This window comes from Aythya marila (genome assembly GCF_965140915.1).
Source record: "Aythya marila genome assembly, chromosome: 28".
NCBI classification, from domain to species: domain Eukaryota; kingdom Metazoa; phylum Chordata; class Aves; order Anseriformes; family Anatidae; genus Aythya; species Aythya marila.
Genome location: NC_139069.1, coordinates 1,968,796 through 2,236,262, shown reverse-complemented (window position 1 = coordinate 2,236,262; position 267,467 = coordinate 1,968,796). Strand labels below are relative to the sequence as shown.

The following is a 267,467-nucleotide window of genomic DNA, read 5'->3' as shown; positions in this document are numbered from 1 at the left end:
AGGAAAAGGCCTCCATCTGAAGTAAAAGGCCTAGGCCAGCAGCAGTGTGGCACAGGCTTGAGATTTGGGTGTATGTGAAACTTGCGGAACCACAGGATCCAAGCCCTCTCTCCTTCTCACCTCTCCCCATGCCAGCTGCGGTCAGAGCCCCCAGCCTTGCTGCACTGTGCAGAGGAGCTGCCCCTGGGCACAGCTGTCTCTCTGCACCAGGGCCCTCTTGCTAAGAGCTCTCTCTGTCCCATGAGCCCGGCCCAGCTCAGCAGCACAGCACCAGCCCAAGGCACTGCAATCACCCCTCTGGGGGCTTTGCTGATGAGCCCACGAACCTCAGGCACACAGAGACAATTGAAGACATCTCTCCAGAAGTCCAAGTCAGAGGCAAGTTTCCTGCAGTGTCCCCCTGAGGGCCAGCACTGACACAGCCTCCCTTGGAGCTCGTTAGAGCAGAACCCTGGAGGCAGTGAGGACAAGGAGACAAAGGCAATGTGAAGGTGACACTGATGTGTGGACAAACCGGATGTTTGTCACCAATTACAAGGGCTTGGCCTTGAGTCCCAACTCAAGGAAGGGAGATCCTTTCCCTTGACAGGTTGCTCATGGCTCTTTGTGGGGCAGTAGGAGATGGGGATGTTCATTGCCAAGTGCAGGAGAATGGTACAACCCCTGCCTGGTTCATGAGTGGGGGCGAGGAGGCAATGAGGCCCTGGTGCTTTAACGATCAGCTGTCTCCTCAAAGGCCTCAGTGACAGAGACAACAGCCATATCCATGGATACAAAGACCTGGGTTCTTTTTGGACTTTGAGCCTTGCCACAGCACTTGATCCTCTCCACACCTGGCTGCACTAGGGAATCCCAGACCTGTACCTCTTTCCCTGTACCTGTATACAATTTTGGGGGGGTTGTCTCATTGAATATGAACTGAGTCTGACTACTCAGATCTTCTTGGTGGCCGTGCTTTTCATAAGGCAGTTCTGTAGGAAGCTGGCCTGGTTCCTGGTGAGCAGGCACCACTGCTTGTATGGCACCCCTCATGGTGTCCAGGCCCCCTCCTCCTGGGCACTGCTCACTCAGCAGGGTCCCAGTCTGCCCCCATGTGTGGGGTTCCTCTTCTTCTGGTGCAATACTGGGCTCTTCTCCTTGTAAATGTCAACAGGTTTCTGTAGGCAAATTCCTGCAGTTTCTCGAGGTTCCCCTGGACAGATGCTCCATTCTCTCAGCTGTTAATGTCTGCAGGCAGACGGCTCACCGTGATTGTGCTGTCTCTCACAAAGCAATGGCAGCAGGAGTTTGCAGGACAGTTTGGATAATACACGAGTAACTACTTGAATGGAATTACAGCACAGAAGCACTGAAGGGTGTGGGATAGAAGGCTGCCAGATTCCACTTTTTCTGTTCTTCCTTCTCTTGCATGCTGTTACTTACAAAACACTGCACTGTATCATCTAATAGGAAGGAAATTAAGTCTATCCCAGCCGACACATGGACAATATCCGCCCCATCTGCATCATGCTCAGCTCCAGTGCTTTCCAATTAAGCACAACCACCTTTTCTCTGTTGATATACGCAGAGGGATATCATGCCCTTAGTCTGTGGGTGTCCTGGAGCTGGCTAGGATCGAGGTAATTTTCCTCCTAGGAGCTGGTATGATGCTGTGTTTTGGATTCAGCATGAGAAGAATGCTGATTACACACTGATGGCTTAGTTGTTGCCCAGCAGTGGAGGGCTGGGGGTGCCTGCAAAGCTGGTGGGGACAGAAGCAGGACAGCTGACCCCAAGAAGCCAAAGGGATGTTCCAGACCACATGACATCGTGCTGAACAATCAATATGGGGTGGCTGGCCAGGGTAGGGGGTACCACTGCAGTGGGACAGGTAATCACCATCATGATCGTCATCATCATTGCTCATATTATTTCTCTTCCCTTTCTGTCCTATTAAACTATCTTTATCTCAATCTATGATTTATTAATTAATTTATTTATTTTATCTTTTTTCCCCTCCTCATTCTCTCCTGCATCTGCTTGGGGTGTAGCGGAGTGTGTATGTGAGGGAATGGCTGTGTGGTGCTGAGCTGCCTGCTCTGTTTAACCACGCTTTTGGTGCCCAACATGGAGCACTATTTTTGAGCCAATGACAGTTCTGGCCACAGCCAGATTTTTGTTAAAAGAAAGCTATTATAAGCATTAGTTAATTTTAATAGTTGCTGATCATAAAGCTGATCTATCTTTCTTTCTTTCTTTCTTTCCTTCTTTCCTTCCTTCCTTCCTTCCTTCCTTCCTTCCTTCCTTCCTTCCTTCCTTCCTTCCTTCCTTCCTTCCTTCCTTCCTTCCTTCCTTCCTTCCTTCCTTCCTAAGCTCAGATCTGTTGTGCTCGATTTCAGAATTGTGTTGCATAGCACATTACTTACTGTATGTCTCCCCTGTCATGCTGTTTATCTTTTCTGATGGTTGCGTCAAGTTCATTCTTTTGATGTGTTGTGTATCACTGGTTTATGATATGATAAAAATCTTGGTCATGAGACTTATCTGGTACTTGTACTCAGCATTGCCATTGCCAACATACCTTGGGAGCCATCTCTCAGAAACTATTAAGAACTACACTCTAGACATTTTCTCCTCAGGAAACCAAGCCATGGGGAGACAAGGGGAGGATAATTTTCCCCACTTGTTCACTCTCCCTTTCTCTTTCACCTCGCCCTTCTCCTCAAGGATATTTACACTAGCTCTTCAAAGTTTTGAATATCCTTGGGATGCTCAAACATGCATGCTCCTATTGTTTTGTCTCCTGAATGTGTTTCAGGACTACTTAAGAATACCATTCAGATTTCTTTCTGGTGGCAGGAGAGTTTGGAGTGGCAGGGAGTGAGGGAGGATCTGGGCAGGCACCTACAGCTGTCAGCACCACCAGAACTTTGGAACTTCACCCCGAGCAAATGCAGAATCCTAAACAAAAAAATGGTTAAATGCTTGAAAAGGAGGTGTAATCACCCTGGCATTTCCAAAGAGACACATACCATGGCAGTGTGCTGGGTCTTGGCCTGTGCTTACAGAGCCACAATCAATGCCAATCCAGCCTCTGTGAAAAGCCCTGCAGTCACTCCAACCTCTCTGACATACCCTGCAGCTACTACAGCATCTGCAAAATGCCCTGCAGCAACTCCAGCTCTCTTTCTGGGCCCTGTGTCTGAGCCAGAAAACCAAGCTCTGTCTGTATCACTTGCTCCCATATGCAAGAAAAAACAATGGATGTGAAAGTCAGTTAGTCAGAAGATGAGGCAGGCTTCAGAAAAGCTGGGCCATCATGTGAGTAGGAGGACGAAGAGGAAGAAGTCATAAGAGCATCAGTAATCAAGCGATCCCTATCCCCATGCTGCTCTGGTGCTGGGAGAAACAGCACCCCTCCCTGGAATTAGAGGGCAGAAAAGGAGATATGGTGGGTACATACTATGTGCCACCCTGTGGTTTTACCTGTGTGACCATGGAGAGCACATGAGAAAGTGGGATGGAAAATCTAAAGGCACAGGTATGTGAGTGGCAAGGAAAAACAATCACTAAAAGGGGTTCTTAGAGAACTGCTGCTCCAATTTCCAGCGGGCTGCCCTCCAGACACAGTACTGAATACTATGAGCAGGACTAGAGGGGCTGTGCCTCCAGCCAGGGGGAGGAAGGGGACAGTCGGGTTTATTGGACTGTGGGGATTCGATGGCTTTGCGCATCAGTCCCACTGAAGTATCAGGAGCTAGTGGGCACCACTGCACAGTGAACCCTAATGCCATCAAGCTAAGAAGGTCGAACCCATTTGTATGTCTGCAGTGACAGGGGGATCCCAACACTGAACTGTACTGGAGGCTGAAGTGTGTCTAAGTGGGAAGGAGTGGCAAAAACATTATTGGCACTGGCCGAGAGACTCTGTGCATCCTTGAAAGAGACTGCTTCAGGAGAGGATAGATATTTCAGGGACCCAAAAGGGTATCGGTGGGCTTTTGGCATAGCTGCCTTGGAGACAGAGGACATTATACTGTTGTGGGGTTGATGAGGACTGAAGGACAGCTGGTGACAATCCCTACCACAACCGTGCACCTGTGTCAGTATAGCACCAACCGAGTGCACTAACAGAGGCCTATTGTGGCCTGAATGAAGTCCCGCAATGCTGAGTGCTGCCATGCCAGCAGCATGATTCAGACTGCCCTGGAAGAGGAGGAAGCTCCTGAGCACCTGCACTACATCGATGGCATTACTGGGTGGGGTGACACAGCGGAGGGAGTATTAGAGAAAGGGAAGAGAATACTCCAACTTCCTCTGAGAGCTGATTTTGCACGAAAATAAATTAAGGTCAAGGGACATGAATAAGAGATCCCGATGCAGGCTGGGCAGGGTCAGTGGGACCAAAGCTCAGGGACAGGTTGAGCATCGGTGAGGGGTTTCTCAGCAATTGCATGGTGCATCACTTGCCTTGTACATATTATTATTGTTATTGTTATTACTATTGTTATTATTATTGTCAATGTTAATTACTGTTTTATCTTCCTTTTCTGTATTTTCAAATTTTAAATCATTCATTATTGTCTGTACCCTGGTACTTAGTGAAACAAATCCACTTTATGTACACTTCAGTGTCACCTTCACATTGCCTTTGTCTCCTTGTCCTCACTGCCTCCAGGGTTCTGCTCTAACGAGCTCCAAGGGAGGCTGTGTCAGTGTTGGCCCTCAGGGGGACACTGCAGGAAACTTGCCTCTTACTGGGATTTCTGGAGAGATGTCTTCAATTGTCTCTGAGGGCCTGAGGTTCGTGGGCTCATCAGCAAAGCCCCCAGAGGGGTGATTGCAGTGCCTTGGGCTGGTGCTGTGCTGCTGAGCTGGGCCGGGCTCATGGGACAGAGAGAGCTCATGGCAAGAGGGCCGTGGTGCAGAGAGACAGCTGTGCCCAGGAGCAGCTCCTCTGCACAGAGCAGCAGGAAAGAGACACAGAGGCACAGACATAGAGAGAAGGAGAGAGGGGCTGAAGGCAGTTGGCAGTGGGAGGATGCTGAGAGCTGCCTGCAGGAGAAACCTGCACAGCCCTTGACAAGGTAAATGCCTGGCTGCAGGGCCATGCAGCTGCAGGTCCTGGAAGGGTCTTGTGCTGGGTCTTGTTTCTGGGAGGGCAGTGGGCAATGCAGTAGGCTTTGAGAGTCCTGCTGGGTTGTGGTGCGAAGTGAGGAAGTCTGGCAGAAGCCCCTTGGAGTGCCCTAAGGCAGGTGCCCCTGGGCAGCCATGAACAGAGTTGCCAAGCCTCCTCCAGACCCTGCAGGGGGAGCATCTGGGATATGGGACACTCCAGCTTTCAGATATCCAGCTCTGTCAGTGGGGCATCCTCCTGGGCTGCAGGCTGCTCTCCAGCAGGATGCAGCTCTCCTGTGGCATCCTTGTTATCCAGGTGCCCCAAGGAGAAGACACCTCCATCCTAACACCATGGCCTTGCGTCTTGATGGCTGTCTGTGGGAAGCTGCAATGAGGTGCAATAAGGGCAATGACCTCTACACCTCTTGCTAGGAGGGAAGAGCTGAGAAGTTGCTCACAACGCACAGACAAGGTGAGGTTTCTATCCAGCTGCACTTGGACTGGGGGTTCTCTGCTCTCAGCTGTCTGCTGTTTCTTCTCAGGGAAACACTTGAGTGTGGTGGTCCTGCAGCTCACAGAGGGCTGACACAAGGCAGGTGAGAATAGCAGTGTTCAGCAGTGGCATCTGAATCCGTGTTCTGCCTTGAGATGCATTGTTTGAAAAGCACTGCGAATTCTAATGTCCTGATCAGTGGACTGAACTAGAGTTTCCCCCATATCCCTGCTTCCCCCTGATGAACAGCAGGAAGGACTCCTCTGCAAGCTCAAGTAAGGGAGGTGTGGAAAGGTTCTCCGGCAAAGAGAGGCTCAGGCTGGAGGGTGCTCCAAAACTTGCAATAGGTTTTCCTCAGAGAAGCCTCCTCTAACTTTGTTCTGTCTTCTTTCTTCAACAGACAACCGGGTCCAATGTCAGCAAATGCCCAACATCAGCTCTGTGAGCGAGTTCCTCCTGCTGGCATTCGCAGACACGCGCCAGCTGCAGCTCCTGCACTTCGCGCTCTTCCTGGGCATCTACCTGGCTGCCCTTCTGGGCAACGGCCTCATCCTCAGCGCCGTAGCCTGCGACCACCGTCTCCACACCCCCATGTACTTCTTCCTCCTCAACCTCGCCCTCCTCGACGTGGGCTGCATCTCCACCACTCTGCCCAAAGCCATGGCCAATGCCCTCTGGGACAACAGGGCCATCTCCTATGAAGCATGTGCTGCCCAACTCTTTTTCGTTGCTTTCTTGTTTGTAGCAGAGTATTCCCTTCTCACCATCATGGCCTATGACCGCTACATTGCCATCTGCAAGCCCCTGCACTACGGGAGACTCCTGGGCAGCAGAGCTTGTGCCCAGATGGCAGCAGCTGCCTGGGGCAGTGGCCTTTTCAGTGCTGTCTTGCACACGGCCACTACATTTTCCCTGCCCCTCTGCCAAGGCAATGTTGTGGACCAGTTCTTCTGTGAGATCCCCCAGATCCTCAAGCTCTCCTGCTCACATGCCTACCTCAGGGAAGTCGGGGCACTTGTGTTTAGTGTTTCTTTAGTCCTTGGTTGTTTTGTTTTCATTGTGGTGTCCTATGTGCAGATCTTCAGGGCAGTGCTGAGGATGCCCTCTGAGCAGGGCCGGCACAAAGCTTTTTCCATGTGCCTCCCTCACCTTGCTGTGGTCTCCCTGTTTGTTAGCACAGCTACAGTTGCCTACCTGAAGCCCCCTTCTATCTCCTCTCCTTCCCTGGACCTGGTGGTGGCAGTTCTGTACTCAGTGGTGCCACCAGCAGTGAATCCTCTCATCTATAGCATTAGGAACCAGGAGCTCAAGAATGCTTTGATTAAAACTGTTTTTATACTTGCTTCTTAAGCATCAGTGATGTGGTCATTATTACTACTGTCATAATACATAATGGTAAATAAAAACATTAATTGGACTGATAAGTTATTTGGGAAACTGACAGGACAATTTTTATTATTATGCTTTAACATTTTTTTCAAAACAATTTTTATTTGAATAATGGAATTTTTAACCTGAAGTATGTTAATTTATTTACTTTAACACAGTCATCTCATGTACCTGTAGAGCTAGGTTTCCTCTGTGAATAAAGACAATAAGGAAGGCATCTGAAATACATTCAGAATGTCACTGGTCAGAGGTCCCGTGTCAACTGGAGCTGGGGGAGCAGCCCCAGCACACAGGAGGGGCTCAGGGCCAAGAGCCCAGCTGCCACATGCAGGAGCAGCCCTGCTGGCCCTCGGGGCTGCCCCTCACTGCCCGCTGGGCTCTGCCTCTCTGCTGCCTTCAGGTCGGGGCTGCTGCTTCCCTGGAGCCATGGCCATGGCCAGCAGCAGGACATGGCCTTGTCACTGTTGTTCTCTTTTGGCTTCCGCGTTCTTCTCTTGTGCTCTTGCATTTGACTCAGTCTTGAGATTCCATGTATATTGCTGACAGTCTTTCTTTGCACAGCTCTTCCAAAGCTGGTGCTAGGAATATACCCAAGGAACTGCTGCATGAACAGGCCCCGTACATCTCTGGGCTTCACCGTGGATCAGAATTTCAGTGTAGTGCTGGACTGGGAACTCTCTTCTTGGATGGCCATGGTCAGCAAACAATAATTGGCCTTGACTGCCCTGGGAGTATCCTGAAGTTGCTGAGTCTGATGGCAATTGGCAACCTGGAGAGGAATGTGGAGCTGCTCTGTGGCTGGGCCAGGCCTCTTGTGCTGGCCTGGGGAGCGGGGCTGGCCCTGCAGAGCACAGGCACTGTGTGCTGGGGATCTGCCAGGCAAGAGAGCAGGGCTCCTGCAGCTTCACGGACCTCCATTTCCTGAGCTGGCCCCAGTGTGGGGGCTGCTGGGGAGGCCCAGAGCTGCCTTTGTGCCAGCAGCTGCAGTGTCTTGCGATGGGCTGGGGCTGTGGTGGCCGTGCCCAGAGCCCTGCAGCAGCCTGCAGTGGGCACTGCCCTGGGGCCAGACCAGCCTGGGGTGCTGGGCTGGGCTGGGCTGGGCTGGGGAGAGGGCAGAGAGGTGGGGAGAGGTGGGCAGGGGCTGGGCTGGGCTGGGCAGTGCCCGGCAGAGGGCAACAGCAGCGTCAGGGAGCGGTGGCAGCATGCAGGGGAGGGCTCCCAGCAGGGCTTGGTGCTGCAGAGCCAGGGCTGTGCAAAGGGAGCCCAGAGCTGCAGGGGCAGGGGAGAGGAGGCCGAGGGCCAGGGAGGATGCTGCAGGGGCAGGGAGCTCAGCATGGCCCTTGCAGCCCCCTGCCTCTGCCCTTGGGCTCGGCCCCAGCCTTGGCTCTGCTGGCAGGAGCGCTCTTGGCATGCGCTTCCTGGCCTCCCCTCGCCTGTGCACAGCTGCTGCCCACTCCGGCTGCTGCCACAAACGTGTCCTCACCAGCAGCACCACCCCTTGGGCTGCTTCTGCTTTGCCTCCCCCACCGCACGGCCTTGACTCCTTGTCTCTACTGGGCCCCACCTTCCACACCCAAATATGTTCCTTGGCTGTCGGCTCCATTCCCCTGCCCCATGGAATTACTGTGCTATGGCAGCACATATTTCCATTGGGCCGTCTACCAGACACAGCAATGAATACTATGATCAGGACTAGAAGGGTCCTGCTTCAAGCCGTGGGAGGCAGGGAGGAAAAGGTGAATCGGGTTTACTGGACTGTGTATATTTAATGGCCTGGCACATCAGATCCACAAATGTATCAGGCTCTACTGGAGACCGGTGCACAGAGTACCTAATGCCATAAAGCTAGAAAGAGGTATGTGGAGGAATGGTTAAGTGAAGTAGGTCATGTGAATGTTTTAGCAGCTAGGAAGTCACGAGTTAAGAAAGTATCGAACTCAGCTCACATGAGTCTGAGAACATACTCAGCTAGGTGGGAGCTAAGGAACACGATATCCGTTGGTGGTTTGGGAAAGTACTGACTGTGTTATTTCGGACAATGGGAGTGAGAAACTAGCTGATAAAATAGAGAAATGCACTAACCAATCATGAGCTTAGCCTTTGCAATATGTATGAGCTAATTATATTGAATTAGATAAAAGACGACTGAGCTATCCAATAAATCGAAGTTCACTGATCACTCATATTGAGCGTCTGTGTCTTCCTTCCGTCGACAACAAATGGTGCCCAAACAGGGACCTAACTGAACGGGATCTGGACACCGCTGGCGGTGATCCTGGGCCACGGTTGGACGGAATAAGAGAAAGCCGGTCCTGCAATGCAGCCCAGGAGGTGAAAAGGACAAGAATCCCTGCACCCGCAAGAGGAGAGGTGCACACCCGCAATAAGAGAGGAAAGGGAGTCCCCCGCACCCGGGATGAACCTATAAAGGGTCCCATCGGAACACACCGCCGAGGTCTTTGCAAAGGCTGCAACGGTACCGATGAATATAAAGGTATGGAGAGACAAGCGGCGTATGATTTGCTCAAATGCTTTTTAGAAAAGCGGAGCACTCCAGATATAGACTGTAAAAAGGATTTACCAGGATTATTGGCATATGGAGTAGCGCAGGGTTGTTTTATCAATCCTGATACAGATTTTGAACAAACAGAGTGGCGTAAATTTGGGGACAAATTGTTTGATGAAGTTATTAATGAAAATAAGGCTGCTAAAAAATTATTGAAGCCTTGGAGAGCAGTCACTAATGCTTTAGCTACACATCAGGCTGAGCAGAGAGTCGCTGCTGCCGCTACAGAGCGACTCAGATTGCCGGGAAGTGCTGGAGCTGGGGATTGCCCACTGCCACCTTCAGTGAGAACGATAACGCTGCCTCAGGGGGCTACGGGGCAATGGGAGCCTCCCCCACCCTCAGTCACCGCCACGAGCAGCATTGCGCTCCGAGCTCCACGGAATCGAACGGCAGCCGACCCTCACCGTGTGGCGAGTCGGCACAGAGCAGAGGGACGGACATCAGGACCCTGCAGACTGTCCGACATAACCATGGAAGCAGCGGCAGCTGTGCTGCTTCTCTCTGGCATTCTTTGTATAAGAGTGTTATCTTGCACTGCAAAAAAGACTATTTGTCCCCAGATCGGTGTTATAACTATGTTTCTGGATAACATTCCATGGGGTTGCCACATTCTACGGATTACTAATGACGACTTAGCTCTATTGCGGGGCAGGAGTGCAGAGACGCAGATTACACTGCCAAATGACCACCGGCAGGCTCTTTCACAAACAGCTTCGAAGGTTGCAACCGGCACTGCCTGCAGCCGTATAGCAGACGTTACACTCTCTTTCCTAACTAGTAATCATGTGTCTCATCCATTTGTGGTCAATGGTCAGTGGCAAAAAGAAATGGGGGAGAGTAAGGGGTGACAAAGACAGAAACAGTACCAGGAGGATGCCACTGACACTAACAGCATGGGTAATAGGAGTAGTATAAGTGACAGAGGTGCGGGGCAGCGGCGGGCGCTGCCACGCTGTGCGGCACTCTGCCTGCTGCTCGCCCTCACTGGCCAGTGCACTGCTGTCGATGGTGCTAGAGCAAAATGTGAAGACTGCTCAGATGGCAGTGATGAGAGTGCTTGTGTGAAGAAGACGTGTGCTGAATCTGACTTCGTGTGCAACAGTGGTCAGTGTGTGCCAACCAGATGGCAGTGTGATGGGGATCCGGACTGTGAAAATGGGTCTGATGAGAGTGCTGAGCTGTGTCATATGAGAACAGTGTCATGGAAATATGATGGTGAAAAAGACTGTGACAGTGGAGAAGATGAAGAGAATTGTGGCAATGTGACTTGTAGTGCAGCAGAGTTCACATGCAGTAGTGGACAATGTATTTCCAAAAGCTTTGTCTGCAATGGTCAAGGTGACTACTCCGACCACTCGAATGAATCTTTGGAGCAGTGTGGCTGCCAGCCTGCACCTCCGGTGAAGTGTTCTGTGAGTGAGGTGCAGTGCGGCTCAGGTGAATGTATCTACAAGAAGTGGTGATGTGACAGAGATCTTTATTGCAAGGATGGAAGTGATGAAATTAACTGCCCTTCTTGGACCTGTGGACCAGACCAGTTCAGATGTGAAGATGGGAACTGTGTCCATAGGAGAAGGCAGTGCAGTGGTGTGAGAGACTGTCTGGATGGCACTGATAGAGCAAACTGTAATAATGTTGTTCAGTGCTCTGGACCTGGCAAATTCAAGTGCAGAAGTGGAGAATGCATAGATATCAATAAAGTGTGTAACCAGCAGAGAGACTGCAAGGACTGGGGTGATGAGCCCCTGAAGGAATGCAACATAAATGAATGTGACTGTCCAGCTGAGTTTGAGTTTGTAGACAAGAGAAACTGTGGAGGTATTGATGAATGTCAAAACCCTGGTATCTATGGTCAAATCTGTATCAACCTGAAAGGTGGCTACAAATGTGAACATAGCCATGGCTATCAGATGAATCCTGCTACAGGAACCTGGAAAGGGCCATACGGCAAAGCAAATTAGATAACTGTTATTTAACTTGTCAGAAGATAAAAAAGAAAGTGTTTCAACAAGCAGTCATGAGAGGAAAGAATCACTGAACCTCCGATGTGAGGGACTGTACCTTGTTTTACTGACTACTGAAACAGCTGTGAGAACCGCAGAAAGGGACCCACGCATCCAGAATAAAAGGACCAGTAACTACTGAAACTTGGAGGGTTGAGTCCGCTCCTGGGAAACTGAAACTCAAGCTAAGGAAGAACTAATATTCTGGCAACGAGACTCTGCATGAATTAAGGATGCCAAATAAAGGGGACAAGCCTGAAGGGAGGAAAGGGAGAAGGCCAAGACCGGGGCAGGACCCTCCACTGCGGTGTGTATGGTCTACCGAGGGAGGCAACCCCTATGGGTATTGACTGCCAAGTGAGAGGGCCTCGACCGGACTTCTCCCACACTAAGATCAGTTGTCCCGAGAAAATAACATAAAAAAAAAGTATTTTTTTAAACCTATATAAAATTGTGATTCGTTTTACAGGAGCTGGATCACCCTGACAGGCCGAACGGTAACACAGGCTTAACTCCTTGACTGAAGGCGTTTGCCTACTATGATCCAGCTACGTGAGCAGAAGACAGATCCTGGGGCTATAGGACCCCAGTATATATACTTAATAGAATAATTAGGTTATTAGCTGTAATAGAAATAGTTATAAAGATTAGAACTGCTTTGTATCAAAATTGCCTAGCTTTGGATTATTTACTAGCACAAGAAGGAGAAGTCTGTGGAAAATTTAGCTTTAGTAATTGCTGTTTAAACATTGATAAAAAGGGTGTTTCTTCCTAGTAGCTGATAGAATGTTATGTTCTGGTTTAGGATGAGAAGAATGTTAATAATATGCTGATGTTTTAATTGTTACAGAGCAGTGCTTACACCAAGCCAAGGATGTTTCAACTTCTCACTGTCCTGCCAGCAGGCAGGCTGGGAGGAGGGCCGGACTGCTTGGGGTTAGGTTGGGCATCGGACAGCAGGTGGTGAGCAATTGCATTGTGCATCACTTGTTTCGTACACATTATTACTAGTAATACTATTATCATCATTATTGTTATTATTATTATTGTTATTATTTTCTTGTTTTTATCTCAACTCACAGGCTTCACTTTCCCATTTCTCTCTCCCATCCCAGAGAAGGAGGGGGGAGGTGAGCGAGCAAACACAAACCTGGAAGGATTTGGAATTTATTTTCATGGCTGCCTGGTGGACCATGGGTTAAAAGAGTGTTATTTTTATTGTTATGTTGTGTCATTATGTTATTGTTTATACCTTGTATGATACCTTGCCTTACATTACTAATACACTGGGTGATAAATAGTACATTTGTAATAACTTCATTAAAAAGGAAGGGGATATGTCAATTATGATGTTTAAGAATTGGACCCTCCAAGAACGGACTGATGAAATCCAGTTATTAACAACAGAAGTGACACAAATTGTTGATATTAAAAAGAAGATAAGGGATTGTGAGGAATGTTTTAACAATTCATGTTCATAAAGAACAATTCTGTTTGAATCCTGTCTGCCTCTGGGCCCTGCATTGGCAATTTAATTCTTGAACCACAGATGCAGTGTGTCCCAGTCTCCCCCTCATTCTAGTCGATTTATCAAGTCTTCAGAAAATACTCCTTAAATTTATGACCTGCTTCTCAGTAGGTCCACGTTTGGCCTCCGCTTAGCAGAGAGTCAATCCCAGCTTAAGCTTTCGTACAAGAGCCCCTTCACGAAACGGAGTTGAACCCTGACATAACTGAGTTGAACCTTTAACCTTGAAGCTTCCTTAAAGAAGAAAGCAGCACCCAGGCCAGGAAATAGAAATTAATCGTCACTTTACCCTGAAACGCAGTGGGCTATTCTGTGCTGGCAGGATTGCTGCCGGGCTGGCCGACGAGGCGGCGGGCAGCTCCCCGGGGCCACAGGGCCTGGCACAGGGAGCCGCCGGGGGTCTCCAAGCTCCGGGAACAGCGGCAACAGCGGCAACGGCGGGGACAGAGGGGACAGCAGCGACAGCAGCAGCCACCTCAGCCGGGGCCGTCTCCACAACCGCCACAACGGCCTCGGAACACCGCCGAACTCGGAGCTCCAGCGTGACGCCTTTTGAACCTGGCCGCGCTGCTCACGGCTAAAACCAGAGCGTTTCCTCCGGCGTGTGTTTACTGTCGGTGCCGGATCGGCCCTCACCCCGAGCTCTCCCTGCCGGGAGGGCTTTGGGTTTGGGGTTTCCCTCCCGCCGCCGCCGCGGGCAGGCCCCGCGCGCAAGGGGTCCGCGCTGGGAAGCAGCATCTCACCCACGGCGAGAGCCCGAGGGTGCGACACGAAAAAGCCCCGACATGAAAAAGCCCCGACATGCGGCCGAGGCGGCGGGGAGACGGCTCTGAGGGAGCTGCCACTTCGCCCCGCCGTCCTCCCCTCCCGGGCCGCCCCGCCGAGCCCCGTGCGCCTCAGGTGCTGCGCTGAGGGGGTGGCCGGGTACTGAGACAGCTGCCCAGGGCACTGCTCATGGCACCGAGCCTGACGGAGGTCAACAAGTGTTGAACAATGCTCTCAGACATCGGGTCTCACCTTGGGGTGGTCCTGTGTGGAGCCACGAGTTGGACTTGGTGATTATTGGGAGTCCTTTCCACCTTGGGATGTTCTCTGATTCTAGGTCAGCAATCCAGTAGCTGATGAGAAGTGTGGAGTCATTCAAAGGGAAGAGAGAGCACAACACTTCTCGTTTGCAGAAGCGGCTATTTGGTAACCAAACCGATGATTCCTTTGCTTCTAGAGCAACTAACAGCAGGGATCCGCTTTACAATAGAGGGAAAAGAGTCGTTGGCATGTCATGTGAAGTAAGCTTCAAATCCCAGAGGATGATTTTGTTGGAACTTTATTCAGCTGAAAACACGGAAGCCTTGCTTCTGCTTGTGTTAGTTACAGCTCCAGTTTACTTTGGTTGGGAGGGAAGGCATTCCAGGCTAATGTGCTGTACCTGTTCCTTCAGCTCATTGTCCATAAACGGAGGAGCAAATGAAATCAGTTTAATCTCCATTAAATGCAGCAGACAAAGCGGAGTAGAGGGCGATCTAGCACTTAATTTTTCCTGTAAGCAGGAAACCCAGAACTCAACAACACTTTTCAAATCTTGTCCTGCAGTAAATGACCAGCTGAGTGAAGCTTGCATTTAGAGGATGTGCTCCTACAGTAGATGGAAATAGCTTTTCCTCTTCACAAGTGCAACTGAGTGGTGGACTGGCAGCTACGTGGTTGTGCCAAAGGGTTTGTGTTGAATGCACAGAAAAATATGCAGGTCCCAACAGTAAAGGGTTGTCTGTAGGCATGACACTGAGTACAGATGTTGTCTGCAGGTTCGTGCAGAGTGCACCGCGCCAATAAACACCCAGAGTCGGAATGCACATGAAGGTCTTTTAATTATATAATTACTTATAGAACTCTGCAGAGTCAGGTACTTGTCCATCTTTCGCAAAGCAAGCACACCTCTGACTCAAATCGCCGTCATTTGTACACAGGAAACTTGTGAAAACTCTCTCTTTGGCTCCTTTGGATTGGTTATTACAGCTCACCTAACTTATCTCCACTGAGCTTGTGCATTACAGAGGAATACCGGGGGGGAGGGGGAACAGGAGAGGGGGGACACACACCGAATCCCACATTAGCATAGATTAGCATTTTGACAGGTGTGATTTTTAATGTGCTAATGACCCTTAATGAGAAAAAGGTTACTATAGGTCAGTCTGGAGATGGTGTTCTCCTTCCTGTTTTTTCCCTTTTAGCCCTTCTCTTCCTTGCTTCTGCTAGCTCAAGGCTACCTGTCTCTCTCCTTCTTTATTTTCTCAGCTAAAAGACTGCACAAGCTACAGGCCTCCCTGTTTGCTTCAACATTTCCTTGTTTTTGTTTTGTTTTTTGTTTTTTTTTTTTTTTTTCCCAGCTTTGGGACGACACAGGTGTGGTTTGATATTTGCCAGTATAGCTAAAACTCACGCCAGTCTGCTCACGCACAATAAGTAGTAAGATTTAAGGACTGGTTTCATCGGCTTCTTCCATACTAACATCCTTCTTATGTTTTAGATATGCTGTAGTTAAATCAACACTAAGTTACTACTTGTGGAGTAATTGCCTTAAGCAACTAGGCATCATAAGCACACCTCCATCCCAAAAGCTACCCGCCTCCAAGGTGCAACCACCCCTCACTGAGCACGCCCTCGGAATTTCTCAGAGCCTGTGCCTTTAAACGCAAGTGAGATCATTTCTACCAAGCACAACCAAGATACGCATGACTAGAGTCACTCAAGCTCCACCTTAAAGATAGAAAATAATATCAATTGCTTTAAGAGAAAGGGGATGTTAGGGAAGATACTTTCAGGAAGGATTCCTTCTGACATCACTCGACAGGCTGAGCCTCTCACTCCCCCACCCCCACTCCATTGGGACGCCGTGGGGTAAGATCTGAACGCTTGCTTATACCAGGCGTCTCTGTGGAATCTTAGAAATCTCTAGAGTTTTGATGCTTTTTAATGTCTTAATACCTAGGCTGTGTCCCTGTGCATTTCATGCATGCTAGCTTGCTTTTGCAGACAGTGAATTTATCACTGACAATCCAAAGAACCTGTGTACCTGTCGCCGTAAGAAATTGCACTTAATTGCATTCTTCCTAGCTGTGAGAGGTCTCCTTGAACGCGACTAGAGCGAGGCCGTACTGCGTTGTTGGTGAATCCGTGACCGTGATAGTTCAGCACCCTGAATCCGACGGGACTCGTGACGGTCAATCGGCTACACCCCTTAACGCGACACTACTAGAGGAAGAAGATGACAGGGCTTGCATGCACTGCATTCGGCTTTGCATGTGAAAACATCCCCAAATAATTTCACGTGCATTTAACGTTTTTAAAGTGAAAAAAACAGGAAGGTGTAGTCTCTCTGTAAGCTACAGCCCTACATAGTTAAGGCATCAGCATTCATTCCTTTGCTTGATAGCAAAGTATGAACATACAGAAGAGTTAAATATTTTCTTTGCATTCTTAAAGGCGATTTTTCAGACTTGGGCTTCAGTTGTTGGAGTTGAAGAAATCAGTAGACATCCTTACTTTTACGTTAAGACCAAAATCTTTATCTAAGATTGTGTTATCTAACGCAACTAAACTCCCACCCCCACATGTTTTTTTTTGTAACTTCGGAGTGATCTTTCTGCAGTCCCACTCTGATGGTCTTTCAGTAACATGCAAACTGCCGTGGCAGATTCTGTTACAGTGCTTTTCTATTGACAGTGTGCATAACACTCAAGGTAAAGCCCCTCATTTCGCAGTGGGGACATAAAGTGTTTCTTTGGACCCTGCTGCTTCTGTTAGTACTCATTTTTTCACAAACTTGTTGAACCTGAGCCATGCCTACTGAGCCAACGAATGCTTTGATGACACAGTATTTTGTCAAAGCAGTTTTGTTTCTTGGAGCTACAGAAGCAGCTCTGGCTACGTGATAGGGAATTGTGCTGCATTGGCAAAACCAGACTTAGCTACAGACTTACAACACTTGCTAACTCGATCTATTTCAAATCTCATTTTAACTTTAAAGGACAATCAGTTTTGTGGCTCCTGTCTTACTAATTTGCCTTGTTTTGCATGGAAGGGCAGCCTGTGAATGTTTTGCTTTATTGCATGCTTCAAAAAAAGGCTGAGGAAGAGACTGGAGGAACCTTTTCTATTCTATGGACTTTCCCCCGAGAGTGTGGAATTACAGGCTACTTGGATGAATGTTCGAATATGAGTAAGGGAGCAGACCTCAGCCAAAGGAGGTGGAATCCTTGCTTAATAGTAAGTATCAGTGTGGGGACATCTTTGCTTAACGGGAGCCGTTTAAACTCTTCATAGAAACAAAATAAGCTGGACATCTTATGCTTGGAAAGCAGTATGGTTACACAGAGGCTAACATAATGACTTGAGTCTTCTGCTCTGCAACTTCAGGTTTTGTTTTCAAGCAGTGCATACATCAGTTTAAGCTTTGGACAAGGAGATTTGCAATGCAAATAGTGATAAACCAGAATCAGCGGTGCTGACGAGTGTAATGGTGAAATGCAGCAAATCAAGTATTCCTGGAGAAATGTGAGATTACAAAACTAGTAAGCCATGAAGCACTTTTGTTGTTGTTGTTGTTGTTGTTGTTGTTTAAATCAATTCTTATATGCTGAAATAGCACCTTCAAGAAAATCTGTTTATCTAGGCAGGTAACGGTGTCTCCCTGTAAACATGAAGGAAATGCCAGGAGCAGCCATACCTCTTTGCTGTCAAAATAAAGAGCAAGTCGAGGCCAACATCATGCCATAGTGCAAAGGCTTGCTAAGAAAGATCATTCTAAGAGGTCTGCAAGAAAAGATGACTTACTTTAAGTTTGTCAAATAGAATGGACGAGTTAGTAGTAGAGTACCGACTGTGTCCGACTCTACAGCTGCGGCGCAGCTCCAAGTCCCTGTTTTCTCCGTGGACTCGTCTCACAGTTTTTGCACCAGCTCTACTCCTCAATGTTCTGGTGACTGAAACGCAGAAACATAGTATTTTGAAACATAAAAGATGGGATTCTCCTTATTTCACCGTTGCTCTTGTAAAATGTAAACAGACAAACAAAAAAGGCACCCTGAAGTGGATTGATTTTTTTTTACATTTCAGATCAGAAGTTGTTGTCACAACCTCTGCATTCCACTTCTTTATCGCTCTGCATGTTTAAACTGTCTACTTAAAACTGGGACCTGTAGGGAAATTTTTAAAGAGACTGAAAGCTAGCCAGACAAAAACCAACTTGCAACTTTTGTTCCATGCAGGAGGGAAATCCACTCTAGTTATTTCTGTCTTGGAAAAGTGAGAACAATCAACACCTTTCTCTAAGGTGTTTTCACTCCATTCATGTCAAACTGTATCTAACAGTGCTCAAAACAAACACTAGGACATTGCAAGCCTCTTCCTAAGAGGTGTATGTTTGATTACTCTGTTTATGCATGCAGCACTTTCATTTCCTGCATTAGGATCTAACAGCTCAAGGAGGTAAGAATCGTTTCAAGAGAAACACCCAAACACCAGATAACTCAAACTCGTGCTTTTTAGAAAAAAGCCTGCCCTTTGTTTACCATACAGCACCCTTTGGCACAGGTTTGTTGCTTGCACTGTCATTAAAAGAGCTAAGAGGACAAGGGGAAGGGAAGAGCTACACCGCTGTGCTGGTAGGATCACAGCTAAGGTTTACTTTTGTGCTTGCCAGCTATAAAACTAAGTTTGAACTTATCAAGTATCGATTTACTTTGCACAATTAGAACAGTTTGCTTTGTGCCTACCAAGCTGCAATTCACACTGCTCCCTCCCCAAGGAATTCATAAAATCTCCTATTTGCACCTACCTCTCTTCACAGAAAAGTCACTGAGGAGTGAATTCAGCTGACTACAGAAGGCTTTGGGGCCAAATGAAAGCCATGGAGTGACCAAGTGCCATCCTCTTCAGTAACCAGCATAAATAGGTATCCCGGGGAGTTACAGCCACTTACCTGTGTTATATTCTTTTTTTTGTTCCAATTTTGGCTTTCTCAACCGCCTACATTAAGAAAGAGGACAGGGCAGAGAAGGGAGAAAAGACTTTTTGTATTAGACCCATCAAGGATGGGAAATTTCACCATGTTTACAAGCCAGTGCTCCATGGTATACAAAGAGAAGCCTGTAGGCCTCACGCAGGATCCACATCCCAAGTCTGTTGCGTGCCATATACACGCGGTTCTGTATGTACCCCCATTTCCTAGCTTGCTCATGTTGAATTCTCAAAATTATGAGCAATAGCACCCAAGTGGAAAAGATACATGTCCTGGTTTCAGTTAGGACAGAGTTAGTTCTCCTCCTAGTAGCGGGTAGGTTGCTATGTTTTGGCTGAGGATGTGTGAAAGGATGTTTAGAAGAGTGCTGATACCACCCCGATGTTTCAATTGCTGCAGAGCAGTACTTACAACAAGCCAAGGACCTTTCGGTGTCTCACTGTCCTACTAGCGATCAGAATCAGCGCACAGCAACAGCTGCGAGGGGACAGACTCAGGATGGCCGACCCCAACTGGCCAAAGAATTCTATGCCTTATGGCAACACGCTGCACCATGGATAGGGCGGGGCAGCCGGGCTGCTAGGGGTTACGCTGGGCACTGGTCAGCGGGTAGTGAGCAACTGCATTGTACATCACTTGTTTTGTACACATTACTAGTAGCAGTACTATCATCATCATCATCGTTATTATTATTTTACTGTCTTAATAAACTGTCTTTATCTCAACTCGTGGGCTTCACTTTCCCGTTTCTCTCCCCCATCCCAGAGAGGGAGGTGGGAGGGTTGCAGAAGGGCTGTGTGGTGTTTAGCTGCTGGCCGGGTTAAACCACAACAACACCTCAAAGGGGTTGGGGAAAAAAACACGTTTTCTTAGAAAAGCAGAAGACTTTCACTGAGAAGAGGGATTCTAGTTTTAAGGTACTGGTACGCCATCAGCATGCTCATAGGCCTCTGCTGATTTTAGCTGGAGGTTTATCAAGCCACAACTCACTGCACATGCTTTCTCTCTTGGTTTTCAATCTACAAATCGAACAGAGATTGAACATATAGAAATACAGTACCTTGAAAAGCATCTTCTCTTGACATTTCCCCTCAGTATTGCCATACTTTCTTCAAAGCTGGAGACTGAACACCGCAGGATGCTTTTTCTCATTGATCTTAAATGGTGTCCATTGAAACATTCAATACTGGTAGAAGAATAATCCTAGGGAAAGAAGGAAACAAGAATATATTTATGTGAACCACGTAGATTCAGATAAAGAAATTCTGCCTCACGCAAGTTTAATTGACCCTCCTGACTTGGTAGTGGGGCAACTAATGGCAGGCAGACACTGAAACGCTGCTGTGCTCAAGAAAAACCTGGAGAGAAAAAAAAAAAAAAAAAAGAAAGCTTTCAAAACTAAAGCTTCCCTCTCCCCACCGTTTTCTTGTGGATAACTTAAGCTTAATATCCTTGGCAAAAAGATATTGCAGCAAAACCTTTCACATAAACTTAGTGTTTTGTGAAAAAAAAAACAACAAAAAAACTTTAAATTCAATTGGAATTTTTTTCAATAAATTCAATTGGAATTTAAATTCAAAACTTTAAATTCAATTGAATTTAAATTAAAAAAACTAAACTAATTATTTTAAATTAAAACAATTTAAATTCAATTGACTGTTCAGAGGAACAGTCAAGCTTGACATTATACATCCTAGAATTAAAATCTAGTTTGAGTTTTTCTCCCATCTCCAGACCTTGCTAAAGATGCTTATTAGGAGCTCTGTCAAAAAAAGTGTAAGGCTTGTTATATCAAAGCTTTGAACCCTTCTTACTGCCCTTGACCTTCTTCACATTGCTGCTCCTACAAGGGTGAGTACTATCATTTTTAGTACGGGAGGGAAGCTGTCATATCCTTGAGTGGGGGTCGTTCTGTTTACAAAATGAAGTTCCAGTAAGAGTACATCAAATGAACCAACTTTCTTTGAACTTTAATTCATCACTATATTGAATGAATGACCTCTGGATTTCTCTCTCCCATTTGGAAGTCAATTTGAAAACAAACTACCTCTGCCATAAAGAGCCAGGCATCAGAGACACCTGTTGCGCCTCAAGAACAGAGAAGGTATGAACGACAAGAGCAGCTGAATAAAATGCAACTTGCCATTAGAAATGGGTGTACTGGCATCTACAGGTGCCGCTGGCATCTCCTCATTTTCATTACTCTCTTCATCTGGTTTCTCATCTTCAGTAGCAGGGTTCTGCTGTGGTGACTTGGAGTTGTCACATGGAGCGCATGCTGCAGAAGTGCGACCTTGCAAGAAAGAATAGATACCAAAGATCTTCGTCATGCATTTTCAGTTACAAATGCAGAGACAAGTCTTCAAATCCTTAGCATTACAGCACGTACCACTTTTCTCACGAGATTCTTTAATTCGTTCACAAAGTCGTCCAAACTCTGTATCCGTTTCGTTCCTCACCATTGAATATGCAGTGTCTTGCAAAACATAGGCGCTGTGACGATCTGAAATTTTACACACTTTAACTGAATGTTGTCTACCAACCAATGAAACTGTTTTGATCACAGAAGAAAATTGCTTTCTTCATAGGTTGGTTCCGAAAGGTTCTCTCAGTGAGTATTTTCAGCATAACAACATCGAAGTTAATTAAAACAAAAGCCCTAGTTCCTTGGGAACACTTATATCACAATTCCATGCCCAAGTAGCAAAATGATAACATATTTACAATGTGGTAAGAGATGTTCTCTGTGGACGTCCAAAATCATCTAATCCATCCGAAGTCTATTGTCCGCACACAGCATTTATCCATCTATACGTTCGACAGATTTTTTAAACTAGGGCTAAAAAGCACATCCTCACCTGTAGATCTTTGATCCGGGTAGTACTCTAAGGCATTGTTACAGATTAGATCGATGTCCTTCAGCTAATCTCCTGCAGCAAGGTACTGGCGCGAGTCAATTTGAGTCAGAACTGTTGAAAGATCCATCGGCTCTTTAATCCTTGTGGCATAGTCAGGTACCTGCAGATCAAATACAAGCATTCAGAGGTTTTCTTAACCTTGCACACTGTCTACCAAAATTATTCTGAAAACTTTAAATAAACGACTTCCTAAAAACTCTGAACATTTGTGATGCATCAGAAGATGCTGAAATTAACCAGTTTGCTTCTCAAAAATGGAAGGGCTCTTTCATTTGTCATTAGAGCGGCCACGAGAGGACAACAAGAAGTAGGGAGGTCAGAAGCACGTGCATGGTAGAGAAGAAACACTGAGGGTGGGAGATTCATTTCACTTTGCTTCAGAAAATCACAACAGTGAAAGCTGAGCAAGCCATCCAGCATTCTCTTTGTTGTCGACATTGAGGAAAAGGTACATGAATTGCACCTGTGAAGTACCTATTGCAGGCATCTACTTTAGAATGAGATAACTGGGCCCTGAGGTGCTGATTTCTTCCCTCAGACCAGAAGAGGAGCCTAATGACTAGTTCAGATGAGGACATATGTATCTGTCTAGATTTTTCACAGCTCAAGAACCTAGGAGAAAAGGGGAAGAAAAGCCAGTGGAGGCCCACATGAAGAGGACTTTGCTGATCCGCAGGTATATTCAAGTTACATCTGTCTTTGAAATATACGCCCCTAGTTTAGGCTTATCTCATAAATTAAGGAGAAAAAGGCATCTAAGCAGCCAACTGGAGGAAAAAGAAAACACACTGCACTTATGGTTGATTCCTATTGAGGAGTTCCAGATGAAACAGAGAACAGGATCTCAAAACTTATTTTTACAAACTGCTGCTCCTATTCCTGTTCCCACAGGAACTGACAGTCCAAGAAAGGGCTTTAGACTTCATTAAAGTAGTCCTGTAAATACTGTTTGTAATTATAAGGAAAGATCTCTGTGCTTTTCAGTGCTGTGACACGCCTACATATCAAAGCCTTTTCACGAGCAAACTGTGTTGGCATTTGGACTGGCTTTTTAGAATGAAACCAGGGCTTTCAGCAAATAATCCCATAAGAGACATTTGAGGGTCAGCAGAAGTAAAAGCACTGCCTCTGCTTCTTGCAAAATCCTTACAGTGCAGCCCTAAAAACAAAGTTGAACCTTCCCCAAAACGCTGAGAAATACGAACACTGAGAAGTTACAGACACACACAGATCAGCACTACTTTACCTTCTGTGGGTCAACAGGCTTTGCAAATTCCCTGAAACATCTGTCAGTGGCAAGTCTGTGAGTAACGCCCCTCAAGAAAATTCTAAGGTCACGCAAGGTATCCTCCTCTTCCTCCTCCAGCATCCCTACTTCTACCTCTTGTGGCTTCTGAGGCTCAGCTGGTGGTGCTACAGGCAGGACTTCCAATGTCCGATCAACTTCAATTAATCAGGAAAAATTAGCCAATTTACAGTACTCAAATACAAGAATATGACAAATTGAAACCAAAGCAAAGCCCAAAGAGCTAGTAACTTCGATAGGAAAGTTTTAGATGTACTTCTTATATCCTCCTCACCTCTTTTCTTTACAGGAGGCTTAGACACTTCATTTAGAATTAGGTCCTCAAAAAAAGCTGCTCTCTCTGCCCTACCAGGCAACTCAATATTGCACACTTCTCCAAATTCCTTATTAAATAATTTTTGGATCTAAAGCAGAAGGAGGAAAGACATTTCAGATTTAAGGCCACAAAAAACTCATCTTCTATTCCAAAAAGACGAGTACCTTTTAAAATTCATAGAATCATAGAATCATAGAATATCCTGAGTTGGAAGGGACCCTTAAGGATCATCAAGTCCAACTCTTGACACCGCACAGGTCTACCCAAAAGTTCAGACCATGTGACAAAGTGCACAGTCCAATCTCTTCTTAAATTCAGACAGGCTCGGTGCAGTGACCACTTCCCTGGGGAGCCTGTTCCAGTGTGCAACCACCCTCTCTGTGAAGAACCCCCTCCTGATGTCAAGCCTAAATTTCCCCTGCCTCAGCTTAACCCCGTTCCCGCGGGTCCTGTCACTGGTGTTAATGGAGAAAAGGTCTCCTGCCTCTCGACACCCCCTTACGAGGAAGTTGTAGACTGTGATGAGGTCTCCCCTCAGCCTCCTCTTCTCCAGGCTGAACAGGCCCAGTGACCTCAGCCGTTCCTCGTACGTCTTCCCCTCCAGGCCTTTCACCATCTTCGTAGCCCTCCTCTGGACACTCTCCAACAGTTTCATGTCCTTTTTATACTGTGGTGCCCAGAACTGCACACAGTACTTGAGGTGAGGCCACACCAGCGCAGAGTAGAGCGGGACAATCACCTCCCTTGACCTACTAGCGATGCCGTGCTTGATGCACCCCAGGACACGGTTGGCCCTCCTGGCTGCCGGGGCACATTGCTGGCTCATATTCAACTTGCTGTCTACCACGACCCCCAGATCCCTCTCTTCTAGGCTGCTATCCACCCTTTATACCACATAATTTATGTTATGCTAACATTACACTCCCTACCAGACCACGTTCTGCTGCTGGCCATGGCCATGGCTCCAGGGAAGCAGCAGCCCCGACCTGAAGGCAGCAGAGAGGCAGAGCCCAGCGGGCAGTGAGGGGCAGCCCCGAGGGCCACCGGGGCTGCTCCTGCATGTGGCAGCTTGGCTCTTGGCCCTGAGCCCCTCCAGAGGAGATCAGAAGAGAGGGATACTGACACCAATGAATTTCTGATGGCTTCTTTATTGTTTTTATTTACACTGGAGGACTAGTACTATGGGTAGATTAGATGATTTGGTCAGAGTAAAGAAATTAATTAACAGGCAGGATGCTAAGAATAACATTACTGAAATAATGATAAAATTGAAATGACACGAATAACAGTAATTTCAAATAATTATGATTATATATTATAACTATATTATTGATGCTTAAGAAGCATGCATAGGAACAGTCTCCTCACTCCATACTTTAGGTCCTTGTTTCTCATGCTGTAGATGAGGGGGTTCAGTGCTGGAGGTACCACTGAGTACAGAAATGCCAGCACCAGGTCCACGGATGGGGAGAAGACAGAGGGGGGCTTCAGGTAAGCAAACATGCCAGTGCTAAGCATCAGGGAGACCACAGCCAGGTGAGGGAGGCACATGGAAAAGGCTTTGTGCTTGCTCTGCTCAGAGGGCATCCTCAGCACTGCCCTGAAGATCTGCACATAGGACAACACAATGAAAGCAAAACAACCACAGCCTAAAGAAAAACTAAACACAAGTGGCCCAACTTCCCTGAGGTAGGCATCTGAGCAGGAGAGCTTGAGGATGTGGGGGATTTCACAGAAGAACTGGTCCACAGCATTGCCGTGGCAGAGGGGCAGGGAAAATGTAGTGGCTGTGTGCAGGACAGCATTGAGAAAGCCACTGCCCCAGGCAGCTGCTGCCATCTGGGCACAAGCTCTGCTGCCCAGGACGCTCCCGTAGTGCAAGGGCTTGCAGATAGCAACGTAGCTATCGTAGGCCATGATGGTGAGAAGAAAAAACTCTGAACCAAAGAAGAAGACAAAAAAGAAGACCTGAGCAGCACAGCCTTGATAGGAGATGGCCCTGGTGTCCTAGAGGGCATTGGCCATGGCTTTGGGCAGAGTGGTGGAGATGCAGCCCAGGTCGAGGAGGGCGAGGTTGAGGAGGAAGAAGTACATGGGGGTGTGGAGGCAGTGGTGGCAGGCTACAGCGCTGAGGATGAGGCCGTTGCCCAGGAGGGCAGCCAGGTAGATGCCCAGGAAGAGCGCGAAGTGCAGGAGCTGCAGCTCGCGCGTGTCTGCGAATGCCAGCAGGAGGAACTCACTCACTGAGCTGCTGTTGGGCATTTCCTGACTCTGGACACAGCTGTCTGCTGAAGACGAGAAGGGAGAACAAAGTTAGAAGAGGCTTCTCTGAGGAAAACCTATTACAAGTTTAGGAGCACCACCCAGCCCAACCCCTGTCTATGCAGCTGAACCTTTCTGCATCTCTCTTGCTTGAGCTGCAGCTGGTGCTGGCTGAGAGTGGCACTGGGAGCAGGGGCTGCTGTGGGCTGCACAGGACTTCTTCCTGCTGTGCAGCAGGGGGAAGCAGGAACATGGGGGAAACTCTAGTTCAGTTCACCGATCAGGTCAATGGAATTTGCAGTGCTGTTTCAAACAATGCATCTCAATGCAGAACAGAGCTTCAGATGCCACTGCTGAACACTGCCGTTCTCAGCTGCCCTATGTAACCCATCTGTGACCTTCAGGACCATCCCACACAGGTGTTTCCCTGAGAAGAAACTGAAGACAGTTGAGAGCAGAGAAGTCCCAGTCCCAGTGCAGCTGGACAGAAGCCTCACCTTGTCTGTGGGTTGTAAGCAAGTTCTCAGCTCTTCCCTCCTAGCCAGAGGTGCCGAGGCTTCACTCCAGCCGCCCTGCATCCTTCTGGAGAGCAGCACGCAGCCCAGGAGGATGCCCCACAGACAGAGCTGGATATTCGCAATCTGGGGTGTCCCAATCTGCATCCCCTGCAGTGTCTGACGGAGGCTTGGCCATCACACTCTTGGCTTACTAAGGGTAGCTAGGTTATTACACTCCAATGGCTTCTGCCAGACTTCCACACCTCGCACTGCAACCCAACAGGACTCTCAAAGCCTACTGCATTGCCCACTGCCCTCCCAGAAACAAGACCCAGCACAAGACCCTTCCAGGACCTGCAGCTGCACGGTCCTGCAGCCAGACCCTTACCTTGTCAAGGGCTGTGCAGGTTTCTCCTGCAGGCAGCTCTCAGCATCCTCCCACTGCCAACTGCCTCCAAGCCCTCTCTCCTTCTCTGCTCTCCCCATGCCAGATGCAGTCAGAGCCCCCAGCCCTGCTGCGTTGTGCAGAGGAGCTGCTCCTGGGCACAGCTGTCTCTCTGCTTCATGGCACTTTCTGAAATGTGTTTTCTTTGTCCCACGAGCCTGGCCCAGCTCAGCAGAACAGCACCAGCCCAAGGCACTGCAATCACCCCTCTGGGGGCTTTGCTGATGAGCCCAAGAAACTCAGGCACTCAGAGAAAATTGAAGACATCTCTCCAGAAGTCCAAGTCAGAGGCAAGTTTCCTGCAGTGTTCCCCTGAGGGCCAGCACTGACACAGCCTCCCTTGGAGCTCATTAGAGCAGAACCCTGGCGGCAGTGAGGACAAGGAGACAAAGGCAATGGGAAGGTGACATTGATGTGTAGACAAAATGGATGTGTGTCACCAAGCACAAGGGCCTGGTCTTGAGTCCCAACTCAAGGAAAGGAGATCTTTCCATTTACAGGTTGCTCAGGGCTCTTTGTGGGTCAGTAGGAGATGGGGATGTGCATGGCCAAGTGCAGGAGAATGGTACAACCCCTGCCTGCTTCATGGTGGGGGTGAGGAGGCAATGAGGCCCTGGTGCATTAAGAATAAGCTGTGTCCTCATAGGCCTCAGTGACAGTGACAACAGCCATAGCCATGGACACAAAGACCTCAGTCCTGTTTGGACTTTGAGTCTTGCCATTCTCATTGCTTCTCGCCACATGAGGATGTCCCAGTGACTCCCAGACCTTCACCTCTTTACTGGCTAGTTGTTTTCACTGTTTGTGTGGTGTCTCAGGGGATCTGAGCTGAGTCTGGTAATTCAGATTCTTCTTGGTGGCCATGCTCCTCGTAAGGCAGCTCTGTAGGAAGCTGGCCTGGTTCCTCGTGAGGAGGCACTACTGCTCGTATGGCATCCTTCGTGGTGCCCAGGCCCTCTCCTCCTGGGCACTGCTCACTCAGCAGGGTCCCAGTCTGCCCTAATGCATGGGGTTACTCTTCCTCTGGTGCAGGACTGGGTCCTTCTCTTTGTAAACATCAAGAAGTTACTTTAGGCAAAATCCTGCAGTTTCTCAACATTCCCCCACACTGATGCTCCTTTCTGTCAGCCGTTCATATCTGCAGGCAGATGCTTCAACCTTTGTGTGACTGTGCTATCTCTGACAAGATAGTAGCATTACGAGCATTATGAACGTTTGGATAATACAGGAGTAACCAGTTGAATGGAACTGTATCACAGAGTCACAGAAAAACAGTGGGTGGAAGGCTGCCAGATTCTACTTTTTCTGTTCTTCATTCTCATGCATGCTGTCAGTTTGTCTGGAGCTGTGTCCTGAATGTTATGGGGCTGTGCAGGTCAAAGTTGAAAGGCCAAAGCCCAGCTGGAGCTCCATCTGTCTATTACTGTCAAAGACAATAAAGACTGCTTATAGAAATACTTTAAATAAAAGAGGAATAAGGAGAATCATCATCCTTCATTGGACATGGGGGAAATCTGTTAATGATCTCAAGATAAGCTAAAGGCTGAGGTACTTAATGCCTTCTTTGCCTCAGACTCTAGCAGCAAGACCAGTTGTTCCCCTGGATATTTCTTCTTCCTTGTAGCCAGTGCCAACCATCCATGGTGCACTTTGTGGAAGTTTTTTCTTTCCTGCTCTTTCCTACTACCAAAGTAAACTCCATCAGGTAGGAAACCACTCCTGAAGTAGGCATCCCAACCCAGCAGGCTCCTTGCGGCCTCTCAGCCAACCAGACACAAGTCACCTCAGCAGCACCTTCCAAGCCAGGGGCCTGCTGCTGGCCTTGCAGCTTCTTGGCTACACACAGCCAAGCTTTGTGCCTGCTGCTGTCCAGTCATGGACTCAAGCAGAAGGGACAGGACAACCCATGTTGGGGCCTTCTTTCTGTCTGGGTTCTCCTGGCTCTGGAGGCAGAGGGGATCCCCCAGTCAGCATGCCAAGCAGGTGCCTTGTGCTGGCCTAGCAGGGCCACTGCCAGATGTCAGCCCAAAAGTGCAGATCCCAGGTCTATGTCAAGGGTGACCTTCCACCTCCAGACACAAGTGACCTCACAGTCCCTTTGCGTGACACGTTCCTGCTGCTGCCCTATCAAGTGCAGAGACAGAAGTGACCTCACAGTCCCTGCCACAGTCACATTCCTGCTGCTGGGGCAGGAGATCCTGAGGCAGACATGACTTCTCTCTCACCCCCTAGGTACCTGTTTTTCTCTTTCTGGGGTAGAGAATAAGCAAAGTTTTAATGGGAGCATGTATTATCCTGCTAGTGGTGTCAGGTCTTTGGTTAAGACATAGACAAGGTCTGCGGTTTTAGGTCTGCCAAGGAGTCTGGGGTTAAATAGAGCATTTTCATGTTAGTGCTAAGGGAAGGCATTGGGGTTAGTAAGAGAAAAAAGAAAAAAAAAAAAAAAAAAAGATTCCTTTCAGAGTACCATAGTAGCATTTAGGTTTAGGGATTGAAATTCCTGTTTCAAGTAAAGAAAGGGCCATATGTGACTTTTTTAAGTCAGTGTTACTCCAGCATCCACTTTACATAAACCCTCTTCCTTCTATGAAATCGTAAGTTGCTGCTGGCCAAGCTCTTCTTCCCACAGATTCACAGAATCACAGAATTGTCTAGGTTGGAAGAGACCTCAAGATCATTGAGTCCAACCTGTGACCTAACACTAACAAGTCCTCCACTAAACCATATCGCTAAGTTCAACATCTAAACATATTTAAAGACCTCCAGGGATGGTGACTCCACCACTTCCCTGGGCAGCCCATTCCAATGCCTCACAACCCTCTCAGTAAAGTTCTTCCTAAGATCCAACCAAAAATACCCCTGGTGTAACTTTAACCTGTTCCCCCTCATCCTGTCACTGGACATGTGGAAGAACAGACCAACCCCCACCCCTCTACAGCCTCCTTTGAGGTAGCTGTAGAGAGCAAAAAGGTCGCCCCTGAGCCTCCTTTTCTCCAGGCTGAACAAGCCCAGCTCCCTCAGCCGCTCCTCGTAGGACTCCAGATCCCTCACCAGCTTTGTGTTTTCTCTGGACTTGCTGGAGCACCTCGATGTAGTGAGGGCCCCAAAACTGAACACAGTACTCGAGGTGTGGCCTCACCAGAGCCAAGTGCAGGGGGACAATCACTTCCCTAGCACTGCTGGTCACACTGCTTCTGATACAAGCCAGGATGCTGTTGGCCTTCTTGGCCACCTGAGCACACTGCTGGCTCATATTCAGCCGACTGTCCATCATCACTCCCAGGTCCTTCTCTGCCTGGCAGCTCTCCAACCACTCCTCTCCCAGCCTGTAGCTCTGTTTGTTGTTGTTGCATCCCAGGTGCAGGACCCGGCACTTGGCCTTGTTGAACTTCAGTTGACCTCAGCCCATCGGTCCAGCCAATCCAGATGCTCCTGCAGAGCCTTTCCTACCCTCGAGCAGATCAACAAATGCACCTAACTTGGTGTCATCTGTGAACTTACTGAGGGTGCACTTGATCCCCTCATCCAGATCATCAATAAAGATATTAAAGAGGACTGGCCCTAGTACTGAATACTAGTGCTAAAGCCAAAACACAGCTTCATACCAGCTACTAGGAGGAAAATTAACTCAATCCTAGCCAACTCCAGGACACCCACAGACTAAGGGCATGATATCTCTGTGTATATATCAACTGTGAAAAGGTGGTGGTAATTAATTGGAGAGTACTGAAGCGGAGCAAGGTGCAGATGGTTGTCGTGGTTCCGCTTGAGTGGGCAGCCGAGCTCCACCACAGCTGCTCTCTCACTCCCCCTCCTCAAAGAGGAATGGGGAGAAAATATGTGAAAAGGGCTCAAGGATTGAGATAAGGACGAGAAAATCACGCAATAATTATTGTAACAGGCGAAACAGACTCTGCATAAGGAGATAGTAAGATTTATTGCCTAGTACTAACAAGCGAGAGAAGTGAGAAAACAAAGGAATAAGCAAGCCAAAAGCACCTTCCCCCCCATCCACCCTCTTCCACCTCCTTCCCCCGAGCGGCGCAGGGGAACGGTGGAATGGGGGTTATGGTCAGTCTACAGCACTTCTTCTCTGCCGCTCCTTCTCGGTCACTCTCGTCCCCTGTGCTGTGGGGTCCCACCCACGGGATGCAGTCCTTGATGAACTGATCTGGCGTGGGCTTCCCACAGGCAGCAGCTCTTCCAGAACTGCTCCAGATATGGGTCCGTACCACGGGGTCCATCCCTCAGGAGAAAACTGCTCCAACCTGGCTCCCCCACGGGCAGCAGCTCCTGCCAGATCACCTGCTCCTGCGTGGGCTCCTCTCCACGGGCTACAGGTCTGGCCCGGAATCTGCTCCGGCAGGGGTCTTCCACAGGCGGCAGCCTCCGTCGGTGCAGGGCCACCTGCTCCACCGTGGTCTCCTCCACGGGCTGCAGCGTGGAACCCTGCTCCACCGTGGTACTCCATGGGCTGCAGGGGGACATCCTGCTTCACCATGGTCCTCACCACAGGCCGCAGGGGACTTCTGCTCCGGCGCCTGGAGCACCTCTCCCCCTCCCTCTACACTGACCTTGGCATGTGCAAGGCTGTTCTCTCACTCCCTTGACTCTCCCAGCTGCTGTGTGGTGCAGCGTTTTTTCCCTGTCTTAAATATGCTCTCACAGAGGCGCAAAACAACATCGCTTATTGGCTCGGATCTGGAAAACAATGAGGCCCTTCCCAAACATGGGGCAGCTTCTAGATCTTTCTCACAGAAACCACCCCTATGGCTCCCTGCTACCAAAACCTTGCCACGTAAACCCACTACAATGGTATGGAATATAGGGTGGATATTGTCCATGTGTTGTCTGGGATGCACTTAATTTGTTTCCTATTAGATGATACAGTGCTGTGTTTTGTGTATAGGATGCAGTTCCAGACAAAGTAACAGCATGCATGAGAAGGAAGAACAGAAAAAGTGGAATCTGGCAGCCTTCTATCCCCCACCCTTCACGGATTCAAATTCCATTCAACTAGTTACTGCTGTATTATCCAAACTGTCCTGCAAACTCCTGCTACTGTTATCTTGTAAGAAACAGCATAGTCAGGGTGAGCCACCTGCCTGCAGACATTAACAGCTGACAGAATGGAGCATCAGTGTGGCACAACCTTGAGAAACTGTGGGATTTTGCCTACACAAACCTCCTGACATTTACAAGGAGAAGAGCCCAATCCTGAACCAGAGGAAGAGGAACCCCATACATGGAGGCAGACTGGGACTCTGCTGAGGGAGCAGTGCCCAGGAGGAGAGGGCCTGGGCACCACGAAGGATGCCATACGAGCAGTAGTGCCTCCTCACGAGGAACCAGGCCAGCTTCCTACAGAGCTGCCTTACGAGGAGCATGGCCACCAAGAAGATCTGAATTACCAGACTCAGCTCAGATCCTATGTGAAACTACCAACAGAAGTGTCTGAATCAAGCAGTGGAAGATTTGGAAGTCCAGGAGTCCCTCAGACAGCCTGTTGAGGAGAAGACTAATGGTTGTGGCAAAGCTGAAAGTCCCAACAGGACCCAGGTCTTTGTGTCAACGGCTATGGCTGTTGTCTCTGCCACTGAGGCCCACGAGGAGAAAGATTATTGCTAAAGCACCAGCGCCTCAATTGCCTCCTCACCCCCAACCATGAAGCAGGCAGGACACGTGCCATTCTCCTGCACTTGGCAATGCACATCCCCATCTCCTACTGCCCCACAAAGAGGCCTGAGCAAGGTGTGAATGGAAAGGATCTCCCTTACCAGAGGACAGGGGTCAAGGCCTGGCCCTTGTGCTTGGTGACACACATCCACTTTTCCTACACATCAGTGTCACCTTCACATTGCCTTTGTCTCCTTGTCCTCACTGCCTCCAGGGTTCTGCTCTAATGAGCTCCAAGGGAGGCTGTGTGAGTGCTGGCCCTCAGGGGGACACTGCAGGAAACTTGCCTCTGACTTGGACTTCTGGAGAGCTGTCTTCAATTTTCTCTGAGTGCCTGAGGTTTCTGGGCTCATCAGCAAAGCCCCCAGAGTGGTGATTACAGTGCCTTGGGCTGGTGCTGTGCTGCTGAGCTGGGCCGGGCTCGTGGGACAGAGAGAGCTCGTGGCAAGAGGGCCGTGGTGCTGAGAGACAGCTGTGCCCAGGAAACAGCGCAGCAGGAAAGAGACACAGAGGCACAGACACAGAGAGAAGAAAAGGAGAGAGTGGCTGAAGGCAGTTGGGAGTGGAGGATTCTGAGAGCTGCCTGCAGGAGAAACCTGCACAGCCCTTGACAAGGTAAGGGTCTGGCTGCAGGGCCATGCGGCTGCAGGTCCTGGAAGGGTCTCGTGCTGGGTCTTGTTTCTGGGAGGGCAGTGGGCAATGCAGTAGGCTTTGAGAGTCCTGCTGGGTTGCAGTGCAAGGTGAGGAAGTCTGGCAGAAGCCCCTTGGAGTGTCATAACCCAGCTGCCCCTGGTCAGAAAAGAGCCAATCGGCTAAGCCTCCACCAGACACTGTAGGGAGTACAGCTGGGATACTGGGACACCCCAGCTTGTGGATACCCAGCTCTGTTTATGGGGCATTCTCCTGCATTGCAGGCTACTCTCCAGCAGGATGCAGTTCTCTTGTGGCATCCTTGTGTTATCCAGGATCCCGAAGAAAAGGACACCTCCTTGGTAAGACCATGTCTGTGCTACTGGATGGCAGTCTGTGCATAGCTGGAGTGAGGCCTCTGCACCCCTTGTTAGGAGGGAAGAACTGAGATCCTGTTCAGTCCCGTGGTGACAAGGTGAGGATTCTGTCCAGCTGCACTGGGACTGGGACTTCTCTGCTCTGAGCTGTCTCCGGTTTCTTCTCAGGGAAACACCACAGTGGGATGGTCCTACAGCTCTCAGAGAGGTGACAGGGCAGCTGAGAACACTGGTGTTCAGCAGTGGCATCTGCAGATCTGCTCTGCATTCAGATGAGCTGTTTGCAACAGTACTGCAAATCTCATTGTCCTGACAGGTGGACTCCATGTCCCCCATGTTTCTGCCTCCCTCCTGCTGCACAGAAGGAAGGACTCCTCTGCAGCCCATAGCAGCTCCTGCTCCAAGTGCCACTCTAAGGCAGCACCAGCCACAGCTCAAGCAAGAGAGATTCAGAACTGGTCTCCTGCAAAGCAAGAGGCTAGGCTGGGGGGTACTCTAAGGTTTGCAAGAAGTATCCGCCAGAGAAATGTGTACTAACTATGTTCTGACTTATCCTCTGCAACAGAAAACTGTGTCCAATGTCAGAAAATGTCCAACATCAGCTCAGTGAGTGAGTTCCTCCTGCTGGCATTCGCAGACACGCGTGAGCTGCAGCTCCTGCACTTCGTGCTCTTCCTGGGCATCTACCTGGCTGCCCTCCTGGGCAACGGCCTCATCCTCACTGCCGTAGCCTGTGACCACCGCCTCCACACCCCCATGTACTTCTTCCTCCTCAACCTCGCCCTCCTCGACGTGAGCTGCATCTCTACCACTCTGCCCAGAGCCATGGCCAATGCCCTCTGGGACACCAGGGCCATCTCCTATCAAGGCTGTGCTGCTCAACTCTTCTTTTTTGTCTTCTTCTTTGGTTCAGAGTTTTTTCTTCTCACAGTCATGGCCTATGACCGCTACGTTGCCATCTGCAAGCCCCTGCACTACGGGAGCCTCCTGGGCAGCAGAGCTTGTGCCCAGATGGCAGCAGCTGCCTGGGGCAGTGGCTTTCTCAATGCTGTCCTGCACACATCCAACACATTTTCCCTGCCCCTCTGTCGAGGCAATGCTGTGGACCAGTTCTTCTGTGAAATCCCCCACATCCTCAAGCTCTCCTGCTCAGGTACCTACCTCAGGGAAGCTAGGGTACTTTTCTTTACTCTTTGTTCAGTCTTTGGTTGTTTCATTTTCATTGTGCTGTCCTATGTGCAGATCCTCAGGGCAGTGCTGAGGATGCCCTCTGAGCAGGGCCGGCACAAAGCCTTTTCCACGTGCCTCCCTCACCTGGCCGTGGTTTCCCTCTTTGTCAGCACTGCCATGTTTGCCTACCTGAAGCCCCCCTCCATCTCTTCCACATCCCTGGACCTGATAATGGCACTTCTGTACTCGGTGGTGCCTCCAGCACTGAACCCCCTCATCTATAGCATGAGGAACCAGGAGCTCAAGGATAGAGTGAAGAAAATATTTGGATACACTGTTACAGTAATATTCCAATAGACCTAACTGTACTTTTAGTTTAAAATGTGTTTATGACAATCTCATATATTTTTTGTATTTCTATTTCTTAATAATAGTGCTTCTGATTATTTTTTTTTTCCCAGCCTCCTACCTTTTAATTTAATTTTATTTATTTATATATATATATTATGTTATTTTCTCATGTACATATAGAACCAGGCTTCCTGTTTAGATAAAGACAATAAAGAAACAGAAATTCTGTTGAGTCCATGACTGGACAAAAGAAACAGAAAAGAAAGAAGAAACAGAAATTCTGCTGACTGTGGGATCCCCTCTGCCTACACACCAAGGAGGACATGGACAGAAAGAAGGCCCCAACATGGGTTGTCCTGTCCCTTCTGCTTGAGTCCATGACTGCACAGCAGCAGGCACAAGGCTTGGCTGTGTCTAGCCACGAAGCTGCAAGGCCAGCAGCAGGCCCCTGGCTTGGAAGGTGCTGCTGAGGTGACTTGTGTCTGGTTGGCTGAGAGGCCGCAAGGAGCCTGCTGGGTTGGGATGCCTACTTCAGGAGTGGTTTCCACCCTGATGGAGCTTCCTTTGGTAGTAGGAAAGAGCAGGAGAGAAAAAACTGCCACAAAGTGCACCTTGGAAGTTATGCACTGGCCACAAGGAGGAAGAAATGTCCCTCAAAGTATATTGCTGTGGTGCCAGAAGTCAACTAAAGAGTGTGATCAGATCCTAGCTTTCTGTTTCAAGGAACAGCTAATGAGGGTTTGTGAGACATGGGTGAAATGATGGAAATGCTGGGATGAGAACAAGGTGGTGAACAGAGATGGGCGTCTGCAGACTTCAAGGAAATAGGGCAAAAGTAGGATAGCACAGGAATGCCTGCAGAGGATAAGGCAGAGGGTGCTGGTAAAAAGGGAAGGCCCCAACAGCCCTGAGGTTTTTGTTCCTTTGTCTGATGAGGACATGAGTAGTCATTGCACTGGAGCCTCATTGCCTCCCTTAAACCTGTGCAAATGGAGGTGTTATACCATTGTTCTTCCCAAGGCATCACACTGCCCACCACATCCCACAGATCCCCTGGAAAAGCCCTGAGCCAGACATGGGGTACAGGATCTCGCCTCCAGTAGCTGGGGTCAGGCCTTGGCCCTTCTGCTTCGTCAAAGGAAACCAAGACTTTTCTCAGCACGCTGCCTTTGCTTGTCAGCAATCATGGCTTCCAATTATGTGCCCTAACAAGTCCCTGGGGAAGTTGTCTTACTAACAGCCCTCAGTGGGGCCCATTAATACTCCAAGTCACTTTGACTTTTCCTTCTGACTTTACATTCTTAAGCAATTGCATCGCTCTCCTCTCTGAGGAGTTCCATGGTATATTTTGGTGCACAGTCCATGAAGCTCAGTACCTGAGCTTCATTGACTGTGCATGTAAATACACCATGGAACTCATTAAATTGAAGAAACTCCTAAGATCTCTTCAATACTTTTCTTCATGACTTCAAAACTTGTACAGCTAATTACAGAGCTTGTGTGATATTCTTAAGGAAGAAGATTTCAAAAAGCACCTAGTACATATCTTTTCTTGTTTTAAAGGCTAAATTTTGCTGCATTTGAGTTTTCAGCATCATTCTTCTATTGCTATTGATCCAAGGAAACTTCTTTGGAGACTTCAATAGGGAGCAGAGAAAAGCACAGTCTGGAGGTCTGAAATCTCTACTGCCAGCAGTGGTCTTTGTCCCTGTAACTGCAGCCAAGATCAGCGCATGAAACCTTTTCAAAGACAAGTCAGGCATTCCTTGGGTAAAATAATGAAGCAAATAAAATATAAAATAAAATAAAATAAAATAAAATAAAATAAAATAAAATAAAATAAAATAAAATAAAATAAAATAAAATAAAATAAAATAAAATAAAATAAAATAAAATAAAATAAAATAAAATAAAATAAAATAAAATAATAAATAAAATAAAATAATAAAGAAGTTGAAATGACCATCAGAACTTGAGAAATTCTGGTTAAATCTTATTAGACAACTGGACATGGTTCTCTTGTGTCTTCTGTCAAAAACTCAGGATGAAAAGTAAAAAAATATATCTTCAAGTGGCTGTAGATGTACCCATGACCTTTGCCTCTTTTGGGAAATTGTTCTCTTTCAGCCACGGAAACCTAAATTGAGTAATGTGAAAAGACCTGCCCAGTCAATAGAGTAGGGCAAAGTCCTTCTTCCTGTGCTTTAGATGCAGAAGGCAAAAAGAATTGCATTGTGCCTGACACTCCTCTGGGACGTGTCACCCAGGTCAGGCAACTTTACCTTAGTGCTGACAAGTCCATCACTAAAGCACACTCCCAAGCTCTACATCTACACCTTGGCTCTCCAGTCGATGACCCAGCTCATGGATGGCAATCAGGGAGTCTCGGTTAGCGTGACGCTGCCTCAGGTGTGTCACCATGGTAGCCATTGGCACCTGCTGTTCTTCAACCCTCAGCAAACCCCCAACAGAAGGATTCTGTGGAAGGCCAAGCAAGGTAGACAACTGTTTCATGTCCTTTATCTCCAAGACAGCTCTGCCAAAGCCCCACCGGTGGTGCCCTCTTGGAACTCTGAATTCCCTCTCCTGAAGCAGTCTATGCCGAGGATGCACATAGCATCTGGGCCAGTCTCAATGGGGTGCTTTTGCCATTCCTTCCCTGTTAGACTCACTTCAGCCTCCAGTACAGTTAACTGTTGGGCTGCCCCTGTCACTCCAGAAATACAGGTGTGTTCTACCTCTTTCTAGCTTGATGGCATTAGGGTACACTGTGCACCGGTCTCCAGTAGAGCCTGATACATTTGTGGGTCTGATGTGCCAAACCATCAAATATACCGAGTCCAGTAAACCCGATTGTCCCTTTCTTCCCTGCCTCCCCCTGGCTGGAAGCAGGACACCACAAGTCCTGCTCATAGTGTTCATTTATGTTGCCGGTAGAGAGACCAAAGGAAACACGTCCCACCGTGGCACTGTCATCTAACAGGGCAGGGGATAGGGTGCTGACAGTCAAGGAAGGCATTTGGGTGTGGAAGGTGGGTCCCAGCAGAGAAAAGGAGTCAAGGCAGTGGGCTGGGGGAGGCCAGCAGAAGCAGCCCAAGGGGTGGTGCTGCTGGTGAGGACACGTTTGTGGCAGCAGCCGGACTGGGCAGCAGCTGTGTGCAGGCCAGGGGAGGCCAGGAAGTGCATGCCAAGAGCACTCCTGCCAGCAGAGCCAAGGCCGGCGCCGAGCCCAAGGGCAGAGGCAGGGGGCTGCAAGGGCCATGCTGAGCTCCCTGCCCCTGCAGCATCCTCCCTGGCCCTCGGCCTCCTCTCCCCTGCCCCTGCAGCTCTGGGCTCCCTTGGTGCAGCCCTGGCTCTGCAGCACCAAGCCCTGCTGGAAGCCCTCCCCTGCATGCTGCCACCACTCCCTGACGCTGCTGTTGCCCTCTGCCAGGCACTGCCCAGCCCAGCCCAGCCCCTGCCCACCTCTCCCCAGCTCCCTACCCTTACCTGCTCATCCTTTTGGCCCTTTCAACTGAAGGCCTCTGAGACCTTCGCACTGTGACCCAGCTGTGTGCCCTGACATTGCAGAGCTCCCATCAGTAAATCCATCCTTTGACTTAGCTTTACTGTGAAGATCCACTCACTGCCCACCCAACACAAGGCACACAGTGTCCCAGGATAACCCTTAGGATATTCTGGTGGCTCCCAATACAACCTTGATGCCACCAGTCCTGTCAAGTTTCAAACCCAGGAAGCTGCTTCTTGACTGGTCATGTTCTCCAGGGGCACTGGGCATCCACCAGTGATGACTCAGTCCAGCCCTGACTCCCTCACCCAAAACCTGGTTCCCCCATGCCCCTGTGTCCAGGTGGAACCCCAGTACAAGACCACGACCTTCAGTCTGGTACTCCCTGATTATCTTCTGCAATCCAGTTTGGGAGCCCTGAGCACTGGGCAACTTCCTTTTACTATCAAGATACTACAACAAAGGCCAGGTGTCATTTAGGGATAAACACATTCAGAGATAGCCTCTGGCTCATGCAGAGAACTGGTTATCTGGAAAAGAGGAATGAAAGCACACATTTAACAGCAAGCAGAATTTTAAAGAATGCTCTACCCAAAGGTCAGAAATTGTCTGAGATTAACTTGAATAAAACTAGAAAAGTGAGATAGCCAATTTATTGCTAAATAAATATAATCAGTTTCTTCAGTGTGGCTTTCAGCTCCTGGTTCCTCATGCTGTAGATGAGGGGGTTCAGTGCTGGAGGCAGCACCGAGTACAGAAATGACACCACCAGGTCCAGGGATGGAGAGGAAATGGAGGGCGGCTTTAGGTAGGCAAAGATGACAGTGCTGATAAACAGGGAGACCACAGCCAGGTGAGGGAGGCATGTGGAAAAGGCTTTGTGTCGGCCCTGCTCAGAGGGCATCCTCAGCACTGCCCTGAAGATCTGCACATAGGACAACACAATGAAAACAAAACAACCAAAGACTAAAGAAACAGTAAACACAAGTGTCCCAACTTCCCTGCGGTAGGCATCTGAGCAGGAGAGTTTGAGGATGTGGGGGATTTCACCGAAGAACTGGTCCACAGCATTGTCATGGCAGAGGGGCAGGGAAAATGTAGTGGCTGTGTGCAGGACAGCATTGAGAAAGCCACTGCCCCAGGCAGCTGCTGCCATCTGGGCACAAGCTCTGCTGCCCACGAGGCTCCCGTAGTGCAGGGGCTTGCAGATGGCAATGTAGCGGTCGTAGGCCATGATGGTGAGAAGGGAATACTCTGATGACATCAAAAATACAAAGAGAAAGACCTGTGCAGCACATCCTTGATAGGAGATGGCCCTGGTGTCCCAGAGGGCATTGGCCATGGCTTTGGGCAGAGTGGTGGAGATGCAGCCCAGGTCGAGGAGGGCGAGGTTGAGGAGGAAGAAGTACATGGGGGTGTGGAGGCAGTGGTGGCAGGCTACGGCAGTGAGGATGAGGCCGTTGCCCAGGAGGGCAGCCAGGTAGATGCCCAGGAAGAGCGCGAAGTGCAGGAGCTGCAGCTCGCGCGTGTCTGCGAATGCCAGCAGCAGGAACTCACTCACTGAGCTGATGTTGGGCATTTGCTTTGGACATAGAGACTGCAAAATGAGAAACAAATATACATATATAGAGTCTTATGATTAAAGTCTTTGACTAAAATTCAATAAATTCCCAGTTAAAGCCTTACATTCCCTGTTTCCAAGAGCACCTTTGTCTATCTCCCTGTGTGGAGCCCTGCTTTGTGTTTGCTGAGTGTCCTGTACACAGCAGCCACCTCTGCCCATCAGCCCCCAGTGGGACACATGCTCCACTGCACTGACAAATGTCATTGCTGTGGGGGCAAAGCTCAGCCAGAGGGCACATCCAGGAGGGCTGCTCTGTCCATCCCCTGGTGCCCAGCTGTTGGCTGCTTGCAGCACTCACCTGGGGGATGGATGAACACAGAGGCTGTGTTGAAAAAACACATCCCCTTGTCTGCAGCTCCTAAAGAGCAGCTCAGAAAAGCCCTTGTGCAGTCTGTAAGCAGAGAGAAAAGAAGGGATATTCTCATGTTCATCACTAAACTGTTTGTGTCTCAGTTCAATGCAATAGGAAGCTCAGTCACCAGTGCAAATCCAGCTACCCCATTAACATAGAACCTGCCCCACAATCAGAGCAGGAAGAGGCAGGCAGAGAGTGCAGAAAGTGCCTTCTCTTTGAAGGCAGCCCCTGCACTGCCCTTCCTTTGCCCAAGCCCCTGGGCTCCCAGGCAGGCTGAGTGCAGGGACCCTGCTCTGCACCACAGCCGTGAGAAGCCCTTCCTGCACCCCCAGCTTCTCCTTCCTCCAGGACCAAAAGCTGCATTGCCCTCCAGCCAGAGACTTACGGGGTTCAGGGCTGGGAAGTGTTCTCCCCCAGTGAGCTCTGTGCATCCTGCCACTTCTGCCTGCCTTTAAGCACTCTGTCTCTGCAGGCAGTGCCCCCAGCCCTGCTGCGCTGTGCAGAGGAGCTGCTCCTGGCCACAGCTGTCTCTCTGCACCACGGCCCTCTTGCCATGAGCTCTCTCTGTCCCATGAGCCCGGCCCAGCTCAGCAGCACAGCACCAGCCCAAGGCACTGCAATCACCCCTCTGGGGCCTTTGCTGATGAGCCCATGAACCTCAGGCACTCAGAGACAATTGAAGACATCTCTCCAGAAGTCCAAGTCAGAGGCAAGTTTCCTGCAGTGTCCCCCTGAGGGCCAGCACTGACACAGCCTCCCTTGGAGCTCGTTAGAGCAGAACCCTGGAGGCAGTGAGGACAAAGAGACAAAGGCTATGTGAAGGTGACACTGATGTGTAGGAAACATGGATGTGTTTCACCAAGCACAAGGGTCAGGCCTTGTCCCTTGGCCCATAGGAAATGAGATCCTTTCCCTTGACAGGTTGCTCAGGGCTCTTTGTTGGGCAGTAGGAGATGGGGATGTGCATGGCCAAGTGAGGAGAATGGTACAACCCCTGCCTGCTACATGGGTTGGCGAGGAGTTAATTAGGCTCCGTTGCTTTGATTGTTAGCAGTCTCCTTATAAGGTTCAGTGGCAGAGACAACAGACATAGCCATGAACACAAATATCTCATATCTCTCCAGAGACAGAAGTGACCTCCCAGCCTCCTTCACAGCCATGTGCCTCCTGCAGGCCCAGCACATCCTGAGGCACACCTGATCCCATTCCAGCATTCCCAGCCAGCTCCTCCTTGTGGCCTTGGATCTGATCACATACCTGTCACCTCACATGCCTCTTCCAATGCCATGGGACTGCTGCAGGACCTCACAGTCCCTGCCCTGCCCCAAGGGGACAAACAGCTGAAGTTAGGGATAGGAGTGGGGTTGAAGCTGAGATGTGCTGTGTGCATGGTGGAGGGCTTTGGGGGTTAGATGATCAGGTTAATGTTTAGGGATTAGAGGGCACCCTCCAGGGTTAAGGGAATGGCAAGGACATCGAGGGATGGATTGGTGTTCTTCTCAAGGTGCCTGCTCAAGGTTTAGGATAACGACAAGCTTTGAGGCTTTTAATTTAGATTTGATTTGAAGGCTAGATTTAAGGATGGCATTTTAATCCTTAGTTAGGCTTAATCAGCTTTCTGTTTAGCCTTCTTGTAGAAGATGCCTTTTACCTCTGCCTTTTCCAAATCCTGAGCAACGTCTCTCCTATATCTGGCTTTTCCAAGGTCTTTGAGAGAGGTCTTATAACAGCATCTGCAGCTCCACCAGCACCTCTCTAACCCTTTCCACATCACCTCTAAGCAACCTGAAGAGTGACCAGGAGGATGATGTTTTCTTGGAAAAGGGTTTAGTTAAAATCTCTGAGGAGGGCTGTTATGGGCTTCACACAGACAGTGATGGTAGTATCACAGAAAACAGTGACACTTGTGTGGACAGAAGAGCAGGTGGATAAGGCTTTGGGCCTGCCAGCACAGGACGTACACACATGAGAATTGCATGAGAGGGAAGAGGAAGATTGGATCCAAAATGTAGATTATGAAAGGAAAGACCAAGAGTATCACTGTGGCACTGCAGGACAGCTCCAGCAATGGGGCAGAACCATAGAAGGTGTCTATGACACTGGGGCCACAGAACAGTAGCTGGGAGGAGGAGAAGGAATTAGTGTACATGAGAGAAATTCCCCTGGTTCAGGTACAGCTGCCTTCTGGAGTCAGAAATTCCACTTCCTAAATCTTGCTGAGAACAGGGGTGGCATACAGCCCAGGACTGACCGTAGGACATGGCCCCCAGCAGGAATCACTGCGGTCATGCGGAAGGTGCAGCTGAGAGTGCTGCCACCTCTGTGAGCAAATGGGGTGCTGTCCCCAGCCAGGAAGCTGGCCAGCATCTGGTGCACGGTGGTGGAGCTGTGCAAGGAGGACAACTCTCCCCAAGGAAGAAGGCCACGGGCATCTGCAGGTGTTTGTTGGCAGGCACCAGCACAGTGATGAGGGTGTTCCACATCCCAGTCACCGTGCTGGATATATGAAAGAGGAAGAGATTTGTGTATGAGTAGAGGTTCCTGCAGATGGACAGCTGGGAAAACTCAATGAACGGTGTCTTAGTGTCTCATTCCCTACATGGAAATATTTTTAGAGCATTCTGGTCCCCCCTCTCTTGTTAGGACACCAATGAGCAAGATGTTAGGACACCAATGAGCAAGTGGGTACATACCACGTGCAACCCTGTAGTTTTGATCGTTTGACCATGGAAAGACCATGAGAAAATGGGATGGAAAAATCTACTTCCACCCTAGAGGCACGGATACATGAAGCACAAGGAAAACCTTTCACTAAAAGTGGTTCTTCTGAGAAAATTGCTGCTCCAGCAGGCAGTCCTCCAAACAGTGTAATGAATACTATGAGCAAGACGAGAGAGGCCCTGTCTCAATCCAGGGCGAGGGAGAGGAGAATCGAGTGTATTGGACTTTGAGGATTATTAGCCTGACAAATCAAACTCAAGAATTAACTGTATTGGAGGCTGAAGTGAGTCTAGCTGGGAAGGAGTGGCAAATGCAACCCATTGGGACTTGCCTGGAGGCTCTGTGCAACCTTGGCATAGACTACTTCAGGAAAAGATACTTCAAAGATCCACAAGGGTATTGGTGGGCTTTGGCATAGCTGCCTTGGAGATGGAGGACATCAAACAGTTGTCTACCTTGCCCACTCTCTCACAGAACCCTTCTGCTGTGGAGGTGTTGATGGCCAATGAGCAGCAGGTGCCAATCGCTACCACAACAGTGCACCTGAGGCAGTATTGCACTGACAGAGACTCCCTGACTCCCCTGCATGAGCTGGTTCATTGACTGCAGAGCCAAGGAGTGAGAGCCAAGGCTCTCTCACCTTTTAATAGTCCCATATAGACAGTGCAAAATTCTAATGGCAAATGGAAGATAATGGTGGACTTCTGTGGCTTGAATGAAGTCCCACCACCACTGAGTGCTGCTGTGCTGTGCATGCTAGAACTTCATTCAGTATGAACTGGAGTCAAAGGCAGCCAAGCGCTATGCCACTATTAATATTGCTAATGCGTTTTTCTCCATGCCTTTGGCAGCAGTGTGAAGGCCACACTTTGCTTTCACAAGGAGGGTCGTCCTGTCCACCTAGAATCTGGTGCCCCAGGGCTGGAAACAGACCTAATATTTTCAATGGGCAGATCCAGACTGCCCTGGAACAGGTGGAGGCATCTGAACATCTCCAAAGCATTGATGTCGACATTACATGGGGCAACACAGATCAAGAGGTGTTTGAGAAAGGGAAGAAAATAGTTCTAATCCTTCTGAAAACTTGTATTGCCCTAAACCACAGTAAGGTCAAGGGACCTGAACAGGAGAACCTAGTCCAGGTTGGTCAGGTTCAGGGGGACATCTGGCTGGGGGAAAGTTGGGAATCAGTCAGTGGCTGATGAGCAATTGCATTGCGCATCACTTGCTTTATACATTTCATCATCGTAGTAATAAATTGCATTATATTGTATTGTTATTGTTACTGTTATTCTTATATCTTCATTTTCTGTCCTTTTACACTGTCTATATTTCAACAAATAAGCTTTTGAATGGTAGGTGTAAGCTAACAACTCTGTGATGTTTAGGTGCCCAACAGGTTAAAGCATGATTGACAAACAAATTTTAATAGCACAAAGAACACTTCTAAAATGTGTCTCTCCCGTGTTCAGAGAGGAGCAGTCAGTGATGACATCAGTCTGCCTCAATCAGCACACCCCAGCAGAGACCCTGCTGCCTTCGGGAGCTGTCAGACCTGGGGCCTTGGGGACACCTCGAGGGAGCCCAAGGGCACAGAGTAAGCGATGCCATGGTCGGGTGCTGTGCTGCTGAGCTGGGCCGGGCTCCTGGGCCCAAGGGCAGCTCCTGACAAGCGCTGCAGAGAGACAGCTGTGCCCAGGAGCAGCTCCTCTGCACAGCGCAGCAGGACTGAGGGCTCTGACCGCAGCTGGCACGCAGAGAGGAGAGAAGGAGAGAGGGCTTGGAGGCACTGAGGAGTGCAACAACGGAGGGCAGCGTGTGGCAGGACACATCTGCAGGCTCTTGACACCGTGCGGCTCTGCCAGCAGGGCACTGCAGGTGGGGTTGCCAGAGGGGTCTTCTACAGCTGGCACATCCAATGGCTGATAGCATCTGTCAGGATGGGTCTCTCTGTTTCTCCAGTGAGGAGTGGAAGATGTTTTAGAGAATGGCATTTATACGGGGTCATTTCCAGAAGAAGATTGAGGCTTGGTTTATCTGAAGAACAAGGCTTTTTTTTGGTTCTGTGCTTTCCAATTCCTGCATTGTAGAGGAGGGAAGTTTGAGGGAAATGTATTCTCAGGATTATACAAGAGACTGAGACTCCCAGAGCATTGCACAGAGAGATCAGAATGGAAACAATGAGATTCTGACAGGTTCTCCTGTAAAGAGAGAAGATCGCCTGGGGTGTGTGCTAAGACAGGGAATAAGTTTTCTTCATTTAAGTCTGTTCTTACTTTGATCTGCATTCTCATCTTCAACAGGCAGCCGTGTTTAAAATCAGCAAATGCCCAACAGCAGCTCTGTGAGCGAATTCCTCCTGCTGGCATTCGCAGACACGCGTGAGCTGCAGCTCCTGCACTTCGCGCTCTTCCTGGGCATCTACCTGGCTGCCCTCCTGGGCAACGGCCTCATCCTCAGCGCCGTAGCCTACAACCACCGCCTCCACACCCCCATGTACTTCTTCCTCCTCAACCTCGCCCTCCTCGACGTGGGCTGCATCTCCACCACTCTGCCCAAAGCAATGGCCAATGCCCTCTGGGACACCAGGGCCATCTCCTATCAAGGATGTGCTGCTCAGGTCTTCTTTTTAGTCTTCTTCATTGGAGCAGAATATTCCCTTCTCACTGTCATGGCCTATGACCGCTACATTGCCATCTGCAAGCCCCTGCACTACGGGAGCCTCGTGGGCACCAGAGCTTGTGCCCAGATGGCAGCAGCTGCCTGGGGCAGTGGCTTTCTCAATGCTGTCCTGCACACGGCCAACACATTTTCCCTGCCCCTCTGCCAAGGCAATGCTGTAGACCAGTTCTTCTGTGAAATCCCCCAGATCCTCAAGCTCTCCTGCTCAGATGTCTACCTTAGGGGAGCTGGAGTAGTTGTATTTAGTATTTCTGTGTTATTTGGTTGTTCTATTTTCATTGTTATTTCCTATATTCACATCCTCAGGGCAGTGCTGAGGATGCCCTCTGAGCAGGGCCGGCACAAAGCATTCTCCACGTGCCTTCCACACCTGGCTGTTGTCTCCCTGATGGTCAGCACTGGCATGTTTTCCTATCTGAAGCCTGCATCCATCTCCTTCCCAACCCTGGACCTGGTGATAGCAGTTCTCTACTCAGTTGTACCTCCAGCAGTGAACCCTCTCATCTACAGCATAAAGAACAAGGAACTAAGGAATTCAGTGAGGACAGTGCTAGAATACACAATTCTTCAATATATTCACATATAATATTATGCATAAAATCAAAATTCCCATATTTCCTCAAAAAAAGGAAGACTTATTTTCTTAATATATGTCTGTATTATTATATTCAGAAGATATTTTTTCTTATATAACTAATATATTTCTTATCCTTCTAGTTGTTAATAATTTAGTTGTTACTCATTTACAGGAAACATGGCAGTTTCCTGTATGGATACAGCCAATAAGGAAGTCATACGTTTATTTCACTCAGGTCCCTTCTCTTCCCATCTCCTGTGCAGTTAGTCTCAGCAGCCCCAGCACGCAGGAGGGGCTCAGGGCCAAGAGCCCAGCTGACACATGCAGGAGAAGCCCCGGTGGCCCTCGGGGCTGCCCCTCACTGCCCGCTGGGCTCTGCCTCTCTGCTGCCTTTGGGTTGGGGCTGCTACTTCCCTGGAGCCATGGCCATGGCCAGCAGCAGGATGTGGCCCTTTCAGTGCTTCTTTCTTTTTGGTTCCTCATTTCTTTCTTGTGCCCTTGTATCTGTGTTAGTCTTGAGGTCTCATATGCCTCATTGACAGTCCTGTTGTTTCTACAGTGGCATCCCTGTGGCTGCAGGCAGCAGCAGGCACTGTGCAGCCCTGGGTCACAGCTGCCTCCCTGCTAGCACCACAGTAACAAATGGGGCTGTTCAGGGCAAACCCAGAAGTCTGGACACCTTTTCCAAATGTGCTATCAGGAACATAGCCAAGGGGTTGCTCCCTGCTCTTCTGTTTTCTGGGGGTTCATCATGAAGTGAGGGACATAGGCTGAATATCCCAGGGTGGTCCCTGAGGAACCAAGGGCAGCACTAAGAGCTTCCATTATGGCAGAACTTGCCTAAGGAGATGACAAATGATTTTTAACTCATCTGCATGGAAGTGCACCCCCTGCAGTGGGGTAGATGGCAGATTCCAGCCTGTGGAGGAATCTGGAGCTTCCAGGAGATGTCAGGGGATCTGCAGGGACAATGCTCAGTGGGCAGTAATTAGAACCTCATAAAATGTATGAGTATCTAAAGAAGGGTCTGGTAAAGGAAAAGAGGAATCTGAGGATTCGATGGGCTAAAGGAGGGCTCTGCAATGCCAGCAGAGGTGGTGAAGAGCCAGGAGGCGAAGGTCCATAAGACTGCAGAGTAATTGAGGATAGGCATTTTGAAGTGCTATGGGCGAGGTCTGGTGCAGCACTCACCTGCCCTTTGTGCCCTCAGACACACCCCATGGCCCTGCCCAGCACTGCCCTGTGCAGCTGAGCAATCAGGGCAGATGCAAAGGGGCTCAGCAGCAGAGATCCCCATGGAGATGGGTCTGCTGCCCACCCTGAGCAGCACGGGCAGGGCGAAGACGCGTGGGGTCCCGGGTCACCACAGCCCCTGGCACTCACAGCAGCACCGCCAGCTTGGGGCCCTGCAGGGAGCACAGGGAGGGAAGCAGCAACAGCCAGCCAGGCCAGCATGGACACATTGACCTGGGCCCTCTCTGGGAGCAGGGATGGCCCTGGGGAAGAGCAGGGCAGCATTGCTGGGCCTGCACTGATGGGGAAAGGGGAAAGCTCTTTGTGCAGGCCCCTGCTCGGGGCAGGCTGCTCTGTGGCTGGGCCAGGCCTCTTGTGCTGGCCTGAGGAGCGGGGCTGGCCCTACGGGGCACAGGCACTGTGTGCTGGGGATCTGCCAGGCAAGAGAGCAGGGCTCCTGCAGCTTCACAGACCTCCATCTCCTGGCACCATAGCCAGACTCCTCCTTGCTCACCTCAACCACAAACTACACATGCATGAGCTGCCTGCTTCCTCCTACTCTAGAGGGAGAGGAGGAAATACATCTAGAGGGAGAAGGGGAAAGCAAAACAAAACAAAACAAAACAAACAAACAAACATAAAAACTCAGAGAGACAGACACATAAGTAAGGGAAAGGAAAAGAAAAATGAAAGAAAAAGATATTCCAACCCCAAATACGAGGAATATTTAGTAACTCCTCAATTCCCACAAGCAGACGACTGTACTTCCAGTCTCTGAGAAACTGTAACCTTAACTTGGAAAGATGGCCCCAGTATTTACCGCTGAGCACCATGTTATGTCTGAGGTGGACTGACCAGAGCTCAAGTGCTCAATCTGGTGTGAGCAGGCAGAGGAGAGCTCAGCAGCCCCAGGGCACACAGCAGCCCCAGCAAAGGAGCCTGGCGAGTGATTCCTTGCAGCCGTCCGGGGATGGTGACTCCACCACTTCCCCGGGCAGCCCATTCCAATGCCTAACAACCCTTTCGGAAGAGAAGTTCTTCCTAACATCCAAACTAAACCTCGCCTGGCACAACTTTAGCCCATTCCCACCTCATCCAGTCATTGGGCACGTGGGAGGAGACCAACCCCCACCTCGCTACAGCCTCCTTTAAGGTATCTGTAGAGAGCGATAAGGTCGCCCCTGAGCCTCCTTTTCTCCAGGCTGAACAAGCCCAGCTCCCTCAGCCGCTCCTCATAGGACTTGTTCTCCAGACCCCTCACCAGCTTCGTCGCCCTTCTCTGGACTCGCTCAAGCATCTCCATGTCCTTCTTGTAGAGATGTCTTTCGATGTCTTTCCTGTATTGAGGGGCCCAAAACTGAACACAGTACTTGAGGTGCGGCCTCACCAGAGCTGAGTACAGGAGGACAATCACCTCCCTAGCCCTGCTGGCCACACTGCTTCTGATACAAGCCAGGATGCCGTTGGCCTTCTTGGCCACCTGGGCACACTGCTGGATCATATTCAGCTGACCATCAACCAATACTCCCAGGTCCTCCTCTGCCAGGCAGCTTTCCAACCACTTATCTCCCAGCCTATAGCACTGCTTGTATATCACAAGTTCCTCACTTATTTTTACAGGCACATACTCTAGCACTAGATTATCTTATCCATCTCCTCCATCCTGGGTTACAATTCTGTACGGCCTTACAGATAAGGTGTTAGTGACTAAGGTAGCATCAGACATAAAAGGTTTCTAGTTTTCCATCTAATTAAACATAGCAACGTATTTCAAATTTGGTTTTATTATTCTAATAGGGAGAGAACCAAATGTCCTTCTGAACTGATATCACCAGGGCCTGCAGGGATGTCAGGAAGGGCCCAGGGCCCGGCTCTGCTCTGTGGTGCACAGGGAGAGGGTGAAGACACAAATCGTGGGGCAAAGCAAGAGCACCTTGTCCTTCCAAGCAGGAAGAGCTTTGTCCTCCAGATCAGGGCTCTTCCCCAGCAAGGTGGCCACAAGCCCTGCCTGCCCTCCTCCTGCCACGCTGCGTGCGCTGGCTGCAGCAGAGGTGACCCCGAACCAGCCCCTGCATGGGGCTCTGCCACCCGCCTGGCCCCGGCCCTCTCCAGTGCCTGCCTTTCTGCTCTCTGATGCACACCAGCACCTCCCCGTGCAGCCGGCCAGCACATCTGCTGAGGGCCAGGGCAGCTGCTGCAGGGGCAGGGAGCTCAGCATGGCCCTTGCAGCCCCCTGCCCTGGGCCTGCCTCTGCCCTTGGGCTCTGCCCCAGCCTTGGCTGTGCTGGCAGGAGCGCTCTTGGCATGCGCTTCCTGGCCTCCCCTGGCCTGCGCACAGCTGCTGCCCACTGCGGCTGCTGCCACAAACGTGTCCTCAAAAGCAGCACCAGCCCTTGGGCTGCTTCTGCTGGCCTCCCCCACCCCACTGCCTTCACTCCTTGTCTCTGCTGGGCCCCACCTTCCCTACCCAAATACCTTCCTTCACTGTCATCTCCCTTCCCCTGCCCCGTGGGATGACAGAGTCATGGGACATATGACCTTTAGGTGTTGTGGTGTTTGTCTAATCCAGTTTGGTGATGGAATAGAAAGAAAGTTCCTTCACCAGTGATGTACATCCTTCTTCATGTTAGGCCACGATTCAATCTCCTTAACAATTCTTAGAGTGTTTGCTTTATCTCAGAGATGAACTGCATTAGGTCTCCTTGATTAGTCTGAGGCACAACACAATGCTTTTTGCCTTCTCACACTCCAGCACAATACCTGTGAGTTTACCTTTCTGTGTGCATTGACCTGACGAGTCATTTCACATTTCACATATTACCATAACCAAAGGGTTATGGTAAATGGGGCTGTGTCAGGCTGGCGGGCGGTCACCAGTGGGGTCCCTCAAGGCTCCATTTTAGGGCCGGTACTTTTCAATATTTTTGTAAACGATCTGGATGTAGGAATAGAGGGTATTTTGAGCAAGTTTGCTGATGACACCAAACTTGGAGGAGTTGTGGACTCAAATGAGGGAGTAAAGGCCTTGCAGAGGGATCTGGACAGGTTGGAGAGCTGGGCGATCACCAACCGCATGAAGTTCAATAAGAGCAAGTGCCGGGTCCTGCACCTGGGACGGGGAAACCCTGGCTGCATGTACAGACTGGGCGATGAGACGCTGGAGAGCAGCCTAGAAGAGAGGGATCTGGGGGTCGTGGTAGACAGCAAGTTAAATATGAGCCAGCAGTGTGCCCTGGCAGCCAGGAGGGCCAATCGTATCCTGGGGTGCATCAAGAACGGCATCGCTAGTAGGTCAAGGGAGGTGATTGTCCCGCTCTACTCTGCGCTGGTGCGGCCTCACCTCGAGTACTGTGTGCAGTTCTGGGCACCACAGTATAAAAAGGACATGAAACTGTTGGAAAGTGTCCAGAGGAGGGCTACGAAGATGGTGAAAGGCCTTGAGGGGAAGACGTACGAGGAACGGCTGAGGTCACTGGGCCTGTTCAGCCTGGAGAAGAGGAGGCTGAGGGGAGACCTCATCACAGTCTACAACTTCCTCGTAAGGGGGTGTCAAGAGGCAGGAGACCTTTTCTCCATTAACACTAGTGACAGGACCCGTGGGAACGGGGTTAAGCTGAGGCAGGGGAAATTTAGGTTGGACGTCAGGAGGGGGTTCTTCACAGAGAGGGTGGTTGCACACTGGAACAGGCTCCCCAGGGAAGTGGTCACTGCACCGAGCCTGTCTGAATTTAAGAAGAGATTGGACTGTGAACTTAAGCACATGGTCTGAACTTTTGAGTAGACCTGTGCGGTGTCAAGAGTTGGACTTGATGATCCTTAAGGGTCCCTTCCAACTCAGGATATTCTATGATTCTATGATTCTATGATTTTTTGCTTTCATAGCCCTGACAGAAGGAGATGATTCCCCAGCTGGGATATGCAAATGGGTTCTGGCTCAGCCATTTGAAGTGTCTTGCTCTTGAGTATTTAAGCCTGAGTTTTGTCACAAATCCTGCAGCCAAATGCATCCCTTGGCTGTCATTGCCCTGCCCCTGTACTGTGGGATGACTGTGCTGTGGTGGGACGTGTTTCCAGTGGTTCGTCTACCAGACACAGTAATGAATAGTATGAGCAGGACTAGAGGGGGCCTGCTTCCAGCCAGGGGGAGGCGGGGAAGAAAGGGACAATCAGGTTTACTGGACTGGGTATATTTAATGGCCTGGTGCATCAAACCCACAAATGTATCAGACTCTACTGCACAAAGGTGCACAGAGTACCCTAATGCCATCAAGCTAGAAAGAGGTAGAACCCACCTGTATTTCTGGAGTGACAGGGACATCCCAAGAAGTAACAGTACTGGTGGCTGAAGTGAGTCTAACTGGGAAGGAATGGCAAAAGCACCCCATTGGGACTGGCCCGGAGGCTATGTGCATCCTCAGCACAGACTGCTTCAGGAGAGGGAACTTCAAAGTTCCAAGAGGGCACCACCGGTGGGGCTTTGGCAGAGCTGTCTTGGAGACGAAGGACATGAAACAGTTGTCTACCTTGCTTGGCCTTCCACAGAATCCTTCTGTTGGGGGTTTGCTGAGGGTTGAAGAACAGCAGTTGACAATGGCTACCATGGTGGCACACCTGAGGCAGCGTTGCGCTATCCGAGACTCCCTGATTGCCATCCATGAGCTGAGTCATCGACTGGAGAGCCAAGGTGTAGATGTAGAGCTTGGCAGCATGGTTTAGTGATGGTCTTGTCAGCACTAAGGTAAAGTTGCCTGACCTGGGTGACACGTCCCAGAGTAGTGTCAGGCACAATGCAATTCTTTTTGCATCTAAAGCACAGGAAGTAGGACTTTGCCCTACTCTATTGACTGGGCAGCTCTTTTCACTCTACCCAATGTAGGTTTCTGTGTCAGGAAGGGGACAATTTCCCCAATGAGGACAAGCTCATGGGTACAGCTACAGCCAATAATGATATATTTTCTTTATTTTTCACCCTGAGTTTTCCACAGATGACCCAAGATAGTCCATGGATGTCCAGGTGTGTACTGAGATTCTGGCTGAATTTCTCAGGATCCAATGGTCATTTCAATCTCATTTATTTTATTTTATTTTATTTTATTTTTTTTTTTTTATTTTATTTTATTTTATTTTATTTTATTTTATTTTATTTTATTTTATTTTATTTTATTTTATTTTATTTTATTTTATTTTATTATTTTCTGAACACACTCCTGACTTATCTTAGAAAGGGTTTCATGTGCTGGGCTAGTCTGCAGTTACAGGGACAAAGACTACTGTTGGCAGTGGAGGTGTCAGACCAGCACACTCTGTTCTTCCTCCCAAAGAAGGTCTCCAAAGAAGTTACCCTGGATGAACAGCAATAGGAGAATGATGATCAAAACTGAACTGCAGCAAAATTCAGCCTTTAAAAACAGGAAATATTTTTTATTAGCTGCTTTTTGAAATTTTCTTCCTTAAGTATGCCATGCAAGCTCTGTAATTAGCTGCACAAGGCATGAAGGCTTGAAGAAACTATTGAAGAGATGTTAGGAGTTTCTGCATTTTAATGAGTTCCATGGTGTATTTTGATGCTCTGTTGATAAAGTTCAGGTACTGAGAGGAGAATGATGCAACCGCTTGAGCAAGTAAAGTCAGGCGGAAAAGCTGATGTGACTTGGAGTATGAATGGGCCCCACTGAGGGCTGTTACTAACAAAGCCTCCTCAGGGCCAGGTTAGGTTTGGTGGTTTTACTCAGATGTGCAGCCGAGCTCCACCACAACCGCTCTCTCACTCCCCCTCTCCTCAAAGAGGAAGGGGGAGAAAATACAACACAGAGAACTCGAGGTTTGAGATGAGAAAGGTTTAATTAAAGGGAAAGGGAATGGGGAGGAAAAAAGAAACAAAAGAAACAATCAGTCCGCGCGGAAGCACAGAGTGAGGGATAGAAAGAATTATTCTCTACTTCCCATCAACGAGCGGTGTTCGGCCACGTCCTGGGAAGCAGGGCCTCAAAACGCGTAGTGGTTGTTCAGGAGTGTCCTGGTTTCAGTTAGCACAGAATTAATTTTCTTCCTAGTAGCTGGTGGAATGCTGTGTTTTGGCTTAGAATGAGAAGAGTGCTGATAACACCCCGATGTTTTAATTGTTGCAGAGCAGTGCTTATACTAAGCCAAGGACATCTCAGCCTTTGCTCTGTCCTGCCAACAGGCAGGCTGGGGGGTGCAGTAAGAGCTGGGAGGGGACAGACCCAGGACAGGTGACCCAAACTAGCCAAAGGGGTATTCCATACCATCTGACGTCATGCTAAACAATATATAGGGGTGGCTAGCCGGGGGGAGGGGGCCGGACTGCTCGGGGTTAGGCTGGGCATCGGTCAGCGGGTGGTGAGCAATTGCATTGTGCATCACTTGTTTGTACATACTATTATTACTTTCGTATTATCACCATTGTATCATCATTATTATTATTGTTATTATTATTTTTGTTATTTTTTTTTTCCTGTCTTATTAAACTGTCTTTATCTCAACTCACGGGCTTCACTTTCCATTTCTCTCCCCCGTCCCAGAGAGGGAGGGGGGAGGGTGAGCGAACGGCTGCGTGGTGTTTAGCTGCCGGTCGGGTTAAACCACGACAAGGAGGAACAGCCCCCTCCCCCCCCCATGAGAGCCCCCCTTTTTATTGCTGAATGTGACATCAGGTGTTATGCAACCTTTGGTTGGTTTAGGTCAGCTGCCCCGGCAATGTCCCCTCCCCATAACTTGCCCACCCCCAGCCTGCTGGCTCTTGGGGGCTCAGAAGGAGTCCTGATGCTGTGCCAGCACTATGCAGCAATAGACACAACACTGGAGTGATATCAGTGCTGTTCCAGCTACGAGTGCAGAGCACAGCACTGTGTGGGCTGCTGCAGGGAAAAGGTGACTCCAGCTCAGACAGACCCAACACACCCACTGAGCACCTTGTCCCTGCAGATCTCCTGACATCTCCTGGCAGCTCCAGATTCCTCTCCAGGCTGGCATTGGCCAATTGCCCAACAGCAGAGGGCAGTGCTGTCTATTTGGGCATGTGCTGCCACAAAGGGAGTTCTTGGCCTAGCCCTTGGTTCCTCAGGGACCACCCTGGGGCTTTCAACCTCTGTCTATCACTCCATGACAAAACCCAGAAAACAGAATAGCAGAGAGCAACCCCTTAGCTCTATTTCTGATAGCATTTGGAAGAGGTGTCCAGTGTTCTGGGTTTGCCGTGAGCAAGACCCTCTTGTTACTGTGGTGCTAGCAGGGAGGCCAGCTGTGATCCAGGGCTGCACAGTGCCTGCTGCTGCCTGCAGCCACAGGGATGCCACTGCAAAGACAACAGGACTGTCACCAAGGCATATGAGACCTCAGGACTAGCACAGCTAGAAGAGCACAAGAGAACAATGAGGAACCAAAAAGAAAGCAGCAGTGACAAGGCCATGTACTGCTGCTGGCCATGGCCATGGCTCCAGGGAAGCAGCAGCCCCGACCCAAAGGCAGCAGAGAGGCAGAGCCCAGCGGGCAGTGAGGGGCAGCCCCGAGGGCCACCGGGGCTGCTTCTGCATGTGGCAGCTGGGCTCTTGGCCCTGAGCCCCTCCTGTGTGCTGGGGCTGCTCCCCCAGCTCCAGAGGAGATGCAAAGAGATGGCAGCTGAGACGAGTTATTTTCTCATGGCATCTTTATTATTTATATGTATACAAGAAGCCTGCTAATAAGGTTCGTGAGATTATTGGTCAAAGAAAATAAAATTAACAGTTTGGATGTTAAGAGAAAAATGATAAAAGAAAAAAAAAAAAAAGAATTAAATTACATAAAATAAGAGAAAACAAAGTAGACGTAAGATAAAACATAAGATTTTCCTAAGAGTTTCCAAAATAAATTTAAAATTTAAAGACACATTACTGATTCTGAAGAAACATATATTCAAAAAAATTCCATACTGCATTCTTAAGTACCTTGTTCCTCATGCTGTAGAGGACAGGGTTCACTGCTGGAGGCAACACTGAGTACAAAAATGACACCACCAGATTTAGAGCTGGGGAGGAGAGGGAGGGAGGTTTAAAGTAGGCAAAAATGATGGTGCTGAGAAACAGGGAGACAACAGCCAGGTGAGGGAGGCACGTGGAAAAGGCTTTGTGCCGGCCCTGCTCAGAGGGCATCCTCAGCACTGCCCTGAAGATCTGCACATAGGACAACACAATGAAAACAAAACAACCACAGCCTAAAGAAAAACTAAACACAAGTGTCCCAACTTCCCTGAGGTAGGCATCTGAGCAGGAGAGCTTGAGGATCTGGGGGATTTCACAGAAGAACTGGTTCACAACATTGCCTTGGCAGAAGGGCAGGGAAAATGTGTTGGCCGTGTGCAGGACAGCAATGAGAAAGCCACTGCCCCAGGCAGCTGCTGCCATCTGGGCACAAGCTCTGCTGCCCACGAGGCTCCCATAGTGCAGAGGCTTGCAGATGGCAATGTAGCGGTCGTAGGCCATGACCGTGAGAAGGGAATACTCTGCTGACATCAAAAATACATAGAGAAAGACCTGTGCAGCACAGCCTTGATAGGAGATGGCCCTGGTGTCCCAGAGGGCATTGGCCATGGCTTTGGGCAGAGTGGTGGAGATGCAGCCCACGTCGAGGAGGGCGAGGTTGAGCAGGAAGAAGTACATGGGGGTGTGGAGGCGGTGGTGGCAGGCTACGGCAGTGAGGATGAGGCCGTTGCCCAGGAGGGCAGCCAGGTAGATGCCCAGGAAGAGCGCGAAGTGCAGGAGCTGCAGCTCGCGCGTGTCTGCGAATGCCAGCAGGAGGAACTCAGTGATGGAGCTGCTGTTGGACATCTGCTTTTTTGGGGATGTGATCCTGAACAAAGAAGAGAAAGAACAGTAATAATGTACAACAGACTTACCAGAGAAAAACTCATCCCATTTCTCATTTAGAATCTCCAGAAAAGTGTCCATTTCCAGGAAGACATTTGGCAGGTCCCTTTCATGAGTTCTTCCTGACGCCTGAGGGTATCCCTGGGAGCAGGGGACTCCTCTGTGGGCAACGGAAGAGTCAGTTATGTCCAAAAGCCAGAGGTGAGGAGGAACATTAGGTAATCTCAGACTCTCTTCACTGCTGATATCAACGAACCTTGCCCCAGTGTTGCTCTCAGGTTACCCAACTTCAGAGCAGATACATATATATATATATATATATATATATATATATATATATATATAATATATATATATATATAAATTTTTATTTTATAGGGTTAGACTTTTTGATGTTACTGACCTACCACACCTGCTGAGCTTTTCTAAAACAGAAATCCCGGGCATTTCTCCAGCACATAAGTGGAAATGTTGTGCATCCTAAGGGAAAAAGGGACTGGCCCTATAGTGCAGTGTCCTTTAGTGAGGACAGATAATCTGTCTATCAATACTGGTCTCACCCACCCTGTGAGTGTTGCAGGCAAGTTGTACTCAGAGACTGATCTCTGAAGAACCTGAACACTGCTGAGTGTAGAGGAATCCAGGCACAAAGTGCCCATCTCCACACCCCTCACCCTGTCCCCTTACTGCCCTTCCCCCAAGCACACCAACGGCTCACTCCATGGGCATCCAAACCCTCCATGCCCAGCCAGCCTGCAAACAAGACCAGCAGCAGCATGGCCAGCTGGAGAAGCCAGGAGGAATGCCAGAGTGCTGCTGCCAGGGGAGGCAAGGCCAGGGAGGGACAGACGGACACTCAGCAGACCCTCCTGTGCTGCAGCTCTGCCTGCAGATGAGGCAGCTCCTGCTCATTGCAAATGATCTGTGCTCACTTCAAGCTGGCAGAGACCTCCCAAAGACAGGGATGTCTCCCAGCACTGGGCATCGGGGGGCTTGCAGCTCATAAAGATCAGCTAGGATAAAACCTGAGAGGACCACAAAATGATGTTGGTGCAGTTTCTGGGCTGAGGTGTGTGAAGGGACTTTATAAACTTCATTGCTGACAAACTGATCTCTCACTGCAATTCTCTTGGAGTCTCAGTGTCCACTACAATACTGACAATCCATTACCATGAAATCTGCCTCCCCTCCACTGCAGGAATCTGCAAACATAGGCTACAGAAAAAGTCTTGCCTTTCAGGTAGCCCCTCTCTTGTTTTTCCTCTTGAAATATGCAATCATAAATGTTATTCTATACAGCATTTTCTACTCCTTTTTGTAGAAATAGAGACAATGACCCTGACAGATGCTATCAGCTATTGGATGTCCCAGATGTAGGAGACCCCTCTGGCAACCCCACCTGCATGGCCCTGCTGCCAGAGCCTCACGGTGTCAAGAGCCTGCAGATGTGTCCTGCCACACGCTGCCCTCTGTTGTTGCACTCCTCAGTGACTCCAAGCCCTCTCTCCTTCTCTCCTCTCCCCGGGCCAGCTGCGGTCAAAGCCCTGCTGCACTGTGCAGAGGAGCTGCTCCTGGGCACAGCTGTCTCTCTGCAGCGCTTGCCAGGAGCTCCCCTTGGGCCCAGGAGCCCGGCCCAGCTCAGCAGCACAGCACCCGACCATGGCATCGCTTGCTCTGTGCCCTTGGGCTCCCTCGAGGTGTCCCCAAGGCCTCAGGGCTGACAGCTCCCCAAGGCAGCAGGGTCTCTATTGGGGTGTGCTGTTTGAATCAGACTGAATTTGTCACCATCTGCACTTCTCTGAACACAGGGGAGATGACTTTTACAAGGGTGATTTGTGCTGTTGGACTGTGGTTGTCAAACATGTTGTGCTTTAACCTGGTGGGCAGCTCAGCACCACACAGCAGTTGGCTCACATCAGCCCTCTCCCCCCCCAAAATGCTTATGTGTTGAGATAAGGGCAGTTTAAAGGACTGAAAGGGAAGAGAAATAATAAGAGTTGCTGTTATTGGTATTGTTATGTACAAAGCAAGTTAAACACAGTGCAATTGCTCATTACTGACTGTTGTCCAGCCTGTCCCCAGCTGGTAGAACATTCTGGTAACCATCTGCACCTGCTCAGTCAGTGGCACTCACTGAGGCTCAGTAAGCACAGACCAAGTCCCAGCACATTCCAGTCACTTATGTCCCTTTGGAATTGCCGAGGTGAGAACACATGCTGTTGAGGTTGTGATGAGGCAGGGGTCAGCCTCTTCTCTCAGATAAGTAATGATAGGACTCAAGAAAATGGCCACAAGGGGAGATTTAGATTAGATATTACGAAAAATTAGATTATATATCATGACAAACTTTTTCTCCCAAAGAATAGTCAGGTACTCTGAGACAGGTACTCTGATATAATGAAAGCCATCAGAAAGCTGATCCCAGTTAGATGACTGTTATGGGGAGGTCAGGAGTAGCCTGGCCAGGAGAGATGTCAGATTGGGGTGAGGGAAGAAGTGAAGAAGAGCTCGAAAGCTTACCTTTGTAGATGGAAGAGGGTAAGAGGTAAGAGGTAATGTTGATGCTGCTGTAACACTGACTTCAAACAGTCTTGTATGGCCCTTACACTATTTTCAAGAGTAACATTAATCCCTCAACCAAGACATTAGTCAACCACCTTGACAGGAATCCACTATTGTAATGCAGAACTCAAGGTAGCACCTGAAGAAAAACTCAGCACAGAGCTCCATTCCCTTACCTTTACTCTCTTGCTCACCCTATTCTCTGCCCTTAACACTAACATTAAAATGGTCTATTTAACCCCAGACTTCTTGCCATACCTAAAAAAAACACCCTAAACCATAATGCTTGCCCATACCCTAACCAGAGACCTGACACCACAAGCAGAACACAAAACACTCCAACTAAAACTTTGCTTAATCTCTAACACAGAAAATTAAAATCTAGTCCCTAAGGGACTAGAGAGAGGTGAGCTCTGCCTCAGCATCTCCTGCCCCAGCAGGAGGATTGTGACTGTGGCAGTGACAGTGAGGTCACTTCTGTCTCTGCACTTGATAGGGCAGCAGCAGGAACGTGTCATGGAAAGGGACTGGGAGGTCACTTGTGTCTGGAGGTGGCAGGTCACCCTTGACATAGACCTGGGATCTGCACTTTTGGGCTGACATCTGGCAGTGGCCCTGCTAGGCCAGCAGAAGGCACCTGTTTGGCATGCTGACTGGGGGATCCCCTCTGCCTCCAGAGCCTGGAGGACCCAGGCAGAAAGAAGGCCCCCAGATGGGTTGTCCTGTCCCTTCTGCTTGAGTCCATGACTGCACAACAGGAGGCACAAGGCTTGGCTGTGTCTAGCCAAGAAGCTGCAAGGCCAGCAGCAGGCCCCTGGCTTGGAAGCTGCTGCTGAGGTGACTTGTGTCTGCTTGGCTGAGAGGCCGCAAGGAGCCTGCTGGGTTGGGATGCCTACTTCAAGAGTGGTTTCCTACCAGATGGAGCTTTCTGCGGTAGCAGAGAAGAGCAGTAGAGAAAAAAATGCCACAAAGTGTTCCAGGAAGGCTGGCACTGGTCACAAGGAGGGAGAAATGTCCCTCAAAGGGTCATGCTGTGGTGCCAGAGGTCACCCTCTGATCAGACCCTGGCTTTGTGTTTCAAGGAACAGCTGGTGAGGGCTGATGAGACATGGGTGAAAGCAAGGCATGAAAGCAAGATGCTGAACTGAGATGGGTGTCTGCAGACTTCAAGAAAATAGGGCAATGTGTGGGACAGCAATGGAAAGCCTGCAGAGGAGAAGGCAGAGGGTGCTGGTAAAGAGGGAAGGCCCAACAGCTGTGAAGGTTTTTCCCCTTGGCAGTAGCTTAGGAGGAGATATGTTGTACTCATTGCAATGGGGCCTCATTGATTCCTTGCAACCCTGTGCAGCAGCTCAGAGGTGTCATACCACTGTTCTTCTCATGGCATCACACTGCCCACCACAGCCCACAGACCCCAGGAAAAGCCTTGAGCCAGATGTGGGGGTGCAGGATCTCCCCTTCCAGTGGCTGGGGTCAGGCCTTGGCTCTTCTGCTTCACTAAAACCAATAAAGAGTTTTCTCAGCACAGTGCTTTGCCTGTCTGCAATCATGGCCTCCGATTATCTGCCCTAACAAGGCCCTGGGGAGGCTTTGTTAGTAACAGCCCTCAGTGGGGCCCATTAATACCCCAAGTCACTTCAGCTTTTCCTTCTGACTTTACTTTCTCTAGCAGTTGCATCGTTCTCCTCTCAGTACCTGAGCTTCATAGACTGAGCACCACAATACACCATGGAACTCATTAAAATGCAGAAATTCCAAACATCTCCTCCATAGTTTTCTTCAAACCTTCACGCCTTTTGCAGCTAACTGCAGAGCTTGCATAACATAGTTCAGGGAAAAGATTTCACAAAGCAAATAATAAAAATATTTTCTTGTTTCAAAGGCTGAATTTTGTTGCATTTCCGTTTGAAGCATCATTCTCCTATTGCTACTGATCCAGGGTCACTTCTTTGGAGACCTCCATAGGGAGGAAAAGCAGAGTCTGGTGGTCTGACACTTCCACTGCAAGTAGTGGTCTTTGTCCCTGTAACTGCAGCACAGTTCAGCACATGAAACCCTTTCTAAAACAAGTCACATTTTTTGGGGGACAGGATAATATATTATAAAATAAAATAAAATAATATAAAATAAATTTAAATAAAAAAAAGAAAAGAAAAGAAAATATAAAATAAAATAAAATAAAATAAAATAAAATAAAATAAAATAAAATAAAATAAAATTGAAATGACCATTGGAACCAGAGAAATTCAAATTAAATATTAGTAGGTACCTGGTCATCCATGGTCTCTCTTGGGTCTTCTGTAGAAAACTCAGGATGAAAAGTAAAGACATTTACTTTTTGTACCCTAGTCTGTTGTCCAGTCAATAGACTAGGGCAGTCCTACTTCCTGTGCTGTAGATGCAGAAGGCAAAAAGAATTGCATTGTGCCTTACACTACCCAAGTACGTGTAACCCAGGACAAATCTTACAAGGAGCAGCTGAGGGAGCTGGGATTGTTCAGCCTGGAGAAAAGGAGGCTTAGGGGTGACCTTTTTGCTCTCTACAGCTACCTCAAAGGAGGCTGTAGCGAGGTGGGTGTTGGTCTGCTCTCTCACGTGCCCAGTGACCGGATGAGGGGGAAAGGGCTAAAGTCGTGCCAGGGGAGGTTTAGGTTGGATATTAGGAAAAACTTCTTTTCTGAGAGGGTTGTTAGGCATTGGAATGGGCTGCCCAGGGAAGTGGTGGAGTCACCATCCCTGGAGGTCTTTAAAAGGTGTTTAGATGTAGTGCTTAGTGATATGGTTTAGCGGAGGACTGCTTAGTGTTAGGTCAGAGGTTGGACTAGGTGATCTTGGAGGTCTCTTCCAACCTAGATGATTCTGTGATTCTGTGATCGTCTAGTCAAACCTTATTCTATGGACAGGGACGATTTCCATTAGATTAGGTTGTCCAAAGTCACTTGCCAACTGGCCTTGAACTAGGGCTCACCTTTCTGCGTTAGAGTTTAAGCAACGGTTTGTTGGGAGGATTTGGTGTTCTGCATAGGGTGTCAGGTCTGTGGCTGGGGTATGGACAAGCTTCGTGGTTTATGGTTTCCTTTAGGTCTGCCAAGAAGTCGTCTAGGGTTAAATAAAGTGTTTTAATGCTAGTGCTAAGGGAAGAGATTAGGATGAGCAAGAGAGTAAAGGTAAGGAAAAGGGCTATGGGCTGAGTTCTGCTTGAAGGGATACTCTGAGGTCAGGTATTACTGCAGGGGATTTCTGTCAAGGTGTTGGAGCAACATTCAGGTTTTGGGATTAGGGTTACTGGTCAAAAAAGTGTAAGTGTTTTACATGACTGTTTAAAGCCAGTTTTAAAGCACCATCAATATTACATGAAACCTCTTATCTCTACAAAATCGTTAATTTCTGGTTCCCAAACTCCTCTTCCCTCCCCAAAATCTCACTTCTCTTGGCCAGGCTTCTCCTGTCATCCTCATATTGGTTTTCTTATTGGGATCAGCTTTCTGATGGCTTTCATGATCTCAGAGTATCTGTCTCACTCTGCTGGCTACTCTGTTCCTGAGACAGAAGTGGTGGTGTAGTCAGTAGGGAAAAGGGCACAAAGTTCTGTAGGAGCATCCTGCACGTGCCCATCAGCTCTGCACCTCCACAAAAGTGTACATCCTATGAAGAAGTGTTGGTTCCAAAATGACTCCTATGGATCCAGGGTAACAGTTTGCAGGCCTTCATGCAGGTTTACCTCCCCGCAGACATCTTGGAGGCAGTGGCCGCCTCTATGGAGAAAACTAAAAACAGCTTTGAGGTATGAGTTTAGTCAAAATTTGAGATCTCTGACATGACAACCAGAGGTGTTGCTCTGCAGAGCGAGGGGGCTGTGGTGCCCAGGGCATGGGGGCACTCTGCAGGGCCGTGCTGGGCAGGCTGGGAGGCAGATCCAGCTCATGGTGTTACTGCCATTGCCCCAGGGCTGCAAGAATCACTTGCTAGGCTCCTTTGCTGAGTCTGTTGCATGCCCTGGGGCTGCAGAGCTCACACCAGACTGAGCATTTGAGTTCTGCTTAGTCCACATGGGACAGGCTCACGCTCTGCGGGCTCCATTCACTGCTGTCTCGTGGGCTCACGCTGGCCTGACAGAGTAGGCCAGTGAGTGATTTTTTGTAGCCCTGGGGCAACGGCAGAGATATTTCCTTGTTTCTCACGGCCTTCTCCCGTGTCTTTCTGATTGCCCTTCCCACTGCCCAGCACTGCCTCCCAGGTGGGAATAAGTCAACCTTCAGAAGGGCCTTTGGGCTTCCTCAGTCATCCTGCTGCTTATTAGGACCTTCCTGACTCCGGACAGAGCTCAGAGGGAGCCTTCTTGTCCACTGTGTGGCCCTGCACTAGCTCTGTCTGGGACAGAGTTAGTCTCTGCAGAGCAGCCTCTGTGGTGCTGTGTTTTCAATATGTGACCGTACTGGGTATGGCTGGGATGGAGTTAACTTTTCCTGTAGAAACCCACACAGTGCTGTGCTCTGCTTGAGTAGCTAGAACAGCACTGGTATCACGGTTCTGTTTTGTCTACTGCTGAGCAATGCTGTCACAGCATCAGGAATCCCTCTAATCCCCCCTCCTCAAAGAACCAGCAGGCTGTGGGTGCGCAAGAGACAGGGAAGGAACATCACCAGGTCAGCTAACCTAAACCAACCACGGAGATATTCCATACCATATGATGTCACACTCAGCAATAAAAGGTGGAAAATGGAAGGAGAGGGGAGAGGTGAGCTCCCGTTATGAAAACGACTGTCCTCCTGAAAATAAGCTCTATCTGTTGAGGCCCTGTTTCAAGAAAGTGGTCAAGCATCACTGTCACAAACAGTTTTGCTATTTATTTTTTTTTAAATAGCTTCTTTGCTAGTTCACAGGAGATGGGAATACACTGCAGCTGAGACCTATGAATTTCTGCTCACTTCTTTATTGTCTATAGCTACACAGAAAGCCTGGCTTTACATATACATGACTTGATTAGGAAAAGTAAACAGATAAATGAACAGGTAGGAGGCTAACAATGACATTAATTAAATCGACTCCACAACTTGAAGATCATATTTATCAAGAAAAACAATACCAAATTACTTTCCTAACTGTTTCTGAGATAAACTCGGAATGTAAAGGCACATTATACTTTCTTAAGAAATATGTATTCAAACAATTTCCTCAGTGCATCCTTGAGCTCCTGGTTCCTCATGCTGTAGATGAGGGGGTTCACTGCTGGAGGCACCACCGAGTACAGAAATGACACCATCAGGTCCAGGGATGGAGAGGAGATGGAGGGGGACTTCAGGTAGGCAAACATGATAGTGCTGACAAACAGGGAGACCACAGCCAGGTGAGGGAGGCACGTGGAAAAGGCTTTGTGCTTGCCCTGCTCAGAGGGCATCCTCAGCACTGCCCTGAAGATCTGCACATAGGACACCACAATAAAAACAAAGCAACCAACAACTAAACAAAAGCTAAATGCAATAAATCCAACTTCCCTGAGGTAGGCATCTGAGCAGGAGAGCTTGAGGATGTGGGGGATTTCACAGAAGAACTGGTCCACAGCATTGCCTCGGCAGAGGGGCACTGAAAATGTAGTGTCTGTGTGCAGGACAGCAATGAGAAAGCCACTGCCCCAGGCAGCTGCTGCCATCTGGGCACAGGCTCTGCTGCCCACGAGGCTCCCGTAGTGCAGGGGCTTGCAGATGGCAACGTAGCGATCGTAGGCCATGACAGTGAGAAGGGAATACTCTGCTGTGATAAAGAAGACAAAGAGAAAGACCTGTGCAGCACATCCTTGATAAGAGATGGCCCTGGTGTCCCAGAGAGAATTGGCCATGGCTTTGGGCAGAGTGGTGGAGATGCAGCCCACGTCGAGGAGGGCGAGGTTGAGCAGGAAGAAGTACATGGGGGTGTGGAGGTGGTGGTGGCAGGCTACGGCACTGAGGATGAGGCCGTTGCCCAGGAGGGCAGCCAGGTAGATGCCCAGGAAGAGCGCGAAGTGCAGGAGCTGCAGCTCACGCGCGTCTGCGAATGCCAGCAGCAGGAACTCGCTCACTGAGCTGATGTTGGGCATTTTCTGACATTGAACACTGTTGTCTGTAGAGAAGGAGAAGGCAGAAAAGGTTTAGAAGACAATTCTCTGAGGAAAACCTACTGCAAGCCTTAGAGCACTCTCATCTGAAGCCTCTCTCTTTGCAAAAGGAGCTTTCTGCGGCTCTATTGCTTGAGTCCCAGCTGATGCTCGGTGTGACTGGCACTGCAAGCATGGATTACTGGGGACTTTAGAGGTGTCCTTCCTTCTGTGAAGCAGTCAGAAAACAGCAACAAAGGGGAAACTCAAGTTCAGTCCACTTATGAGATCCATGAACTTTGCAGGGTTGTTGCAAAAAACACCTCCAACCACACTGTAGAGCGAGTCAGATTTTATTATGCTTAGTAAAACAATCACACTCTTGTGTTTCCAAAGAAGGAGAAACAGCTTAAAGCAAAGAAGCCCCAACCCCAGTGCAGATGGACAGAATCCTCACCTTATCTCCAGGTACATGAGCAGGATCTCAGCTTTTCCCTCTTCGCCAAGAGTGCAGAGGCCTCATTCCAGCTGCCCACAGACAGCCATCCAGCAGCACAGACATGGTTTTAGTACAGAGATGTCTTCTCCTTGAGGTACCTGGATAACACAAGGATGCCACGAGAGAGCTGCATTCTGCGGGAGAGAAGTGTGCAGCCCAGGATGATGACCCACGGACAGAGCTGGATATTCGCAATCTGGGGTGTCCCAATACCCAATCTGCATCCCATGCAGTGTCTGGAGGAGACATGGACACCCAACTCTTGGCTAAAAAGGACAGCTGGGTTATGACACTCCAAGGGGCTTCTGCCAGACTTTCTCACCCTGCACTGCAGCCCAGCAGGACTCTCAAAGCCTACTGCATTACTCACTGCCCTCCCAGAAACAAGACCCAGCGGAAGACCCTTCCAGGACCTGCAGCTGCATGGCCGTGCAGCCAGACCCTTACCTTGTCAAGGGCTGTGCAGGTTTCTCCTGCAGGCAGCTCTCAGCATCCTCCCACTGCCAAGTGCCTCCAAGCCCTCTCTCCTTCTCTCCTTTCCCCATGCCAGCTGCGGTCAGAGCCCCCAGCCCTGCTGCGTTGTGCAGAGGAGCTGCTCCTGGACACAGCTGTCTCTCTGGAACAGGAACACTTTTGAAATGAGTTTTCCCTGTCCTGCGAGCCCAGCCCAGCTCAGCAGCACAGCATCAGCCCAAGGCACTGCAATGATCATCCTGGGGGCTTTGCTGATGAGCCCACAAACCTCAGGCACTCAGAGACAATTGAAGACATCTCTCCAGAAGTCCAAGTCAGAGGCAAGTTTCCTGCAGTGTCCCCTTGAGGGCCAGCACTGACACAGCCTCCCTTGGAGCTCGTTAGAGCAGAACATTGGAGGCAGTGAGGACAAGGAGACAAAGGCAATGTGAAGGTGACACTGATGTATAGGAAAAGTGGATGTGTGTCACCAAGCACAAGGGCCAGGACTTGACATCCATCCCATTTTAAGGGGGATCCTTTCCCTTGACAGGTTGCTCAGGGCTCTTTGTGGGGCAGTAGGAGATGGGGATGTGCATGGCCAAGTGCAGGAGAATGGTACGACCCCTGCCTGCTTCATGGGTGGGGGCGAGGAGGCCACGAGGCCCTGGTGTTTTAACGATCAGCTGTCTCCTCATAGGCCTCAGTAACAGAGACAACAGCCATAGCCATGGACACAAAGACCTGGGTCCTGTTGGGACTTTCAGCCTTGGTAGAGCCCTTGATCCTCTCCACACCAGGCTGTCCTAGGGACTCCTAGACCTGTACGTCTTTTCCTGCTGGCTGCAGACCCTCTTCTGTGTAGTGCCACACTGGATCTCTGAGGAGTCTGATAACTCAGATCTTCTTGGTGGCCATGCTCCTCGTAAGGCAGCTTTGTGGGAAGCTGGCCTAGCTGCTGCTGAGCAGGCACCACTGCTCATATGGCATCCCTCATGGTGCCCAGGCACTCCTCCTCCTGGGCACTGCTCACTCAGCAGGGTCCCAGTCTGCCCTCATGTGTGGGGTTCCTCTTCCTCTGTTTCAGGACTGGGCACTTCTCCTTGTAAATGCCAAGAGGTTTCTGTAGGCAAAATCCTGCAGTTTCTCAAGGTTGCCCCACACTGATGCTCCATTCTGTCAGCTCTTCATGTCTACAGGAAGACAGTTCAAACTTTGCCTGTGATTGTGCTATCTCTGAGAAGACAGCAGCATCAGGAAAGTTTGGATAATACAGGAGTAACGAGTTGAATGGCACTGCAGCACAGAGCCACAGAAGAGAATGGAAAGCTGCGAGGTTCCACCTCTTCTGTGCTTCCTTCTCATGCATGCTGTCAGTTTGTCTGGAGCTGTGTCCTGAATGTTATGGGGCTGTGCAGGTCAAAATTAGAAGGGCCAAAGCCCAGCTGGAGCTCAATCTGTTTATTTATGTCAAAGACAATAGGAAACTGTTTATATAAATACTTTAAATAGAGGAGGATTACGGAGAATCATCATCCTTTATTAGATGTGGGGGAAATCTGGTAATGATCTAGAGATAAGTTAAAGGCTGAGGTACTTAATTCCTTTTTTGCCTCAGACTCTAGCAGCAAGACCAACTGTTCCCCTGGACATTTCTTCCTCCTTATGACCAGTGCCAACCTTCCAGGGCACACATTGTGGCAAGTTCTTCTCTCCCATTGTTTCATATTACCAAATAATATGAAAGGGTTTATTACCAAATAATTACCATATTACCATATTACCAAATAATAGAATGGGTTTCATGTGCTGGGCTGGGCTGCAGTTACAGGGACAAAGACCACTGCTGGCAGTGGAGCTGTCAGACCTCCAGACTCTGCTTTTCCTCCTGATGCAGGTCTCCATAGAAGTCACCCTGGATGAAGAACAATAGGAGAATGATCATCCAAACTGAAATGCAACAACATTCAGCCTTTGAAACAAGAAAATATTTTTATTATTTGCTTTGTGAAATCTTTTCCCTTAACTACGTCATGGAAGCTCTGCAGTTAACAGCACAAGACATGAAACCTTGAAGAAAACTTTGGAGGAGATGTTAGGACTTTCTGCATTTTAATGAATTCCATGGTGTATTGTGGTGCTGAGTCTATGAAGCTCAGGTACTGAGAGGACAATGATGCAACTGCTAGAGAAAGTAAAGTCAGAAGGAAAAGCTGAAGTGACTTGGAGTATTAATGGGCCCCACTGAGGGCTGTTACTAACAAAGCCTCCCCAGGGACTAGTTAGGGTAGATAATTGGAGGCCATGATTGCAGACAGGCAAAGCACTGTGCTGAGAAAACTCTTTGTTGGTTTTAGTGAAGCAGAAGAGCCAAGGCCTGACCCCAGCCACTGTGAGAGGAGATCCTGAACCGCCACGTCTGGCTCAAGGCTGTTCCTGTTGTCTGAGGGGTGTGGTGGGCAGTGTGATGCCATGAGAAGAACAGTGGTATGACACCTCTGAGGTGCTGCACAGGGTTGCAAGGAATCAATGAGGCCCCATTGCAATGAGTATAACATATCTCCTCCTAAGCTACTGCCAAGGGGAAAAACCTTCACGGCTGTTGGGCCTTCCCTTTTTACCAGCACCCTCTGCCTTCTCCTCTGTAGCTTTTCCTATGCTGTCCCACACATTGCCCTATTTTCTTGAAGTCTGGAGACATCCATCTCTGTTCACCATCTTGCTCTCATGCCTTGCTTTCACTGATGTCTTGTCAACCCTCACCGGCTGTTCCTTGAAACACAAAGCCAGGGTCTGATGAGAGGGTGACCTCTGGCACCACAGCATGACCCTTTGAGGGACATTTCTCCCTCTTTGTGACCAGTGCCAGCCTTTCTGGAACACTTTGTGGCAGTTTTTTTCTCTTCTGCTCTTTCTTGCTACCGCAGAAAGCTCCATGAGGGTGGAAACCACTCCTGAAGTAGGCATCCCAACCCAGCAGGCTCCTTGCAGCCTCTCAGCCAAGCAGACACAAGTCACCTCAGCAGCAGCTTCCAAGCCAGGGGCCTGCTGCTGGCCTTGCAACTTCTTGGCTACACACAGCCAAGCCTTGTGCCTGCTGCTTTGCAGTCATGGACTCAAGCAGAAGGGACAGCACAACCCATGTTGGGGCCTTCTTTCTGCCTGGGTCCTCCTGGGTCTGGAGGCAGAGGGGATCCCCCAGTCAGCATGCCAGGCAGGAGCCTTCTGCTGGCCTAGCAGGGCCACTGCCAGATGTCAGCCCAAAAGTGCAGATCCCAAGGAGAAGGCAAGGGTGACTTGCCTCCTCCAGACACAAGTGACCTCACAGTCCCTTTCCGTGACACGTTCCTGCTGCTACCCTATCAAGTGCAGAGACAGAAGTGACCTCACAGTCCCTGCCACAGTCACATTCCTCGTGCTGGGGCAGGAGATCCTGAGGTAGGGTTCATAGGATTCCCACCCATCTCCTCCTTGTGGCCCACAAGCTGATCAGACCCATGGCCCCTCACGTTCATCTTTGAATGCCAAGCAACTGCACAGCAGCCTCACAGTTCTTCTCCTGCAACAAGGGGCCAAGCACCTGAAGTCAAGGTTCAGGAGAGAGGCTGAAGGTGATGAGGTTAATGCACAGGAACAGGGGCTTTGGGTATTAGGTGTTCATGTATGGCATTAGGGAACAAGGCTCACCTTTCTGAGTTAGAGTTTAGGTAAAATTTTAGTGGAAGACTTTTGTGTGCTGCCTGGGGTGTCAAGCCTGTGGTTAAATTATTGGCAAGCTTTGCGATTTAGGATTTTGTTCTGGTCTGCCTAGAAGTCCAGGGTTAAAGAGAGCCTTTTAATGCTCGTGTTAAGGTCAGGGATCAGGGTGAGCAATAGAGGAAAGTTAAGGGAAAGAGGCTATGGGCTGAGTTTTGACTTCAAGGGAATCTTTGAGTTCAGACATTGGAGTAGTGGATTCCTGTCAGGGTGTGGAGCAGCACTTAGATTTGTGACTTAACGTTACTGATTGAAAGTGGGGAAGGGTCTCATATGACTGTTTTAAGTCATGGTTACAGCAGCAAGAGCTTAACCTGAACCATCTTACCTCTACAAAATCCTTAATTTCTGCTGGCCAAGCCCTTATTCCCTCCTCCAAATCTCACATCTCTCCTGTCCAGCCTTCTCCTGACCTCCCCATATCAGACATCTCATTGGGATCAGCTTTCTGATGGATTTCATGATCTCAGAGTATCCATCACACCTTTGTTGGCTACTCTATTCCTGAGAAAAGTGGCACTTAAGACATGATGGAAAAGGACACAAAAGTCCATTAAAGCACCCTGCACAGTGTGCCCAGCAGCTCTGCAGTGCCACAAAAGTGTGGTTCCTGCCTACAAGTTTTCTTTCCAGAATGGCTCCTATGGCTCCAGGGTAACTTTTCCCAGGCACTCACTTCCGCAGGCCACACTACTCTTGCCCGCAGGCCCCACGTGTCTCTCCAAGCTTCCCCTCTGCCCCTGCAGTAGTGGCACCTCAGCGCAGCAGGTTGGTGCATCTCCAGGCTCAGGGGTGTTTCCTGAGGGCCTGCCCCGTGTGGGGAGTGATGGGGAGGAAGAGAGCAAGGTCATCTCCTGGGGCATGGCTGAGCACAGCCCAGACATCCCACACTGTGGGCAGGCCCCTGCTCCCAGGCTGAGGCACACATGCAGGGTGGACACTTCTCCATCAGCTCAGCTTCACGCAGGGACCTTCAGCCCTGCCCCAGTCCCAAGATTTGGCTACTTCTCCACCCACAGACATACCCTGCTTTCCATCTGGGTACTCAGGCAGGACTTTAAGGATCTGCTAAAGCCATGGATTTCCTTGTTTCTCACAGCCTTCTCACAAGTCTTTCTCCTGGCCCTCCCCACTGCCCAGCACTGCCTCGCAGGTGGCACTCAGTGACCCTTCAGAAGGGCCTTTGGGCTTCCTCAATTGTCCTGGTGCTTATTACCACCTTCCTGGCTCCTTCCCGAGCTTAGAGGGAGTCTTCTTGTCCATCAGGGGCCCTCTACTGGCTGTTGGTGGGACAGAGTTACTCTCTGCAAAGCAGCCCCTTGTGGTACTCTGTTTTGGTTGTGTGACCAGTGATGGTCACCCACAGTTGTGGTTGCTGTTTTTGAGCAGTTCTTGCACAGCATCAGGGCCTTCTGTGGCTCACAATTTCTGAGTTTTACTTGGTTTTGCTATTCTGTCCCCAGTTCCTCTAGAAGAAGAGAAAGCAGGTGGCCGATAGGTGTTTATCTGCTGGATGCATGGAGCAAGGAGGTGTCCGTTGTGCCTGGAGATGGAGGTCCGTGAAGCTGCAGGAGCCCTGCTCTCTTGCCTGACAGATCCCCAGCACAGGGTGCCTGTGCCCCACAGGGCCAGCCCCGCTCCCCAGGCCAGCACAAGAGGCCTGGCCCAGCCACAGAGCAGCCTGCCCCGAGCAGGGGCCTGCACAAAGAGCTTTCCCTTTGCCCTTTCCCCATCAGTGCAGGCCCAGCAATGCTGCCCTGCTCTTCCCCAGGGCCATCCCTGCTCCCAGAGAGCCTTGCCCAGGGCACTGTGTCTGTGCTAGCCTGGCTGGCCATTGCTGCTTCCCTCCCTGTGCTCCCTGCAGGGCCCCAAGCTGGCGGTGCTGCTGTGAGAGCCAGGGGCTGTGGTGCCCTGGGACCCCGGCGGGTCTCCTCTTTTCCTGTGCTGCTCAGGCTGGGCAGGAGACCTATGTCCATGGGGATCTCTGCTGCTGAGCCCCTTTTCATCTGCCCTGATGGCTCAGCAGCACAGGGCAGTGCTGGGCAGGGCCATGGGGTGTCTCTAAGGGCACAAAGGACAGGTGAGTGCTGCACCAGACCTCACCCAGAGCACTTCAAAATGCTTATCCTCAATTACTCTGCAGTCTTATGGGCCTTTGCCTGCTGGCTCTTCACCACCTCTGCTGGCATTGCACAGACCTCCTTTAGCCCATCGAATCCTCAGATTCACCTTTTCCTTTAACAGACCCTTCTTTGGATGGTCACACATTTTATGAGGTTCTAATCACTACCCACTGAGCACCCTATCCCTGCAGATCCCCTGACATCTCCTGGAAGCTCCAGATTCCTCTACAGGCTGAAATCTTCTGCCTGCCCCACTGCAGAGGGTGCAGTCCCATGCAGTTATATTTAAGATCAGTTGTCATCTCCTTAGGCAAGTTCTGCCATAATTGAAGCTCTTAGTCCTGCCCTTGGTTGCTCAGGAACCACTCTGGGACTTTCACCCTGTGTTCCTCACTCCATGACTAACCTCCAGAATAGAGAAGAGCAGGGAGCAATCCCTTGGCTCTATTCCTGATAGCACATTTGGAGGAGGTGTCCAGGGTTCTGGGTTTGCCCTGAGCAAGACCATCCTGTTACTGTGGTGCTAGCAGGGAGGCAGCTGTGACCCAGGGCTGCACAGTGCCTGCTGCTGCCTGCAGCCACAGGGATGCCACTGCAGAGGGGACAGGATTGTCACCAAGTGCATGAGATCTAAGGGCTTATCCAAATGTAAGAGCACAAGAGAACAATGAGGAAGCCAAAAGAGAGCAGCAGCAAAAAGGCCACGTCCTGCTGCTGGCCATGGCCGTGGCTCCAGGAAAACAGCAGCCCCGACCCGATGGCAGCAGAGAGGCAGAGCCCAGCGGGCAGTGAGGGGCCGCCCCGAGGGCCACCAGGGCTGCACCTGCATGTGGCAGCTGGGCTCTTGGCCCCGAGCCCCTCCTGCATGCTGGGGCTGCTCCCTCAGTTCCAAAGAAGATTGGAAGAGAGGGATACTGAGACCATTAAATTTATGCTGTCTTCTTTATTGTCTATACCTACAGAGGAAGCCTAGTTCAATAGGCAGATTAGAAAACGTAGTCAAAGTAAATAAATTACTAAATAAATTAAACCAATATCAAAAGTTATGAAAATAATAAAAACAAAAAATATATGAAAATCTCTCATGTCAGTCACATATAATAGAATGGTAGCGTTTAGAGGATTATTATTATTATTACAATATAATAATAATACTAAGTACAAAAAACGATATGATAAAAATCACAATAATGTTAACAACACTGATGCTTAAGAAGCACATATAGAAACAGTTTCCTCACTGCATTCTTGAGCTCCTGGTTCCTCATGCTGTAGATGAGGGGGTTCACTGCTGGAGGTAGCACTGAGTACAAAAGTGACACCACCAAGTCCAGAGATGGGGAAGAGATGGAAGCGGGCTTCAGGTAGGCAAACATGGCAGTGCTGACCATCAGGGAGACCACAGCCAGGTGAGGGAGGCACGTGGAAAAGGCTTTGTGCCGGCCCTGCTCAGAGGGCATCCTCAGCACTGCCCTGAAGATCTGCACATAGGACAGCACAATGAAAACAAAACAAACAATGCTGAAAGAAAAACTAATCACAAGTGCCCCAACTTCCCTGAGGTAGGCATGTGAGCAGGAGAGCTTGAGGATGTGGGGGATTTCACAGAAGAACTGGTCCACAGCATTGCCTCGACAGAGGGGCAGGGAAAATGTAGTGGCCGTGTGCAGGACAGCAATGAGAAAGCCACTGCCCCAGGCAGCTGCTGCCATCTGGGCACAAGCTCTGCTGCCCACGAGGCTCCCATAGTGCAGGGGCTTGCAGATGGCAACGTAGCGGTCGTAGGCCATGAAGGTGAGAAGATAAAATTCTGATACAATCAAGAAGACAAACAGAAAGACCTGTGCAGCACATCCTTGATAGGAGATGGCCCTGGTGTCCCAGAGGGCATTGGCCATGGCTTTGGGCAGAGTGGTGGAGATGCAGCCCAGGTCGAGGAAGGCGAGGTTGAGGAGGAAGAAGTACATGGGGGTGTGGAGGCAGTGGTCGCAGGCTACGGCGCTGAGGATGAAGCCGTTGCCCAGGAGGGCAGCCAGGTAGATGCCCAGGAAGAGCGCGAAGAGCAGGAGCTGCAGCTCACACGTGTCTGCGAATGCCAGAAGGAGGAACTCACTCACAGAGCTGCTGTTCATCATTCTCTGACCTAAAAAATCGCTGTCTATTGAAGAGAAGGCAGAGCAAAGTTAGAAAAGACTACTTAAACTAAAACCTATTACAATCTTAAGAGCACCCCCAGACCAAGTCCCTCTTTTTGCAGCAGAACCTCAAAAACTCTGAAAGCCTACTGCATTGCCCACTGCCCTCCCAGAAACAACACCCAGCAAGAGGAGACCCTTCCAGGACCTGCAGCTGCATGGCCCTACAGCCAGACACTTACCTTGTCAAGGGCTGTGCAGGTTTCTCCTGCAGGCAGCTCTCAGCATCCTCCCACTGCCAACTGCCTCCAAGCCCTCTCTCCTTCTCTCCTCTCTGTGTCTGCCTCTGTGTCTCTTTCCTGCTGCGCTGTGCAGAGGAGCTGCTCCTGGGCACAGCTGTCTCTCTGCACCACGGCCCTCTTGCCACGAGCTCTCTCTGTCCCATGAGCCTGGCCCAGCTCAGCAGCACAGCACCAGCCCAAGGCACTGCAATCACCCCTCTGGGGGTTTTGCTGATGAACGAACCTCAGGCACTCAGAGACAATTGAAGACATCTCTCCAGAAGTCCAAGTCAGAGGCAAGTTTCCTGCAGTGTCCCCCTGAGGGCCAGCACTGACACAGCCTCCCTTGGAGCTCATTAGAGCAGAACCCTGGAGGCAGTGAGGACAAGGAGACAAAGGCAATGTGAAGGTGACACTGAAGTGTACATAAAGTGGATTTGTTTCACTAAGTACCAGGGTACAGACAATAATGAATGATTTAAAATTTGAAAATACAGAAAAGGAAGATAAAATAGTAATTAACATTAAAAACAATAATAACGATAGCAATAACAATAACAATAATAATATGTACAAGCCAAGTGATGCACCATGCAATTGCTGAGAAACCCCTCACCGATGCTCAACCTGTCCCTGAGCTTTGGTCCCACTGACCCTGGCCAGCCGGCATCGGGATCTCTTGTGCACGTCCCTTGACCTTAATTTCTTTTCATGCCAAATCAGCTTTCAGAGGAAGTTGGAGTATTTTCTTCCCTTTCTCAAATAGTCCCTCTGCTGTGTCACCCCACCCAGTAATGCCATCGATGTAGTGCAGGTGCTCAGGAGCTTCCTTCTCTTCCAGGGCAGTCTGAATCATGCTGCTGGCATGGCAGCACTCAGCATTGCGGGACTTCATTCAGGCCACGATAGGCCTCTGTTAGTGCACTCGGTTGGTGCTATACTGACTCAGGTGCACGGCTGTAGTAGGGATTGGCACCAGCTGTCCTTCAGCCCTCATCTACCCCACAACAGAAGGGTCCTGTGAGAGACCAAGGCAAGGCAGACAACAGTATAATGTCCTCTGTCTCCAAGGCAGCTATGCCAAAAGCCCACCGATACCCTTTTGGGTCCCTGAGATATCTATCCTTTCCTGAAGCAGTCTCTTCCAAGGATGCGCAGTCTCTTCCAAGGATGCACAGTCTCTGGGCTAGTGCCAATGGGGTGCTTTTGCCACTCCTTCCCACTTAGACACACTTCAGCCTCCAGTACAGTTCAGTGTTGGGATCCCCCTGTCACTGCAGACATACAAATGGGTTCGGCCCTCTGTAGCTTGATGGCATTAGGGTACACTGTGCAGTGGTGCCCACTAGCTCCTGATACTTCTGTGGGTCTGATGTGCAAGGCCATGGAATCCACACAGTCCAATAAGCCCGACTGTCCCCTTCCTCCCCCTGGCTGGAGGCACAGCCCCTCTAGTCCTGCTCATAGTATTCAGTACTGTGTCTGGAGGACAGCCCGCTGGAAATTGGAGCAGCAGTTCTCTAAGAATCCCTTTTAGTGATTGTTTTTCCTTGCCACTCACACACCCGTGCCTCTAGATTTTCCATCCCACTTTCTCATGTGCTCTCCATGGTCACACCGGTAAAACCACAGGGTGGCACATAGTGTGTACCCACCATATCTCCTTTCCTGCCCTCTAATTCTAGGGAGGGGTGCCGTTTCTCCCAACACCAGAGCAGCATAGGGACAGGGATCGCGTGATTACTGATGCTCTTATGACTTCTTTCTCTTCGTCCTCCTACTCATATGATGGCCCAGCTTTTCTGAAGCCTGCATCTTCTGACTAACTGACTTTCACATTCACTGTTTTTTCTTGCATATAGGAGCAACTGATACAGACACAAGTTGGTTTTCTGGCTCAGACACAGGGCCCAGGAAAGAGCTGGAGTTGCTGCAGGGCATTTTGCAGATGCTGTAGTAGCTGCAGGGTCTGTCAGAAGGGTTGGAGTGACTGCAGGGCTTTTCACAGAGGCTGGAGTGACATTGATTGTGGCTCTGTAAGCACAGGCCAAGACCCAGCAGACTGCAGTGGCATGTGTCTCTTTGGAAATGCCAGAGTGATAACACCTCCTTTTCAAGCATTTAACTGTGAGATATGTTCATCTGATTCATGTCAATATGAACGATGCTAGGGGCCTCATGGTATGATGAATGTGACCTTCTGTCTTACATACCCTGTTATAACCAAACGTCTAAGTGAAACAGCGTGATTAACGTATATAGTTCTTGTATCTTGCAAAAGAATCGTCTAGCAGTTCGTGTCAATAGAGGGTTTGAAGGGTAAACTTTGAGACTCGGGTCTAGGGGATAAGAGAGCAAAGGAGTTTCCAAAAACTGCTGACTTTTGCATGGGACAAGTATCTGATATCTGGGATAAGAGAACAAAGAGGTTTCAAAATAACTCCTAACTATTTCATGTGGCACTGCACGGGTCTCTGATATCTGGCAAAGATACGACCAAATAAAAAGAAAGGGGGAAGAACACAGAATCACAGAATCACAGAATTTCTAGGTTGGAAGAGACCTCAAGATCATTGAGTCCAACCTCTGACCTAACGCTAACAGTCCCCACTAAACCATATCCCTAAGCTCTACATCTAAACATCTTTTAAAGACTTCCAGGGATGGTGACTCCACCACTTCCCTGGGCAGCCTGTTCCAATGCCTAACAACCCTTTCAGTAAAGAAGTTCTTCCTAACATCTAACCTAAAACTCCCCTGGCGCAACTTTAGCCCATTCCCCCTTGTCCTGTCACCAGGCACGTGGGAGAACAGGCCAACCTCCGCCTCACTACAGCCTCCTTTGAGGTACCTGTAGAGAGCGATAAGGTCGCCCCTGAGCCTCCTCTTCTCCAGGCTGAACAAGCCCAGCTCCCTCAGCCGCTCCTCGTAGGACTTGTCCTCCAGACCCCTCACCAGCTTCGTCACCCTTCTCTGGACTTGCTCAAGCACCTCAATGTCCTTCTTGTAGCAAGGGGCCCAAAACTGAACACAGTACTCAAGGTGTGGCCTCACCAGAGCCGAGTACAGGGGGACGATCACTTCCCTGGACCTGCTGGCCACACTGCTTCTTATACAAGCCAGGATGCTGTTGGCCTTCTTGGCAACTTGAGTACACTGCTGACTCATATTCAGCCGACTATCAACCAATGCTCCCAGGGCCTTCTCCGCCATGCAGCATTCTAACCACTCATCTCCCAGCCTATAGCACTGCTTGTATACCACAAGTTCCTCATCTATTCTTTACAGGTACATACTCCAGCCCTAGATTATCTTATCCCTCTCCTCCATCCTTGGTTACAATTCTGTACGGCCTTACAGACCAGGTGTTAGTGACTAAGGTAGCATCAAACATAAAAAGTTTCTAATCTTCTATCTAATTAAACATAACAACATATTTCAAATCTGGTTTTATTATTCTAACAGGAAGAGAACCAAATGTCCTTCTGAACTGAAATCACCAGGATATGCAGGGATGTCAGGAAGGGCCCAGGGCCTCGCTCTGCCCCGTGGTGCACAGGGAGGGGGTAAAGACACGAGGTGTGGGGAGAAGCTGGAGCTGCTTGGCCTTCCGAGCAGGAAAAGCTTTGTCCTCCGGATCAGGGCTCTTCCCCAGCAAGGTGGCCACAAGCCCTGCCTGCCCTCCTCCTGCTACACTGCATGCGCTGGCTGCAGCAGAGGGGACCCTCAGCCAGCCCCTGCATGGGGCTCTGCCACCCACCTGGCCCCAGCCCTCTCCAGCATCCTCCTTGCTGCTCTCTGATGCACGCCAGCACCTCCCTGTGCGTGCCAGTGAGTACATCTGCTGAGGGCCAGGGCGGCTGCTGCAGGGGCAGGGAGCTCAGCATGGCCCTTGCAGCCCCCTGCCCTGGGCCTGTCTCTGCCCTTGGCCTTGGTCCTGGCCTTGGCTCTGCTGGCAGGAGCGCTCTTGGCATGCGCTTCCTGGCCTCCCCTCGCCTGCGCACAGCTGCTGCCCACTCAGGCTGCTGCCACAAACGTGTCCTCACAAGCAGCACCACCCTTTGGGCTGCTTCTGCTGGCCTCCCCCAGCACACTGCCTTGACTCCTTGTCTCTGCTGGGCCCCAACTCCTGCACTGAAATTCATCCCATGGCTGTCAGTGCCCTCTCCCCTACCATGGTTGGATGTGTTTCCAGTGGGCCATCTACCATGCACCGTAATGAACACTATGAGCAGGACTAGAGGGGTCCTGCTTCCAGCCAGGGGGAGGCAGGGAGGAAAGGGACAATCAGGTTTACCGGACTGGGTATATTTAATGGCCTGACACATCACACCTACAAATGTATCAGGCTCTACTGGACACTGGTGCACAGAATATCCTTTTGCCATCAAGCCAGAAAGAGTTAGAACCCACCTGTATTTATGTATATGTATGTATTTATGGTTGAACTTAGTCTAACTGGGAAGGAATGGCAAAAGCAGCCTATTGGGACTCACTCGGAGGCTATGTGCATCCTCAGCATAGACTGCTTCAGGAGAGGGAACTTCAAAGTTGCAAGAGGGCACCACCGGTGGGGCTTTGGCATAGCTGCCTTGTGAAAAGACCTGCCCAGTCAATAGCAACTCTATTGACTGGGCAGGTCTTTTCACATTACTCAATTTAGTTTTCAGTGTCTGGAAGGGGACAATTTCCCCAAAGAGGCCAAGCTCATGGGTACAGCTACAGCCACTTAAAGAAATATTTTCTTTAGTTTTCATTCTGAGTTTTCCACAGCAGACCCAAGAGAGACCGTGGATGTCCAGTTTTCTAGTAAGATTCGGGCTGTATTTCTCAGGTTCCAATGGTCATTTCGAATTTATTTTATTTCAATTTTATTTTATTTTATTTTATTTTATTTTATTTTATTTTATTTTATTTTATTTTATTTTATTTTATTTTATTTTATTTTATTTTTATTTTTATTTTTATTTTTCCCAAAGAACCCCGGACTTGTCTTATAAAGGGTTTCCCGTGCTGGGCTGGGCTGCATTTACAGGGACAAAGACGACTGCTGGCAGTGGAGGTGTCAAACCTCCAGTCTCAGCTTTTCCTCCCTATGGAGGTCTCCAAAGAAGTCACCCTGGATCAATAGCAAGAGGAGAATGATGCTCAAAATGGAATTGCAGAAAAATCAACCTTTAAAACCAGAAAAGATTTTTATTAGGTGCTTTTTGAAAACTTCTTCCTTAACTACAGCATGCAGGTTCTGCAATTAGGTGCAAAAGCTGTGAAGACTTGAAGAAAACTATGGAGGAGATGTTAGGAATTTCTGCATTTAAAGAGTTCCATGGTGTATTGTGGTGCTGAGTCTATGAAGCTCAGGTACTGAGAAGAGAATGATGCAACTGCTTGAGCAAGTAAAGTCAGGAGGAAAAGCTGAAGTGACTTGGAGTATTAATGGGCCCCACTGAGGGCTGTTACTAACAAAGCCTCCCCAGGGCCTTGTTAGGGCAGATAATTGGAGGCCATGGTTACAGCCAGGCAAAGCACTGTGCTGAGAAAAGTCTTGGTTGGTTTTAGTGAAGCAGAAGAGCCAAGGCCTGACCCCTGGAAATGTGAGAGGAGATCCTGCACCCCTATGTCCATTTCAGGGCTCTTCCTGGGGTCTGTGGGATGTGGTGGGCAGTGTGATGCCATGAGAACAACAGTGGTATGACACCTCTGAGCTGCTACACAGGGTTGTAAGGAATCCATGAGACCCCATCACAATGAATATAACATCTCTCCTCCTAAGCTCTAGTCAAGAGGACAAAAACCTCAGGGCTGTTGGGCACTCCATTCTTGCTAGCACCCTCTGCCTTCTCCTATGTAGCTTTTCCTACGCTGTCCCACAATTTGTCCTATTTCCTTGAAGTCTTCAGACACCCATCTCTGTTCACCACCTTGCTCTCATCGCTTGCTTTCACCGATGTCTCGTCAACCCTCACCAGCTGTTCCTTGAAACATGAAGCCATGGTCTGATAAGAGGGTTACCTCTGGCACCACAGCATGACCCTCTGAGGGACATTTCTTCCTCCTTGTGGACAGTGCGCAACTTCCATGGTGCACTTTGTTGAGTTTCTTCTCCCCTGCTCTTTCCTACTAGCAAAGGAAAGTTCCATCAGGCTGGAAACCACTCCTGAAGTAGGCATCCCAACCCAGCAGGCTCCTTGCGGCCTCTCAGCCAACCACACACAAGTCACCTCAGCAGCAGCTTCCAAGCCAGGGGCCTGCTGCGGGCCTTGCAGCTTCTTGGCTACACACAGCCAAGCCTTGTGCCTGCTGCTGTCCACTCATGGACTCAAGCAGAAGGGACAGGACAACCCATATTGGGCCTTCTTTCTGCCTGGGTCCTCCTGGGTCTGGAGGCAGAGGGGATCCCACAGTCAGCATGCCAAGCAGGTGCCTTCTGCTGGCCTAGCAGGGCCACTGCCAGATGTCAGCCCAAAAGTGCAGATCCCAGGAAGAAGTCAAGGCTGACCTGCCACCTCCAGACACAAGTGACCTCCCAGTCCCTTTCCGTGACACATTCCTGCTGCTGCCCTATCAAGTGCAGAGACAGAAGTGACCTCACAGTCCCTGCCACAGTCACATTCCTCCTGCTGGGGCAGGAGATCCTGAGGCAGAGCTGAGCTCATCACAGCATTCCCACCCATCTCCTCCTTGTGGCCCACAAGCTGATCAGGTCCATGGCCCAACACATTCATTTGGAATTAGGGTTTTGTTTAGGTCTCTTAAGCAGTTTTCTAGTGTTAAATAGACCATTCTAATGCTACTATTAAGGGCAGAGATCAGAGTGATTAAGAGAGTAAGAGCTAGGGGAAGTGGCTATGGGCTGAGTTTTGTCTTCTAGGGATACTTTGAGGTCAGTCATTAGAGTAGTGGATTCCTGTCAGGGTGCTGAGTAGCATTTAGGTTTAGGAATTTAGTTTACAGGTTGAAGCCAGGGAATAGCCTCATATGACTATTTTAAGTCACAGTTACGGCAGCATCAGCATAACCTGAACCCTCTTACCTCTACAAAATCCTTAATTTTGGCTGGCCAAGCCCCTATTCCCTCCTCTCAGTCTCATGTTTCTCCTGGGCTGTCTTCTCCTGATTTCCCCATATAACTTATCTTTTTAGGGGCATGCTTATGATGCCTTTCATGATCTTAGAATATCTGTCACTGCTATTTTGGCTACTTTATTCCCAAGAAAAGTGGCACTTAATACACGATGGAAAAGGACACAAATGTCCATCAGAGCACCCTGCACAATGTGCCCAGCAGCTCTGCAGTGCCACAAAAGTTCTGTTCCTGCCTACAAGTTTCCTTTCCAGAATGGCTCCTATGGCTCCAGGGTAACTTTTCCCAGGCACTCACTTCCGCAGGCCAAACCACCCTTGCTCGCGGGCTCCACGTGTCTCTCCAACCCTCCCCTCTTCCCCTGCAGTAGTGGCACCTCAGCGCAGCAGGTTGGTGCATCTCCAGGCTCAGGGATGCTTCCTGAGGGCCTGCCCCATGTGGGGAGTGGTGGGGAGGAAGAGAGCAAGGTCATCTCCTGGGGCATGGCTGAGCACAGCCCAGACATCCCGCACCGTGGGCAGGCCCCTGCTCCCAGGCTGAGGCACACATGCAGGGTGGACACTTCTCCATCAACCCAGATTAACGCAGGACCCTTCAGCCCTGTCCCAGTCCCAAGATTTGGCTACTTCTCCACCCACAGACATACCCTGCTTTCCATTTGGGGACTCAGGCAGGACTTTAAGGATCTGCTAAAGCCCTGAGTGTCCTTGTTTCTCACAGCCTCCTCACAAGTCTTTCTCCTGGCTCTCCCCACTGCCCAGCACTGCCTCTCAAGTGGCACTCAGTGACCCTTCAGAAGGGCCTTTGGGCTTCCTCAATTGTCCTGGTGCTTATTAGCAACTTCCTGGCTCCTTCCAGGGCCTTCTTGTCCCTCATGAGGACACTGGCTCTGGCTGGGATGGAGTTGCTCTCTGCAGAACAGTCCCTGCGGTGCTGTGTTTTTAATATGTGACCAGAGCAATGTTGGTCACCCATGGCTGTAGTCGCTGTTCCTGTGCAGTGTTTGCACAGCATCAAGGCCTTCTCTGCTTCTCACTCTGCCCCACCATCGAGTCGGCTTCCACTAGATAAGGTTGCTCAAAGCCCCATCCAACCTAGCCTTGAATACTTCCAGGGACAGGGCATCCACAGCTTCCCTGGGCAGCCTGTTCCGCTGCTTTACCACCCTTAAGTCAAGAACTTCTTTCTAATAGCTAATCTAAATCTACCCTCTTTCAGTTTAAAACCATTACCGCTACTCCTATCATGACACTGATGAAGAGTCCCTCCCCAGCTGTCCTGTAGGCCCGCTATTGGTACTGGAAGGGCTCTTTAAGGTCTCCCCAGAGCCTTCTCTTCTCCAGACCGAACAAACCCATCTTCCTCAGCATGTTCCTAGGAAAAGTGCTGCAGCCCATTGATTGTCCTCATGGCCCTCCTCTGGACTCCTTCTAATAGATACACATCCTTATTGGGGCACCAGAGCTGAACACAGTACTCGAGCTGTGGCCTCACAAGACCCCCTAACAGATCAACATTCACTCCAAACTTGGTGTCATCTGCAAACTTACTGAGGGTGCACTCGATCCCCTCATCCACATCATTGATGGAGATATTGAAGAGACCTGGCCACAGTACTGGGCTCTGGGGGACACTAAGGACAGGCCTCCATCTGCATTTATTCGCATTTACCATGACTCTTTGGGCCAATTTTTAACCCAACAAAGCGTACACCCGTCCAAGCCTTGAGCAGCCAGTTTCTCTGGAGAATGTTGTGGGAAAAGACAGAAAAGCCTTACTGCGGCCTAGGTAGAGCACATCCACAGCCTTTCCCTCATCCACTGCGAGCATCACCTTGTCACACCTTGAGATCTGATTTGCCAAGCGGGACCTGCCTTTGAGAAACCCATGCTGACTGGGCCTGATCACCTGGTTGTTCTGGAAGCATTGTGTGATGGAATCCAAGATAATCTGCTCCAAGAGCTTCCCCAGTACCGAGTTCAGACTGACAGGCTTGTAGTTCCACGATCCTCCTTCCAGCCGTTTTGTAGGTGAGCATCACAGTTGCTAGTCACCAGTTGACTGATAGCCAGGACTGCTGATAAATGATGGAAGGCAGCTTGGTGAGCACTTCTGCCAGCTCCCTCAGCACCCTCGGATATATCTCATCTTGCTCTATAGACTTGTGAACACCCTCCATGAGGGATGCCATACGAGCAGTGGTGCCTGCTCACCAGGAACCAGGCCAGCTTCCTACAGAGCTGCCTTACGAGGGGCATGGCCACCAAGAAAATCTGAGTTATCCGACTCAGCTCAGATGTGATGTGACACCACATGGACAAGTGTCTACAAATAGCCAATAAAGAGGTACAGGTCTGGGATTCTCTAGGCAATCCTGGTTTGGAGAGGATCAAGGGCTATGACAAGGCTGAAAGTCCCAGCAGGACTCAGGTCTTTGTGTCCATGGCTATGGTTGTTGTCTCTGTCACTGAGCCCTATGAGGAGAGAGCTTATCATTAAAGCACAAGGGCCTCATTGCCTCCTCGCCCGCACCCATGAAACAGGCAGGGGTTGTACCATTCTCCTGCACTTGGCCATGTACATCCCCATCTCCTACTGCACCATAAAGAGCCCTGAGCAAGGTGTGAAGGTGTGAACGGAAAGGATCTCCCTTCCCACAGCTTCAAGGTCAAGGCCTGGCCCTTTTTCTTGGTGACACACATCCAGTTTTCCTGCACATCAGTGTCACCTTCACATTGCCTTTGTCTCCTTGTCCTCACTGCCTCCAGGGTTCTGCTCTAACGAGCTCCAAGGGAGGCTGTGTCAGTGCTGGCCCTCAGGGGGACACTGCAGGAAACTTGCCTCTGACTTGGACTTCTGGAGAGATGTCTTCAATTGTCTCTGAGTGCCTGAGGCTCATCAGCAAAGCCCCCAGAGGGGTGATTGCAGTGCCTTGGGCTGGTGCTGTGCTGCTGAGCTGGGCCGGGCTCGTGGGACAGAGAGAGCTCGTGGCAAGAGGGCCCTGGTGCAGAGAGACAGCTGTGCCCAGGAGCAGCTCCTCTGCACAGCGCAGCAGGGCTGGGGGCTCTGACCGCAGCTGGCACGCAGAGAGGAGAGAAGGAGAGAGGGCTTGGAGGCACTGAGGAGTGCAACAACAGAGGGCAGCGTGTGGCAGGACACATCTGCAGGCTCCTGACACCGTGAGGCTCTGGCAGTAGGAACATGCAGGTGGGGTTGCCAGAGGGGTCTTCAACAGCTGGCACATCTGATGGCTGATAGCATCTGTCAGGATGGGTCATATTCTACCTGTAATGTGGCATAGAAGATGTTTTAGAGAATGTTATTTTTGAGGGGGCGTTTTAACAGGAAGACCGAATCTTGAAGACCGGAAGATCTGAAATGGAAGACTTGCTTGGATTCTGTGCTTTCAGATTCTTGGTGTGGAGGGGAGGCAGGGTTCATGACAATGAATTGTATGGATTGTACAGGAGACTGAGACCCCAAGAGTATTGCAGGGAGAGATCAACATGGCAGCAATTAATGTGATCAAATCCCTTCAGGCATCTCAGCCTAAAGACTGAAACAACAACATTTGTTGTCTCCTCAGGGCTTATCAGGTCTTCAGGAGCTGCAACCCCTGTGATGTCCTGTACTCAGGAAGCACACAGCTTGTGGGATGGGGTCTGTGAGCAAGGACAGGGAGGGGATGTGGGGACACAGAACCAGCTCCCAGTAGGGACATAGATACAAGCAGGGACATGGGCAGGCAGTGAGAGGGAGCTGCTGCCAGAAATGCTGTGCAAGGGAGGGCTCAGGCACCTCCCTGCCATCCCCTGCAGGGCAGGCGCCTTCCCTGGGACACCCCCTGCTCTCCTCTCCCACCAGCACAGCCTCTGTCTTCAATCCCCCGGTGTCCCCAGCAGGAGCTGCGTCCTCTGCAGGCAGAGCTGCAGCACAGGAGGGTGTGCTGAGTGTCCGTCTGTCCCTCCCTGGCCTTGCCTCCCCTGGCAGCAGCACGCTGGCATTCCTCCTGGCTTCTCCAGCTGGCCGTGCTGCTGCTGGTCTTGTTCCCAGGCTGTCTGGGGATGGGGGTTTCACACGCCCATGGGGTGAGCCCTCGGTGTGCTTGGGGGAAGGGGAGTACGGGGACAGGGTGAGGGGTGTGGAGATGGGCACTTTAAGCCTGGATTCCTCTGCTCTCAGCAGGGTCTTTGCTCTTTTCAATCAAACATGTGAGTACAACTTTCCTGCAGCTCTCACAGGGCAGCTGAGACCGTACTTGATGGACAGACTGGCTGTCTTCCCTAAAGAACACTGTGCACTTAAGTGACAGTCCCTTTTTCTCAGATAATGATCTACAAGGATTCACTTTCAGTCCAGCAGAAATAGCCAGGATCTGTGGCTCGGAGACATTCCTCAGGAGTGGTGGGACAGCTGAAAGAAACAATACAAAACAAATAAATAAATATATATATAAAACACCTCCACAGCTCTGCTCTGTAGCTTGGTGGACAGGGAGCAACACTGGGGCAAAACATTTTCAGATCAGGAAGGAAGTGAAACCAACATTTCCCCATGTTCCTCTTCACCTCTTGCTGTAGGACAGGGCTGACTCCTGCAGTGCCTGTAGAAGAGGCCCCTGTTCCAACAGACTCCGTCAGGCAGAATGAATCAGGATGCATGAAAGGGATCTGCCAAATGTCTGCCAGAAAGTGCACAATATAGGTGATGATTTTAAATGAGAAATTGAATTAATTTCCCTCTGATACATTTCTTGTACTTTATTACTCTCATCCTCTTCTTTGTTCAGGACCACATCTCAAAAAACGCAGATGTCCAACAGAAGCACCATCACTGAGTTCCTGCTGCTGGCATTTGCAGACACACGCGAACTGCAGCTCCTGCACTTCGCGCTCTTCCTGGGCATCTACCTGGCTGCCCTCCTGGGCAACGGCCTCATCCTCAGCGCCGTAGCCTGCCACCACCACCTCCACACCCCCATGTACTTCTTCCTGCTCAACCTCGCCCTCCTCGACGTGGGCTGCATCTCCACCACTCTGCCCAAAGCCATGTCCAATGCCCTCTGGGACACCAGGGCCATCTCCTATCAAGGATGTGCTGCACAGGTCTTTCTCTTTGTCTTCTTGATGTCAGCAGAGTTTTCCCTTCTCTCTGTCATGGCCTACGACCGTTACATTGCCATCTGCAAGCCCCTGCACTACGGGAGCCTCGTGGGCAGCAGAGCTTGTGCCCAGATGGCAGCAGCTGCCTGGGGCAGTGGCTTTCTCACAGCTGTCCTGCACACGGCCAACACATTTTCAGTGCCCCTCTGCCACGGCAATGCTGTGGACCAGTTCTTCTGTGAGATCCCCCACATCCTCAAGCTCTCCTGCTCAGATGCCTACCTCAGGGAAGCTGGTCTTCTGGTCTTTAGCGCATTTTTAGCATTTGGTTGTTTTGTTTTCATTGTGCTGTCCTATGTGCAGATCTTCAGGGCAGTGCTGAGGATGCCCTCTGAGCAGGGCAAGCACAAGGCCTTTTCCACGTGCCTCCCTCACCTGGCTGTGGTCTGCCTCTTTGTCAGCACTGGCATATTTTCGTACCTGAAGCCCCCCTCCATTTCCTTGCCATCCCTGGACCTGGTGGTGGCATTTCTGTACTCGGTGATGCCTCCAGCCCTAAACCCCCTCATCTACAGCATGAGGAACCAGGATCTCAAGGATGCAGTGAGGAAACTGTTTCCATACATGCTTCTTAAGCATCCATGATGTGTTCAGAAGATGTATTCTTAATACTGTGCAAATATTTTGATTCATACTATATCATATCATTTTTATTGTTACTAGTGTTATCATGACATTATCATTCATAATAATACTAAAATAAATAAAAGGGTATTTGGAAAAATGACACAACATTTTTTAAATTATTTTTCTCTGTAAAAATTTTAACAATATTTCATTTTGTTTTTAATAATCTCTTTCTTAGCATTCTGAATGTTACATCTTGTGTTAGGTTTGACCACATGGTCTAATGCATATACAGAAGCAGGCTTCCTTAGTAGTTAAAGACAATAAAGATATCATGAGGAATTCATTGGTCTCAGTATCCTTCTCTTCCCATCTCCTCTGGAGCTGGGGGAGCAGTCCCAGCATCCAGGAGGGGCTCAGGGCCAGGAGCCCAGCTGGCACAGGTAGGAGCAGTGTATTTGGATTAGACCTTGTGGATCTAGGTGACAGTCCTGTTGTCTCTATATCAGAGCTCTGGCACAAAGCCTTTTCCACGTGCCTCCCTCACCTGACCGTGGTGTCTGCCTCCCTCAGGCCTGTCATGGTTGCCTGCCTGAAGCCCCTCTCCAACTCCTCCCCATGGCTGGACCTGGTGCTGGCATTTCTGTACTCAGTGGTACCTCCAGCACTGAACCCTCTCATCTACAGCATGAGAAACAAGAACTTAAAGTATGGAGTGAGGAGACTGCTCCTATACATGCTTCTTAAACATCAATAATGAGTTTATAATATATAGTCATAATTATGTGAAATTACTGTGATTCACGTCAGTTCACTTTTATCATTATTTCAGTAATGTTATTCTTAGCATCCTGCCTGTTAATTAATTTATTTACTCTGACCAAATCATCTAATCTACCCATAGGACTAGTTTTCCAGTGTAAATAAAGACAATAAAGAAGCCATCAGAAATTCACTGATCTCAGTATCCGTCTCTTCCCATCTTCTCTGGAGCTGGTGGAGCAGCTCCAGCATGCAGGAGGGGCTCATGGCCAAGAGCCCAGCTGACACATGCAGGAGCAGCCCTGGTGGCCCTTTGGGGCTGCCCCTCACTGCCCGCTGGGCTCTGCCTCTCTGCTGCCTTCGGATCGGGGCTGCTGCTTCCCTGGAGCCATGGCCATGGTCAGCAGCAGGATGTGGTCTTGTAAGGAGTGGAACCTGAGCATGAAATAAATGGTATTGAATAAAGGGTGGATAGATATCCTGGTTTCAGTTAGGACAGAGGTAATTTTCTTTCTAGTAGCTGGTAGGGTGCTATGTTTTGGCTTAGGATGAGAAGAGTGCTGATAAGACGCTGATGTTTAATTGTTGCAGAGCAGTGCTTACACCAAGCCAAGGATGTTTCAGCTTCTCACTCTGTCTTGCCAACGGGCAGGCTGGGGGTGCAGCAGGAGCTGGGAGGGGACAGACCCAGGACAGGTGACCCAAACTAGCCAAAGGGGTATTCCATACCTTCTGACGTCATACTAAACAATATGTAGGGGTGGGTAGCCATGGGGAGGAGGGCTGGACTGCTCGGTGTTAGGCTGGGCATCGGTCAGCGGGTGGTGAGCAATTGCATTGTGCATCACTTGTTTGTACATATTATTAGTAGTAGTACTATTATCACCATTATTGTTATTATTGTAATTGTTATTATTATTTTCCTGTCTTAATAAACTGTCCTTATCTCAATTCACAGGCTTCACTTTCCCGTTTCTCTCCCCCATCCCAGAGAGGGAGGGGGGAGGATGAGTGAATGACTGTGTGGTGTTTAGCTGTGGTTGGATTAAACCACAACACCTGGACATGAGAATTTTGATCTTTGGGGGTGGTAAGAGGAGCATGGGCAGCAGAAAATAATGATTTCGTAGAGGGAAGAGGCATCATGTAATGCAGATCATGCGGTAACACTGACTTGTACAGTCATATATGGCCCTAACACTATTTTAACCAGTAGTTTTAATCCCTAAATCTAAATGCTCCTCCAACACTCTGACAGGAATCCTCTTCTGTAATGCTTGAACACAAAGTATCCTTTGAAGCAAAGCTCAGCCTATAGCCCCTTTCCTTTACCTTTACTCTCTTGCTCACCCTAATCTCTTCCCTTAACATTAGTATTAAAATGCTCTATTTAAACGTCGGCTTCTAGGCAGACGTAAAAATGAACTAAACCACAGAGCCTGCTCATACCCTAAACACAGAAGAACACCAAACCTTCCCATTAAACCTTTGTTTACTCTCTAACCTAGAAAGGTGAGCCCCAGTCCAGTGGGAACTAGAAAGTAGTCAGCTCTGCCTCAGGATCTCCTGCCTTAGAAGGAGGAATGTGACTCTGAGGTCACTTCTGTCTCTGCACTTGATAGGGCAGCAGCAGGAACGTGTCACGCAAAGGGACTGTGAGGTCACTTGTGTCTGGAGGTGGCAGGTCAGCCTTGACTTCTCCCTGGGAGCTGCACTTTTGGGCTGACATCTGGCAGTGGCCCTGCTAGGCCAGCAGAAGGCACCTGCTTGGCATGCTGACTGGGGGATCCACTCTGCCTATTGGCTGTAGCTGTACCCATGAGCTTGGCCTCTTTGGGGAGATTGTCCCCTTCCAGCCACACAAACCTGAACTGAGTAATGTGAAAAGACCTGCCCAGTCAATAGAGTAGGGCAAAGTCCTACTTCCTGTGCTATAGATGCAGAAGGCAAAAAGAATTGCATTGTGCCTGACACTGCTCTGGGACGTGTCACCCAGGTCAGGCAACTTTACCTTAGTGCTGACACGGCCATCATTAAATCATGCTCCCAAGCTCTACATCTACACCTTGGTTCTCCAGTTGATGACTCAGCTCATGGATGGCAATCAGGGAGTCTCGGTTAGCGCAACGCTGCCTCAGGTACGCCACCATGGTAGCCATTGGCACCTGCTGTTCTTCAACCCTCAGCAAACCCCCAACAGAAGGGTTCTGTGGAAGGCCAAACAAGGTAGACAACTGTTTCATGTCCTTTGTCTCCAAGGCAGCTCTGCCAAAGCCCTACCAGTGGTGCCCTCTTGGAACTCTGAATTCCCTCTCCTGAAACAGTCTATGCCGAGGATGCACATAGCCTCTGGGCCAGTCCCAATGTGGTGCTTGTGTCATTCCTTCCCAGTTAGACCCACTTCAGCCTCCAGTACAGTTAACTTCTGGGATTCCCCTGTCACTCCAGAAATACAGGTGGGTTCTACCTCTTTCTAGCTTAATGACATCAGGGTACTCTGTGCACCAGTGTCTAGTAGAGCCTGATACATTTGTGGGTCTGAAGTGCCAGGCCATTAAATATACAGTCCAGTAAACCCAATTGTTCCTTTCTTCCCGCCTCCCCCTGGCTGGAAGCAGGACCCCTCTAGTCCTGCTCATAGTATTCATTACGGTGTCTGGTAAACGAAACACTGGAAACATGTCCCAACACAGCACAGTCATCCCACAGTACAGGGGACAGGGCGATGACAGCCAAGGGATATATTTCGGTGCAGGACTTGTGGCAAAAGTCATCCTGAAATACTCAAGAACAGGACACCTCAAATGGCTGAAGCAGAACCCATTGGCATGTCCCAGTTTGGGAATCATCTCCTTCCGTCTGGGATATGAAAGCACAAAATGTGAAATGCCCCGTCAGGTCAATGCACACAGTAAGGTAAACTCACAGGTATTGTGCTGGAGTCTGAGAAAGCAAAAAGCATTGTGTTGTGCCTCAGACTAATCAAGGAGACCTAATGCAGCTCGTCTCTGAGATAAAGCAAACACTCTAAGAATTGTGAAGGAGATGGAATCGTGGCCTAACATGAAGAAGAATGTACATCACTGGTGAAGGAACTGTCTTTCTATTCCATCACCAAACTGGATTAGACAAGCACCACAACACCTAAAGGTCATATCTCAATATTGGGGTCATCTTTCCAAGTTAAGGTAACGGTTTCTCAGAGACTGGAAGTACAGTGGCCTGCTTGTGGGAATTGAGGAGTTACTAAATATTCCTCATATTTGGGGTTGGAATATCTTTTTCTTTCATTTTTCTTTTCCTTTCCCTTACTTATGTGTCTGTCTCTCTGAGTTTTTATGTTTGTTTGTTTGTTTGTTTTGTTTTGTTTTGTTTTGCTTTCCCCTTCTCCCTCTAGATGTGTTTCCTCCTCTCCCTCTAGAGGAGGAGGAAGCAGGCAGCTCATGCATGTGTAGTTTGTGGTTGAGGTGAGCAAGGAGGAGGCTGGCTATGGTGCCAGGAGATGGAGGTCTGTGAAGCTGCAGGAGCCCTGCTCTCTTGCCTGGCAGATCCCCAGCACACAGTGCCTGTGCCCCGCAGGGCCAGCCCCGCTCCCCAGGCCAGCACAAGAGGCCTGGCCCAGCCACAGAGCAGCCTGCCCCGAGCAGGGGCCTGCACAAAGAGCTTTCCCTTTGCCCTTTCCCCATCAGTGCAGGCCCAGCAATGCTGCCCTGCTCTTCCCCAGGGCCATCCCTGCTCCCAGAGAGCCTTGCCCAGGGCACTGTGTCTGTGCTAGCCTGGCTGGCCATTGCTGCTTCCTTCTCCGTGATCCCTGCAGGGCCCCAAGCTGGCTGTGCTGCTGTGAGAGCCAGCGGCTGTGGTGCCCTGGGACCCCCGCGGGTCTCCCCCCCTGCCCGTGCTGCTCAGGGTGGGCAGCAGACCTACGTCCATGGGGATCTCTGCTGCTGAGCCCCTTTCCATCTGCCCTGATGGCTCAGCAGCACAGGGCAGTGCTGGGCAGAGCCATGGGGTGTCTCTAAGGGCACAAAGGGCAGGCGAGTGCTGCACCAGACCTTGCCCACAGCACTTCAAAATGCTTATCCTCAATTATTACTCTGCAGTCTTATGGGCCTTTGCCTGCTGGGTCTTCAACACCTCTTGTGGCATTGCAGAGCCCTCCTTTAGCCCATGGACTCCTCAGATTCCCCTTTTCCTTTAACAGACCCTTCTTTGCATGATCACACATTTTATGAGGTTCTAATCACTACCCACTGAGCACATTGTCCCTGCAGATCCCCTGACATCTCCTGGAAGCTCCAGATTCCTCTACAGGCTGCAATCTGCCATCTGCCCCACTGCAGGGGGTGCAGTCCCATGCAGATAAATTTAAGATCAGTTGTCATCTCCTTAGGCAAGTTCTGTCATAATGGAAGCTCTTGGTCCTGCCCTTGGTTCCTCAGGGACCACCCTGGAACTTTCAGCCTCTGTCCTTCACTCCATGAAGAACCCCCAGAATACAGAAGAGCAGGGAGCAACCCCTTGGTTTCTAGGCTCCTGGATTTGCCATCAGCAGCCCCTTTTGTTACTTTGGTGCTAGCAGGAAGGCAGCTGTGACCCAGGGCTGCACAGTGCCTGCTGCTGCCTGCAACCACAGGGATGCCACTGCAGAGACAACAGGACTGTCACCAAGGTACATAAGATATCAGGGCTTACCCAGAAAAAAGGAAGCTCAATGTCGAAGCCAAAAGAGAGCAGCCACGTCCTGCTGCTGGCCATGGCCATGGCTCCAGGGAAGCAGCAGCCCCGACCCAAAGGCAGCAGAGAGGCAGAGCCCAGCGGGCAGGGAGGGGCAGCCCCGAGGGCCACCAGGGCTGCTCCTGCATGTGTCAGCTGGGCTCTTGGCCCTGAGCCCCTCCTGAATTGTGGCGGTGCTGAGACCAGCTGCAGAGGAGATGGGAAGAGAGAGGACCTGAGCGCAATGAACTTCTTATGACTTCCTTATTGGGTGTATTTATACAGGAAACTGCCATGTTTCCTGTAAATGAGTAACAACAAAATGATTAACAAGTAGGAGGATAAGAAATATATTATTTATATCAGAAACAATATCTTCTGAATATAATAAGAGACCAATATGAAGAAAAAAAAAAAAATCAAAAGCCTTAGGCCCCAAACCAGACCTAAACTGATGTCCTCAAAGCTTGCCCTTATTCTAAACCCTGAGCAGGATCCTTAGGCACAACACCAAACAATTCCTTGAAGCCCTTGCCATTCCTTTAACCCTGGCATGTGACCTCTAATTCCTAAACAGTAACCTGAGCACCTAACTCCCAAAGCCCTCCACCATGCACACAGCACATCTCAGCTTCAACCCCACTCCTACCCCTACCTTATATGGTTTATATGCTTGGGGTAGGGCAGGGACTGTGAGGTCCTGCAGCAGTCCCACAGCAGTGGAAGAGGCATGTGAGGTGACAAGTATGTGATCAGATCACAGGCCACAAGGAGGAGCTAGAGAGGAATGATGCGATGGGATCAGGTGTGCCTCAGGATCTGTTGGGCATGCAGGAGGCATGTAGATGTGAAGGAGGCTGGGAGGTGACTTCTGTCTCTGGAGGTGACAGACCTGCAGGAGGAATGTGGCACAGATAGGGACCGTAAAGGCCAGAAGCATGCAGTTGGCCTTCTGGGCTACAAGCATAGAATGTATTGTCTCACTGTTGATCTCACAGTCTGTCATAGATAAAGATATTAAACAGCACCAGCCCCAGGACAGACCCCTGAGGTACAACACTTGTCACCAGCCTCCACTTGGACATAGAGCCATTGAGCACCACTCTCTGGGTGTGACCTTCAAGCTAACTCCTTATCCACTGAATGGTGCTCCCATCAAATGCGTATCTCTCCAATTTGGAGACAAGGATGTCATGTGGGACAGTGTCAATGGTCTTACAGAAGTCCAAGTAGATGACATAGGTCGGTCTTCTGTTGTTGTCTGATGTGATCACTCCATTGTAGAAAGCCATCACATTGTTCAGGCATGATTTACTCTTTGGTGAAGCCATGCTGGCTGTGTGAGATCACCTCTTTGTCTTGCATGTGCTCCTGTCAGTTTGACTTCAGTGCCAGGAAAGCTCATGGAGCAGATCCTCCTGAGAGTCATCATGCAGCACTTGAAGGGGAAGCAGGCGATCAGGCCCAGTCAGCATGGGTTTATGAAAGGCAGGTCATGCCTGACGAACCTGATCTCCTTCTATGACAGAGTGACGCGCTGGGTGGATGAGGGAAAGGCTGTGGATGTGGTCTACCTTGACTTCAGCAAGGCTTTTGACACCGTCTCCCACAGCATTCTCCTCAAGAAACTGGCTGCTCTTGGCTTGGACTGGCGCACGCTTCGTTGGGTTAGAAACTGGCTGGATAGCCGGGCCCAAAGAGTCGTGGTGAATGGAGACAAGTCCAGTTGGAGGCCAGTCACTAGTGGCGTCCCCCAGGGCTCGGTGCTGGGGCCGGTCCTCTTTAATATCTTCATCGATGATCTGGACGAGGGCATCGAGTGCACCCTCAGTAAGTTCGCAGATGACACCAAGTTAGGTGCGTGTGTCGATCTGCTTGAGGGTAGGAAAGCTCTGCAGGAGGATCTGGATAGGCTGCACCGATGGGCTGAGGTCAACTGCATGAAGTTTAACAAGGCCAAGTGCCGGGTCCTGCACCTGGGGCGCAATAACCCCAAGCAGAGCTACAGGCTGGGAGATAAGTGGTTGGAAAGCTGCCAGGCAGAGAAGGACCTGGGAGTGATGGTGGACAGTCGGCTGAATATGAGCCAGCAGTGTGCTCAGGTGGCCAAGAAGGCCAACGGCATCCTGGCTTGTATTAGGAACAGCGTGACCAGCAGGGCTAGGGAGGTGATCGTCCCCCTGTACTCAGCTCTGGTGAGGCCGCACCTCGAGTACTGTGTTCAGTTTTGGGCCCCTCGCTACAAGAAGGACATCGAGGTGCTTGAGCGGGTGCAGAGAAGGGCGACGAAGCTGGTGAGGGGCCTGGAGAACAAGTCCTGTGAGGAGAGGCTGAGGGAGCTGGGCTTGTTCAGCCTGGAGAAGAAGAGGCTCAGGGGCGACCTTAGCGCTCTTTTTAGGTACCTCAAGGGAGGCTGTAGCGAGGTGGGGGTTGGCCTGTTCTCCCACATGCCTGGTGACAGGACGAGGGGGAATGGGTTTAAGTTGAGCCAGGGGAGTTTTAGGCTAGATGTTAGGAAGAACTTCTTCACTGAAAGGGTTGTGAGGCATTGGAACAGGCTGCCCAGGGAAGTGGTGGAGTCACCATCCCTGGAAGTCTTCAAAAGACGTTTAGATGTAGAGCTTAGGGATATGGTTTAGTGGAGGGCTGTTAGCGTTAGGTTGGAGGTTGGACTCGATGACCTTGAGGTCTCTTCCAACCTAGAAAATTCTGTGATTGACATCGATTCCAGGAGGATCTTCTCCATAATCTTGCCAGCCACAGGGGTGAGGCTCACCATTCGGTAGTCCCATGAGTTCTCATTTCTACCCTTTTTAAAAATGGGAGTGATGTTTTCCTTTTTCCAGCCAGCAGGGAGTTCACCTGACTGCCAGAACTCTTCAAATATGATGGAGAAAGGCTTGACAACTACATCAGCCAGTTCCCTCAGGACCCTGGGTTGCATGTCATCAAGCGCCATAGACTTGCACGTGTTTAGTTCCTTCAGGTGTACTCAAACCTGCTCTTCACTTTTACAGCGGGTGGGACTTGGCCCCTCAGCTTCCATCTCTGGGTTCAGAGAAATAAAAGACTTGGGAAGCCTGACTGGCAGGGAATATTGAGGCAAAGACGCTGCTGAGTACCTCAGCCTTCTCCATGTCTGTCATTACCAGTTCACCCTTCTCATCCATCACAGGGGGTACACTCTCCTTGGCCTTTCATATCTGAGCAATGTATCTATAGAATCTATTCCTGTTAATCTTTGCATCCCTTGCCAAGCTCAGTTCCATTCATGCATTGCTTTCCTTTTCCCATCCCTCCACATCTGAAAGAGAAACATGCTTGAGGGCTTGAGAAAAGTAACCCTGGATCCACAGAAGCCATTTGGGAAACAAAACATGTAGGTCGGAAGCATGATTTTGTGGAGGTGCAGAGCTGATGGGCACATTGTGCAGGACGCGCCTAAAGATCTTTGTGCCCTTTTCCGTCCTGAATACAACGCTGCTTCCTTCTCAGGAATGGAGGAGCCAACAGAGGTGAGACAGAAACACTGAGATGGTAAATGCCATCAGAAAGCTGATCCCAGGAAGATATGGGGAGGTCAGGAGCAGCCTGAACAAGAGACATGAGATTTTGGGGTGGAAATAGGAGCACGGCCAGCAGAAATTATTTATTTCATAGAGGTAAGAGCATTCATGCAATGCCAGTAGTGCAGTAACACTGACTTAAAACAGTCACATATGGACCTTACCTTACTCGAGCCAGTAATTTTAACGCTTAAACCTAAACTACAACACTCTGAAAGGAATCAATTTTCTCTCTTGATAACCGTAATCCCTTCCCTTGACACTAACATTAAAATGCTCTATTTAACCCTAAACTCCATTGCAGAGGTAAAACACCCGTAAACCACAGAGCTTGTCCATACCTCAATTACAGACGTGACAGCACAAACAGAACACCAAACACTCCCACTAAAACTTCGCTTAATCTCTAACCCAGAAAGTAAAAAGAGATACCAAGGGGGCTAGAGAAAGTTCAGCTCCACCTCAGGATCTCCTGTCCCAGCAGGAGGAATGTGACCGTGGCAGTGACTGTGAGGTCACTTCTGTCTCTGCACTTGATAGGGCAGCAGCAGGAACCTGTCACAGAAAGGGACTGGGAGGTCACTTGTGTCTGGAGGAGGCAGGTCAGCCTTGACTTCTTCCTGGGAGCTGCACTTTTGGGCTGACTTCTGGCAGTGGCCCTGCTAGGCCAGCAGAAGGCACCTGCTTGGCATGCTGACTGGGGGATCCCCTCTGCCTCCAGAGCCAGGAGGACCCAGACAGAAAGAAGGCCCCAACATGGGTTGTCCTGTTCCTTCTGCTTGAGTCCATGACTGCACAGCAGCAGGCACAAGGCTTGGCTGTGTCCAGCCAAGAAGCTTCAAGGCCAGCAGCAGGCCCTTGGCTTGGAAGCTGCTGCTGAGGTGACTTGTGTCTGCTTGGCTGAGAGGCCACAAAGAGCCTGCTGGGTTGGGCTGCCTACTTCAGGAGTGGTTTCCACCCTGATGGAGCTTCCTTTGGTAGTAGAAAAGAGCAGGAGAGAAAAAAATGCCACAAAGTGTTCCAGGAAGGTTGGCACTGGCCATGAGGAGGAAGAAATGTCCAGGGGAACAACTGGTCTTGCTGCTAATAACAGAGGCAAAGAAGGCATTAAGTGTCTCAGCCTTTACCTCATCCCTTGTCACTGGGTTTTCCCCCCAAAATCCAATAAAGGATTATGATTCTCCCTAATCCTCCTTCATTTATACTATTTATATAATATTTATCTTATTTTATTTTATTTTTTTATTTGTCTTTGACAGTAATAGATGGATTGAGCTCCAGCTGGGCTTTGGCCCGTCCACTTTTGACATGCACAGCCCCATAACATTCAGGACACAGCTTCAGAAAAACTGACAGTATGCATGAGAAGAAAGCACAGCAAATGTGGAACCTGACAGCCTTCCATCTCCTACCTTCTGTGACTGTGTTGCAATTCCCTTCAGCTGGTTACTCCTGAATTATCCAAATATCCCTGCAACTCTTGCTGCTGCTGCTGTCTAGCCAGATATAGCACAATTACACGAAGGTTGAACTGTCTGCCTGCTCACATTAACAGCTGATAGAATGGAGCATCACTGTGGGTGAACCTTGAGAATCTGCAGGATTTTGACTTCAGAAAACCCTTAACTTTAACATAGAGAAGAGCCCAGTCCTGTACCAGAGGAAGAGGAACCCCACACATCAGGGCAGACTGGGACCCTGTTGAGTGAGCAGTGCCCAGGAGGAGGAGGCCCTGGGCACCACGAGGGATGCCAGAGAGCAGTGGTGCCTGCTCACAAGGAACCAGGCCAGCTTCCTACAGAGCTGCCTTATGAGGAGCATGGCCACCAAGATCTGAGGTATCACGCTCAGCTCAGATCTGCTGTGACACCACAGAGATAAGGGTCTGCAGCCAAAAAGGAAAGGTGTGGAGGTCTTGGAGTCCCTAGAAAGCCATGTATAGACAGGAAATAGGGCTGTGACAAAGCTGGAAGTCCCAACAGGACCAGGTCTTTGTGTCCATGCCTATGGCTGTTTTCTCTGCCACTGAGGCCTATGAGGAGAAGACAGCTTATCATTGAGGAACCAGGGCTTCACAGCCTCCTCACCCACACCCATGAACCAGGCAGGGGTCATACCATTCTCCTGCACTTGGCAATGCACATCCCCATCTCCCACTGCCCCACAAAGAGCCCTGAGCAACCTGTCAAGGAAAGGATCTCCCTTCCGAAACACTTGGGGTCAAGGCCTGGCCCTTGTGCTTGGTGACACACATCCAGTTTTCCTACACATCAGTGTCACCTTCACATTGCCTTTGTCTCCTTGTCCTCACTGCCGCCAGGGTTCTGCTCTAACGCGTTCCAAGGGAGGCTGTGTCAGTGCTGGCCCTCAGGGGGACACTGCAGGAATCTTGCCTCTGACTTGGACTTCAGCAGAGATGTCTTCAATTGTCTCTGAGTGCCTGAGGTTCATAGGCTCATCATCAAAGCCCCCAGAGGGGTGATTGCAGTGCCTTAGGCTGGTGCTGTGCTGCTGAGCTGGGCCGGGCTCGTGGGACAGAGAGAGCTCGTGGCAAGAGGGCCCTGCTGCAGAGAGACAGCTGTGGCCAGGAGCAGCTCCTCTGCACAGCGCAGCAGGGCTGGGGGCTCTGACTGCAGCTGGCACACAGAGAGGAGAGAAGGAGAGAGGGCTTGGAGGCACTGAGGAGCGCAACAACAGAGGGCAGCGTGTGGCAGGACACGTCTGCAGGCTTTTGACACTGTGAGGCTCTGGCAGCAGGGCACTGCAGGTTGGGTTGCCAGAGGGGTCTTCTACAGCTGGCACATCTGATGGCTGATAGCATCTGTTGGAATGGGTCTCACTCTTCTTGTAATTTGGACTAGGAGCAACTTAAGAGAATGGCATTTATGAATGGGCGTTTCAGGAGGAAGACTGAGGCTTGGTTAGTCTGAAGAGAAAGGCTTTTTTGGATCCTTTGCTTTAAGATTCTTGCAGTGGAGGGGAATCTGAGTGAGTGTGAGCCCACAGCTTGTGCAATGGGGTCTGTTAGCACGAACAGGGAAGAGATATGGGGACAGAGAACCAGTTCCCAGCAAGGACATGGGCAGGCAGTGAGAGGGAGCTCCTGCCAGAAATGCTGTGTGAGGGAGGGCTCAGGCACCTCCCTGGGACAATCGCTGCTCTTCTCTCCCACCAGCACAGGGCAGCTGAGACCAGAACGGATGGACAGACTGGTTGTGCTCTCTGTAGTACACTCTGCACTAGAGGAATAGTATCTGTGACTCTGAGGATCCACAAGGCTTTGCTTGTAGTGCAGCAGGAATGACAGTATAGAAAAAAGAAATTGCCACAGCCCTTCTCTGCCATTGGGTGATTTGGGAGTAAAAATTTCTGCATATGAAGAGTTAAACTGATCTGAGAATACCCCATGTTCCTCTTAATTTTTTTTTTTTTTTTTTTTTTATAGGTAGGGACTGTTAAATACACTGCCTGCAGAAGAGTCCCCTGTTCCCATGGACTACCTTAGGCAGCATCCGTCAGGGCTCATGAAATGAACATGCCGAATGTCTGCTTAAAAGGCCAATATTGAATCAGATATCAACAGATATCTGTGTTGTATTTTCTTATTGCCTTTTCCCTCCTTGGGAGAACCCCATGGCCAGAACCAGCAAATGCCCAACATCAGCTCAGTGAGTGAATTCCTGCTGCTGGCATTTGCAGACACGCACGAGCTGCAGCTCCTGCACTTCGCGTTCTTCCTGGGCATCTACCTGGCTGCCCTCCTGGGCAACGGCCTCATCCTCACTGCCGTAGCCTGCGACCACCGCCTCCACACCCCGATGTACTTCTTCCTCCTCAACCTCGCCCTCCTCGACCTGGGCTGCATCTCCACCACTCTGCCCAAAGCCATGGCCAATGCCCTCTGGGACACGAGAGCCATCTCCTATCAAGGATGTGCTGCTCAGGTCTTTCTGTTTGTCTTCTTGATTGCATCAGAATTTTATCTCCTCACTGTCATGGCCTACGACCGCTACATTGCCATCTGCAAGCCCCTGCACTATGGGAGCCTCGTGGGCAGCAGAGCTTGTGCCCAGATGGCAGCAGCTGCCTGGGGCAGTGGCTTTCTCAATGCTGTCCTGCACACGGCCACTACATTTTCCCTGCCCCTCTGCCACGGCAATGTTTTGGACCAGTTCTTCTGTGAAATCTCACAGATCCTCAAGCTCTCCTGCTCAGATGCGTACCTTAGGGAAGTCGGGGCACTTGTGTTTAGTTTTTCTTCAGCCTTTGGTTGTTTTGTTTTCATTGTGCTGTCCTACATGCAGATCTTCAGGGCAGTGCTGAGGATTCCCTTTGAGCAGGGCAGGCACAAAGCCTTTTCCACGTGCCTCCCTCACATGGCAGTTGTCTTTCTGACTATCAGCACTTCCATATTTGCCTACCTGAAGCCTAAATCAATCTCTTCCCCATACCTGGACTTGGTGGTGACATTTTTATACTCGGTGGTGCCTCCAGTATTGAATCCTCTCATCTACAGTATGAGGAACCAGGAGCTCAAGAAAGCCCTGTGGAGATTGATGATTTAATGTGTTTCAGGAGAATAAGTGCTCAGTCTGCTTCTGCAGATGAGTCTTAATGTCACTCATTATAGGAACAGCCTATATTCTGTTTCTTTTCGTTTCTGTGTGTGCATTTTATTAACCGATTTCCTTAGTTTTAGTTCAGTTAATGTTACCCACTAAAATGATATTGGTCATCCCAATTCCACTTTGGTATATATTTTTCAAGTCTAGCTCAGCAACTGTACACAAAGATCATGTCTGTCTGTGTATTTCAGGAAGGAGCTTGCACTGCCTGGTCTGTGTGCAGGGGTGCAGAGGAAAAGAGTCCCATCCCAGCAGCACAGCCAGGGAGCACCAGCGCTTGGGGCATGCAGAGCTGCTCTCTTGCCACTGCCGCCCTGTCCTGCTGAGCCCTGCTGGTGGGGTCAGGCCCGGCTGCTCCTGCAGCTTGGTGCCAGTGCTGCTGTGGGGCTGTGCTGGGACTGCAGGCAGGGACAGGCAGTGGGCACGGCAGTGGCACAGCTGGCCTCCACTGCAGCACTTCCTTCCTAAGGGGGGATCTCCTCCAAGGTGGCCTGACCAGAGCTCAAGTGCTCAATCTGGTGTGAGCAGGCAGAGGAGAGATCTGCAGCCCCACGGCTCAAAAAAGCCCCAGCAAAGGAGCCTGGCGAGTGATTCCTTGCAGCCCTGGGGCAATGGCAGTGACCCCATGAGCTGGGTCTGCCTCCCAGCCTGCCCAGCATGGCCCTACAGAGTGCCCCCATGCCCCAGACACCACAGCCCCCTCGCACTGCAGAGCAGCACCACCAGCTGGGGCTGGGGCTTCAAGGATGCTTCACATGAGTGTCTTCTAGGCCAGCTTCAGACTTCTGGACTTGAGTGTGATCTTCACTGTGCACAAGGAGCTGAGAGACCGCCAACAGGCATGGGGCTGGAACATTGCCTGCAAGGTCCCTCCTGCCCTAGCACCTCCCACGACTGGCATGGAAATGGCTCCTGTGTGTCAGAGAGGATGGGAGCCCAGCAGGTGTGCCATGAGCTTGGAGGATCACCACCAGATCACTTCTACCTGGGCAGGTCCTGGCCCAAAAAGGGGGTGTTTGGTAGGTGTGGTATTATAAGCTCAGTGGTGCGTCAGAAACACTAAGTCCAGCAGGAAGCTAATGGCTGTTAAATGGCCTGTGATGTGACTGCTTTCTGAAGTAGCTGACAGGTCACCCTTGACTCCTGGCTGGGATCTGTGCCTTTAGGCTCACATCTGCCAGTGTCCATGGTAGGGCAGCAGAAGGCACTTGCTGTGCATGTAGTTTCTGAGATCGGCTCTTTCTAAGTACCTGGTAGGCCCCATAGAGGAAGAGGTCTTGGGTAGGGGTTGTCATGTTAGAGGTGTCAGCTTTTGCCTGAAGTCATCCTTTAGGACTGCTTTCAGTTTTCTACACAGAGGGGGCCACTGCCTCCAAGACGCTTGGGGCAAACTGCATGAGGGTTTGGGAAAAGATAGCCTGGGTGCACAGAAGCCATTCCGTATCTAAAAGTTGGAGGCAGGAAACAAAATTTTTGGGGTGGTACAAGAACTGCTGGGCATATTGTGCAGGGTTCACCTACACCTTTGTGTTCTTTTCCATCCTGACTTAGGTGCCATGTCAGTCTCAAGACAGGAGTAGCCAACAGATATGAGACAGATACTCTGAGATCATGAAAGCCATCAGAAAGCTGCCCCTAGGAAGATGACTGATATGGGAAAGTCAGGAGAAGCCTGGCCAGGAGAGATGTGAGATTTGAGGGAGGGAAGAGGAGTTTGGCCAGCAGAAATTAATGATTTCTGTGAGGTTCGAACATTCAGGCAATGTTGATTCTGCTGTAATGCTGCCTTAAAACAGTCATGTAAAGCCATTCCCCTATTTTAGCCAGTGTCATTTATCCCCAAACCTAAATGCTACTCCACACCCTGACAGGAATCCACTATTCTTGTGCCTGATATCAAAGTATCCCTTCAAGCTAAAACACAGCCTATAGCCGTTTGCCTTTATCTTTAGTCTCTTGCTCACCCTGATCTGATCAGCTTGTGGGCCACAAGGAGGAGATGGGTGGGAATGCTGTGATGAGCTCAGCTCTGCCTCAGGATCTCCTGCCCCAGCACGAGGAATGTGACCGTGGCAGTGACTGTGAGGTCACTTCTGTCTCTGCACTTGATAAGGCAACAGCAGGAACGTGTCACGCAAAGGGACTGTGAGGTCACTTGTGACTGGAGGTGGCAGGTCAGCCTTGACTTCTCCCTGGGAGCTGCACTTTTGGGCTGACATCTGGCAGTGGCCCTGCTAGGCCAGCAGAAGGCACCTGCTTGGCATGCTGACTGGGGGATCCCCTCTGCCTCCAGAGCCAGGAGGACCCAGGCAGAAAGAAGGCCCCAACATGGGTTGTCCTGTCCCTTCTGCTTGAGTCCATGACTGCACAGCAGGAGGCACAAGGCTTGGCTGTGTCTAGCCAAGAAGCTGCAAGGCCAGCAGCAGGCCCCTGGCTTGGAAGCTGCTGCTGAGGTGACTTGCGTGTGCTTGGCTGAGAGGCCGCAAGGAGCCTGCTGGGTTGGGATGCCTACTTCAGGAGTGGTTTCCACCCTGATGGAGCTTTCTTTGGTAGCAGGAAAGAGCAGGAGAGAAAAAACTGCCACAAAGTGTTCCATGGAAGGCTGGTACTGGTTACAAGGAGGAAGAAATGTCCCTCAAAGGGTCATGCTGTGTTGCCAGAGGTCACCCTCTGATCAGACCATGGCTTTGTGCTTCAACGAACAGCTGGTGAGGTGTGATGAGACATCGGTGAAAGCAAGGGATGAGAGCAAGATGGTGAACAGGGATTGGTAGCTGCAGACTTCAAGAAAATAGGGCAATGTGTGGGACAGCATTGGAAAACCTGCAGAGGAGAAGGCAGAGGGTGCTGGTAAAAAGGGAAGGCCCTAACAGCCGTGAAGTTTTTGTCTCTTTGGCTAGAGCTTAGGAGGAGATATGTTATATTCATAACATATCTGGAGAACAAGTCCTACGAGGAGCGGCTGAGGGAGCTGGGCTTGTTCAGCCTGGAGAAGAGGAGGCTCAGGGGCGACCTTAGCGCTCTCTATGGGTACCTCAAGGGAGGCTGTAGCGAGGTGGGGGTTGGCCTGTTCTCCCACGTGCCTGGTGACAGGACGAGGGGGAATGGGCTTAAGTTGCGCCAGGGGAGTTTTAGGTTAGATGTTAGGAAGAACTTCTTCACTGAAAGGGTTGTGAGGCACTGGAACAGGCTGCCCAGGGAAGTGGTGGAGTCACCATCCCTGGAAGTCTTCAAAAGACGTTTAGATGTAGAGCTTAGGGAAATGGTTTAGTGGGGACTGTTAGCGTTAGGTCAGAGGTTGGACTCGATGATCTTGAGGTCTCTTCCAACCTAGAAAATTCTGTGATTCTGTGATTCTGTGATTCATTGTGATGGGGACTCATGGATTCCTTGCAACCCTGTGCAGCAGCTCAGAGGTGTAGTACCACTGTTGTTCTCACATCATCACACTGCCCACCACATCCCACAGACCCCAGGAAGAGCCTTGAGCCAGATGTGGGGGTGCAGGATCTCCCCTTCCAGTGGCTGGGGTCAGGCCTTGGCTCTTCTGCATCACCAAATCCAACCAAGACTTTTCTCAGCACAGTGTTTTGCCTGTCTGTAACCATGGCCTCCAGTTATCTGCCCTAACAAGTCCCTATGGAAATTTTGTTAGTAACATCTCTCAGTGGGGCCCATTAATATTCCAAGTCACTTCAACTTTTCCTTCTGACTTTACTTTCTCTAGCAGTTGCATCATTCTCCTCTCAGTACCTGAGGTTCATAGACTCAGCACCACAATACACCATGGAACTCATTAAAATGCAGAAATTCCTAACATCTCTTCCATAGTACTCTTCAAGCCTTCATGCCTTGTGTAGCTAATTGCAGAGCTTGCATGATGTAGTCAAAGAAGATTTCAAAAAGTAGCTAATAAAAAATATATCTAGTTTTAAAGGCTGATTTTTGCTGCATTTCAGTTTTGAGCATCATTCTCCTCTTGGTATTGATCCAGGGGGATTTCTTTGGAGTCCTCCATAGGGAGGAAAATCAGAGTCTGGAGGTCTGACACCTCCACTGCCAGCAGTGCTCTTTGTCCCTGTAACTGCAGCCCAGCCCAGCACTTGAAACCCTTTCTAAGATAATTCAGGGAAAAAATGAAAAATAATAAAATAAAATTAAAATTAAAGAAAATTAAAAAATTAAAAAAAATAATATTAAAGAATATTAGGAAAGGAAAGGAAAGGAAAGGAAAGGAAAGGAAAGGAAAGGAAAGGAAAGGAAAGGAAAGGAAAGGAAAGGAAAGGAAAGGAAAGGAAAGGAAAGGAAAGGAAAGGAAAGGAAAGGAAAGGAAAGGAAAGGAAAGGAAAGGAAAGGAAAGGAAAGGAAAGGAAAGGAAAGGAATAAAGTAAAATAAAATAAAATAAATTGAAATGACAATTGGATCCTGAGAAATTCTACATGAATTATAGTAGACAACTGGACATCAATGGTCTCTCTTGGGTCTTCTGTTGAAAACTCAGGATGAAAAGTAAAAAAAAAAAAAATTCAAGTGGCTGTACCTGTACCCATGAGCTCGGCTTCTTTGGGGAAATTTTTCAATTCCAGTCACGGAAACCTAAACTGAACGATGTGAAAGGACCTGCCAGTAAATAGAGTAGGGCAAAGTCCTACTTCCTGTGCTATAGATGCAGAAGGCAAAAAGAATTGCATTGTGCCTGACACTACTCTGGGACATGTCACCCAGGTCAGGCAACTTTACCTTAGTGCTGACAAGGCCATCACTAAACCACACTCCAAAGAACTACATCTACACCTTGGCTCTCCAGTCGATGACCCAGCTCATGGATGGCAATCAGGGAGTCTCGGTTAGCGCAACGCTGCCTCAGGTGTGTCACCATGGTAGCCATTGGCACCTGCTGTTTTTCAACCCTCAGCAAACCCCCAACAGAAGGGTTCTGTGGGAGGCCAAGCAAGGTAGACAACAGTTTCATGTCCTTTATCTCCAAGGCAGCTCTGCCAAAGCCCCACCAGTGGTGCCCTCTTGGAATTCTGAATTCCCTCTCCTGAAGCAGTCTGTGATGAGGATGCACATAGCCTCTGGGCCAGTCTCAATGGGGTGCTTTTGCCATTCCTTCCCAGTTAGACTCACTTCAGCCTCCAGTACAGTTAACTGTTGGGCTGCCCCTGTCACTCCAGAAATACAGGTGGGTTCTACCTCTTTCTAGCTTGATGGCATTAGGGTACTCTGTGCACCAGTGTCCAGTAGAGCCTGATACATTTGTGGGTCTGATGTACCAGGCCATTAAATATACCCAGTCCAGTAAACCCAATTGTTCCTTTCCTCCCTGCCTCCCCCTGGCTGGAAGGAGGACCCCTCTAGTCCTGCTCATAGTATTCATTACTGTGTCTGGTAGATGGACCAATGGAAACACGTCCCACCATGGCACTGTCATTCCATGTGGCAGGGGAAGGGAGCCGACAGTCAAGGGACATATTTGGGTGGGGAAGGTGGGGCCCAGCAGAGACAAGGAGTCAAGGCAGTGGGCTGGGGGAGGCCAGCAGAAGCAGCCCAAAGGGTGGTGCTGCTTGTGAGGACACGTTTGTGGCAGCAGCCTGAGTGGGCAGCAGCTGTGCGCAGGCGAGGGGAGGCCAGGAAGCGCATGCCAAGAGCGCTCCTGCCAGCAGAGCCAAGGCCGGGGCCGAGGCCGAGGCCAAGGGCAGAGGCAGGCCCAGGGCAGGGGGCTGCAAGGGCCATGCTGAGCTCCCTGCCCCTGCAGCACCGCCCTGGCCCTCGACCTCCTCTCCCCTGCCCCTGCAGCACCACCCTGGCCCTCGGCCTCCTCTCCCCTGCCCCTGCAGCACCGCCCTGGCCCTCGGCCTCCTCTCCCCTGCCCCTGCAGCTCTGGGCTCCCTTGGTGCAGCCCTGGCTCTGCAGCACCAAGCCCTGCTGGGAGCCCTCCCCTGCATGCTGCCACCATTCCCTGACGCTGCTGTTGCCCTCTGCCGGGCACTGCCCAGCCCAGCTCAGCTCCTGCCCACCTCTCCCCACCTCCCTGCCACAGCTCCACATTCCTCTCCAGCATGCCATTTGCCATCAGACTAAGCACCATGGGGACAGTCCCAGGCCAGTCAAGGCCAGTTATTGTTTGCTGAGCCATGGCCAGCCAAGAAGGGAGCTGCCAGTCCAGCACTACACTGAGCACTCTTAGATTCTGATCAATAGTGAAGCCCAGTAAAGTAGGGTTCCCGTTCATGCAGCAGTTCCTTGGGTATATTCCTAGCACCAGCTTTGGAAGAGCTGTGCAATGAAAGAGATGCCACTGTACAGACAACAAGATTGTCAGCAAGATACATGAGATCTCAAGACTTAGTTGAATGTGAAAGCACAAGAGAACAATGAGGAAGCCAAAGGGAGCAGCAGTGACAAGGCCACGTCCTGCTGCTGGCCATGGCCATGGCTCCAGGGAAGCAGCAGCCCCAACCCGAAGGCAGCAGACAGGCAGAGCCCAGTGGGCGGTGAGCCTCTTGGCCCTGAGCCTCTCCTGCGTGCTGGGGCTGCTCCCCCCAGAATCAGAGGAGATGGGAAGAGAGGGATACTGAGTCCAATGAATTTATGCTGTCTTCTTTATTGTCTATACTTACAGAGGAAATCTAGTTCAATAGGTTGATTAGAAGACGTAGTTAAAGTAAATAAATTACTTAAAAAATTAAGCCAATATCAAAAGTTATGAAAATAATCAAAATGAAAAATGAAATGAAAATCTCTCATGTCAGCTTCTCAAATAGAATGGTAGCATTTAGAGGATTATTATTAGTAGTACAATATGATAATAATACTAAGTACAAAAAACGATATGATACAAATCACAATAATGTTAACAACACTGGTGCTTAAGAAGCACATATAGAAACAGTTTCCTCACTGCAACCTTGAGCTCCTGGTTCCTCATGCTGTAGATGAGGGGGTTTACTGCTGGAGGTACCACTGAGTACAAAAGTGACACCACCAAGTCCAGAGATGGGGAAGAGATGGAAGCAGGCTTTAGGTAGGCAAACATGGAAGTGCTGAGAAAGAGGAAGACCATGGCCAGGTGAGGGAGGCATGTGGAAAAGGCTTTGTGCCAGCCCTGTTCAGAGGGTATCCTCAGCACTGCCCTGAAGATTTGCACATAGGACAGCACAATGAAAACAAAACAACTAAAGGCTAAAGAAATACTAAAACACAAGTGCCCCAACAAGTGCTCCCCCAGCTCCAGAGGGGATAGGAAGAGATGGCAGCTCAAAACAATGAATTTCTTCTGGATTCCTTATTGTGTTTATCTACACAGGAAGCCTGGTTCTATAGGTAAATCTTTAAGAAGTAGGAGGTTAAGATTAATATTATTTATACCTGAAACAATAGCTAATGAAAATAACAACATAGACAAATAAAAAAAAAAAAAGTATCTTAAAGTTTTTAAAAAATAGGTGTTTCTGATTATAAGCTTATTGTTATAGTCAAAGAAGCTGAAGAATATGTATTCAATCAGTGTCCTCACTGCAACCGTTAGTTCCAGGTTCCTCACATTTTAGATGAGTGGGTTCACTGCTGGAGGCACTGGCGATGGGAACAGACTGCAGTAGAGACTAATGAAATTCTCCCAGTTTCATTTTTGTTTTATTTAAACAAGAATAGACTATAAAGGTATATGAAATTATTGACTTCATAATAATAATAATAAAATAATAATTAGGAGGCTTAGAATAACATTAAATCAAAGCCACAAATTATAGGAAATAATAATAAAGAAAATTACTTTCAAGAATTTGCATTAAGAGTGTTTGTTTGCAGAAATCCTATTAGTATTTTATGCACATTATTAATACTGAAGGAAGAGGTATAAAACAGTTTCCTCACTGCATGTTTGAGCTCCTGGTTCCTCATGCTGTAGATGAGGGGATTCACTGCTGGAGGCAACAGTGAGTATAGAACAGCCATCAGCAGGTCCAGGGATGGGGAAGAGATGGAGGGGGGCCTCAGGTAGGCAAATATGCCAGTGCTGACGAACAGGGAGACCACGGCAAGGTGAGGGAGGCACGTGGAAAAGGCTTTGTGCCGGCCCTGCTCAGAGGGCATCCTCAGCACTGCCCTGAAGATCTGCACATAGGAGAAAACAATGAAAACAAAACAACCAAGGACTAAAGAAATACTAAACACAAGTGCCCCAACTTCCCTGAGGTAGGCATCTGAGCAGGAGAGCTTGAGGATCTGGGGGATTTCACAGAAGAACTGGTCCACAGCATTGCCTAGACAGAGGGGCAGGGAAAATGTAGTGGCCGTGTGCAGGATACTATACAGAAAGCCACTGCCCCAGGCAGCTGCTGCCATCTGGGCACAAGCTCTGCTGCCCACGAGGCTCCCGTAGTGCAGGGGCTTGCAGATGGCAATGTAGCGGTCGTAGGCCATGGCAGTGAGAAGAAAATATTCTGCTGATATAAAGAACAGAAAGAAAAAGACCTGTGCAGCACATCCTTGATAGGAGATGGCCCTGGTGTCCCAGAGGGCATTGGCCATGGCTTTGGGCAGAGTGGTGGAGATGCAGCCCACGTCGAGGAGGGCGAGGTTGAGCAGGAAGAAGTACATGGGGGTGTGGAGGCGGTGGTGGCAGGCTACAGCGCTGAGGATGAGGCCGTTGCCCAGGAGGGCAGCCAGGTAGATGCCCAGGAAGAGCGTGAAGTGCAGGAGCTGCAGCTCGTGCGTGTCTGCGAATGCCAGCAGGAGGAACTCACTCACAGAGCTGATGTTGGGCATTTGTTTTGTATATGTTGTCCTGCTAAAGGAACAGAAATAGAGTGATAATATATCAGGATTATCTGAGAAAAAACATTTCCATTTTTCAGTTAAACCTCTCAAAGCATTTGACGAACTGCACTTAGACAGTTGGCAGATCCTTTTCCTTCATTGGTTTCAGTTGTTCTCTGCTGGTGTGTCCTTGAGCTGCAGGGTAATTGCACTAAGGAGGTTCTCCTGAGAAGAACCTAGACACTGCTGAGAGCAGAGGAATCCAGGCTCAAAGTGCCCATCTGCACACCCCTCACCCTGGCCCCATACTCCCCTTTCCCCAAGCACATTGAATGCCAGCGTGCTGCTGCCAGGGGAGGCAAGGCCAGGGAGGGACAGAGGGACACTCAGCAGACCCTCCTGTGCTGCAGCTCTGCCTGCAGATGAGGCAGCTCCTGCTGGGGACAGCGGGGGCTTGAGGGCAGAGGCTGTGCTGGTGGGAAAGGAGAGCAGGGGGTGTCCCAGGGAAGGCGCCTGCTGTGCAGGGGGTTGTGGGGAGGTGCCTGAGCCCTCCCTCGCACAGCATTTGTGGCAGCAGCTCCCTCTCACCGCCTGCCCAAGTCCCTGCTGCCTCCCTGCTGGGAGATGGTTCTATGTCCCCACATCTCCTCCCTGTCCATGCTCACAGACCACATCCATGCTTCCACTGCACTGCAAGATTCGGAAAGCACAGAAACTAAAAAATCCTTCCTCTTCAGATTAACCAAGCCTCAGATTTCCTCTGGAAATGCCCTTTTTTAAATGCCATTGTGTATAGCACATTCTATTCCACATTAAATGTAGAGTAAAAGCCATCCTCACAGATGCTATCAGCCATCAGATGTGCCAGCTGTAGAAGACCCCTCTGGCAACCCAACCTGCAGTGCCCTGCTGCCAGAGCCTCACGGTGTCAAGAGCCTACAGATGTGTCCTGCCACACTCTGCCCTCTGTTGTTGCACTCCTCAGTGCCTTCAAGCCCTCTCTCCTTCTCTCCTCTGTGTGTGCCAGCTGTGGTCAGAGCCCCCAGCCCTGCTGCGCTGTGCAGAGGAGCTGCTCCTGGGCACAGCTGTCTCTCTGCAGCGCTTGCCAGGAGCTGCCCTTGGGCCCAGGAGCCCGGCCCAGCTCAGCAGCACAGCACCCGACCATGGCATCGCTTGCTCTGTGCCCTTGGGCTCCCTCGAGGTGTCCCTCAGGGCTGACAGCTCCCCAAGGCAGCAGGGTCTCTGCTGGGGTGTGCTCATTGAGGCAGACTGAACTGATCATCTACTGCTCCTCTCTGAACACAAGATTTTTAGAAGTGTGGTTTGTGCTGTTGGACTGTGGTTGTCAAACATGATGTGCTTTAACCTGCCAGGCAGCTCAGCACCACACAGCAGTTAGCTCACACCAACTCCCCCACATGCTTATTGGTTGAGGTCAGGGCAGTTGAAAGGACTGAAATGGTAGAGAAAGAATTATAATAGTAATTATTTTTAGTGCTATTATTATTATGTACAAAACAAACTATGCACAGTGCAATTGTTCATTACTGACTGATCTCCAGCCTGTCCCCAACTGGTAGAACATTCTGGTAACCATCTGCACCTGCTCTTCTTTCATCTTCAACAAGTCCACAAATGGAAAGGTCCTCCCAGGGACTGGGCAAGGTAGACAGCTCTTTAACATCCTTTAAAACCCCGCCTGTACCCTTTTGGATCTTGGAAGTACCGTCTCATGGGGAAGTTTATGTCAAGGTTTCATAGATCAACATTCTTCTCCCTCCTTTCTTTTCTGGGCAGTAGTTCTTTTCCATTCTCAGGAGCCTGATTTTCACACCCACTGTTTTCTCCTGCATGTAGAAGCAGTGGAACCTGGCAAAGGTTGGTGCTCTGGCCTAGCAAGAGCAGACCTTGGGCGTCTGGTCTAGGCCCCAGACTACACCTGGGGTCTGTCACTGGGGCTGGAGTGGCTGCAGGGCATGTCAGAGGTGTTGGAGTAGCTTCAGGGCCCATCACAGGGGTTGTAGTGACACTGAGTGAGGCTTCCTTTGGAATTCCCTTTGGAATTGCCAAGGTGATAACCCTTCCTTTTCAAGCACTTCTGCAGTTTTTAAGGATTCTGCATGTGCTCAGGGGGGAAGTTCCAAAGCACTGGAGGTGCCCACTGCTCTAGGTTCCTGCCCAGATCCTCCCATGCTCCCTGCCACTCCTAACTCTCCAGCCTTGGGGCAGGTCTCTGGAGGGCATTCTTCAAGAGTTGCTTATCCTTAAACAACAGTTGAAACATATTCAGGAGACATCACAATAGGACCATCCCATGGATATTCTAAGCTTTGTAGAGGTAGTGTAATTGCCCTGGAGGAGAAGGGGGAGGTGTAGAAGTGGAGAAGTGTACATCCCTTTTCCTCCCCTAGATTGGCTTCCTAAGGCAAAAAGGTGAAGAGCATTATTCTTAATAGTTTCTGAGTGATGGTTCCTGAGGTATGGAGGTGATGGCAATGCTCAGTACAAAGAACAGATTTGTCACCTGACCAGTAATTTTATAAACTCACAAGCCAGTGCTACACAACATAGCAAAATAACTTTAAACCAGCCACAGAAATGATAAACATCACAACAGGAACACATGCAGCAAGTAATGTGCTATACAACACATTTCTGAAAACAAGCCCAACAGACCCGAGATCCAAAATGTCGACCTTGTGATCAGCAACTATTAAACTGGTTTAATGCTTATAACAATTTATCTTTAGTACTCTGTAGTAAGATCTGTCCTTCTCTCAACCCTTTGTGCCCCACACTGGGTGCCAAAAAGACTGCTGTGGTTTAACGCGGCAGTTCGAGTACATGGAATTATTTGAACAAGTCCAGATCAAGGGGCTAGAGCAAGTCTTCTATGAAGGCACACTGAGAGAACTGTTCTGCCTGGAGAAGACAAGGCACCAGGGAAACCTTAGAGCAACCTACCAGTACTTAGAGAGGACCTACAGGAAAGCTGAGGAGACAGTCTTTGTCTGGGAGTGTAGTGATAGGACAAGGAGTAATGACTTTAAAATAGAAGATGGTAGGTTTAAATTAGATACATGGAAGAAATTCTTTCCTTTGAGGATGGTGAGGCACTGGAACAGGTTGCCTGGAAAAGCTGTGAATGTCCCATCCCTGGAAGTGTTCAAGGACAGGTTGAAATGTGTTTTGAGCAACCCGGTCTAGTGCAAAGTGTCCCTGCCCACTGCAGGGGGGTTGGAATAAGATGATCTTTAGGTCCCTTCCAACCCAAACCATGATCCCATGTTGCTATATCTATGACACTGCCATCATTGACCATGTGAAGCTCATAAAGGCTCTCCTCAGAGATTTTAACCAAGCCCTTTCCCAAAATTTCATCATCCCCCTGGCCAGTCCTCAGGTTGCTTAGAGTTGGTTTTGGAAGAAGGAGAGAGGTGCTGGTACAGCTGCTGACATCGTCATAAGACTGATCTCAAAGACCTTGGAAAATACAAATTGATTAAAATCATTCCTTAGGACTTAGAAAAGGCAGATGTCAAACCCATCTTCTACTAGAAGGCTGAGCAAAAGGATGATTAAGCCTAACCAAGGATTATAACGCCAGCCTTCACCCTAGCCCCCAGTCAAGAACTAAACAAATCTCCAATCTCCAAAGCTTGATCTTCCCCTATAAATTGAGCAGGCATCTTGAGAAGAACACCGATCCTTCCCTTAAAGCCCTACCATTCCCTTAACCCTAGAAGGTGACCTCTAATCCCTATATGTTAATCTGAACACCTAATTCCCAAAACTCTCCACCATGCACACAACGCATCTCAGCTTCAACCCCACTCCTATCCCTAACTTCAGCTGCTTGTCCCCTTGGGGCAGGGCAGGGACTGTGAGGTCCTGCAGCAGTCCCATGGCATTGGAAGAGGCATGTGAGGTGACAGGTATGTGATCAGATCACAGGCCACAAGGAGGAGCTGGCTGGGAATGCTGGGATGGGATCAGGTGTGCCTCAGGATGTGCTGGGCCTGCAGGAGGCACGTGGCTGTGAAAGAGGCTGGGAGGTCATTTCTGTCTCTGGAGCTGACGGACCAGCAGCAGGAAACAGCACAGATAGGAACCGTAAAGGCCAGAAGCATGCTCAGGGCATTGAAGATGATGGTGAGGCACCTTCTGTTCTGGTCAGGTGAGAGACCACAGGAAGGCTGATGGCATGGGAGTCATGCTTGAGGTACAGTTTGTGAGACCATAGAATTAGAGAATGGCTCCTGTTGGAAGAGACCTTAAAGGTCATCTGGTACACACCACCTGCCCATAAGCAAGGATGCCCCCCATGAGATCAGGTTGCCCATGGCCTCATCTACCCTGCTCTTGATCAGCTCCAGGAATGGGGCATTCACAGCTTCTCTGGGCAACAGTTTCCATTGTCTCACCTCCCTCTGAGTGAAGAATTTCCTCCTAACTTCTAATCTAAATCTCCCCTCATTTAGCTTAAAAACATTCCCCCTTGCCCCGTCATTATCTGATTGAGCAAAGAGTCACTCTCCATCTTTTTTATAAGCCCCCTTTAAGTACTGAAAGGCCACAAAGAGGTCACCACCAGAGCCTTCTTTTCTCCAGGCTGAACAGCCTCAGCTCTCTCAGCCTTTTTTAATAGGAGAGGTGCTCCAGCCCCTTGATCATCTTTGTGGGCCTCCTCTGGACTTGTTCTAACAGACCCACACCCTTCTCATGCTGGCGGCCCCAGTCCTGGATGCAGGACACCAAGTGGGGCCTCACAAGGGCAGAGTACAAGGAGTAGAAGTAGAAGTGACCTCCCTCCACCTGCTGGCCACTCCTCTGCTTATGGAGCCCAGGATGCAGTTGGCCTTCTGGGCTACAAGCACAGAATGTACTGTCTCATTGTCTCACTGTCGATCTCACTGTCTGTCATAGATAAAGATATTAAACAGCACCAGTCCCAGGACAGACCCTTGAGGTACAACACTTGTCACCAGCCTCCACTTGGACATAGAGCCGTTGAGCACCACTCTCTGCGTGTGACCTTCAAGCCAACTCCTTATCCACTGAATGGTTCACCCATCAAATCCGTATCTCTCCAATTTGAAGATCAGGATGTCATGTGGGACAGTGTCAATGGTCTTACAGAAGTCCAAGTAGATGACATTGGTCGGTCTTCTGTTGTCTGATGCGGTCACTCCATTGTAGAATGTCATCACATTGGTCAGGCACGATTTGGCCTTTGGCGAAGCCATGCTGGCTGTCTGAGATCACCTCTTTGTTTTGCATGTGCCTTGACATCAATTCCAGGAGGATCCTTTCCATGATCTTTTGAGGCACAGAGGTGAGGCTCACCATTCGGTAGTTCCATGGGTTCTCATTTCTACCCTTTTTAAAAATGGGAGTGATGTTTTCCTTTTTCCAGTCACCAGGGACTTCATCCGACTGTCAGGACTCTTCAAATATGATGGAGAGAGGCTTGACGACTACATCAGCCAGTTCCCTCAGGAACCTGGGGTGCATGTCATCAGGCCCCATAGACTTGTACTTGTTGGGTTTCTTCAGGTGGTCTCAAACCAGCTCTTCACTTAGAGTGGGTGGGACTTTGCAACTCCAGCCTCCATCCATGGGTTCAGGGAAATGAAAGACTTGGGAAGCCTGACTGGCAGAGAAGACTGAGGCAAAGATGTTGTTGAGTCCCTCAGCCTTCTCCATGTCTGTCATTACCAGTTCACCCTTCTCATCCGTCACAGGGGGTACAATCTCCTTGGCCTTCCTTTTCTGAGCAATGTACCTATAGAATCTCTTCCTATTATTCCTTGCACCCCTTTCCAAGCTGGGTTCCATTCATGCCTTGGCTTTCCTTTTCCCATCCCTGCACATCCAAAACTGAAACATGTGAGAGGGCCTGGGAAAAGTAGACTGGGATCCACAGAAGCCATTTGGGAAACAAAACTTGTAGGTAGGAAGCACAGTTTTGTGGAGGTGCAGAGCTGATGGGCACATTGTGCAGGATGCTCCTAAAGACCTTTGTGTCCTTTCTTTCCTGACTACAATGCTACTTCCTTCTCAGGAAAGGAGGAGCCAACAGAGGTGAAAAAGATACTCTATGATCATGAATGTCATCAGAAAGCTGACCCCACTAAGATATGGGGCGGTTAGGAGAAGCATGGACAAGAGAGATGTGAGGTTTTGGGGTGAGAAAATGAGCATGGACAGCAGAAATTAATGATTTCATGGAGATAAGAAGGTGCATGTAATGTTGATGCTGTAGTAACAATGACTTGAATGAATCATGTATGACCCTTTACCTTATTTAGGCAGTAATTTTAATCCTGAAACCTAAATGCTACTCCAACACTCTGACAGGAATCCCCTACTCTAATGCTTGAATTCAAAGGATCCCTTCAAGCAAAATTAAGCCCATAGCCCCATTCCCTTTCCTTTATTCTCTTACTCACCCAAATGCCTTCCCTGGACACTAGTATTAAAATGCTCTACTGATCCTTAGATTTCTTGGCAGACCTAAATAAAACCCTAAACCACAGAGCTTATCCATACCCTAAAGTCAGAAGAACACCAAACATTCTCAATAAACCTCTGTTTACTCTCTTACCCAGAAAAGCAAGCCCTAGTCCCTAAGGGACTAGGGAGAGGTGAGCTCTGCCTCAGAATCTCCTGCCCCAGCAGGAGGAACATAACTGTGGCAGTGACTGTGACGTCACTTCTGAGTCTGTAAACACTGAGTCACTTGCTGAGTGCTGTAAGCAGCCAGCAGCTGGGCAGCAGGGGATGGACAGAGCAGCCTCCTGGAAGTGACTTCTGGCTGAGGTTTTTGCCCATAACAACAACATTTTCCACTGCAGTGGAGCTGTGTGGCTGTGTGCTATGTACAGGACATTCAGCAAGCACAAAGCGGGGATACAACCAGGGAGAGACAAAAAGGTCACCTTGAAAGAAAGATAATGTGAAGGCTCTAATGAGACAAGAAATGAGTATTGTTCGGGGAAATTTCCCCTAACAGTCTTTATTTTTCCTTCTATGCAGTGTCCTTGATGAAGGGCAGAAAATGCCCAACAGCAGCTCTGTGAGTGAGTTCCTCCTGCTGGCATTCGCAGAAACGCGCGAGCTGCAGCTCCTGCACTTCGCGCTCTTCCTGGGCATCTACCTGGCTGCCCTCCTGGGCAACGGCCTCATCCTCAGCGCCGTAGCCTGCGACCACCGCCTCCACACCCCCATGTACTTCTTCCTCCTCAACCTCGCCCTCCTTGACCTGGGCTGCATCTCCACCACTCTGCCCAAAGCCATGGCCAATGCCCTCTGGGACTCCAGGGTCATCTCCGATCAAGGATGTGCTGCACAGGTCTTTTTTTTCTTCTTCTTCGTAGGAGCAGAGTTTTTTCTTCTCACTGTCATGGCCTACGATCGCTACGTTGCCATCTGCAAGCCCCTGCACTACGGGAGCCTTGTGGGCAGCAGAGCTTGTGCCCAGATGGCAGCAGCTGCCTGGGGCAGTGGCTTTCTTATTGCTGTCCTGCACACGGCCAACACATTTTCCCTGCCCCTCTGCCACAGTAATGCTGTGGACCAGTTCTTCTGTGAAATCCCCCAGATCCTCAAGCTCTCCTGCTCACATGCCTACCTCAGGGAAGTTGGGGCACTTGTGTTTAGCATTTCTTTAACATTTGGTTGTTTTGCTTTCATTGTGCTGTCCTACGTGCAAATCTTCAGGGCAGTGCTGAGGATACCCTCTGAGCAGGGTCAGCACAAAACCTTTTCCACGTGCCTCCCTCACCTGGCTGTTGTCTCCCTGATGGTCAGCACTGGCATGTTTGCCTACCTGAAGCCCCCCTCCATCTCTTCCCATTTCCATTCATGGATCTTGTTGTGGCAGTTCTGTACTCAGTAGTACCTCCAGTAGTGAATGCCCTCATCTACAGCATGAGGAACCAGGAGCTCAAGGATGCAGTCAGGAAAATTTTTGGAAACCTGCTTTTTTGGATTCAATAATGACTGTGAGTTCCCTGATTATTTCAGGAACCTTGAAGAAAAAATAATTCTTATATTTCTCTAAAATATTTTCTTAAAATTATTTCTTTTGATTTAAATAATGTTATCCTTAACCTGCTACCTGACTTTTTTTTTTCATTTAAAATACCCAATCTTCTAATTACCTAAAGAAGCAGGCTTACCATGTAGAGAAACACACACAAAAAGAAAAACTAAAACAAAAACAAACATCAGAACCACATTGTTATCAGTTACCATCTCTTCCCATCTCCTCTGGAGCTGGGGGAGCAGCCCCAGCATGCAGGAGGGGCTCAGGACCAGGAGCCCTGTTGTCACATGGAGGTTGGTTCAGGGCTGCTGCTTCCCTGGAGCCAGGGCCATGGCCAGCAGCAAAACGTGGCCTTTTCACTGCTGCTCTCTTTTGGTCTCCACATTTTTTTTTCCTTTTCTCTTTTATTTGTGTAAGCCCTCAGATCTCGTGTACCTTGGTGACAGTCCTGTTGTCTCTACAGTGGCATCCCTGTGGCTGCAGGAAGCAGCAAGTACAGTGCAGCCCTGGGTCACAGCTGGCCTCCCTGCTAGCACCACAGTAACAAGAGGGTCTTGCTCAGGGCAAACCCACAAGCCCAGACGCCTCTTCCAAAGCTGCTGCCAGGAACACAGAGAAGGGGTTGCTCCCTGTTCTTCTGTTTTCTGGGCATCTTTGTGGAGCTCAGCCTTAAAAAGTCCCAGGGTGTTCTGTGAGGGATCAAGAGCTGCACCAAGAGCTCTCTTTATGGTGGCACTTGCCTAAGTAGACAACTGGATTCATCTCGATGGGACTGCACCTCCTGTAGTGGGGCTGATGGCCGATGAAGGCCTGCAGAGGAATCTGGAGATACCAGGAGATGTCAGGGGATCTGCAGGGACAATGTGCTCAGTGGGTAGTTTTTAGGTCCTCACAGGACCTTGTAAAATGAGTGACCATCCGAAGAAGAATCTTTAGGTGTATTTTTTAGAGAGAAAAGTGAATCTGAGGAGTCCTTGTACTAAACAGGTCTCTGCAATGACAAGGGAGGCAGTGAAGAGCCAGCAGGTGAAGGCCCATAAGACTGCAAAGGAACAGTGGAGACCCTCTTATAGGCTCCTGGGCCAGGTCTGGTGCAGCACTCACCTGCCCATTGTGCCCTCAGACACACCCCATGGCCCTGCCCAGCACTGCCCTGTGCTGCTGAGCCATCAGGGCACATGGAAAGGGGCTCAGCAGCAGAGATCCCCATGGACGTAGGTCTGCTGCCCACCCTGAGCAGCACGGACATGGGGAAGACCCGCGGGTATCCCAGGGCACCACAGCCCCTGGCTCTCACAGCACCACCGCCAGCTTGGGGCCTTGTGGGGAGCACAGGGCAGGAAGCAGCAATGGCTGACCTGGCCAGCACGGACACACTGCCCTGGATAAGGCTCTCTGGGAGCAGGGATGGCCCTGGGGAAGAGCAGGGCAGCATTGCTGGGCCTACACTGATGGGGAAAGGGCAAAGGGAAAGCTCATTGTGCAGCCCCCTGCTCAGGGCAGGCTGCTCTGTGGCTGGGCCAGGCCTCTTGTGCTGGCCTGGGGAGCGGGGCTGGCCCTGCAGGGCACAGGCACTGTGTGCTGGGGATCTGCCAGGCAAGAGAGCAGGGCTCCTGCAGCTTCACAGAACTCCATTTCCTGGCACCATGGACACCTCCTTGCTCAACGCATCCAGCAGATAAACACCTATCATCAGCCACCTGCTTTCTCTTCTTCATGAAGAATTGGAGGCAGAATTGCAAAAGCAAGTAAAACTCAGAAATTGTGAGCCATAGAAGGCCCTGATGCTCTGAAAACATTGCTCAAAAACAGTGACCAGCGCTGTGGGTTACCAGCACTGCTCTGGTAACATATCCGAAACACAGCACCTCAGGGGCTGCTCTGCAGAGAATAACTCCGTCCCAGTCACAGCCAGTACAGGGCCCCTGATGGACAAGAAGACTCCCTCTGAGCTCTGGAAGGATCCAGGAAAGTGCTAATAAGCACCAGGACAATTGAGGAAGCCCAAAGGCTCTTCTGAAGGGTCACTGAGTGGCACCTGAGAGGCAGTGCTGGGCAGTGGGGAGGGCCAGGAGAAAGACTTGTGAGAAGGCTGTGAGAAACAGAGACACTCAGGGCTTTAGCAGCTCTCTGGATGGAGTAGGAGGATGAGGTCACACCTGGGACTGGGACAGGGCTGAAGGGCCCTGCATGAATCCGGAATGATGGAGAAGTGTCCACCTTGCATGTGTGCCTCAACCTGGGAGCAGGGGCCTGCCAATGGTGCGGGATGGCTGGGCTGTGCTCAGCCATGCCCCAGGAGATGACCTTGCTCTCTTCCTCCCCACCACTCCCCACACGGGGCAGGCCCTCAGGAAACACCCCTGAGCCTGGAGATGCACCAACCTGCTGCGGTGAGCTGCCACTACTGCAGGAGGAGAGGGGAGGGTTGGAGAGACACATGGAGCCTGCAGGCAAGAGTGGTGTGACCAGGAGAAGTGAGTGCCTGGGAAAAGTTACCCCGGAGACATAGGAGCCATTCTGGAAAGAAAACTTGTAGGGAGGAACCGCATTTTTGTGGCACTGCAGAGCTGCTGGGCACATTGTGCAGGGTGCTCTGATGGACTTTTGTGTCCTTTTCCATCGTGTCTTAAGTGGTGCTTTTCTCAGGAATAGAGCAGCCAACAGAGGTGTGATGGATACTCTGAGATCATGAAATCCATCAGAAAGCTGATCCCAATGAGATGTCTGATATGGGGAGGTCAGGAGAAGGCTGGACAGGAGAGATGTGAGATTTGGAGGAGGGAATAAGGGCTTGGCCAGCAGAAATTAAGGATTTTGTAGAGGTAAATTGGTTCAGGTTATGCTGATGCTGCTGTAACCGTGACCTAAAACAGTCATATGCGGCCCTTCCCCACTTTCAATCAGTAACCTTAAGTCACAAATCTAAGTGCTGCTCCACACCCTGACAGGAATCCACTACTCCAATGTCTGAACTCAAAGATCCCCTTGAAGTCAAAACTCAGCCCATAGCCTCTTTCCCTTAACTTTCCCCTATTGCTCACCCTGATCCCTGACCTTAACACGAGCATTAAAAGGCTCTCTTTAACCCTGGACTTCTAGGCAGACCTGAACAAAATCCTAAATCACAAAGCTTGCCAATAATTTAACCACAGGCTTGACACCCCAGGCAGCACACAAAAGTCTTCCACTAAAATTTTGCCTAAACTCTAACTCAGAAAGGTGAGCCTTGTTCCCTAATGCCATACATGAACAGCTAACACCCAAAGCCCCTGTTCCTGTGCATTAACCTCATCACCTTCAGCCCCTCTCCACAACCTTAACTTCAGGTGCTTGGCCCCTTGTTGCAGGAGAAGAACTGTGAGGCTGCTGTGCAGTTGCTTGGCATTCAAAGATGAATGTGAGGGGCCATGGGTCTGATCAGCTTGTGGGCCACAAGGAGGAGATGGGTGGGAATCCTATGAACCCTACCTCAAGATCTCTTGCCCCAGCAGGAGCAATGTGACTGTGGCAGGGACTGTGAGGTCACTTCTGTCTCTGCACTTGATAGGGCAGTAGCAGGAACATGTCACGCAAAGGGACTGTGAGGTCAATTCTGTCTGGAGGTGGCAGGTCAGCCTTGCCTTCTCCCTGGGAGCTGCACTTTTGGGCTGACATCTGGCAGTGGCCCTGCTAGGCCAGCACAAGGCACCTGCTTGGCATGCTGACTGGGGGATCCCCTCTGCCTCCAGAGCCAGGAGGACCCAGACAGAAAGAAGGCCCCAACATGGGTTGTCCTGTCCCTTCTGCTTGAGTCCATGAGTGGGCAGCAGCAGGCACAAGGCTTGGCTGTGTGTAGCCAAGAAGCTGCAAGGCCAGCAGCAGGCCCCTGGCTTGGAAGCTGCTGCTGAGGTGACTTGTGTGTGCTTGGCTGAGAGGCCGCAAGGAGCCTGCTGGGTTGGGATGCCTACTTCACGAGTGGTTTCCTCCCTGATGGAGTTTACTTTGGTAGTAGGAAAGAGCAGGAAAGAAAAAACTTCCACAAAGTGCACCATGGATGGTTGGCACTGGCTACAAGGAAGAAGAAATATCCAGGGGAACAACTGGTCTTGCTGCTAGAGTCTGAGGCAAAGAAGGCATTAGGTACGTCAGCCTTTACCTTATCTCGAGATCATTACCAGATTTCCCTCATGTCCAATGAAGGATGATGATTCTCCTTAATCCTCTTTTATTTAAAGTATTTCTATAAGCAGTGTTTATTTTCTTTGACAGTAATAGACAGATGGAGCTCCAGGTGGGCTTTGGCCCTTTGAACTTTGACCTGCACAGACCCATAACATTCAGGACCCAGCTCCAGACAAACTGACAGCATGCATGAGAAGGAAGAACAGAAAAAGTAGAATCTGGCAGCCTTCCACCCACTGTTTTTCTGTGACTCTGTGATACAGTTCCATTCAACTGGTTACTCCTGTATTATCCAAATGTTCATAATGCTCGTAATGCTACTATCTTGTCAGAGATAGCACAGTCACACAAAGGTTGAACCATCTGCCTGCAGATATGAACGGCTGACAGAAAGGAGCATCAGTGTGGGGGAATGTTGAGAAACTGCAGGATTTTGCCTAAAGTAACTTCTTGATGTTTACAAAGAGAAGGACCAAGTCCTGCACCAGAGGAAGAGTAACCCCATGCATTAGGGCAGACTGGGACCCTGCTGAGTGAGTAGTGCCCAGGAGGAGAGGGCCTGGGCACCACGAAGGATGCCATACGAGCAGTAGTGCCTCCTCACGAGGAACCAGGCCAGCTTCCTACAGAGCTGCCTTATGAGGAGCATGGCCACCAAGAAGATCTGAATTACCAGACTCAGCTCAGATCCCCTGAGACACCACACAAACAGTGAAAACAACTAGCCAGTAAAGAGGTGCAGGTCTGGGAGTCACTGGGACATCCTCATGTGGCGAGAAGCAATGAGAATGGCAAGACTCAAAGTCCCAACAGGATTGAGGTCTTTGTGTCCATGGCAATGGCTGTTGTCACTGTCACTGAGGCCTATGAGGAGACAGCTTATTCTTAATGCACCAGGGCCTCATTGCCTCCTCACCCCCACCATGAAGCAGGCAGGGGTTGTACCATTCTCCTGCACTTGGCCATGCACATCCCCATCTCCTACGACCCCACAAAGAGCCCTGAGCAACCTGTAAATGGAAAGATCTCCTTTCCTTGAGTTGGGACTCAAGACCAGGCCCTTGTGCTTGGTGACACACATCCAGTTTTCCTACACATCAGTGTCACCTTCACATTGCCTTTGTCTCCTTGTCCTCACTGCCTCCAGGGTTCTGCTCTAACAAGCTCCAAGGGAGGCTGTGTCAGTGCTGGCCCTCAGGGGGACACTGCAGGAAACTTGCCTCTGACTTGGACTTCTGGAGAGATGTCTTCAATTGTCTCTGAGTGCCTGAGTTTCTTGGGCTCATCAGCAAAGCCCCCAGAGGGGTGATTGCAGTGCCTTGGGCTGGTGCTGTGCTGCTGAGGTGGGCCAGGCTCGTGGGACAAAGAAAACACATTTCAGAAAGTGCCATGAAGCAGAGAGACAGCTGTGGCCAGGAGCAGCTCCTCTGCACAGCGCAGCAGGGCTGGGGGCTCTGACTGCATCTGGCATGGGGAGAGCAGAGAAGGAGAGAGGGCTTGGAGGCGGTTGGCAGGGGGAGGATGCTGAGAGCTGCCTGCAGGAGAAACCTGCACAGCCCTTGACAAGGTAAGTGCCTGGCTGCAGGGCCATGCAGCTGCAGGTCCTGGAAGGTCTCCTCCTGCTGGGTGTTGTTTCTGGGAGGGCAGTGGGCAATGCAGTAGGCTTTGAGAGTCCTGTTGGGTTGCACTGCGAGGTGAGGAAGTCTGGCAGAAGCCTTTTGGAGTGTCATAACCCAGCTACCCTTATTAAGCCAAGAGTGTGATGGCCAAGCCTCCGTCAGACACTGCAGGGGATGCAGATTGGGTATTGGGACACCCCAGATTGCGAATATCCAGCTCTGTCCGTGGGGCATCCTCCTGGGCTGCGTGCTGCTCTCCAGAAGGATGCAGGGCGGCTGGAGTGAAGCCTCGACACCTCTGGCTAGGAGGGAAGAGCTGAGAACTTGCTTACAACCCACAGACAAGGTGAGGCTTCTGTCCAGCTGCACTGGGACTGGGACTTCTCTGCTCTCAACTGTCTTCAGTTTCTTCTCAGGGAAACACCTGTGTGGGATGGTCCTGAAGGTCACAGATGGGTTACACAGGGCAGCTGAGAATGGCAGTGTTCAACAGTGGCATCTGAAGCTCTGTTCTGCATTGAGATGCATTGTTTGAAACAGCACTGCAAATTCCATTGACCTGTTCGGTGAACTGAACGAGAGTTTCCCCCATATTCCTGTTTCCCCCTGCTGCACAGCAGGAAGGAGTCCTGTGCAGCCCACAGCAGCCCCTGCTCCCAGTGCCACTCTCAGCCAGCACCAGCTGCAGCTCAAGCAAGAGAGATGCAGAAAGGTTCAGCTGCATAGACAGGGGTTGGGCTGGGTGGTGCTCCTAAACTTGCAATAGGTTTTCCTCAGAGAAGCCTCTTCTAACTTTGTTCTCCCTTCTCGTCTTCAGCAGACAACTGTGTCCAGAGTAAGGAAATGCCCAACATCAGCTCTGTGAGCGAGTTCCTCCTGCTGGCATTCGCAGACACGCGCGAGCTGCAGCTCCTGCACTTCACGCTCTTCCTGGGCATCTACCTGGCTGCCCTCCTGGGCAATGGCCTCATCCTCAGTGCCGTAGCCTGCCACCACCGTCTCCACACCCCCATGTACTTCTTCCTCCTCAACCTCGCCCTCCTGGACCTGGGCTGCATCTCCACCACTCTGCCCAAAGCCATGGCCAATGCCCTCTGGGACACCAGGGCCATCTCCTATCAAGGATGTGCTGCACAGGTACTCCTGTTTCCCTCCTTGGTTGGAGCAGAGTTTTTTCTTCTCACCGTCATGGCCTACGACCGCTATGTTGCTATCTGCAAGCCCCTGCACTATGGGAGCCTCGTGGGCAGCAGAGCTTGTGCCCAGATGGCAGCAGCTGCCTGGGGCAGTGGCTTTCTCAATGCTGTCCTGCACACGGCCACTACATTTTCCCTGCCCTTCTGCCAAGGCAATGTTGTGGACCAGTTCTTCTGTGAAATACCCCAGATACTCAAGCTCTCCTGCTCAGATGCCTACCTCAGGGAAGTTGGGCCACTTCTGTTTAGTTTTTCTTTAGGCTGTGGTTGTTTTGCTTTCATTGTGTTGTCCTATGTGCAGATCTTCAGGGCAGTGCTGAGGATGCCCTCTGAGCAGGGCCGGCACAAAGCCTTTTCCACGTGCCTCCCTCACCTGGTCGTGGTCGCCCTGATGGTCAGCACTGGCATGTTTGCCTACCTGAAGCCCCCCTCCATCTCTTCCCCATCTCTGGACCTGGTGTTGGCATTTCTGTACTCAGTGGTACCTCCAGCACTGAACCCCCTCATCTACAGCATGAGGAATAAGGAGCTCAAGGAGGCACTGAGGATGTTATTGCAATATTCAGTATTTCAACGAGGAACCGATCTTCTGCATGTGACTCTCTGAAGTATACCTGGACAAGGCAGAAACACCTTTGTTCACGTATTTCAAAAACTGTTCATTCTTTTCAATATTATTCCCATATGTTAAATATTTCTTTATACTTTTGTTTTATAAATTTAATATATTTTTCTTTTTCTGTGTCCTTCCACCTTTTCTTCTAAGCCAAAGACTTCATGTAGAGGTGCTGCTAAGCTCTTTGTAACTAACTAAATAAAGGAACCAGCAGGTAGGCAGTTTCTGTGGATCTCATTTCTCATACACTCTTCTCAGGTACAGCAGTGGTTGTGGGACGAAGATCCCTGCTGCAACGTGGTGAAAAACCCTGGTGTTGTTTGGGGCTGCCCTTTTCTGCCCTTGCAGGCACTCCTTGCCTGCAGCCTTTGAGTCAGGGTTGCCACTTTCTTTGACCCACGAACACTGACAGCAGCAGGACATGGTCGTTTTGGTGCTGGTCTCACTTCTCTTCCACACTGCTGTCTTGTAGCACCACTGAATGAGAACTGGCCTTCCAGCTAACACCCCTAGGAGTACGGCTTTCAAAAGTGAGGTGGAAGAAGCACTGAGGAAGCAGCTTGATCTGATGTGAAAGTTCTCCCTGCTCAGAGCAGATCTTGGCACTGGAAACCTCCAGAGCTCCCATCTGACTCTAATCCTGAAGGAAAGAAGGGCAGGACAGGAAGGCAGGGGGAGGAAATAGTGCGGTGGGTTGAGGTATTGCTGACATATGTAGTCCTTGCTCCACATTGTCCTCAGGGTTACATCATGAATGAGTTCATCCCCAAAAGATCCTCTGCACCATGAGCACCCTGTGTCCAGCTGGTTTGGAAATACTGCAGAGACGTTCTTCTGATGCTTGTGTAACCAGATTGGTGATGGCAGGAAAAGACTGTTCCTTCACCAGTGATCAACTTTCTTCTTCATGTTAGGCCGCAACTGAACATCCCTCACAATTCTTAAAGTGTTTGCTTTATCTCAGGGATGAACTGCATTAGGTCTCCTTGATTAGTCTGAGGCACAATGCAATACTTTTTCCCTTCTGCCACTCCAGCACAAAACCTCTGAGTATTTTTTCCACATTGACCTGATGGGGCATTTCACATTTTTTACTTTCATATCCCTGATGGAAGGGGATGATTCCCAAACTAGGATAAGCAGATGGGTTCTGCTTCAGCCGTTTGAACTGTCCTCTTCCTGAGTATTTCAGCCTGAGTTTTGCCACAACTCCTGCTCTGTAATGCATCCCTTGTCTGGCATCGCCCTGTCCCCTGTCCTGTGGGATGACTGTGCTGTGGTGGGACGTGTTTCCAGTGGTTCATCTACCAGACACCGTAAAGAATACTATAAGCAGGACTAGAGGGGTTCTGCTTCCAGCCATGGGGAGGCGGGGAAGAAAGGAACAATCACATTTACTGGACTGGGTATAGTTAATGGCCTGGTACATCACACCCACAAATGTATCAGGCTCTACTGACACATCAGTACTCACCGGTGCACAGAGTACCCTAATGCCATCAAGCTAGAAAGAGGTAGAACCCACCTGTATTTCTGGAGTGACAGGGGGAACCCAATACATAACTGTACTGGAGGCTGAGGTGAGTCTAACTGGGAAGGAATGGCAAAAGCACCCCACTGGGACTGGCCCAGAGGCTATGTGCATCCTCGGCATAAACTGCTTCAGGAGAGGGAATTCAGAGTTCCAAGAGGGCACCACCGGTGGGGCTTTGGCAGAGCTGTCTTGGAGACAAAGGACATGAAACAGTTGTCTACCTTGCTTGGCCTTCCACAGAACCCTTCTGTTGTGGGTTAGCTGAGGGTTGAAAAACAGCAGGTGCCAATGGCTACCATGGTGGTGCACCTGAGGCAGCGTCATGCTAACCGAGACTCCCTGATTGCCATCCATGAGCTGGGTCATCAACTGGAGAGCCAAGGTGTAGATATAGAGTTTGGGAGCGTGGTTTAGTGATGGTCTTGTCAGCACTAAGGTAAAGATGTATGACCTGGGTTACACGTCCCAGAGTAGTGTCAGGCACATTGCAATTCTTTTTACCTTCTGCGTCTGTAGCACAGGAAGAAGGACTTTCCCCTACTCTATTGACTGGGCAGGTCTTTTCACTTTACTCAGTTTAGGTTTCTGTGTCTAGAAGGTTAAATTCCCCAAATGAGGCCAAGCTCATGGGTGCAGCTACAGCCACTCAAAGATATATATTTTTTAATTTTCATCCTGAGTTTCCCACAGAAGACCCAATAGAGCATAGATGTCCAGTTGTCTGCAAAGATTCTAGCAGAATTTCTCAGGTTCCAATGGTCATTTCAGTTTTATTTTATTTTATTTTATTTTATTTTATTTTATTTTATTTTATTTTATTTTATTTTATTATTTTATTTCATTTTTTTCCCTAGGAACTCCTGACTTCTTTTAGAAAGGGTTTCATGTGCTGGGCTGGGCTGCAATTACAGGGACAAAGACTACTGCTGGCAGCAGATGTGTCAGACCTCTAGACTCTACTTTTCCTCCCGATGAAGGCTTCCAAAGAAGACACCATAGAAAAATAGCAGAAGAAGAAAGATGCTCCAAACTGAAATGTAGCAAAATTCAGGATTTATAAACAGAAAATATTTTCATTAGTTGCTTTTTGAAATCTTCTTCCTTAAGTACATCATGCAAGCTCTGCAATTAGCTGCACAAGCCGTGAAGACTTTCTAAAACTATGGAAGAGATGTCAGGAGTTTCTGCATTTTAATGAGGTCCATGGAGTATTTTGGCACTGATGCTATGGAGCTCAGGTACTATAGAAGAGAGTGATGTAACCGCTTGAGCAAGTAAAGTCAGGAGGAATAGTTGAAGCGACTTGGAGTATGAATGGGCCCAACTGAGGGCTGTTACTAAGAAAGCCTCCTCAGGGATATGTTAGGGTAGATAATTAGAGACCATGATTGCAGACTGGCAAAGTCTTGTGCTGAGAAAACTCTTGGTTGATTTTAGTGAAGCAGAAGAGCCAAGGCCTGACCCCAGCCACTGGGAGAGGAGATCCTGCATCCCCATGTCTGGCTCAAGGCTGTTCCTGGGATCTGTGGGATGGAGTGGGCAGTGGGATGCCATGAGAAGAACAGTGGTATGACACCTCTGAGCTGCTGCTCAGAGCTGAAAGAAATCAATGAAGCCTCATCAGAATTAATATAACATATCTCCCAAAAAACTCTAGCCAAGGGGACAAAAACCTCAGGGCTCTTGGGGCCTTCCCTTTTTACCAGCACCCCCTGCCTTCTCCTCTGCAGGCTTTCCTAAGCTGTCCCACACTTTGCCCTATTTCCTTCAAGTCTACAGACACCCATCTCTGTCCACAACCTTGCTCTCATCCTTTGTTTCACCCATGTCTCGCCAACTCTCACCAGGTACTCCTTGAAAGACAAAGCCCAGGTCTGATCAGACACAAGCCACCTCAGCAGCAGCTTCCAAGCCAGGGGCCTGCTGCTGGCCTTGCAGCTTCTTGGCTACACACAGCCAAGCCTTGTGCCTGCTGCTGCGCAGTCATGGACTCAAGCAGAAGGGACAGGACAACCCATCTGGGGGCCTTCTTTCTGCCTGGGTCCTCCTGGCTCTGGAGGCAGAGGGGATCCCCCAGTCAGCATGCCAAGCAGGTGCCTTGTGCTGGCCTAGCAGGGCCACTGCCAGATGTCAGCCCAAAAGTGCAGCTCCCAGGGAGAAGTCAAAGGCTGACCTGCCACCTCCAGACACAAGTGACCTCCCAGTCCCTTTGTGTGACACGTTCCTGCTACTGCCCTATCAAGTGCAGAGACAGAAGTGACCTCACAGTCACTGCCACAGTCACATTCCTCGTGCTGGGGCAGGAAATGCTGAGGCAGAGCTGAGCCCTTCAGAGCACTCCCATCCATCTCCTCTTTGTGGCCCACAAGCTGATCAGACCCATGACCCCTCACATCCATCTTTGCATGCCATGTGACTGCAGAGTAACCTCACAGTTCTTGGCCTGCACTAAGGGCCACACCCAGTATGGTACCTAAAGGTAAGGGTTAGGAGAGGGGCTGAAGGTGAGGAAGTCAATGCACAGGAACAGGGGAATCAGCTGTTAGGTGCTCATGCATCAGGGGACTAGGGCTCACCTTTCTGGGTTGGAATTTAAAGAAAGATTTTTTGGGAGGGACTGGTGTTCTGCTTTGCGTATCAGGTCTGTGGTTAAAGTGTGGAAAAGCTTAGTGATTTAGGGTTTGTTTAGTTTTTCCAATAATTCTAGGCCTAAATAGAGCATTTAAATCTAGTGTTAAGGGTAGGGATCAAGGTAAGCAAGAGAGTAAGGGTAAGGGAAAGAGGCGATGGACTGAGTTTTGGCTTCAGTGCACACTTAGATGTCAGGCATAGGAGTAGTTGATTCCTGTTTGGGTGTGGAGTAACATTTAAATGTAGGAATTAAGTTTGCTCTTTGAAGCTGGGGAATAGCCTCATATAAGTGTTTTAAGTCACGGTTACAACAGCTTCCGCATAGCCTGAACCCTCTTACCTTTTACAAAATCTTTAGTTTCTGCTGGATAATCCCTATTTTCTCCTCCAAATCTCACATTTCTCCTGACCAGGGCTTCTCCTGACCTCCCTATATCAGTCGTATTCTTAGGGGCATCTTTCTAGTGGCTTTCATGATCTCAGAGTATCCATCACACCTCTGTTGGCTACTCTATTCCTGAGAATATTGGCACTTAATACATGATGGAAAAGGACACAAAAGCCCATCAGAGCACCCTGCACAATGTGCCCAGCAGCTCGGCACCATCACAAAAGTGCGGTTCCTGCCTACAAGTTTCCTTTCCAGAATGGCTCCTATGGATCCAGGGTAACTTTTCCCAGGCACTCACTTCCCCAGGCCACACTACTCTTGCCCGCAGGCCCCACGTGTCTCTCCAAGCCTCCCCTCTTCCCCTGCAGTAGTGGCACCTCAGCGCAGCAGGTTGGTGCATCTCCAGGCTCAGGGGTGTTTCCTGAGGGCCTGCCCCGTGTGGGGAGTGGTGGGGAGGAAGAGAGCAAGGTCATCTCCTGGGGCATGGCTGAGCACAGCCCAGCCATCCTGCACCGCAGGCAATCCCCTGCTCCCAGGCTGAGGCACACATGCAAGGTGGACACTTCTCCATCAGACCAGATTCACTCGGGACCCTTCAACCCTGTCCCAGTCCCAAGATTTGGCTACTTCTCCACCCACAGGCATACCCTGATTTCCATCTGAGGACTCAGGCAGGACTTTAAGGATCTGCTAAAGCCATGGATTTCCTTGTTTCTCACAGCCTTCTCACAAGTCTTTCTCCTGGCCCTCCTCACCGCCCAGAACTGCCTCTCCGGTGGCATTCAGTGACCCTTCAGAAGGGCCTTTGGGCTTCCTCAATTGTCCTGGTGCTTATTAGCACTTTCCTGGATCCTTCCAGAGCTCAGAGGGAGTCTTCTTGTCCATCAGGGGCCCTGTACTGGCTCTGGCTGGGACGGAGTTACTGTCTGCAAAGCAGCCCCTTCTGGTACAGTGTTTTGGTTGTGTGACCAGTGATGGTCACCCACAGTTGTGGTTGCCATTTTTGAGCATTTCTTGCACAGCATCAGGGCCTTCTGTGGCTCACAATTTGTGAGTTTTATTTGGTTTTGCTATTCTGTCCCCAGTTCCTCTAGAAGAAGAGAAAGCAGGTGGCTGATAGGTGTTTATCTGCTGGATGCATGAAGCAAGGAGGTGTCCACGGTGCCAGGGAATGGAGGTCCGTGAAGCTGCAGGAGCCCTGATCTTTTGCCTGGGAGATCCCCAGCACACAGTGCCTGTGCCCCGCAGGGCCAGCCCCGCTCCCCAGGCCAGCACAAGAGGCCTGGCCCAGCCACAGAGCAGCCTGCCCCGAGCAGGGGGCTGCACAAAGAGCTTTTCCTTTCCCCTTTCCCCATCAGTGTAGGCCCAGCAATGCTGCCCTGCTCTTCCCCAGGGCCATCCCTGCTCCCAGAGAGCCTTGCCCAGGGCAGTGTGTCTGTGCTAGCCTGGCTGACCATTGCTGCTTCCTTCTCTGTGATCTCTGCAGGGCCCCAAGCTGTCGGTGGTGCTGTGAGAGCCAGGGGCTGTGGTGCCCTGGGACCCCCGCGGGTCTCCCCTTTGCCTGTGCTGCTCAGGGTGGGCAGCAGACCTATGTCCATGGGGATCTCTGCTGCTGAGCCCCTTTCCATCTGCCCTGATGGCTCAGCAGCACAGGGCAGTGCTGCGCAGGGCCATGGGGTGTCTCTGAGGACACAAAGGACAGGCGAGTTCTGCACCAGACCTCACCCAGAGCACTTCAAAATGCATATCCTCAATTACTCTGCAGTCTTATGGGCCTTTGCCTGCTGGCTCTTCACCCCCTCTGCTGGCATTGCACAGCCCTCCTTTAGCCCATCGAATCCTCAGATTCGCCTTTTCCTTTACCAGACCCTTCTTTGCATGGTCACATATTTTATGAGGTTCTAATCATTACCCACTGAGCACATTGTCCCTGCAGATCCCCTAACATCTCCTGGAAGCTCCAGATTCCTCTACAGGCTGCAATCTGCATCTGCCCCACTGCAGGGGGTGCAGTCCCATGCAGATAAATTTAATATCAGTTGTCATCTCCTTAGGCAAGTTCTGTCATAATGGAAGCTCTTAGTGCTGCCCTTGGTTCCTCAGGGACCACCCTGGGACTTTCAGCCTCTGTTCTTCACTCCATGACAAACCCCCAGAATAGAGAAGAGCAGGGAGCAACCCCTTGGCTGTGTTCCTGATAGCACATTTGGAAGAGGTGTCCAGGCTTCTGGGTTTGCCTTGAGCAGCCCCATTTGTTACTGTGGTGCTAGTAGGGAGGCAGCTGTGACCCAGGCCTGCACAGTGCCTGTTCCTGCTTGCAACCACAGTGATGCCACTGCAGAGAGAACAGGACTGTCACCAAGGTGCATGAGATCTAAGGGCTTATCCAAACATAAGAGCACAAGAGAACAATGAGGAAACCAAAAGAGAGCAGCAGTGACAAGGCCACATCCTGCTGCTGGCCATGGCCGTGGCTCCAGGAAAGCAGCAGCCCCGACCCAAAGGCAGCAGAGAGGCAGAGCCCAGCGGGCAGTGAGGGGCAGCCCCAGTGGCCTTCGGGGCTGCTCCTGAATGTGGCAGCTGGGCTCTTGGTCCTGAGCCCCTCCTGCGTTCTGGGGCTGCTCCCCCAGCTCCAGAGGAGATGGGAAGAGATGGCAGCTCAGACCAATGAATTTCTGATGGCTTTCTTATTAGGTTTATCTACACAGGAAGCCATCTTCTACAGGAAAACAATTGACTTGTAGGGGGCTAGGAATAATATTTAATCAAATGTGAAGTATTGAGAGAAAATAATAAAACTGACATTTAATAATAGAAGACATCATATTATTTTCTTTCTCAGAAAGGCTGGGATTTCTAATATTAGGCATAGTATTATAGGTGCATTTGGTGAGTCCTGATGGAATCCCTTAGTTCCCGGTTCCTCAAGCTATAGATAAGGGGGTTCGCTACTGGAGGAACCACTGAGTACAGAACTGTGACCACCAGGTCCAGGGATGGGGAGGAGATGGAAGAGGGCTTCAAGTAGGCAAATATGGCAGTGCTGATCATCAGGGAGGTGACAGCCAGGTGAGGGAGGCACATGGAAAAGGCTTTGTGCCGGCCCTGAGAAGAGGGCATATTCAGCACCACCCTGAAGATCTGAACATAGGAAACCGCAATGAAAACAAAACAACCAAATGCTAACAAAATGCTAAACAGAATTGCCCAGACCTCTCTGAGATAGGAATCTGAGCAGGAGAGCTTGAGGATGTGGGGGATTTCACAGAAGAACTGGTCCACAGCATTGCCGTGGCAGAGGGGCAGGGAAAATGTAGTGGCCGTGTGCAGGACAGCATGGAGAAAGCCACTGCCCCAGGCAGCTGCTGCCATCTGGGCACAAGCTCTGCTGCCCACGAGGCTCCCGTAGTGCAGGGGCTTGCAGATGGCAACGTAGCGGTCATAGGCCATGACAGTGAGAAGGGAAAACTCTGCATCAAAAAAGAAGACTAAAAAAAGTACTTGTGCAGCACATCCTTGATAGGAGATGGCCCTGGTGTCCCAGAGGGCATTGGCCATGGCTTTGGGCAGAGTGGTGGAGATGCAGCCCACGTCGAGGAGGGCGAGGTTGAGGAGGAAGAAGTACATGGGGGTGTGGAGGCGATGGTGGCAGGCTACGGCGCTGAGGATGAGGCCGTTGCCCAGGAGGGCAGCCAGGTAGATGCCCAGGAAGAGCGTGAAGTGCAGGAGCTGCAGCTCACGCGTGTCTGCGAATGTCAGCAGGAGGAACTCGCTCACAGAGCTGATGTTGGGCATTCTCTGACTTTGTACTTGCTTGTCTGTTGAAGAGAAGGCAGAGCAATGTTAGAACAGACTTCTCTGAGGAAAATAGGAAATAAAACAGAAGGGTGGATAACTCAAAGTCAGACAAATGTCAGATCAATGAGCTTTGCAGTATCATTGCAAATAACTGAGCTGATTGGAAGGCAGACCTGCAAGTATTTCCCTCACTTTATTTTATCCCAGTTGCCCTATCCTAGTTGAGGTATTGGAGTTTTGAACTCCCTGACATTACTTGCACACTCCTGGTTAAATCCAGTGGGTGCCAGGAGGCAAAGGGTCTGTCCCTAGGTGAAGACTGAGCAGAGCAGCTCTGCCCATCAGTCCTGCTCTCAGCTGCCCCGTGTCACCCTTCTGTGAGCTGCAGGATGATCCCACTCAGGTGTTTCCCTGAGAAGAAACTGCGGAGCAGAGAAGCTCCAGTCCCAGTGCAGATGGACAGAATCCTCACCTTGTCTGCAGGGGACTGATCAGGATTTCAGCTCTTCCCTCCCAGACAGGTGCAAAGGTCTCACTCCAGCTGCCCACAGACAGTCATCCAACAGCATGGACATGGTCTTAGCATGGAGGTTTCTTCTTCTTGGGGCGCCTGGGTGACACAAGGATGCCACAAGAGAGCTGCATCTTGCGGGAGAGCAGCCTGCAGCCCAGGAGGATGCCACGGACAGAGCTGGATAGCTGAAAGCTGGAGTGTCCCATATCCCAGCTGCACCCCCGGCAGGGTCTGGGGGAGGTTTGGCCACTCTGCTCATTGCTGTCCAGGGGCACTTGGCATAGGGCACTGCAAGGGGCTTCTGCCAGGCTTCCTCACCTCGCACTGCAACCCAGCAGGACTCACAAAGCCTACTGCATTGCCCACTGCCCTCTCAGAAACAAGACCCAGCAGGAGACCCTTCCAGGACCTGCAGCTGCATGGTCCTGCAGCCAGGCACTTACCTTGTCAAGGGCTGTGCAGGTTTCTCCTGCAGGCAGCTCTCAGCATCCTCCCACTCCCAGCTGCCTCCAAGCCCTCTCTCCTTCTCTCCTCTCCCCATGACAGATGCAGTCAGAACCCCCAGCCCTGCTGCGCTGTGCAGAGGAGCTGCTCCTAAGCACAGCTATATCTCTGCTTCATGGGACTTTCTGAAATGTGTTTTCTCTGTCCCACGAGCCCAGCCCAGCTCAGTAACAGAGGCCCAGCCCAAGGAATTGGAATCACCAATTAAATGAGCCCACAAGGAGTCAATTAGGCTCTGGTGCTTTAATGATTAGCTGTCTCCTCAAAAGCTTTAGTGGCAGAGACAATAGCCATAGCCATGGACACAAATATCTCACAAGGCAGCTCTGTAGGAAGCTGGCCTGGTTCCCTGTGAGAAGGCACCACTGCTCATATGGTTTCTTCATGGTGGAAACCCCTCCTGAAGTAGGCATCCAAAATCAGCAGGATCCTTGCGGCCTGGCAGCCAACCCGACACAAATCACTTCAGCAGCAGCTTCCAAGCCAGGGGCCTGCTGCTGGCCTTGCAGCTTCTTGGCTACACACAGCCAAGCCTTGTGCCTGCTGCTGTCCACTCATGGACTCAAGCAGAAGGGACAGGACAACCCATGTTGGGGCCTTCTTTCTGCCTGGGTCCTTCTGGGTCTGGAGGCAGAGGGGATCCCCCAGTCAGCATGCCAAGCAGGTGCCTTCTGCTGGCCTAGCAGGGCCACTGCCAGATGTCAGCCCAAAAGTGCAGATCCCAGGTCTATGTCAAGGGTGACCTGCCACCTCCAGACACAAGTGACCTCACAGTCCCCTTCTGTTCCTGCTGCTGCCCTATCAAGTGCAGAGACAGAAGTGACCTCACGGTCACTGCCACAGTCACATTCTTCCTGCTGGGGCCATGAGATCCTGAGGCAGAGCTCATCTCTCTGTCGTCCTCTATGGACTGGGGCTCACCTTTCTGGTTTAGAGAGTAAACAAAGTTTTAGTTGAAAGGTTTGGTGTTCTGTTTGTAGTGTCAGGTCTCTGGTTAGGGTATGGGCAAGCACTATGGATTAGGGTTTTGTTTAGGTCCGGCAAGAAGTCTAGGGATAAATAGAGCATTTTAATGGTAGTGTTAAGGGCATGGATTAGGGTAAGCAAAAGAGTAAATGTAAGGGACAGGGGCTCTGCGCTGAGTTTTTCTTCAGGTGATCTTTTGAGTTCTGCTTTACAATAGTGGATTCTTGTCAGGATGTTGGACTAATGTTTAAGTTGAGGGATTATTGTTATTTTTTACAGGCCTTACAAGACTGAAGTCAGTTTTAACAGCAGCATCAACATTACATGAACCCTCTTACCTCTACAAAGGTAAGCTTCTGAGCTCCTCTTCCCTTCCTCTTTCCTCCCCCAAATCTCACATCACTCCTGACCTCCCCATATCAGTCATCTAACTGGGATCAGTTTACTGATGGTTGTCATTACATCAGAGGGTCTCGGGTCTGTGGGGTAGGGAGCGATGCCTGTGATATCATGTGAAGGACAATGGTATGACACCTTCCACTTTTTGCACAGGGTTGAAAGGAGAATTCATGGTCCCAATGCCATGAGGATAACACGTCTCCTCACAACCCATGGCCAAGGGGACAAAGGCGTCACTGCTGCTAAAACCTTCCATTCTTGTGAGAACCCTGTCTTCTCCTCTGCTTGCTTTCCTATGAAGACCCACACTTCCCTGAAGGCTGCAGACAGCCACTTCTCTTCCTCACCTTGCTCTCACTCTGGTATTCCCATGATTTCACTGATGCCTCTCCACTCTCGCCAGCTGATCCTTCAAACACAAGGGCATGGGCTGATCCAAACTCCCTCTGGGTGACCTCTGGAGCCACAGCACAAGTGCCAGTGCCTCACCTTCAAGTCAAGAATTTCATCTGACTATCGAATCTAAACCTACCCTCTTTAATTTAAAACCATTCCCCTTGTCCTATGATAGAGTCATAGAAATCATAAAAACACAAAGTTGGAAAGAACCTACAAGACCATTTAGTCCAACTTTCCTGTCACTAATACTACCCACTAAGCTACTGAGCCATATCTCCTCCTTGGGGAGGTCCCAATTGAATGGCAGCTAGCAAACATGATGCCCATCTACAAGAAGGGCCAGAGGGCAGACCCAGGGAACTATAGGCCTGTCAGTTTGACCTCAGTGCAAGGGAAGCTCATGGATTATCTTGTGTGCCATCACGTGGCACTTACAGGGTAAGCAGGCGATAAGGCCCAGTCAGCATGGGTTTATGAAAGACAGGTCCTGCTTGACGAACCTGATCTCCTTCTTTGACAAAATGACGCGCTTGGTGGATGAGGGGAAGGCTGTGGATGTGGTCTACCTTGACTTCAGCAAGGCTTTTGACACTGTTTCCCAAAGCATTCTCCTCAAGAAACAGGCTGCTTGTGATTCGACTGTCGTACGCTTCGTTGGGTTAAAAACTGGCTGGATAGCCGGGCCCAAAGAGTCGTGGTGAATGGAGTCAAGTCCAGTTGGAGGCCAGTCACTAGTGGCGTCCCCCAGGGCTCGGTGCTGGGGCCGGTCCTCTTTAATATCTTTATCGATGATCTGGACGAGGGCATCAAGTGCACCCTCAGTAAGTTTGCAGATGACACCAAGTTAGGTGCCTGTGTTGATCTGCTTGATGGCAGGAAGCCTCTGCAGGAGGATCTGGATAGGCTGCACCGATGGGCTGAGGTCAACTGCATGAAGTTCAACAAGGCCAAGTGCCGGGTCCTGCACCTGGGGCGTAATAACCCCAAGCAGAGCTACAGGCTGGGAGAGGAATGGTTGGAGAGCTTCCAGGCAGAGAAGGACCTGGGAGTGATGGTGGATAGTTGGCTGAATATGAGCCAGCAGTGTGCTCAGGTGGCCAAGAAGGCCAACGGCATCCTGGCTTGTATCAGGAACAGTGTGACCAGCAGGGCTAAGGAGGTGATCGTCCCCCTGTACTCAGCTCTGGTGAGGCCGCACCTTGAGTACTGTGTTCAGGTTTGGGCCCCTCACTACAAGAAGGACATCGAGGTGCTCGAACAAGTCCAGAGAAGGGTGACAAAGCTGGTGAGGGGCCTGGAGAACAAATCCTGTGAGGAGCGGCTGAGGGAGCTGGGCTTGTTCAGCCTGGAGAAAAGGAGGCTCAGGGGCGACCTTATCGCTCTTTGTAAGTACCTTAAAGGAGGCTGTAGAGAGGTAGGGGTTGGTTTATTCTCCCACGTGCCTGGTGACAGGATGAGGGGGAATGGACTAATGTTGTGCCAGGGGAGTTTTAGGTTAGATGTTAGGAAGAACTTCTCTACCGAAAGGGTTGTTAGACATTGGAACAGGCTGCCCAGGGAAGTGGTGGAGTCACCATCCCTGGAGGTCTTTAAAAGACATTTAGATGTAGAGCTTAGGGATATGGTTTAGTGGGGGACTGTTAGTGTTAGGTCAGAGGTTGGACTCGATGATCCTGAGGTCTCTTCCAACCTAGAAATTCTGTGATTCTGTGTGATTCTGTGGTGAGACGCGGGACATCCGGGGTCGAGTTGCTACAGGAGATCGGAGGCATCAGTGGACAACGGCAGACGACCGCCACGTTGTGGCGAGTTGGCACATAATAGAAGGGTGGAGATCATGACCCTGCGGCTCGTCCAACAACCACAGAGGAAGCAGCTATCCAGCTTCTCTCTAGTATTCTCTCTAAGACAGGTGTATCTTGCAATGTAAAAAAGATCAAATCCTTGGTGTACTGGGCTCAGAAGGAGGGTTTTCTGAAGGAAAGCCCTCTAATGTTTAGCCCAGCTGAGTAGCAGCACATAGGAGATCGCTTATGGGGTAAAGCCATCTCAAGTGGACAGCTAGATAATGATGTAAGTGGGACATGGCACACGGTGATTAATGTGCTGTGCAGTATGAAAACCAAACAACAGCTCGCTATGGCGGCAGTGCAAGCTTTGTCAGTGCCATCTGGGACTGACAGAATGCTGAGTACAAAGCCTGAGACCTCAGGAACGTGGCTGGCATGATCTTTTTCATCAGTTCCTGCACCCGCGCCGATTCAGGGTATGACCTCTTCAATAAAGGAATCAGCATCAGAAATAACTAAGGGACTATCAGAGCAGAGTGCTGATGGGGATTGGGGCTGCCCTTGCCCTTGCCCTTGGGGCTGCCAGAAAATCTTGATAAAGCTGTTCTGCCAGTATCTGTGCTGCTGCCAGGCAGCAATAAATTGACTTGGGATGCTTTGCCAATGAGATGTACAGCAGTAGCTTGCAAAAATAGACCTTTACTGGAGGAATTCTTCCAAGAACTGCTAGAGAAATTGGAGAACTTAAAAATTATGGATTTGGAAGAGCTTTCTCTCTCGTCTGCCCCACCACAGCTGACTCCCTCATTATCCGGCGCTACAACACCGGTGGCACCAAGGAGGGACAGGTGCTCCAACGTCATACGTGATGCCATCATAGAAGGGCATTGGCATGCTACATCCTTGGCCTGTCCTATTATTATAGATCCTGTACAAGGCACTGGGTTGTGGCAGCTGCATGACTACAAGCTTTTACAACAAGCTCGAAAAATGGTTATGGATTACAGTTTACAATTCCAGGCAGCTCGACAGATAATTCAATGGATTTTCCAGGCAGAACTAATGTGTCCACTTGACTGTCGAAACTTGGCACGCTTATTGTTAACTCCTTCCCCTTTGTTATTGTTTGAAAGGGAATGGTTGCGGTTAGCACATAGGGAAACGGGGCAACTGCATCAACCCTCTGTATGGTATTACTGCAGAGATGTTAAAGGGAACAGGTCCTTATCTCAATACCCAGATTCAGTTGCAGTTCCCTGTGATTATTCACCAAACAGTTGCGCAGCTTGCACTGAGGGCTCTTCTTAGTCTCCCAGGGGAAAAGAAAGCCCCTCCATTCCCATCTGTAGAACAGGCCCCTGGGGAACCATATGCTAAATTTATTGGTCAGTCCAGGCAACCAGATATGGTGGCACAGGACTGTCAGAGATTTGCTTTTACGGTACCCTCCATTAACAAACAGCCCCTGGCAAAGCACTATGAATGGCCAGTGCTTTTACAGGGGATGAGGAATTCCCCTACCTTATGTCAATTATATGTGGCCTGGGCACTACAACCAATTTGGACAGCGTGGTGTGACGTAATTATTTACCGTTATATGGATAACATTCTGTTTGGTAGGCCAGAATGCTTCCAGGATTCAGATTTAAAGTTTATTCGGGATACTTTGGAAGCAAAAGGGTTGAAGATAGCCCCAGAGAAGGTTCAACAGAAACAGTCAAGGCTATACTTGGGATGGAGAATATCAGACTCTACTATTCATCCCCAGAAAGGTGATATAACTATGGTGTTACAGAATTTGATAAATGTACAAATGTTCCTGGATAACATTCAGTGGGGTTGCCACATTGTATGGATTACTAATGACAACTTAGCGATATTACTTAGCAGTGCAGGAGTGCAGAGCTGCAGATTACACAACCAAATGTCCACCAGCAGGCTCTTCCACAAATAGCTTCTAAAGTTGTAGCTGGCCCTGCTTGCAGACGTATAGCAGACGTTGCACTCTCCTTCCTAATTAGCAATCATGTATCTCATCTATTTGCAGTGATTGGTCAGTGGCAAAAAGAAAAGGGGGAGAGTAAGGGGCAACAAAGACAGAAACGGTATCAGGAGGATGTCACTGACACTAACGGCACAGGTAATAGGAGTAGTATAAGAGACACTGCTAGGCAGGGTTTAGGGGCTTATGGCAAGCAGACAAGGGGTAACAACTACAGTGTTTGGAACAATTGTACAGCTTTGGCCTTACCTCCTGATGTTTTTCTGATTTGCGGGGATAGGGCCTGGCAAGGTATCCCTGCAAATGCTATCGGAGGTCCATGTTACTTAGATAAACTCACTATATTTCCTCCTAGCTTGTCGCAGTTGTGTGAGATCACCAGACATAAATGGGCATTGCTCACACCGGATTGCAATGATAATGTTGAACTGCTTGGTGTTGCATCTAGAGCAGCATTGAGAGACAGCTGTGCCCAGGAGCAGCTCCTCTGCACAGCGCAGCAGGGCTGGGGGCTCTGACCACAGCTGGCACACAGAGAGGAGAGAAGGAGAGAGGGCTGGGAGGCACTGAGGAGCGCAACAACAGAGGTGGCAGGACACATCTGCAGGCTCTTGACACCGTGAGGCTCTGGCAGCAGGGCACTGCAGGTGGGGTTGCCAGAGGGGTCTTCTACAGCTGGCACATCCAATGACAGATAGCATCTGTCAGGGTTGGTCTCTCTGTTTCTGCAGTGCTTTAGATAATGGCATTATGAGGGGCAATTCAGGAGGAACATCAAGGCTTGGCTTATGTGAAGGGGAAGACTTTTTCTGCAGTCTGTGCTTGCAGACTGCTGCAGTGGACAGGAGGCAGGTTTCATTTTCAGGATTGTACAGGAGACTGAGACTCCTGGAGCATCGCGTTGAGAAATCAGTAACTCAGTGATCAAATTTGTAAAGTACCTTCCCAAACATCATCTCATGGACCACACCAGCATCATCATAATGTGGTCCTCTCAGGTTTTATCCTAGCTGATCTTTAGGAGCTACAAAAGCTCTGATATCCCCTGTCTTTGGGAGGTGTCTGCAGGCCAAAGCAGAGCAAACAGCATTTGCAATGAGCAGGAGCTGCGTCCTCTGCAGGCAGAGCTGCAGCACAGGAGGATCTGCTGAGTGTCCGTCTGTCCCTCCCTGGCTTTGCCTCCCCTGGCAGCAGCATGCTGGCATTCCTCCTGGCTTCTCCAGCTGGCCGTGCTGCTGCTGGTCTTGTTCCCAGACTGGCTGGGGATGGGGGTTTGGATGCCCATGGAGTGAGCACTCGGTGTGCTTGGAGGAAGGGGAGTACAGGGACTGGTTTAGGGGTCTGGAGATGTGCACTTTTAGCCTGAATTCCTCTGCTCTCAACAGTGTCCAGGTTCTTCTCAGGTCAACCTCTGAGTAGAATTTTCCTGCAGCTCACACAAGGTGGCTGAGACCAGCACTGATGGACGGATTGTCTGTCCTCACTAAAGGACACTCTGCACTGTAGGGACAGTCCCTTTTTCTCTGTGCAGACACAAAGTTTCCCTTCAAGTGCAGGGGGAATGCCCAGGATTTCACAGAATCACAGAATTTCTAGTTTGGAAGAGACCTCAAGATCATCGAGTCCAAACTCTGACCTAACGCTAACAGTCCCCACTAAACCATATCCCTAAGCTCTACATCTAAACATCTTTTGAAGGCTTCCAGGGATGGTGACTCCACCACTTCCCTGGGCAGCCTGTTCCAATGCCTCACAACCCTTTCAGTGAAGAAGTTCTTCCTAACATCCAACCTAAAACTCCCCTGGCGCAACTTAAGCCCATTCCCCCTCATCCTGTCACCAGGCACGTGGGAGAACAGACCAACCCCCACCTCGCTACAGCCTCCCTTGAGGTACCTATAGAGAGCGATAAGGTCGCCCCTGAGCCTCTTCTTCTCCAGGCTGAACAAGCCCAGCTCCCTCAGCCTCTCCTCACAGGACTTGTTCTCCAGGCCCCTCACCAGCTTCGTTGCCCTTCTCTGCACCCGCTCAAGCACCTCGATGTCCTTCTTGTAGCGAGGGGCCCAAAACTGAACACAGTACTCAAGGTGCGGCCTCACCAGAGCTGAGTACAGGGGGACGATCACCTCCCTAGCCCTGCTGGTCACACTGTTCCTGATACAAGCCAGGATGCTGTTGGCCTTCTTGGCCACCTGAGCACACTGCTGGCTCATATTCAGCCAACTATCCACCATCACTCCCAGGTCCTTCTCTGCGTGGCAGCTCTCCAACCACTTATCTCCCAGCCTGGAGCTCTGCTTGGGGTTATTGCGCCCCAGGTGCAGGACCCGGCACTTGGCCTTGTTAAACTTCATGCAGTTGACCTCAGCCCATCGGTGCAGCCTATCCAGATCCTCCTACAGAGCTTTCCTACCCTCGAGCAGATCGACACACGCACCTAACTTGGTGTCATCTGCAAACTTACTGAGGGTGCACTCGATGCCCTCGTCCAGATCATCGATGAAGATATTAAAGAGGACTGGCCCCAGCACCGAGCCCTGGGGAACGCCACTAGTGACTGGCCTCCAACTGGACTTGGCTCCATTCACCACGACTCTTTGGGCCCGGCTATCCAGCCAGTTTCTAACCCAATGAAGCGTGCGCCAGTCCGAGGAAACTCTTCACTCAGAGGGAGGTGAGGCACTGAAACAGGTTGCTGAGAGACCTTAGGGATGCCCCATCCCTGGAGCTGATCAAGAGCAGGTTAGATGATGCCCTGGGCAACCTGATCTCATGGGGGACATCCCTGCTTATGGCCAGGGGCTTGGAACTAGGTGACCTTTAAGGTCCCTTCCAACAGTAGCCATTCTCTTATTCTGTGGTCTCACTAGCTGTACCGCAAGCATGACTCCCATGCCATCAGCCTTCCTGTGGTCTCTCACCTGACCAGAACAGAAGGTGCCTCACCATCATCTTCAATTCCAAGTGCATGCTTCTGCCATTTACGATCCCTATCTGTGCCACATTTCTGCTGCTGGTCCATCAGCTGCACAGACAGAAGTGACCTCCCAGCCTCCTTCACAGCCATGTGCCTCCTGCAGACCCACCAGATCCAGAGGCACACCTGACCTCATCCCAGCATTCCCAGCCAGCTCCTCCTTGTGGCCTGTGATCTGATCACATACCTGTCACCTCACATGCCTCTTCCAATGCCATGGGACTGCTGCAGGGCCTCACAGTCCCTGCCCTGCCCCAAGGGGACAAGCAGCTGAAGTTAGGGATAGGAGTGGGGCTGAAGCTGAGATGTGCTGTGTGCATGGTGGAGGGCTTTGGGGGTTAGATAGTCAGGTTAATGTTTAGGGATTAGAGGGCACCCTCCAGGGTCAAGGGAATGGCAATTCATCGAGGGAGGGATCGGTGTTCGGCTTAAGGATCCTGCTCAAGATTTAGGATAAGGGCAAGCTTTGAGGACTTCAGTTTAGGTCTGGTTTGGGGGCTAAGGCTAAGGCTGGCTTTTTATTCCTTGGTTATGTTTTATCATCCTTCTGCTTGCCCTCCTATTAGCAGATGAGTTTGACATCTGTCATTTCCAAGTTCTGAGGAATGTCTTTGATCCATCTGTCCTTTCCAAGGTCTTTGAGATAGGTCTTATGATGACATCTGCAGATCCACTTGAACCTCTCTCACCCTTCCCGTACCATCTCTAGGCAACCTGAGGACTGACTGGGAGGATGGTGGTTTAGGAAAAGGCTTCATTAACATCTCTGAGAAGGGCTGTATTTGGGCTTCTCACAGACAGTGATGGCAGTATCATAGAAAACAGTGACACTCGTGAGGACAGAAGAGCAGGTGGATAAGGCCTTGGCCTGTCAATACAGGACACACACACATGAGAACTGCATGAGAGGGAAGAGGAAGATTGGATCCAAACTGTAGATTATGAAATCAAAGACTGTGAGTATCACCTTGGCACTGCAGAACAGCACCAGCAGTGGGGCAAAACCACAGAAGATATCTATGACACTGGGGCCACAGAAGAATAGCTGGGAGGAGAAGAAATAATTCCTGTACATGACAGAAATCCCCTTGTTCAGGTACAGCTGCCTTCTGGAGTCAGACCTTCCACTTCTCGAGCCTTGCAGAGAACAGGGATGGTATACAGCCCAGGGCTGACCGTAGGGCATGGTCCCCAGCAGGAAGCACGGCATCTGCAGGTGTTTGTGTCAGGCACAAGCACAGTGTTGAGGGTGTTCCACATCCCAGTCTCCATGCTGGTCATGTGAGAGAGGAAGAAGAGATTTGTGTATGGGTAGAGGATCTTCCATGTGTGTTACTGGGAAAACTCAACAAATGGTGTCTTAGTGTCCAATTCCCTTCTTGGGAAACCTTTTAGAGCATTCAGTTCCCCCCTCTCTTGTTAGGACACATTCAGAGGGGTGAAATGATCCCTGGCAGTCATGGCTGAGGTGTCCTGCCATGCAGTGGGAACACAATAGGAGTTAAGGGAGGGAAATATTTGTTCTCATGTTTGACAATCAAACTTATAGAGCATAAAATCAGTCTCTCCTAAATTCATCAAGGAGCAGACAGTGATGACTTCAGTCTGCTTTAACCACCACACCCCAGCAGAGACCCTGCTGCCTTCGGGAGCTGTCAGCCCTGATGCCTTGGGGACACCTCAAAAGAGCCCAAGGGCACAGAGCAAGCGATGCCATGGTTGGGTGCTGTGCTGCTGAGCTGGGCCGGGCTCCTGGGCCCAAGGGCAGCTCCTGGCAAGTGCTGCAGAGAGACAGATGTGCCCAGGAGCAGCTCCTCTGCACAGCGCAGCAGGGCTGGGGGCTCTGACCGCAGCTGGCACGCAGAGACAAGAGAAGGAGAGAGGGCTTGGAGGCACTGAGGAGCGCAACAAGAGAGGGCAGCGTGTGGCAGGACACATCTGCAGGCTCCTGACACCGTGAGGCTCTGGCAGCAGGGCACTGCAGGTGGGGTTGCCAGAGGGGTCTTCTACAGCTGGCACATCCGATGCCTGATAGCATCTGGTAGGGTGGGTCTCTCTGTTTCTCCAGGTAGGAGTAGAAGATGTTTTAAAGAATGCTATATATGATTGGATTTTTCAAAAGGAAGACCAAGGCAGGGGCTACCTGAAAGACAAGACTTTTACTGTAGCCTGTGCTTGCAGATACCTGCGGTAAAGTGGAGGCTGGTTTCATGGTAATAGGTGGTCAGGTTTGTACTGCAGACTGAGACTGCTAGAGCACTGCAGTGAGGGATCAATATTGAATCAATGAACTTCATAAATTCCCTTCCTACACCTCAGCCCACAGACTACACCAACATCATCATTGTGGTCCTCTCAGGTTTTATCCTAGCTCATCTTTTGGAGCTGCAAATCCTCCAGTGACCAGTGCCCTGTCTTTGGGAGGTCTCTGCTGGCTTGAGGTGAGCACAGATCATTTGCAATGAGAAGGAGCTGTGTCCTCTGCAGGCAGAGCTGCAGCACAGGAGGGTCTGCTGAGTGTCCGTCTGTCCCTCCCTGGCCTTGCCTCCCCTGGCAGCAGCACGCTGGCATTCCTCCTGGCTTCTCCAGCTGGCCGTGCTGCTGCTGGTCTTGTTTGCAGGCTGGCTGGGGATGGGGGTTTCACATGCCCATGGCGTGTGCCCTCGGTGTGCTTGGGGAAAATGGAGTACAGGGACAAGGTGAGGGGTGTGGAGATGTGCAATTTGATCCTGGATTCTTCTGCCCTCAGCCGTGTTCAGGTCCTTTTCACATTAACAACTGAGTACAACTTTCTTCAGCTCTCACAGGGCAGCTGAGACCAGCACTGATGGAGAGGCTGGCTGTTGTCTCTGACACTCTGCACTGAAGGGACAGTCTCTTTGCCTCTGAGGATCCACAAGGTTTTACTTGGAGTGCAGCAGAATGCCCAGGATTTATGCCTTAGAAACAGTTTTCCAGTGTTGTGGGGCAGCTAGAACCAATAATACAAAACAAATAATTATATATCTAAACCTCCAAACGTCTGCTCTGCAGTTGGGTGAACTAGCAGCAAAACTGGGGAAATCTCTTTGATATCAGCAGTAAAGTTAATCTGAGACTACCCCATGTTCCTACCATGTTCCTACCATGTTGCTACCATGCTACTCCCTCTGGCAGTAGTGCAGGACTGATTCTTCCATTGCCCACAGAGGATCCCCTGCTCCCAGAGGCACTCTCAGGCAGAATCAATGAAAGAGAGCTTCAAAATATCTTCCTGGAAATGGGCAGTATTTTGGTGATTTTAAATGAGAATATGGAAAGGGTTTTTCGTCAGTTATGTCTGTGGTACACAATCACTGCCTTTCTCTTCCTTGTACAGGACCTCATGACCAGAAATAACAGATGTCCAACGTCAGCTCCATCACAGAGATTCTCCTGCTGGCATTCGCAGACACGCGCGAGCTGCAGCTCCTGCACTTTGCGCTCTTCCTGGGCATCTACCTGGCTGCCCTCCTGGGCAACGGCCTCATCCTCAGCGCCGTAGCCTGCCACCACCGCCTCCACACCCCCATGTACTTCTTCCTCCTCAACCTCGCCCTCCTCGACGTGGGCTGCATCTCCACCACTCTGCCCAAAGCCATGGCCAATGCCCTCTGGGACACCAGGGCCATCTCCTATCAAGGCTGTGCTGCACAGGTCTTCTTTTTAGTCTTCCTTATTGGTGCAGAGTATTCCCTTCTCACCGTCATGGCCTACGACCGCTACATTGCCATCTGCAAGCCCCTGCACTACGGGAGCCTCGTGGGCGGCAGAGCTTGTGCCCAGATGGCAGCAGCTGCCTGGGGCAGTGGCTTTCTCAATGCTGTCCTGCACACGGCCACTACATTTTCCCTTCCCCTCTGCCAAGGCAATGCTGTGGACCAGTTCTTCTGTGAAATCCCCCACATCCTCAAGCTCTCCTGCTCAGGTACCTACCTCACAGAAGTCAAGTTTCTTCTGGTTAGTGCCTGTTTAGGTGTTGGTTGTTTTGTTTTTATTGTTTTTTCCTACATGCAGATCTTCAGGGCAGTGCTGAGGATGCCCTCTGAGCAGGGCCAGCACAAAGCCTTTTCCACGTGCCTCCCTCACCTGGCCGTGGTCTCCCTGTATCTCAGTACTGCCGTGTTTGCCTACCTGAAGCCCCCCTCCATCTCCTTTCCATTCCTGGATCTGGTGGTGGCCGTTTTGTATTCAGCGTTGCCTCCCGTAGTGAACCCCCTCATCTACAGCATGAGGAATAAAGAGCTCAAGGAGGCACTGAGGATGTTGTTGCTATATTCAGTATTTCGACAAAGAAGCCATCTTCTGCATGTGATTCCCTGAAGTATAGCTGGACAAGGCAGAAACGTCTTTGTTCCTATATTTCAAAATTAGTTCATCCTTTTCAATATTATTCCAATATGCTAAATATTATTTTTATCATTTTATTTTATAAATTTAAGTTATTTTTGTTCTTCTGTCTCCTTCTACCTTTTCTTCTAACCCAAAGACCTCATGTAGAGGTGCTGCTAAGCTCTTTGTAACTAACTAAATAAAGGAAACAGCAGGTAGTCAGTTTCTGTGGATCTCATTTCTCATACACTCTTCTCAGGTACAGCAGTGGTTGTGGAATGAAGATCCCTGCTGCAACGTGCTGGAAAGCCCTGGTGTCCTCCTTTGGGGCTGCCCTTTCTGCCCTGGCAGGCACGCCCTCCCTTCAGTCTTTGAGTCAGGGTCGCCACTTTCTTGGACCCACGAACACTGACAGCAGCAGGACATGGGCGTTTTGGTGCTGGTCACTCTTCTCTTCCACACTGCTGTCTTGTAGCACCACTGAATCAGAACTGGCCTTCCAGCTAGCACCCCTAGGAGTACGGCTTTCAAAAGTGAGGTGGAGGAAGCACTGAAGAAGCAGCCTGATCTGATGTGAAAGTTCTCCCTGCTCAGAGCAGATCTTAGCACTGGAAACCTCCAGAGGTCCTTTATGACTCTAATCCTGAAGGAAAAAGGGGCAGGAGAGTGGAGGCAGGGGGAGAGAACACTGCTATGGCAGAGGTATTGCTGACATTTCTAATCCCTGCTTCATGTTGTCCTCAGGTTTACATCATGAACGAGTTCATCCCCAGAAGATCCTCTGCCCATGAGCACCCAGTGTCCAGATGGTTTGAAGACACTGTAGAGAAGTTCTCAGAAACAGTGCCAGGCTCTGCAGAGTGATAGGTTCACTGAGACTGGAGGGGACCTCCAAAGCCCATCTAGCCACCCCCACTAGCCATGCATGGACACCTGCACCAGGCAGCCCAGGCCCATTTCCAGTTGGGTTTGTTGTATCTCCAGTTGAGGAGGACTCCCCCACTTTTGGGGAAACCTGATCGAGTGCTTGGTATTGGAAACATGATCCAGTTCTTGATCTTGCTCACAGTAAAAGTGTTTTCCTGTGTGCAATTCCCATGTCTTGTCCAATCACCGGGCATTGCTGAGACTGTCAGAGGAAAAGATCTGAGAGCAAATCCATGTCTCACAGACAGCTCATAGCAGCAGACAGAGATGAACTAGACATGTTTTCTTGGTATTAGAACCAAAATGGTCACCGAGGCCTCTGTATTCAGTAAAAAGAGATCAAGGATGAGAACAGGAAGTTCATAAAAAGCCACCAGGACAAGGGCCATTTTCTGCCCCTGCAGGAGACTGACCCTGGGCAAGGCCCAGCTTGGGAAGCAGCTGTGTTGGACGTTCATGGTGGGCAGTGAGCTGGGCAGGAGGCAGCCATGTGCCCTGGGAGCACAGGAGGGAAGGCTGAGGGGCACCTCACCGCAGCCTGCCAGGAGCTGCAGAGATGTCAGGAAGAGCCCCCGCAGGGCCAGGCTGTGCCCTGTGATGTGCAGGGAGCCCTCATCTTGCCATGCTGCGTGTGCTGGCTGCAGCAGCAGGGACCCCCAGCCAGGCCGTACATGGGGCATGGGGCTCTGCCACCTGCCTGGCCCCGGGTTTGACTCCTTGTCTCTGCTGGGCCCCACCTTCCACACTCAGATATGTCCCTTGGCTGTCGGCTCCCTTTCCACTGCCCTGTGGGAATACCAAGCCGGGGCGGACAGGTTACCATTAGGTGTGCTGGTGCTTGTGTAATTCACATGGGTGATGGCATAAATGCTGGTTCCTTCACCAGTGATGCACATCCTTCTTCATGTTAGGCCAAAGTCAACATCCTTCTCTCTGCTTTTCCTCATGGATGAACTGGATTAGGTCTCCTTGATTATTCTGAGGCACAATGCAATGCTCTTTGCCTTCTGCTACTCCAGCACAAGATGGGTGACTTTCCCTTACTCTGCACATTGACCTCACGGGTCATTCCACACTTTTTGCTTTCAAATCCTTAGTTGGACGGGGGCCATTTGCAAAGTGGGGCAAGCTGATGGGTTCTGGCTCAGCCATTTGAAGCATGCTATACTTGAGTTTTTCAGCCTGAGTTTGCTAAAGATGACCCAGGAAGGTCATCAACAGATGTTCAAGTGTCTAGTTTAAGTAAGGGAGAGTATCTCAGGTTTCCAGTGGCCATTTCAGATCTAGGTCAATCCAAGGAACCCACTGAAGAAGAGGTTTGTCTTTGAAGGGGTGTTCCTGTGCTGGACTGGGCTGCAGTTACAGGGACAAAGACCACTGCTGGCAGTGGAGGTGCCCTGGGAACTCCACCTGGCCCCACCTGATTTTCCCAAAGGGCTCCGGCCTCCTGCAGCTCTTTTCTGACATCTGCCAGTCCAAGGAAGTGCCTGAAACACAACGGGGTCACTGGAGGTTTTCCCTGGTTGCTTACGGTCAGAGAGCTGAATGTCTGGACCCAGCTTCCTGTCTGGACCTATGCACTTCCCATCATTCTCCTGGTTTGCCCTCCCCTTTCTCTTTAATCATTCAGACCACTCTCACCAACCCAGTTGCTGCTTTGAGTTTCAGTGAGTTCAAGGTCGCCCATCTCTCAGCAGTCCTTCTAATGGTTTCCTTAGTAAGACCCTCATCGTTTATCATTGAATTAGTATGATATGGATTAATATTAACACAATTATCTGAAATTTCCTATTACTCACTGAAAAATACATCATGTACAGTCATCCTTTTGGGAAGGTAAACATCACTGGAGGCAACAAAATTAAGAACTTGAGCTTTGTTTTTTTGAAAATTGCAGCATGATTTCCTGTTGTTTGTTTTGAAATAGGAAAAACCCTGCTTTTCCCACCTAAGCAGGGCTTCAAAGGTCAAATCCTAGACCAATACCTATAGCAGAATGATGCTCTAAACTGAAACAGAACAAAATTCAGCCTTTAAAATGAAGAAAGATTTTTATTAGATGCTCCTTGAAATCTTCCCCCTTAACTACAACATGAAAGCTCTCCAATTAGCTGATCAAATCTTGAATACTTGAAGAAAACGGTGGGAGAGATATGGCTCCTTAGGAATTACTGTGTTTTAATGAGTTCCATGGTGTATTTTGGTGCTGAGTCAAAGAAACTTGGGTACTGAGAGGAGAATGATGCAACTGTGCGAATAAGCAAACTCAAAAGGAAAAGCTGAAGTGACTTGGAGTATTAATGGGCCCCACTGAGAGCTGTTACTAACAAAGCCTCCCCAGGGACTGCTTAGGGCAGATAATTGTAGGCCATGGTTACAGACAGGCAAAGCACCGTGCAGAGAAAAGTCTTGGTTGGTTTTAGTGAAGCAGAACAGCCAAGGCCTGACCCCAGCCACTGTGAGGGGAGATCCTGCACCCCCCTGTCTGGCTCAGGACTTTTCCTGGGGGTCTGAGGAATGTGGTGGGTAGTGTGATGCCATGAGAAGAACACTGGTATGACCCCTCCCTGCCTCTGCACAGGGTTGCAAAGAAGCAAAGAGGCTGCATTGCAATGAGTATATCTCATTTATTCATAAGCTCTAGCCAAAGCGTCAGAACTGTTGGGGCCTTCCCTTTTTACCAGCAACCTCTGCCTTCTCCTCTGCATGCTTTCCTATGCTGTCCCACACTTTGTCCTATTTCCTGGAGGTCTTCAGATAGCCATCTCTGTTCACCACCTTGCTCTCATCCCAGCATTTCCATCATTTCACCAGTTTCTCATCAACCCTCACCAGCTGCTCCTTGAAACACAAAGCTATGGTCTGATCATAGACACTCACCAGCATCTTCCAAGACATGGACCTGGTGCTGGCCTTGCAGCTTCTTGACACAGCCAAGCCTTGTGCCTGCTGCTGCCCACTCATGGACTCAAGCAGAAGGGACAGGACAACCCATGTTGGGGCCTTCTTTCTGCCTGGGTCCTCCTGGCTCTGGAGGCAGAGGGGATCCCCCAGTCAGCATGCCAAGCAGGTGCCTTCTGCTGGCCTAGCAGGGCCACTGCCAGCTGTCAGCCCAAAAGTGCAGATCCCAGGGAGAAAACAAGGGTGACCTGCAACCTCCAAACACATGTGACCTCACAGTCCCTTTCCGTGACACGTTCCTGCTGCTGCCCTATCAGCTGCAGAGACAAAAGTGACCTCACAGTCACTGCCACAGTCATATTTCTCCTGCTGGGGCAGGAGATCCTGAAGCAGAGCTGAGCTTCTCAGAGCATTCCCACCCATCTCCTCCTTGTGGCCCACAAGCTGATCAGATCCAAGGCCCCTCAAATTCATTTGGAGGTAGGGTTTTGTATAGGTCTCTTAAGCAGTTTTCTAGTGTTAAATAGGCCATTTAAGTACTAGTATTAAGGGCGGAGGTCAGAGTGATTGAGAGAGTAAGAGCTAGGATGAATCAATTATTGGCTGAGTTTTGTCTTCTAGGGGTACGCTGAGGTCACTCATTAGAGTAGTGGATTCCTGTCAGGGTGCTGAGTAGCATTTAGGCGTAGGAATTAACTTTACAGGTTGAAGCTGGGGAATAGCCTTGTATGACTATTTTAAGTCACAGTTACATCTGCATCAGCATAATCTGAACCGTCTTACCTCTACAAAATCCTTAATTTTGGCTGGCCAAGCCCCTATTTCCTCCTCTCAGTCTCACATCTCTCCTGGCCAGGCTTCTCCTGATTTCCCCATATCAATTATCTTTTTAGGGGCATGCTTATGATGCCTTTCATGATCTTAGACTATGTGTCAGTTCTCTGTTGGCTACTCTATTTTGGAGAAATGTGGCACTTAAGACACGATGGAAAAGGACACAAATGTCCATCAGAGCACCCTGCACAATGTGCCCAGCAGCTCTGCAGTGCCACAAAAGCGTGGTTCCTGCCTACAAGTTTCCTTTCCAGAATGGCTCCTATGGCTCCAGGGTAACTTTTCCCAGGCACTCACTTCCCCAGGCCACACCACTCTTGCCCGCAGGCCCCATGTGTCTCTCCAACCCTCCCTTCTTCCCCTGCAGTAGTGGCACCTCAGCGCAGCAGGTTGGTGCATCTCCAGGCTCAGGGGTGTTTCCTGAGGGTGTGCCCTGTGTGGGGAGTGGTGGGGAGGAAGAGAGCAAGGTCATCTCCTGGGGCATGGCTGAGCACAGCCCAGCCATCCTGCACCATGGGCAGGTCCCTGCTCCCAGGCTGAGGCACACATGCAAGGTGGACACTTCTCCATCATTCCAGCTTCATGCAGGGACCTTCAGCCCTGTCCCAGTCCCAGGAGTGACCTCATCCTCCTACTCCATCCACAGACAGCTGCTAAAGCCCTGAGTGTCTCTGTTTCTCAACAGCTATCACCCAAGTCTTTCTCCTGGCCCTCCCCTCTGCCCAGCACTGCCTCTCAGGTGACTCAGTGACACTTCAGAAGGGCCTCTGGGCTTCCTCAATTATTCTGGTACTTATTAGCACATTTCTGCCTCTTTCCAGAGCTCAGAGGGAGCCTTCTTGTTCATCAGGGGCCCTATACTGGCTGGGATGGAGTTATTCTCTGCAGAGCAGCCCCTGAGGTGCTGTGTTTTGGATATGTGACCAGAGCAGTGCTGGTAACCCACAGCGCTGGTCGCTGTTTTTGAGCAGTGTTTGCAGAGCATCAGGGCCTTCTGTGGCTCACAATTTCTGAGTTTTACTTACTTTTGCTATTCTGCCTCCAATTCTTCATGAAGAAGAGAAAGCAGGTGGCTGATAGGTGTTTATCTGTTGGGTGCATGGAGCAAGGAAGTGTCCGTGGTGCCAGGAGTTTGAGGTCTGTGAAGCTGCAGGAGCCCTGCTCTCTTGCCTGGCAGATCCCCAGCACACAGTGCCTATGCCCCGCAGGGCCAGCCCCGCTCCCCAGGCCAGCACAAGAGGCCTGGCCCAGCCACAGAGCAGCCTGCCCCGAGCAGGGGCCTGCACAAAGAGCTTTCCCTTTGCCCTTTCCCCATCAGTGCAGGCCCAGCAATGCTGCCCTGCTCTCCCCCAGGGCCATCCCTGCTCCCAGAGAGCCTTACCCAGGGCACTGTGTCCGTGCTGGCCTGGCCAGCCGTTGCTTCTTCCATCCCTGTGCTCCCCACAGGGCCGCAAGCTTGCAGTGCTGCTGTGAGAGCCAGGGGCTGTGGTGCCCTGGGACCCCCGGGGATCTCCCCCGTACCCGTGATGGTCAGGGTGGGCAGCAGACCCAACTCCATGGGGATCTCTGCTGCTGAGCCCCTTTCCACCTGCCCTGATGGCTCAGCATCACAGGGCAGTGCTGGGCAGGGCCATGGGGTGTTTCTGAGGGCACAAAGGGCAGGCGAGTGCTGCACCAGACCTGGTCCATGAGGCCTCAAAAAGGTTATCCTCAATTACTCTACACTCTTAGGGGCCTTTGTCCTCTGGCTCTTCATGCACCACTCCCGGTATGGCAGAGCTGTCCTTACCCCATGGACTCCTCAGATTCCCCTTTTTCTTTACCAAACTCTTCTTTGGAAGGCCATTAATTTTATGAGGTTCTAATCCCTACCAACTCAGCATTGCATGTTCTCCCTGCAGAACCCCTGACATCTCCTGGCAGCTCCAGATTCCTCTCCAGGCTGACAGTGGCCATGAACCCCACTGCAGGGGGGCAGTGCCATGCAGATGAGTCCAAGACCAGTTGTTGTCAGGTGCTGCCATAAAGCTCTTGGTCCGGCCTTTGGTCTCTCACAGACTGTCCTTGCACTTCAAGTCTATGTTCTTCACTCCAGGAGGTCCCAAATAAAACCCCATTTGTTGCTGTGGTGCTAGCAGGGAGGCAGCTGTGACCCAGGGCTGCACAGTGCCTGCTGCTGCCTGTAGCTACAGGAAAGCCACAGCAGAGACAATAGGACTGTCACCAAGGTACAGCAGATATCAGGACTTACCCAGAAAAAAGGAAGCACAATGTGGAAGCCAAAAGAGAGCAGCAGGGAAAAGGCCACATCCTGCTGCTGGCCATGGCCATGGCTCCAGGGAAGCAGCAGCCCCGACCCGAAGGCAGCAGAGAGGCAGAGCCCAGCGGGCAGTGAGGGGCAGCCCCGAGGGCCACCGGGGCTGCTCCTGCATGTGGCAGCTGGGCTCTTGGTCCTGAGCCCCTCCTGCATGCTGGGGCTGCTCCCCCAGCTCCAGAGGAGATGGGAAGAGAGGGATACTGAGACCAATCAGGTTCTGACAGCTTCTCAATTGTCATTATCTACAAGGCAGGCATGGTTGTACAGGTACATGAGATATTTGTGAGGAATAGAAAAAAAAATTGAGAGATATGAAAATAAAGATACCATTATTAAATTAAAATCTAAAGATGCAGTATAATATATTACAAAATAAGTATAACAAAAGAATATTCTAACAATTTTATAGAAAAACGGTGAGTTCTGACTTGATTGGGGGCTTCAATATTACTGATGAAGAAGCATGTATCCAAAGAGTTTCTACAAGGCATCCTTGAGCTGCTGGTTCCCCATGCTGTAGATGAGGGGGTTCAGAGTTGCAGGAAAGACTGAGTACACAACAGCCACAGCCAGACCCAGGGACAAGGAGGAGATGGAGGGGGGCTTCAGGTAGGCAAATATGCCAGTGCTGACAAACAGGGAGACCACGGCCAGGTGAGGGAGGCATGTGGAAAAAGCTTTGTGCCGGCCCTGCTTAGAGGGCATCCTCAGCACTGCCCTGAAAATCTGCACATAGGGTAGCACAATGAAAACAAAACTAAGATAGGCTAAAGAAACACTCACTACAATAAACCCAACGTCCCTGAGGAATTACTTTGAGCAGGAGAGCTTGAGAATCTGGGGGATTTCACAGAAGATCTGGTCCACAGCATTGCCGTGGCAGAGGGGCAGGGAAAATGTGTTGGCCGTGTGCAGGACAGCATTGAGAAAGCCACTGCCCCAGGCAGCTGCTGCCATCTGGGCACAAGCTCTGCTGTCCAGGAGGCTCCCGTAGTGCAGGGGCTTGCAGATGGCAATGTAGCGGTCGTAGGCCATGACAGTGAGCAGCCCCTGTTCCCAGTGCCACTCTCAGTCAACACCAGCCAGAGCTCAAGCAGGACATTCAATAATAGAACATCTGCTTTTTAAAACTCCAAACTGTTTTAGAAGGTTACTTTGGTTGGCTTTTACAGTGTCACCCTCGCCTCCTGTCAGCCCCTGCCCACTCAGGCTCCTGGTACAAATGTGGCCCTGCACCAACACCACTGCTCGTGCTGCCTTTTCTGTCTCACCCTGTCCTCTCCCTTGACTCCTTGTCTCTGCTGGGCCCCACGTTCCACACCCTTTGCTGTCACTACCCTCTCCCCCGCCCAGTGGGATGGCAGAGCCAGAGCAGGACATGGTAGGGTTAGTCCCCGTAGTGCCCATGCAGAGCGCTTGTGGCAAAATGGGAGCTGAGAGATCAGGTTCTGTGGTGCAGAGGAGGTCCCATGCAGAAAAGATGAGGTTAAACAGCAACTTTGCGGGGACGGGGACGGGGGGTCTTTATCTTGGTCTAGCAAGGGAGGCTTCTGGCCATAAAGGGCCAAGGGATGGGTCAACCACAACTTCTCTGGGCAACCTGTTCCAGTGACAACCAGCCCTAAAGGAACCAGCTGGCTCAGGAAACCCCCCTGTAGGCCATGATCCCCCAGTGTGCAGCAGAACGTGCCCACCTGCAGCTGATTGCCTCAGTGAGTCCTGGCCCAGTCCCAGGGCAGCTGTCACCAAGCATGTCCCTGGAGAAGAGCAAGGGAGCATTGCTGTGCCTGCAGGGAGGCAGAGGGGAGAAAGAGCAAGATGTCTGTGTAGCCACCTGCCCGGGGCAGGGTGCACTGGGGCTGGGCCAGGACTCTTGCTCTGGCCTGGGCAGAAAGACTGGCCTGGAGGGACACAGGCTGAGCGACACCAGAGAGTTACACACTGAAGTGCGAGCGGGATGAATTATTACAAGAAATTTCCACTCAAAAAGAGTGGATAGGCATTGGAACAGGTTTCCCAGGGAGATGGAAGAGTCAATGTTCCTGGGGGTTTTGAAGGAAAGGTTGGGAGTATTATCTGGAAACATGGTTTGTGGGTAATATTGGTGGTTGGGGTAGCACTAGATGGTGTTGGAGGGCAACACCATAATGATTCTTTTACAGCCATCATGATTCTATGATTTTTGTGGGCAACATTAGGAGAATTAAAGCTACTTTAAAAGCAAACAAAGAAAAGAATACTAACCAAAAGTAAAAAAAAAAAAACAGAAGCAAGAATAAGCCCAACCAGAAAAGCAAGAGAAGACAGAAGTAATGTGATGTCACATAACGAGTCACACGCAAAAATTTAGCAGATTGTTGCTTTTGAAACATATCTAGTCATTAATTTCCTGAGTGCAACTTTGAGCTCCTGGTTCCTCATGCTGTAGATTAGTGGATTCAGTGTGGGAGGTATCACCGTGTACAGAAACGAAACCACCAGGTCCAGGACTGGGAGGGACACAGAGGGGGGCTTCAGGTAGACAAACATGAGTGTGCTGAGGAACAGGGAGATGGAAGTGAGGTGAGGGAGGCACGTGGAAAAGGCTTTGTGCCGGCCCTGCTCAGAGGGCATCCTCAGCACAGCCCTGAAGATGTGTATGTAGGATAAAGCAATAAAAGAAAAGCATCCAATACCAAAAAAGGCACTAACCACAAGAAGCCCTACTTCCCTTGGGTAGGAGTTCAAGCAGGAAAGTTAAAGGATGTAGGGGATTTCACAGAAGAACTGGTCCACAGCGTTGCCGTGGCAGAGAGGCAGGGAAAATGTATTGGCAGTTTCCATGAGAGCATTGAGAAAGCCACTGCCCCAGGCAGCTGCTGCCATCTGGGCACAAGCTCTGCTGCCCACGAGGCTCCCGTAGTGCAAGGGCTTGCAGATGGCAACGTAGCGGTCGTAGGCCATGACTGTGAGAAGATAAAATTCTGCTGATATGAAGAAGAGAAACAGAAAGACCTGTGCAGCACAGCCTTGATAGGAGATGGTCCTGGTGTCCCAGAGGGCATTGGCCATGGCTTTGGGCAGAGTGGTGGAGATGCAGCCCACATCGAGGAGGGCAAGGTTGAGGAGGAAGAAGTACATGGGGGTGTGGAGGCGGTGGTTGTGGGCTATGGCACTGAGGATGAGGCCGTTGCCCAGGAGGGCAGCCAGGTAGATGCCCAGGAAGAGCACGAAGTGCAGGAGCTGCAGCTCGCGCGTGTCTGCGAATGCCAGCAGGAGGAACTCGGTGATGGAGCTGCTGTTACACATTTATTGCCCCTGGGCAAAGTAGTCTGTCCAAAAGAAGAAATGACATTGTAAAATTGAAGGACTTCTTTGACCAAAATACATTACATGTCTCATAGAACAGTCACACACAACACAATCTTTCACATTTCTTTCACTGGAAGAGCTTTCTGTAGCTGCCTGGCTTACCTCTGCTTGGTGCTCTGAGGGTGCCACAAGAGGCAGGGAGCTGTGCTGTGGGCTCTGCAGCAGTCAGTCCTGGGCTACAGCAACAGGTAAAAGGGAACCTGGAGTGATCTGTGAAGTCCACAGGTCACAGGCATGAGGAGAAGGTCAAATAATTCCCTAAGAAACAGCAAAGGCGATGTCAGTACTGTCTCTGTGCTGAGGTGTGTAAGGTGCCTCAGAACAACAGCAATGCTCAAGGAGCCTTAGTCTCTGCTACAGATGTTCCAACTCCATGACCATCCTTCTGCCTCAGCACATGGGCAGGAAAATGAAGCAGATTCTAAAAAGTGCACTGCCTTCAGGTAGCTCTTGCTGGGCAGTTCTGCAATGCAGTGCCCTGGGGAGGTGCGGGGCTGTGAGCAGCCTGCCCCAGGCAGCAGGCTCTGGGCAGCAGCAGGACCCTGCCCTGCCCTGGCCTGCTGGGGGGGCTCCTTCCACCCACAGCTTCTCCCCACAGCCCCTGGGCAGCTCCCCGGGAAGGCTGAGTGCTGAGCCTGGCAGGCAGCAGAGGCCCTGCCCCAGCACACAGCCCCTGGGGCACAGCAGGGACCCTGCTCTGCTCCACAGCCCTGGGCACCCCTGCAGCTGCCCTGCAGCACCTTCTCCACACGCACAAGCCACGAGAGGCATCCTGGCAGCTCCTGGACATGCAGAGACATCCCAAATCCAGGAGCCGCTTCCAGGAACCTGCCCTGCACCATCCTGCAGCCAGAGACTTACCCTGGGCAGAGCTGTGAAGGTTTCTCCTGCACTGAGCTCTCCTCTGCCCACAGCCTCCAGGCTGCCTGGAATCTCTTTCTGCCTGGGTGCCTGCGGTCAGAGCCCCCAGCCCTGCTGCGCTGTGCAGAGGAGCTGCTCCTGGGCACAGCTGTCTCTCTGCACCACAGCCCTCTTGCCACGAGCTCTCTCTGTCCCACAAGCCTGGCCCAGCTCAGCAGCACAGCACCAGCCCAAGGCACTGCAATCACCCCTCTGGGGGCTTTGCTGATGAGCCCACGAACCTCAGGCACTCACAGACAATTGAAGACATCTCTCCAGAAGTCCAAGTTTCCTGTTGTGTCCCCCTGAGGGCCAGCACTGACACAGCCTGCCTTGGAGCTCGTTAGAGCAGAACCCTGGAGGCAGTGAGGACAAGGAGACAAAGGCAATGTGAAGATGACGCTGATGTGTGGACAAATTGGATGTATTTCACCAAGCACAAGGGCCAGACCTTGACCCATGTCCCCTGGGAAGGGAGATCCTTGCCCTTCACACCTTGCTCAGAGCTCTTTGTGGGGCAGTAGCAGATGGGGATGTGCATGGCCAAGTGCAGGAGAATGGTACAACCCCTGCCTGGTTCATGGGTGCATGCACAGAGACAATGAGGACCTTGTGCTCATTATCAAGATGTCTCTTCACAGGCCTCGGTGGCAGTGAGTTTCAGTCAGGCCTCAGTGTTGGGACTTTCAGCCTTGGTAGAACCCTTGCTCCTCTCCACACCAGGCTGTCCTAGGGACTCCCAGACCTTCACCTCTTTACCAGCTAGTTGTAGGCACTTGTCCGTGCGGTGTCACACCAGGTCTGAGCTGAGTATGATAACTTACATCTTCTTGGTGGCCATGGTCCTCATAAGGCAGCACTGTAGGAAGCTGGCCTGGTTCCTGCTGAGCAGGCACCACTGCTTGTATGCACCGCACTGATGTTTCATTCTGTCAGGTGTTAATGTCTGTACACAGATGGTTCAACCTTTCTGTGATTGTGCTGTCTCTGACAAGACAACAGCAGCAGGAGTTGCAGGAAAGTTTGGATAACACAGGAGTAACCAGTTGAATGCAATTGCAGCACAGAGTCACAGAAGGGTAGGGGATGGAAGGCTGCCAGGTTCCACCTCTTCTGTGCTTCCTCATCATGCAAGCTGTCAGTTTGTCTGGAGCTGTGTCCTGAATGTTACGGGGCTGTGCAGGTGAAAAGTAGAAGGGCCAAAGCCCAGCTGGAGCTCCATCTGTATATTTATGTCAAAGAAACAAAAACTATTTATATATAAACTCCAAATAAAGGAGGATTACGGAGAATCATCATCCTTTATTGGATGTGGGGGGAAAGCTGGTGACAAGAAAGGAGGTAAAGGCTGAGGTACTTAATTCCTTCTTTGCCTCAGTCTCCAGTAGAAAGACCAGCTTTTTCCCCGAGATATTTCTTCCTCCTCATGGCCAGTGCCAACATTTCAGGGCACGCTTCATGGCAGTTTTTTTTCTGCTGCTCTTTCCTACTTCCAAAGGAAGCTCCATCAGGGTGGAAACCACTCCTGAAGTAGGCATCCCAACCCAGCAGGCTTCTTGCGGCCTCTCAGCCAACCAGACACAAGTCACCTCAGCAGCAGCTTCCAAGCCAGGGGCCTGCTGCTGGCCTTGCAGCTTCTTGGCTAGACACAGCCAAGCCTTGTGCCTGCTGCTGCGCAGTCATGGACTCAAGCAGAAGGGACAGGACAACCCATATGGGGGCCTTCTTTCTGCCTGGGTCCTCCTGGGTCTGGAGGCAGAGAGGATCCCCCAGTCAGCATGCCAAGCAGGTGCCTTCTGCTGGCCTAGCAGGGCCACTGCCAGATGTCAACCCAAAAGTGCAGCTCCCAGGGAGAAGTCAATGCTGACCTGCCACCTCCAGACACAAGTGACCTCCCAGTCCCTTTCTGTGACACGTTCCTGCTGCTGCCCTATCAAGTGCAGAGACAGAAGTGACCTCACATTCACATTCCTGCTGCTGGGTCAGGACATCCTGAGGTAGGGTTGACCTCTCTCTAGTCCTTTAGGGACTAGGGCTCACCATTCTAGGTTAGAGGATAAACACAGGTTTAATGGGAATCTTTGTTGTTCTTCTGTAGCTATCAGGTCTGTCATAAGGGTATGGGCAAGCCCTGTGGTTTAGGGTTTTTTTTAGGCCTGCCAACAACTTCTCTAGGGCTAAATAGTGCATTTTAATGCTAGTGTTAAGGGCAGGGAATAGGGTAAGCAGGAGAGTAAAGGTAAGGGAAACGGGCTGAGTTTTAATTCAATGGATACTTTGATACTTTGCTTCAATGGATACTTTGAGTTCAGGCATTAGAGTAGTGCATTCCTCTCAGAGTGGTGGAGTAACATTTAGGTTTAAAGATTGAAATTACCGGTTCAAATAAGGAAAGGGCAATACATGACTGTTTTAAGTCAGTGTTACTGTAGCATCTACTTTAAATGACCCCTCTTACCTCTACAGAATCATTAATTTCTGCTGGCCATGCTCCTATTTCCACCCCAAAATCTCACATGTCTCTTGTAGGCTGCTCCTGACCTCCCCATATCTTGTTGGGATCAGCTTTCTGATGACATTTACCATCTCAGTGTATCTGTCTCACCTCTGTTCGCTCCTCCATTCCTGAGAAGGTAGTGGCATTGTAGTCAGGAAGGAAAAGGGTATAAAGGTCTTTAGGCGCATCCTGCACGATGTGCCCATCAGCTCTGCACCTCCACAAAATCATGCTTCCTACCTACAATTTTGTTTCCCAAGTGGCTTCTATGCATCCAGCGTTACTTTTCCCAAGCCCTCAAGCATGTTTCAGGTTTGGATGTGGATGGATGGGAAAAGGAAAGCAATGCATGGGTGGAACTGATCTTGGCAAGGGATGAAAAGAATAACAGGAAGAGATTCTGTAGGTACCTTGCTCAGAAAAGGAAGGCCAAGGACATTGTACCCCCTGTGATGAATGAGAAGGGTGCACTGGAAATGACAGACATGGAGAAGGCTGAGGGACTCAACAACTTCTTTTCTTCAGTCTTCACTGCCAGTACGGCTTCTTAAGTCTTTTGTTTCCCTGAACCCATAGTTGGTGGCTGGGGGTGCAAATTCCCACCTGCTGTAAGTGAAGAGTATGTTTGAGACCACCTGAAGAAACCCAACAAGTACAAGTCTATGGGGCTTGATGACATGCACCCCAGGGTCCTGAGGGAACTGGCTGATGTAGTTGTCAAACCTCTCTCCGTCATATTTGAAGAGTCCTGGCAGTCAGGTGAACTCCCTGGTGACCTGAAAAGGAAAACATCACTCCCATTTTTAAAAAGGGTAGAAATGAGAAGCCATGGAACTATTGAATTGTGAGCCTCACCTCTTTGCCTGACAAGATCATGGAAAAGATCCTCCTGGAATCAATGTCAAGGCACATGCAAGACAAAGAGGTGATCTCAGACAGCCAGCATGGCTTCACCAAAGGCCAAATTGTTCCTGACCAATGTGCTGGCTTTCTACATTGAGTGACCACATCAGACAACAAGAGAAGACAGACCTACGTCATCTACTTGGTCTTCTGTAAGACCATTGACACTGTCCCATATGACATCCTGATCTCCAAATTAGAGAGATATGCATTTGATGGGTGCATCATTCAGTGGATAAGGAGTTGGCCTGAAGATCACACCCAGAGTGTGGTGCTCAACGCCTCTATGTCCTATGGAGGCTGGTGACAAGTGTTGTACCTCAGGGGTCTGTCCTGGGACTGGTGCTGTTTAATATCTTTATCTGTGACATAGACAGTGAGATTGACAGTGAGAGTGCATTCTGTACCGGTCACTTCTATTTCTACTCCTTCTACTCTGCCCCTGTGAGGCTCCACTTGGAGTCCTGCATCCACGACAGGGGCCCGCAGCACAAGAATAATGTGCATCTGTTAGAACGGGTCAAGAGGAGGGCCACAAAGATGATCAAGGGGCTGGAGCACATCTCCTATGAAGAAAGGCTAAGAGAGCTGGGACTACAGCCTGGAGAAAAGAAGGCTCCGGGGTGACCACTTTGTGGCCTTTCAGTACTTAAAGGGGGCTTATAAAAAAGATGGAGAGTGACTCTTTTTTCAATTAGATAATGATAGGACAAGGGAATGGTTTTAAATTAAAAGAGGGGAGATTTCGATTAGATGTTAGGAGGAAACTCTTCACTCAGAGGGAGGTGAGGCACTGTAACAGGTTGCCAAGAGACTTTAGAGGTGCCCCATCCCTGGAACTGTTCAAGAGCAGGGTAGATGAGGCCCTGGGCAACCTGATCTCATAGGGGGCATCCCTGCTTATGGCCAGGGGGTTGGAACTAGATGACCTTTAAGTTTCCTTCCAACAGGAGCCATTCTCTGATTCTATGGTCTCAAAATCTGTACCTCAAGCATGACTCCCATGCCATCAGCCTTCCTGTGGTCTATCACATGACCAGAACAGAAGGTGCCTCGCCATCATCTTCAATGCTTTGTGCTTGCTTCTGCCCTATATGGTCCCTGACTGTGCCGTTTCCTGCTGCTGGTTTGTCACCTCCAGAGACAGAAGTGGCCTCCCAGCCTCCTTCACAGCCATGTGCCTCCTGCAGGCCCAGCACATCCTGAGGCACACCTGACATCATCCCAGCATTCCCAGCCAGCTCCTCCTTGTGGCCTGTGATCTGATCACATACCTGTCACCTCACATGCCTCTTCCAATGCCATGGGACTGCTGCAGGGCCTCACAGTCCCTGCCCTACCCCAAGGGGACAAGCAGCTGAAGTTAGGGGTAGGAGTGGGGTTGAAGCTGACATGTGCTGTGTGCATGGTGGAGGGCTTTGGGGGTTAGATGATCAGGTTAATGTTTAGGGATTAGAGGTCACCCTCCAGGGTCAAAGGAATGGCAAAGCATCGAGGGAGGGATTGGTGTTTTGCTCAAGGATCCTGCTCAAGGTTTAGGATAAGGGCAAGCTTTGAGGACTTCAGTTTAGGTCTGGTTTGGGGGCTAAGGCTAAGGCTGGCTTTTTATTCCTTGATTAGGCTTTATCATCCTTCTGCTTGCCCTCCTATTAGCAGATGAGTTTGACATCTGTCATTTCCATGTTCTGAGGAATGTCTTTGATCTATCTGTCCTTTCCAAGGTCTTTGAGATAGGTCTTATGATGACATCTGCAGATCCACTTGAACTTCTCTCACCCTTCCAATACCACCTCTAGGCAACCTGAGGACTGACTGGGAGGATGGTGGTTTAGGAAAGGGCTTCATGAAGATCTCTGAGGAGGGCTGTATTTGGGCTTCTCACAGACTGTGATGGCAGTATCATAGAAAACAGTGACACTCGTGTGGACAGAAGAGCAGGTGGATAAGGCCTTGGCCTGCCAATACAGGACACACACACACATGAAAACTGCATGAGAGGGAAGAGGAAGATTGGATCCAAACTGTAGATTATGAAAGCAAAGACTGTGAGTATCACTGTGGCACTGCAGGACAGCTCCAGCAATGGGGCAAAACCACAGAAGGTGTCCACGACACTGGGGTCACAGAACAACGGCTGGGAGGAGAAGAAATAATTCCTGTACATGAGAGAAATTCCCCTGGTTCATGTACAGCTGCCTTCTGGAACCAGACCTTCCACTACTCGAGCCTTGCAGAGAACAGGGATGACATACCGCCCAGGGCTGACCATGGAGCATGGTCCCCAGAAGGAAGCACGGCATCTGCAGGTGTTTGGTGTCAGGCACCAGAACAGTGTAGAGGGTGTTCCACATCCCAGTCACCGTGCTGGTCATGCGAGAGAGGAAGAAGAGATCTGTGTATGGGTAGAGGATCTTCCATTTGGATTGCTGGGAAAACTCAACAAATGGTGTCTTAGTATCCAGTTCCCTTCATGGAAAACCTTTTAGAGCATTCAGTTTCCCCCTCTCTTGTTAGGACACATTCAGAGGGGTGAAATGATCCCTGGCAGTTGTGGCTAAGGTATCCTGCCATGCAGTGGGAAAACAATAGAAGTTAAGGGAGGGAATCATTTTACTCACGATGGACAATCAAACATAAATAGCATAAATCACACTTCTAAAATCAGTCTCTCCCAAGTTCAGCAAGGAGCAGTCAGCAAAGACTTCAGTCTACTTCAGGCACCACACCCCAGCAGAGACCCTGCTGCCTTCGGGGAGCTGTCAGCCCTGAGGCCTTGGGGACAGCTCGAGGGAGCCCAAGGGCACAGAGCAAGCGATGCCATGGTCGGGTGCTGTGCTGCTGAGCTGGGCTGGGCTCCTGGGCCCAAGGGGAGCTCCTGGCAAGTGCTGCAGAGAGACAGCTGTGGCCAGGAGCAGCTCCTCTGCACAGCGCAGCAGGGCTGGGGGCTCTGACCGCAGCTGGCACACAGAGAGGAGAGAAGGAGAGAGGGCTTGGAGGCACTGAGGAGCGCAACAACAGAGGGCAGCGTGTGGCAGGACACATCTGCAGGCTCTTGACACCGTGAGGCTCTGGCAGCAGGGCAGTGCAGGTGGGGTTGCCAGAGGGGTCTTCTACAGCTGGCACATCTGACGGCTGATAGCATCTGGCAGGGTGGGTCTCTCTGTTTCTCCAGTGAGGAGTAGAAAATGCGTTAGAGAATGGCATTTAAAATTGGATTTTTCAAGAGAAAGACCAGGGCAGAGACTACCTGAAAAGCAAGACGTTTTTTTCAGTCAGTGTATTCATATTCCTGCAGTGGAGTGGATGAAGGTTTCATGGTAATGAATTTTCAGGGTTGTACAGGAGACTGAGACTCCTGGAGCATAGGAGAAATTGATATGTCAGTGGTGAAATTTGTAAAGTACCTTCCCAAACGTCATCTCACGGACTGCACCAACATCATATTGTGGTACTCTCAGGTTTTATCCTCGCTGATTTTTTGGAGCTAGAACCCCCCTGATATCCTCTGTCTTTGAGAGGTGTTTGCAGGCCAAAGCAGAGCAAACAGCATTTGCAATGAGCAGGAGCTGCCTCTTCTGCAGGCAGAGCTGCAGCACAGGAGGGTGTGCTGAGTGTCCCTCTGTCCCTCCCTGGCCTTGCCTCCCCTGGCAGCAGCACGCTGGCATTCCTCCTGGCTTCTCCAGCTGGCCGTGCTGCTGCTGGTCTTGTTTGCAGGCTGGCTGGGGATGGGGGTTTCACATGCCCATGGCGTGAGCCCTCGGTGTGCTTGGGGGAAGGGGAGTACAGGGACAGGGTGAGGGGTCTGGAGATGGGCACTTTAAGCCTGGATGTCTCTGCTCTCAGCAGTATCCTGGTTTGTTTCAGGCAAACACAGGAGTGCAATTGTCCAGTAGGTCAAAGAGACACCAGCACAGGGCAGTTGACACTAGGACTAACACACAGACTTGATGTGCTCTCCAAGGACACTGCACTGAAGCCATCACCACGTTGATGACACACAAGGTTTTACTTTGAGTACAGTGGGGCTGCTAGCACAAAAGAGACAAAATAAAAATCACTATATGATCTTTACCACTAACTTAGGGCAGAACTGACTCCCACATTGCCCACAGCAAGTCCTGTGCTCTCAGTGACACCCTCTAGCAGCACCAGCCAGAACTCATGAAAAGGACCTGTCAAAAGTCTGAATGGAAGTGGAGAATCATTTGGGAGGGATTAAATGAAAAATGGAATGATTTTTCCTCTGAAATGTGAAATTAAGTCATAGAAGATTTTTTTTTTTTTTTTTTTTTTTTTTGTAAGACAACTCTGTTAAGATAACTCTGATAAACTCTCAGTGTTTTTCTGTTCCTTGTGCAGGACCTCATGACCAGAAGCAGGAAATGCCCAACATCAGCTCTGTGAGTGAGTTCCTGCTGCTGGCATTTGCAGACACGCGTGAGCTGCAGCTCCTGCACTTCGCGCTCTTCCTGGGCATCTACCTGGCTGCCCTCCTGGGCAACGGCCTCATCCTCAGTGCCATAGCCTGTGACCACCGCCTGCACACCCCCATGTACTTCTTCCTCCTCAACCTCGCCCTCCTCGACCTGGGCTGCATCTCCACCACTCTGCCCAAAGCCATGGCCAATGCCCTCTGGGACACCAGGGTCATCTCCTATCAAGGGTGTGCTGCCCAACTCTTTCTCTTTGCTTTCTTCCTTGAAGCAGAATATTCCCTTCTCACCATCATGGCCTACGACCGCTACATTGCCATCTGCAAGCCCCTGCACTACAGGAGCCTCCTGGACAGCAGAGCTTGTGCCCAGATGGCAGCAGCTGCCTGGGGCAGTGGCTTTCTCAATGCTGTCCTGCACACGGCCAACACATTTTCCCTGCCCCTCTGCCAAGGCAATGCTGTGGACCAGTTCTTCTGTGAGATCCCCCACATCCTCAAGCTCTCCTGCTCACATGCCTACCTCAGGGAAGTTGAGGCACTAGTTTTTAGCGTTTCTTTAGCATTTTGTTGCTTTGTTTTCATCATGTTATCCTATGTGCAGATCCTCAGGGCAGTGCTGAGAATTCCCTCTGAGCAGGGCCGGCACAAAGTCTTTTCCACGTGCCTCCCTCACCTGGCCGTGGTCTCCCTGTTTGTCAGCACTGCCGTGTTTGCCTACCTGAAGCCCCCCTCCATTTCCTCTCCATCCCTGGACCTGGTGGTGTCATTACTGTACTCGGTGGTGCCTCCAGCAGTAAACCCCCTCATCTACAGTATGAGGAACCAGGAGTTCAAGGATGCAGTAAGGAAACTCTTTGGATACGTGTTTCTTTGCAATCAATGTCTGTGAGTTCCCTGATTATTTCAGGAACTGTGAGGAAAATTTTTGTTACTACTCTATAAATATTTTCTACAAATTATTTGTTCTAATTTAAATTATGTTATCATTAACCTGCTACCTGATTTTCTTATTTTTATTTTTTCATTTACAGTCATCTACTCAGTCATCATACCCAGTCATCTAATTACTGAAAGAATCAGGTTATGTAGAGAAACACAATAAAAAAGTAAATAAAACAACACATCAGAACTACACTGTTATCAGCTGCCATCTCTTCCCATACACTCAGGAGCTGGGGGAGGAGCCCCAGTACACAGGAGGGTCTCAGGGCTAAGAGCCCAGCTGCTACATGGAGTTTGGGTGGGGGCTGTTGCTTCTCTGGAGCCATGGCCATGGCCAGCAGCAGGACGTGGCCTTTTCACTGCTGCTCTCTTCTGGCTTCCAGTGTGTTCTCCTGTGCTCTTTTATTTCGACAAGCTTTCAGATCTCATGTACCTTGGTGACAGACCTGTTTTCTCTGCAGTGGCATCCCTGTCCCTGCAGGCAGCAGCAGGCACTGTGCAACCCTGGGTCACAGCTGCCTCCCTGCAAGCACAACAGTAACAGGAGGGTCTTGCTCTGGGCAAACCCAGAAGCCTGGACGCCTCTCCAAAGCTGCTGCCAGGAACATAGCCAAGAGGTTGCTCCCTGCTCTTCTGTTTTCTGGGGTTCTAGTGCCGGGTTCCTCACCTGGGGTGCAACAACCCCAAGCAGAGCTACAGGCTGGGAGATGAGTGGTTGGAGAGCTGCCTGGCAGAGAAGGACCTAGGAGTACTGGTTGATAGTCGGCTGAATATGGGCCAGTAGTGTGCTCACGTGGCCAAGAAGGCCAACGGCATCCTGGCTTGCATAAGAAGCAGTGTGGCCAGCAGGTCCAGGGAAGTGATTGTCCCCCTGTAATCAGCTCAGGTATTGAGAGGAGAGTGATGTAACCACTTGAGAAGCTAAAGTCAGAAGGAAAACTTGAAATGACTTGGAGTATTAATGGGCGCTGCTGAGGGGTGTTACTAACAAAGCCTCCCCAGGGCCTTGTTAGGGCAGATAATTGGAGGCCATGGTTACAGACAGGCAAAGCACTGTGCTAAGAAAATTCTTGGTTGGTTTTTGTGAAGCAGAAGAGCCAAGGCCTGACCCCTGGAACTGTGAGAGGAGATCCTGCACACCCGTGTCTGGATCAGGGCTAGTCTTGGGGTCTGTGGGATGTGGTGGGTACTGTGATGCTATTAGAAGAACTTCATTTTGACACCTCCTCAGCCCTGCACAGTGTTGCAAGGAAGCAATGCCAACAGTCAGCATGCCAAGCAGGTGCCTTCTGCTGGCCTAGCAGGGCCACTGCCAGATGTCAGCCCAAAAGTTCAGATCCCAGGGAGAAGGCAAGGGTGACCTGCCACCTCCAGACACAAGTGACCTCCCAGTCCCTTTGCGTGACACGTTCCTGCTGCTGCCCTACCAACTGCAGAGACAGAAGTGACCTCACAGTCCCTGCCACAGTCACATTCCTGCTGCTGGGGCAGGAGATGCTGAGGCAGAGCTGAGCTCATCCCAGCATTCCCACCCATCTCCTCCTTGTGGCCCACAAGCTGATCAGATCTGGGTAAGCAAGAGAGTAAAGGTAAGGGAAAGGGGCTATAGGCTGTGTTTTGTCTTGAAGGGATACTTTGAGGTCAGGCATAAAAACAGTGGATTCCTGTCAGGGTGTAGAGTAGCATTGAGGTTTGGGGATTAATATCACTTGTTAAAATAAGGGAAAGGCTTTACATAACTGTTTGAAGTCAGTGTTACAGCAGAATCAACATTACCTGAACATTCTAACCTCACAGAAATCATTCATTTCTGCTGGCCAAGCTCCTTTTCCCTCCCGCAAATCTCATATTTCTCCTGGCCAGGCTTCTCCTGACTTCCCCATATCAGTCATCTTCCTAGGGGCAGCTCTCTGATGGCTTTCATGATCTCAAAGTATCTGCCTCATATGTTTTGGCTACTCCTTTCTTGAGACTGATGTGGCACCTAAGTCAGGATGGAAAATAACACAAAGGCTGTAAGTGAACCCTGCACAATGTGCCCAGCAGCTCTTTTACTACCCCAAAATTTTGTTTCCTGCCTCCAACTTTTAGGTATGGAATGGTTTCTGTGCACCCAGGCTATCTTTTTCCAAACTCTCATGCATGGTACAGTTTGCCCCAAGCATCTTGGAGGCAGTGGCCCCCTCTGTGTCGAAAACTGAAAGCAGTCCTAAAGGATGACTTCAGGCAAAAGCTGACACCTCTGACATGACAACCCCTGTCCTCTGCCTGCTCACACCAGACTGAGCACTTGAGCTCTTATCAGTCCACCTTGGAGGAGATCCCCCCTTAGGAGGGAAGTGCTGCAGTGGAGGCCAGCTGTGCCACTGCCGTGCCCACCGCCTGTCCCTGCCTGCAATCCCAGCCCAGCCCCACAGCAGCACTGGCACCAAGTGAGAGGAGCAGCCGGGCCTGACCCCACCAGCAGGGCTCAGCAGGACAGGGCAGCAGTGGCAAGAGAGCAGCTCTGCATGCCCCAAGCGCTGGTGCTCCCTGGCCGTGCTGCTGGGATGGGACTCTTTTCCTCTGCACCCCTGCACATGGGCACTGCCCCTGCAGGGCCAGAACAGGTCTCAGAGGAAGGATGTCAGACAAAAAAAGGCAGTTAAATCTTAACTTCCTTAAGGTTAAATTCACAGAGAGCATGGCTTCACATGTACAGAGTCTATGAGCTATATTCAACAGGTACATCCATTTCATTTTAATGGGTGTTCATTAGCTGAATTAATGTAATAAGAATATGCACAAACACAACCACACCAAAAACAAACAAACAAACAAAAAACACAGAAAAAAAAAAAAAGAAACACAAACAGGTATACTGGCTCTTCCTCCAATTATTGACATTGCAAGTCACGTGCAGAAGCAGATCAGAAATTTCTTACATCCAAGACACATCTAGTCATCAATTTCCACAAGGAATCCTTGAGCTCCTGGCTCCTCATGCTACAGATGAGGATGTGCTCTGCTGGAGGCACCACTCAGTACAGAACTGCCACCACCAGATCCAGGGATGGGGAGGAAATGGAGGGGGGCTTCAGGCAGGCAACCATGACAGGCCTGAGGAAGACGGACACCATGGCCAGGTGAGGGAGGCACATGGAAAAGGCTTTGTGCCGGCCCGGCTATAGAGAAGACAGGACTGTCACCTAGATCCACAAGGTCTAATCCAAATACACTGCTCCTAACTGTGGCAGCTGGGCTCCTGGACCTGAGCCCCTCCCGGATGCTGGGGCTCTTTCCCCAGCTCCAGAAGAGATGGGAAGAGAAGGATACTGAGACCAATGAAATTCCACTGACATCTTTGTTGTCTTTCTCTACCAAGGAAGCCTGGTTCTGTATGTACATTAGATGATGTGGTCAAACCTTACACAAGATGTAACATTCAGAATGCTAAGAATGAGATTATTAAAACCAAAATGAAATATTTTTCAAATACTAACAAAGAAATATAATTTAAGAAATGTTGTATCATTTTCCCAAATACTCTTTGATTTCTGTTAGGATTACTATTAATGACAAACTTATGATAACACTAGTAATGATAAAAATGATATGATAGATGATATGGAGAGGCAGGGTGGTGTAATACCAGTCTTCTTCTCATGGCATCACACTGCCCACCACATCCCTCAGACCCCCAAGAAAAGTCCTGAGCCATGCGTGGGGGTGCAGGATCTCTCCTCCCAGTGGCTGGGGCTAACCCTTGGCCCTTCTGCATCACCAAAACCAACAAAGACTTTTCTCAGCACAGTGCTTTGCCTGTCTGTAACCATGGCCTCCAATTATCTGCCCTAATAATGCCCTGGGGAGGCTTTGTTAGTAACAGCCCTCAGTGGGGCCCATTCATACTCCAAGTCACTTCTACTTTTCCTTCTGACTTTACTTGGTCAAGCGGTTACATCACTTTCTTCTAAGTACCCGAGCTTCATAGCCTCAGCACCAAAATACACCATGGAACTCATTAAAACACAGAAACTCCTAAGGAGCCATGTCTCTCCTACCACTTTCTTCAAGTATTCAAGACTTGTTCAGCTAATTGGAGAGCTTTCATTTTCTAGTTAAGGGGGAAGATTTCTAAGAGCATCTAATAAAAATCTTTCCTCATTTCAAAGGCTGTTTCAGTTTAGAGCATCATTCTCCTGGATATATTGGTCTAGGGTTTCTCCTTTGAAGCCCTGCTTAGTTGGGAAGAACAGGGTTTTTCCTATTTCAAAACAAAAAACAGGAAATCATGCTGCAATTTTCAAAAAAAAAAAAAAAAAAAAAAAAAAAACTCAAGTTCCTAATTTTGTTGCCTCCAGTGATGTTTACCTTCCCAAAAGGATGACTCTACATGATGTATTTTTCAGTGAGTAATAGGAAATTTCAGATAATTGTGTTAATATGAATCCATATCATACTAATTCAATGATAAATGATGAGTGTCTTACTAAGGAAACCATTAGAAAGACTGCTGATAGATGGGTGAGCTTGAACTCACTGAAACTCAAAGAATCAACTGGGTTGGTGAGAGTGATCTGAATGACTGAAGAGAAAAGAGAGGGCAAACCAGGAGAACCATGGGAAATGCAAAGGTCCAGACAGGCAGCTGGGAAAGGGGACATTAACCTGTCTGACCGTAAGCAACCAGGGAAAACCTCCAGTGGCCCCGTTGTGTTTGAGGCACTTCCTTGGACTGGCAGATGTCAGAAAAGATCTGCAGGAGGCCGGAGCTCTTTGGGAAAATCAGGTGGAGCATGGTGGAGTTCCCAGGGCACCTCCACTGCCAGCAGTGAACTTTGTCCCTGCAACTGCAACCCAGTCCAGCACAGAAAACCCCTTCAAAGACAAACCTCTTCTTCAGTGGGTTCCTTGGACTGACCTGGATTTGAAATAGCCATTGGAAAGCTGAGATACTCTCCCTTACTTAAACTAGACACTTGAACATCTGTTGATGACCTTCCTGGGTCATCTTTAGCAAACTCAGGCTGATAAATTCAAGTACAGCATGCTTCAAATGGCTGAGGCAGAACAGAGCCCCACAGCCCCAGCCCCTCGCAAGGCACTGCAGCTGCTGGCCCAAGGGCAGCTCTGGGCCTCCCCAGCAGCCCCCGCACTGGGGCCAGCCCCAGCTCATTGATGGAGGTCCGTGAAGCTGCAGGAGCCCTGTTCTCTTGCCTGGGAGATCCCCAGCACACAGTGCCTGTGCCATAGAACAGCTCCATATTCCTCTCCAGAATGCCATTTGCCATCAGACCGAGCAAATGCAGGACACTACCAGGGCACTGAAAGGCCAAGTATTGTTTTCTGGGCCGTGTGCTACCAAGAAGTCAGATCCCAGTCCAGCCCTTTGTCCTTCAGCGATCACTATGGGAATCTGATCCATCCTGAAGCCCAGAAAAACAAGAGGGCTGTCCAGGGAGGATCACCTAGGGTGTATTTCTGACACCAGCTTTAGAAGAGGTGTACAATGATGTGGTAGAGATGCCACTGTAGGGACATCAGGAAAGTCACCAAGGTGCATGAGATATGACGGCTAACCAACGTACAAGAGCACAAGAGAACAATGTGGAGACCAAAAGAGATCAGCAGTGAAAAGGCCACATCCTGCTGCTGGCCATGCTCATGGCTCCAGGGAAGCAGCAGCCCTGACCCGAAGGCAGCAGACAGGCAGAGCCCAGTGGGCAGTGAGGGGCAGCCCCAAGGGCCACCGGGGCTGCTCCTGCATGTGTCAGCTGGACTCTTGGCACTGAGCCCCTCCTGCGTGCTGCAGCTGCTCCCCCAGCTCCAGAGGAGATGGCAAGAGATGGCAGCTGAGACCAGTGAAGTTATGCTCTTTTCTTGATTGACTATACCTACAGAGGAAGCCTAGTTCAATTGGTTGATTAGAAGATGTATTCAAAGTAAGTAAATTACTAAATAAATTAAATCAATATTAAAAATCATTTAAAAAATAAAAAAGAAAAATAATATGAAAATCTGTCATGTCCATTTCTCAAATACAATGGTAGTCCTCAGAGGATTATTATTAATGATTACAATATGATAATACTACTAAAGATAAAAATGATATGATACAAATCACAATAATATTAACAACACTGATGCTTAAGAAGCACATATAGAAGCATTTTCCTCACTGCAACTTTGAGCTCCTTATTCCTCATGCTGTAGATGAGTGGGTTCACTGCTGGAGGTACCACTGAGTACAAAAGTGACACCACCAAGTCCAGAGATGGGGAAGAGATGGAAGCGGGCTTCAGGTAGGCAAACATGCCAGTGCTGACAAACAGGGAAACCACAGCCAGGTGAGGGAGGCACGTGGAAAAGGCCTTGTGCTTGCTCTGCTCAGAGGGCATCCTCAGCACTGCCCTGAAGATCTGAACATAGGACAGCACAATGAAAACAAAACAACCAAAGCCTAAAAAAACACTAAACACAAGAGACAAAACTTCCCTGAGGTAGGCATCTGAGCAGGAGAGCTTGAGGATCTGGGGGATTTCACAGAAGAACTGGTCCACAGCATTGCCTTGGCAGAGGGGCAGGGAAAATGTGTTGGCCGTGTGCAGGACAGCAGTGAGAAAGCCACTGCCCCAGGCAGCTGCTGCCATCTGGGCACAAGCTCTGCTGCCCACGAGGCTCCCGTAGTGCAGGGGCTTGCAGATGGCAATGTAGCGGTCGTAGGCCATGATGGTGAGAAGGGAATACTCTGCTACAAACAAGAAAGCAACGAAAAAGAGTTGGGCAGCACATCCTTGATAGGATATGGCCCTGGTGTCCCAGAGGGCATTGGCCATGGCTTTGGGCAGAGTGGTGGAGATGCAGCCCAGGTCGAGGAGGGCGAGGTTGAGGAGGAAGAAGTACATGGGGGTGTGGAGGCGGTGGTCGCAGGCTACAGCGCTGAGGATGAGGCCGTTGCCCAGGAGGGCAGCCAGGTAGATGCCCAGGAAGAGCGCGAAGTGCAGGAGCTGCAGCTCGCGCGTGTCTGCGAATGCCAGCAGGAGGAACTCACTCACAGAGCTGATGTTGGGCATTTGGTGGTTCTGACCATAGGGTTCTCCCAAGGAGGGAAGCTGTGCAGAGGAGCTGCTCTGTGCTGTGCAAAGGAGCTGCTCCTGGCCACAGCTGTCTCTCTGCACCAGGGCTCTCTTGCCACGAGCTCTCTCTGTCCCATGAGCCCGGCCCAGCTCAGCAGCACAGCACCAGCCCAAGGCACTGCAATCACCCCTCTGGGGGCTTTGCTGATGAGCCCACAAACCTCAGGCACTCAGAGACCATTGAAGACATCTCTCCAGAAGTCCAAGTCAGAGGCAAGTTTCCTGCAGTGTCCCCCTGAGGGCCAGCACTCACACAGCCTCCCTTGGAGCTCGTTAGAGCAGAACCCTGGAGGCAGTGAGGACAAGGAGACAAAGGCAGTGTGAAGGTTACAGTGATGTGTAGGAAAACTGGATGTGTTTCACCAAGCACAAGGGCCAGGCCTTGACCCCAAGTGCTTCGGAAGGGAGATCCTTTCCTTGACAGGTTACTCAGGGCTCTTTGTGGGGCAGTAGGAGATGGGATGTGCATGGCCAAGTGCAGGAGAATGGTACAACCCCTGCCTGGTTCATGGGTGGGGGCGAGGAGGCAATGAGGCCCTGATGTTTTAACGATAATCTGTCTCCTCATGGGCTTTAACGATCAGCTGTCTCTTCATAGGCCTCAGTGGCAGAGACAACTGCCATACCCTTGGACACAAAGACCTGGGTCCTGTTGGGACTTTCAGCCTTTCCACAGCCCTCTATACTGTCTAAACCTGGGTCTTAAAAGGACTCCCATACCTGCACATCATTCACTGCTGGCTGCAGACCCTTGTCCGTGTGGTGTCACACCAAGTCTGAGCTGAGTCTGGGAACTCAGATCTTCTTGGTGGCCATGCCCCTCGTAAGGCAGCTCTGTAGGAAGCTGCCCTGGTTCCTCGTGAGCAGGCACCACTGCTCGTATGGCATCCCTCGTGGTGCCCAGGCCCTCCTCCTGCTGGACATTACTCACTCAGCAGGGTCCCAGTCTGCCCTGATGTGTGGGGTTTCTCTTCCTCTGGTACAGGACTGGGCTCTTCTCCATGTTAAAGTCAAAAATTTTCTGAAGTCAAAATCCTGCAGATTCTCAAGGTTCACCCACAGTGATGCTCCATTCTATCAGCTGTTAATGTCAGCAGGCAGACAGTTCAACCTTCGTGTAATTGTGCTATCTCTGACCAGAGATACCTTGCAGCAGCAAGGGTTGCAGGGAAATTTGGATAATTCAGGACTAACCATCTGAATGGAATTGCAGCACAGTCACAGAAGGTAGGGGATGGAAGGCTGTCAAGTTCCACATTTGCTGTGCTTTCTTCTCATGCATGCTGTCAGTTTGTCTGAAGCTGTGTCCTGAATGTTATGGGGCTGTTCAGGTCAAAATTAGAAGGGCCAAAGCCCAGCTGGAGCTCAATCCATCTATTACTGTCAAAGAGAATTAAAAAAATAAAATACGATAAGATAAAAATGATATAAATAATTTAAATGAAGGAGGATTAGGGAGAATCATAATCCTTTATTGGATTCTGGGGGAAAAACCCAGTGACAAGGGATGAGGTAAAGTCTGAGGCACTTAATGCCTTCTTTGCCTCTGTTACTAGCAGCAAGACCAGTTTTTCCCCTGGACATTTCTTCCACAACATGGCCAGTGCCAATCTTCCAATGCAAACTTTGTGGCATTTTTTTCTCTCCTGCTCTTTCCTACTACCAAAGATACTCTATCAGGGTGGAAACCACTCCTGAAGTAGGCATCCCAGACCATCTCGATCCTTGCAGCCTGTCAGCCAACCAGACTCAAGTCACCTCAGAAGTGCCTTCCAAGCCATGGGCCTGCTGCTGGCCTTGCAGCTTCTTGGCTAGACACAGCCAAGCCTTGTGCCTCCTGCTCTGCAGTCATGGACTCAAGCAGAAGGGACTGGACAACCCACCTTTGGGCCTTCACACACAGACACACACAAACACACAGAATTTCTAGGTTGGAAGAGACCTCTAGGTCATCGAGTCCAACCTTTGACCTCCTTCTGCCTGGGTCCTCCTGGGTGTGTAGGCAGAGGGGATCCCCCAGTCAGCATGCCAAGCAGGTGCCTTCTGCTGGCCTAGCAGGGCCACTGCCAGATGTCAGCCCAAAAGTGCAGCTCCCAGGGAGAAGTCAAGGCTGACCTGCCACCTCCAGACAGAAATGACCTCCCAGTCCCTTTCCGTGACAGGTTCCTGCTGCTGCCCTATCAAGTGCAGAGACAGAAGTGACCTCACAGTCACTGCCACAGTCACATTGCTCCTGCTGGGTCAGGAGATGCTGAGGCAGAGCTGAATTTTCTCTAACCCCCTCGGTATCTCTTTTTCACTTTCTGGGTTAGAGATTAAGCAAAGTTTTAGGGGGAGTGTTTGGTGTTCTACTTGTGCTGTCACGTCTGTGGTTGAAGTATGGACAAGCTCTGTGGTTTACGGGTGTTTTACGTCTGCCAAGGAGTTTAGGGTTAAATAGAGCGTTTTAATGTTAGTGGTAAGTGAAGGGATTACGATTATCAAGAGCGAAAATGGATTCCTTTCAGAGTGTTGTAGTAGCATTTAGGTTTAGGGATTAAAATCACTGTTTCCAGTAAGGTAAGGGACATACATTACTTTTTTAAGTCAGTGTTACTGTAGCATCGGCATTTCATGAATGCTCTTACCTCTATGAAATCATTCATTTCTGCTGGCCATGCTCCTTATCCCACCCCAAAATCTCACATCTCTCTTGTCCAGGCTGCTCCTTACCTCCCCATATCCAACTGGGATCAGCTTTCTGATGATATTTACCATCTCAGTGTATCTGTCTCACCTCTGTTGGCTGCTCCATTCCTGAGAAGGAAGTGGCATTGTAGTCAGGAGGGAAAAGAACACAAAGGTCTTTAGACGCATCCTGCACAATGTGCCCATCAGCTCTGCACCTCCACAAAATCATACTTCCTACCTACAAGTTTTGTTTCCCAAATGGCTTCTGTGGATCCAGGGTTACTTTTCCCAGGCCGTCTCACATGTTTCAGTTTTGGATGTGCAGGGATGGGATAAGGAAAGCCAAGGCATGGATGGAACTGATCTTCTCAAGGGATGCAAGTAATAATAAGAAGAGATCCTATAGGTACATTGCTCAGAAAAGAAAGGCCAAGGAGAGTATACCCCCTCTGATGGATGAGAAAGGTGAATTGATAATGACAGACATGGAGAAGGCCGAGGGACTCAACAACATCTTTGCCTCAGTCTTCCCTGCCAGTCAGGTTTCCCAAGTCTTTCACTTCCCTGAACCCATTGCTGGGGGGCAAAGTCCCTCCTGCTCTAAGTAAAGAGGAGGTCTGAGTCCACCTGAAGAAACAGCACATGCAAGTCTATGGGGCTTGGTGACATGCATCCCAGGGTCCTGAGGGAACTGGCTGATGTAGTTGTCAAGCCTCTCTCCATCATATTTGAAGAGTCCTGGCAGTCAGGTGAAGTCCCTGCTGACTGGAAAAAGGAAACATCACTCCCATTTTTAAAAAAGGGTAGAAATGAGAACCCATGGAACTACCGAATGGTGAGCCTCAGCTCTGTGCCTCAAAAGATCATGGAAAAGATCCTCCTGGAATCGATGTCAAGGCACATGCAAGACAGGTGATCTCAGACAGCCAGCATGGCTTCTCCAAAGGGTAAATCATGCCTGACCAATGTGATGGCTTTCTACAATGGAGTGATCACATCAGACAACAAGAGAAGACCGACTTACGTCATCTACTTGTAATTCTGTAAGACCATTGACTCTGTCCCACATGACATCCTTGTCTCCAAACTGGAGAGATACACATTTGATGGGTGAACCATTCAGTGGATAAGGAGTTGGCCTGAAGGTCACACCCAGAACGTGTTGCTCAATGGCTCTATGTCTCTATGGAGGCTGGTGACAAGTGTTGTACCTCAAGGGTCTTTCCTGGGACTGGTACTGTTTAATATCTTTATCTGTGACATAGACAGTGAGATCGACATTGAGAAAGTACATTCTGCGCTTGTAGCCCAGAAGGCCAACTGCATCCTGGGCTGCATCAGCAGAGGAATGGCCAGCAGGTGGAGGGAGGTCACTTCTACTTCTACTCCTTGTACTCTGCCCTTGTGAGGCCCCACTTGGTGTCCTGCATCCAGGACTGGTGCCCCCAGCATGAGAACGGTGTGGGTCTGTTAGAACAAGTCCAGAGGAGGGCCACAAAGATGATCAAGGGGCTGGAGCATGTCTCCTATGAAAAAAGGCTGAGAGAGCTGGGGCTGTTCAGCCTGGAGAAAAGAAGGCTCAGCGTTGACCTCTCTGTGGCCTTTCAGTACTTAAATGGTGCTTATAAAAAAGATGGAGAGTGACTCTTTGCTCAATCAGGTAATGACAGCACAAGGGAGAATTGTTCTAAGCTAAATGAGGGGAGATTTAGATTAGATGTTAGGAGGAAACTCTTCACTCAGAGGGAGGTGAGGCACTGGAAGAGGTTGCTGAGAGACCTTAGAGGTGCCCCATCCATGGAGCTGATCAAGAGCAGGTTAGATGATGCCCTGGGCAACCTGATCTCATGGGGGACATCCCTGCTTATGGCCAGGGGGTTGGAACTAGGTGACCTTTAAGGTCCCTTCCAACAGGAGCCATTCTCTTATTCTATAGTCTCACTAGCTCTACTTCAAGCACGACTCCCATCCCATCAGCCTTCCTGTGGTCTCTCACCTGACTAGAACAGAAGGTGCCTCGCCATCATCTTCAATTCCAAGTGCATGCTTCTGCCGTTTACGATCCCTATCTGTGCCACATTCCTCCTGCTGGTCCGTCAGATCCAGAGACAGAAGTGACCTCCCAGCCTCCTTCACAGCCATATGCCTCCTGCAGGCCCAGCAGATCCAGAGGCACATCTGACCTCATCCCAGCATTCCCAGCCAGCTCCTCCTTGTGGCCTCTGATCTGATCACACACCTGTCACCTCACATGCCTCTTCCAATGCCATGGGACTGCTGCAGGACCTCACAGTCCCTGCCCTGCCCCAAGGGGACAAGAAGATGAAGTTAGGGATAGGAGTGGGGTTGAGGCTGAGATGTGCTGTGTGCATGCTGGAGCACTTTGGGGGTTAGATTATCAGGTTAATGTTTAGGGATTAGAGGGCACCCTCCAGGGTCAAGGGAATGGCAAAGCATCGAGGGAGGGATTAGTGTTGTGCTTAAGGATCCTGCTCAAGGTTTAGGATAAGGGCAAGCTTTGAGGACTTCAGTTTAGGTCTGGTTTGGGGCTTAAGGCTAAGGTTGGCATTTTATTCCTTGATTAGGCTTTATCATCCTTCTGCTTGCCTTCCTATTAGCAGATGAGTTTGACATCTGTCGTTTCCATGTTCTGAGGAATGTCTTTGATCCATCTGTCCTTTCCAAGGTCTTTGAGATAGGTCTTATGATGACATCTGCAGATACACTTGAACTTCTCTCACCCTTCCCGTACCACCTCTAAGCAACCTGAGGAGTGACCAGGAGGATGATGTTTGCTTGGGAAAGGGTTTCATTAAAATCTCTGAGGAGGGCTGTTATGGGCTTCTCACAGATTGTGATGGCAGTATCTTAGAAAACAGTGACGCTCGTGTGGACAGAAGAGCAGGTGGGTAAGGCCTTTGCCTGCCAATACAGGACACACACACACCTGAAATCTGCATGAGAGGGAAGATTGGATTAAAAATGTAGATTATGAAATCAAAGACCATGAGTATCACCGTGGCACTGCAGGACAGCTCCAGCAATGGGGCAAAACCACAGAAGGTGTCTATGACACTGAGGCCACAGAACAGTAGCTGGGAGGAGGAGAAGGAACTAGTGTACATGAGAGAAATTCCCCTGGTTCAGGTACAGCTGCCTTCTGGAGCCTGACCTTCCACTACTTGAGCCTTGCAGAGAACAGGAGTGGCATACAGCCCAGGGCTGACCGTGGGACATGGCCCCCAGCAGGAAGCACTGCGGTCATGCAGACGGTGCAGCTGAGAGTGCTGCCACCTCTGTGAGCAAAGGGGGTGCTGTCTCCAGCCAGGAAGCTGGCCAGCATCTGGCGCAGGGTGCTGGAGCTGTGCAAGGAGGACAACTCTCCCCCAGGAAGAAGGCCACGGGCATCTGCAGGTGTTTGGTGTCAGGCACAAGCACAGTGATGAGGGTGTTCCACATCCCAGTCACCGTGCTGGTCAAGCAAGAGAGGAAGAAGAGATTTGTGTATGGGTAGAGGATCTCCCACATAGGGAATTGATGAGCTCATTCATCCAATGGAGAACCAAGGTGTAAATATAGAGCTTAGGAGCGTGGTTTAGTGATGGACTTGTCAGCACTAAGGTAAAGTTGCCTGACCTGGGTTACACGTCCCAGAGTAGTGTCAGGCACAATGCAATTCTTTTTGCCTTCTGCATCTATAGCACAGGAAGTAGGACTTTGCCCTACTCCATTGACTGAGCAGGTCTTTTCACATTACTCAATTTAGGTTTCCGTGGCTGGAAAGGGCAATTTCCCAAAAGCGGCCAAGCTCATGGGTACAGCTACATCAACTTGAAGATATATTTTCTTTAGTTTTCATCCTGAGTTTGCCACAGAAGACCCAAGAGAACCATGGCTGTCCAGGTGCCTACTGCAATTCAAGCTGAATTTCTCAGATTCCAATGGTCATTTCAACTTTTATTTTATTTTATTTTATTTTATTTTATTTTATTTTATTTTATTTTATTTTATTTTATTTTATTTTATTTTATTTTATTTTATTTTATTTTATTTTCTCCCAAGGAACCCCTGACTTGTCTTAGAAAGGGTTTCATGTGCTGAACTGGGCTGCAGTTACAGGGATAAAGACCACTGCTGGTAGTGGAAGTGTCTGACCTCCAGAATCTGCTTTTCCTCCTAATGCAAGTCTCCAAAGAAGTCACCCTGGATCAGTAGCAATAGGAGAATAATACTCTAAAGTGAAATGCAGAAAAATTCAAACTTTGAAACAAGAAAATATTTTTATTGGTTGCTCTTTGAAATCTTCTTCCTTAATTACATCTTGCAAGCTCTGCAATTAGCTGTACAAGGTGTGAAGGCTTCAAGACAACTATGGAAGAGATGTTTGGAGTTTCTGCATTTTAATGAGTTCCATGGTGTATTTTGATGCTGAGTCTATGAAGCTCAGGTACTTAGAGGAAAGTGATGTAACCGCTTGAGCAAGTAAAGTCAGAAGGAAAAGCTGAAGTGACTTGGAGTATTAATGGGCCCCACTGAGAGCTGTTACTAACAAAGCCTCCCCAGGGCCTTGTTAGGGCAGATAATTGGAGGCCATGGTTACAGACAGGCAAAGCACTGTGCTGAGAAAAGTCTTTCTTGGTTTTAGTGAAGCAAAAGAGCCAAGGCCTGACCCCTGAAACTGCGAAAGGAGATCCTGCACCCCCAAGTCCAGCTCGAGGCTCTTCCTGGGGTCTGTGGGCTGTGGTGGGCAGTGTGATGCCATGAGAAGAACACTGGTATGACATCTTCGAGGAGCTTCACGATGTTGCAAGGAATCTATGGGGCCTCATCACAATGAATATAACATATCTCCTCCTAAGCTCTAGCCAAGGGGACAGAAACCTCAGGGCTGTTGGGCCTGCCATTTTTACCAGCACCCTCTGCCTTCTCCTCTGCAGACTCTATCACATTCTGACTTATTTCCTTGAAGTCTGCAGACACCCATCTCTGTCCACAACCTTCCTCTCATCCTTTGTTTCACCCATGTCTCGTCAATCCTCACCAGCTGTTCCTTGAAACACAAAGTCAGGGTCTGATCAGAGGGTGACTTCTGGCACCACAGTGCGACACTTTGAGGGACATTTCTTATTCTATCGTGCTAATGTGTAACTTCCAAGGTATACTCCAAAGAATTTTTTTTCTCTCCTGCTCTTTCCTACTACCAAAGGAAGCTCCATGAGGGTGGAAACTACTTCTGAAGTAGGCATCTCGACCCAGCAGGCTCCTTGAGGCCTGTCAGCCAACCAGACACAAGTCACCTCAGCAGCAGCTTCCAAGCCAGGGGCCTGCTGCTGGCCTTGCAGCTTCTTGGCTAAACACAGCCAAGCCTTGTGCCTCCTGATGCCCAGTCAAGGACTCAAGCAGAAGGGACAGGACAACCCATCTGGGGGCCTACTTTCTGTCTGGGTCGTCCTGGGTCTGGAGGCAGAGGGGATCCCCCAGTCAGCATGCCAAGCAGGTGCCTTGTGCTGGCCTAGCAGGGCCACTGCCAGATGTCAGCCCAAAAGTGCAGATCCCAGGGAGAAGTCAAGGCTGACCTGCCACCTCCAGACACAAGTGACCTCACAGTCCCTTTCTATGACACGTTCCTGCTGCTGCCCTATCAAGTGCAGAGACAGAAGTGACCTCACAGTCACTTTCCTTCTGCTGGGTCAGGACATCCTGACGTAGGGCTGACCTCTCTCTAGTCCTTTAGGGACTAGGGCTCACCATTCTAGGTTAGAGGATAAACACAGGTTTAATGGGAATCTTTAGTGTTCTTCTGTGCGTATCAGGTCTGTCATAAGCATATGGGCAAACCCTGTGGTTTAGGGAATTTTAAGGCCTGCCAACAACTTCTCTAGGGCTAAATAGTGCATTTTAATGTTAGTGTTTAGGGTAGGGATTGGGGTAAGCAGGAGTGTAAAGGTAAGGGAAGGGTAAGGGAAAGGGGCTATGGGCTGTGTTTTGCTTCAGTGCATACTTTGAGTAGTGGATTCCTCTCAGAGAGGTGGAGTTGCATTTAGTATTTAGTAGCATTTAGTTTTAAGGATTAAAATTACTGGTTCAAATAAGGTGACGGCAATACATGACTGTTTTAAATCAGTGTTAGTGTAGCATCTAGCATCTACAGTCTCTTGTCCAAGCTGCTCCTGACTGTGCCATATTTTATTGGGATCAGCTTTCTGATGACATTTAACATCTCAGTGTATCTGTCTCATCTCTGTTGGCTACCCCATTCCTGAGAAGGAAGTAGCATTGTAGTCTGGAGGGAAAAGGACATATGGGTCTTTAGGAGCATCCTGCACAATGTGCCCATCAGCTTTGCACCTCCACAAAATCATGTTTCCTACCTACAAGTTTTGTTTCCCAAGTGGCATCTATGGAGCCAGGGTTCCTTTTCCCAGGCCCTCTCACATGTTTCAGTTTTGGGTGTGCAGGGATGGGATAAGGAAAGTTAAGGCACAGATGGAACTGATCTTCTCAAGGGATGCAAGGAATAATAGGAAGGGATTCTACAGATTCACTGCTCATAAAAGAAAGGCCAAGGAGAGTGTACGCCTTGTGATGGATGAGAAGGGTGAACTGATAATGACAGACATGGAGAAGGCTGAGGGACTCAACAACATTGTTGCCTCAGTCTTCCCTGCCAGTCAGGCTTCCCAAGTCTTTCATTTCCCTGAACCCATGGATGGAGGCTGGGGGTGCAAAGTCCCACCCACTCTAAGTGAAGAGCATGTTTGAGACCACCTGAAGAAACTCAACAAGTACAAGTCTATGGGGCCTGATGACGTGCATCCCAGGGTCCTGAGGGAACTGGCTGATGTAGTTGCCGAGCATCTCCCCATCATATTTGAAGAGTCCTGGCGGTCGGGTGAAGTCCCTTGTGACCTGAAAAAGGAAAACATCACTCCCATTTTTAAAAGGGTAGAAATGAGAAGCCGTGGAACTATTGAATGCTGAGCCTCACCTCTGTGTCTGGCAAGATCATGGAAAAGATCCTCCTGGTATCAATGTCAAGTCACATGCAAGACAAAGAGGTGATCTCAGACACCCAGCATGGCTTCACCAAAGGATAACTGGTGCCTGACCAATGTGCTGGCTTTCTACAATGGAGTGATCACATCAGACAACAAGCGAAGACTGACCGATGTCATCTACTTGGACTTCTGTAAGACCATTGCCATGGTCCCACATGACATCCTGATCTCCAAATTAGAGAGATATGCATTTGATGGGTGAACCATTCAGTGGGTAAGGAGTTGGCCTGAAGGTCACATGCAGGGAGTGGTGCTCAATGGCTCTATGTCCAAGTGGAGGCTGGTGATGAGTCTTGTACCTCAGGGGTCTGTCCTCAGACCCGTATTGGTTAATATTATTACTGATGACATAGACAGTGGGGTCGAGTGCACCCTCAGCAAGTGTGCAGATGACACCAAGCTGAGAGGTGTAGTTGATGCAACAGAGGAAGGGATTCCTGTCCAAAGGGCTCTGGGCAACCTGTTCTCCTGGGGGGCATCCCTGCTTATGGCCAGAGGGCTGGCAATAGGTGATCTTTAAAGTCCCTTGCCATTCTCTGATTCTATGGTCTCACTAGCTATACCTCAAGCATGACTCCCATGCCATCAGCCTTCCTGTAGTCTCTCACCTGACCACAACAGAAGGTGCCTCACCATCATCTTCAATGCCTTGAGCATGCTTCTGCCCTATACGGTCCCTATCTGTGCCACATTCCTCCTGCTGGTCCGTCACCTCCAGAGACAGAAGTGGCCTCCCAGCCTCCTTCACAGCCATGTGCCTCCTGCAGGCCCAGCACATCCTGAGGCACACCTGACCTCATCGAAGCATTCCCAGCCAGCTCCTCCTTGTGGCCTCTGATCTGATCACATACCTGTCACCTCACATGCCTCTTCCAATGCCATGGGACTGCTGCAGGACCTCGCAGTCCCTGCCCTGCCCCAAGGGGACAAACAGCTGAAGTTAGGGGTAGAAGTGGGGTTGAAGCTGAGATGTGCTGTGTGCATGGTGGAGAGTTTTGGGAATTAGGTGTTCAGATTAACATTTAGGGATTAGAGGTCACCTTCTAGGGTTATGGGAATGGTAGGGCTTTAAGGGAAGGATCGGTGTTCTTCTCAAGATGCCTGCTCAATTTATAGGGGAAGATCAAGCTTTGGAGATTGGAGATTTGTTTATTTCTTGACTGGGGACTAGGGTGAAGGCTGGTGTTATAATCCTTGGTTAGGCTTAATCATCCTTTTGCTCAGCCTTCTAGTAGAAGATGGGTTTGACATCTGCCTTTTCTAAGTCTTGAGGAATTACTTTAATCAATTTGTCCTTTCCAAGGTCTTTGAGATAGGTCTTATGATGATGTCAGCAGCTGTACCAGCACCTCTCTCATTCTTCCAAAACCAACTCTAAGCAACCTGAGGACTGGCCAGGGGGATGGTGAAATTTTGGGAAAGGGCTTGGTTAAAATCTCTGAGAGCCTTTATGAGCTTCACATAGTCAATGATGGCAGTGTCGTAGATAATCATAGCAACATGGGATCATGGTTTGGGTTGGAAGGACCTAGAGATCGTCCTATTCCAACCCCCCTGCAGTGGGCAGGGACACTTTGCACTAGGCCGGGTTGCTCAAAACACATTTCAACCTGTCCTTGAACACATCCAGGGATGGGACATTCACAGCTTTTCCAGGCAACCTGTTCCAGTGCCTCACCATCCTCAAAGGAAAGAATTTCTTCCATGTATCTAATTTAAACCTGCCATCTTCTATTTTAAAGTTATTACTCCTTGTCCTATCACTACACTCCCAGACAAAGACTGTCTCCCCAGCTTTCCTGTAGGTCCTCTCTAAGTACTGGTAGGTTGCTCTAAGGTTTCCCTGGTGCCTTGTCTTCTCCAGGCAGAACAGTTCTCTCAGTGTGCCTTCATAGAAGACTTGCTCTAGCCCCTTGATCTGGACTTGTTCAAATAATTCCATGTACTCGAACTGCCGCGTTAAACCACAGCAGTCTTTTTGGCACCCAGTGTGGGGCACAAAGGGTTGAGAGAAGGACAGATCTTACTACAGAGTACTAAAGATAAATTGTTATAAGCATTAGACCAGTTTAATAGTTGCTGATCACAAGGTCGACATTTTGGATCTCAGGTCTGTTGGGCTTGTTTTCAGAAATGTGTTGTATAGCACATTACTTGTTGCATGTGTTCCCATTGTGCTCTTTATCATTTCTGTGGCTGGTTTAAAGTTATTTTGCTATGTTGTGTAGCACTGGCTTATGAGTCTATAAAATTACTGGTCATGTGACAAATCTGTTCTTTGTACTGAGCATTGCCATCACCTCCATACCTCAGGAACCATCACTCAGAAACTATTAAGAATTACACTCTTGACCTTTTTGCTTTAGGGAGCCAATCCATGAGGAGAAACGGGAGAGACACTTCTCCACTTATGCAATCTCTCTTTCTCCTTCACCTCCCCCTTCTCCTCCAGGCTAATTACACTAGCTCTACAAAGCTTTGGATATCCATGGGATGGGCCTACTGTGATGTCTCCTGAATGTGTTTCAACTTTTGTTTAAGGATAAACAACTCCTTAAGAATGCCCTCCAGAGACCTGCCCCAAGGCCGGAGAGTTAGGAGTGGCAGGGAGCATGGGAGGATCTGGGCAGGCACCTAGAGCAGTGGGCACCTCCAGTGCTTTGGAAGTTCCCCCCTGAGCATGTGCAGAATCCTTAAAAACTGCAGAAGTGCTTGAAAAGGAGGGGTTATCACCTTGGCAATTCCAAAGGGAATTCCAAAGGGAGCCTCAGTCAGTGCCGCTCCAAGCCCTGGGACAGGCCCTGCAGCTACTCCAACACCTCTGACATGTCCCGCAGCCACTCCAGCCCCAGTGACAGGCCCCAGGTCTAGTCTGGGGACTAGACCAGACCCCCCAGGTCTGCTCTTGCTAGGCCAGAGCACCAACCTGTGCCAGGATCTCTTGCCTCTACATGCAACAGAAAACAGTGGGTGTGAAAATCAGGCTCCTGAGAATGGAAAAGAACTCAGGTCAGGCTGCTCTGTGGCTGGGCCAGGCCTCTTGTGCTGGCCTGGGGAGCGGGGCTGGCCCTGTGGGGCACAGGCACTGTGTGCTGGGGATCTGCCAGGCAAGAGAGCAGGGCTCCTGCAGCTTCACGGACCTCCATCTCCTGCCACCATGGACACCTCCTTGCTCCATGCATCCAGCAGATAAACACCTATTGGCCACCTGCTTTCTCTTCTTCTAGAGGAACTGGGGACAGAATAGCAAAACCAAGTAAATCTCACAAATTGTGAGCCACAGAAGGCCCTGATGCTGTGCAAGAACTGCTCAAAAACAGCAACCACACCTGTGGGTGACCATCACTGGTCACACAACCAAAACACTGTACCACAAGGGGCTGCTTTGCAGAGAGTAACTCCGTCCCAGCCACAGCCAGTATAGGGGCCCTGATGGACAAAAAGACTCCCTCTGAGCTCTGTAAGGAGCCCGGAAGGTGCTAATAACCACCAGGACAATTGAGAAAGCCCAAAGGCCCTTCTGAAGGGTCACTGAGTGCCATCTGAGAGGCAGTGCTGGGCAGTGGGGAGGGCCAGAAGAAAGACTTGTATGATGGCTGTGAGAAACAAGGAAATCCATGGCTTTAGTGGATCCTTAAAGTCCTGCCTGAGTCCCCAGATGGAAAGCAGTGTAATGTTTGTGGGTGGAGGAGTAGCCAAATCTTGGGACTGGGACAGGGCTGAAGGTCCCTGCGTGAAGCTGAGCTGATGGAGAAGTGTCCACCCTGCATGTGTGCCTCAGCCTGGGAGCAGGGGCCTGCCCATGGTGTGGGATGGCTGGGCTGTGCTCAGCCATGCCCCAGGAGATGACCTTGCTCTCTTCCTCCCCACCACTCCCCACACAGGGCAGGCCCTCAGGAAACACCCCTGAGCCTGGAGATGCACCAACCTGCTGCGGTGAGGTGCCACTACTGCAGGGGAAGAAGGGAGGGTTGGAGAGACACGTGGGACCTGCGGGCAAGAGTGGTATGGACTGGGGAAGTGAGTGCCTGGGAAAAGTTACCCTGGAGACATAGGAGCCATTCTGGAAAGGAAACTTGTAGGCAGGAACAGCACTTTTGTGGCACTGCAGAGCTGGTGGGCACATTGTGCAGGCTGTTCTGATGGACATTTGTGTCCTTTTCCATCGTGTATTAAGTGCCACTTTTCTCGGGAATAGAGTAGCCAAAATAGCAGTGACAGATAGTCTAAGATCATGAAAGGCATCATAAACATGCCCCTAAAAAGATAACCGATATGGGGAAATCAGAAGACAGCCCAGGAGAAATGTGAGACTGAGAGGAGGGAATAGGGGCTTGGCCAGCCAAAATTAAGGATTTTGTAGAGGTAAGAGGGTTCAGGTTCTGCTGATGCTGCCGTAACTGTGACTTAAAATAGTCATATGAAGCTATTCCCTGGCTTCAACCTGTAAACTAAATTCCTAAACCTAAATGCTACTCAGCACCTTGACAGGAATCCACTACTCTAATGAGTGACCTCAAAGTATCCCTAGAAGACAAAACTCAGCCCATAGCCACTTCCCCTAGCTCTTACTCTCTTAATCACTCTGATCTCTGCCCTTAATAGTAGCATTAGAATGGCCTATTTAACACTAGAAAACTGCTTAAGGGACCTAAACAAAACCCTAACTCCAAATTAATGTGAGGGGCCATGGATCTGATCAGCTTGTGGGCCACAAGGAGGAGATGGGTGGGTATGCTTTCAGGAGCTCTGCTCTGCCTCAGGATCTCCTGCCCCAGCAGCAGGAATGTGACTGTGGCAGGGACTGTGAGGTCACTTCTGTCTCTGCACTTGATAGGGCAGCAGCAGGAATGTGTCACAGAAAGGGACTGTGAGGTCACTTGTGTCTGGAGGTGGCAGGTCAGCCTTGGCTTCTCCCTGGGAGCTGCACTTTTGGGCTGACATCTGGCAGTGGCCCTGCTAGGCCAGCACAAGGCACCTGCTTGGCATGCTGACTGGGGGATCCCCTCTGCCTCCAGACCCAGGACGACCCAGGCAGAAAGAAGGCCCCCAGGTGGGTTGTCCTGTCCCTTCTGCTTGAGTCCATGACTACACAGCAGCAGGCACAAGGCTTGGCTATGTCTAGCCAAGAAGCTGCAAGGCCAGCAGCAGGCCCCTGGCTTGGAAGGTGCTGCTGAGTATCTATGATCAGACCCTAGCTTTGTTTTTCAAGGAACAGCTGGTGAGGGTTGATGAGACGTTGGTGAAATGATGGAAATGCTGGGATGAGAGCAAGGTGGTGAACAGAGATAGGGGGTCTGCAGACTTCCAGGAAATAAGACAAAGTGTTTGACAGCATAGGAAAGCGTGCAAAGGAAAAGACAAAGAGTGCTGGCAAGAATGGAAGGCACCAACAGCCCTGTCACTTTGGCTAGAGCTTATGAGAAGATGACATATAGTCATTGCAATGCAGCCTCTTTGCTTCCTTGCAACCCTGTGCAGAGGCAGGGTGGTGTCATACCAGTGTTCTTCTCAGGCATCACACTGCCCACCACATTCCTCAGACCTCCAGGAAAAGTCCTGAGCCAGACAGGGGGGTGCAGGATCTCCCCTCACAGTGGCTGGGGTCAGGCCTTGGCTCTTCTGCTTCACCAAAACCAAGAAAGACTTTTCTCAGCACAGTGCTTTGCCTGTCTATAATCATGGCCTCCAATTATCTGCCCTAAGCAGTCCCTGGGGAGGCTTTGTTAGTAACAGCCCTCAGTAGGGCCCATTAATACTCCAAGTCACTTCAGCTTTTCCTTTTGAGTTTGTTTTTTTCGCACAGTTGCATCGTTCTCCTCTCAGTACCAAAGTTTCATTGACTCAGCACCAAAACATACAATGGAACTCATTAAAACACAGAAACTCGTAAGGAGCCATTTTTCTCCCACCATTTTCTTCAAGTATTCAAGACTTGTTCAGCTAATTGGAGAGCTTTCATGTTGTAGTTAAGGGGGAAGATTTCAAAGAGCATCTAATAAAAATCTTTCTTCATTTGAAAGGCTGAATTTTGTTGTGTTTCAGTTTAGAGCATCATTCTGCTATAGGTATTGGTCTAGGTTTTGACCTTTGAAGCCCTGCTTAGGTGGGAAGAGCAGGGTTTTTCCTATTTCAAAACAAACAACAGGAAATCATGCTGCAATTTAAAAAATAATAATAATAAAAAAAAAAAGTTCAAGTTCCTTATTTTGTTGCCTCCCGTGATGTTTACCTTCCCAAAAGGATGACTGTACATGATGTATTTTACAGTGATTAATAGGAAATTTTAAGTAATTGTGTTAATATTAATCCATATCATACTAATTCAATGATAAACGAGGAGGGTCTTACTAAGGAAACCATTAGACAAACTGCTGAGAGATGGGTGACCTTGAACTCACTGAAACTCCAAGCAGCAACTGGGTCACTGAGAGTGGTCTGAATGATTAAACAGTAAGAGGAGGGCAAACCAGGAGAATGATGGGAAGTGCATAGATCCAGAGAGGCAGCTGGAAAGGGGACATTCAGCAAGGTCTATGTAATCAAGATGAGTTTTGTGCCTGGAAGATGAGGGAGGGAGCACACCATGATAGAAAAGCGATGACAATGCAACTACAGCTGAACACCAGTATTTCTTCTCCTGGGATGAATATGCATCCTGAAAAATCACATTTCTTCATGATAGAAATTACACTTCATATGAGACATTTTACGGAAGGGATTGAATCTTTTGAGCTGATGAGTTGTTGCTTTATCATTCAAGTACTGAAAAAAATACTGGGTATTCTGGCAGAGCTTTGCTGTCTGACCATAAGCAACCAGGGAAAACCTCCAGTGGCCCCGTTGTGTTTGAGGCACTTCCCCAAACCAGCAGATGTCAGTAAAGACCTGCAGGACGTAGTTAAGGGAAAAGATTTCACAAAGCACAGAATAAAAATATTTTCTTGATTCAAAGGCTGAATGTTGTTGCATTTCCATTTGGAGCATCATTCTCGTATTGCTATTCATCCAGGGTGACTTCTTTGGAGAACTCCATCAGGAGGAAAAGCAGAGTCTGGAGGTCTGACACCTCCACTGCCAGCAGTGGTCTTTGTCCGTGTAACTGCAGCCCAGCCCACACATGAAACCCATTCTAAGACGAGTCAGGGGTTCCTTGGGAAACAATTAAAGTAATAAATAAAATAAAATAAAGTAAAATAAAGTAAAATAAAGTAAAATAAAGTAAAATAGAGTGAAATGAAATGAAATGAAATGAAATGAAATAAAATAAAATAAAATAAAATAAAATAAAATAAAATAAAATAAAATAAAATAAAATAAAATAAAATAAAATAAAATAAAATAAATAAAATAAAATAAAATAAAATAAATAATATTTGAAATGACCGTTGGGATCTGATAAATTGTAAATGAATCTTAGTAGACAACTGGACATCCATAGTCTCTATTGGGTCTTCCATGGAATACTCAGGAAGAAAATTAAAGGAAATATATGTTCATTGGCTGTAGCTGTACCCATGAGATTGGCCGCTTTTGGGAAATTGCCCCTTCCAGACATGGAAACGTAAATTGAGTAAAGTGAAAAGAGCTGCCCAGTCAATAGAGTAGGGCAAAGTCCTACTTCCTGTGCTACAGATGCAGAAGGTAAAAAGAATTGCATTGTGCCTGACACTACTCTGGGACGTGTCCCCCAGGTCAGGCAACTTTACCTTAGTGCTGACAAGGCCATCACTAAACCAAGCTCCCAAGCTCTACATCTACACCTTGGCTCTCCAGTTGATGACCCAGCTCATGGATGGCAATCTGGGAGTCTCGGTTAGCGCGACGTTGCCTCAGGTGCGCCACCATGGTAGCCATTGGCACCTGCTGTTCTTCAGCCCTCAGCAAACCCCAAACAGAAGGATTCTGTGGAAGGCCAAGCAAGGTAGACAACTGGTTCATGTCCTTTGTCTCCAAGGCAGCTCTGCCAAAGCCCCACCGGTGGTGCCCTCTTGAAACTTTGAAGTTCCCTCTCCTGATGCAGTCTAAGCCGAGGATGCACATAGCCTCTGAGCCAGTCCCAATGGGGTGCTTTGGCCATTTCTTCCCAGTTAGACTCACTTCAGCCTCCAGTACTGTTTTCTCTTGGGCTGCCCCTGTCACTCCAGAAATACAGGTGGGTTCTACCTCTTTCTAGCTTGATGACATTAGGGTACACTCTGCACTGGTGTCCAGTAGAGCCCAATACATTTGTGGATCTGATGTGCCAGGCCACTAAATATACCCAGTCCAGTAAACCTGATTGTCCCTTTTCTTCCTGATTGTCCCTTTCTCCCCCTGTTTGGAAGCAAGACCCCTCCACTCCTGCTTGTCGTATTTATAACTGTGTCTGGTAGACGGCCCACTGGAAACACATCCCACCATGGCAGGGGAGAGGGTGCTGACAGTGAATGAAGGAATTTCGGTGAAGGAATTGGGGCCCAGCAGAGACAAGGAGTCAAGGCAGTGGGCTGGGGGAGGCCAGCAGAAGCAGCCCAAGGGGTGGTGCTGCTGGTGAGGACATGTTTGTGGCAGCAGCCTGAGTGGGCAGCTGTGAGCAGGTGAGGGGAGGCCAGGAAGCGCATGGCAAGAGCGCTCCTGCCAGCAGAGCCAAGGCCGGGGCCGAGCCCAAGGGCAGAGGCAGGCCCAGGGCAGGGGGCTGCAAGGGCCATGCTGAGCTCCCTGCCCCTGCAGCAGCCGCCCTGGCCCTCGGCCTCCTCTCCCCTGCCCCTGCAGCTCTGGGCTCCCTTGGCGCAGCCCTGGCTCTGCAGCACCAAGCCCTGCTGGGAGCCCTCCCCTGCATGCTGCCACCACTCCCTGACACTGCTGTTGCCCTCTGCCGGGCACTGCCCAGTCCAGCCCAGCCCCTGCCCACCTCTCCCCACCTCCCTGTCCTCTCCCCAGCCCAGCCCAGCCCAACGCAGCAGCCCAGGCTGGGCTGGCCCCCAGGCAGTGTCCAGTGCAGGCTGCTGCAGGGCTCTGGGCATGGCCACCACAGCCCCAGCCCCTTGCAAGGCACCGCAGCTGCATGCACAAAGGTGGCTCTGGGCCTCTCTAGTGTCTCCTGGGCTGGGGCCAACTATGGTGATGCTGGTGCATTATGCTACGGGTCCATTAAGCTTTTCCTGCGAGACCCATTGGCAGCAGCAATGGAAGAGGCTTCCAGGTATCTGGGTTTGCCATGAGTAGCCCATTGTATTTTTGTGGTGCTGGGAGGGGAGCCAGCTGTGACCCAGGGCTGCACAGTGCCTGCTGCTGCCTGCAGGGACAGGGATGGCACTGCAGAGACAACAGGACTGTTACTAAGGTAGACAAGATCTCAGGGCTAACCCAAACATAAGAGCACAAGAGAACAAACTGGAAGCCAAGAGAGCAGCAGGGAAAAGGCCACGTCCTGCTGCTGGCCATGGCCATGGCTCCAGGGAAGCAGCAGCACCAACCCAAAGGCAGCAGAGAGGCAGAGCCCAACAGGCAGTGAGGGGCAGCCCCAAGGGACACTGGGGCTGCTCCTGTATGTCGCAGCTGGGCTCTTGGTCCTGAGCCCTTCCTGCGTGCTGGGGCTGCTCCCATGAGGACACGGGACCTCTGACCAGTGACATTCTGAATGTATTTCGGATGCTTTCCTTATTGTCTTTATTCACGGAGGAAACCTAGGTCTACAGGTACATGAGATGACTGGGATAAGGTAAATAAATTAGCATGATGATGGTTAAAAAATCCATTATTCAAATAAAAATAATATTTAAAAAAATTAAAGATGTTAAATAAAAAAAATTAAACAATAAAAATTGTTCCCTCAGTTTCCCAAATAACTTCTCATTCCAATTAATATTTTTATTTTACATTATTGATTATGACAATAATAATAATGAGCACAGCACATCTCTGATGCTTAAAAAGCATGTATAGAAACAGTTTTAATCAAAGCATTCCTGAGCTCCTGGTTCCTAACGCTATAGATGAGAGGGTTCATTGCTGGTGGCACCACCGAGTACAGAACTGCCATCACCAGGTCCAGGGATGGGGAGGAGATAGAAGGGGGCTTCAGGTAGGCAACTGTGGCTGTGCTGACAAACAGGGAGATCACGGCCATGTGAGGGAGGCACGTGGAAAAGGCTTTGTGTCGTCCCTGAGAGGAGGATATCCTCAGCACTGCACTGAAGATCTGCACATAGGACACGACAATGAAGACAAAACAACCAAGGACTAAAAAAACACTAAACACAAGGATGCCAAATTCCCTGAGGTAGGCATCTGAGCAGGAGAGCTTGAGGATCTGGGGAACTTCACAGAAGAACTGGTCCACAGCATTGCCTTGGCAGAGGGGCAGGGAAAATGTAGTGGCCGTGTGCAGGACAGCATTGAGAAAGCCACTGCCCCAGGCAGCTGCTGCCATCTGGGCACAAGCTCTGCTGCCCAGGAGGCTCCCGTAGTGCAGGGGCTTGCAGATGGCAACGTAGCGGTCATAGGCCATGACGGTGAGGAGATAGTACTCTGAACCAAACAAGAAGACCGAAAAGAAGACCTGAGCAGCACAGCCTTGATAGGAGATTGCCCTGGTGTCCCAGAGGGCATTGGCCATGGCTTTGGGCAGAGTGGTGGAGATGGATCCCACATCGAGGAGGGCGAGGTTGAGGAGGAAGAAGTACATGGGGGTGTGGAGGCAGTGGTGGCAGGCTACGGCACTGAGGATGAGGCCGTTGCCCAGGAGGGCAGCCAGGTAGATGCCCAGGAAGAGCGCGAAGTGCAGGAGCTGCAGCTCGCGCGTGTCTGCGAATGCCAGCAGGAGGAACTCACTCACGGAGCTGCTGTTGGGCATTTGCTGTCCATACACATGCTTTCCTGGTAAAGAGCAAAATGCAGAAGAATGTTAAAACAGTTCTCTGAGGAAAACCTATTGTGTCTCTTAAAGGACCCTGTAATCTGAGCCTCTCTCTTTGCACGAAAATCTTTTGGCATCTCTCCTGCTTGAGCTGTGGCTGGTGCTGGCTGAGAGTGGCACTGGGAGCAGGGGCTGCTGTAGGCTGCAGAGGAGTCCTCTCTGCTATACAGCAGGAAGGAATCAGGAACATGGGGGAAGCTCAAGTTCAGTTCACTGGTCAGATCAATGAGCTTTTCAGTGTTATTTCAAACAACTCATCTGAATGCAGAGTTACACAGGCCACTGCCCACAAGTCATGTTCTAATCTACCCTGTATTTCCTGTCTTTGAGCCGCAGAACCACCCAGCTCTGGAGTTTCCTTGAGAAGAAACTGGAGACAACTGAGAGCAGAGAATCCCCAGTCCAAGTGCAGCTGGACAGAAACCTCACCTGAGGTGAAGTTCTCACACAGACAGAGCTTGGGAGCATCTCTTTGAGCTCTACCTTCTCTTCTACCCCCATCTGCCCCACAGCCCATGGGCTGCAGGGGAAGAGGAGGCCAGGGAGGGGCTGCTCCAGGGGAAGGCATCTGCACTGCAGGGCATGGCCACGAGGTTCCCAAATCCCCCCTGCCACGGCGTTTCTGCCAACAGCTCCTTCTGGCCGCCTGCCCTTCTGTGCTGCCTGCAGCTGTCCCTGCCGGGAGCTGCTGCTCTGCACCCACCTCTTCTTTCCCCCTGCCCGTGCTCACAGACCCCATCCCACGCGGCTGTGCTCAGCGCTGCCCTGCAGCACCCTGCCACCAACAGGGCCCTGCCAAGGGGCACCTCCATGGCTGCAGGAGTTACAGGGCAGCTGACAGAGAGCCCGGCATGGCCAGCCACAGCAGGGTGTTCTGGGCTGACCGGGGGCACCTCCCTTAGGGCACTCCAAGGAGCTTCTGCCAGACTTCCTCACCTCGCACTGCAACCCAGCAGGACTCTCAAAGCCTACTGCATTGCCCACTGCCCTCCCAGAAACAAGACCCAGCACGAGACCCTTCCAGGATCTGCAGTTGCATGGCCCTGCAGCCAGACCCTTACCTTGTCAAGGGCTGTGCAGGTTTCTCCTGCAGGCAGCTCTCAGCATCCTCCCACACCCAACTGCCTTCAGCCCCTCTCTTATTTTCTTCTCTCTGTGTCTGTGCTTCTATGTCTCTTTCCTGCTGTGCTGTGCAGAGGAGCTGCTCCTGGCCACAGCTGTCTCTCTGCACCAAGGCCCTCTTGCCACGAGCTCCCCTTGGGCTCACTAGCCCAGCCCAGCTCAGCAGCACAGCACCAGCCCAAGGCACTGCAATCACCCCTCTGGGGGCTTTGCTGATGAGCCCACGAACCTCAGGCCCTCAGAGACAATTGAAGACAGCTCTCCAGAAGTCCAAGTCAGAGGCAAGTTTCCTGCAGTGTTCTCCTGAAGGCCAGCACTGACACAGCCTCCTTTGGAGCTCGTTAGAGCAGAACCCTGGAGGCAGTGAGGACAAGGAGACAAAGGCAATGTGAAGGTGACACTGATGTGTAGGAAAAGTGGATGTGTGTCACCAAGCTCAAGGGCCAGGACTTGACATCCATCCCATTTTAAGGGGGATCCTTTCCCTTGACAGGTTGCTCAGGGCTCTTTGTGGGGCAGTAGGAGATGGGGATGTGCATGGCCAAGTGCAGGAGAATGGTACGACCCCTGCCTGGTTCATGGGTGGGGGCGAGAAGGCAATGAGGCCCTGGTGCTTTACCAATCAGCTGTCTCCTCTAAGGGTTCAGTGGCAGAGACAACAGCCATAGCCATGGACACAAAGACCTGGGTCCTGCTGGGACTTTGAGCCTTGCCATAGCCCTTGCTCCTCTCCAAACCAGGATGGCCTAGAGAATCCCAGACCTGTACCTCTTCACTGGTTAGTTGAAGACACTTGTCCTTGTGATGTCATACCGGATCTGATATGAGCATGATAACTCAGATCTTTTTGGTGGCCGTGCTCCTCATGAGGCAGCTCTGTAGGAAGCTGGTCTGGTTCCTCGTGATGAGGCACCTCTGCTCATATGGCATCCCTTGTGGTGCCCAGGCCCTCCTCGTCCTGTGTACTCTGCAGTGTCCCAGTCTGCTCTGATATGTGGCGTTACTCTCGCTCTCGTTCAGGACTGGGCTCTTCTCCTTGTAAATGTCTAGAGGTTTCTTTAGACAAAATCCTGTAGTTTCTCAAGCTCCCACCACACTGATGCTCTGTTCTGTCAGATGTTCCTGTCCGCAGGCAGACAGTTCAGCCTTCATGTGATTGTGCTGTCTCTGACAAGACAGCAGTATTGGGAGGTACAGGGGACACAGAATCACACAGAATTGTCTGGGTTGGAGGAGACCTCAAGATAATCGAGTCCAACCTCTGACCTAACACTAACAAGTCCTCCACTAAACCAATGTTTGGATAATACAGGAGTAACTGGCTAAATGGAATTGCAGCACAGTCACAGAAAGGTAGTGGGTGGAAGGCTGCCAGATTCTACTTTTTCTGTTCTTCCTTCTCATGCATGCTGTCAGTTTCTCGGGAGCTGTGTCCTAAATGTTATGGGGCTGTGCAGGACAAAGTTAGAAAGGCCAAAGCCCAGCTGGAGCTTAATCAATCCATTCCTGTCAAAGACAATAAACACTGCCTATATAAATACTTTAAATTAAAGAGGATTAAGAATCATCATAAATTATTGGATGTGGGGGGAAACCTGGTGCCAAGAGATGAGGTAAAGGCTGAGGTACTTAATGCCTTCTTTGCCTCTGTTACTAGCAGCAAGACCAGTTGTTCCCCTGGTCACTTCTTCCTCCTCATGGCCAGTGCCTAACTTTTAGGGTGGTTTGTGTCTTTTTTTTTTTTCTCTCCTGCTCTTTCCTACTGCCAAAGCAGGCTCCATCAGGGTAGAAACCACTCCTGAAGTAGGCATCCCAACCCAGCAGGCTCCTTGCCGCCTGTCAGCCAACCAGACAGAAGTCACCTCAGCAGCACCTTCCAAGGCATGGACTTGCTGCTGGCCTTGCAGCTTCTTGGCTAGACACAGCAGAGCCTTGTGCCTGCTGCTGCCCAGCCATGGACTCAAGAAGAAGGGACAGGACAACCTGTCTTGGGGTCTCCTTTCTGCCTGGGTCCTCCTGGGTCTGGAGGCAGAGGGGATCCCCCAGTCAGCATGCCAAGCAGGTGCCTTGTGCTGGCCTAGCAGGGCCACTGCCAGATGTCAGCCCAAAAGTGCAGCTCCCAGGGAGAAGTGAAGGCTGACCTGCCACCTCCAGACACAAGTGACCTCCCAGTCCCTTTCTGTGACACATTCCTGCTGCTACCCTATCAAGTGCAGAGACAGAAGTGACCTCACAGTCCCTGCCACAGTCACATTCCTCCTGCTGGGCCATGAGATCCTCAGGCATAGCTGACTGCTTTCTATTTCCCAAGGGACTAAGGCTCAGCTTTCTGGGTTAGAGAGTAAACAAATGTTTACTGGGAAGGTTTGGTGTTCTTCTGTGTTTAGGGTATGGTCAGGCTCTGTAGTTTAGGTCATTTTTAGGTCTGCCTAGAAGCCTAGGGTTAAATAGAGTATTTTAATGCTAATATTAAGGAAAGGGATTAGGGTGATTAAAAGAGTAAATGTAATGGAAAGGGGCTATGGGGTGAGTTTTGCTTCAAGGGATACTTTGTGTTCAAGCTTTGGAGAAATGGATTCCTGTCAGAGTGTTGGAACAGCATTTAGATTTCGGGATTAAAACTACTGGTTAAAATAGTGTAAGGGCCATACATGACTCTACAAGTCAGTGTTGCTGCACAATCCGCATTTCATGATTCCTCTTACCTCTACAAAATCATTAATTGGCCATGCTCCTCTTGCCACCTGAAAATCTCACATCTCTCGTGTCCAGGTTGCTCCTGACCTCCACATATCTTACTGGGATCAGCTTTCCGATGACATCCATGACATAGGCAGTATATGTCTCACGTCTGTGGGCTATTCTGTTCTTCAGAGAGAAGTGGCATTGTAGTCAGGAGGGAAAAGGGCCTAAAGGAGCATCCTGCCCCATATGCCCATCAGCTCTGCCTCTCTACAAAACTGCGCATCCTACCTACTAGTTTTGTTTCCAGAATAGCTTCCATGGATCTCGAGTTCTTTTTCCAGGCCCTCACAAATACTTCAGTTTTGGATGTGTAGAGATGGAATAAGGAAAGCAATGCGCGGATAGACCTGAGCTTAGCAAGGGAGGCAAAGAATAACAGGAAGAGATTCTAGAGATACATAGCTCAGAAAAGAAAGGCCAAGGAGAGTGTACCCCCTCTGATGGATGAGAAGGGTAAACTGGTAATGACAGGCATGGAGAAGCCTGAGGGCCTTGACAATATTTTGGCTCAGTCTTCCCTGCCAATCAGGCTTCCCAAGTCTTTAATTTTCCTGAAGCCATGGGTGGAGGCTGGGAGGCAAAGCCCCACCTGCTCTTAGTGAAAAGCAGGTTTGAGACCACCTGAAGAAACTAAACAAGTACAAGTCTATGGGGCTTGATGACTTGCATCCCAGGGTCCTGAGGGAACTGGCTGATGTAGTTGCCAAGCCTCTCTCCATCATATTTGAAGATTCCTGAAGGTTGGGTGAAGTCCCTGGTGACCTGAAAAAGGAAAACATCACTCCCATTTTTAAAAAAGGGTAGAAAGGAGGACCCAGGGAACTACCGAATGGTGAGCCTCACCCCTGTGCCTGACAAGATCATGGAAAAGATCCTCCTGGAATCGGTGTCAAGGCACATGCAAGACAAAGAGGTGATCTCAGACAGCCAGCATGGCTTCTCCAGGGGGTAAATCTGGTAGCTTTCTACAATGGAGTGACTACATCAGACAACAAGGGAAGACAGACCACCTACTTGGATTTCTGTAAGACCTTTGACACTATCCCACATGACATCCTGATCTCCAAATTGGATGGAGACGCATTTGATGGGTGCACCATTCCGTGGATAAGGAGTTGGCCTGAAGGTCACACCGAGAGAGAGGTGGTCAATGGATCTATGTCCAAGTGGAGGCTGGTGATGAGTGGTGTACCTCAGGGGTCTGTCCTGGGACAGGTATTGTTTAATATCTTTAGCAATGACATAGACAGTGGGGTCAAGTGCACCCTCAGCAAGTGTGCAGATGACACCAAGCTGAGTGGTGTAGTTGATGCAACAGAGGAAGGGATGCCATCCAAATGGTTCTGGGAAAGCTTGAAATTTGGCCCCATGTGAACCTAAGCAGGTTCTATAAGTCCAAGTGCTAAGTGCTGCACCTGGGCCGGGGAAATCCCATACAGGAGGATAGACTGGGATAAGAACTGATTGACAGTAGCCCTGCAGAGAAGGACTTGGGGATTCTGCTGAACGAAAAGCTCGACATGAGCCAGCAGTGTGCCCTTGTAGCCCAGAAGGCCAACTGTAACCTGGGCTGCATCAGCAGAGGAGTGGCCAGCACGTGGAGGCAGGTGATTCACCCCTTCTACTCTGTCCTTGTGAGGCTCCACTTGGAGTCCTGCATCCAGGACTGGGGCCGCCAGCACACGAAGGGTGTGGGTCTATTAGAATGGGTCTAGAGGAGGGCCACGAAGATGATCAAGGGTCTGGAACACCTCTCCTATGAAGAAAGGCTGAGAGAGCTGGGGCTGTTCAGCCTGAAGAAGAAAAGGTTCCCGGGTGACCTCATCGCAGCCTTTCAGTACTTAAAGGGGGCTTATAAAAAAAATGGAGAGTGACTCTTGAAGTGGAGAGTGACTTGAAGTTGCAAAATCTTCAGCACTTGTTCTCGTGGGGGACTTCAACTTCCCAGACATATCCTGGAAGCACAACACAGCCCTGAGGAAGCAGTCTAGGAGGTTTCTGGAGAGCGTGGAAGATAGCTTCCTGACGCAGCTGGTTAGTGAACCTACCAGGGGTGGCGCCCCGCTAGAGAGAGAACTGGCAGAGGAGCTGGCCAAGCCACTATCCATCATTTATCAGCAGTCCTGGCTATCAGGGGAGGTCCCAGTTGACTGGCGGCTAGCAAACGTGACACCCATCTACAAGAAGGGCCGGAGGACTGACCTGGGAAACTATAAGCCTGTTAGTTTGACCTCAGTGCCAGGGAAGCTCATGGAGCAGATTCTCTTGAGAGTCATCACGCGGCTCTTGCAGGGCAAGCAGGCGATCAGGCCCAGTCAGCATGGGTTTATGAAAGGCAGGTCCTGCTTGACGAACCTGATCTCCTTCTATGACAAAGTGACGCGCTGGGTGGATGAGGGAAAGGCTGTGGATGTGGTCTACCTTGACATAAGCTAGGCTTTTGACACCGTCTCCCACAGCATTCTCCTCAAGAAACTGGCTGCTCTTGGTTTGGACTGGCGCACGCTTCGTTGGGTTAGAAACTGGCTGGATAGCCGGGCCCAAAGAGTCGTGGTGAATGGAGACAAGTCCAGTTGGAGGCCAGTCACTAGTGGCGTCCCCCAGGGCTCGGTGCTGGGGCCGGTCCTCTTTAATATCTTCATCGATGATCTGGACGAGGGCATTGAGTGCACCATCAGTAAGATTGCAGATGACACCAAGTTAGGTGCGTGTGTCGATCTGCTCGAGGGCAGAAAAGCTCTGCAGGAGGATCTGGATAGGCTGCAACGATGGTCTGAGGTCAACCATATGAAGTTCAACAAGGCCAAGTGCCGTGTCCTGCACCTGGGGCGCAATAACCCCAAGCAGAGCTGCAGGCTGGGAGATGAGTGGTTGGAGAGCTGCCAGGCAGAGAAGGACCTGGGAGTGATGGTGAATAGTCGGCTGAATATGAGCCAGCAGTGTGCTCAGGTGGCCAAGAAGACCAACGGCATCCTGGCTTGCATAAGAAACAGTGTGACCAGCAGGGCTAGGGAGGTGATCGTCCCCCTGTACTCAGCTCTGGTGAGGCCTCACCTCGAGTACTGTGTTCAGTTTTGGGCCCCTCGCTACAAGAAGGACATGGAGGTGCTTGAGCGGGTTCAGAGAAGGGCGACGAAGCTGGTGAGGGGCCTGGAGAACAAGTCCTACGAGGAGCGGCTGAGGGAGCTGGGCTTGTTCAGCCTGGAGAAGAGGAGGCTCAGGGGCGACCTTATCGCTCTCTACAGATACCTTAAAGGAGGCTGTAGCGAGGTGGGGGTTGGCCTGTTCTCCCACGTGCCTGTTGACAGGACAAGGGGGAATGGGCTTAAGTTGCGCCAGGGGAGTTTTAGGTTAGATGTTAGGAAGAACTTCCTTACCGAAAGGGTTGTTAGACACTGGAACAGGCTGCCCAGGGAAGTGGTGGAGTCACCATCCCTGGAAGTCTTTAAAAGATGTTTAGATGTAGAGCTTAGGGATATGGTTTAGTGGGGACTGTTTGCGTTAGGTCAAAAGTTGGACTCGATGATCTTGAGGTCTCTTCCAACCTAGAAATTCTGTGATTCTGTGATTCTGTGATTCTGAGTTCAGCTTTAAAAAGTCCCAGGGTGTTCTGTGAGGGATCATGAGCTGCATCAAGAGCCCTCTTTATGGTGGCACTTCCTGAAGTAGACAACTGGATTGATCTCGATGGGACTGCACCTCCTGCAGTGAGGCTGATGGCCGATGCAGGCCTGCAGAGGAATCTGGATCTGCCGGGAGATGTCAGGGGATCTGCAGGAACAATGTGCTCAGTGGGTAGCGATTAGGACCTCGTAAAATGAGTGACCATCCAAAGAATAATTTTTACGTGTATTTTTTAAAGGGAAAAGTGAATCTGAGGAGTCTTTGTTCTAAACAGGTCTCTGCAATGCTGGGGGAGGAAGTGAAGAGCCAGCAGGTGAAGGCCCATAAGACTGCAAAGGAACAGTGGAGACCCTCTTATAGGCTCCTGGGCCAGGTCTGGTGCAGCACTCACCTGCCCTTTGTGCCCTTAGAGATACCCCATGGTCCTGCCCAGCACTGCCCTGTGCTGTTGGGGAAACAGCTGATGGAAAGGGGCTGATGGAAAGGGGCTCAGCAGCAGAGATCCCCATGGACGTAGGTCTGGTGCCCACCCTGAGCAGCATGGGCAGGGAGGGAGACTCCCGGGGATCCCAGGGCACCACAGCTCCTGGCTCTCACAGCAACACCGCCAGCTTGGGGTCCTGTGGGGAGCACAGGGCAGGAAGCAGCAATGGCTGACCAGGCCAGCATGGACACACTGCCCTGGGCAAGGCTCTCTGGGAGCAGGGATGGCCCTGGGGAAGAGCAGGGCAGCATTGCTGGGCCTGCACTGATGGGGAAAGGGAAAATGGAAAGCTCTTTGTGCAGGCCCCTGCTCAGGGCAGGCTGCTCTGTGGCTGGGCCAGGCCTCTTGTGCTGGCCTGGGGAGCGGGGCTGGCCCTGCGGGGCACAGGCACTGTGTGCTGGGGATCTGCCAGGCAAGAGAGCAGGGCTCCTGCAGCTTCACGGACCTCCATTTCCTTGCAGCATAGCCAGCATCCTCCTTCCTCACCTGAACTAGCAACTACACATGCATGAGCTGCCTGCTTCCTCCTCCTCTAGAGGGAGAGGAGGAAACACATCTAGAGGGAGAGGGGAAAGAACATAAAAACTCACAGAGAGATAGACACATGAGGAAAGGAATGGAAAAGAAAAATGAAAGAAAAAGAATCTCCAATCCCAAACATGAGGAATATTCTGTAAATCCTCAATTCCCACAAGCAGACCTCTGTGCTGCCAGTCTGAGAAACTGATACCTTGTCTTGGAAAGATGACTACAATATTTACTGCTGAGCACCATGCTGTGTCCCATGTGGACTGTCTAGAGCTCAAGTGCTCAGTCTGGTGTGAGCAGGCAGAGGAGAGCTCTGCAGCCCCAGGGCACACAGCAGCCCCAGCAAAGGAGCCTGGCGAGTGACTCCTTACAGCCCTCCGGGGATGGTGACTCCACCACTTCCCCGGGCAGCCTGTTCCAATGCCTAACAACCCTTTCAGAAGAGAAGTTCTTCCTAATATCCAAACTAAACCTCCCTTGCCACAACTTTACCCCATTCCCACCTCATACAGTCACTGGGCACGTGGGAGAAGAGACCAACCCCCACCTCACTACAGCCCCGTTTGAGGTAGCTGTAGAGAGCAAAAAGGTCACCCCTGAGCCTCCTCTTCTCCAGGCTGAACAAGCCCAGCTCCCTCAGCCATTTCTCATAGGACTTGTTCTCCAGACCCCTCACCAGCTTCGTCACCCTTCTCTGGACTTGCTCGAGCACCCTGATGTCCTTCTTGTAGAGATGTCTTTTGGTGTCTTTCCTGTATCGAGGGGCCCAAAACTGAACACAGTACTCGAGGTGCAGCCTCACCAGAGCTGAGTAGAGGGGGATGATCACCTCCCTAGCCCTGCTGACCACACTGTTTCTTATACAAGCCAGGATGCTGTTGGCCTTCTTGGCCACCTGGGCACACTGCTGGCTCATATTCATCCGACTACCAACCAATACTCCCAGGCCCTTCTCTGCCTGGCAGCTCTCCAACCACTCATCTCCCAGCCTATAGCACTGCTTGTATACCACAAGTTTCTCACTTATTTTTTAAAAACACATACTCCAGCCCTAGATTATCTTATCCTTCTCCTCCATCCTGGGTTACAATTTTGTATGGCCTTACAGATAAGGTGTTAGTGACTAAGGTAGCATCAGACATAAAAAGTTTCTAGTCTTCCATCTAATTAAATATAGCAACGTATTTCAAATTTGGTTTTATTATTCTAACAGGGAGAGAACCAAATGACCTTCTGAACTGATATCACCAGGATATGTAGGGATGTCAGGAAGGGCCCAGGGCCTGGCTCTGCTCTGTGGTGCACAGGGAGAGGGTGAAGACACAAATCGTGGGGCAAAGCAAGAGCACCTTGTCCTTCCAAGCAGGAAGAGCTTTGTCCTCCATATCAGGGCTCTTCCCCAGCAAGGTGGCCACGAGCCCTGCCTGCCCTTCTCCTGCCACGCTGCGTGCGCTGGCTGCAGCAGAGGGGACCCCGAACCAGCCCCTGCATGGGGCTCTGCCACCCGCCTGGCCCCGGCCCTCTCCAGTGCCTGCCTTGCTGCTCTCTGATGCACGCCAGCACCTCCCCGTGTGTGCTGGCCAGCACATCTGCTGAGGGCCAGGGCGGCTGCTGCAGGGGCAGGGAGCTCAGCATGGCCCTTGCAGCCCCCTGCCCTGGGCCTGCCACTGCCCTTGGGCTCAGACCCGGCCTTGGCTCTGCTGGCAGGAGCGCTCTTGGCATGTGCTTCCTGGCCTCCCCTCGCCTGCGCACAGCTGCTGCCCACTCAGGCTGCTGCCACAAACGTGTCCTCACCAGCAGCACCAGCCCTTGGGCTGCTTCTGCTGGCCTCCCCCACCCCACTGCCTTGACTCCTTGTCTCTGCTGGGCCCCACCTTCCCTACCCAAATACCTTCCTTCACTGTCATCTCCCTTCCCCTGCCCCGTGGGATGACAGAGTCATGGGACATATGACCTTTAGGTGTTGTGGTGCTTGTCTAATCCAGTTTGGTGATGGAATAGAAAGACAGTTCCTTCACCAGTGATGTACATCCTTCTTCATGTTAGGCCACGATTCAATCTCCTTAACAATTCTTAGAGTGTTTGCTTTATCTCAGAGATGAACTGCATTAGGTCTCCTTGATTAGTCTGAGGCACAACACAATGCTTTTTGCCTTCTCACACTCCAGCACAATACCTGTGAGTTTACCTTTCTGTGTGCATTGACCTGATGAGTCATTTCACATTTCACATATTACCATAACCAAAGGGTTATGGTAAATGGGGCTGCGTCAGGCTGGCGGGCGGTCACCAGTGGGGTCCCTCAAGGCTCCATTTTAGGGCCGGTACTTTTCAATATTTTTATAAACGATCTGGATGTAGGAATAGAGGGTATTTTGAGCAAGTTTGCTGATGACACCAAACTTGGAGGAGTTGTGGACTCAAATGAGGGCGTAAAGGCCTTGCAGAGGGATCTGGATAGGTTGGAGAGCTGGGCGATCACCAACCGCATGAAGTTCAATGAGAGCAAGTGCCGGGTCCTGCACCTGGGACGGGGAAACCCTGGCTGCATGTACAGACTGGGCGATGAGACGCTGGAGAGCAGCCTAGAAGAGAGGGATCTGGGGGTCGTGGTAGACAGCAAGTTGAATATGAGCCAGCAGTGTGCCCTGGCAGCCAGGAGGGCCAATCGTGTCCTGGGGTGCATCAAGCAGGGCATCGCTAGTAGGTCAAGGGAGGTGATTGTCCCGCTCTACTCTGCGCTGGTGCGGCCTCACCTCGAGTACTGTGTGCAGTTCTGGGCACCACAGTATAAAAAGGACATGAAACTGTTGGAAAGTGTCCAGAGGAGGGCTACGAAGATGGTGAAAGGCCTTGAGGGGAAGACGTACGAGGAACGGCTGAGGTCACTGGGCCTGTTCAGCCTGGAGAAGAGGAGGCTGAGGGGAGACCTCATCACAGTCTACAACTTCCTCGTAAGGGGGTGTCGAGAGGCAGGAGACCTTTTCTCCATTAACACCAGTGACAGGACCCGCGGGAACGGGGTTAAGCTGAGGCAGGGGAAATTTAGGCTGGACGTCAGGAGGGGGTTCTTCACAGAGAGGGTGGTTGCACACTGGAACAGGCTCCCCAGGGAAGTGGTCACTGCACCGAGCCTGTCTGAATTTAAGAAGAGATTGGACTGTGCACTTAGTCACATGGTCTGAACTTTTGGGTAGACCTGTGCGGTGTCAAGAGTTGGACTTGATGATCCTTAAGGGTCCCTTCCAACTCAGGATATTCTATGATTCTATGAAACTCCCTGAGGAACAACTTTGAACAGGACAGCTGGAGGATTTGAGGAAGTTCACAGAAAAACTGATTAAGCTCATTGCTTTGGCAGAGGGGCAGGGAAAATGTAGTGGCTGTGTGCAGGATAGCAATGAGAAAGCCACTTCCCCAGGCAGCTGCTGCCATCTGGGCACAAGCTCTGCTGCCCAGCAGGCTCCCGTAGTGCAGGGGCTTGCAGATGGCAACGTAGCGGTCGTAGGCCATGATAGTAAGGTTATAATATTCTGCTGATATGAAGAAGAGAAAGAAAAAGACCTGTGCAGCACAGCCTTGATAGGAGATGGCCCTGGTGTTCCAGAGGGCATTGGCCATGGCTTTGGGCAGAGTGGTGGAGATGGATCCCACATCGAGGAGGGCGAGGTTGAGGAGGAAGAAGTACATGGGGGTGTGGAGGCGGTGGTCACAGGCTACGGCGCTGAGGATGAGGCCGTTGCCCAGGAGGGCAGCCAGGTAGATGCCCAGGAAGAGCGCGAAGTGCAGGAGCTGCAGCTCGCGCGTGTCTGCGAATGGCAGCAGGAGGAAATCGCTCACAGAGCTGCTGTTGGGCATTTCCTTCCTTTGGACACTGTCGTCTATTGAAGAGAAGGAAGAAAAATGTTGGAACAGACTTCTCTGAGCACTCTGAGCACACAGATTTCTCTCAGGGAAACCTATTGCATCTCATAGAATTCCCCCCAGCCCGAGTCTCTCTCTGTGCAGGAGAACCTTTCTGCATATCTCCTGCTTGAGCTGTGGCTGGTGCTGGCTGAGAGCGGCACTGGGAGCAGGGGCAGCTGTGAGCTCCAGAGGAGTTGTTCAGGGAGTGCAGCAAGAGGGAAGCACGAACATGAGGGAAAGTCAAGTTCAGTCGACGTGTGGTATCACTGAGCTTTGCAGTCATTTTGCAAAATCTCATCCACCACAGTGTAGAGCAAGGTAGGATTTGCTTTCTTTTCCTTTCTAATCCTTAGGACAACAAACAAGCTTAGGGGTTTCTCTGAGAAGAAAGTAGAGACAGTTGAGAGCACAGAAGCCGCAGTCCAAGTGAAGCTGGTCAGAATCCTCACCTTTTCTCCTGGTGTCTGATCAGGATCTCAGCCCTTCCCTCTTTTCCCAGGGGTGCAGAGACCTCAATCCAGCTGCCCACTGACAGTCAGCCAGCAGCACGGACATGGCCTTAGCATGGAAGTGTCCTCTCCTTGAGGTAACTGGATAAAAGAAGGATTCCACAAGAGAGCTGCATCCTGCTGGAGAACAGTCTAGAGCACAGGAGGATGCCCCATAGACTTCAGATGGTCATCTGAAAGTTGGGGTGCATCCCCAGCAGTGTCTGGGGAAGGCTTGATCACTCTGCTCTTGGTTTACCAGGAGCAGCCATGCTATGGAAATCCAAGGGGCTTCTGCCAGACTTCCTCAACTCACACTGCAACCCAGCAAGACTCTCAAAGCCTACTGCATTGCCCACTACCCTCCCAGAAACAACACCCAGCAGGAAACCCTTCCAGGATCTGCAGCTGCATGGCCCTGCAGCCAAACACTCACCTTGTCAAGGGCTGTGCAGGTTTCTCCTGAAGGCAGCTCTCAGCATCCTCCCACTGCCAAGTGCCTCCGAGCCCTCTCTCCTTTTCTTCTCCCTGTGTCTGCCTCTGTGTCTCTTTCCTACTGTGCTGTGCAGAGGAGCTGCTCCTGGGCACAGCTGTCTCTCTGCTTCATGGGACTTTCTGAAATGTGTTTTCTCTGTCCCACGAGCCTGCCCCAGCTCAACAGCACAGCACCAGACCAAGGCACTGCAATCACCCCTCTGGGGGCTTTGATGATGAGCCCACAAACCTCAGGCACTCAGAGACAATTGAAGACATCTCTCCAGAAGTCCAAGTCAGAGACAAGTTTCCTGCAGTGTCCCCCTGAGGGCCAGCACTGACACAGCCTCCCTTGGAGCTCATTAGAGCAGAACACTGGAGGCATTGAGGACAAGGAGACAAAAGCAGTGTGAAGGTGACAGTGATGTGTAGACAAAATGGATGTATGTTTCCAAGCACAAGGGCTAGGCCTTGACACCCATACTGTGGGAAGGGAGATCCTTTCCCTTGACAGGTTGCTCAGGCCTCTTTGTAGTGCAGTAGGAGAGGGGGATGTGCATGGCCAAGTGCAGGAGAATGGTACGACCCCTGCCTGGTTCATGGGTGTGTGTGAGGAGGCAATGAGGCCCTGGTGCTTTAACGATCAGCTGTCTCCTCCTAGGTCTCAGTGACAGAGACAACAGTCATAGCCATGGACACAAAGTCCTGGTCCTCTTGGGACTTTCAGCCTTGTCAGAGCCCTCTACCCTGCCTCTACATGGCTCTCCTAGGGACTCCGAGACCTCCACATCTTTCCTTTTTGGCTGCAGACCCTTATCTCTTACTGTCACAGCAGATTTGAGCCGAGTGTGATAACTCAGATCTTCTTGGTGGCCATGCTCCTCATAAAGCAGCACTGTAGGAAGCTGGCCTGGTCCCTCGTGAGGAGCCACCACTGCTCCTATGGCATCCCTCATGGTGCCCAGGGCCTCCTCCTCATGGCCACTACTCACTCAGCAGGGTCCCAGGGTGCCCAGATGTGTGGGGTTCCTCTTCCTCTGGTACAGGACTGGGCTCTTCTCCATGTGAAAGTCAAGAGTTTTCTGAAGTCAAAATCCTGCAGTTTCTCAAGGTTCACCCACAGTGACGCTCCATTCTATCAGCTGTTAATGTCAGCAGGCAGATGGTTCAACCTTCACGTGACTGTGCTATCTCTGACCAGACATCAGCACAGCAAGAGTTCCTGGGAAACTTGGATAATTCAGGAGAAACCTGTTGAATGGAATTGCAGCACAATCACCGAAGGGTAGGGGACGGAAGGCTGTCAGGTTCCACATTTGCTGCGCTTTCTTCTCATGAATGCTGTCAGTTTCTCTGGAATCGTGTCCTGAATGTTATGGGGCTGTGCAGGTCAAAATTAGAAGGGCCAAAGCCCAGCTGGAGCTCAATCCATCTATTACTGTCAAAGACAATAAAATAAATAAATAAATAAATAAAAATATTTTAAATGAAGAAGGATTAGGGAGAATCATAATGCCTTATTGGAATTTATGGGAAAAACCTGGTGACAAGGGATGAGACACTTAATGCATTCTTTGCCTCTGTTACTAGCAGCAAGACCAGTTGTTCCCCTAGTTATTTCTTCCTCCTCATGGCCAGTGCCAACCTTCCATTGCACACTTTGTGGCATTTTTTCCTCTACTGCTCTTTCCTACAACCAAAGAAAGCTCCATCAGGGTGGAAACCACTCCTGAAGTAGGCATCCCAACCCAGCAGGCTCCTTGCGGCCTCTCAGCCAACCAGACACAAGTCACCTCAGCAGCAGCTTCCAAGCCAGGGGCCTGCTGCTGGCCTTGCAGCTTCTTGGCTAGACACAGCCAAGCCTTGTGCCTGCTGCTGCCCACTCATGGACTCAAGCAGAAGGGACAGGACAACCCATCTGGGGGCCTTCTTTCTGCCTGGGTCGTCCTGGGTCTGGAGGCAGAGGGGATCCCCCAGTCAGCATGCCAAGCAGGTGCCTTCTGCTGGCCTAGCAGGGCCACTGCCAGATGTCAGCCCAAAAGTGCAGCTCCCAGGGAGAAGGCAAGGGTGACCTGCCACCTCCAGACACAAGTGACCTCACAGTCCCTTTCCGTGACAGGTTCCTGCTGCTGCCCTATCAAGTGCAGAGACAGAAGTGGCCTCACAGTCACTGCCACAGTCACATTGCTCCTGCTGGGGCAGGAGATCCTGAGGTAAAGCTGAGTTTTCTCTAGCCCCTTCGGTATCTCTTTTTCACTTTCTGGTTTAGAGATTATGCAAAGTTTTAGTGGGATTGTTTGGTGTTCTGTTTGTGGTGTCAGGTCTGTAGTTAAGGTATGGACAACATCTCTGTGGTTTACAAGTGTTTTTTGTCTACGAAGGAATCTAGGGTTAAATAAGGCATTTTAATGTATGTGTTAAGTGAAAAGATTATGGTTATCAAGAGAGAAAATTGATTCCTTTCAGTTTGTTGTAGTAGCATTTAGGTTTATTTAGCATTAAAATTACTGGCTCAAGTAAGGTAAGGGCCATATGTGACTGTTTTAAGTCAGTTTTACTGCACTACCAGCATTGCATGAATGCTCTTACCTCTATGAAATCATTAATTTCTGCTGTCATGCTCCTCTTACCACCCCAAAATCTCACATGTCTCTTGTTCAGGCTGCTCCTGACCTTCCCATATTTTACTGGGATCAGCTTTCTGATGACATTTACCATCTCATTGTATCTGTCTCACCTCTGTTGGCTCCTCCATTCCTGAGAAGGAAGTGGCATTGTAGTCAGGAGGGAAAAGGACACAAAGGTCTTTAGGCGCATCCTGCACAATGTGCCCATCAGCTCTGCACCTCCACAAAATCACACTTCCTACCTTAAAGGTTTGTTTCCCAAATGGCTTCTGTGGATCCAGGGTTACTTTTCCCAGGCCCTCTCACATGTTTCAGTTTTGGATGTGCAGGGATGGGATAAGGAAAGCCAAGGCATGGATGGAACTCAGCTTATCGGGGGATGAAAAGCATAACAGGAAGAGATCCTATAGGTACTTTGCTCAGAAAGGAAAGGCCAAGGAGAGTGTACCCCCCTCTGATGGATGAGAAGGGTGAACTGGTAATGACAGACATGGAGAAGGCTGAGGGACTCAACAACATCTTTGCCTCAGTCTTCCCTGCCAGTCAGGCTTCCCAAGTCTTTCATTCTCTGAACCCATAGGTAGGGGCTGGGGGTGCAAATTCCCACCTGTTGTAAGTGAAGAGAAGATTTGATGCCACCTGAAGAAGATCAAGAAGTACAAGTCTATGGGGCTTGATGACTTGCCTTCCAGGGAGTGGAATGCTGTGGCTGAGGCTGTGGATATTCCATCCCTGGGGGTGTTCAAGGCCACGTTAGATGAGCCCCTGAGCAACCTGATCTAGGGGGTGGTGTCCCTGCCTGTGGGGGGTTGGAACTAGATGATCGTCGAGGTGCTTTCCAACTCAACCGTTGTATGATTCTCCGATTCTGTGCTTCAGAGGCTAAGTAATAATAACAGTAATAATATTCATCATCATCATCATCATCATCATCATCATCATCATCATCACAACAACAGTAGCATGGTATTGGGCTTCAGAATACTCAGTGATCCTTTGTGATATGGTTTAGTGGAGGACGTGTTAGTGGTAGGTCAGAGGTTGGACTAGGTGATCTTGGAGGTCTCTTCCAGCCTAGATGATTCTGGGATTCTGTGATCCAGTTCATCCATGAGACAAAACCCTGCAAGCAGCACGAAGGACACTGAAATGTGGCCTAACATGAAGGAGGCTCCAGAACGTTGGTGTAGAAACAGTATTTTTGTGCCATGATGAATGTGGTATATGCTGCAGGAAAAGGCCTCCATCTGAAGTAAAAGGCCTAGGCCAGCAGCAGTGTGGCACAGGCTTGAGATTTGGATGTATGTGAAACTTGTGGAACCACAGGATCCAAGCCCTCTCTCGTTCTCTCCTCTCCCCATGCCAGCTGCGGTCATAGCCCCCAGCCTTGCTGCACTGTGCAGAGGAGCTGCTCCTGGGCACAGCTGTCTCTCTGCACCACGGCCCTCTTGCCACGAGCTCTCTCTGTCCCATGAGCCCAGCCCAGCTCAACAGCACAGCACCAGACCAAGGCACTGCAATCACCCCTCTGGGGGCTTTGCTGATGAGCCCACAAACCTCAGGCACTCAGAGGCAGTTGAAGACATCTCTCCAGAAGTCCAAGTCAGAGGCAAGTTTCCTGCAGTGTCCCCCTGAGGGCCAGCACTGACACAGCCTCCCTTGGAGCTCATTAGAGCAGAACAGTGGAGGCAGTGAGGACAAGGAGACAAAAGCTGTGTGAAGGTGACAGTGATGTGTGGACAAACCGGATGTTTGTCACCAATCACAAGGGCCTGGCCTTGAGTCCCAACTCAAGGAAGGGAGATCTTTCCCTTGACAGGTTGCTCAGGGCTCTTTGTGGGGTCGTAGGAGATGGGGATGTGTATGGCCAAGTGCAGGAGAATGGTACGACCCCTGCCTGCTTCATGGTGTGGGCGAGGAGGCAATGAGGCCCTGGTGCATTAAGAATAAGCTGTGTCCTCATAGGCCTCAGTGACAGTGACAACAGCCATAGCCATGGACACAAAGACCTCAGTCCTGTTGGGACTTTGAGTCTTGCCATTCTCATTGCTCCTCTCCACATGAGGATGTCCTAGTGACTCCCAGACCTGCACCTCTTTACTGGCTAGTTGTTTTCACTGTTTGTGTGGTGTCTCAGGGGATCTGAGCTGAGTCTGGTAACTCAGATCTTCTTGGTGGCCATGCTCCTCAGAAGGCAGCTCTGTAGGAAGCTGGCCTGGTTCCTCGTGAACAGGCACCACTGCTCGTATGGCATCCTTCGTGGTGCCCAGGCCCTCTCCTCCTGGGCACTGCTCACTCAGCAGGGTCCCAGTCTGCCCTAATGCATGGGGTTCCTCTTCCTCTGGTGCAGGACTGGGTCCTTCTCCTTGTAAACATCAAGAAGTTACTTTAGGGAAAATCCTGCAGTTTCTCAACATTCCCCCACACTGATGCTCCTTTCTGTCAGCCGTTCATATCTGCAGGCAGATGCTTCAACCTTTGTGTGACTGTGCTATCTCTGACAAGATAGTTGCATTACGAGCTGCAGGAACGTTTGGATAATACAGGAGTAACCAGTTGAATGGAACTGTATCACAGAGTCACAGAAAATCAGTCGGTGGAAGGCTGCCAGATTCTACTTTTTCTGTTCTTCATTCTCATGCATGCTGTCGGTTTGTCTGGAGCTGGGTCCTGAATGTTATGGGGCTGTGCAGGTCAAAGTTCAAAGGGCCAAAGCCCACCTGGAGCTCAATCTGTCTATTACTGTCAAAGACAACAAACACTACTTATAGAAATACTTTAAATAAAAGAGGATTAAGGAGAATCATCATCCTTCATTGGACATGGGGGAAATCTGGTAATGATCTCGAGATAAGGTAAAGGCTGAGGTACTTAATGCCTTCTTTGCCTCAGACTCTAGCAGCAAGACCAGTTGTTCCCCTGGATATTTCTTCTTCCTTGTAGCCAGTGCCAACCATCCATGGTGCACTTTGTGGAAGTTTTTTCTTTCCTGCTCTTTCCTACTACCAAAGTAAACTCCATCAGGTAGGAAACCACACCTGAAGTAGGCATCCCAACCCAGCAGGCTCCTTGCGGCCTCTCAGCCAACCAGACACAAGTCACCTCAGCAGCAGCTTCCAAGCCAGGGGCCTGCTGCTGGCCTTGCAGCTTCTTGGCTAGACACAGCCAAGCCTTGTGCCTGCTGCTGCCCACTCATGGACTCAAGCAGAAGGGACAGGACAACCCATGTTGGGGCTTTCTTTCTGCCTGGGTCCTCCTGGCTCTGGAGGCAGAGGGGATCCCCCAGTCAGCATGCCAAGCAGGTGCCTTCTGCTGGCCTAGCAGGGCCACTGCCAGATGTCAGCCCAAAAGTGCAGCTCCCAGGGAGAAGTCAAAGTTGACCTGCCACCTCCAGACACAAGTGACCTCACAGTCCCTTTCCGTGACACGTTCCTGCTGCTGCCCTATCAAGTGCAGAGACAGAAGTGGCCTCACAGTCCCTGCCACTGTCACCTTCCTCCTGCGGTGGCAGGCAATCCTGAGGTAGGGCTCAGAGCATTCTCACCCATCTCCTTGTGGCCCACAAGCTGATCAGACCCATGGCCCCTCACATTCATCTTTGAATGCCAAGCGACTGCACAGCAGCCTCACAGTTCTTCTCCTGCAACAAGGGGCCAAGCACCTGAAGTTAAGGTTGTGGAGAGGGGCTGAAGGTGATGAGGTTAATGCACAGGAACAGGGGCTTTGGGTGTTACGTGTTCATGTATGGCATTAGGGAACAAGGCTCACCTTTCTGAGTTAGAGTTTAGGCAAAATTTTAGTGGAAGACTTTTGTGTGCTGCCTGGGGTGTCAAGCCTGTGGTTAAATTATTGGCAAGTGTTGTGATTTATGATTTTGTTCAGGTCTGCCTAGAAGTCCAGGGTTAAAGAGAGCCTTTTAACGTTAGTGTTAAGGTCAGGGATCAGGGTGAGCAATAGAGGAAAGTTAAGAGAAAGAGGTTATGGGCTGAGTTTTGACTTCAAGGGAATCTTTGAGTTCAGACATTGGAGTAGTGCATTCCTGTCAGGGTGTGGAGTATCATTCAGATTTGTGACTTAAGGTTACTGATTGAAAGTGGGGAAGGGTCTCATATGACTGTTTTAAGTCATGGTTACAGCAGCAAGAGCTTAACCTGAACCATCTTACCTCTACAAAATCCTTAATTTCTAATGGCCAAGCCCTTATTCCCACCTCCAAATCTCACATCTCTCCTGTCCAGCCTTCTCCTGACCTCCCCATATCAGACATCTCATTGGGATCAGCTTTCTGGTGGCTTTCATGATCTCAGAGTATTCATCACACCTCTGTTGGCTACTCTATTCCTGAGAAAAGTGGCACTTAAGACATGATGGAAAAGGACACAAAAGTCCATCAGAGCACCCTGCACAATGTGCCCAGCAGCTCTGCACTGCCACAAAAGTGAGGTGCCTGCCTACAAGTTTTCTTTCCAGAATGGCTCCTATGGCTCCAGGGTAACTTTTCCCAGGCACTCACTTCCGCAGGCCACACTACTCTTGCCCACAGGCCCCACGTGTCTCTCCAACCCTCCCCTCTGCCCCTGCAGTAGTGGCACCTCAGCGCAGCAGGTTGGTGCATCTCCAGGCTCAGGGGTGTTTCCTGAAGGCCTGCCCCGTGTGGGGAGTGGTGGGGAGGAAGAGAGCAAGGTCATCTCCTGGGGCATGGCTGAGCACAGCCCAGCCATCCTGCACCGTGGGCAGGCCCCTGCTCCCAGGCTGAGGCACACATGCAGGGTGGACACTTCTCCATCAGCTCAGCTTCACGCAGGGACCTTCAGCCCTGTCCCAGTCCCAAGATTTGGCTACTCCTCCACCCACAAACATACCCTGCTTTCCATCTGGGGACTCAGGCAGGACTTTAAGGATCTGCTAAAGCCATGGATTTCCTTGTTTCTCACAGCCTTCTCACAAGTCTTTCTCCTGGCCCTCCCCACTGCCCAGCACTGCCTCTCAGGGGGCACTCAGTGACCCTTCAGAAGGGCCTTTGGACTTTCTCAATCATCCTGGTGCTTATTAGCACCTTCCGAGCTCCTTACAGAGCACAGAGGGAGTCTTTTTGTCCATCAGGGTCCCTGTACTGGCTGTGGCTGGGACGGAGTTACTCTCTGCAGAGCAGCCCCTTGTCGTACTTTGTTTTGGTTGTGTGACCAGTGATGGTCACCCACAGTTGTGGTTGCTGTTTTTGAGCATTTCTTGCACAGCATCAGGGCCTTCTGTGGCTCACAATTTGTGAGTTTTACTTGGTTTTGCTATTCTGTCCCCAGTTCCTCTAGAAGAAGAGAAAGCAGGTGGCCAATAGGTGTTTATCTGCTGGATACATGGAGCAAGGAGGTGTCCATGGTGCCAGGAGATGGAAGTCCGTGAAGCTGCAGGAGCCCTGCTCTCCTGCCTGGCAGATCCCCAGCACACAGTGCCTGTGCCCCGCAGGGCCAGCCCCGCTCCCCAGGCCAGCACAAGAGGCCTGGCCCAGCCACAGAGCAGCCTGACCTGAGTTCTTTTCCATTCTCAGGAGCCTGATTTTCACACCCACTGTTTTCTGTTGCATGTAGAGGCAAGAGATCCTGGCACAGGTTGGTGCTCTGGCCTAGTAAGAGCAGACCTGGGGGGTCTGGTCTAGGCCCCAGACTAGACCTGGGGCCTGTCATAGGTGCTGGAGTGGCGGCAGGACATGTCAGAGGTCTTGTAGTGGCTTCAGGGCCTGTCACTGGGCTTGGAGTGGCACTGACTGAGGCTCCCTTTGGAATTCCCTTTGGAATTGCCAAGGTGATAACCCCTCATTTTCAAGCACTTCTGCAGTTTTTAAGGATTCTGCATGTGCTCAGGGGGGAAGTTCCAAAGCACTGGAGGTGCCCACTGCTCTAGGTGCCTGCCCAGATCCTCCCATGCTCCCTGCCACTCCTAACTCTCCAGCCTTGGGGCAGGTCTCTGGAGGGCATTCTTCAAGAGTTGCTTATCCTTAAACAACAGTTGAAACACATTCAGGAGACATCACAATAGGACCATCCCATGGATATTCTGAGCTTTGTAGAGGTAGTGTAATTAGCCTGGAGGAGAAGGGGAAGTGAAGGAGATAGTGAAGAAGTGGAGAAGTGTCCCTCCCTTTTCTCCCCCTAGATTGTCTCCCTAAAGCAAAAAAGTCAAGAGTGTAATTCTTAATAGTTTCTGAGTGATGGTTCCTGAGGTATGGACGTGATGGCAATGCTCAGTACAAAGAACAGATTTGTCACATGACCAGTAATTTTCCTGACTCATAAGCCAGTGCTACACAACATAGCAAAATAACTTTAAACCAGCCCCAAAAATGATAAAGAGCACAATGGGAACACGTGCAGTAAGTAATGTGCTATACAACACATTTCTGAAAACAAGCCCAACAGACCTGAAATCCAAAATGTCGACCTTGTGATCAGCAACTATTAAACTGGTCTAATGTTTATAACAATTTAACTTTAGCACTCTGTGGTAAGATCTGTCCTTATCTCAACCCTTTGTGCCCCACACCGTGTGCCAAAAAGACTGCTGTGGTTTAACGCGGCAGTTCGAGTACATGGAATTATTTGAAGAGGTCCAGAGGAGGGCCACAAAGGCGATCAAGGGGCTGGAGCACTTCTGCTATGAAGGCACGCTGAGAGAACTGGTACTACTCAGCACCGGAGAAACCTTAGAGCAACCTTCCAGTACTTAGAGAGGACCTACAGGAAAGCTGGGGAGACAGTCTTTGTCTGGGAGTGTAGTGAAGGGACAAGGAGTAATGACTTTAAACTAGAAGAGGGCAGGTTTAAATTAGATATATGGAAGAAATTCTTTCCTTTTAGGATGGTGAGGCATTGGAACAGGTTTCCTGGAAAAGCTGTGAACGTCCCATCCCTGGAAGTGTTCAAGAACAGATTGAAATGAGTTTTGAGCAACCAGATCTAGTAGAAGGATGGTTGGAATAAGAGGATCTTTAAGGTCCCTTCCAACCCAAACCATTCTATGACTCTATGATCCCATGTTTCTATGATTATCTGTGACACTGCTACCATTGTCCTTGTGAAGCCCATAATGTCTCTCCTCAGAGATTTTAACCAAGATTTTTGGTTAGTCCAGCTGGCATCCTGTTACAAGTGGTGTCCCCCAGGGATCGGTACAGCGACCTATCTTGTTTAATGTCTTTATTGATGACCTAGATGAGGGGATTGAGTGTACCCTCAGTAAGTCTGCAGATGACACCAAGTTGGGAGGTAGTGAGGATCCGCATGAGGGTAGGGTGGCCCATCAGAGGGACCTGGATAGGCTGGATTTCTGGGTTGAGGTGAATGGGATGAGGTTCAACAAGGCCAAGTGCAGGGTCCTGCACTTTGGCCACAATAACTCCATGCAACACTATAGGCTTGGGGCAGAGTGGCTAGAAGACTGTGAAGAGGAAAAGGACCTGGGAGTGTTGATGGATGCTCGGCTGAACATGAGCCAGCCGTGTGCCTAGGTGGCCAAGAAGACCAAGGGTTTTCTGGCCTGTATTAGAAATAGATCAGCCAGCAGGAGCAGGGAGGTGATGATCCTCCTGTACTCGGCTCTGGTGAGGCCACACCTCGAGCACTGTGTTCAGTTTTGGGCCACTCATTACAAGAAGGACATCGAGGTCCTGGAATATGTCCAGAGAAGGGAAACCAAACTGTTGAGGGGGCTAGAGTACGGGTCTTATGAGAAGAGGCTAAGAGAACTAGGATTATTTCCTTTGGCGAAGAGGAGGCTCAGGGGAGACCTCATTGCACTCTACAACTTCCTGAAGAGAGGTTGTGATGAAGTGGGGGTCAGCCTCTTCTCTCAGATAACTAACTAATGATAGGATTCGAGGAAATGGCCACAAGTTGTGCCTGGGGATGTTTAGATTAGATATCATGAAAAACTTTTTCTCTGAAAGAGTAGTCGGGAACTAGAATGGTCTGCTCAGGGACATGGTGGAATCACTGACCCTCAGTGTTCAAGAAGCACCAGGACAAGTTGCTAGGAGATATGGCTTAGTAGCTTAGTGAGTAGTATTAGTGATAGGAAGGTTGGACTAAATGGTCTTGTAGGTCCTTTCCAAATTTGTGCTTTTATGATTTCGATGACTCTATCATAGGACAAGGGGAATGGTTTTAAACTTCAAGAGGGTAGATTTAGATTCGATAGTCAGATGAAATTCTTGACTTGGAGGTAAGGCACTGGCACTTGTACTGTGGCTCCAGAGGTCACCCAGAGGGAGTTTGGATCAGCCCATGCCCTTGTGTTTGAAGGAACAGCTGGTGAGAGTGGAGAGGCAGCAGTGAAATCATGGGAACAGCAGAGTGAGAGCAAGGTGGTGAAGAGAAGTGGTTGTTCTGCAGCCTTCAGGGAAGTGTGGGACAGCACAGGAAAGCGTGCAGAGGAGAAGGCAGAGGGCTCTGACAAGAATGGAAGGCTGCAGCAGCACTGACACCTTTGTCCCCTTGGCCATGGCTTATGAGAAGATGTGTTTTACTCATGGCATTGGGACTATGAATTCTCCTTTCAACCTTTCGCAAACGCTGGAAGGTGTCATACCATTGTCCTTCACATGACATTATGGGCATCGCCCCCTGCCCCACAGACCCCAGGAAGAGTGAGACATGGGGATGCTGTGGGTGCAGGATCTCCCCTCCCAGTGGCTGGGGTCAGGCCTTGGCCCTTCTGCTTCACCAAAATAAACAGTGATTTTCTCAGCACAGTGCCTTTGCCAACCTGTAAGCCAATCATGGCTTCCAGTTATCTGCCCTAACAATTCCCATGGGAGGCTTTGTGAGTAACCGAATAAAATAGCCAACAGAGTAATGAGTATTCTAATACTACAGAATAGTGTAGCCAACAGAGTTGACACAGGTACTCTGATATAATGACAGCCATCAGAAAGCTGATCCCAGTTAGATGACTGATATGGGGAGGTCAGGAGTAGCCTGGCCAGGAGAGACGTCAGATTTGGGGGAGGGAAGAAGAAGGGAAGAGGAGCTCAGAAGCTTACCTTTGTAGAGGTAAGAGGGTTCCTGTAATGTTGATGCTGCTGTAACACTGACTTCAGTCTTGTAACGCCTTTAAACAATAACAATAATCCCTCAACCTAAACGTTAGTCTAACATGCTGACAGGAATCCACTATTGTAAAGCAAAACTCAAAATATCACCTCAAGTAAACTCAGCCCATAGCGCCTGTTTCTTACATTTCCTCTCTTGCTCACCCTAATCCCTGCCCTTAACACTAACATTAAATGCTCTATTTATCCCAAGACTTATTTCCAGAACTAAACAAAACCCTAATCCATAATGTTTTCCCATACCCTAACCAGAGACCTGACACCACAAACAGAACAGTAAACCTTCCAACTAACATTTCGTTTACTCTCTAAACCAGAAAGGTAAGTCCCAGTCTGTAGGGGACAACAGAGAGGTGAGCTCTGCCTCAGGATCTCCTGCCCCAGCAGGAGCAATATGACTGTGGCAGTGATTGTGAGGTAACTTCTGTCTCTGCCCTTGATAGAGCAGCAGCAGGAGCGTGTCACGGAAAGGGACTGTGAGGTCACTTGTGTCTGGAGGTGGCAGGTCAGCCTTGACTTCTCCCTGGGAGCTGCACTTTTGGGCTGACATCTGGCAGTGGCCCTGCTAGGCCAGCAGAAGGCACCTGCTTGGCATGCTGACTGGGGGATCCCCTCTGCCTCCAGAGCCAGGAGGACCCAGGCAGAAAGAAGGCCCCCAGATGGGTTGTCCTGTCCCTTCTGCTTGAGTCCATGAGTGGGCAGCAGCAGGCACAAGGCTTGGCTGTGTCTAGCCAAGAAGCTGCAAGGCCAGCATCAGTCCCATGGCTTGGAAGGTGCTGCTGAGGTGACTTCTGTCTGGTTGGCTGACAGGCCGCGAGGAGCCTGCTGGGTTGGGATGCCTACTTCAGGAGTGGTTTCCACCCTGATGGAGCTTTTTTTGGCTGTAGGAAAGAGCAGGAGAGAAAAACTTGCCACAATGTGTGCCCAGGAATATTGGCACTGGCCATGAGGAAGAAGAAATGTCCAGCGGAACAACTGGTCTCGCTGACCTAGTCGGAGGCAAAGAAGGCATTAAGTACCTCATCCTTTACGTTATCTCAAGATCTTCACCAGATTTCCACTACATCCAATAAAGGATGATGGTTCTCCTTAATCCTCCTTTATTTATAGTATTTTTATAAAGAGTTTTTCATTGTCTTTAAGAGTCACAGACAGATTGAGCTCCAGCTTGGCTTTGGCCCTTCTAATTTTGACCTGCACAGCCCCATAACATTCAGGACACAGCTCCAGACAAACTGACAGCATGCATGAGAAGGAAGCACGGAAGAGGTGGAACCTGGCAGCTTTCCATGCTCTTCTGTGGCTCTGTGCTGCAATGCCATTCAACTGGTTACTCCTGTATTATCCAAACTTTCCTGCTGCTGTTGTCTTCTCAAAGATAGCACAATCACACGCAAAGTTTGAACTGTCTGCCTGTAGACATGAAGAGCTGACAGAATGGAGCATCAGTGTGGGGCAACCTTGAGAAACTGCAGGATTTTGCCTACAGAAACCTCTTGGCTTTTACAAGGAGAAGAACCCCATACTGCACCACAGGAAGAGAAACCCACACATCAGGGCAGAATGGAACCTTGCTGAGTGAACAGTGGCCAGGAGGAGGAGGGCCTGGGCACCACAAGGGATGCCATATGAGCAGTGGTGCCTGCTCAGCAGCTAGGCCAGTTTCCCACAGAGCTCCCTTACGAGGAGCATGGCCAACAAGAAGATCTGAGTTATGAGACTCCTCAGAGATCTAGTGTGGTACTACACAGAAGAGGGTCTGCAGCCAGCAGGAAAAGACATACAGGTCTAGGAGTCCCTCAGACAGCCTGGTGTGGAGAGGATCAAGGGCTCTACCAAGGCTGAAAGTCTCAACAGGACTCAGGTCTTTGTGTCCATGGCTATGGCTGTTGTCTCTGCCACTGACGCCTCTAAGGAGACAGCTGATTGTTAAAGCACCAGGGCCTCATTGCCTCCTCGCCCACACCCATGAGGCAGGCAGGGGTCGTACCATTCTCCTGCACTTGGCAATGCACATCCCCATCTCCTACTGCCCCACAAAGAGCCCTGAGCAAGGTGGGAAGGGAAAGGATCCCCCTTAAAATGGGTTGGATGTCAAGTCCTGGCCCTTGTGCTTGGTGACACACATCCAGGTTTCCTACACATCAGTGTCACCTTCACATTGCCTTTGACTCCTTGTCCTCACTGCCTCCAGGGTTCTGCTCTAACGAGCTCCAAGGGAGGCTGTGTCAGTGCTGGCCCTCAGGGGGACACTGCAGGAAACTTGCCTTTGACTTGGACTTCTGGAGAGCTGTCTTCAATTGTCTCTGAGTGCCTGAGGTTCGTGGGCTCATCAGCATAGCCCCCAGAGGGGTGATTGCAGTGCCTTGGGCTAGTGCTGTGCTGCTGAGCTGGGCCGGGCTCGTGGGACAGAGAAAACTCATTTCAGAAGTGATCCTGGTGCAGAGAGACAGCTGTGCCCAGGAGCAGCTCCACTGCACAGCGCAGTAGGGCTGGGGGCTCTGACCGCAGCTGGCACACACAGAGGAGAGAAGGAGAGAGGGGCTGAAGGCACTTGGCAGTGGGAGGATGCTGAGAGCTGCCTGCAGGAGAAACCTGCACAGCCCTTGACAAGGTAAATGCCTGGCTGCAGGGCCATGCAGCTGCAGGTCCTGGAAGGGTCTCCTCTTGCTGGGTCTTGTTTCTGGGAGGGCAGTGGGCAATGCAGTAGGCTTTGAGAGTCCTGCTGGGTTGCTGTGTGAGGTGAGAAAGTCTGGCCGAAGCCCCTTGGAGTGCCCTAAGGCAGGTGCCCCTGGTCAGCCCAGAACACCCTGCCGTGGCTGGCCATGCTGTGCTCTCTGTCAGCTGCCCCGTAGCTCCTGCAGCCATGGAGGTGTCCCTTGGCAGGGCCCTGTTGGTGGCAGGGTGCTGCAGGGCAGTGCTTAGCACAGCCGCGGGGGATGGGGTCTGTGAGCACGGGCAGGGGGAAAGAAGAGGTGGGCGCAGAGCAGCAGCTCCCAGCAGGGACAGCTGCAGGAAGCACAGAGGGGCAGGCAGCCAGAAGGAGCTGTTGCCAGAAACGCCGTGGCAGGGGGGATTCGGGCACCTTGCGGCCATGCCCTGCAGTGCAGACGCCTTCCCCTGGAGCAGCCCCTCCCTGGCCTCCTCTCCCCCTGCAGCCCATGGGCTGTGGGGCAGGCAGGGGTAGAAGAGAAGGTAGAGCTCAAAGAGATGCTCCCAAGCTCTGTCTGTGTGAGAACTTCACCTCAGGTGAGGTTTCTGTCCAGCTGCACTTGGACTGGGGATTCTCTGCTCTCAGTTCTCTACAGTTTCTTCTCAGGGAAACTCATGAGCTGGATGGTTCTGCGGCTCAAAGACAGGAAACACAGGGTAGATTAGAACACGACATGTGGGCAGTGGCCTGTGTAACTCTGCATTCAGATGAGTTGTTTGAAATAACACTGAAAAGATCATTAATCTGACCAGAGAACTGAACTTAAGCTTCCCCCATGTTCCTGATTCCTTCCTGATGTACAACAGGAAGGACTCCTCTGCAACCCACAGCAGCCCCTGCTCCCAGTGCCACTCTCAGCCAGCACCAGCTTTACCTCAAGTAAGAGAGCTGCAGAAAGGTTCTCCTGCAAAGAGAGATGCTCAGGCTGGAGGGCGCTCTAAGACTTGTAATAAGTCTCCCTCAAAGACATGTGAACTAACATTGTTCTGTCTTCTCTTCAACAGACAATGTGTTCAATGTCAGCAAATGCCCAATATCAGCTCTGTGAGCGAGTTCCTCCTGCTGGCATTCGCAGACATGCGCGAGCTGCAGCTCCTGCACTTCGCGCTCTTCCTGGGCATCTACCTGGCTGCCCTCCTGGGCAACGGCCTCATCCTCAGCGCCATAGCCTGCCACCACCGCCTCCACACCCCCATGTACTTCTTCCTGCTCAACCTCGCCCTCCTCGACCTGGGCTGCATCTCCACCACTCTGCCCAAAGCCATGGCCAATGCCCTCTGGGACACCAGGACCATTTCCTATCAAGGATGTGCTGCTCAGGTCTTATTTTTATTCTTCTTGTTTGGTTCAGAGTACTATCTCCTCACTGTCATGGCCTATGATCGCTACGTTGCCATCTGCAAGCCCCTGCACTACGGGAGCCTCCTGGACAGCAGAGCTTGTGCCCAGATGGCAGCAGCTGCCTGGGGCAGTGGCTTTCTCAATGCTGTCCTGCACACGCCCACTACATTTTCCCTGCCCTTCTGCCAAGGCATTGTTGTGGACCAGTTCTTCTGTGAAATCCCCCACATCCTCAAGCTCTCCTGCTCAGATTCCTACCTCAGGGAAGTTTGGGCACTTGTGTTTAGTTTTTCTTTAGCATTTGGTTGTTTTGTTTTCATTGTTTTCTCCTACATGCAGATCTTCAGGGCAGTGCTGAGGATGCCCTCTGAGCAGGGCAAGCACAAAGCCTTTTCCACGTGCCTCCCTCACCTGGCCGTGGTCTCCCTCTTTCTTAGCACTGCCATGTTTGCCTACCTGAGGCCCCCCTCCATCTCTTCCCCATCCCTGGACCTGGTGGTGGCTGTTTTGTACTCAGTGTTGCCTCCAGCAGTGAATCCCCTCATTTACAGCATGAGGAACCAGGAGCTCAAACATACAGTGAGGAAACTATTTTATACCTCTTTCTTCAGCATTAATAATGTGCATAAAATACTAATAGAATTTCTGCAAACAAACACTCTTAGTGCAAATTCTTGAAAGTAATTTTCTTTATTATTATTTCCTTTAACTTGTGGCATTGATTTAATGTTATTCTAAGCCTCCTAATTATTATTTTATTATTATTATTATGACGCTGATAATTTCAAATACCTTTACAATCAATATTCTTGTTTAAATAAAGAAACTGGGACAATTTCATTAGTCTCTACTGCAATCTCTTCCCATCACCAGTGCCTCCAGCAGTGAACACACATGAGGAACTTGGAACTAAGGGATGCAGTGAGGACACTGCTTGAATACATATGCTTCTGGTTCTTTGACTATAACAATAAGCTTATAATCAGAAACACCTATTTTTTCAGAAATCTTTAAGATACTTTTTTTTTCTTTTTATTTGTCTGTGTTGTTATTTTCACTAGCTATTGTTTAAGATATAAATAATATTAATCTTAGCCTCCTACTTCTTAAAGATTTACCTACAGAACCAGGCTTCCTGTGTAGATAAACAATAAAGAATCCAGAAGAAATTCATTGGTCTGAGCTGCCATCTCTTCCGATCCCCTCAGGAGCTGGGGGAGCACTTGTTGGGGCACTTGTGTTTTAGTATTTCTTTAGCCTTTGGTTCTTTTGTTTTCATTGTGCTGTCCTATAGCCTATGTGCAAATCTTCAGGGCAATGCTGAGGATACCCTCTGAACAAGGCCGACACAAAGCCTTTTCCACGTGCCTCCCTCACCTGGCCATGGTCTTCCTCTTTCTCAGCACTTCCACGTTTGCCTACCTGAAGCCCGCTTCCATCTCTTCCCCATCTCTGGACTTGGTGGTGTCACTTTTGTACTCAGTGGTACCTCCAGCAGTGAACCCCCTCATCTACAGCATGAGGAACCAGGAGCTCAAGGTTGCAGTGAGGAAACTGTTTCTATATGTGCTTCTTAAGCATCAGTGTTGTTAACATTATTGTGATTTGTATCATATCGTTTTTTGTACTTAGTATTATTATCATATTGTACTACTAATAATAATCCTCTAAATGCTACCATTCTATCTGAGAAGCTGACATGAGAGATTTTCATTTCATTTTTCATTTTGATTATTTTCATAACTTTTGATATTGGCTTAATTTTTTAAGTAATTTATTTACTTTAACTACGTCTTCTAATCAACCTATTGAACTAGATTTCCTCTGTAAGTACAGACAATAAAGAAGACAGCATAAATTCATTGGACTCAGTATCCCTCTCTTCCCATCTCCTCTGATTCTGGGGGAGCAGCCCCAGCATGCAGGAGGGGCTCAGGGCCAAGAGGCTCACCGCCCGCTGGGCTCTGCCTCTCTGCTGCCTTCGGGTTGGGGCTGCTGCTTCCCTGGAGCCATGGCCATGGCCAGTAGCAGGACGTGGCCTTGTCACTGCTGCTCCCTTTGGCTTCCTCATTGTTCTCTTGTGCTTTCACATTCAACTAAGTCTTGACATCTCGTGTATCTTGCTGACAATCTTGTTGTCTGTACAGTGGCATCTCTTTCATTGCACAGCTCTTCCAAAGCTGGTGGAAGGAATATACCCAAGGAACTGCTGCATGAACGGGCCTCTTGCTTTTCGGGGCTTCACTGTGGATCAGAATCTCAGAGTGCTCAGTGTAGTGCTGTACTGGGAGCTCCCTTCTTGGCTGGCCATGGCTCAGCAAACAATAACTGGCCTTGACTGGCCTGGGACTGTCCCCGTGGTGCTTAGTCTGATGGCAAATGGCATCCTGGATCAGTATCTGGAGCTGCTCTGTGGATGGGCCAGGCCTCTTGTGCTAGCCGGGGGAGTGGGGCTGGCCCTGCGGGGCATAGCTACTGTGTGCTGGGGATCTCCCAGGGAAGAGAGCAGGGCTCCTGCAGCTTCACGGACCTCCATCTCCTGAGCCATGCCTGGCCCCAGTGCGGGGGCTGCTGGGGAGGCCCAGAGCCGCCTTTGTGCCAGCAGCTGCGGTGCCTTTGAGGGGCTGCGGCTGTGGTGGCCATGCCCAGAGCCCTGCAGCAGCCTGCGGTGGGCACTGCCCTGGGGCCAGAACAGCCTGGGCTGCTGGGCTGGGAAGAGGGCAGGGAGGAGGAGAGAGTTGGGCAGGGGCTGGGCTGGGCAGTGCCCGGCAGAGGGCAACAGCAGCGTCAGGGAGCGGTGGCAGCATGCAGGGGAGGGCTCCCAGCAGGGCTTGGTGCTGCAGAGCCAGGACTGCGTGAAGGGAGCCCAGAGCTGCAGGGGCAGGGGAGAGGAGGCCGCTCTGGGCCCTTGCTGGCCTGGGCAGAGAAGGAAGGGGGCCCAGGGCATTTGTCCCTTCCCCGCAGCCTGCCAGGACCTGCAAGGCGCTCATGGAGTGTCCAGGGCCAGGCTGTACCCCATGGCCACGAGCCCTGCCTGCCCTCCTCCTGTTACACTGTGTGCACTGGCCGCAGCAGAGGGGACCACCAGCTAGCCCCTGCATGGAGCTCTGCCACCCGCCTGGCCCCGGCCCTCTCCAGCGCCCTCCTTGCTGCTCTCTGATGCACGCCAGCCCCTCCCCGTGCGTGCCCGCCAGCACATGTGCTGAGGGCCAGGGTGACTGCTGCAGGGGCAGGGAGCTCAGCATGGCCCTTGCAGCCCCCTGCCCTGGGCCTGCCTCTGCCCTTGGGCTTGGCCCCGGTCTTGGTTCTGCTGGCAGGAGCGCTCTTGCCATGCGCTTCCTGGCCTCCCCCCCCCTGCGCACAGCTGCTGCCCACTCAGGCTGCTGCCACAAACGTGTCCTCACAAGCAGCACCACCCCTTGGGCTGCTTCTGCTGGCCTCCCCCACCCCACTGCCTTGACTCCTTGTCTCTGCTGGGCCCCAGCTCCTGCACCGAAATGCATCCCTTGGCTGTCAGTGCCGTCTCCCCTACCATGGTGGGATGTGTTTCCAGTGGGTCATCTACCATGCACCATAATTAATACTATGAGCAGGACTAGAGGGGTACTGCTTCCAGCCAGGGGGAGGCAGGGAGGAAAGGGACAATCAGGTTTACTGGACTGGGTATATTTAATGGCCTGACACATCACACCCACAAATGTATCAGGCTCTACTGGACACTGATGCACAAAGTACCCTAATGCCATCAAGCTAGAAAGAGGTAGAACCCACCTGTATTTCTGGAGTGACAGGGGGATCCCAACAGTTAACTGTACTTGAGGCTGAAGTGAGTCTAACTTGGAAAGAATGGCAAAAGCACCCCAGTGGGACTCGCTCGGAGGCTATGTGCATGCTCGGCATAGACTGCTTCAGGAGAGGGAACTTCAAAGTTCCAAGATGGCACCACCAGTGGGGATTTGGCATAGCTGCCTTGTGAAAAGACCTGCCCAGTCAATAGCAACTCTATTTGAGTAATGTAACTTTTCACATTACTCAATTTAGTTTTCCGTGGCTGGAAGGGAACAATGTCCCCAAAGAGGCCAAGCTCATGGGTACAGCTACAGCCACTTGAAGAAATATTTTCTTTAGTTTTCATTCTGAGTTTTCCACAGCAGAACCAAGAGAGACTGTGGATGTCCAGTTTTCTAGTAAGATTCAGGCTGTATTTCTCAGGTTCCAATGGTCATTTCAAATTTATTTTATTTCAAATTTATTTTATATTATATTTAATTTTATATTTTATTTTATATTACTTATTTTATTTTATTTTATTTTATTTTATTTTATTTTATTTTATTTTATTTTATTTTATTTTATTTATTTTAATTTTATTTTTTTTCCCAAGGAACCCCTGACTTGTCTTAGAAAGGGTTTCCCGTGCTGAACTGGGCTGCATTTACAGGGACAAAGACCACTGCTGGCAGTGGAGGTGTCAGACCTCCAGTTTCTGCTTTTCCTCCCTATGGAGGTCTCCAAAGAAGTCAACCTGGATCAATAGCAATAGGAGAATGATGCTCAAAATTGAATTGCAGAAAAATCAACCTTTAAAACCAGAAAAGATTTTTATTAGGTGCTTTTTGAAAACTTCATCCTTAACTACAGCATGCAGGTTCTGCAATTAGGTGCAAAAGCTGTGAAGACTTGAAGAAAACTATGGAGGAGATGTTAGGAGTTTCTTAATTTTAATGAGTTTCATGGTGTATTGTGGTGCTCAGTCTATGAAGCTCAGGTACTGAGAGGAGAATGATGCAACTGCTTTAGCAAGTAAAGTCAGGAGGAAAAGCTGAAGTGACTTGGAGTATTAATGGGCCCCACTGAGGGCTGTTCCTAACAAAGCCTCCCCAGGGCCTTGTTAGGGCAGATAATTGGAGGCCATGGTTACAGACAGGCAAAGCACTGTGTTGAAAAATGTCTTTGTTGGTTTTAGTGAAGCAGAAGAGCCAAGGCCTGACCCCTGGAACTGTGAGAGGAGATCCTGCACCCCTATGTCCATCTCAGGGCTCTTGCTGGGGTCTGTGGGATGTGGTGGGCAGTGTGATGCCATGAGAAGAACAGTGGTATTACACCTCTGAGCTGCTGCACAGGGTTGTAAGGAATCCATGAGACCCCATCACAATGAATATAACATCTCTCCTCCTAAGCTCTAGTCAAGAGGACAAAAACCTCAGGGCTGTTGGGCCCTCCATTCTTGCTAGCACCCTCTGCCTTCTCCTATGTAGCTTTTCCTACGCTGTCCCACAATTTGTCCTATTTCCTTGAAGTCTTCAGACACCCATCTCTGTTCACCACCTTGCTCTCATCGCTTGCTTTCACCGATGTCTCGTCAACCCTCACCAGCTGTTCCTTGAAACATGAAGCCATGGTCTGATAAGAGGGTTTCCTCTGGCACCACAGCATGACCCTTTGAGGGACATTTCTTCCTCCTTGTGGACAGTGCGTAACTTCCATGGTGCACTTTGTTGAGTTTCTTCTCCCCTGCTCTTTCCTACTAGCAAAGGAAAGTTCCATCAGGCTGGAAACCACTCCTGAAGTAGGCATCCCAACCCAGCAGACTCCTTGCAGCCTGTCAGCAAACCAGACACAGGTTACCTCAGCAGCAGCTTCCAAGCAAGGGGCCTGCTGCTGGCCTTGCAGCTTCTTGGCTACACACAGCCAAGCCTTGTGCCTCCTGCTGCCCAGTCATGGACTCCAGCAGAAGGGACAGGACAACCCATGTTGGGGCCTTCTTTCTGTCTGGGTCCTCCTGGCTCTGGAGGCAGAGGGGATCCCCCAGTCAGCATGCCAAGCAGGTGCCTTCTGCTGGCCTAGCAGGGCCACTGCCAGATGTCAGCCCAAAAGTGCAGCTCCCAGGTCTATGTCAAGGGTGACCTGCCACCTCCAGACACAAGTGACCTCCCAGTCCCTTTCCGTGACACGTTCTTGCTGCTGCCCTATCAAGTGCAGAGACAGAAGTGACCTCACAGTCACTGCCACAGTCACATTCCTGCTGCTGGGTCAGGAGATGCTGAGGCAGAGCTGAGCTCCTCAGAGCATTCCCACCCATCTCCTCTTTGTGACCCACAAGCTGATCAGATCCATGGCCCAACACATTCATTTGGAGTTAGGGTTTTGTTTAGATCTCTTAAGCAGTTTTCCAGTGTTAAATAGACCATTTTGATGCTAGTATTAAGGGCAGAGATCAGAGTGATTAAGAGAGTAAGAGCTAGGATGAATCAGCTATGGGCTGAGTTTTGTCTTCTAGGGGTACGCTGAGGTCACTCATTAGAGTAGTGGATTCCTGTCAGGGTGCTGAGTAGCATTTAGTTTTAAGAATTAACTTTACAGGTTGAAGCCAGGGAATAGACTTGTATGACTATTTTAAGTCACGGTTACAGCTGCATCAGCATAACCTGGACCCTCTTACCTCTACAAAATCCTTAATTTTAGCTGGCCAAGCCCCTATTCTCTCCTCTCAGTCTCACATTTCTCCTGGCCAGGCTTCTCCTGATTTCCCCATATCAATTATCTTTTTAGGGGCATGCTTATGATGCCTTTCATGATCTTAGTCTATCTGTCAGTGCTCTGTTGGCTACTCTATTCCTGAGAAAAGTGGCACTTAAGACATGATGGAAAAGGACACAAATGTCCATCAGAGCACCCTGCACAATGTGCCCAGCAGCTCTGCACTGCCACAAAAGCGTGGTTCCTGCCTACAAGTTTTCTTTCCAGAATGGCTCCTATGGCTCCAGGGTAACTTTTCCCAGACACTCACTTCCCCAGTCCATACCACTCATGCATGCAGGTCCCACGTGTCTCTCCAACCCTCCCTTCTGCCCCTGCAGTAGTGGCACCTCACTGCAGCAGGTTGGTGCATCTCCAGGCTCAGGGGTGTTTCCTGAGGGCCTGCCCCGTGTGGGGAGTGGTGGGGAGGAAGAGAGCAAGGTCATCTCCTGGGGCATGGCTGAGCACAGCCCAGCCATCCTGCACCGTGGGCAGGCCCCTGCTCCCAGGCTGAGGCACACATGCAAGGTGGACACGTCTCCATCCACCCAGCTTCACGCAGGGACCTTAAGCCCTGTCCCCCATTCGGGACTCACCACTTCCTTCTCGTCAACCCACAGACATAGATTGCTTTCCATTTGGGGACTCAGGCAGGAGTTTAAGGATCTGTTAAAGCCCTGAGTGTCCTTGTTTCTCACAGCCTTCTCACAAGTCTTTCTCCTGGCCCTCCCCACTGTACAGCACTGCCTCTCAGGTGGCACTCAGTGACCCTTCAGAAGGGCCTCTGGGCTTCCTCAATTGTCCTGGTGTCTATTAGCACTTTCTTGACTCCTTCCAGACCTTCTTCTCCATTGTGGGTATGATGACTCATGGCTGGGACAGAGTTTCTCTCTGCAGATCAGGCCCTGTGGTGCTGTGTTTTTGATATGTGACCAGAACAGTGTTGGTCACCCGTGGTTGCACAGCATCAAGGCCTTCTCGGCTTATTACTCTGCCCCAGGAGACAGTTGGCTGTATGTGGGCAAGAGGCTGGGAGGAGAATCTGCAGTGACAGCTGATCCAGCCTGAGCAGTCTGAGCTGCCCATGCACTCCTCAGATTCACCTTGTTTGTTACCTGAAACGACCTTGCACAGTCATTTTATGAGGTTCTAATCACTACCCACTGAGCACCCTGTCCCTAGAGATCCCTTGACATCTCCTGGAAGCTCCAAATTCCTCTCCAGGCTGGCTTTGGCCGTCAGCCCCACTACAGCGGGTGCAGTCTAATATAGATGAGTCCAAGACCAGTTCTCATCTGCTTGGGCAAGTGCCGCCATAAAAGGAACTCTTAGTCCTGCCCTTGTTTCCCCACAAACCACCCTGGGACTTTCAGCCTCTGTCCCTCACTCCATGACAAACCCCAGAAAACAGAAGAGCAGGGAGCAACCTCTTGGGTGTATTCCTGGCAGCAGCTTTGGAGAGGTGTCCAGGGTTCTGGGTTTGCCCTGAGCAAGACCCTCTTGTTACTGTGGTGCTAGCAGGGAGGCCAGCTGTTACCCAGGGCTGCACAGTGCCTGCTGCTGCCTGCAGCCACAGGGATGCCACTGCAGAGACAACAGGACTGTCACGAAGGTACACAAGATATCAGGGCTTACCCAGAAAGAAAAGAAGCACAATGTGGAAGCCAAAAGAGAGCAGCAGGGAAAAGGCCACGTCCTGCTGCTGGCCATGGCCATGGCTCCAGGGAAGCAGCAGCCCCGACCCAAAGGCAGCAGAGAGGCAGAGCCCAGCGGGCAGTGAGGGGCAGCCCCGAGGGCCACCGGGGCTGCTTCTGCATGTGTCAGCTGGGCTCTTGGCCCCGAGCCCCTCCTGCGTGCTGGGGCTGCTCCCCCAACTCCATAGCAGATGCAAAGAGGGAGCAGCTGACACCACCAAAATTCATAGTTTCTTTATTCTTTTTATCCAGAGAGCCTGGTACTGTAGGTATATTAGATGATTGGGTGACAGATAATAACTTAATTAATAGGTAGGATTACACAAGTAGAATTCAGTCAAAATTACAAGTTTAAGAAATAATTAAAAAAAATAGAAGAATTACAAGCTATTGTATGAAGAGTTTTTTTCAGATAACCTCTCTTTCCTGTTATTTTTATAGACACATTATTGATGCCAAAGAAGCATGTGTCCAAAGAGTTTCCTCAAGGCTACCTTGAGCTCCTGGTTCCTTATGCTGTAAATGAGAGGGTTCACGGCTGGAGGCACCACCGAGTACAGAACTGTCACCATCAGGTCCTGGGATGTGGAGGAGATGGAGGGAGGCTTCAGGTAGGCAAACAGGACACTGCTGACAAACAGGGAGACCACGGCCAGGTGAGGGAGGCACGTGGAAAAGGCTTTATGACGACCCTGATGAAAGGGCATTCTCAGCACTGTCCTCAAGATTTGCACATAAGAAAATGAAATGAAAACAAAACATGTAAAGGCTAAACAGAGAGTAACTACAAGAAGCACAATCTCCCTCAGCCAGGACTCTGAGCAGGAGAGCTTGAGGATCTGGGGGATTTCACAGAAGAACTGGTCCACAGCATTGCCTTGGCAGAGGGGAAGGGAAAATGTAGTGGCCGTGTGCAGGACAGCATGGAGAAAGCCACTGCCCCATGCAGCTGCTGCCATCTGGGCACAAGCTCTGCTGCCCAGGAGGTTCCCGTAGTGCAGGGGCTTGCAGATGGCAACGTAGCGGTCGTACGACATGACTGTGAGAACGTAATATTCTGCTCCAAACAATAAGACAAAAAAGAAGACCTGAGCAGCACACCCTTGATAGTGGATGGCCCTGTTGTTCCAGAGGGCATTGGCCATGGCTTTGGGTAGAGTGGTGGAGATGCAGCCCAGGTCGAGGAGGGCAAGGTTGAGCAGGAAGAAGTACATGGGGGTGTGGAGGCGGTGGTGGCAGGCTACGGCACTGAGGATGAGGCCGTTGCCCAGGAGGGCAGCCAGGTAGATGCCCAGGAAGAGCGCGAAGTGCAGGAGCTGCAGCTCGCGTGTGTCTGCGAATGGCAACAGGAGGAACTCAGTGATGGTGCTTCTGTTGGACATTTGTGTTTTTGGGATGTGTTCCTGCACATAGAAGAGGAAGAACAGTAATAACATACAACAGATTTATCAGAGAAAAATTAATCCCATTTCTCATCTAATATCACCAGAAAAGTTGTCCACTTCCAGGAAGACATTTGGCAGGTCCCTTTCATGAGTTCTTCCTGATGCTGCCTGAGGGTATCCCTGGGAGCAGGGGACTCCTTTGTGGGCAATGGAAGAGTCAGTTATGCCCAATAGCCAGAGGAAAGGCAGAACATGGTGTAATCTCAGACTCACTTCACTGCTGATATCAAAGAACCTTGCCCCAGTGTTGCTCCCGGGTTTACCAACTTCAGAGCATATATATATATACAGATTTCTTTAATTTTTATTGTATATGGTCAGATTTTTTGTGGTTGCTAACCTACCACACCTGCTGAGTTTTTCTGAAACAGAAACCCTGAGCATTTCTCCTGCACTTGATGGGAAACTTTGCGCATCCTAAGAGAAAAAGAGGCAGTCCCTATAGCGCGAAGTGTCCTTTAGTGAGGACAGACAATCTGTCCATCAGTGCTGGTTTCAGCTGCCCTGTGAGAGCTGCAGGAAAGTTCTACTCAGAGGTTGACCTGAGAAGAACCTGAACACTGCTGAGAGCAGAGACATCCAGGCTCAAAGTGCCCATCTCCCGACGCCTCACCTTCTCCCTGTACTCCCCTTCCCCCAAGCACACTGAGGGCTCACACTATGGGCATGTGAAACCCCCATCCCCAGCCAGCCTGGGAACAAGACCAGCAGCAGCACGGCCAGCTGGAGAAGCCAGGAGGAATGCCAGCATGCTGCTGCCAGGGGAGGCAAGGCCAGGGAGGGACAGACGGACACTCAGCAGACCCTCCTGTGCTGCAGCTCTGCCTGCAGAGGAGGCAGCTTGTGCTGGGGACAGCAGGGGCTTGAGGGCAGAGGCTGTGCTGGTGAGAGAAGAGAGCAAGGGGTGTCCCAGGGAAGGCGCCTGCCCTGTAGAGGGTGGCAGGGAGGTGCCTGAGCCCTCCCTCGCACAGCATTTCTGGCAGCAGCTCCCTCTCACTGCCTGCCCATGTCCCTGCTGCCTACCCATATCCCTACCAGGAGCCAGATTAGTGTCAGCTCAGTTATATCCTGAGGAGACCACAAACATGATGTTGGTGTAATCTTTAAGCTGAACTGGCTGAAGGCACTTTATGAAGTTCACTGCTTCCATATAGATCTCTCAGTGCAATGCTCTAGGAATCTCAGTCTCCTACACAATGCTGACAACAAATTAACATGAAACCTATATTGTCTCTACTGCTGTAAGCTCAAAACACAGACTAAAAAAAAATCTTACCCTTCAGGTAACCCCTGTTTTAGCCTTCCTCTTTAAATATCGAACCATAAATGCCATTCTCTAAAGCATCTTCTACTCATTTCTGGAGAAATAGAGAGACCCACCCTGCCAGATGCTATCAGGCATCAGATGCGCTAGCTGCAGAAGACCCCTCTGGCAACCCCACCTGCATGGCCCTGCTGCCAGAGCCTCACGGTGTCAAAAGCCTGCAGATGTGTCCTGCCACACGCTGCCCTCTGTTGTTGCGCTCCTCAGTGCTTCCAAGCCCTCTCTCCTTCTCTCCTCTCTGCGTGCCAGCTGCGGTCAGAGCCCCCAGCCCTGCTGCGCTGTGCAGAGGAGCTGCTCCTGGGCACAGCTGTCTCTCTGCAGCACTGCCTTTGCCAGGAGCTCCCCTTGTGCCCAGGAGCCCGGCCCAGCTCAGCAGCACAGCACCCGACCATGGCATCGCTTGCTCTGTGCCCTTGGGCTCCCTCGAGGTGTCCCTCAGGGCTGACAGCTCCCCAAGGCAGCAGGGTCTCTGCTGGGGTTTGCTCATTGAGGCAGACTGAACTGATCATCTACTGCTCCCCTCTGAACACAAGATTTTTAGAAGTGTGATTTGTGCTGTTGGACTGTGGTTGTCAAACATGATGTGCTTTAACCTGCCAGGCAGCTCAGCACCACACAGCTGTTAGCTCACACCAACCCCCCCACATGCTTATCGGTTGAGGTCAGGGCAGTTGAAAGGACTGAAATGGTAGAGAAAGAATTATAATAGCAATTATTTTTAGTACTATTATTGTTATGTACACAGCAAGCTATGCACAGTGCAATTGCTCTTTACTGACTGATGTCCAGCCTGTCCCCAACTGGTAGAACATTCTGGTAACCATCTACACCTTCTTTGACCTTCAACAAGTCCACAAATGGAAGGGTCCTCCCAGGGACTGGGCAAGGTAGACAGCTCTTTAACATCCTCTCTCTTGAAGGCAGCTATCCCGAAACTCCAGCTGTACCCTTTTGGATCTTGGAAGTACCCTCTCGTGGGGAAGTCTATGTCAAGGTTTCATAGATCAACATTCCTCTCCCTCCTTTCTTTTCCAGGCAGTAGTTCTCTTCCATTCTCAGGAGCCTGATTTTCACACCCACTGTTTTCTCCTGCATGTAGAGGCAATTGATCCTGGCAAAGGTTGGTGTTCTGGCCTAGCAAGAGCAGACCTGGGGGGTCTGGTCTAGGCCCCAGACTAGACCTGGGGCCTGTCACTGGGGCTGGAGTGGCTGCAGGACATGTCAGAGGTGTTGGAGTACCTGCAGGGCCTGTCCCAGGGGTTGGAGTGACACTGACTGAGGCTGCCTTTGGAATTCCCTTTGGAATTGCCAAGGTGATAACCCCTCCTTTTCAAGCACTTCTGCAGTTTTTAAGGATTCTGCACGTGCTCAGGGGGGAACTTCCAAAGCACTGGAGGTGCCCACTGCTCTAGGTGCCTGCCCAGATCCTCCCATGCTCCCTGCCACTCCTAACTCTCCGGCCTTGGGGCAGGTCTCAGGAGGGCATTCTTCAAGAGTTGCTTATCCTTAAACAAAAGTTGAAACACATTCAGGAGACATCACAGTAGGCCCATCCCATGGATATCCAAAGCTTTGTAGAGCTAGTGTAATTAGCCTGGAGGAGAAGGGGGAGGTGAAGGAGAAAGAGAGATTGCATAAGTGGAGAAGTGTCTCTCCCGTTTCTCCTCATGGATTGGCTCCCTAAAGCAAAAAGGTCAAGAGTGTAATTCTTAATAGTTTCTGAGTGATGGTTCCTGAGGTATGGAGGTGATGGCAATGCTCAGTACAAAGAACAGATTTGTCACATGACCAGTAATTTTATAGACTCATAAGCCAGTGCTACACAACATAGCAAAATAACTTTATACCAGACCCAGAAATGATAAAGAGCACAATGGGAACACGTGCAGTAAGTAATGTGCTATACAACACATTTCTGAAAACAAGCTTGCAAAGGGCAGGTTGATCAAAGACGTTCCTCTGTACTTTGAAAATGCAGATGTCAAATTCATCTTCTACTAGAAGAGCAAGCAGAAGGATGATTAAGCCTAACCAAGGAGTAAAACACCAGCCTTAAGCCTAGCCCTCCACCAAGAACTGAACTCTAACCCACAAAGCTTGTTCTTCCCCTACCCATTGAGCAGGCATCTTGAGCAGAACACTGATCCCTCCCTTAAAGCCCTACCATTCCCTTAACCCTAGAAGGTGACCTCTAATGCCTAAATGTTAATCTGAACACATAACTCCCAAAGCCCTCCACCATGCACACAACACATCTCAGCTTCAACCCCACTTCTACACCTAACTTCAGCTGTTTGTCCCCTTGGGGTAGAGCAGGAACTGTGAAGTCCTGCAGCAGTCACTCAGCATTGGAAGAGGCATGTGAGGTGATAGGTATCTGATCAGATCAGAGGCCACAAGGAGGAGCTGGCTGGGAATGCTGGGATGAGGTCAGGTGTGCCTCAGGATATACTGGGCCTGCAGGAGGCCCATGGTTGTGACGGAGGCTGGGAGGTCACTTCTGTCTCTGGCTCTGATGGACCTGCATGAGGAATGTGGCACAGTTAGGGACTGTAAAGGCCAGAAGCATGCACATGGCATTGAAGATGATGGTGAGGCATCTTCTGTTCTGGTCAGGTGATAGACCACAAGAAGGCTGATGGGATGGGAGTCATGCTTGAGGTATAGCTCGTGAGACCATAGAATCAGAGAATGGCTCCTGTTGGAAGGGACTTTAAAGATCACCTATTGCTAACCCCCTGGCCATAAACAGGGATGCCCCCCATGAGATCAGGTTGCCCAGGGCCCTTTGCACAGGAATCCCTTCCTCTGTCGCATCAACTACACCTCTCAGCTTGGTGTCATCTGCACACTTGCTGAGGGTGCACTCGACCCCACTGTCTATGTCACTAATAAACATATTAAACCATACGGGTCCGAGGACAGACCCCTGAGGTACAAGACTCACCACCAGCCTCCACTTGGACATAGAGCCATTGAGCACCACTCTCTGGGTGTGACCTTCAGGCCAACTCCTTACGCACTGAATAGTGCACCCATCAAATGCGTATCTCTCTAATTTGGAGACCAGGATGTCATGTGGGACAGTGTCAATGGTCTTACTGAAGTCCAAGTAGATGACATAGGCTGGTCTTCTTTTGTTGTCTGATGTGGTCACTCCATTGTTAGAAAGCCACCAGATTGGCCAGGCACCATTTACCCTTTGGTGAAGCCATTCTTGTTGTCTCGGATCACCTCTTTGTGCCTTGACACTGACCCCAGGAGGATCTTTTCCATGATCTTTTGAGGCACAGAGCTGAGGCTCACCATTCAGTAGTTCCCTGGGTTATCCTTTCTACCCTTTTTAAAAATGGGAGTGATATTTCCCTTTTTCCAGTCACCAGGGACTTCACACAACTGACAGGAATCTTCAAATATGATGGAGAGAGGCTTGCCAACTGCATCAGCCAGTTCCCTCAGGATGCTGGGATGCAAGTCATCAGGTGCCATAGACTTGTACTTGTTGAGTTCCATCAGGCGGTCTCAAACCTGCTCTTCACTTAGAGTGGGTGGGAATTTGCACCTCCAGCCTCCATCTATGGCTTCAGGGAAATGAAAGACTTGGGAAGCCTGACTGGCAGGGAAGACTGAGGCAAAGATGTTGTTGAGTCCCTCAGCCTTCTCCATGTCTGTCATTAACAGTCCACCCTTCTCATCCATCGTAGGGGGTACACTCTCCTTCGCGTTTATTTTCTGAGCGATATATCTCTAAAATCTCTTCTTATTATTCCTTGCATCCCTTGCCAAAATGAGGCTTACTCTCCAAATTGCCTTCCGTGGACACTAGTATTAAAATGTTCTATTTATCCCTCGATTTCTTGGCAGACCTAAATAAAATGCTAAACTACAGAGCTTGCCTATACCCTAACCACAGAAGAACAACAAACATTCCCAAAAAAAACTCTGTTTACTCTCTAACCCAGAAAAGTGAGTCCCTAAGGGACTAGGACTGGAGGATGTGATTGTCGGGAGCTGTCTTGGGCAGAGTGACCACGAAATGGTGGAGTTCACTATTCTTGGCGAGGCCAGGAAGGGGACCAGTAAAACCGCTGTATCGGACTTTCGGAGGGCTGACTTTGAGCTGCTCAGGACACTGGTTGGTGGAGTCCCTTGGGAGGCGGTTCTGAAGGGCAGAGGGGTCCAGGAAGGCTGGGCGCTCTTCAAGAGGGAAATCTTAATGGCGCAGGAACGGTCTGTCCCCACGTGCCCAAAGACGAGCTGGCGGGGAAGAAGACCAGCCTGGCTCAACAGAGAATTGTGGCTTGATCTTAGGAGGAAAAAGAGGGTTTATAAGCTTTGGAAAAGTGGGCAGGCCACTAAGGAGGGCTTTAAAGAAGTAGCGAGGCTGTGCAGGGACAAAATTAGGAAGGCCAAAGCTCATCTGGAGCTCAATCTGGCTACTGCTGTTAAAGATAACAAAAAATGTTTCTATAAATACATCAACACAAAAAGGAGGACTAAGGAGAATCTCCATCCTTTACTGGATGCGGGGGGAAACTTAGTTACAAGAGATGAGGAAAAGGCGGAGGTGCTTAATGCCTTCTTTGCCTCAGTCTTTAGCGGCAATACCGGATGTTCTCTGGATACACAGTACCCTGAGCTGGTGAAAGGGGATGGGGAGCAGGATGTGGCCCTCACTATCCATGAAGAACTGGTTGGTGACCTGCTACGGCACTTGGATGTGCACAAGTCGATGGGGCTGGATGGGATCCACCCAAGGGTACTGAGGGAACTGGCAGAGGAGCTGGCCAAGCCACTGTCCATCATTTATCAACAGTTCTGGCTATCGGGGGAGGTCCCAATCAACTGGCGGCTAGCAAACGTGACGCCCATCTACAAGAAGGGCCAGAGGGCAGACCCGGGAAACTACAGGCCTGTCAGTTTGACCTCAGTGCCAGGAAAGCTCATGGAGCAGATCCTCCTGAGAGTCATCACGCAGCACTTGCAGGGGAAGCAGGCGATCAGGCCCAGTCAGCATGGCTTTATGAAAGGCAGGTCATGCCTGACGAACCTGATCTCCTTCTATGACAGAGTGACGCGCTGGGTGGATGAGGGAAAGGCTGTGGATGTGGTCTACCTTGACTTCAGCAAGGCTTTTGACACTGTCTCCCACAGCATTCTCCTCAAGAAACTGGCTGCTCTTGGCTTGGACTGGCGCACGCTTCGTTGGGTTAGAAACTGGCTGGATAGCCGGGCCCAAAGAGTCGTGGTGAATGGAGCCAAGTCCAGTTGGAGGCCAGTCACTAGTGGCGTTCCCCAGGGCTCGGTGCTGGGGCTGGTCCTCTTTAATATCTTCATTGATGATCTGGACGAGGGCATCGAGTGCACCCTCAGTAAGTTTGCAGATGACACCAAGTTAGGTGCGTGTGTCGATCTGTTTGAGGGTAGGAAAGCTCTGCAGGAGGATCTGGATAGGCTGCACCGATGGGCTGAGGTCAACTGCATGAAGTTCAACAAGGCCAAGTGCCGGGTCCTCCACCTGGGGCGCAATAACCCCAAGCAGAGCTACAGACTGGGAGAGGAATGGTTGGAGAGCTGCCAGGCAGAGAAGGACCTGGGAGTGATGGTGGATAGTCATCTGAATATGAGCCAGCAGTGTGCTCAGGTGGCCAAGAAGGCCAACGGCATCCTGGCTTGTATCAGGAACAGCGTGACCAGCAGGGCTAGGGAGGTGATCGTCCCCCTGTACTCAGCTCTGGTGAGGCCACACCTCGAGTACTGTGTTCAGTTTTGGGCCCCTCGCTACAAGAAGGACATGGAGATGCTTGAGCGGGTGCAGAGAAGGGCGACGAAGCTGGTGAGGGGCCTGGAGAACAAGTCCTACGAGGAGCGGCTGAGGGAGCTGGGCTTGTTCAGCCTGGAGAAGATGAGGCTCAGGGGCGACCTTATCACTCTCTATGGGTACCTCAAGGGAGGCTGTAGCGAGGTGGGGGTTGGCCTGTTCTCCCACGTGCCTGGTGACAGGACGAGGGGGAATGGGCTTAAGTTGAGCCAGGGGAGTTTTAGGTTAGATGTTAGGAAGAACTTCTTCACTGAAAGGGTTGTGAGGCATTGGAACAGGCTGCCCAGGGAAGTGGTGGAGTCACCATCCCTGGAAGTCTTCAAAAGACGTTTAGATGTAGAGCTTAGGGAAATGGTTTAGTGGGGACTGTTAGCGCTAGGTCAGAGGTTGGACTCAATGATCTTGAGGTCTCTTCCAACCTAGAAATTCTGTGATTCTGTGATTCTACCACTGGCCACCACTGAGAAGAGTTTGGCAACGTTCTCTTTACAATGTCCCTTCAGCGTGCTTAGACTTACCTCAGAGGACAGATGCTCCAATCCCTTAATCACCTTCCTGCCTCTATGCTGGACCCTCTCTAGAAGTCCTACATTCCTTGTATACATACGAAACATAGTGACAAGAGATGATGAAAAGGCAGAGGTACTTAATGCCTACTTTGCCTCAGTCTCTAGCAGGAAGACCAGTTGTTCCCCTGGTACTCATCCCACTGAGCTGGGAGGTAGGGAAAGGGAGCAGGATCAAGCCTTCATAATCCTTCATAAAATGGTTAGAGATCTGCTAGTGCACAAAGATTTACACAAATCTATGGGGCCACATGGGATCCACCTGTCACTACTGAGGGAGCTGGCAGAATCACTTCCCAAGCTGCTTTCCATCGTTGATCAGCAGTCCTGGCTATCAGGGGAGGTCCCAGTCAATTGGCAACTAGCAAATTTGACAGCCATCTACAAGAAAGGCCAGAAGGACAATTCAGGGAACTGCAGGCCTGTAGGTCTGACCTCAGTGACGGGGAAGTTCATGGAGCAGATTGTCTTGACTACCATCACGGAACAGTTCCAGGACCACCAGGTGATCAGGCCCAGTCAGAAGTTATTTATCAAAGGCAGGTCCTGCTTGATGAATGTGATATCGTTCTATGACAAGGTGATGCACTCAGTATATGAGGGAAAGGCTGTGGATGTGGTCCACCTGGAATACAGTAAGGCTTTTGACACCATTTCCCACAACATTCTCCCGAAGAAGCTGGCTGCTCAAGGTTTAGAGCTTCTTTGGATTAAAAACTGGCTGGGTGGCTGGGCCCAAAGAGTCGTGCTGAACGGAGCTAAATCCATTTGGAGGTCAGCCACTAGTGGTGACCCCCAGGGCTCAGTATTGGGGCCAGTTCTCATCTTCATCAGTGATCTAAATGAGGAGATGGAGTGCACCCTCAGTAAGTTTGCAGACAACACCAAGTTAGGCACAAGTATTGGTCTGCTCGAGGGTAAGAGGGCTCTGCAGAGGGACCTGAATAGGCTGGACTCATGGGCCAAGGCCAAATCTATGAAGTTCAACAAGACTAAGTGCTGGCTCCTGCACTTGGGGCAGCAGAGACTCCGTGATCAGGCAGGTTGTTTTCCCAGGGTGAGGCTCATCCCCTGCACACCAGGTGTGCTGGCCCCTGCAATGTGGAGGATATCCAAAATGTGGATTTCCAAATGTGGAAACCTTGGCTGCATACTTTGTGGTAGTGAGGGCCTGCATTCCCATGTTCCCTTGCAATATTTGAGTGCACACATGCAGAGTGACCAGGGAGGGCAGGAAGCAGATGGCTCTCTACTCTCTCTTCTGGGAGCAATATGGAGTGGCTTTGTAGTGAGACAAAAATGGTGTCCACCTGTTGCACCTGCTGGGCTGAGAAACCCAGACAGGGGGGCCACGATCCATCCTGGCAGATGCCTCTACCCAGACTGTCCTCCCAAGGACTGAAATAGCTGCCCAGACCTTCAGCTGAAGGAACTCCAGAATTTGGAGGTCCCCCTAAGGCCTGAAGGCAGAGGTTGTGTTTCGTGGGTGCAATCGTGACCAGATAGACACACTCTCTAAGCAAGTGGCCAGGTTGCAAGAGGAGCTCGGCAGTCTGCGATGCATCCAGGAATCCGAGCGAGAGATCAACGCGTGGTATCACGAGCTGGCATAGACTGAGCGACAGTCTTACAAACTTGCCTTAACTCCTTGCAATGGGGTGGTAAAATGGTTTCCAACCTGAAACCAGCAGAATTGGTGGACTCACAAGAGGAGGAATACCAGACCCTTGTCTCTGCTCAGAGCAGACTGAGGAACCTCCCCCTTGCCTCTGACGTACCCCTACACAACAGTTACGATGCTCTGGCACTCAAACAAGGAGAGGGTGTCAATAACAGCAATGGTAATGGTACCAAAGCACCAGAAAGGACAACTGTAAAAAGGTAGACCAGCATACCACTACTTTAAGGACCTGTTAGACAAAACAAACAAACAAACAAACAAACAAAGACTGTGTTGGTGATTGGAGATTCCTCTCTGAGTGGCAGTGATGCACCCATTTTCTGCCCAAACAATCTCTCTTGAGAGGTTTGCTACCTGCCTGGGGCCGGTATTTGTGACATCACAAAGAAGCTACCGAGCTTGTTCAAGCTGGCGGACTATCACCCATTCCTGCTCTTGCACGTAGGGACAACTGAGGCCATGACAAGGAGGCTCAGAAGCATCCAAAGGGACTTTATGCCCCTTGGAAAGATGCTGAAGGGATCTGGATCACAAGTAGTGTTCTCCTCGATCCTCCCAGTTAGAGACTGGGATCTGAGGAGGAGGCAGCATATGGATGCACCTGACCAAGTGGGACAATAGTGTTTTGGGCAGCAAGCTGGCCAGACTCATTAGCAGGGCTTTAAACTAGATTTGGTAGGGGAAGGGGATGTACTTGTAAGTGACTCAGAAGAACCCCTGAGTGCCAATAACCTTAACGAATATCAGGGAAACACCTGTGAATCATCCCATAGGAATTAGGAAGGGCTCCTCTAAAAAGGTGATGTGGCCCATAGCCCAGCTGATGGGCCTCTACACCAATGCATGCAGAATGGGAAACAAGCAGGAGGATTTGGAAGCCATGGCGCAATTAGAAAACGATGATCTACTGACTGATGTCATCTACTTGGATTTCTGTAAGGCCTTGGACACGGTCCCATATGATATACTACTCTCTGAATGGGAAAGATATCGGATTTGAAGGGTGGACTACCTGGTGGAAAAGAAACTGACTTGATGGCCACAACCAGAGAGTAGGGGTAATGGTTCTATGTCTAGGTGGAGGCTGGTGATGGGCGGTGTTGTTCAGGGGTCTGTCCTGGGACCAGAAATGTTTAATATCTTCAACAATGACTTAGTAGGATTGAGTGCACCCTCAGCGAGGTTGCAAATAACCCTAAACGGTGTGATGCAGTTGATACAATAGAAGGAAGGGATGCCATCCAGAAGGACCTGGACAAGCTTGAGAACTGGACCCACGTGAACTTAATGAGGTTGAACAAGACCAAGTGCAAGTTGTGGCATCCGGGTTGGGGTGGGGGCGATCCTGGACATGAGTACAGACTGAGAGAAGAACACATTGAGAGAAGCCTTGTGGGGAAGGACTTGGGGTACTGGTGGACAAAAGGTTTGACGTGAGCCAGCAGTGAGCGCTTGCAACACAGAAGGCCAACTGCATCGTGGGCTGCATCAAGAGAGGAGTGGCCAGCAGGTGGAGGCAGGTGACTGCCCCCCTCTGCTCTACCCTTTTGAGGCCTCACCTGGAGTACTGTGTCTAGATTTGGGGCCACCAGCACAAGAAAGATGTGGACCTCTTACAGAGAATCTAGAGGAGAGCTACAAAGATGACCAGAGGACTGGAGCACCTCTCCCATGAAGACAGGCTGAAGGAATTTTGGGTAGACCTGTGCGGTGTCAAGAGTTGGACTTGATGATCCTTAAGGGTCCCTTCCAACTTAGGATATTCTATGACTCTATGATTCTATGAATTAGGTTTGTTCAGCCTGGAGAAGAGAAGGCTCCAGGGAGACCTCCTTGCATCTTGTCAATACTTAAAGGGGTCTTTTTTAAAAAAATGGAGGACTCTTTACTCAGGTAGATAATGACAGGAGGATGTGGAAATGATCTTAAACTAAAAAGGGGAGATTTAGACTAGACATTAGACATTAGGAGGAAAATCTTCACTGTAAGGGTAGTAAGGTACTGGAACAGGTTGCCCAGAGAAGTTGTGGATGCTCCATTCCTGGAGGTGTTCAAATGGGGCCTTGGCCAACCTGATCTAGTGGGTGGAATCTGGGAGGACTTCAGTTAGATGATTTTGAAGGTCCCTTCCAACCCAAGCCATACTATGATTCTATGATACTAGGTTGAAAATTAATTAAATCCTAACCAAAACCAGGACACAAATAGGCTAAGGGCAAGATATCTCTGTGTGTATATAAAAAGACAGGAAAAGTGGTGATAGTTATTTAGAAAGTGTAAGACCTGAGTATGACATAGGAACAATGGTACGGAATAAGGGCTGGATACAGTCTGAGTTTTAGATGGGATAGACTTAATTTTTCTTCCTAGTAGCTGGTATGGTGCTCTACAGAATCAGCGAATCAGAGAGTAGTTTCGGTATGAAAGGACCTTAAAGATCACAACATTCCAACCCCTCTGCCATGGGCAGACACACCTTCCACTAGACCAGGTTGCTGAAAGCCCCATCCAACCTGGCCTTCAAAACTTCCAGTGAGGGGGGATCCACAACATCTCTGGGCAGCCTGTTGCAGTGCCTCACCACCCTCTGAGTAAAGAACTTCTTTCTAATACCTAATCTAAATCTACCCTCTTTCGGTTTAAAACCATTTCCTCTAGTCCTATCACTACACTATTCGATGAAGAGTCCCTCCCCAGCCTTCTTACAACCCCCTTTAAGTATTAGAAGACCACTATAACATCTCACCAGAGCCTTCTTTTCTCCAGGCTGAACAACACCAAATCCCACAGCCTGTCTTCAGAGGAGAGGTGCTCCAGCCCCTTGATCATCCTCGTGGCCCTCCTCTGGATTCGTTCTAATAGACCTGTGTCCTTCTTGTTCTGGGGGCCCCAGAGCTAAACACAATACCTGACGTGTGACCTCACCAGGGCTGAGTACAGAGGCACAATCACTTCCCTACTCCTGCCGACCACACTATTCCTGGTACAAGCCCGCATGCTGTTGGCTCTCCTGGCCACCTGAGCACACTGCTGGCTCATATTCATCTCACTATCAACCATTACTCCCAAGACCCTTTCCAATGGGCAGCATTCCACCTGCCATTCCCCAGCATTGCATCAGGTTGTCATGCCCCAAGTGCAGGACCCAGAACTTAGCCTTGTTGATCTTCATAGATTTGGCCTTGGCCCATGGGTGCAGCCTATCTAGGACCCTCTGCAGAGCCCTCCTACCGTCGAGCAGACCAACACCCACTCAACTTGGTGTTGTCTGCAAACTTACTGAGGGTGCACTCGATCCCCTTGTCCAGATCATTGATGAAAATATTAAAGGCAACTGGCCCCAGAACTGAACCCTGGAGGTCACCACTAGAGAACGGCCTCCATCTGCATTTAGCTCCATGTACCACAATTCTTTGGGCCCAGCCATCCAGAGTGTTTTTAATCCAAGGAAACATATACTCGTCCAAGCCTCAAGCAGCCAGTTTCTCTGGGAGAATGCTGTAGGAAACAGTGCCATAATCCTTATTGAGGTCCAGATAAACCACAGCCACAGCCGTTACGTCATCCGCTGAGTGCATCACCTTGTCATAGAAGGAGTTCAGATTTGTCAAGTAGATCCTGACTTTGATAAAGCCCTACTGACTGGGCCTGATCACCTTGTAAGTGTAAGTCTTGTAAGTGTTGCCTGATGGTACTCAAGATAATCTGCTTCATGAACTTCCTCATCACTGGTCAGACTGACAGGCCAGTAGTTCCCCGACACCTCCTTCCAGCCCTTGTAGACGCACATTATATTTGTCAGTCACCAGTCTACTGGTCCCTCTCCCGATAGCCAGGACCGCTGATCAATGATGGAAAGCAACTTGGGAAGTGATCCTGCCAGCTCCCTTGGTAGTGACAGGTGGATCCCATGTGGTCCCATAGATGTGTGTAAATCTTTGTGCAGTAGCAGGGCTCTAACTATTTCCTCATTCATTATGAAGGCTTCATTCTGCTCCCTGTACCTACCTACCAGCTCAGGAGGCTGAGTATCAGAACAACAGGTCATGTTGCTGAAAACTGAGGCAAAGAGAACATTAAGAGAACATTAAGTACCTCAGCCTTTTCCTCAACTCTTGTGAATATGCTTCCCCCTACATCCCATACAGGATGAAGATTCACCTAAGTGCTCTTTTTTTTTTTTTTTTTTTTTTCTTTTAATGTATTTACACATAAAAATATGCAGCGTATGTCTTTGAAGGTAATAGTCAGATTGAGCTTCAGTTGGGATTTGGCCATTCTGAATTTGTCCCTGCACAACTTCATGACATTCAGGATTCAATTCTACACAAAATGACTGCATGGATGGAAAGAAGCAAAGAAAAGGTGGAACCTGGCAACTTTCCATCCTCTAACCTTCACTAAGTTTGTGCTGGAAATCCATTCAACTAGTTACTCCTGTATTATACAAACTGTCCTGCAACTGCTGATGCTGTTATCTTGTGAGAGACAGCACAGTCAGGGTGAGCCATCTTCCTGAAGACATTAACTGCTGACAGAATGCAGCATTGGTTGGGGGAACCACGAGAAATTCCAGGATTTACCTTCAGAACCCTCCTGACACTTACAGAGAGAAGAGCCTAGTCGTGCAACAAAGGAAGAGGAACCCCACACATCAGAGCAGACTGGGACACTGCTGAGTGAGCAGTGCCCAGGAGGAGGAGGGCCTGGGCACCACGAGGGATGCCATATGAGCAGTGGTGCCTGCTCACCAGGAACCAGGCCAGCTTCCTACAGAGCTGCCTTACGAGGAGCATAGTGACCAAGATGATCCGAGTTATCAAACTCAGCTCAGATCTGGTGTAACACCACACAGACGTGTGTCTACAAATAGCCAGTAAAGAGGTACAGATCTGGGAGTCTCTAGGGTATCCTGGTTTGGAGAGGAGCAAGGGCTATGGCAAGACTCAAAGTCTGAAAAGGTCCAATGTCTTTGTGTCCATGGCTATGGTTGTTGTGTCTGTCACTGAGGCCAAAGAGGAGACAGCTGATCGTTAAAGCACCAGGGCCTCATTGCCTCCTCACCCCCAAGCATGAAGCAGGCAGGGGTCATACCATTCTCCTGCACTTGGCCATGCACATCCCCGTCTCCTACTGACCCACAAAGAGACCCAAGTACTACATGAAGAGAAAGGATCTCCCTTCCCAAGCGCTTGAGGTGAAGGCCTGGCCCTTGTGCTTGATGAGACACATCCAGTTTGTCTACACCTCAGTGTCACCTTCACATTGCCTTTGTCTCCTTGTCCTCACTGCCTCCACTGTTCTGCTCTAACGAGCTCCAAGGGAGGCTGTGTCAGTGCTGGCCCTCAGGGGGACACTGCAGGAAACTTGCCTCTGACTTGGACTTCTGGAGAGATGTCTTCAATTGTCTCTGAGTGCCTGAGGTTCGTGGGCTCATCAGCAAAGCCCCCAGAGGGGTGATTGCAGTGCCTTGGGCTGGTGCTGTGCTGCTGAGCTGGGCCAGGCTCGTGGGACAGAGAGAGCTCATGGCAAGAGGGCCGTGGTGCAGAGAGACAGCTGTGGCCAGGGGCAGCTCCTCTGCACAGCGCAGCAGGAAAGAGACACAGAGGCACAGACACAGAGAGAAGAAAAGGGGACAGGGGCTGAAGGCAGTTGTGAGTGAGAGGATGCTGAGAGCTGCCTGCAGGAGAAACCTGCACAGCCCTTGACAAGGTGAGTGTCTGGCTGCAGGGCCATGCAGCTGCAGGTCCTGGAAGGGTCTTCTGCTGGGTCTTGTTTCTTGGAGGGCAGTGGGCAATGCAGTAGGCTTTGAGAGTCCTGCTGGGTTGCAGTGCGAGGGGAGGAAGTCTGGCAGAAGCCCCTTGCAGTGCCCTAAGGCAGGTGCCCCCGGTCAGCCCAGAACACCCTGCCCTGGCTGGCCATGCCAGGCTCTCTGTCAGCTGCCCCATAGCTCCTGCAGCCACGGAGGTGCCCCTTGGCAGGGCCCTGTTGGTGGCAGGGTGCTGCAGGGCAGTGCTGAGCACAGCCAAGTGGGATGGGGTCTGTGAGCACAGGCAGGGGGAAAGAAGAGGTGGGCACAGAGCACCGGTCCCGGCAGGGACAGCTGCAGGCAGCAGAGAGAGGGGCAGGTGGCCAGATGGAGCTGTTGGCAGAAACGCCGTGGCAGGGGGGATTCGGGCACCTCACGGCCATGCCCTGCAGTGCAGCCCCTCCCTAGCCTCCTCTTGCCCTGCAGCCCATGGGCTGTGGGGCAGGCAGGGATAGAAGAGAAGGTAGAGCTCAGACAGGGATGCTTCCAAGCCCTGTCTGTGTGAGAACTTCACCTCAGGTGAAGTTTCTGTCCATCTGCACTTGGACTGGGGCTTCTCTGCTCTCAGTTGTCTCCAGTTTCTTCTCAAGGAAACTCATGAGCTGGATGGTCCTGCGGCTCAAAGACAGCAAACAGAGGGCAGGTTAGAACACGACTTGATGGCAGTGGCCTGTGTAACTCTGCATTCAGAGAAGTTGTTTGAAGTAACAATGAAAAGCTCATTGATCTGACCAGTGAACTGAACTTGAGCTTCCCCCATATTGCTGATTCCTTCCTGCTGTATAGCAGACCGGACTCCTCTGCAGCCTACAGCAGCCCCTGCTCCCAGTGCCACTCTCAACCAGCACCAGCCAGAGCTCAAGCAAGAGAGCTGCAGAAAGGTTCTGCTGTAAAGAGAGATGCTCAGGCTGGTGTCTGCTCAAAGACATGCAATAAGTCTCCCTCAGAGAAGTGTGAACTAACATTTTTCTGCCTTCTCCTCTTCAACAGACAACAGTGTCCAATGTCAGAGAATGCCCAACATCAGCTCTGTGAGCGAGTTCCTGCTGCTGGCATTTGCAGACACACGTGAGCTGCAGCTCCTGCACTTTGCGCTCTTCCTGGGCATCTACCTGGCTGCCCTCCTGGGCAACGGCCTCATCCTCAGCGCCGTAGCCTGCCACCACCGCCTCCACACCCCCATGCACTTCTTCCTCCTCAACCTCGCCCTCCTGGACCTGGGCTGCATCTCCACCACTCTGCCCAAAGCCATGGCCAATGCCCTCTGGGACACCAGGGCCATCTCCTATCAAGGCTGTGCTGCACAGGTCTTTTTCTTTCTCTTCTTTATATCAGCAGAATATTTTATTCTCACTGCCATGGCCTACGACCGCTACGTTGCCATCTGCAAGCCCCTGCACTACGAGAGCCTCGTGGGCAGCAGAGCTTGTGCCCAGATGGCAGCAGCTGCCTGGGGCAGTGGCTTTCTTGATGCTCTTCTGCAGACTACCACTGCTTTTTCCCTGCCCCTCTGCCAAGGCAATGCTGTGGACCAGTTCTTCTGTGAAATCCCCCACATCCTCAAGCTCTCCTGCTCAGATTCAGACTACCTAAAGGAAATTAGACTTCTTGTGGTTAGTGCATGTTTAGCATTAGTTTGTTTTGTTTTCATTGTGCTGTCCTATGTGCAGATCTTCAGGGCAGTGCTGAGGATGCCCTCTGAGCAGGGCAAGCACAAAGCTTTTTCCACGTGCCTCCCTCATCTGGCTGTGGTCTCCCTGTTTGTCAGCACTGCCATATTTGCCTACTTGAAGCCTCCCTCCATCTCTTCCCCATCCTTGGACCTGATGGTGTCATTCCTGTACTCAGTGGTACCTCCAGCAGTGAACCCCCTCATCTATAGCATGAGGAACCAAGAGCTGAAAACTACACTGAAGAAACTGATTCTAGTGGTAATATTTACTTAACAATAAATTGGCTATCTCACTTTTCTAGTTTAACTCAAGTTAATATCAGGCAATTTGTGACATCGAGGTATAGCATTTGTCCTTGTTTCAGTTCGGATAGTGTTAATTTTCCTCCTAGTTGCTGGTAGGGTGCTATGTTTTGGATTAGGATGAGAAGAAGAGTGCTGATGACATGCTGATGTTTTAATTGTTGCAGAGCAGTGCTTACACCAAGCCAAGGACTTTTCAGCTTCTCACTCTGTCATGCCAGCGGGCAGGCTGGGGGTGCAGTAAGAGCCTGGAGGGGACAGACCCAGAACAGCTGACCCAAACTAGCCAAAGGGATATTCCATACCATCTGACGTCATGCTAAACAATATATAGGGGTGGCTAGCAGGGGTGGGAGGGCTGGACTGCTCGGGGTTAGGCTGGGCTTCGGTTTGCAGGTGGTGAGCAATTGCACTCTGCATCACTTGTTTGTACACATTATTAGTAGTAGCTCTATTATAATCATTGTTGTTGTTATTATTGTTATTATTATTTTCCTGTCTTAATAAACTGTCTTTATCTCACCTCTCAGGCTTCACTTTCCCGTTTCTCTCCCCCATCCCAGAGAGGCAGAGGGGAGGGTGAGCTAATGGTTGCGTGGTGTTTAGCTGCCAGCCGGGTTAAACCATGTCCTGGTTTCAGTTAGAACAGAATTAATTTTCTTCCTAGTAGCTGGTGGAATGCTGTGTTTTGGCTTAGGATGAGAAGAGTGCTGATAACACCCCGATGTTTTCATTGTTGCAGAGCAGTGCTTATACCAAGCCAAGGACACCTCAGACTTTTGCTCTGTCCTGCCAACAGGCAGGCTGAAGGTGCAGTAAGAGCTGTGAGGGGACAGACCCAGGACAGGTGACCCGAACTAGCCAAAGGGGTATTCCATACCATCTGACGTCATGCTAAACAATATATAGGGGTGGCTAGCCGGGGGGAGGGGGCCGGACTGCTTGGGGTTAAGCTGGGCATCGGTCAGCGGGTGGTGAGCAATTGCATTGTGCATCACTTGTTTGTACATATTATTAGTAGTAGTACTATTATCATCATTGTATTATTATTATTATTATTATTATTATTATTTTCCTGTCTTAATAAACTGTCTTTATCTCACCTCTCAGGCTTCACTTTCCCGTTTCTCTCCCCCATCCCAGAGAGGCAGAGGGGAGGGTGAGCTAATGGTTGCATGGTGTTTAGCTGCCAGCTGGGTTAAACCACAACAATCCTTTTTAGCACCCAACGTGGGGCTCGAAGCATTGAGATAACGACATATCTGACCAGAATGTGTTAAACTAAAATTAGTAAAAGTATTAGACCTGCATAATAGTTGCTAGTCACAATGCTGATTGCTTTAATATCAAGTCTGCTGCACCTGTTTTCCAAACTGTTTTATAGCACATTACTTTCTGTATGTGCTCCCTGTCATGCTGTTTATCCTTTCCAGGCCCTGGTTTAAAATTGTTATGGTACTGTGCGGTGTAACAGTGGCTTATGATATGATGAAATTTCTGGTCATGACCCTAACCTGGTATTTGTACTCAGTGCTGTCGTCAACTCTATACTTTGGAAACCATATCATGGAAACTATTAGCAATTACACCTATTGCCTTTTTTTTTTTTTTTTTTTTTTTTTTTTTTTTTTTTGTCAGGGAGCCTATCTGGGGAAAGAAGGAGACATTTAACCTTCCTTTCTCCTTCACCTCCCTCTTATCCTCCGAGCTTGGTACGATAGTTCTCCAAGATGTTGAATATCCTTGGGATACTCAGACCAGCATGTTCTTGTTGTTATGTCTCCTGAATGTGTTTCAGGTTTTGTTTAAGGTTAAACAACCACTTAGGAATTTTATCCAGAGCTCTGTCCTGAGGCGGGATAGTTGTGAGTGACAGGGAGTGTGGGAGGATACGGGCAGGTTTCTAGAGCAGTGGGCACCTCCAATGTTTTGGAAATTCTCCCCTGAACAACTGCAAAATCCTAAAAAATGGGTAGAATGCTTGAAAAAAGGGTGTCATGATTCTGGCAGTTCCAAAGTGACACAAATCACTGTAGTGTGCTGGGATCTGGCCCACGCCTATCAAGCTGCAGCTGATACTACTACCAACTTAGTGACAGACCTTGCAGCCACTCCAAGTCCTGTGACAGACCCAGCGGCCACTCCTACCCCTATGATGGACCCTGCAGCCGCTCCAGCTCCTGCTCCTGCAGCTGCTCCGGCTCCTGTGGCTGGGTCAGAGAAATGAGCTGTAGCACTGCAAGTAGCCCCTGTAGAGAATATTCCGTGACAGTTCTGTACATGGTGGTGCCTATAGCAGTGAATCCCCTCATCTATGGCATGAGGAACTGGGAGCTCAGGAAAGCCTTGTGGAAACTCTTTGGACACATGCTATTTTGGCATCAATAATGTGCCTATAAAACGAACAGGACAGACAGATTTTCTGAAAAACCTCTGCATACAACAGCTTGTAATTCTTTTATTATTTTTAAAATTATTTCTTAAACTTGTGATTTTGACTGAATTCTACTTGTGTCATCCTGCCTATTAATTATTTTATTATCTGTCACGCAATCATCTAATATACATACAGAACTGGGTTCTCTGTGGATAAATAGAATAAAGAAGCTGTGCACTTTGTTGGTGTCAGCTGCCGTCTCTTCCCATCTCCTCTGGATTTAGGGTAGCAGCCCCAGCATGCAGGAGGGGCTCAGGGCCAAGAGCCCAGCTGCCACATGCAGGAGAAGCCCCGGTGGTCCTCGCGGCTGCCCCTCCCTGCCCGCTGGGCTCTGCCTCTCTGCTGCCTTTGGGTCGGGGCTGCTGCTTCCCTGGAGCCATGGCCATGGCCAGCAGCAGGACATGGCCTTGTCACTGCTATTCTCTTTTGCTTTCCACAACGTGCTTCTTTTTTTCTGGGTAAGCCCTGATATCTCCTGTACCTTGGTGACAGTCCTGTTGTCTCTACAGTGGCATCCCTGTGGCTGCAGGCAGCAGCAGGCACTGTGCAGCCGTGGGTCACAGCTGCCTCCCTGCTTGCACCACAGTAACAAGAGGGTCTTGCTCAGGGCAAACCCAGGACCCTGGACACCTCTTCCAAATGTGCTATCAGGAACACAGACAAGGGGTTGCTCCCTGCTCTTCTGTTTCCTGTGGATCTTCATGGAGTGAAGGACACAGGATGAAAGTCCCAGGGTGGTTTGTGCGGAAACAAGGGCAGGACTAAGTACTCCTGTTGTGGCAGCACTTGCCTAAGGGGATGACAACTGGTCTTGGACTCATCTGCATGGGACTGTGCCCCCTGCAGTGGGGCTGATGGCCGATGTCAGCCTGGAGAGGAATCTGGAGCTTCCAGGAGATGTCAGGGGATCTTCAGGGACAGGGTGCTCAGTGGGTAGTGATTAGAACCTCATAAAATGACTGTGCAAGGTCGTTTCAGGTAACAAACAAGGTGAATCTGAGGAGTGCATGGGCTGCTCAGACTGCTCAGGCTGGATCAGCTGTCACTGCAGGTTCTCCTCCCAGCCTCTTGCCCTCATGCAGCCAACTGTCTCCTGGGGCAGAGTGAGAAGCCGAGAAGGCCTTGATGCTGTGCAACCACGGGTGACCAACACTGTTCTGGTCACATATCAAAAACACAGCACCACAGGGCCTGATCTGCAGAGAGAAACTCTGTCCCAGCCATGAGTCATCATACCCACAATGGAGAAGAAGGTCTGGAAGGAGTCAAGATAGTGCTAATAGACACCAGGACAATTGAGGAAGCCCAGAGGCCCTTCTGAAGGGTCACCGACTGCCAACTGAGAGGCAGTGCTGGGCAGTGGGGAGGGCCAGGAGAAAGACTTGTGAGAAGGCTGTGAGAAACAAGGACACTCAGGGCTTTTGCAGATCCTTAAAGTCCTGCCTGAGTCCCCAGATGGAAAGCAGTATATGTCTGTGGGTGGAGAAGTAGCCCAATCTTGGGACTGGGACAGGGCTTAAGGTCCCTGTGTGAAGCTGGACCGATGGACAAGTGTCCACCTTGTATGTGTGCCTCAGCCTGGGAGCAGGGGCCTGCCCACGGTGCAGGATGGCTGGGCTGTGCTCAGCCATGCCCCAGGAGATGACCTTGCTCTCTTCCTCCCCACCACTCCCCACACAGGGCAGGCCCTCAGGAAACACCCCTGAGCCTGGAGATGCACCAACCTGCTGCGCTGAGGTGCCACTACTGCAGGGGCAGAGGGGAGGCTTGGAGAGACACGTGGGGCATGTGGGCAAGAGTGGTGTGGTCTGGGGAAGTGAGTGCCTGCGAAAAGTTACCCTGGAGCCATAGGAGCCATTCTGGAAAGAAAACTTGTAGGCAGGAACCGCACTTTTGTGGCACTGCAGAGCTGCTGGGCACATTGTGCAGGGTGCTCTGATGGAGTTTTGTGTCCTTTCCATCGTGTCTTAAGTGCCACTTTTCTCAGAAATAGAGTAGCCAAAATAGCAGTGACAGATAGTCTAAGATCATGAAAGGCATCATAAGCATGCCCCTAAAAAGATAACTGATATGGAGAAATCAGGAGAAGCCTGGCCAGGAGAAATGTGAGACTGAGAGGAGGGAATAGGGGCTTGACCAGCTGAAATTAAGGATTTTGTAGAGGTAAGAGGGTTCAGGTTATGCTGATGCAGATGTAACCATGACTTAAAATAGACATACAAGGCAATTCGTCCAGCTTCAACCTGTAAACTTCTTTCCGAAACCTAAATGCTATTCAGCACCCTGACAGGAATCCACTACTCTAATGAGTGACCTCAACATATCCCTAGAAGACAAAACTCAGCCCATAGCTGCTTCCCCTAGCTCTTACTCTCTTAATCACTCTGATCTCTGCCCTTAATACTAGCATTAAAATGGTCTATTTAACACTAGAAAACTGCTTAAGAGACCTAAACCAAACCCTAACTCCAAATGAATGTGAGGGGCCATGGATCTGATCAGCTTGTGGGCCACAAGGAGGAGATGGGTGGGAATGCTCTGAGGAGCTCAGCTCTGCCTCAGGATCTCCTGCCCCAGTAGGAGCAATGTGACTGTGGCAGGGACTGTGAGGCCACTTCTGTCTCTGCAGCTGATAGCACAGCAGCAGGAACATGTCATGGAAAGGGATTGTGAGGTCACTTGTGTCTGGAGGTGGCAGGTCACACTTGACTTCTACCTGGGAGCTGCACTTTTGGGCTGACTTCTGGCAGTGGCCCTGCTAGGCCAGCACAAGGCACTTGCTTGGCATGCTGACTGGGGGATCCCCTCTGCCTCCAGACCCAGAAGGACCCAGGCAGAAGGAAGGCCCCAACATGGGTTGTCCTGTCCCTTCTGCTTGAGTCCATGACTGGGCAGCAGCAGGCACAAGGCTTGGCTGTGTGTAGCCAAGAAGCTGCAAGGCCAGCAGCAGGCCCCTGGCTTGGAAGCTGCTGCTGAGGTGACTTGTGTCTGCTTGGCTGAGAGGCCGCAAGGAGCCTGCTGAGTTGGGATGCCTACTTCAGGAGTGGTTTCCACTCTGATGGAGCTTTCTTTGGTGGTAGGAAAGAGAAGGAGAGGAGAAACAACCACGAAGCGTGCCCTGGAAAGTTGGCACTGGTCTTGAGGAGGAAAAAATGTCCAGGGAAACAACTGGTCTTGCTGGTAGAGTCAGAGGTAAAGAAGGAATTAAGTACCTCAGCCTTTACCTTATCTCGAGATCATTACAAGATTTCCCCCACATCCAATAAAGGATGATGATTCTCCTTAATCCTCCTTTTTTAAAGTATTTCTATAAGCAGTGTTTATTGTCTTTGGCAGTCATAGCTGGATTGAGCTCCAGCTGGGTTTTGGCCCTTCCAATTTTCACTTGCAGAGCCCCAAACATTTAGGACACTGCTCCAGACAAATTGACAACATGCATGAGAAGAAATTGCAGTAAATGTGGGACCCGGCAGCCTTCCATCCCCTACCCTTCTGTGGCTCTGTGCTGCAATTCCATTCAACTGATTATACTTGTGTTATCCAAACTTTCCTGCAACTCTTGATGCTGCTGTCTTCTCAGAGATAGCACAATCACAGCAAGGTTGAACTGTCTGCCTGCAGACATGAAGAGCTGACAGAATGGAGCATCAGTGTGGGCGAACCTTGAGAAACTGCAGGATTTTGCCTACAGAAACCTCTTGACATTTAGAAGGAGAAGAACCCAGTACTGCACCAGAGGAAGAGTAACCCACACATCAGGGTAGCCTGGGACCCTGTTGAGAGAGCAGTGCGCAGGAGGAGGAGGGCCTGGGAACCACATGGGATGCCATACGAGCAGTGGTGCCTGCTCACCAGGAACCAGGCCACCTTCCTACAGAGCTGCCTTACGAGGAGCACGGCCACCAAGAAAATCTGAGTTATCAGACTCAGCTCTGATCTGGTGTGACACCACATGGACACGGGTCTGCAGCCAGCAGTGAAAGGTGTGCAGGACTGGGAGTCCTTTAAATGGTCAGGTGTAGACAGGATAGAAGGCTGTGGCAAGGCTTAAAGTCCCAAAAGGAACCCAGGTCTTTGTGTCCATGGCTATTGCTACTGTCTCTGCCACTGAGGCGCATGAGCAGACAGCTGATCGTTGAAACACCAGGGCCTCATTGCCTCCTCATCCCCAACCATGAACCAGGCAGGGGTCGTACCATTCTCCTGCACTTGGCCATGCACATCCCCATCTCCTACTGCCCCACAAAGAGCCCTGAGCAACCTGTCAAGGGAAAGGATCTCCCTACCCAGAGGACAGGGGTCAAGGCCTGGCCCTTGTGCTTGGTGACACACATCCAGTTTTCCTCCACATCAGTGTCACCTTCACATTGCCTTTGTCTCCTTGTCCTCACTGCCTCCAGGGTTCTGCTCTAACGAGCTCCAAGGGAGGCTGTGTGAGTGCTGGCCCTCAGGGGGACACTGCAGGAAACTTGCCTCTGACTTGGACTTCTGGAGAGATGTCTTCAATTGTCTCTGAGTGCCTGAGGTTCATGGGCTCATCAGCAAAGCCCCCAGAGGGGTGATTGCAGTGCCTTGGGCTGGTGCTGTGCTGCTGAGCTGGGCCGGGCTCATGGGACTGAGAGAGCTTGTGGCAAGAGGGCCGTGGTGCAGAGAGACAGCTGTGGCCAGGAGCAGCTCCTCTGCACAGCGCAGCCGGGCTGGGGGCTCTGACCACAGGCACCCAGGCAGGAAGGGATTCCAGGCAGCCTGGAGGGTGCAGGTAGAGGAGAGCTCAGTGCAGGAGAAACCTTCACAGCTCTGTCCACAGTAAGTCTCTTCCTGCCAGACAGTGCAGGGCAGGTTCCTGGAAGGGGCACCTGGATGCGGGGTGTCTCTGCCTGGCCAGGAGCTGCCAGGATGTCTCGTGTGGCTTGTGCAGTGTGAAGGAGAAGGTGCTGCAGGGCAGCTGCAGGGCTGCCCAGGGCTGTGGTGCAGAGCAGGGTCCCTCCCTGCTGTGCCCCAGGGGCTGTGTGCCGGGGCAGGGCCTCTGCTGCCTGCCAGGCTCAGCACTCAGCCTGCCCAGGGAGCCCAGGGGCTTGGGCAGAGGAAGGGCAGGACAGGGGATGCCTGCAAAGAGAAGGCACTTTCTGCACTCTCTGCCTGTCTCTTCCTGCTTTGATTGTGGGGCAGGCTCTGTGTTAACAGAGTGGTTGGATTTGCACAGGTGACTTAGCTTCCTATTGCCTTGAACCGAGACATAGGTTAGTGATGAACCTGAGAATATCCCTTCCCTTCTCTGCTTACAGACTGCACCAGGACTTTTCTGAGCTGTTCTTTAGGAGCTGCAGACAGGGAGATGTCCCCGGAGCTGTCCCCATCCCCAGGAGGTTTCTGCAGGGCAGAGCTGGGCACACAGCAGGTGGGATGGGGGCTGTGAGCATGGACGGGAGGAGCCGTGGGGACAGAGAAAGAGCTGCTGGCAGGGACAACTGCAGGCAGCAGGGACATGGGCAGGCAGTGAGAGGGAGCTGCTCCCTCCCTGCCATCCCCTGCAGTGCAGGCGCCTTCCTCGCAGCAGCCCCTGGTCTCCTCTCTTCCCCTCACAGCTTCTGTCACGGCATGTATAACCTGGGGGGCTGAGAATATGGGGTGTCTGAACCCTAAATCTCTGTGTCAGTAGACACATTTGCTACAGACCCCCTCTACCTTCCTCTGCGGAAGAAGGCACAGAATCGGAGAATCATAAAATATCCTGAGTTGGAAGGGACCCACAGGGATCATCGAGTCCAACTCCTGGCTCCACACAGGTCTTGCCCCCAGGCTCCTACCATATGACCAGGAGCACATTCCAAATGCTTCTTAAACTCCAGAGCTCTTGTCCCTCTGCTGTCTGTGCAGGGTAGATGGCACAGGGCTGTGAGGACAGGCTCTACCTCACCAACACCACAGCCTCTGCACTGGGTTGGGTCCGCCCTGCCTGCCCATGCCTGCTTCTCTCCCTTGCCCAGGGTGCCAGCTGGTGGTGCCTGATTCTGACAGGGAGTGCTGTGCACGAAGGGTGAAGCAGGAGGAGATGCTTCCTGTTTTCTCTGCCCAGACACGCATGATCCACCTGCTGGTTTTGTCTCCTGGGTATTGAACAGGGAAGATGCACACAGAGTCACACAGCCAAACACCCCTCACTCAGCAGAGGGAGCCACTGCCCAGGAACCTTCCCTCTTGGAACCTCGAATGGAGCAGAGTAGGCTCATTGGGAGCTGCTGGGCAGAGGAGGCTGCAGTGTACAGGACATTCAGCAAGCACAGAGCAGGGCTCCAGACAGGGAGACAGACAAAGGTCCTCTTGAAACAGGTAATTTAAGGCTTTCACTGTGAATTAACTGAATTATGCTAACAGACATTACTTGTGACACTCTATTTATATTTTTTTTCTCATTTGGCAGTGTCCATGTCCAAAGTCAGCAAATGCCCAACATCAGCTCTGTGAGCGAGTTCCTCCTGCTGGCATTCGCAGACACGCGCGAGCTGCAGCTCCTGCACTTCGCGCTCTTCCTGGGCATCTACCTGGCTGCCCTCCTGGGCAACAGCCTCATCCTCAGCGCCGTAGCCTGCCACCACCACCTCCACACCCCCATGTACTTCTTCCTCCTCAACCTCACCCTCCTTGACCTGGGCTGCATCTCCACCACTCTGCCCAAAGCCATGGCCAATGCCCTCTGGGACACCAGGGCAATCTCCTATCAAGGGTGTGCTGCTCAGGTCTTCTTTTCGGTCTTCTTGTTTTGTTCAGAGTACTATCTCCTCACTGTCATGGCCTATGACCGCTACGTTGCCATCTGCAAGCCCCTGTACTACGGGAGCCTCCTGGGCAGCAGAGCCTGTGCCCAGATGGCAGCAGCTGCCTGGGGCAGTGGCTTTCTCAATGCTGTCCTGCACACGGCCAACACATTTTCCCTTCCCCTCTGCCACAGCAATGTTGTGGACCAGTTCTTCTGTGAAATCCCCCAGATCCTCAAGCTCTCCTGTTCAGATGCCTACCTCAGGGAAGTCGGGGCACTTGCATTTAATGTTTCTTTAGGCTTTGGTTGTTTTGTTTTCATTGTGTTGTCCTATGTGCAGATCTTCAGGGCAGTGCTGAGGATGCCCTCTGAGCAGGGCCGGCACAAAGCCTTTTCCACGTGCCTCCCTCACCTGGTCGTGGTCTCCCTGTTTGTCAGCACTGTCATGTTTGCCTACCTGAAGCCGCCCTCCATCTCCTCTCCATCCTTGGACATGGTGATGGCAGTTCTGTACTCGGTGCTGCCTCCAGCACTGAACCCCCTCATCTACAGCATGAGGAACCAGGAGCTGAAAGCCACACTGAAAAAACTGATTCTATTTACTTAGCAATAAATTGGCTATCTCACTTTTCTGGTTTTACTAACGTTAATCTCAGGCAGTTTGTGAGCTTTGTGAATGGAGCCAAGTCCAGTTGGAGGCCAGTCACTAGTGGCGTCCCCCAGGGCTCGGTACTGGGGCCAGTCCTCTTTAATATCTTCATCGATGATCTGGACGAGGGCATCGAGTGCACCCTCAGTAAGTTTGCAGATGACACCAAGTTAGGTGCGTGTGTCGATCTGCTTGAGGGTAGGAAAGCTCTGCAGGAGGATCTGGATAGGCTGCACCGATGGGCTGAGGTCAACTGCATGAAGTTTAACAAGGCCAAGTGCTGGGTCCTGCACCTGGGGCACAATAACCCCAAGCAGAGCTACAGGCTGGGAGAGGAATGGTTGGAGAGCTGCCAGGCAGAGAAGGACCTGGGAGTGATGGTGGATAGTCGGCTGAATATGAGCCAGCAGTGTGCTCAGGTGGCCAAGAAGGCCAACGGCATCCTGGCTTGTATCAGGAAAAGTGTGACCAGCAGGGCTAGGGAGGTGATTGTCCCCCTGTACTCAGCTCTGGTGAGGCCGCACCTCGAGTACTGTGTTCAGTTTTGGGCCCCTCGCTACAAGAAGGACATCGAGGTGCTCGAGAGAGTCCAGAGAAGGGCAACGAAGCTGGTGAGGGGCCTGGAGAACAAGTCCTACGAGGAGCGGCTGAGGGAGCTGGGCTTGTTCAGCCTGGAGAAGAGGAGGCTCAGGGGCGACCTTATCGCTCTCTACAGCTACCTCAAGGGAGGCTGTAGCGAGGTGGGGGTTGGTTTGTTCTCCCACGTGCCTGGTGACAGGACGAGGGGGAATGGGCTTAAGTTGAGCCAGGGGAGTTTTAGGTTAGATGTTAGGAAGAACTTCTTCACTGAAAGGGTTGTGAGGCACTGGAAAAGGCTGCCTAGGGAAGTGGTGGAGTCACCATCCCTGGAAGTCTTCAAAAGACGCTTAGATGTAGAGCTTAGGGATATGGTTTAGTGGAGGGCTGTTAGCGTTAGGTTGGAGGTTGGACTCGATGACCTTGAGGTCTCTTCCAACCTAAAAAATTCTGTGATTCTGTGATTCTGATTGAGTCCATGACTGGCCAGCAGGAGGCACAAGGCTTGGCTGTGTCTAGCCAAGAAGCTGCAAGGCCAGCAGCAGGCCCATGGCTTGGAAGGTGCTGCTGAGGTGACTTGTGTCTGCTTGGCTGAGAGGCCGCAAGGAGCCTGCTGGGTTGGGATGCCTACTTCAAGAGTGGTTTCCTACCTGATGGAGCTTTCTGCGGTAGCAAAGAAGAGCAGTAGAGAAAAAAATGCCACAAAGTGTTCCAGGAAGGCTGGCACTGGTCACAAGGAGGGAGAAATGTCCCTCAAAGGGTCATGCTGTGGTGCCAGAGGTCACCCTCTCATCAGACCCTGGCTTTGTGTTTCAAGGAACAGCTGGGGAGGGCTGATGAGACATGGGTGAAAGCAAGGCATGAAAGCAAGATGCTGAACTGAGATGGGTGTCTCCAGACTTCAAGAAAATAGGGCAATGTGTGGGACAGCAATGGAAAGCCTGCAGAGGAGAAGGCAGAGGGTGCTGGTAAAGAGGGAAGGCCCAACAGCCGTGAAGGTTTTTCCCCTTGGCAGTAGCTTAGGAGGAGATATGTTGTACTCACTGCAATGGGGCCTCATTGATTCCTTGCAACCCTGTGCAGCAGCTCAGAGGTGTCATACCACTGTTCTTCTCATGGCATCACACTGCCCACCACAGCCCACAGACCCCAGGAAAAGCCTTGAGCCAGATGTGGGGGTGCAGGATCTCCCCTTCCAGTGGCTGGGGTCAGGCCTTGGCTCTTCTGCTTCACTAAAACCAACAAAGACATTTCTCAGCACAGTGCTTTGCCTGTCTGCAAGCATGGCCTCCGATTATCTGCCCTAACAAGGCCCTGGGGAGGCTTCGTTAGTAACAGCCCTCAGTGGGGCCCATTAATACCCCAAGTCACTTCAGCTTTTCCTTCTGACTTTACTTTCTCTAGCAGTTGCATCGTTCTCCTCTCAGTACCTGAGCTTCATAGACTCAGCACCACAATACACCATGGAACTCATTAAAATGCAGAAATTCCAAACATCTCCTCCATAGTTTTCTTCAAACCTTCACGCCTTTTGCAGCTAACTGCAGAGCTTGCATAACATAGTTCAGGGAAAAGATTTCACAAAGCAAATAATAAAAATATTTTCTTGTTTCAAAGGCTGAATTTTGTTGCATTTCCATTTGAAGCATCATTCTCCTATTGCTACTGATCCACGGTCACTTCTTTGGAGACCTGCATCAGGAGGAAAAGCAGAGTCTGGTGGTCTGACACTTCCACTGCAAGTAGTGGTCTTTGTCCCTGTAACTGCAGCACAGTTCAGCACATGAAACCCTTTCTAAAACAAGTCACATTTTTTGGGGGGCGGGATAAAATATTATAAAATAAAATAAAATAATATAAAATAAATTAAAATAAAACAAAATAAAATAAAATATAAAATAAAATAAAATAAAATAAAATAAAATAAAATAAAATAAAATAAAATAAAATAAAATAAAATAAAATAAAATAAAATAAAATAAAATAAAATAAAATAAAATAAAATAAAATAAAATAAAATAAAATAAAATAAAATTGAAATGACCATTGGAACCAGAGAAATTCAAATTAAATATTAGTAGGTACCTGGTCATCCATGGTCTCTCTTGGGTCTTCTGTAGAAAACTCAGGATGAAAAGTAAAGACATTTACTTTTTGTACCCTAGTCTGTTGTCCAGTCAATAGACTAGGACAGTCCTACTTCCTGTGCTGTAGATGCAGAAGGCAAAAAGAATTGCATTGTGCCTTACACTACCCAAGTACGTGTAACCCAGGACAAATCTTACAAGGAGCAGCTGAGGGAGCTGGGATTGTTCAGCCTGGAGAAGAGGAGGCTCAGGGGTGACCTTTTTGCTCTCTACAGCTACCTCAAAGGAGGCTGTAGCGAGGTGGGGGTTGGTCTGCTCTCTCACGTGCCCAGTGACCGGATGAGGGGGAAAGGGCTAAAGTCGTGCCAGTGGAGGTTTAGGTTGGAAATTAGGAAAAACTTCTTTTCTGAGAGGGTTGTTAGGCATTGGAATGGGCTGCCCAGGGAAGTGGTGGAGTCACCATCCCTGGAGGTCTTTAAAAGGTGTTTAGATGTAGTGCTTAGTGATATGGTTTAGCGGAGGACTGCTTAGTGTTAGGTCAGAGGTTGGACTAGGTGATCTTGGAGGTCTCTTCCAACCTAGATGATTCTGTGATTCTGTGATCGTCTAGTCAAACCTTATTCTATGGACAGGGACAATTTCCATTAGATTAGGTTGCCCAAAGTCACTTGCCAACTGGCCTTGAACAAGGGCTCACCTTTCTGCGTTAGAGTTTAAGCAACGGTTTGTTGGGAGGATTTGGTGTTCTGCAGAGGGTGTCAGGTCTGTGGCTGGGGTATGGACAAGCTTCGTGGTTTATGGTTTTCTTTAGGTCTGCCAAGAAGTCGTCTAGGGTTAAAGAAAGTGTTTTAATGCTAGTGTTAAGGGAAGGGATTAGGATGAGCAAGAGAGTAAAGGTAAGGAAAGGGGCTATGGGCTGAGTTCTGCTTGAAGGGATACTCTGAGGTCAGGTATTACTGCAGGGGATTTCTGTCAAGGTGTTGGAGCAACATTCAGGTTTTGGGATTGGGGTTACTGGTCCAAACAGGGTAAGTGTTTTACATGACTGTTTTAAGCCAGTTTTAAAGCACCATCAATATTGCATGAAACCTCTTACCTCTACAAAATTGTTAATTTCTGCTTCCTAAACTCCTCTTCCCTCCCCTAAATCTCACTTCCCTCTTGGCCAGGCTTCTCCTGTCATCCTCATATTGGTTATCTTATTGGGATCAGCTTTCTGTTGGCTTTCATAATCTCAGAGTATCTGTCTCACTCTGTTGGCTACTCTGTTCCTGAGACAGAAGTGGTGTTGTAGTCGGTAGGGAAAAGGGCACAAAGTTCAGTAGGAGCATCCTGCACGTTCCCCTTCCACTCCACACCTCCACAAAAGTGTACATCCTATGAAGAAGCATTGGTTCCAGAATGACTCCTATGGATCCTGGGTAACATTTTGCAGGCCTTCGTGCAGGATTTACCTCCTCTCAGGCATCTTGGAGGCAGTAGCCACCCCTAAGGAGAAAACTAAAAACACCTATGAGGTATGAGTTTAGTCAAAATTTGAGATCTCTGACATGACAACCAGAGGTGCTGCTCTGCAGAGCGAGGGAGCTGTGGTGCCCGGGGCACGGGGGCACTCTGCAGGGCCATGCTGGGCAGGCTGGGAGGCAGACCCAGCTCATGGGGTCACTGCCATTGCCCCAGGGCTGCAAGGAGTCACTCACCAGGCTCCTTTGCTGGGGCTGCTGCATGCCCTGGGGCTGCAGAGCTCTCCTCTGCCTGCTCACACCAGATTGAGCACTTGAGCTCTGCTCAGTCCAGTTTTTCTGCTCAGTTTTTTTTTTTTTTTTTTTTTTTAATAGCTTCTTTGCTAGTTCACAGGAGATGGGAATACACTGCAGCTGAGACCTATGAATTTCTACTCGCTTCTTTATTGTCTATAGCTACACAGAAAGCCTGGCTTTAAATATACATGACTTGATTAGGAAAAGTAAACAGATAAATGAACAGGTAGGAGGCTAACAATGACATTAATTAAATCGACTCCACAACATGGAGAATATATTTATTAAGAAAAATAATATCAAATTACTTTCCTAACTGTTTCTGAGATACTCGGAATGTAAAGGCACATTATATTTTCTTAAGAAATATGTATTCAAAAAATTTCCTCACTGCATCCTTGAGCTCCTGGTTCCTCATGCTGTAAATGAGGGGGTTCACTGCTGGAGGTAACATGGAGTACAGAAAAGATACTGCAAGGTCTAGGGATGGGGAGGAGAATGAGGGGGGCTTCAGGTAGGCAAACATGATAGTGCTGACAAACAGGGAGACCATGGCCAGGTGAGGGAGGCACGTGGAAAAGGCTTTGTGCCGGCCCTGCTCAGAGGGCATCCTCAGCACTGCCCTGAAGATCTGCACATAGGACACCACAATAAAAAGAAAGCAACCAACAACTAAACAAGAGCTAAATGCAGTAAATCCAACTTCCCTGAGGTAGGCATCTGAGCAGGAGAGCTTGAGGATGTGGGGGATTTCACAGAAGAACTGGTCCAAAGCATTGCCATGGCAGAGGGACAGGGTAAATGTAGTGGCTGTGTGCAGGACAGCATTGAGAAAGCCACTGCCCCAGGCAGCTGCTGCCATCTGGGCACAAGCTCTGCTGCCCACGAGGCTCCCGTAGTGCAGGGGCTTGCAGATGGCAACGTAGCGGTCATAGGCCATGACGGTAAGAAGGGAAAACTCTGCTGTGATAAAGAAGACAAAGAGAAAGACCTGTGCAGCACATCCTTGATAGGAGATGGCCCTGGTGTCCCAGAGGGCATTGGCCATGGCTTTGGGCAGAGTGGTGGAGATGCAGCCCACGTCGAGGAGGGCGAGGTTGAGGAGGAAGAAGTACATGGCAGTGTGGAGGCGGTGGTGGCAGGCTACGGCGCTGAGGATGAGGCCGTTGCCCAGGAGGGCAGCCAGGTAGATGCCCAGGAAGAGCACGAAGTGCAGGAGCTGCAGCTCACTCGTGTCTGCGAATGCCAGCAGGAGGAACTCTGTGATGGAGCTGATGTTGGGCATTTTCTGACATTGAACACTGTTGTCTGTAGAGAAGGAGAAGGCAGAAAAAGTTTAGAAGACAATTCTCTGAGGAAAACCTACTGCAAGCCTTAGACCACTCTCATCTGAAGCCTCTCTCTTGCAAAAAGAGCTTTCTGTAGCTCTATCGCTTGAGTCCCAGGTGATGTTGGGTGAGACTGGCACTGCAAGCATGGGTTACTGGGGACTTTAGAGGTGTCCTTCCTTCTGTGAAGCAGTCAGAAAGCAGGAACAAGGGGGAAACTCAAGTTCAGTCCACTTATGAGATCCATGAACTTTGCAGGGTTGTTGCAAAAAACACCTCCAACCACACTGTAGAGCGAGTCAGATTTTATTATGCTTAGTAGAACAATCACACTCTTGTGTTTCCAAAGAAGGAGAGACAGCTTAAAGCAAAGAAGCCCCAACCCCAGTGCAGATGGACAGAATCCGCACCTTATCTCCAGGTACATGAGCAGGATCTCAGCTTTTCCCTCTTCTCCAAGAGTGCAGAGGCCTCATTCCAGCTGCCCACAGACAGCCATCCAGCAG

General features: G+C 50.2%; 17 protein-coding genes and 1 pseudogene across 18 annotated transcripts; 10 read left to right on the top strand and 8 right to left on the bottom strand.

Annotated features, from left to right (window-relative positions):
* Positions 1 to 6,013: 6,013 nt before the first annotated feature.
* On the top strand, positions 6,014 to 6,940 carry LOC309888268 (olfactory receptor 14C36-like; the record flags this gene model as incomplete). Its single annotated transcript, XM_082780506.1, has 1 exon — positions 6,014 to 6,940. One exon carries the CDS (start codon positions 6,014 to 6,016, stop codon positions 6,938 to 6,940), a length of 927 nt encoding a protein of 308 aa, XP_082636632.1.
* Positions 6,941 to 34,110: 27,170 nt separating this feature from the next.
* LOC309888267 (olfactory receptor 14C36-like) lies at positions 34,111 to 35,049 on the top strand (the record flags this gene model as incomplete). Its single annotated transcript, XM_082780505.1, has 1 exon — positions 34,111 to 35,049. The coding sequence occupies one exon, from the start codon at positions 34,111 to 34,113 to the stop codon at positions 35,047 to 35,049; it is 939 nt and encodes a 312-aa protein (XP_082636631.1).
* Positions 35,050 to 39,209: 4,160 nt separating this feature from the next.
* LOC309888266 (olfactory receptor 14C36-like) lies at positions 39,210 to 56,564 on the bottom strand (the record flags this gene model as incomplete). The annotated part of the gene is made up of 2 exons (XM_082780504.1): positions 39,210 to 39,353; positions 55,788 to 56,564. The coding sequence occupies 2 exons, from the start codon at positions 56,562 to 56,564 to the stop codon at positions 39,210 to 39,212; spliced, it is 921 nt and encodes a 306-aa protein (XP_082636630.1).
* LOC309888147 (olfactory receptor 14C36-like) lies at positions 45,578 to 46,519 on the top strand (the record flags this gene model as incomplete). Its single annotated transcript, XM_082780388.1, has 1 exon — positions 45,578 to 46,519. One exon carries the CDS (start codon positions 45,578 to 45,580, stop codon positions 46,517 to 46,519), a length of 942 nt encoding a protein of 313 aa, XP_082636514.1.
* Positions 56,565 to 64,302: 7,738 nt separating the features above from the next.
* On the bottom strand, positions 64,303 to 65,238 carry LOC309888265 (olfactory receptor 14C36-like; the record flags this gene model as incomplete). The annotated part of the gene is made up of 1 exon (XM_082780503.1): positions 64,303 to 65,238. The coding sequence occupies one exon, from the start codon at positions 65,236 to 65,238 to the stop codon at positions 64,303 to 64,305; it is 936 nt and encodes a 311-aa protein (XP_082636629.1).
* A 2,810-nt stretch (positions 65,239 to 68,048) lies between these two features.
* LOC309888263 (olfactory receptor 14C36-like) lies at positions 68,049 to 73,964 on the bottom strand (the record flags this gene model as incomplete). The annotated part of the gene is made up of 2 exons (XM_082780501.1): positions 68,049 to 68,102; positions 73,308 to 73,964. 2 exons carry the CDS (start codon positions 73,962 to 73,964, stop codon positions 68,049 to 68,051), a joined length of 711 nt encoding a protein of 236 aa, XP_082636627.1.
* Positions 73,965 to 86,377: 12,413 nt separating this feature from the next.
* LOC309888262 (olfactory receptor 14A16-like) lies at positions 86,378 to 87,313 on the top strand (the record flags this gene model as incomplete). Its single annotated transcript, XM_082780500.1, has 1 exon — positions 86,378 to 87,313. One exon carries the CDS (start codon positions 86,378 to 86,380, stop codon positions 87,311 to 87,313), a length of 936 nt encoding a protein of 311 aa, XP_082636626.1.
* A 12,673-nt stretch (positions 87,314 to 99,986) lies between these two features.
* On the top strand, positions 99,987 to 100,901 carry LOC309888261 (olfactory receptor 14C36-like; the record flags this gene model as incomplete). The annotated part of the gene is made up of 1 exon (XM_082780499.1): positions 99,987 to 100,901. One exon carries the CDS (start codon positions 99,987 to 99,989, stop codon positions 100,899 to 100,901), a length of 915 nt encoding a protein of 304 aa, XP_082636625.1.
* A 1,228-nt stretch (positions 100,902 to 102,129) lies between these two features.
* LOC309888260 (olfactory receptor 14C36-like) lies at positions 102,130 to 109,734 on the bottom strand (the record flags this gene model as incomplete). Its single annotated transcript, XM_082780498.1, has 3 exons — positions 102,130 to 102,237; positions 107,867 to 107,928; positions 108,903 to 109,734. The coding sequence occupies 3 exons, from the start codon at positions 109,732 to 109,734 to the stop codon at positions 102,130 to 102,132; spliced, it is 1,002 nt and encodes a 333-aa protein (XP_082636624.1).
* Positions 109,735 to 116,785: 7,051 nt separating this feature from the next.
* Positions 116,786 to 246,933, top strand: LOC309888259 (olfactory receptor 14C36-like; the record flags this gene model as incomplete). The annotated part of the gene is made up of 3 exons (XM_082780497.1): positions 116,786 to 117,476; positions 225,876 to 226,078; positions 246,892 to 246,933. 3 exons carry the CDS (start codon positions 116,786 to 116,788, stop codon positions 246,931 to 246,933), a joined length of 936 nt encoding a protein of 311 aa, XP_082636623.1.
* On the top strand, positions 124,402 to 125,361 carry LOC309888146 (olfactory receptor 14A16-like; the record flags this gene model as incomplete). The annotated part of the gene is made up of 1 exon (XM_082780387.1): positions 124,402 to 125,361. The coding sequence occupies one exon, from the start codon at positions 124,402 to 124,404 to the stop codon at positions 125,359 to 125,361; it is 960 nt and encodes a 319-aa protein (XP_082636513.1).
* Positions 155,085 to 157,892, bottom strand: LOC309888145 (olfactory receptor 14A16-like; annotated as a pseudogene). Its single transcript has 2 exons — positions 157,371 to 157,892; positions 155,085 to 155,462 (listed from the first exon to the last, which is right to left on the bottom strand). The product of its transcript is annotated as an olfactory receptor 14A16-like (transcript).
* On the top strand, positions 166,638 to 167,579 carry LOC309888144 (olfactory receptor 14J1-like; the record flags this gene model as incomplete). Its single annotated transcript, XM_082780386.1, has 1 exon — positions 166,638 to 167,579. One exon carries the CDS (start codon positions 166,638 to 166,640, stop codon positions 167,577 to 167,579), a length of 942 nt encoding a protein of 313 aa, XP_082636512.1.
* Positions 173,746 to 174,687, bottom strand: LOC309888143 (olfactory receptor 14C36-like; the record flags this gene model as incomplete). Its single annotated transcript, XM_082780385.1, has 1 exon — positions 173,746 to 174,687. One exon carries the CDS (start codon positions 174,685 to 174,687, stop codon positions 173,746 to 173,748), a length of 942 nt encoding a protein of 313 aa, XP_082636511.1.
* On the bottom strand, positions 194,389 to 195,315 carry LOC309888142 (olfactory receptor 14C36-like; the record flags this gene model as incomplete). The annotated part of the gene is made up of 1 exon (XM_082780384.1): positions 194,389 to 195,315. One exon carries the CDS (start codon positions 195,313 to 195,315, stop codon positions 194,389 to 194,391), a length of 927 nt encoding a protein of 308 aa, XP_082636510.1.
* LOC309888141 (olfactory receptor 14C36-like) lies at positions 224,219 to 225,211 on the top strand (the record flags this gene model as incomplete). Its single annotated transcript, XM_082780383.1, has 1 exon — positions 224,219 to 225,211. The coding sequence occupies one exon, from the start codon at positions 224,219 to 224,221 to the stop codon at positions 225,209 to 225,211; it is 993 nt and encodes a 330-aa protein (XP_082636509.1).
* A 3,472-nt stretch (positions 246,934 to 250,405) lies between the features above and the next one.
* On the top strand, positions 250,406 to 261,168 carry LOC309888258 (olfactory receptor 14C36-like; the record flags this gene model as incomplete). Its single annotated transcript, XM_082780496.1, has 2 exons — positions 250,406 to 250,730; positions 260,573 to 261,168. 2 exons carry the CDS (start codon positions 250,406 to 250,408, stop codon positions 261,166 to 261,168), a joined length of 921 nt encoding a protein of 306 aa, XP_082636622.1.
* A 4,814-nt stretch (positions 261,169 to 265,982) lies between these two features.
* LOC309888257 (olfactory receptor 14C36-like) lies at positions 265,983 to 266,918 on the bottom strand (the record flags this gene model as incomplete). The annotated part of the gene is made up of 1 exon (XM_082780495.1): positions 265,983 to 266,918. One exon carries the CDS (start codon positions 266,916 to 266,918, stop codon positions 265,983 to 265,985), a length of 936 nt encoding a protein of 311 aa, XP_082636621.1.
* Between the last annotated feature and the right edge of the window lie 549 nt (positions 266,919 to 267,467).